General features: G+C 46.2%; 3 protein-coding genes across 3 annotated transcripts; all 3 read right to left on the bottom strand.

Moving 5' to 3' along the window:
• Positions 1-108,370: 108,370 nt before the first annotated feature.
• LOC131264282 (angiotensin-converting enzyme-like) lies at positions 108,371-254,994 on the bottom strand. The gene is made up of 10 exons (XM_058266564.1): positions 254,746-254,994; positions 254,322-254,685; positions 253,894-254,257; positions 252,944-253,824; positions 249,360-250,022; positions 248,916-249,287; positions 185,406-185,412; positions 185,267-185,339; positions 108,549-108,671; positions 108,371-108,433 (listed from the first exon to the last, which is right to left on the bottom strand). Exons 1-10 carry the CDS (start codon positions 254,992-254,994, stop codon positions 108,371-108,373), a joined length of 3,159 nt encoding a protein of 1,052 aa, XP_058122547.1.
• Positions 254,995-262,404: 7,410 nt separating this feature from the next.
• Positions 262,405-264,543, bottom strand: LOC131264281 (angiotensin-converting enzyme-like). Its single transcript, XM_058266563.1, has 5 exons — positions 264,295-264,543; positions 263,872-264,235; positions 263,444-263,807; positions 262,494-263,374; positions 262,405-262,421 (listed from the first exon to the last, which is right to left on the bottom strand). Exons 1-5 carry the CDS (start codon positions 264,541-264,543, stop codon positions 262,405-262,407), a joined length of 1,875 nt encoding a protein of 624 aa, XP_058122546.1.
• A 302-nt stretch (positions 264,544-264,845) lies between these two features.
• On the bottom strand, positions 264,846-266,697 carry LOC131262787 (angiotensin-converting enzyme-like). The gene is made up of 4 exons (XM_058264861.1): positions 266,463-266,697; positions 266,032-266,395; positions 265,079-265,959; positions 264,846-265,013 (listed from the first exon to the last, which is right to left on the bottom strand). Exons 1-4 carry the CDS (start codon positions 266,680-266,682, stop codon positions 265,003-265,005), a joined length of 1,476 nt encoding a protein of 491 aa, XP_058120844.1. The 5' UTR covers positions 266,683-266,697; the 3' UTR covers positions 264,846-265,002.
• Between the last annotated feature and the right edge of the window lie 21,661 nt (positions 266,698-288,358).

The following is a 288,358-nucleotide window of genomic DNA, read 5'->3' as shown; positions in this document are numbered from 1 at the left end:
GAAACATAATGTTTAAAATAACACCTTTCCGGTGGTACCAAACCCCGATCGACTTCCTGTGAAGAAAAATGGCTCTGGTGTTTGTTGGCAGCCTGTTCCTTATTTTCACCATTGGAAAGTGCATGATTGCATTCGACAAGGAAAAGGGTGAGCGGGAGAGGAACAAAAATACAAGAAATGCATTCAGGGTAAACTTAGAGCCCTGCATGGGACGAAGGAGGGGGTCGAGGTTTGGAAGAGAGGAGGGCAAGGTGAAAAAAGGAAACAGAAATGATGACAGAGTGGCACAATCTTTGGCCATATTGCACGACGGGCGTGCGCGACCGCCGAGTGTGATTCGTGGGCTCTCCGCAACGGCGGACGTCCCCGAGGTTTGCAGATCCGGCGGTACACTCGGTCCCATTACGGCTCGGTGTGCCTTCGGTCCCGTTACTTGTGCACTCATTTGCCGAATTATGCGCCCACCACCCAGAGGCGAGTCGTCCGCGAGTCGGTCGTTGCAAACTGCCTTCATTACCATTTTCGGGTCAGCGAGGATTAACCTCCCTTAAATCGTTCATTTAGAACGTCCGAGCCCGAGCCCGGGCGGGCGTGTGGTAATTGTAGGCAAGGAGGACGCCTGTTTTTTTTTGCTGTTGAACCTTTTCCACACAGCTCCAACACAACACACACACACACACGTGACCCAGTTGGGTGAGCCTTACGACGGGCAGGACGAACGAACGGCGGTTCGCGTACGTGACGCGTAACGTACCGCATCAAAAAGGGAATCCTTCTGCTTGGGGAATGGAGGGATACTGGTGCGGCGGCCTGACAAACCCATAAAACCGAGGGACGAACCGACGCGGAAGGAGAGAAAGTAAGCGTACAAGAGCATCGCGAGAAGGAGGAGAATAAAATGTATCCAAGCATTAAACCCACAAGGGTTTGAGGGTTTTTTTTCAATCCTTCCCGCATCCCGAAAGGTACTTGACGGATTTTTTGGGGCTCGCTTGAGGGCGGAGTTGCGTGGCCCGAGCGAAGGGATGCGAACCGCCGAAAAGCACTACACGACACCGAGGAAAGAACAATCGTTCACCATTTCGGCGGCGACGACACGCCAAACGCTCCGGATACGCGACTGGAAAGCTGGAGGGACGGAGGTGAACGACACCACCACGCCTTTTGTAAAGGTAAAGATCGCAAAATACCGGAAGACACGGGAAGAACGGTGGAACGGTGGTGGGGGTTTACGGGAAGAATGCAACCAAAACTGCAAGCACTCGACTACAAAGCACATAATAATGAAAATAATTCATAAAAATTTACATTTTAACTACAGACGACGACGACGCGAACGTCGACGTCGATGTTTGTAAAAAGGATCGCACAAATGTCTTCAACGACCGGCTAAGCGACGAACGTGATGCTGAATGCCCAAAAGGGCTGGAGCGGCCACGCACCCGTGGGGCGGATGTGGAAAGCTGTTCTGCGTACGAATTTTTCTCCTTTTTGTGACACTCCACAAAATGTAAAAAAAAAACTCAACATGTGCGAGTGCTTTTAAGAAAGGTATGGTTTTCGGTACTTATGGTAAAGCATGAACCATGAAATTAATAACTAAAAAAAGGAGAACTTACCACAAAAGAGGCGAAATCGAACGGCGTGGTGTTGGTCGGACCGGAAAGAAAGCACATCGTACGTGTTTGGGGGGCCGGAAAGGAAACATAGGTCCTGCGCATAAGGGCGATCCATATTGTTCGCTGCAGAAAAAGCTGCTTAGTAAAAAAAATGGAAGGAAATGGACCTGGTGTAAAAAAAATCCTGCTTAAGGAAATTTAACCACACTCAACGGAGAATGTGTGCACGTAATAACGCTTCCCAGTTCGAGAGGGAGGCCCGAACGTTAATGAATCATTCCAGTACGTCGCGGCTGGAAGGAACTTATTTACAAAGATGGCTGCTAAATATAGTGTTTAACATTTCATCAATTCTTCAAGCAGTTTTTTTTTCAAATTTTCAAGGTTGAAGAAAGTTTAACATAAATCTTTACGAATTATTTCCATGAAATATTTTGCATGATCTTGAGTCAAAGGTTTGGCAGAGATGTTAATTCTCGTACGAAGTCGATTTTTTATGATTTTAAGAGTTTGTATATTTACCGGACGCTGTTTTTAATTGTTCAGTATTTCATATTTTGACGAGTCTATTTTTGGGCAATAAATTGTAGTTTTTCTTGTTTTTAAAGGCATTTGAAGAACATATATTTCAGAAGACAAAACCATGTTCTAAACCATTAAAAACAAATATGATCGAGTCGAACATTATGAATGCTTCGTGATCATTATATTTCAAATATACTTTATGAAGATATCCCTAACTCCAACAATTTTGTTTTGACAAAGAACCAGATTTCCCGCATTTTTTCCTTGCTTTCCACAAACGACGAAAGCCCCATCGCACTACCGGAGCTTTTAGTCTTTGATACAACATGAAAATCGTGACCACCGAAAAATGTTTACAAAAATATATAAAAGTTTAATTTATATTTATTGCCACCCGGCCAGTGGAGGAAACTACCGGGCTTCGGCCCAGCTTCGAACTATCGAGTCCGCGACCGTCGGATGGCCACGATGGTCACGCCGGGTTTGGGATTCTGTTTTCTTTTTTTTCGGAAGCCTTGGCGGGACTAAGGCCACACGATTTCGCTCCGGTCAACCTGCTGCGGGTGGTGTCGTCGTCGGAGGTGCGATCGGCGTGGAAACACTTCGGCGGGAAAAATAAAATCGATAACACGACGCCCGACGACGACAAAGAAAGTGCCCCGGAGCACTTTTGGGGTGAAGAAAATCGTGGGCCAAAGGTTTGGAGGGAAAAAAAGCCCCGGTAAGTTCGATCTGTTTTCGGTCGGCCGGTTTTAGGTGGGTCAGAGCGTATGCCGTCCGCTTTTGGTTCGGGGTTGGTTTTAATAGCTACAGAAGCCAGAGGTTAGTGGCAATTATCATAAAATGGAAACTGCATAAGCGTTACACGTTACACAGACACAATGGGAAGTTCGCTTGGAATATACAAAGCTTGTGCTGTAGAACCATGGATATTTGTTCAAAATTTCAGCTAGTGTTCTTTTCCATTTATTTCGAAAATATTGTGTCGCATGATAAATCAGTAATCGGAAGGAAAAAGGACACGATTGTAAGGAATTCGGAGGCATGATGGAAACAAACACATATTCGATGAAACGATCGATTGTAACGTGTACCGCAAACCCAACGTAAGCGCGAAGGGAACAACCCTCCATCGTGATGGAGAGACAATGTAAACATTAAAAGCGATGAAAAAGTTATAAGAAAATAAATCATTTAACGCTTCGACTAATCGATTTCACTCACCGTCAGCACTTTCTCTCCCCCTTCAGGGGGGGTGGCGGATCTTTGTTCCTCCTACCACTCCAGACGCCACTTTGCCCTTCCCAGGGCAGGGGAAAACTTTTAAAGGAAACACCAACACCCAACACGGCGGTCGGAAGGGATCAGACAACTTCCGAAAGGTAGCCATGTTAGCCCCCCCCCTTTGCCGATTGCATTGCAGTTGGGGAGGGGTTGGCCGATGGCGCGTCGAGTATTTGCAACGCTGCGGTTCTGTTGGGGTGTTTTTCTTGCCTTCCCCTTGCCGCGCTCGTACCGAGCTTTATTGCTTTTTTCGGTAGGAAGTTGTCGAAGTTTATGTTCGAGATTGGCAAAGCCCGATAAGGAAGACCTTCGCGCGTCGGTTGAGCTTTTGGTTTTTTTTTTTTTTAATTCGGGTGGGTTCTCCGAAGAACCTACCCCCTTACCACCTCCAGCCCGAGGACAAACCTCGGTAGGTTAAAGTATTTAAATCTTTGTCGGTTTATTTTTTCCCTCGCTTATCGGAACCCCGGGTTGCCGGGTTCCCTCTCTAGACGAATGCATATCCTTCCCGGCATGTTGCACGCGGGAGATGCATAAGTGCATTGTTTCGGAGGGAACATATTTTCGTACGAAATTCGAACTCTGTTTTCGTTCCCTGCAACGGCGGCGAAGGTGTTTCGGTACGGTCGACCTTTGCAAAACTTGGCCCGCCGATAATCGGAAGAATTTGTCAGGCTGTAAATCATAACGCGCGCCCCCGGTTGGGGTGTGGGATGAGTGGCGGTGGAAGGGAGGTACAAAATCTTCCTGGTGCCACCAATTCGAGCGACTGGATCTCTCTTCATATGCGCGTTCCGTTCATTACTTTCATATGCACTTTCCCTTCGCGGTAGGATTATTGCCGACGCCGGGATGCCATCGACCGATCGGGTGGTGAAGCACATTTGATATGTTTTATAAGTTGAGTTTTCCACGTCGAGACCGCGCCGTCAACGCAACGTCGCGAGCCAGCGCTAATAAATCCTGACCGGCAACAGACGTCCCGACTAATACAAACAGCGCGCGTGTCAGCGAATCGACCCGTTTCCCGACCTAGGCCCAGGGATGGGACGCATTGGCCGTTCCTTAGGGCGCTCACTTTGCTGGGATTGGCCACCACCTAGACCCTTCTGGATCCATCCTGGCGCACCAGACGCACGAGACGATTATGACGGACGACAAGCAAATTTCCCCACACGCCCTCCACTCTCCACCAAAACATCCTCTAAGCTGGCATGCTTAGGAAAGGCATTCTCCTTCGAGCCCCCAAGGTGCGGAGAAGGTGCGCGGGCAAAAGCTGGAGCTTTGCACGTCACGGTGACGGATTTCGCATGCACGCGGCACCGACGACCGCAAGCCGTCCGGCCGTCCGTTAATTGAGTGTGGCATTATGAGCCGACCGCGGGTGGGGAAAAGTGTTGCACATTGCGTCGCTGAAATGTAGGTGCGTCCGGCCGCTTTCGCTGCAGGCCACACTGGCAGGATTAATGCCGCCTCAAAGCTGTCCAGCGAAAGGGGGAAAAGAAACATGTTTCTTCGCAGAAAACAAGCGACGAATAGCAGGAAGAATTTATTAGCAATTTTTCTTTCAAATCCAAATGAAAATCGATTGCTGTGAAATCAAATGAAGTATTTGTGAAAAGTAAAATTTGACCAAAATATGAGCTTTAAAAAGCGTTACGAAAAAGAACGAAAATGTTTCTTCAAGCAAACAATTGAATCTTTCGAGTAAGATCAAGAATGCAACTTCAGAATTAGCCTACTTGCACAGTCCTCTCTTTCTCAGTTTTTCCCAACCACCGACACGCGAACGATATGAGAAACATAGCCGCCAGTACCGACTTGACACTGCCCTTGATTGGATTGTGTTACATGTTGGAGTCTAGACCCCTAGGGGAACGGGGAAAAACTCCTGCAACTTGCTCGGAAAACTTGCCGCCCCGGGTGGAAGCTCCGACGTGCTTTAATTAATCCGATATCCGTGCGTGTTGCAAGTGGCCCACTCTTGTCTCGTCTACTGTGCGGCCGTTTCGATCCTCGGCTCCACGCAACCCAAAGCGGACAATGTATTTCTATGTCTTTGCGGTGGATGTGGCCTAAGATGATCGCTTGCGCTGCTAATGATAGGGAAGCGTACCAATTTTCGCTCTAATTTCCGCCGTCTTATTCCCGGTTTGAAGGTGGACTGGTGAAGGGTGTCCCCGGGAGCGATGGTTTCCAGTTTTCCCACGATGTGAAATACTTTTTTTTATGAACATTTCTCCCAACCGTGGACGAGATGTCGTGGCACCTGACGGTATAAAGGGCCGCACGAAATGAAGCCTTCAAAAAGTGCACGAACCGATTTAACAAATCTATTATCATTCGAACACGCGAGCGATGGGTCAATCGGATACCTTTCCACGGAGCATGGAGAAAGGGATTGAAATAGTTTTTTTTTTCCTAATTTGAGAAAGGGTGAAAAATCGTGAGGACGCATGGTTTATGGTTTCTATATTGAAGATCACAGATATAATAGATGTATGCCTAGGCTAGCGATTTACGTTGGATCGTTGGAATTAGAAAACAGATTGGATTACTTCTAATTGACCCGTCCATCGATACAAGTTTAGCAACTTAGCCAAATGGTTACTTAAGTCAGCAGTGTCGCTCATCACGATTGTCTTGGCTCGTTCCCGGTGGCCTTATGGTAAATAATGATGCGCCCATTTATCACCTCGTGTCGACTTTCATTGGGGAATTCATTTGTCAAACCCTTGAAAAAAATCTCTTAAACCACACAGGACATTCCAGGCACGGTTTTCTTTGGACAAAAATGCATTCTTTACCGTGAGTCTTGCCAGTCCGGTCGTCTGCAAAATATTTTGGGTCGGGCCGTTTCATTAAATTCTGTGTAAATATCCGCCACGGAGCGGGATGCGAGAGTTCACCGACAACACGAACGTTTCACCCTGGCCCCTCGGGGTTAAACTTTTGTCTTAAAGCCTCATAGAGGATATCACAGCGACAAAAAACCAAAAGCACAACATGCACACACAGTTTAGGGATTTTTGCAGCTTTGCGTTGGGGAAAAATGGTTTAACATGCCAAAAAAAAACTCCAAAAGAAAAGCCAGGATCTCCCGGGCGCTTTCTTTCGGACCCGCAATAATGAGAAGTTTTCAGAAATTGATTTATCTTTCAACGCTGCCGTAGGTTTTGGGCCATGGTTTTGGCTCCACTCGTACGCAATGTTTTGGTCGGGTCGGGACCCTTTTTCGGCGCAGCGTATGATGATGGAATGCCAGGTCGCCCGCCGTTCTTCGGGTGGTTCCGTTAATTTCGGGGAATCACTCACTTTTCCACCCGTTGCGGAGGGCCACGTTGCAGCGCATTTTTCATCCCTTCCCAAACCCCCCGGGGGCCCAAGAATGGGGTCACAGAAGGGTCTACCGACAACCGACATGCGACTGCACTAGGACAGTGCTGAGGCTTAACGTCTGCATTTTTTTTGTGCATGGGTCCGTTTTCGGTGAGTTAGTGTGAATCCTTTCGCCACTGGCATCTTTTCTTGCGGGCGTCGAAAAGGGTCGTCCTAAATATTCGGTTAAATCATTGGTAAAATATGTGAACCGTGGGTTGGATGGAGAAAAAAACAAATCACCAATTTAAGCTTCTAACGTTTGCCTTATTAACGTCAATTTCAAATAAAAAAAAATGTCGGGTGCAAGAGAAAAATGAAAAATAACTTAAAGCGGTTGGAAAACAGAAACCAAAACATAGGTAAACTAATAATATTTCTTTTTCTTCAGAAGGTGCATACATTTTGTTGCTTTCTATGTCGAGTTTTTTTATAACGAGTCCTTTTTGGGTTCCCTTTTTAAAACATTGCTTCCCATCATAAACTGGAGAAAGTGTCCAACGACCAACAAAAAATAAATTTCTCTTAAATGCAAGGATGAAACTTTGTTTGACCCGAACAGAACGGAGACCTTTTTATTCGCACACGCTATCCTCTTTTCTTACGAAAATCCAACTCCCGTTGATCATTAAAAAATATTAACCCCTTTATGGCTAGCCAGAGCTGGCGGCCGATTGACCGGCGATCGTAAGATATCTTGTTTGTATCGCGCCACCCGTTTCAAATCGTGTTTGACATTTGATAACAAAACGAGGGGGAAAACAAAAACAAAAAAACAGGAAGGTGCTATTTGTCGGTCTATCGTGCCACGCGAAACGAAAGTGTCCTCGCCGAACGGAAAGCGGGATGTACACAAAAAAGGGGGGGAGGGGCGGAAAAGCCCATTCGCAAGACCGGCCATAAGTTGCCACACGGTGTCACGGGGGGAGACTCTTTAGACTTTCAAATCCCGCACAATCCGTTAGGGCCGGCACCGTTCGTTGCGCCTCGTCGGGTTCTGGGTCCAAGTTTGGGCCGCAAAGCCGCAAAGCCGAACTGGAATCGATACCAATCGGCCAAAGCTATAGCGCAGGGCTTGCGCGAGCGGGCGCGCGCACGTACTCTCTCACAAACCTTATCACCGATTGGCCATCTTTCCAGCTCGTTTGCAAGCGGGGCCAGGCCCCGGTTTGAAGCTTCTGGCGAGTGGCGGTTGAAAAAAGTTTGTTTTTGTTTATTTTCATCCCGTTCGTCAAGCCTTCTCGTACCTCTAAGCGGCTCGGTCGATATGTCTTCAAAAACAAGTGTCTATGTCGCGATCGGTGCGGATATCGGAGATAGATACCGAAACCCCGGGAAAGGGGTGGAAGAGACCGCGCGTACCAAAACAAAAAACCCCACACCGCCGCGACGGACCGTCGTGACGTGATCAACACCCTCTTTCCCATCCCTTCCTCTTAACGTACGTGAAAATTCGTTCCCAGCCGACCGTTTCCTCGGCCACTGTTTGCAGTTAATCAACGGTACCGAAATGTCCTATTAAGGAAGTGGGCAGATTTTAGCATCCGATAGCGGGGCCATTCGATTCGCCAGGATCGCTTCCGTGCTCACACACACATACTTAGATACACTATAAACAAACTGACTGAGCGGGGCGACAGATTTTTGATATTCAATCAAAACTCCAATTATAAATTCGAGCCTTCGAATTCAACGCCAATCCATCGGCATCGGGCAAGCCCGAGCGCGCGCGCGCTCGATCGGTGGCAGTTTTATCAATCAAACCGACACACACCACCAAGACGAGGAAAGACACCGGCAGATTTGGCTGATATAACGCGCCGAACAACGCGTGTAACATAAGGCGAGGTGACGAGGAGCGCGAAAGATCAAAAGCCCCGTGAGAATTCGCTTCATTTTCTACCCGACCCAAAAGCACGTAGAGCTAGGGGAAAGGATGTGTGGGGGAGATGGGGGGAGGAAGAAAAACACCACGATACCTATAGCGTATGAGCCTGAAGTCCCGGCCTCCCAGGGCGGGCGATGTTTAAACAGTCATTAAGAGGGAGCCTCCGGTGGGAGTCGCTTTTCCTCTCGGTCCGAAGCGCAAGGGGGATGGAAAACTCACCACGAGCAACCGAAATGGGAGCCCTTTGGGCAAACATTTGTCACCTTTTCGACGGGGGTAGAGAGAGAGAGAGGGGGACGGACACGTTGGCGGTGACTTCTTGATCGATCGGTCGACGACGGCTTGGTGGATCAGGTTCAGAAAAGCGTTCGTAAAGGGAAAACTGCACGAACGAAAAGAAGGAGTGGTGGGGTGGGGGTGGTAGGGGTTGATCCTCGCGCGTTGAAACTGCTAATCCGATCCGTGCGCTCCGGGGCTGGAGAGCGCGTGTTGGAAAAACAGTAATTTGATTTTGAGTACATTTATCTCATTTCACCCCTTCCACCGTTGCCCCACCCCGCCCAAACGCGGGAGTCTTCCCGGCTACGGCGCTTTTCTCAGCGGCTTTTCTTTTTCGCCCTCTGTTTCGCGCATGCGAATGAGGGAAACGATGGCGAGGACGTGATTAGGGAAGTTTAAATGTCAGTCGATTGGAGTTTTGGACCCGCCGGGCGTCGCGCTGGGCTCATATTTGGTACAGTTCCCTTTTTCTGCAATGCAATGCCGTCCACCGGGGGACCCTTTCCTCCGCCCGGCTCCCCCCTCACACCCCAGTTCTATCGATTGACGGAAAGGGCCACCTTCGCGCGAAAAACGATAGCCAAGAGTGGGCCGCCGGCGCGAGCGGGCATTCGCTCTGGGTCGGTCACGGAAATCGCCGTTGACATTACATAAACGGTGCCCAAAATGGGAATTACTTAATGCCAGGCCTGGGGGGCCCTCGACGGGCCAGGCGGAAGGTGCAATGATATCGCGTTCGGCAAGCCAAGAACTGAGCGGACCGAGTGTGGGGGGAGTTCACTGATACTGCACCGGTACCGAAAGGGTTGCTTTCGCCGAGCATAGTGAGAGGTCATTTTGCTGCACCAGGCAAAGCGTCGGCACAACCGTTGGAATAATGAATCATCAACTGTCCCCCCGTATTCGTTGCTATTTTGTTTCGTTTCATTTGGTTTCAATAATGATAATTTAGATTGTTAACCTTTTTTCAAACTGTTTCAGCATCAACTGAATGTAATTTAGGATATTAATTTAAAATTATACATCATTATACATACATTTTGAGGATCTAAATAAAGATTCGTGAAAAAAGTGGTAGCAAACCGTGTAAAGAGCCAAAAAACTATGGGAATATTATGTTAATAGTTGGTTTGAAATTTGTTGCGGCTTCAAATGTTTGTGTAAAATGAAAAATTAAGCATATTTCACTAACTGAACAAGCAATTGAGGCGTTAGATGGAAAGTTGCATGCGAGAAAGGCCTCTCTATCTTTGTGATCAACAGGATTCCATGAGATCGCAACAATTTTATTTTACAATACTGTGTCATAACTGAAACACTATGACCCAGAATTTCCCGTAACCTATTTCATGTAAGAGAATCTTGCGCAGATCTCCTATATAAGAATAATATTTGTAAGTAGAGTTGTGTAATTCCAATTCAGAGTCATGAATCTGAAGGATTCTTTGCATGGTTGTAGAGATTCATGTATCCTTTGATGAGAGATTCATGAAGCCCAAAGATTGTCAAAAGAACATAAAAATCAAGACCATAAAATGGGTAGAGAGATCCCTTGTCTTTGAGCGCATGATCCAGGCCAATGTATGAATCATCAAAATTCGTGAAAGATCCGTGAAAGATTCATGAAGATTCATTAAGGTTTCGTGAGATTTATCAACGATTAAAGAATCGAAACCCAAAAGATTCATGAATCACTCCGAATCAATCGCAGGTGAAAGATTCATAAAGTACAACACTTTTTGTAAACACTCGGCCCTATTCCGGGGAACGGTCGTTCCCGGGAAGGGTCGTTCCCTACGATTTTGACAGTATAACAGACGGCGTTATAGTAGGCGGTATTTTTACAGCTGAAATCAATCGTCTCGTTTGTTTACTAAAGTTTGTTTACGTTTGTAATGTGATTTGTGTAGTTACAATTGCTCAAAACATGAATTTTATTCATTTTCCTATCATAAATGACGCTGAAACATGATAAAATTAAATATGTACCACCAAAAGCTTTGGTTAACCTTCACGTGTTACCTACGTAAACGTTCAACCGGTCTTCCCAGAGATTCCGTGTTCCTGTACCTCAGACAAAAGACCTTTTTATTGAGATGTCGGAGCGATTTGAAACTTTAAGTGAAGATACTTGGGGATTTTTTTCAAAATATAGTGCATTAGTCATAAATTTAAAAAATTATTACGTATATTTATTTTAGGTTCCAAAAACTTTCACCTTTCACATCTAAAACCAAGTTATGTGCCAAAGAATACGCTCATCACACCCCGTTCCGTCGTGATGTTTTTAACACGTTAAGCGCTACGTCGGTCCCGTGGGGCCAACAGTGTCCTTTCCCGGCGTCAGTATGCTCGGACAGACCCGTAAGTTAGGTCGGCGTTTCTACGACTTGCTGGCAGAACGGAAATGCAATTTGCGCATAGCGCTTAACGTGATAATTATGACGCGTCTGTTTACCAGTCTTACAACCACATCCGCTACGGGTTGCAAGCTCGTTTCACGACTAACCCCCGGACGTTCTAGAGCCACGTAAACTCCCGCTGAGATAACCCTCTAATCCCCCCTTCTTTATCCTCTGGGTCAGTAACTGCCTCTTCCCCTTCTAGCATGCACAGCTATGAGCTTTATTATATGGCTAGGCTGTATGGCTAGGCTGTAGCCTGCTACCACCTCTACCTGCTATCGCGGTTTCAATCCTTCCTCTCAGGTCGCTCCTTTAGGGTGAGAGTGCCGAATCATTTCTCTTTTCTCTTTATGTCCTTCAGAGAAGCGTCCTGAGTCCTCTCCTATTTTCCATCTTCTTCAACGACTGCGAGGGTGTTCTTCCTGGTGTTGGGCACTACCTATATGCCGATGATGTCACCACCTTGGCTGCCATTCTTTCCAAAGATCCCTCAATGACTTTTCAGCTTGGTGCTCCATAAACGGCCTAGTGCTCTGTCCACAAAAATGTATCGTTCGGACGCATTCATGATCCGATCTGTTTCGATTACTTTGTGGGAATCCTTTGTGGGAATCCACTTACAAGGGTATCTGTGGTGAAGGATCTTGGGGTGTGGCTGGATAACCGGCTCACTTTCTTTGACCAAATCAATTCAATAGTGGATAGAGCGATCAGGACACTTGGCCTTATAACGCGCATGTCAGCAGCCCTTTTTGTTTGAGGACGCTGAACTGCTGTTGGGTCCGCCCAATAATGAAATACTCCTGTGTTGTGTAGTCCCCTGCGCAAGTTTACTCGCCTCGCTACGAGACGTTTTGTCACCGACTCTGCATTTCCTATTCCCCACAACCCGTCGCGTCGCATTTGCTCGGACTTTCAGCAAAAACATGCGGCCACCCAATCCTTGTTCATCGCGAACCTCCTCCTCCATGACCTTGATGCCTCTCTCCTTCTATCTTCCTTACCCTGCTACATCCCTTCGCGTCATCTTCGTGATAGATGATGACCCTCCTTTCCTGCTTCCCACTTGCCGGACAAGTTCTGGCCAGAACGATCCGTTGCTTCGGTCGCTATCGACCTTCAATTCAGTGAGCGGTCTTTTTGACTTCAATATCACCATCTCCCAATTCCGTTCCTGTATCCTCGCCCAGAGTCCTTCACCCTATTTAAACTAGTATTAAGTTTTGTATTGTATAGTCCCTAAGGCAAACAATTGTACCAAATACATGTAAATTTAAATGGTGAGAGTAATGAAAAAACTCAATACAAAGAATGGATTACACCAAACAGACATTGCAGACAAAAAAAGAGTAAAGTATCGGACAAAGTGCTGTTCCCAGATAGAGTGCAACAAAAGACGACGATAGTATGAAATGACTGAAAGTTTATTCGTTTTAAAATATTTTATGTAGCTTTTCCGAAAATTGTAAACAAAAATTTGCATCTAGGACCGAACTAAACTGCACAAAAAGCAAACTTCCATTTATAATATACCATGGCATGGTCTAAACTGGTAGGTGGTTGTAGATGTGGAGGGTGAATTTTTAAGAAAACACAAATAAATATACGTAATGAATTTTTAAAATTAACACTCATACACTTATCATTTAGAAAATAGCCTCAAGTATCATCACTGAAAATTTCAAATCGCTCCGACATCTCGATAAAAAGATATGAGGTCTGAAGTACAGGAAAACGGAATCTCCCATACAAATTTATAGGCTACACGGGTTGACCGGTTGAACAAGTAAGGGGTGTCGACCGAAAAATGCAAATAACAATCATTTAAATTCCTTTAAAAAACAATTTGGTTTAGCAAAACGATAGAAAATTATTTTTTCTAGTCATTCTGAAAGTTTCCGACCTGAAAGCCGATACGACAATCCAATCAAAAGTTATTTGAAAATAAAACTCCAAAAACTACCCGGGTAGACGATTGAACGGATGCTCAAAGAGCAGCAAAAATTTTCCCCATACAATGCGGGAACGACCGTTCCCGCGTATAACAGTTTAATTCTGGCGTAGAACAGAAAACGAACATTTTTAAAAAAATTTGACAGTTAAACGTAAACAAACTACGGGAACGACCCTTCCCGGGAACGACCGTTCCCCGGAATAGGGCCGACTTTTCAAACTAACATTCACAACAATGGCGGTGCAGAATATAGCTTATGCTTACTACAAGAAACTACAGTGTTCTTGAAAGAAAAAAAATTGTTAAACACCACTATTTAAATTCCTCCTTGATCATTTCACATTCTCACGCCGTCTCGGTGCGTGTGAACTTGCCTCGGGGAAGAATGTCACCACGCGGGAGTCAGAAGAAGCGCACTGTAGAAAAACGAGCGGGAGTTGGGTTGAAAGTGGAAAGCCCCACCTCATTAGGTGCGGTTTAATTGAATGAGGTTTATTCCGCTGTTTAATCAGGTGCTTCACGACCAGGCGTCCGATTATCGTCGGAGGTCGGAGTTTTATTTCACCGTGTGTGATCACCGCGACCAAGGTCCGGGACTCAGGTGCCGAACCGAACCGGAACACTGGAACGAGCGGGTTTAGTTTGCTTCCCTGTTTAATGACTTGAGCAAAGGTTCCACCAGAAACGAGTGTTTCTCGTTGAAGGTATCGCCCGGGAGCAGGCATCACTAAAAGATGTCCAAGACCACCGTTTTCCACTGCATGAACCTATTCGAGCGTGCTGGACACACTATCGGGAGTCCGCTATAGTCGCGCAATCGGTGCCACTTGTCGTCTGATACTTGCTCGTGTGAAACTCGATTTAAATTAAATATTATCATTCTTTCTCCCATGGCACCACACACACACTCGGCAGATGTGGGAAGATTGCCAGAGAGCTGCGAGCGGACGTAATGGGTCTCGAAGAGAAGAAAGAAGCAATTGACAAGGTCGTAAAATTTTCGCCGAAGATGGCACATTAAGCGCAAACCCCGCGGGAGCAGGAGTCGATCGACGAGACATTGGCGTTCGGCGAACACACGTTGTGGACATTGTATCGTGTGACTACAGTTTTAGTGCCCTCGCGCAGACCCGACCTGTCCTCGTGATTGGCGTTCCGCAAGGGGGACAAGACACATGACGCCGCCGTTACGCTGCAGCGGAACGGTCTGGGATCTCATAAAACCGATCGCATCACCGATTGGATTGCGGAGAATTGCGAACACAGGATGCAAACGGCGACGAAGGGTGCACCCTTGCAGCTCTTTACGATCCTGGAATATCTCGATCGTTCCCCCCCTCCGGACTCACCCGAACCGGGTAGCGATTAAAGGAAGAGGAATGAAATTAATATCGGTTCGGTGGAAAACGGTGGAATGATAGTCGTGGTTCGCCGGGCTTTAGAGTCCCCAACTCCGGGCGCGAGCGTGAGCGACATAAACCTCCGTTAAATACCGCAACCACGTTTCGAGTTCCCGAGGGAGGCCTCTCAGATGCTTGCCAAAGTTGACTCGACTTCATTCTTTTTATTATTGCGATCGTGCGATCGTTAGAAAGTGTTACTGTCACATTTAAAAAAGGTTCGCTGCACTTGGCGAGGATTTATGCGTGAAAAAATCGGTCACCACGATCTAGCGACGATCGCTAAGGAGCGTTTTAGGATGATTAAGAAAGCACTGCTAGTAAGTTGGTATACACCATGCATACGATCTCTGGTTCGGTGAGGGATTAGAATAGGATCACGAGTTGTGTTTTTGAGTTATTGAACACATGAAATTCGTTTTGTTCTTGCCTGACACCACAGAGGCTTAAAGATTCGTTCCTTGGGATACATTTGCCCCAATTTTGAGCCTACCCCGGACGGGAACTAAATCCCTTTGGGATCGGATCAAACTTTCTCCAGACGGCAACCGTTTTTCGTCCTCCTATTTAGCCACGGCAACGTCTTTATCATCACTGCTCATACTCGTGACTCGTCGCTCGAGCTCCTCACCTTCCGCCGGTCGAGGTTAACAAGTCCATTCTGTGGGTAATTGACCGGTAATGCAGTTTCCCAAATATACTTCGGACCTCATAGGCTCACAGACCACAGCGGGGCACGATTTTCGTAGCGTTTGAAATGTTTATCATTAGGCTGTATCATTATTGGCGCTGGGACTATTCGGTGAGTGGTGAGTTTGGGACCGAAACCGCTTTGGCTCACGAGATGCGTGCACGGCGGGAAGCATCTGACCTGGCCGCAGAACTCTACCGTTAGATGTTGCGGAGATGAAAGTAGCGCCTTGGTTGGGATAGGGGGGAGTGATCTACCGCGTGGTAATGAAGACGAACCCGTGGCGTGATTCGATTGTGACGCTTTTGGTGAGTCGTGCTGCAGGGTCGCCGAAGGGAGATCGTTTCCCGATTCTTCCGTCCAAGAGACAATCGGCAAATCGGTGCACCACCGCCTGAGCTTCGAAACGAAAATATCCGAAAAGATGACAGCTCATCCATGCCAGTGAGGGGTGGGTGGGAAGGTAGGCATGACGTGCCAAGTTCAAGTTAAGGGCCACAGCGGGTGGCCAGCGGGTACGAGCACCACGAAACGAATCTACGGATCTCGCTCGAAACAAAGCGGCACGGGTCGGTGCCTCTCGCATGCAAAGTGCACGAACCCGGCCATATTTGTCCCGGCGCGGCGAGCAGGGATGAGTTTCAGATCGTCGGTTTCAAGATCAAGCCACCTTCCGAATGGGTTGGGGATTGGTTAACAAGAGCATCGCCGGTGAGCTGGAACTGGTAGAAATATCATCTTCAGTGGTTTTGAACTTGATTATTTGTGTGTGTATGTTTCTACCCAGCTCCTCCGTCCTCCAACGTCCTCGGGATCGGCTCCGAATGGGATTGGCACGCACAGCCGCCATTTCTCGCCTGGTCATCCGTCGACACAAAAGAACGCGGAGTTCGTCCGAAAAACTTGCTGCAGGCCGTTACCGTAACCGATGTCTATGAAACTGATATCGTTGACCATGGCGACTACCAACCTCTTGAGATTTTACCAGGGCCATCATCGTGAGTACAGGTTCATTTTTCCCGACACACACACCCCAAAGGGTTTGTGGGTCCGATTAAACGCAGCTCTGATTCGCGCCACGTCTGGAGCCCGAGTTCCCCCTGCTGCACCTCCCGCGGAACCCCATTTCATCCGGTGCCGGGGTGTGTTCTTCGATTCGAAATTTATCATTTTACCCGACGGGTGAATCCAATCCCGTACCGTAATCCTCGGAACCCTGCCTGGGACGCCTTGGGACAATCATGCAGCAACGGTATTAGAAAAGCGAAACGACCGATCAGGTCGGGCAACATGCGATGCGCCTCATTTCTGGTCCGGTGGAGAAGCGCCTAGTCTCCAGTGGGTCCACTAAGCCAGCACTATTTTCCCGCGCGTGTGATTTCCAGATACCGCCAAGGGCCCTCGCGGAAGGGTCGACATGTTTAGGGCTTTTTTTGTCGGTTTTTTTTCGGATTCGGGACGAATATCCACAACCGGCGTGCAAAACGATTTCCAACGAATTGGAATCCACAAATTTTTCGCATATAACCCAGCCCGACCCGGAATGCTGGCCCGGAATGGGAAAGTCCGATTTTCGGATTGATGATCAAACGAATTTTCGTGGTACTGGGCAAGCCGGAGCCGCAACCTGTGTTTGCGAACGATCTCCAAAATCGAGCCGCGCGCGAACCTGGGGTTTTGTCGGCGTCTGCCAACGAAAGGTAAAAGGTAAGACAATCGGCATCATCAGACCCCGGAAACATTTGGACCTTGGCGGACCTGCGATATCTTCACTTTTGAGGTCGCGCCTTGGTGCGATGGTGCGTCTTTGTTCTTGGTCCAGCTCCAGTTCGCCGACGCTCGTGCAAAATCCGATTGGCCCACAGCGCACACTTTCTGACGGCAGGTATTTCACCTGCAGAAATTATAACGATGCCCTGAGCGGTTTCACTTTGCGCCGCGGTTGCCTTTATTGTTTTCTTTGCCTAAGTCCGCTCCCCCGGTTTTTTTTTTTGTTCGGCACAGTTATCGTCGGCTCAAAGTCTTCCGCGAACAGGCGAATGGCGCAGTTCCTCATAACCTGTCACGGTTTTCGGAAGGGGCTTTGGAACAGGTCCTCGAGGCCCCGCAGGTAAATGGCAACGGTTGCGGTCAACTTTTGGGAGCAAAAACGAAAATAGAAGATCATCGCAACCTTTGCCTGCGAGTCTCAAGAAAACGCTCCATCCCCAAAATCCGAGGTCCCATAGTTTCGCGAAAGTGATGATCTTATCTGCTCGCGAAACGAAAACAAAAAGTTATGAAGAGAGCTTTTTGTTTTGCGTTTTCTACCCGCGTTTGATGCTCTGCTTTATGGTTTCGGGTTGTTCTTTTTCGGGGTGCTAGGTGTCACCTCCCCTCATCCATATATTTTTTTCATCGGAAGGCTCTAAGCAAATCCACAATTTGCCTTTGCAAGTTCAAACCCCTCGCATCTGCGTGCGTTCGCAAATCATAAATCGCGTGTTAGCACTGCATTCACGGTCCGGGCCGGGGGTCTAGATTCGTGATGAGTCGCCCGTGATTTTGTGGAAAGTTCCCCTCTCTCCCTCACCCGAAGAAATGTTGACCTTAGCTTGAACGAACCCGTCAAAAGCAGACCGTCCCCCGACTTATTCGGGATGGGTTGACGACGCGCCCAGGGAGGCAGGTGCCAAGCGAGAGCGAAGAAGTTGGCGATTGGCATCGCACCGATTGTTGGGCGATGCTTTGGCAGATAAGACCGAATGCCATTTATGAGGGCGCGATTTTCGGCGCGAGATTACACGAATAAGCGGGTGAAGCTTAGAGCGCTGATTTTCGTGAAAGTGGACAGATGAAGGAGGCTTTGACCGAGTGAGAAAGAAAGTGATTAACATCGGTTGGTGAATTTTAGTGCCAGAATTAGATGCGTTCGAAGGTGACATAAACCGTGACATCTGTGAAGGATTATAAGGTAATTTGAAATTGTCGCAAAAAAAAACTCTTGTCCATCTTTGAAAGTAAATTCTAATGTTTGATTATCAAGGTACGCTAGTATAAACTTTTCGATGGTCACGATAAACTATTCAAATTGAACGAACGGATTGAAACTTGATTATAAAATTGATACGTCGAGGCTTTAGGGAAAAATATTTCAAACCTTTCATATAGTTCCACGGACATACAGCAAATCAATTCTTAATGGTACACGTTTATACGAATCGATTTACACGACGGACTCTTTATGATAAAAAAGATCTAAAAACTCTTCTAATATAATAATAACTAATATTTCTGGAGATGCACTAAGAAATAATACTTTTATTTTTAATTTTACGGTACGTACCGCATTGTAGCTAAGAAACAAAAATAATTTATAAAAGTCGGTACATTAATAACCAAATATACGTAGTTTCGTGCTCTTAAAATATGCATTTATTATTTATTTTGGTTTGTTCAAACGATTATTCTGTCTTATTGAACTTGAAATTAGTATTTAAATCTAAGTTTTTAATCTTCTTAACAACAACAAAATCACAAACTGAACACTGAATTTTCTTTAATTAGTGCGAAGGGTCCATCTTACTCGTAAGGCATTTTTGAAAAATGTCGATGTTCAAATCCTGGTGCACGCTAAATACATTCAATATTTTGCACATTGAAATAATCGGTGCGTTACTCGCATATGTGGTACTTGTGCATGGAAATCTAATAGCTTCCCTGAATCGTAGGGCTCGTTCAGGCGCAGAAATATTTAGTTTTTCTAATAGAAATAGAGCGTCAATTTCTTTATTCAATACTTTGGCTACGATCGTTGCTTGGGCAACATTTTGTCTATGGGATAGAGGTTGAAGACCTAATAATGAACAACGATCACGGTAATATGTTTGATTAGTAGACCTATACCACGGTGCTACGCAGAATTTAATCTAGTCAAAGTATCCAAACAGAGGAATGTGGCGTCCAAGTAACAAAATTAAATTCTAATATTGGGCGAACTGTAAACAAATTTTTACAGTCTAGAATACAGTTTATAGTCTAGAATACTGTCAAGTTCTTAAATAATGCTTTAATAGTCAGTAAATGATTTATTATATTACTTACGCAAAAGTTACTTCCATGCAATAACCTGTAGAAAAATTGGTTTGAGTAATTGATTTTTAAGAACATGTCCTTACTCGCCATATCCTTTAGACTAAACCAAACCATAACAACCCTCACGTCTCAAATCAATTTATCAACGACCGATAGATGCATTTCCATTAAGACCCAAAGGAAGTTTGCGGACAAAAACTGAAAATAAAAATAAATAAAATGCTCACTTATTCTAAATGGACCGGCACTAATGGTTAAAACTTTCTTCGGATACACACTCTCGGTGCGAGTAGTTTTCTTCCGCCGTCACTTGCAAAAAGACTATTCGCCTCATTAAACGCAAGGGCTGAAGGTAAAAAGGTTCGGTACAGGTCCGCACCGACGTGTGAAACGCTCCAGGTTACTCAATTACCATTATCAACTTGACAAACGATCCTATTCAAAAGATTGGTACTAATGGAGGTACGAAAGCGCGCAGAAACACACTCCGGTGCATAGATATCCGGGCGTAGCGACTCGGGAAAAGGAGTTTCTTCCTCCTGGAATCGCGGTCCCTCCCAAGTGAAGCTGGTGATACTGGCGCTGTTCGGCAATGTCCTAAGGCAACCGCGATATGCGACCCGTTCGCTGTTCGTCCCGGGTTCGGGGTCGCATCCCGACCCGTGTCCGCTGAGGTGTAAATGCGCCTTGCGCGATCATTAAACTAGACGTTGGCGCTCTTCTTTCGCTCCGCGGTGGTGTGCGGTTTCCGGACATTGTGCCGACGTGAAAGAGGAACCCTCGCCTAATCATTCACGTGCCCTTCGGGGAAGGTTCGACAGGGAAGGAGATCCAGAAGAATGTGCCTTTGACCGCTCAAGTGGAGCATCTCGCTGCAAGTGCGCGAACGGACACGGTTCGCTATGCGTGAAACAAGACGGGATACCTCGGGAAAAACCCTCCCTCGCGGGTCCTCCGAGTGCCAATGGTCGCGTCGAAGTTCTTCGCTCGAGGTTCCTGATAATCAATACCCCCTAAGTAGCTGTCATTTCAACAACATTTTACTATAAGGTGCAGCATTTTCCCACTTGACACGTCCCGAAGTGGGTGGGGAGATGGGGGAGGTGTCTCGGGGTGTGCATCCCAAGGGTCGTCCAGCGAATGGCAATAATCACCTATAACTCACCTCATCGAATTCAATTTGCACGGCTCACACGTCAAGTACCGTGCCGCACGGCCGATCGGTGCTTCAGGTGGAAAGCAAGATAAATATTAGACTACAATCTGCAAACAGGCATCTCGTCGTACCGCTTGTTCGAAGGGCTGGCAGCTCGTCTTCACCGGAACTAGCCGCGACTTTGACGGTTCCTGCGTGCGCACTGGGAAGAGGAATATTAATAGCCATGGTAAACTGTATTATTATTTCGTTAAGAACGCCTCATCATCGTTGCTGTCGACGCTAGTACTAGTACTCTTTCACAAGTGGGGGAAACCAGTGTTCCGCAACCCTTTTTAAACATGTTGAGTGGTAAAACTTTATAAAAATATACTCATTCATATTGAGAGATTTAAATTTTCCCCAGTAAGACTTAGATTTTTCTGAAGTGTGAACGTTTTTGAGATACTTTTAACCAATACCTAGAGATGTAGAAGACGAACCCTGCCCGGTAGGGATTCTCGCTCACTGTACACGTTGCAACTTGGTCGTTCGGTTCCTATCTGCGCCACCCATCCCTTCGACCCCCTCTCAACCCGCTCGCGCCAGATACCTGTCAAACAACATCAACATGATTGAGTCGCCTTGTCTGGCGCGGGATCTTCTTCCAGACCGAAACGAGACTCGATCTCTTGGCGTATCGCTCGTTACGTCTGCGGCGGTATGGCATCTTCTCGTCTCAGCTCGTACCTGTTGCATCTCCCGTCGGGCCGATCGAACGAGGAATCGAAACGATCGAGCGATGCACCACCGCGAGCGTAATTGACAGTGTCGGAGCGACTGCAAATGTGTTCTTATTAGTCGGATGCGTTCCGACGGGGCCCTTGAAAAGGGAAGCAAACGCGGGGAATAATATTGTTTCAACTGGCAAACGACGCGCGCTCGAACCGTTCCGGTGACGAGTTTTGCTTTGTCATCAAGTGCATATCCTCCAGGCTAAGGTGCATTCGCTAACAGTTGATGGAATATTGCACCGGTGTCGGCTGGGGTTCGGTGAACTGTGAAGATGAATAGATACGTGCCCTTAGATCGCAACATCGAGGAGGATCCGGGGAGGTGGTAGAAAAACCGTAGGACAAACAAAGTATTTCCTATCGATCGGTTCAAGGTGCAGCCGATCTTGAGGGAAGAGGTTTCAAGATGTTTTCCTCGGCGAATGTTTCTTTTATTGCGGAAAATGAAAGCATAATACTTTGAAGGATATCCTCTAACCGAACGTATGCCAAGTCGTTGTGGAATACATTGTGTGAAAATTTTATACTTTTCACGCTCGGTTTTTGTTTTTCGATGAAGGACAATTAAAAAGGCTATCGGTGCCATCGGTTGGCCGAAAGGTCTCATCACCGTGGCAATGAATCGTTACCGGACGATCGCTCCTGTTGAAAGCACTTCTGGACGAAAAAGAAATATCCGTTTTTATTGAGCAATTACTGACTGGGCCCTTCATTCCCATCGATCTGATCTCGTCCTTCCAGCCGAAAAAGAAACCCCGACCATCTCGAACGACTGCACGTTAAATGAACGAACTCGATTGCGTCGGCACCCGTGGGGGAAACCGCGATCGCGATCATCGGAACATTGGAGAAAAAGCGATCCCCTTCTTCATTGGAGAAAAAGAGTTTTCTCCACCTTCCACGTTGGGGATCGTGGTGAAAGATGAATGTACTCCTTTTCGGAGAGAGAGGGTTGGCGGTGAAGGTTGAAAATGGGATCGAATCAACCACGAACTACCTGTTCTGCTTCCCAGGATGCGAGGTGCGCCAACCGAAGCCTCCATGTCTGGCAGACATCGGCCGACACACGCGAGAGAACGAAGCGAACGCACCGAGTGTAATTTAATACGTACTTGTTGTGAAAGATCATTTCATTAGAAATGAGCCACCGGTTGGGGATCGCTGCCACGATCGTTGCTTGTGGTTCGGAGAAAGAAATCCAGAGCAAACGTGTGCGATGCGACGGGGGTATTTTCCAGGCCACGACGACGACGACGACGACGACAGCCGATCGATGCGCGATAAGTCGATCGATTTTTATTGATATTTAATCTAAACGATTATCTGCACCTATAATTTAATCATGACCGTGGCGGGGAGAGGTGGAGCAAAAAAAACGGAGCACGATGGAGTTCGTCGGTGGAAAACATCTGTAATCGCCCGCTGATTGAGTTCGGCGATGATCAAAAGCGCGTGCTTCTGGCCGCCGCGCTTGTACGCGCCTGACATAACGATGACAAACGATGGGCCGGCTGGAGTTCCGGGCGGAACATGTATGTGTTGCTACTCCGGTCGGATGGTAGTTCGCAGTCACGAACGGCGGGGTTTCATATTTTTTTAAAATATCCATCAAAAAGCGGGACCTCGGTTGGGTCCAGTAGCTCGAGCTCGTGGAAAGAGTGAACGATGCCACCGGAAATTAGGTCAACTGAAAGTTCTTCGGCGAGTCTCTGCTGTTCGGGACACATTGTGCATGAAGGCCAAGGCGCTGGTCACAATTGATGGTGGTGTGACACAAAGTTGAGCCCTCGCACTTGACCTCACACCGCTACCGAGTGATGCAGTTTTATGCTGCGCCTGCGTCTGGACGCGTTAAATACCGGATGGCGAGCGATTCACAGGTCACCGGGGCTTCAAGAACCTGCTTGTCAACTTGTCGTTGTCGTCGTCGTCGTAGTCGTCTTTGTCGTCACCGTTGTCAATCGGAGGCCGGACGCCCGGCTTGAACTTGACACGGTGGCGCAAACGCCGAAAAATAAAACTCGCTGGAATATAAGCATGCTCATTACAAACGCGCCGATGTTGTGCCGGTCAAAGTCGTGCGCACGAGTCGTTGCAGCTCGCGCGATGTAAGTTGGATTTAAAAGGCAACCCCCTTTTCAGCACCTTCGAAACCCCCCGAAACCAACGAAGTACTCCACTCCATGCCCAAGCGTGGTGAAGGTGCAAAGTGCAAAACCGCGAAAAGCCCGACACCGGTGGAGAACACCTGCCGCATGTCATTAACTTGCGCATAGCATCGGAACTAATTTTAATTTATGTGCCCACCTTAGCACGCCTCCGGTTTCGGGGCACGGTGGAGTTTGTTACTGGTTTGTTGATGGTTTAGGACAGGGGTAGGAAGTGTTTGGTAACACACGCGAGTTGTCTCGCGCTTGAACTTTGTTGTACGGATTTTATGGGATCAACGTTCGTTGTGCTTGGGTTTGAAGCTGCGTTTGTTTCCTTTTGCCCGTGTGGTTTTATGAGTTTAGGCATGTTGCCTTAAAGGTACATTTAAGGTCGTTTAATTAATGTTGAGGAGGGAGAAAAAAGTAAAATAATAATTATAAATGCAAACATGTGTCGTATTTCATACAACCTTAGGTGAATATTCAAAACCATAAGGAAGCAGTAAAAATATGGAGATATGATTCAGTGTAGAAAAAATCATCAATACTCAACAAAATTGACTTGGAAAATCAAAAAGTAGCTTTAGGTAACGAAACGTAAGGAAGTCTTGTACTAAGCTATGCTGATCATTTGCAATGCGACATATTTGTCCAACATTCTTTTTTTTCTTCCAACTCTTCTGAATTTTTGAAAATTAAACAACAACTTTAAAAAAGAATTTAAAAAAAGGTTTTCAATTACATAACAACCCTTTCAAAACTCAATTGAATTAAATTTAACGCTAAAAAAAATCATAAATGTAACATTCAATGTAATAACCAACACAAAAAAAATCAGGGAATCATTTTTCTTTAAAAATTATGTAAAAGAAAAGAGCGAAAATGTTACAAAAACACGAAATTTGAAGAAAAAATTGCATTCAGCTTAAATGAAAGCAACAAGCCACTAGAACAATAAACAACGTCTATGTAAAGAAGTCGTGTTTTCAACTCTATTGATCTGTTCGATCGTCTTCTTGTCTTGGGTCGCATTCAATGCGCTTGCAAAGAATAAAAGAAGGGCAAACTTCGTTAGCACCTTGTCCTGTCTTGTGTCCTAAGCTAGAATGGGTCCAGGCAGAAAAAAAACAACCACCAACTCCCCAGAAAATAGAACTGTCCCCGCAATAGTTTAGCCCGCTGCCCATTTTATACAGCTGTGTCGCAAATGTGACATTTATTTATGTATTACCGCTTGGCACCTACTCTCGTGGATGGGGTTTTGCGCCTCCTCTTCTACTGTGCACTTCCTTGCGTGATCTTGGACAAAAACGAGTCGTCTGTTGTTGTACCGTGGTACCGACGTCCACCCGGCGGTTGGTTGGCCATTTTTTTGTTGCAAGCGCTCGCGCGCGCGCCCGTCCGGATTGAAGAACTTGAGCATTCAATCTCGCCCGTAGCGACAGCAGCGAACGAATGGGAAAATGGGAAACTGGCTTTTAACGGCGATACCGGATGCCGTGAGCGAACTGTCGAGCGATCGCCGCCGAATGGGTTAGGAAAATGGGGGGGAAAAGCGGACCAAGAACGGCACCAACGACAAGTGAAAATAGTCAACTACCAGGGTGGGCGGGACGGGGGGGAAATTTATGCAGTTAATCAATTTGTTATTAACCGCGTAAAAGGTAACGAATCCGTTCGGCGTGCCACGAGGGCGAGGAGAACAATCGGAAGTGGAGCTGACCGCGGAGGATGCTGTCGAAGCGATTTAGATGGCCAAAGCCGGCGTGACAATGCGGCAGTCACTTTGGCATTTTAATGTTGTCCCGGCATCATCCGTGGAATCGCAACCGTGCCTCCAGGGAGGATCGGGTAAAACATCGGGTTTTTCGTTCTAGATTGTACGCGCAAGGGAACTCTCGGTCCCATTTGTGCGCCGGGAGAGTTGAATCAACTGCTTACAATATCACCGCCGAACATGCAAATCAGGTTTGTGCGCCCAAGCGCCAATCAACCTGAACGCCGGCGAGCGGTTTCGGCATAGCATTAGCGGAACGGTTCCGAAAGCGAACCCAGAACGAATCCAGAACGTTGCTGCCACTGATCCGGTGGACATTATGCGACATCCATTAGTTCCACTCGGAAATGGCAACGTCAATACAGCTTCCTTCTCCTGCTTGCACGCGGAAAGATTGGCGAGGAGGCATCGTCGATGCGTGTGACAGGACGCGCTTCGGACGCTTTGTACCATGAATAAATCATGGGATTTGGGACCAGCTCGCTCCGGCACGCACACCGCGTCATCTGCCGGCCCCAAAAGCGTGGGTACTAGTTAAACGCCTGTCGCGCAGAAACTCCAAAGGAAAAACCCCACATTTTCATCCACGCTTGCCGCGAAGTGATTTATGTTGCATCATTAGCGGCGGGAGTGAGTTCGTCTAGGTTCGAAGAAGAAGAGTACTTGCGCACAAATCGGATCGGAACAATGCGGGACCCTGGGTATGGTTGTGAGAGGTACGTTCGTGTGGCTCATTTGCACCGAGTGCATCGATCGATCTTCCGATTCGGGCGTTTGAACTTGACGCAAAGCGGACAGACTGCGAGTGGGATCGATCGACTCCTTTCCCCTCGGAGACCGGTGCATCACGGTGCAGGGGATGTACCATGCAAATTTTCCAACCATCCATACCGACCGCGAGTTGGCACACCGTCACGTGTCACGCTTTCAATTTGAAGGACAAGAAAATCGGGCCCGCACTCAAAGTGAACACACAAAATTTACGGCACACGAAGAAGCAATTTGGACTGGATGCTGCACTGGATGGAAATGCATAATGCATCCCGGGAGAACCCCGAGTGTGGTGGTGCATGGGTTTGGAAAACAATAGCAAAACCTCCGGTCAGGGTCTGTTCGCACTCGAACGGCTCGTTGTACTCACAATGGTGCGGGCGCGTTTTTCTCGGTCGCGAGAAAATCAATCACTCAGAAATGGTTTATGGCCCATAAAAACACTGTTTAAAGTGCATTGCGCCCTTCGCAAAAAAAAAAGAACCAAGCACAAACGACACCGAACCAAAGTCTACTAGGGAAACGGAACTCACGGTGCACTCGTAGTCGGAATCGATGTTCTTCCAAGGTCCAAGGAATCTGCCTAGGAATGGTAATGCGCACGGTGTGTTCCCCCCCTTTTGCGGTTCCGACATGTTAGACGCCATGTTTGTGGAAAGTGATTTTACAAGTTCAGGGCCTGTTAAAGGCCACTTTGGCCCCCGAGGGTGTACAGGCGAATGCCTGCGTCAAACATTAGCGAGCGACCCGGGAGAACCTAGCGCGCTGAAGATGATCGATACCTGACGGGACCCCAAAGAGGTTGCTAAAATTGGCACGACGCCTCAGGTGTGGTACCCCTGGTACAGGTCTCGCACGTTGTCCGATTGTGACAAGTTTACGTACCATTCTGACCTGCCATTCTGGAACCATTGTGAAGGTTGGTGAGGAATTAATGCGTCTGTTAATATGCATAGCCTTATCGGTGGTTACGGCAGGTACTTGGTACGTGGACCTGTTGCTCCGTCTATTAACAAGTCCGGGGTGAAAAAACTGACGGCATCTATCCCGCGGTAGCTGATTGGTTGAAGTCATCGTTTGGAGCGGTCCTACACCAGAAGTCCCTGTCCATCACGTTTCAACTGTTCGTACCGCGGTTCTGGACGATGGGTTCCGAGGGATGTCAAAGAGTTTTGCGAACGGGTTTGGACCGGACCGTCTGTCCCGAAACCGCACAGATGTGGCCGGAGAGACGTGGGCTTTATGGGATCTGGAAAATTTATTTTATTACTCCCGTCGACATTTTAAAGCGGACTTAAATGTATTAATATAAATTCATGAAAACTATACCGCAGTGACCAGGCCACCGCCGGGCAGTCCAGTTCGTTGCCGGTGGCCATTAATTCTTTCTTGGCTGGCTCGTCTTTTTCGCCGCAACCGCAGCTGAACTCCGCGTGGCACTCGGGGACGCATCTTCTGTCCGCCCATTCGGCGAAGTGGAAGAGGCGCGTTTTCGTATTCATCATTTATCTGGAAGCTATGATCAGGTTTCATTATTACCGTGGAGACGTTTGGTGATTGTTGGTCTGTGTCCGTGTGTCGATCCCGTACCCGGCTGGAAGTTCCTCGTGCCGTACGGTGAGCTGAGCTACTATATTGCTCCTGACAGACGGTTTCGGACGTCGCCGCTCGGTCGGTCGAACTTTGTGCCGGCAAAACTTGCAAGCGAACTATTTTGAATGCCTCGTTTAGGCCGCGCGGAATCGGCCGTTTCGGCTTTCCGTTCCAGATCGGAAAAAAGCGATCAAGGTGCGCGGTGGCTTTGGGAAGCAGACACACCAAATAAGAATACATCTTCAGCAAGATGACCCCGCTTTGGTGCCGTCAGATATCAGGGCCAAAAGCACTTGGTCGTGGTCGGAAGAATGAAGGAAGGTGTATAATCGGGATACGAGGGTAAGAAAAACCGCCTTGAGTGAACGGGGCCGTTGTCGTCTTCGCGGTATTGACGATGTTTTATTATAATTGCATAATAAAATGATGATAATACCACACCGCAACAACAGGAAAAAATCCATGCGATTCGCCTCGAGAGATAGAGAGCCTCGGGAAGGATCGGTTTTGCGGTCTCGCGCGACTCGAATTTCCCGGGGGTCAAAGCGACGCGGTTTTGTTGAATGGCCCCCGCAAGACCCTCGCAGGAGACGGATGCATCTCGCCGTTACAGGTTGTAACAGAAACCTGATCGTTCGCCCGATTTCGAACAACAACGGCGACCCAAACGGGGGAGCAATGGATTTTTTATTTCCTTGCATTAGCAAATGGAGGGAGCAAAAAAAAAGGTGGAAAAATCACCAGCTATTCTCCCACTGCACCCACCCACCCACCAACCAAATCCGTCGCGTACCAGAGGGAGGTTTTCACGCGGCCAAAAGTGAATGGCAATAAATTTGAATTAATTTGCGATAATGTGTTTATTTGCACTTTCCCAAATCGGATTTTCGCGCGAGCAACCGCATTTTGCGGCATCACGCACGGGCAAACGACCGTGCGCAACCGTGTTGCGATTGTTGTTCGCTGCGTTACACTTATATTCCTCAACTCCCTACCCTATTCCTCCCTGCCTTTTTTTCAGTCTTTTTGCAAAGCTCGCAGCAAACCACGGCACAGATTCTGGCCGGGAGACAATTTTGTGTTTTGTTGCAGCACGATTTATTTACTATTTTTGTCGCTCGCAGCGAACCCTTTAAGGAAAGCCGGCAAAGGGAGTTGGTGGATGCTAGGTAAGGGGAAGGAAAAGGTGCATTATAATGGTACGGTACTGAAGAAGAAAAGTTGTTCCCCGGGGGGGAAGAACATGAAAGCGGTAAAAATCGCTGAGAAATTGTACTTCTTAGACGGCGCAGGTTGCGTTTGAGTTGTGTTATTTTATGTGCTCCAGGCTTTTAAAAGCATAGAAAAAATGTAGTCTCGCAAGAAAAATACCATAGAAAGTTTTTAAAATAACTTGTGACCCCTAAACAACATTAAAATATTTTGCGGAACTGTCAAGGATTTGAAACACTAAAATCAATTGTTTGCCAATTCGAATTTAAATAACTTCCTGCAAGTGTTTGAATGTATATTCGCACAGTATTTTTCCCAAAATAGTCTAAAACGAATGGGTTAGAAAGAACTAGCGATTTAACATCCTCGAGGCAAATGGGCACTGGATTTCTTGCAAATGATAATGGTCCAACACTTTAACCTCTCACTTCATACCATTCACATAGACCATATCTCGGGGTGTACCTTTACCGGTGAGACCCATTTTGCCAGCGCCGGACCCTAATGGACCGCCCGGGAAACCCGTCGATTGATCTTCCAGTGGTAGCAAGATGTCATTGCATTGACCGGGACCGGGCGGATTGGCGCCGGGAAGTGCGAGTTCACGTGCGCGTCCTACGCGATACTGGCCGGGTCACACTCGGCGCGACCCCGGCACGAGTCAGATACCCGCCCCACCTCGGTAGGACAAATGATTGCGCGCACCGAACGGAACGATTTTATCATCGGGGCGCGCGCAAAACGGTCGGAGAAAATTAATTCTTCAACCGGACCCGTTTCGGCGGCACAAGTTCCAAGTCCCCGGTCGGCCATACGCAGACACTCAGGTTGGGCCCCCGTTTCGATCTAATTAATTACCCCATTGCGAAGATAAGTGTGCGGCTTCGGGATAGGAGGGAGTTCTTTTGTGGGGGATTTCTCGAGAGTACCCAGCGTTGGCCATATGAAGCCTTTTACCGGCAGATCGTCGATAGTACAAAGAGACGGTGGAAGCAAGGAATGGAATCACGAAAGTGCTCTCGCAGGAACTAATTGCAGTGGAGATTGTTATGCAAATGGCTGCAGGATATGGGCATAAATCGCACCAGGTCCGATAGTGCGCACCCCTTGGTTGATTTTATTTTGTATTTGCTTTTCGAAAACATTTTTTCCTCCTGTCAATACACTTCATCGGTGAATGCTGATGAAGAGGACGATCAACACCGTTCGCGGCCATTGACGCAATATCACTTTCTCACCTCGCGCGATCCCGTTAAAAGAACGGTAAGGAAAATCAAAACGCAACCGACCTCATTGACTCCCAGAGTAGCAGACTTCTGGCTCGCCCCCAACTTTAGTATAAAAAATCGACGCACGAAAAATGAAAAGGGACACCAAGGAGCGGAGGTTACATAAAACAGCATCCAAGCTGCCAAGCGGATATGCCACCCTCCGGCGGCCGTGTGACAACTCCGCATATTGATAGTGAAATATGAGATACGTTCCCGTGCTGAATTGGATTAGCATCCGCCGACTCTGAAGGTGGCTCACGAGTCGTCGTCCCACCGGCCAGGAAAGTGCGCAAGCCCTCGGAGCAATGTCTCGAAGTCACGCGCCACACTCGGACGCCCTCGCACGTCCAGAAGATACCAGGACTGGAGGAGCGCATGAAATTCTAATGCCAACTCCTCCTACCGATTCCTAACAACTTTGGCAACTGATAAACGTCCGCCGTAACACTTGGCGAATCGACATAGGGCGCGCGCCACCTTATCCTTAAATCCGTTCCTCATCCATCCCACCCACACCTCAAGGGAGGAGCACGTTATGGAAATATGGCCGACGCCTTCGCAACCGGGATAGGAGGACACGCAAAGCGTGTGCGAAACGCGAGCCATTGCGGGATCCCTATCTGCAAGTCTGTGCCAATATGCAAAAGGATGCTTGGTTTTGTACCTCATGCCGATCATTTTGAATTGGATGTTTTCCCTTTTTCTTCCATCTCTTTGAATATTTTTAGGGCATCCTGTGTCTGACGGCTCCTTCCGGAGCGGATCTTCACCGAGGGGTTGACCCAATGTTCCGTTATCTGTACCGGTCCGTGGATTTCCAATTCGTATGACGGTGTCGTTAGATTTTCGTCCACGTGAGTACTTTGTTTTTAGTTTCATGAGAAATTTCCAGAACACCGTGAGGGATGAGCGAAGCTGCTGGAAATGGTTCGATCGATCGAGAGACTTATGCTAATTCCGACTCGTGCCACTATCGGCTGCGGACGGTAAGGCACGGCAAAGATACTGGTTGTCCTAATTTGCATCACATTCTAGTGTTGTCGATATGGAATCATTCCCGGCGCCACTTGCTCCAGCAGACCACCCCTTAACATGCCGATCCTCCACCGGGAGACAATCTGATTAGGGTTTTATGATCGCCCAGAGGAATTAAGTACTCGCGTTCTGTCTACATCCGTGAGTGACTGTGTGTATGTGTGTTTTATGGTATTATTTATCGCAGCCACGAGCCACAAGAAGAGCCTCCAAGTTCCTCCAAGGTCTTTGGTTTACGGGCCAATTTCCACCGGGTTCCAAAATCCCTTTCCATCCGATTCACACTTTTCATCTCCGTTATCTGACAAATTTATACAACGCTAAGCATAAGCCCCCGCCGAATGCCAGTTGGTATATTATTTTACATAACTTCTCCACCATCGCGAGGTCCACCTTCAATCGCGTGCTTCCACCCGGGTGCTGGAAATGTCTCATAAATCCTGCTCAGACGCACCAATTACCGCCGGGCTGGGAAAGATCGATATTTATTGGGGTTCTTATCGTGATTTGAATTTCATTATCGACCTGCAACCCGGTCCCGTTTGGTGCTGTGGAAGTGATGGAAGGGGGGGCAGAGGGAACTATCATTGGCTGCCTGCCTCTTTGCATACCCGATTTACGATCGAACGGATTCCAGCAATCTGTCATCGAGTGTCGGACGAATTTCGATGCCCGATGGTCGGATTGCGACCGCGCGGTGACATTATCCCGGGAAACCGGAGCGCAAGAGATCGTCTTCTGCTGGAGCCGATCACTCACCGATGAACCTGACCGTTCGGCACGGTGAAATGATTCCAATATCGAGTGTTTTACATATTTATGGTAATTTGGGCCCGGGCCGCCAAACGCAAAACAAAACTAATCGAAATCGCCCACCGGGATCAGATGATCGGGAAAATAAAACCGCCGCAAAACGCCGAACCGATGGAACCAGCTGATTATTCGGGGTGGTTTGATATTTCGAAAGAATTTTTCTGGCTGAGCTGGCTCCAAATCGGTGTCTTCTCCCTTGCATTGTTTCTTCCTGCTCGCGTCGCTGGGAAGCATAAATCAATAACTGCCGATTGGGTGCCGATAAGCGAAAATGTTAAAGGTATTATGCCTTATGACCCTGTTCAACGCCGAAGATCTCTACCAGCATAACTACGATGATGGTGATGATGATGAGGACGGTGCTGATGATGATATCATCCAGGTTGAAAATTCAATCAACCTGGTGAAAGACGCTCGAGGGCTGAATGTGGTGGAAAGAATAAAAAAAACGCCTCGCATTCGAAACATTCCAAACATTTTCCACCGATTCCATCATTCACCTGCACCGTTCACTCGGGAGCATGATCAGGTCAGGTTCCGATCGAAAGTAAAAACGATAAAAGAAAACCATCGTCTCCTCGACCGTTTCGAGCGCGATCATTAGCGCAGGCCGGGCGCAACCGTGTCACGCACGTCACACCGTCCCTCGGATCGGGTTTTGAGTGACGCGGTAGTGTTTTTTTCCTCTTCTTTTTCTGCCTCCCCTTCCACAAGAATTGAACACGAAAAACCCAAGGCCCTCGAGCGAACCGAGCGGACACGTATCGATCTCGATAATCATTTATCACCCGTACTCGGGGTTCTGTTGGCGCTGGTTTGGAGGTTTGGTTTACTTGTTTCCTCCTACCTTCGATAGCGGCCAGCAGCTAGCAGCTTTTACGCGCGTAAGGTGACAAGGGGGGAAGAATGGACGGTGCTTGGGGAGGGTGGTTATAAATTGACTGAATTAAATTATCATACGAGATTAAGATCTTAGGAAAATATTTTCCTTTCTTCACCTTTTCTCAGCCAAAGTTGAGATACGCTGGAGAGGCATTTCATTGAGAGTTTAAGGTGAAGTAGGTGAAGGAATGCCGAGAAAAGAAGCGTTCCAATGTTGTCCAGGATTCAGAAAAGTATATAAGATTTAAATGGAAGATAATTAAAGGAAAAATAAACAAGTAATAAGTAATAATGATAAATCCCGATAAATTACAAATTAAAATAAAAACAAACCAAAGATGCGCCCAATAAGAAAATCCTAGCCAAGAAACAGTTGCGTTCGTGTACGATCGCACTTCACTTTGCATATGGTATGCAAATTGGCTACAAATGCCATTTTCACGTTGCATTAAACGTGGAATGTACGCTTCGCACGGTGCTCGAGTTTTCTTCGGGCTAAATTTTATCGATGGGCAAATTTCCCTATTATCGATACCGTACGCGCATAATCGGAGTGTCCGGTGGGCATTCCGTGCTGCAGTTTTCCATTCCACGGTGCATTTCTCAGAGAGAAGGTTGCAACTGGTGAGTGGTGGTGAGAAGCAATCCCCGGCACCATAATTCATGGTGGAAAACCTAACGCACCACGCGCCCTCGGTCGGTAACCTGTTGTGTGGTGTTGCATCCAATTTTTTGTCTTCATTAAAACCTGCCAGTTTTCCCCGTCGGGCACCGGGGAGACTTTTGCTCCGGAACGTGGCCCGAATCGCGCACCATATCGATCGGATGATTAACCGTGCTCGCGAGCGAAATAGTTTTGCGATAAATTATCCGCCCCGCGTGGCGTTTCCTACGAATGGGAAAACAGGTACGGTCCGTTTTCCTCACCCGGAAGATAGGGTGGATTTGCGGGTAAAAAAACGGGATGCAACAAACCACATCCTTCCATCGAAACCGGGCGCTCCCGATCACTTGTCTCTAATAATTGGTTTTCGAAACCGATTACATCCCGGGCTCGATCGGTGTACGCGGGCGCCATTTTCCGGGCCCCAAACGGCGGGCGGTGGGACCCTGGCGCTACCTCGGGCTACCCGAGGGCAGCATCGTTTCGTGTTTGATTAATGCTCGCATGCTTTCGTTTTGGCATTTATGTTTTATTGGATGGCGTGCGGGTTCGGGTTCGGGCCCGGCCCTTTTGAGGCTTCCTAGCTTTTCCTCCAGAAGTTTCACTTTTCATTTCCCTTGGTGAAACGGTGCCAGGGGAAAAATGAGGCCGAAATGGGACGATTGACAGCGTGAGGTGATGGCTGATCAATTGCTAAACGATCGTAAATTGAGCCCGCGGTGGCCTATCGGTTTTTACCGCGGTTGCATTTAAATCGGCCATACTGCAGCAGTCGTTAACCTTTTCGTGAGTAATTTGAGCATGTTTTATTACGGCACGTAAACTTAAGGGCTCGCGGGGAATTGAATTTCAGCTGGTCGCTATTTTTTTTTATAAGCCTTTGATTTGACGATGGAGCGATAAGAAACCCATGCCAAATAAATTCGGTGGATTCCGGGTATTTTGCAAAGTTATTCAATATGCTATTTGAGAGAAGAACTTCATTCCAGCATTGTGCGCTATGGTTTTCCCAACGTTATTTATCATCCGTTTCATCCAAGCGTAGCAAAAACTCAACAAAAGCATTCACGTGCAACCCAGTGGACCTATCAACAGGGCGGTCAAATGTCGTTTAGCCACAAATCTCCCTCCCCCCACCCCGGGGGACCACCCGGCAAATACAGACAACACCCGGCAGACCGACTCCCATGACCACGCCGGTGAGTAATCGATTGCCGTTTTTCCGAAATCAAAATTAAGCAATTTCTCATTACTGTCCGGGCGAGTGAAGTTTTGCCGTCCTTGGACCTGGGACCCGAACGGCCACCCGCAGTTGCCGACGGTTGCCGTCACCCTGTTTATTCATAACGTAGATTTTCCACCCGCGATTTTCCATGCCGCCCCCATACCGGGTGCCGGGTTGGTTCGGGTTTTGGGTCTAAGAAAGATTGACTTTTAATTACGCAATTGCCTACTTTTCGATGGATCAAACTCCCAACCCCCGCGTGGAGATAGGCGAGGGGGTGGGGTGGCCGGGGGTCAAGTAATTGAAAAATCGTGCCACCCGCCAGTACGCCGGTGCACATAATGCACCGATCTGCATCGATCGCGACGTCCCTCCCCTGGCACGGCTCGATCGTCGCGTACCGTTTGCGTAGGGTTGCATATTTTCATTAATTTTTCCATGCTCTCCTTTGGCCGATCGCTTGGACCACCGGGTCGAGGAGTTCGATCGCGAAGGCAAAGTCTCCTAAGTGGAGAACGATCTTTTTTGGAGGGAGCTTACGTACGGCGCAGAGTGTGCGTGTCTAATCGCGAGGCGGTGAAAAATAAAACAAACGTCCAACATTAAGTGAACGACGTGAAATCCATCCAATCCATTTCCCGACTAGGGTTGGATGCAATGGAAAACTTTCACTAGCGGACGAGATTTTATTCCTTCCTTACGATCAACTTAAAGTCGGCGGGAATAAAATGTATTCCAAGACAGCGATTCTTATCGTAAACGCCGGGGTGAGCGAGGTGAAGCAAGAAAATTGGACATCCTTCAGGAAAAGTACAGGATAATTGCTTAATTAACGGGTACATGGGCAGTCGTCGAATAAATAAAAAGTTGTCTGTGTCGTTTCCGTTCCGGTGTTATTACAGCCGATCCTATGGAAGTTGCGGAGCACGGGAATTTTATTTCGGAAGCAAGTGGAAACAAGTGGACGCCGTCGATGCACCTTGCGCGACCGGATTAAATAATTGCACTCCAAAACACCCAAGTCTCCGAGCTCCGATGGAAAGTCGTGAAGAAACGTGATCGGCGCGAGGCGTGGTATCGATTTGGTATCGAGCGATTATCGTTGTCCAGTTTTCTGGCTCTCAACGATTCGATCGGTTCGACCGGTGGAACCGTGTTCGGCAGGGTGTTTTTCGCAAGCTTTTCGCCGCGCACCAAGCGATGTTCGGTGCTTTCGGTCTCAGGGACATGGGAACGGAATCGCAGCCGGAGGTCACCGGCAGTGTTTTCCTCAAGAACGCGGCGAATCGTGAGAAGTACGACCGAGCTGGTCGGTGCGAGACGGTTTTGGGTTGGTAATTTTCCTGACCGGTCTGAGGTCCACCTTCTGCGCCAAACCGAGGGATCAATGCTCACGTTTAAGGTTATGCAAATGAGGTAAGCGACCATTCCGGAGGGTTGATGGGGTGGTGTGGTTCTGCATCTCCTCGTTGGTATGAACTCATTTTCATTGCCATGTCTCATGTCCGGGGGAAGTTGGCCCGTCCGGTGGAATGTATCCACCGAAGGCCACTACAAGCGATTTCACATGACTGGACACACCCCGCCTCGGGTGAATCTTCTCTCCCTCGCGCGCGCCCGAGAGGGTGACCTGTTCGATGCTAATGTTGTGCCGTTGTTTGCTTACATTTGCTTACAAGTGCTCCCGCCCGGGAGGGAAGATGTTCCCCGGGACGCGAATAATTATTGCCACCCGAATGCCAACGCTTCCGCCATCTGCGACATATCGGTCGTCGGTAGGTTCGATTTTCGCTCTTCTACCCTATCCTTTCTTTTTCGTGATGCAGGAGATGGTCCCGGTCTACTGTTTAACCGCTTCATCAGAGCAAGCCGTTCCGGCGATCCGGGGCCACTAATTTAGATATTCATCGAAGCAAGCCGTGCCTGCGCGACAGCATTCCGGTGTATCGAGACGTAGATGCAGCAGCAACCGCTAAAAAACAGCAGCAAGTCGTAAGTAATCGCAATAGACAGATGGAAATGGGAAGGGAAATGGAAGAAAAGATACAAAAAAAAGGTTCCAACGATTCCCGAAGAGATGAGGTACGCCTGCCGCGGCGGAAAAGGCAAAGAAGAAGTGCAAGTTATTTATGCACGGGAGTAAACTTTCAAATTGTCGCGTATCGAAGTTGTCGTCGCGATGGACCCCGGGTTCCAGCCTGGAGTGGGCGCAACCAGAACCCAATCCGGACCGGATGTGTAGACGTTCGGGGCGTGCTACCTGCCTCCTGACCGAACGGGGATGGTTTGCTGCGGCCGGTTGCTGCAACAACGGCGCAACCGCACGGTGACAGTTTTCAATTTTTCGCACGATATAATTAAATTGTTTCGAATTGTTTATAGCCCGCTGTCGCTGGGCGTCTGCGTCTGTGGGCTTCGAGAGCCTTAATTTATAGCCATCGGTGTGGAAAGGGAAGGGAACTCGGAAGCAAATCCGGGCAGGATTACGAAAGCCAACGCAAAGAGATGGGAACGGAGTGCACTTGATTTACCACAAGCTCGCACACATGTACCACTGTCTGGCCGGTGCACACGGAGACTATGTTAGAGCGATGTTCTGCAATCGAAACAACAAGCTCACTGGATGTTGCCACCGTCTGAGAGGCACACACCGTGTCGTCGCTTCAGCTGGCGAGCAAGCGGCTCACGTTGGTCCAGGAGTACGGTCTGGAGCTGCAGAGGATCAGTGTTGTGGAGATTTTAACATTTCATTCCACCTGAACCTCCACAGCCAACGAACTACCCGGTGTCTCCTGAAGACCCCCTCGATCTGAAGATGGCAAACGGTAGCAATTAGCAAGCTTCCGTGGCGTCTGGAGCTCAAGCGAACTCACCGGAGATGGCGGGCACTCGTCCAGGAGGAAAGCGAAGATGACTGATGACTGGCGGAACAAGGCAGCGCGCGCGGCTACGAGGCTAATTACTGGCACTTGTAATAAAGATTGACTTGATGGTAGGTGATTTAAATCAATGTGATGAATCGCATTACGCTCAGATAAACACACACACACACATACCGACCACGACACGGCTAGTATCGGTTCTGTGGTAAGGTCTCCCATCCTAGAGACCCGCACGGTTGTCATTTGCCTTTTCGCTCGTTCTCGATTGATTGCACGCTGTTCCATATTTATGTGTTCCACCGGAGTGCTCTGAAGCTCTTGTTTGTTTTCTGACACGACCTTACCCATGTCGTCCCCACGGTTTGATCCTTCGTCCCTGCACCGACGAGGACTACTCGACCACTCGGCTGTCGGTGGCGGCCGACGGTACACTTGCCTAACGGTTGCCAACTTGCCGTATCCTCACAGACCGGTTGTGCGGTTTTGCGGATCGCGGTTCTAGAAGAAACGCCTGTCGTCGCCCATCGATACCGATCGGTGATCACGATGAAAGTTTAATAGTCATTGCGTTCGTTCAGCGCTCTCTGAATTGCAAACGAAAGCCCTCCGTGCAACGTGCCAAAAGCCGGACTGCGCACAGCTCAAGGACTCACAACCGTGTTCGTCTTCTCAAAGGGGTTTCACCCGCAGCAACAACTTGATTCAGGCTGAGACACAAGAGACATTTTCTTCGCCCGCGGTGTGTGTTGGTGTGGAGTTGATCTTTCACTTAGCCTCCGTCTCCGGTGACGGTCTACCGTTGTTTTCCATATGAAGTAGCTCCCGGTTGGCGGGCGTTTCGCCCCGGACGCTTTACGTAATCTGTTTTGATTTTAATCAATCAATTCTGGTAAAAGTTCAAGTGTACTTAAAAGTCCACCTGCACTGGGGCTGATCTGAATTGATGGCTTCATCGACGAGGCGTGCTCGACGAGTGCGCGCGGAAGGTCTGGAGTCTCCGGTAGCATTAGCATAAGTAAAGTAGGCAAAATGTAAAACAGCTCCCAATGAGACCGTGCCATGTCCACTGGCTCGGCTTTAAGTTATACAAAAATCACATCTCCAACGAGCGTCGTAAACATACACACTATCTGTGTGCGCCGGAGAGCACAGGTCGTGTTCGATTCTTCTCGGATCGGATGGTCTACGTGCGATGTACCACGACGGTCGATGGGCCGGGGAACTCTATAGTGCGCCAATTTGCATCCATCCACCGCGGGGCAGGATGTTTACGAAATGTTACGGATGTCGCTCGACCGTGCGGCAGTAAACAAGCGGCGTAACATCGGTGACCGATCTACAATACAAATTATTACACACGGAACGCGCCAAACAGAAGCTCCCGAAGACGGTAGGTTTTGGTCCAAATGGGTTGCTTCCAATTTTATGCAAATCGCTACCACAAAAGGCTCCGTTTCCGTTCGGTTATCATCCGAAACCGATCGAAATCCATGGGATTCGGACGATAGTGATCAAGCAAATTAATCTTTCACCTAGTATGATCGAGGATCGGTACACTGGGAGAGTGTCATCGTGGAGCTCCTGGGTGTTTGAAAGGGGAGCAGATTATAATTCTCAAGTCAAAATACATTTTTCAACTTTCGAAAGCCTTTGTATCACACTGCAAATCATATCATTTGTTGTTGGATTTGGAAAACACAATTTTTTGCGACCTGAATTAGAATCGTTAGAAATTTAAATCTGCTTAGTTCCGGACGTTAGGTAAGCAGCTGTAGACCATCAAGTCAAGTAGACAAATCTAGTCGATCCTAGCATCTGTCCAGGATTCATATCATAGTCAGTTTTCTACCGTTTCCAATTGGCATCAATCTAAATACTCACATCCGGTAGAGAAACTTTCCTCAGGAGAACTGGCACCAGACAGGGATCAACATGATTGAGCTTAACCCTGCAATACACCTGCTGATGGAATTTTTGAGAGTCCTCAGAAGTCATTGTACTTTGCTATCCCAAGACTTCCCGAAGAAGGGGTACCTCAAATAAGATAAACATCCGCTATCCGCCACAGTCCACTAGAGCTGGAAGTGGAACACCACCGGTACTGGCATTGGAGGAACCTTCCCCGCGCGGGAGAAATTCTCTTCACGGTTATCTCCTCACGAATTACGGTCGTTTACTGTCTCCATCAATCAATCAAACCCCGAAAACCGACCGAAAAACTAGAGCGAGCTGCCTACGTAGCATCCGTCGCCGTGTGCCAAGTGTGGTCCAGGTCGCGCTCGGTTCCATCAAGATAGCCGCCGACGCCAACGGCGCAAGGTGCGCAAAAGCCAATCAAATCTGCGCCAGCGTTTAGCGCACAGAGCAGCGGACCCGTTTCTCGAACGCAGGTAGGTGATTATAATTTCACAGTTATCGCAATTTATCGAAATATTTGTCAAGACATCAGCGGGGGACGTTTGCTAATGCTGCGTGTTTCTAATTCGTTCGCTATCTTTACGCCCCACTGCTTTGATCTTGTTCCTGCGAGCCTTTTTGGTGCTGGAAAGGGAACGGAGAAGGATCGGGAAGAAGTGTGCAGAGTTTGATGTCAGCAAACATTACAACCCAACGGGGCGAACGGAACAGTGACGGGCGTTTCTCTCCCGATTCGGGGTGACTTGTCCTGCCAGAAGTCGGTATTTAATGTTTACATATTCTTAAGCAGGCCATCTAAACTCCTCTCGGTGTGGCAGAAGTAACGTTTGGCCACCTGCTGTGCCCGCTGCTGGATCGCTCGGGACAAGTCAGGTTGCCCGGACCGGCGTCGAGCGAGCGTGGTCAACTTTCGGCTCTCAAGTCGTCTAGCCATCAGCGGGCCAGAGGACAGGCTACCCATTTCGCAGCGGGATGGTTGTGGCTGTGGCCTCTTTTTCTTTTTTGGGAAATTAAGATAGCAGCAGCCCGGACATCCTCCAGTGGTCGCCCAGGGCTTGGTGCTTCCCGGAATGCAATCAGTGTCAGCTCGTCACTCTCAACCGACCACGACAGCAGCGAAAGCCCACCCAGGCAACGCTGGTTTGCGAATAAAAGAGCGAGCGAAAAAAAAAGAGGAATAGATGCCCATCAACCTTTTCCTCAACATTGTTTCAGCAAACAAGCGATCCGAGTGCGCAAAGTCACAACTCATCGTTTTGCATAATTAATCAAACATTATTGACCTTCGACCCCCTTGGTACTGTCGACAGTCGAGGGTTTGAAAACCAGTGCAGTACTCACCACAAATAGACTAACTGGAGATCTCCAGGGATCTCTAGATGGCACAACCAACCGACCGGGCATATCCAGCGGGTGCTTTCTTTCCCGGTTCGTGGTTTGTAACAAAGTAATAATCAGCTATTAGTTCGACACGATCTCGATCATCCACCACGTCGAAGTTGGAGGAGAAGGAAAATATCTGCGTCATCGTTGCTCCAGCCTGAAGGAGGTGGAAGAATCGGCACGCTTTGCTAGTCCAATTCGCTCTACTACCGCTTAGTGCATCTAATGGTGATTTATGAAGTTCCTTAAGTTTATTGCGTCGCTTTATGTTGGCTGCAGAGCGCTTAGTGTGAATAAGTCGATTTATTTAAATCGCAGTTTTGTCTACGGGAATTTATCGCCCATGCATTGAGCAACTTGAAAGTGTATTGATTTTTGCAATAAGAACAGTGATTTGAAACTCTTCAAATGGAGAAAGTGTTTGATCTTTCTACTATCTATCATCTTCCAGAAGCTTCACAGTTTTGGTAAATATCCTTGTTCTTCATATCTCGATAAATAGTATACACCAGATTCGGTCCATCGGTAATGTCCTATTTATCGTGCAGTGTCCCATCAATGACAAACCGTTTGGTGAACCGTACCCCGATCACGACCGCATCACCATTCATCAAACCGATTCCGATTCAGGAACCAGTTTCCAACCAGTGGTGTGCATTAATTTGAATTCTCACTAAATATTAATGTGCGTCCCGATCTGTGTGACGCATTGGAACCATCACGGCGCTAGTTGAGAGTACTTTCGACGCGTTCGACGCTTTAGGTGATAATCGTATTAAGAGATCCCTAATGCTTCCCGGGGGAGGGAAAAAGTGCTGTACCGTGAGCGGGTAACGGGGAACAGCGTGCCAGATGCTCATCTTTAATTCCAACAGCAAAGGCGAAGGCGCGACCATCGTGACAAATGTGTCTCACTCGGAGTCCTTCCGCGGTCCGGAGTTAGATTCGAGGCGTCGTTGCGTAATCTTATCGTTCAATCTCAATCGAGCCTTTTACCACCACTCGCTCCCGTAGTTTGGTGACCAAAAGGCAAGGGATGGAAGGGCAATGTAATGGTGATCGTTTGAGGAGTAGGTGTAAACAAAATATTATTCTATTATTCATGTGCATCTATTAGACTTTTGTGGACGAAGTTGCGTTCCGAAGTGTCCGAGAGCGTCGGAGCGATTAACTAATATGCTAATAAAGTCCGCATCTCCCACCCCCCGGTTTTTCTCGGGGCTTTTTCCTAGCCATATTTAAATGCTTACTCCACGCTTCCCCGTTGCATCCGGCGGGCTCCATTTATGAGCTTTATAAGACACCAATTGCACACTCCCCGGGGGTGTTGCGGAAGTTTTCTCCATTTCGCGCGTGAACCGAAGTCGTGTGCCAGCCTGCTTTTGGGTCATTTTTTTGAGAGCGTGTGTTTGCTGTCCTGGCCATGCAAATAACGATCGCGCCACACTTGGTGCGTTGCTGTTATGGCCGGTTTTTAAATATTTTGCATATAAACCAACCTTCCCCATGGTTTTGCTAGAGCACTTTTGAAACGAATGGAAAGAGAGAAGTGCCGGGCAATATCCGGGGGTTGTCAGTTGCAGCTCCTCAACTGCACAAACATGTATGAAAATATATTCAAAATAGTAAATCATCTCTTTTTTCTCTTTCCTGTATAATAGAATCTAAACCGGGCGCGCAGCTAGCCAGAAAGAAACCATCATCCGTCCGATGGATATGTATATCGAACGTCTTCGTCGTCCGATCACCGGTTCTGAATCATGAAGAAGAGGTTTCCGTTTGCCTTCTAGTGCCAGAGGAGAACAATCTAGCATCCTTTTCCCTCAATGGTTCCTCCCATAGGCGCCCAGGAACGAGATCGGATTGATTAATGTCGATTGGTATCAGATGAAGGGTAAAACGATCGCGTAAGGCGACGATCTGTCAATCTTACGCCCCGAGATCAGTCTGATCGATTGAAAATATTCCGAGGCATTTCGAGCAATTAATCAGTGTTTGAATAATTGGACCACCGAACCACCGTTGGTGATGAGTCCGAATTAGGCATCGACGAAGCCAACCTCCACAGGGAAACTATCCTGCCGACGACAGAAAACGTTGGAGAGGAAATTATTTTCCCATTCTCAGCCCGGTCATGCGTTCGAGTCCGTTCCGGAATGCAGAAATGCTGAGTAGATCAAGCGTTTAAGCATTCAGTTCTAGGAACCTCTACAAATCGGTCCTGTTCTTGGGATGAATTTAAATCTCATCAGTTCGGGGAAGTATGCCTACGCGTGGTTTAAGTCGGAAGCGTTTCCGTCCACGTGTGGTTCAATTTAAATTCAATCCGATATATATCCTTTCCACCACTCCTTCCCCGTAGCTCTCGAACACGGACACACCGGTCTGATTGAGTGTGACAATTTGCAACGCGATGCGCATCGCTTAACCAGTGCTTCTTCTGCCATTCTGCCACCGGAAATGTGTTGGCGAAAAGTGGGAAAAATTCAATCAAGATCCAGCCGCACGCGCGCTCGGTCATGTGGTGGGCCGCGTGTCTCAGAAGAAAGTGCGGGCAACACTTTCTCGTGTTGCGGGCCCTTCGTTGCCCGGGAATGGGCGGAACCGAACAGGGCTCCACGTCTTCATGAGTGCCTGTTGTTAGGAGGCGATCATACCATCCCGGGGACTGACTCGTCTTCAAACTTTGCGTGGCCGAAAATGAGATGCGCACATTGAGGGTCGTGTGGATTTCGCCTTCGTAGACGCATAAGGATCACTGCTTGCATATTGCACCGACATCGGAAAGGTGTTGATAATAAGCATCTCGATAACGCTCAACGATTCTCGTTGCCCTGGTTGTAAAAGCCTCACCCAAAGGAAAGCTGCAGTGTTGTTTCGCTTTATTTCTTAGTGGCGATGAGCTTCGTTTCCATATGCATGAGCATGCAAATCCACACCCCGAAAGGGCTGGCAGAAAGCAGGCCACTAGCTACTGCGCATCGTTGAAAGCCGCGTCACAAAGGGAGGCGGGCTCGAAAATGAAGCTTTTTGTTGCCTCTATTTCGGACGCACATTGTTTGCTTCGCAACGACAGCATCCGGTCCGCAGGGTACGACTCGGTGCCTCAGTTAACGATACATTCATTCTTGTCGAGCAACATCGGTTTATTCATCAAATTTCAAGATGCACTTACCGCTCGGCCGCCCTGTTCTGTTGTGGCGCGGAGAGTTATTTTTAATTTACGCTCGAAAAAGCGGAGCGGATGTGTCCTTTTTTTGTGTTGCATCTCTCGTACTGATTTGTATACACTGCACTGTGTTTATGGACAGGTATTTTAACTTCCTTGGAACACAGGAATAAATATTCAAACAGAGGTTCAATTCAGTTTTCTTATTTGCAATGATTTGTTCGTGACCGCTCTCATAAGTGTTTGAAGTGTGTCTTATACAAATCCACTATTAAGGTCTTATTTGATCTTCCTTGAAATATGATTTTTAAGGATTTCACATTTGTAAAAATTCATTTACTTATTTAATTTATAGATCAGCGGGGATAGCCAGACTGTTTCGTACAATTGTAAAAATAAGTTAGTACAAAAACGATATATTGTTGTCAGTTTTTATTATCAATAAAATGAACTGTCTCAGGTCGATGGAAAAATTATAAATAACAAGTAAAATCTCAATTTTTTGATTTATTTAAAATCATTCAGTAATACCCAAATTGTTCAAGAATAGTGTTTGTCTTTGTAGTATAAAAGAAAAAGACAGATCTGGTGATGATACGTAGTTTGTAAGAAAGAAATCGAAAGCCGGATGGATGTGAGATGCAAGTGATGCAATCTTCATGGTTGCGATTGTTCTCACAAAGATACTGACGGGAGGGTGAGAGATTACCCTTGACCCTCTCGATTTGGTGGTATTTTTTCTTCCTTATTCCTCGGATGTCTCTTAATTGGCCGTATGCGCGTTACGTTCGTGTTTAAGTCCAGCTTAGCCCTTGCGGATGGACGTGGCGATGAGTTGCGACCGTTGCTTACGATCTTGATCGTGAAGTGTTCCGCAAAGGAAGAGTACCTACTGTCGCACTGCCTTTCTCATCAATCGCACCCTTGCGTTCCCGTCCCTTGAGTGTGGCTTTTTTCTCCCCCAGTTTTTCGTCATAACTTTTTCCTACCGATTATTATTCCACAGGATGATCTTCGCATAAAGATGTAAGGCAAGTGTGACCATGACCGTAAAAGGATTCACCTGAGGACCGCAAGAAAGTGTGGCGTCCGTCCGTGCGTCTATTGTCCCTGTTGCGTAGGGGATGTCTCGATTGGGAAGAAAGATGATGAGCTTGTTAGTGAGGTTTGTGGCAAACTCCACACGACTGGTAAAATTACTCGTGGATAGGACTTTCTTATATACACATCGTTGGAACAGTTTGATTTAAATCGATTGGGAATTTGAGGAACTAGAAATTCAAATGTGTTTGTTTGTTTATGTTACTTCATTCATTTTTGAAAACTAAATTTTTTGATATCTTTAAAAATTCTGCTTCTGTACATGTAAGTTGGAGAAACAACCTTGTTAACCAGTTATTGCAAAGGTATTGGCATTAAAAAAAAACTATATAAAAAGAACATTAAACGGATGAAAGCTTAAAGCCAGATGGAATCCCTCGTTATTAAGTCTTTCCGAAGCCAAAGTACCATTCATTCAGCTATCAAATAAATACACTTTAGCAACGCTTAAAACGACTAATCCCATTTCAGGGAACACGCTCTCGGTGTAATGAGCACATGTAATAACTTTTCCCGCGGCCTCCAGCACCGTTCCCATCGCGGGGGAGATTATGACACGGCGCACGCCACGTGGAAAACAGCTACCCAGCAACCGGGTCCAATAAACTTTAGTGACAATTCCATTTTCGGTGGCGCACTGGTCCGCCGTTGTCGAATCGACCCTCGTTTGGCGCATTGCTTCTAACGATACGTGTATCCACCCTGGCGGCCTAACGTTGTGCCGTTTGCTACTTCTGGCCCATTCTTGCTCCGGGAGACATTGTCGCTTCGGAGTGGAGTGGAGTTCTTCCAGCGGGCTCCGGTCTCCTAGTCCTTGCGATTGTGACGATCGTGCTGCAGATCCTATTTTGGGCTCGGTTCCATTTTAGCGCACACGATCCATTACTTTAAATTGAATTTTTACAATCCCCGTCCCGCTTCGAGCACCCTCCATCCTAGGGGTTCTCGCGGCTTATCTCTTCCCGGTGGCGAAAAGGTTTCTCGTCGGATCGGAAATGAAGTAAGCGGTGTTGCGTTTGCGGTGCGGGTGACCTGCTTGGTTGGAAAACGTAATGCACATCGCCCGATCGAGAAGTCCCGATCACTGACCTGGGCAAACCCTGGCCCGTTTCGAGGGGCGGCTGGGCGAATGCTCAAAAGACGGTTTCATTCAAAGTCGCCGCCACTTCGAAGCCGCCACTAAACACAGCATTCGGACGCACTTTTCGACACACAAACCACCCCTCCGACAAGGGAGTTCGGTGGATCGGTGACTTTTACCTTCCCGGTCTCATAATTTTAACGGCCTCCCTCGCCCTTGCCCCCTTCAAAAGGGTCTCCAGTATTACCCTAATTGCGTTCCATCGGGTGGTGGTGTGTGTGTGTGTGTTTGCTTTTCGGCTCCGGTTGTAAAAGGGCAATGAAGGAGGTCGCCCGATCAGCACTCGCGGTCCATTTGGACTCCCCCAATAAAGCATCCATCCCCGCCCCACCAACCCTCCCCCATGCCTCTTGTTTTCGTTGCGATCAAATTGATTTGTAACCTTATGGTGCGGCCTGGCAACCCCGCTACGTGGCTTTTACCTGATGCCCGTCCACACTCAAGTACATGCACTGGACGCACCATACGAGATGGCCGAGACACACGCACTAGGGATGGTGCTTCAAGAACTGGAGCAGCGATCGGGAGGGGGCGCTAAATGCGCCATGTTTCTTTTATGCTGCCATAAGGGAGCAAATGTTTTGTCACTTGGACAGATGTCACCGGGCGCCGCCTGGGAGCATGGTAATGGCACTTGGGGGATGGCGGGGTGAGGCCTTAGTACTTAGCGGATCCTATGAAGGTTCGGTATGGGTTTGCTTTAGGCCACGCACGCGCTCCCGATCACCGCTCGTTCGAAGAGCGAGAAAGAGATCGTTCCAAAATCGGACGCAAGGCAATTACTTAATTTAAACTATCAATCAAGCCGCGCCGGGCCAGTCAAAGGAGCAGCCGAAGGAAAAGATCCTTCCATCACCTAGGTGGTCCCTCCCCCTCCCCACCCCCTCCCTCCGGGTGAGATTTTCGGACCGGCTTCGTTTGATCGTCCCCATTTCCCACCGGGCGTTATGACACCGGCGTGCGCAGGTCGTGGGATGCCGCTTGTGTTTATGGGTTCTTGTTCTTGTTTGTTTTGTTTGGTTAAGTTTCCGCGGATGTTTTATTTGATGCACTTTTGATTTAACGAGGGTATATGTCATTCACTTTGCGCAGGCGAACAACTTTGTCCGGTGCGACCGGCGTAGGGTTGGGGATGGTGTTTTATGATCGCCATTTCATCTTTCGGCGACATGAAGATGAACGGATGAAGCGCACATTAAGAGCGTGCCACTAAATGTCAACCTGTGAGTGCAATTGGTTTCATTGCTTGTTTGTGATGTTTCGTTTTTTTTCCGAAGCGTATAACTTGTTTATATACCTGTTCACCAATTGATGTGCTTTTGGCGACCTCTTTTTTATTTACTTCATCCTCTGATTAATTTAAAAAATAAACCAAATCAACTGAAAAAGCCAGTTTTGACCGACTTGGTTCAAAAGAAATTCATTCAATGTATCGATCATATAACCAAAACCTTTGAGTAACTTTCTAAGTATGTAATAAACTTGACATTTAAAGATTTTTTTAGTTGTTTGCACTGAAAAATTATCAACATTCTTTTTGCCACTATTTTGGAGCACCTTAGTTTGGGAGCTGCTTAGTTTCACTGTAAAAAATGCTTATTTTATGCATTTTATGGTTTAAATAATCTTGACAATAATGTTGAAACTGCTATTTACCATTACCATTGTTTAATTAGTGAGAATAAAAGCTAAATTTGATATTTTAATATCCACTTTGTGCATTCTTGCACAGATATTTCATTTCACTTCAAACCAGATTTCTTTGCCTTTATTTTGGTGTACGATAATTGAATCTAATCGGTGCAATAATTGATGCCCTTTCTAAGTGAAATAAAAATGTCATGCATGTACCAAATCACTCTCTCTAGCTCTATATCGTAGAAGGAAATACTTTTAGCACGATCACAGAAAAATGTTCTTAAAAATCACTTTTCAATCATTTCAAATCCTTTTCTTTATTCTGCTGTAACTACTCCAGCATGCCGACTGATTGGTTCGAAATCTTGACGAGCGGCTGTCGGGATGGAATTGGACATGATTTATCGACCAACCGGCACTAGGATGAATCACCATTTGAGTATTACTCCTTATGCTAAAACCAGAAAGAAAATAACGACCAACCTTCCAACAGAAGCAACCGATTAACCGTTTCGGTGCCAAACAGTTAAAGGAATAAACAAACAAACGATCCGCGATCCGAATCGGGCCGAGAATCGGGTCAGTCGCTCAAGGCTTCCATTTCCAAGACGGTAAGAAAAGTTCCCTTCCAGCCTTTTTCCGATACTGGCTCCCCTCGAGTGGTGATGCCGCGTAAGATAAGCTTGAAATGGGTAAATCGGTTGCGTTTCGGACCGTGCCGCTGGATGCCGTTTTCGAGGATGCTTTGGGGGCCGGCCAGTGGCGGTCCGGTTTAATATGATTGGCATGAAATAAGAAACGGTTCCGCCCGGACTCGCCGCTGTCACGTGTAATTCGGTATTTTGTACCGTTTAACGAACGACGCGTCAGAAGCTGCCGCTGCGTTCGGAACAGGTCGAAACGAATCGATCGGGCGTATTCGAAATTTTCGACCAGCTACGGGGAAGCGATCCCCGCTGTGGGGGCTCGGGAGCGCACATGGTCAAGCATCTAAATCGGAAGAAATTTGATTCCGATTCCAAACACTCGGTTCCGCTTGGTTGCAAATGTGGCGCAAAATATTTTGATACATCTCTCTCGAGCGCGCCGGTCCAGTTCAAAAGCTCCCCTTGGTTCGAAAGCCACTTGCCAGCTGGACCGTGATCGAATGTGCAGGATACCGTCGCGTGTCACAACGGCCCGTGGATCGGGAACCTGCTTTGACCATTGAACACATTATCATGTGGATATCGACACGCTCCGAGACACCTTCACTTCAGTCGAAAAGACACATGTCTGGCGTGTTGTGGCATTGCATAACTCGCGATCCGTTCAACCCGTGTACGCGCGGCCTTTTTTTCCAGACCTCGAGAATGGGTAAATAATATTCCATCCCAAATGTGGTCAATAATAACTCCTGCCCCCTGGGAAAAAAGGAAACGGAAGACACCAAACCGGAGTCGATCGCAGGGAAGGGAGGGAAAAAAGCAACGATCCACCCTACGCAACAAATCGTCACCCCCTTTTGCGGAAGGCGCATAAGGCGATCACTCAAGCCGGGGCCTTCCTTGCCGAATGATAAATAACACTTGAGACTTACATTCCACTGTGCAAACGAAAGAAGAAGAGGTAAAAAAGCTCAACAATCCGACAATCCTCAAGGATGGCGTGGTAGCAGTTGTTTGTAGGTTGTTTCTTTTTTTCTATATATTACATACGAACATTTTTTCCTCCACCAGGATTTATTGATGAAAATGATCACAATTATCATTACACTTGAGCAATGAGCCGAAGGGCATGCGTTAAAGGTTCAAGTTGCAGCACTGATTGAGGCCCAATAGTGACATTAAGAAAATTTTATGAGTGTGTCATTATTTCAACGGACACTCGTTCAGGGGGAGAGGGGGGGCTGAGTTGAGGAGAAGTGCGGGGTCGGTACCACCCTAAAACGGATAAAATCAATTTTGCACACCAAAAGTGCAATCGCTAGCCGTGCGTCGATCGTCCGTCGTCTGTCCGGGCTAATTGATGTCAATGCCAGAAGTCGTTGTACAAACACTGCGGGAGCCGCGTCCGCAAGGTCTTTACCCGAGTCCTGAGATGCTGCTCGACGACGGGACGAAGGCACCCGCACCAGCGTTTGCAGACACCCGGTTTCGTTTGTCGTCTGGGGAATGTAATCAGTTGCGGTATTGAATTTGGTCTGCAAAAAAAAGATCAACGTGCAATATTTGCATGCTGGTAGTGTTGAAACAAGTGGAAGTTAACTTGTGTCTTGATGAGCTGTTGAGTCATTAAGTATTCCATGGAATCATCAACTGAGAGCTCTGGATGGACTCTGGATTTCCGCTTGAAAACGGTGCCGGGAGATGTTCAAAAAACAATTTTCAACACACGTTTTAATGGTAAGAGTCGGCGAAGTGACGCTTGCTATCATCAAAATGTGCAACCTGCTGTGGGAAGAGATATTCGTTTCTCAACTCCAGTCGACCACCCGCCGATCAAACGGACGGAACCTGGGACGACTACGTCCCCGGGGGACTGCTGCTTTCTTTTTTGGTCGTACCGTCGCTCCAAGCCTCATCTTATGAACTTCGCAAACTTCGTTAATGTCATCATCGGGAGTTGCAGTTGCACGCTCATCTCATCCTGGCAAGTGCATCCCGTCGCTTCACTTTGGTAAGTGATTTCGTAACCTTTTTTACTTTGTCCGGCTTATCTTCCTGTTGCGAGTTTCTTGAGTACTTCTCTTTTTTCGTGAGTTGAAATGGAATCATTTCGACATGTTTTTGTGAGGTGAATTTAAAGTCCAGAGAACCAGTCTTAATTTCGAGCTTCGAAAATGTTGCTTTTACTGTAAGTACACCTCGCGGACACGTTGTAAAAACCTCCGTGTTCCAACAAAGTATCCCGTACGGGATCGTCCCGAGAGTTCGAGAAAGTGCCGCCTTGGAGATCAATCGAGCGGTTATCGGAAAAAAAGCGCTGCATTTCCCGCGCAGGATGATGGAAGATAGGAGCTTCCGCGATCGGTCGCGATCGGTCAAGTAGTGGCCCGACGCGACAAGGGTGCCGCGCACTTGAGCGCACGGAGCTTTCGCCGGGGACAAGTGGATCCCGTGACTTCGCTGGTGAAACAAAGCAGAAGTCCTCTTTAGCGGCGCTTTACCCGGTCCGATCCCCGACCGCGACGGTGGTGACCGCGAGATCATCATCATCATCGTCAAACAGGCTGTCAGACTTCAAACAGTCGCAGACAGTGTCTGGTGTGACGACCGTGGAAGAACGGGTACGCTAAGGGCAAAGAGATGCCGGACGCAGCTTAAGGTACAATCAGTGCACTTTAGTCGGCGGCCCGTCGAAGAAAGGTGCGATCCCCGCGGTCCACGGCAAAGCACGGCAGGTGATTAATAGTTGTTCAATGAATGAACGATTAAATTTTTATTTATTGCAACCGATGCACCACGTGGAACGGGCGGTGGAAAGTGCACAAAGTAGCCGTATCGGGCGCCTTTCGGTAGGCGCCTCGTGCAGCGATCCCTCTAATGAACCGGAGAAGCGCGTCCGACCACCGGTTCAAGTGCAAACACTGCTGGGCGGACTGCGCGATAAGTCCGCTAAGTCTCTCCAGCAACCTGAAGCGCGTTGATAATCGGCTATCTTAATGGTCGGCGAGGCGGTGCGTGCACGCGTTGCCTAGGAACTAGTGCCCGGCGACGACGTTCGCGAGGATAATGGAAGAATTTCTGCACATCGGTGCGCAATTGCTCACCTCGCGATTGCCATTCCGGACGTCCCGGAGTGCTGAATCTGGATTATCGTCTGGCTGGGTAGCTGAGGCACTGAGGGATTTCCTTCCAAGGTCAGCGTACGGATAATGGGTTGCGACGGTGAGCATATGGAAGTCCGGTATCTGTACTATTTTTAAAGTCCCACAGTGGAGAAGAACTGTGGTCTGTGACACCCTGTCATACATATTGAATTTTTTTTTTTAAGTCTAGGATTGAAATGTAGATCGAACAAAAAAACTGTAGCCCAAATATTTGAAAATCTGGATCACGAAAATTAAACTTACCTTTCAATATGTAATTTTTCTATTTAGTAGAAAATCATACTTATTAATATTATTATTTAACTCCAATATTGAGATCCCAACTTTTATTTCCTCTACGCGTTTTTTTATAGCCAGCTGTCATTAGTTCTAATAAGTTTTTGTCCCATAAATAAATAAAAATGGAACAAAAAGCTTCTTCTTCTTCTTGGCGTAACGATCTCTTGGTCATGCCTGCCCGTTAAGGGCTTACGAGACTTGTTTCCCTGTTGTACGTGGATAGTCAGTCCTCTCGTACAGGAGAGGGTCCGGTCGCGGTTGGGATTCGAACCCACGCCGTCGAGGTGGTGAGCCTCGGCGCTCATGGGCCGATTTTCTAACCGGCGCTACCGCTCGGCTGTCGCGGACCCCCAAAAAGCTATAATAACGATAAAAACAAACTCTTTAGGAAGCGTTGTCTTTACCCGGTTTACAAAAACCTTCCGTTAAATGTATTTGATAAACAATTTTATCAAAAAATTGTTCTACTAAAAAGTGTGCTATAAACGCTTGACAGTTATTGTGTTAACACGTTGACTGCCACCCTGGTTTAGTATAATCATTGTTGTTGAAATTTGGTTATAAAATTTATTACACCAATGAAATAAATTATAAATATAAAGGATTCCCAAAGGATATGCTTTGGAATAACTATAGTCTAATCTGATATGTAATTAGTAGTCAACTACTAAATTGTTGAAAAGGGCTGCTGTCACCCACAATATGAGTTATTGTTTCAAAAGCATTATTTATAAATTGAAATAATTTAAAACAACAAGGGCCACTAACCATTCTTTACTCTCCCACTGTGCAGTTAAGTCAATCCTGGACTAATCCGGTTTCGATGGTGTGTTGCGGACTCGAATCCACAAAACGCACTCCTTCTGTTTGGAATTAATATCCGGAAGCCCCCAGTTCGCGATAACACCACGAAAGAAATAACCTAAGCGCCCTATCGCCCGATGCACACACACACACATTGGCGCTGCAGACACACATACACATCCACTCGAAGGGATGCACTTTCTATCACGCATCATCCATCACGAGATCAACACTATCGAGAGCGGTGTACAGTACCAGCGATTTCTCACCCATGCCAATCGGTCGAGGTTGGGTTGGAAAATTGCTTCCCCACCGCATTCCCCCACACCAAGTTTCCCCAATCCCACCCGGCAGGGTGGTCCGTTCACCGGGGGGCCACTCGCGCTCCCTTAGCGGTGGCCCCTAAAGTGATTAATAATAGTACATTTGCGAACTTAAAATATCAAATCAATTGCTTGTAGATATCAAACTGTTTATTATTTATTCCCAGACCCCGACGATGATTGCCCGACGTGTATCGACGTGTGCGCATACTGTCGGTGGGCCCCACCCACTTCCACCTCGTCCACATCCATCTTCGCCCGGTGCATTCAGCGTACTCTGTTGCATCGCGAACCGGCGGGCACCGGGTGGTAAATGGGGCATTAGCGATTGTGCACCTAAGAGGCCGATAGATAAAACGTCTCCAGCGTCCCAACCCCGCGGGTTGGGGGTCGGAGGCTGGGTGGGTAGGTGTGCGCGCGGTGAGATAATCGAAACATATCATTTATTAGTGGAGCGGCTTCGGAAGGCGAAGCGGCATTGGCAATGCCGATCTTGGCGCGGCTTGCGGAATTGGGAAATTTCTATTGAAAGTGATTTACCCGAGCTGCGCGAGCTGACGGTGGAAAGCGTATGTTTCGTATGCGCCCTAAAGGACTGTTTGACTTGAGGGGCGTGTAGATGATGCAGATAGTTTCCAATGCGTTTGCTTCAATTGAGTAAAACGTTTCTCCAGAGGGTGGAAGGTATCGCCACTCGTTGAAAAGAGAATTAACATCCACTTCGGTTCGGGTGAGTCCTTACTTCGCGTGGTGTTGTGTTTGGAGTGGCAACGAAACGAGACGCAAAAAAAAAAACGAAACGCTCGCCTTGATTTTCGCTCGCAAAGTGAAGCATTCAGCAACGAACAACGAACTCACCCCAAAAGCGCTTGCGGGCAAAATGGTTCGCGGGTTTTATCTGGCCACTCGGATCGGTCGGGGAAAAATTACACCTTATTAATTTACATTCAAATTAATTACAACAACCCTCGAGCGTTAACAAAAGGGCGAAACGAAATCAAACGGAAACGAACCTGCGGTGAGACACCTGTTGGGAACTGCTAAAAGGATTGCTCGAGCTCGAGCTGCCTTTGTCCGGCCTCCCGATCGTTGTGGGATGATTTCGGCCCGAATGGCCATTGCGCAGAAGGCAAACAAAACAGCGCGCATTCAAATTCAAATCCACAACCTCGTCCCCCGGGGTTGGCGTCGGAGATCCTCCATTGCAGAACCTGCTCGCGGGGTGAAAACAGCGCAACCCTTCGCGATGGGAAATAATATGATCCCATTGTTGCCGGAAGACGCGACTCTGCGCGCGATAAAGAACCCTGTGAGGCTGTGGCCAAGTGCTGTTGCCGTATTCATCTCGGCGGCTCCACGGGTCGACGATTCTTTGGGGCGCTTCGGCGTGCAAGATCTGTCCTTCCTGATAGCAAGGGGCGCGAGTCGAAAGGGATGAATATTTTTGTTCAACAATATTTGATAACTTCCCGCAGCCCGCGCACGGCCGGACGATTCTCGTCGGACGTGATCCACGAATTTTCTTCGATTAGGATCGTCGACTCGGAACGTCGGGGTAGCTCGAGTGCCGTGAGGTGTGTACCGTTTTTTCTTCTTCTTTTGCCTCTCTCCCAGCGCTTCTCGCTGATACAGATCTCCTACTTGACGGTTACGGATCGCACGCACGATGTTCCCCGTAAACCCTCGCCGTTCACATATATTGACCGCGAACCGGCGACGGACGGAACCCCGAAGCCTTGGGAGGACTCTATCATTTGGTAATTTATTGTGGTGTCTCGTGTTGGCCCGGGGAACCTCCGTCTTGACAGGTCCACGGCGTGGTGGGGACGCGGTTCAATGTACCTGTCCGATCGTGCCGGTCGAGGTCCGAATGCTGATCCACATAAAACCCCGCATCGCATTGAGGCTGTGGCACCTGAGCATCCCTCTCGGGTCGGGCATCACCCTTCCCGCCCGGACCACACTCCGGACTGCGGAAAGTTGATGCGGGTTTGATGTACGGAGAGGGTAGGGCGAAGAAAAAGAAAAACATTTCTGTTGATCATCGCGCCCAACGCGCGGACGGACGAGGGATATTCGGGAGATGAACGCGTCCAGATCGGGCGCATAATGGACGTGCGTGGACTCGTTGAACCTCGTACCGCACGTTTGGGAGACTCGGAACCTGCTGAAGAGCGATGATTTTGATTTCCATGTTTTTCAGCTCGGTTTTGTTTTTCTTCCTCGCTCCAGTTCAAAGCACCATTCGGCTACGTGCCATGATTCTAGAATTCTTTTGTAGCAATTGAAGCGATTTATCTCCGGCACCGAATCGAATGGTTGTAGCGGCACTCGGTGATGGCATAACGAGGCCTCTCGGGGGCCCGATACACTTGCCGCACGAAAAACTATGTGTTCTACCCCCGTTATGCTGAGTTATGCCGGACTGATAGCGTTCTGAAAACGGAGAAATTATTTCAAGAGGACCTGAGAGGGAATTCCACTGAACTTTTCAACGATCGAGCAGCTATTTAACATGATTCGTTTGGGACAGGTACTTTTTGGAATAGATCACGCCATATACTAGATGTCAAACGGAATGAATTAACCAATACATAGAGCAAATCGTTTATATTTAGGCTTCAATCAAAGTAAGAGCGATTTCCGTACCTGATAAAGTTTCTTTTATACGCACAAATGATTCGCAAATGAACTTCAAAATTATTTGTTAACGAAGTCACATCGGGCTAGTGTCAGTGACAACTTTTAATTCTACTCATTTCCCTCATCTCTCAGGCAAATTTTAATGTTTCTTTCCAATTCTGATATCAGTTCTGTCAAAATAATATGCCTGGTTATTTTTCGAAACTTTAATATTTAATAATATTCTGCGACTATTGAAACAAAATGCTACTAATCTGTCTGACTGTCACGATTTTCAAATGATAATGTTAATTCCATTCTTTATGTCTTTGGCGATCGACGCTGCTATCTTGAATAAATGCAATATTTCCGATATTGAAAATATCTAGCTCCGATGAAAATGCTTGCCAATGAGTTTTAACTTTATTTTTAAAACCATTTCAAGATATTTTCTACATGTAGTGATAATTGGCCTGTGTTTGTCAGGTGCTTTTCTACAATAATAAGTGTCGGAGTGAGTCTGGATTCGCACCAGTCAAGGTGGAAACTTTGTTTTCATGAAGTTACGCCAAGTATGACTAGAGGTGAAATAGGTAAAACAACGTTCAGTTTGGTACAAACGCTTCTGAGCAGAGGAATAGCACAGTTTTTTTTTGATTTTGTAAACAATCTGTAATTAATAAAAATTATTTCGACTCGATTGCGTTGTTACAATAAGGAATGTAGAATGTTTAAAGAATATGTGTCCTACAAGCTAAAAAATTATGAAATATTGGGTCTGTTATAGGCAAATGTAAGATTGCTGATAAATTTTGGTCAGATAATAAATATTTATTACTTTCTGAACATTAGAAATAGAACATGGAGTGAACATTAGAAATAGACATGGAGACAAAGCAACCGAAATTGGCCTTTTTCATCATCCCAAAACAAGTTCCAATGCACCACCAACTTCCCGGTGGGGAGTCAAAAATATATCTACACCTTTTCCTGCACCTCGCATCAGTGCTGTACGTTGAGTAATCTACACGTGGTTGTAGAGAAATCAGCGAGCCGAAAAAACCGACGCCACGCGACCCCTCAGCAATGGTGACCACCAAAGCGTGCCAAACGCCAGGATATTCCGGTGGGGCAATTTCCTTTCTTTTCCTTAAAACCAGTATGATAAGTATCACGCTCGGGCGACGAACCGAAGAAGAGGGTTGAATGAACATTACGCCACATGCAGGACATTCGCGCCGAGTTGGTCGAGTTAAAATATTCCACTGCGCGCGATGCGAAGGAGTGGAGCGATTCCGTCCCGCATGCGCAACCATCTAGAACGGCGTGTGCTCGGGTGTGCATATGTGTGCGTGTTCGCGTGTGTGTTAGGGAAGGGTCGTCAGTCAGGCGTCACGAAGGACGAGGCACCACCAGCTAGCATACAACCCTCACAAGCAGCAGCAGGAGCAGCAGTGAAAACATTTCGGTAATGCACATGTTTTTCCTAATGCGGACCTATGCCTGCTCCATATGACACCCGTCCAGGAATCCTCAAGTTCCGGTATGTGCACTTCGTCGCCTGTCTTCCCTCCCCCGGGAGCGAAGGGCGAGAAGGTCCTTGGCACCAGCGAGCCAGTAAAATCCGTCACCTGTTTCCTTTCGTGTGCATTCGTGCGCTGGTGAGTGATATGAAGCGTATCTGTTCAAGTTTTTACTGAGCCCTCAGCGCAGGGTGGAGGTGTTTCCGAGATGAATTTATTCCATTGCATGTGTTGTTATTCTAGTTTTCTTCCATTCTTTCATTTCGTTTTCCCTCAACTTCCTCCCATTCGCTCCATATATGAGCAGGCTCTCCGAGGCGCGTGACTTGAGATGTTCTACAAAACGCAATGTGTTCCTCCCCGGGCGCATTAGGGGGTGTGCGCGTGACAAAGCGCTAAGGGTAGTTCACTGACACTACCGGCCCGTCCCGTATGGCACTCCATCATATCGCCGCACAAAAACCGGCTCGGGCACGTGGAAGATAACGCAACATCGCGTCGGTTCTAACCGCTGCTGCGTTAGATTACGCCGGCTGTAACCGAGAAATATCCGCCTCAAGACGGCACACGTGTGACACCTTGCGTTCTCCAGAAGGAGTCCCATAGGTTCGTTGTGCGTAACTGTGTTATGATGCTTTTCTTTGCGCTTCTCAACGGTAAATTTATCATCACCACACACCACCACCAGCAGCAGATCACCATAAACACCATTACGGGCACCGAATGGTGCTATGATTTTTCTTTGTTACCCTCCCCAAACCCCTCCACGAAAAGGCTCCGTTTCAATTCGTGTGCAAGAATCACTTTGTCCCGTTTTGGTCGGCTGTTGTAACATTGAATGTACGCCTCACCCGAACGGCGTGAACTTTCTCGCCCAGGGCGGTTAAGTGATTCGTGATTGGAATTGATCGATACCAATCATGGAAAATATTTAGCGAGGAAACGTTCATTAAGTCAAAGATCGATTGGCGAAAGTCAAACCGTTGGAATAAATTTTATTTGAAGTATAGTGCCGTTTTCAATTTACCTCAAAAATCACATTTTTACCTCAGAAAGAATAATAAAAATGAGGCTTACGGTGTCGAAATCACCTGACGAAAGTGCATTAGCAAAACGTATTTATGAGCGCGCGGACATTACGTGCGACCACTCCTGTCGACGGACTAATACTTTGTTGACCACACACTATCAGTCTTTAATGAACTAACATTTTCATCACGCCCTCGGTCTAATCACGGGATTGCCCCAGCGCCCGAGGGAGCTTGTTTTAACACGTTCAATTTTACGCCATTCGCGCTCCTAACTGGAGCAAACACACGGAGGTCGTTAAACATCAGCCACCAGCTCGAGGTGGCGTTGCTGACGGCCGTAAAGAAAGACGATTTCGTTTTATGTCCCTTCGGTTGCAGGTGAAAAAGTTGAAACGATTTTTAACCTGCCACCAGCGCGATCGCGATCCCATTTCGTTGCCTTAAATCGTCCGCCGTTCGCCCCGTTTTACACCCCCTCGGTTTCGACACCCTCGAGGACGCGATCGAGATCTCGGAGTCTGGGGGGAAGGGGGGAAATGGTCCCCGCCGAAACGCAGGTACAGAAAGGACCACCATCGCCGGGTGGCGAACGGGTTGAACGGCGCGCTGATTATCGGGTGTCCGTTTCGCGAACGGTCAATCGAACGTCCTCAGGCAAACGATTTAATTTTCACCACGGTTTGTTTGCATAAACCCAACCCATGGGGCCCTCGAGGGGACTTGGACCCTCTCAGTCGTATTCCGTTTGCTACGAAATGCTGCTGTGGGAGGCGAGTCTTAAGGCGAGGAAAGAAACAACAATCCTATAGCGCTGATTGTCCGCTTTGATTAGGCATGATTTATTGCGAACTATTTAGACTACATTTATTGATTCCGGGGCGTTCGCGCAATCCTTGCGAAGGACGCACCTGTGCTTTCCGTCGCAATTCGGCAGTTTTGTCTTCGTCCACCGTTTGTTAATGCTGGCCTCAATTGTGTTGATTATGGGCACGCACTAGACAAATGGCTCAATCTAAGATCTGGTGATCCAGTTAAGGCTTTGGCGGGGCCGGCGTAAGCGCCTTCCGTACCGTAAACCGGCCTTCAAAAAGTGAAAACAGAGATTTTGATACAGAACTCGGTTCCATTAATGCGTGTGTGCCTGCTGGTTTCCTTTCGGTTCCAACTCCCTGCCACCATCCAATTCTCACCGTTGTATTATTTTTTCCTCCCATGAGAGAAAAACTTAATGTTTAAAATAAACAAACCCAACCGATCGGATCTCGCACACCGCCCAATCCCTCGATGCCCGCCACCAAAGGCCCTTTCGTGGCGTGCTAACCATACGTTATTTCACCCATTTGAAAGATCATCGATTCCGATCGAAACATTGTTGCGGTGCGTGTGGTCTGCCAACAGCCTGGCCGCGTACAGCGCCCCGAGATCGATCGACGCCGATGGACATGGACGAAGGTTCATTTGCAACAATGAGCCAAATCACGTGGGCGGCCAAGGGTCATTAGTTTAAATCAAGTGCAAATGAAGTAAATCGGTACCGCTAGTGGAAAGCATGCGTTTGTGTTGGGCAAAAGGTGAAATTTGTTTTGCTGTAAAGAAGGGATGAGGTGGCTATTGAATAACGCAGCTATTTATGGGAAGAGGTAACGGTTGAAGCGCTTCGAGGTTACTTCAAAGTGTTAACATGTGTGAAGATGATGAACACGATGCTTAAACATGATGAATTAACGAGCAAAATAAATAAGACGGATAAATAAAAAGATGTATTTTGATACGTACCAATTGCGGATGTAATTTTCTTAAAATAAGAAAAACTATTGGAAATATTCCTTAAGCTTATAATTATTGAGAGAGATCTTTCAAAGCAATTAAAAATAAGTGTGTATTTGTGATAAGTGCTTACTCTCGTACAATGTTTCTTAATCAATTGTTTCTCGTTCGCCACTTTTGAAAAATTTTGAGACTTTTACCAAACTTGTCTGTTAGAACCACTGCTATCAAATAGAAAACATCAGCATGGGGTGACGTGTTTAGGAAAATAAAAGAACCGAAAAATGAACCGCTTCGATAGTTTGCGGACGGATTTCGATTTAGCTTCTATTCTAAAACAACTGTTCACACTAGCTGTTCATTACTGGTTCCAAGTCCCATATCGAGTCCGCATAATAGTTTTCTATTGGAAACTTTTTTTTCAATACTTTTCTTCCATAATTACACTATTTTGATCTTCTTTTAATGCATTCAAATCAGTTCTTTTGTTAATTGATAATATTTTATTTAAATGCAAATGTCTTTTTGATTATTTTATGGTTGCACAATACATTATAAATCGCTTTCCAATTATTACCTCCTTAAATCAATTTGAACTGCGATGGGGAAAAAATAAATTGCATGGCTAACAATACACAATTTTGCAACATAATCGTGAGCACTTCAAACGGAAAGATTTGACTTTAATAATGCAAAAGAAAACATATTCTACCAAGGCTTCTAAGCTGAAAATTAACAATACTTAAGCAATATCAAAGTATACCAAAAGTCTTACTAGATGCAAATACAAGAAGTACAAAAGACACAGGTAAAAGATGTCAACTTTTGCCTCAGTACTGGAAGTCCTGGTGAAAAAGATTGCAAAACCAGAGGGATGAATTTTAGATCCGTCACAATTCAGATACTTATGCCTTCTAAAATCTCTAGGTATGGAACATGTCATTTAATATCCTCACGAATTTCAAAGGAAAATGATCCATTTCATAATGCTTTCCAATATTGGTAATACTTTCACCAGATACATAAACACTAAACTGTTCGTTATTTGCTGAAACAGAAGTTCGAACGCAATTATTGTGTACTAGCTTGACGCCCCGGCGTTGCTCGGTAACAAAGGGATTGAGAAAAGAATTATGGTTTTACTCTTTACTTGAAAGTTTGAATTAATTTATTAGTTACAATAACGGCAAATTTAAATGTATGAAATTTCATGAATTTCCCCGTGATGTATAAACCTTAGGGTAACTATGTTGGATACACCTTGACATTTGTTTACATGCTTGTTTTGTTAGTGTAAGTAAACTGAGTTTAAATTGTAAAATTTAGATAATTTTATCAAAAAATAGTGATCAAGCAAACCTTCAACAACATCTGCAGTACTTAAACTTAATGTGTGAAAAGTTTCAGAAGCGACGGTTCAGTATTGGTCGAGTTTTTAGTGTACACAGAACTCCATACATAAAAAAAAAGCTAAAATATGTAGTAGATAATGATAGCCACTTAAAATCAAACAAAGGACCTGCTTCGAGTGTAATTTGAGTCGTAACGGTCAAAATATGGCATCCGGAAGCGACACTTAACGGATGGCTCTCTTGAGAGTCCTCTTGAGTCTCGCCGACTTTACGGACCAGACGCTTCCTTTCTTTGTTTTCGTCCGTTACATCTTACAACCCTAAGGCCCGTCCGTCGTCTATCCTTCCACGCATGAGCAATCTCACTTGTTATCACCAACTGCCGCCTCCTCAAGTGCTGGCCGGTGCTGTACTTGCTGTTGTGCACCGAACAGCGGGTGCCCACCGTCGCCAAACATAAAAACCACGCCAAACCATTAACGGTCACGTGCCAGAAGTCAAACGGGCACGCGGGCACCGGACGATCCTTACGACGTACCGCGCCTAATGACGGTGCACTATTTCATCCCACCCCGTCGGTCACGCCCGCTGCGTGCACTATGCGACCGAGCGAAACAAACAAATGGAAAAGACCTGAGTCCCAACGCTGGACTCGGACATCCGCCCCGATGTGGCATGTGTGGCGATGGCCCCCCCGTTTGTTCTGTTCCGGTTCGACAACAGTCAACCGGCCGGTTCCATATGGTCCTGCTGGTGGCGTCCCGAGTATCGCACCCCGAAAATCGCCGATGACAAAGTGTGATAGTCCACCCGGCGCATCCATCGAACCATCCCTGCATTTCATTATCCTTTTTGCCCTACCGACCACCCCAGGGCCAGGGAGGAGGAGGTGCATTATACTATTCCTGCCATAAATTGAGACGGCGTAACTCCCGGCGGTAATAAAAAACCAACTCCAACACACTTCCGGGAGAAAGGGGAGAAAGGTTTTCAGATACAAACTGAAGCAGGACCTGTGGCGTATCCTTTTTTGAGGCTGGTTGATGAGCCCGGCATCGAGTTGCTTCTGCTAAATTATCATCGTTAGTTTGAAGGCACCAGTTGCGTGGCGTCGACAGCAAGCCAAGGGGGTCAATAGTTTTCTCGGACGAAGGAATAAGGGTGCACGCGCTGTTTGTATGGTAATGGTTCCCCCGCTCCCGCCCTTCCAGGGTCTATTAATTGTGTAATTAGAGGATGCAAGGGTGAAAGGTGCCCATCGAACCGGCAACAAGGATTGGAACGTGCCGGTAGAAAGGAAACCGAAAATGCAACAAACTGAAGACGAGCAGACGAGGAAATGCTACGGGAGTCTCTGGATAGTTCCACCCCGGTGGGGTTCTAATAGGTTGCACGTGCGTGTGTGTGTGTTTTTATGCTTGCGTATGTCCAACGCTATCACGCAAGTCAAATGAATGCGCATAAATTTGCATTGAATTCCGTGCGGTCGTATCCTATGTTCGCTGTTCAAGCATCAGGGAGGGAGAGACAGAGGGCTAGACACGTCAATTTTCCGAACCTGAGTCTGTTGCCGAACCCGGAAAAAAGACCGGCCGGTCGAACACGTGTCCGCCTACAGGACGCAGCCCCTGACAACAGGTATCAACGTACTGGACCGCTCCAAGGTTTTGCTGATTGATAGCCAATAAGGTCCCCGGTTCGGACGCGGATACTCGGAGGGCGTTTCATCAATCAAACGGAATTCGGGACTCGTTAAAATCCGGCAGCGTCGATCCGATTCGATTCGACGAAACGTCAATTAGTGGAATGCGATCGGGGAACCTTTTGCCGGGCACCTCAGAGATTGACGCAGGTTTCGGGTTGTGGATCCGGGGGTCGAAATGAAAAGCGCGCGTCAGATGGTACTCGACTCGAGGGACACATTCGTCACGATCCTTCGATGCGATCCTCGATGCGGCCACCATGCTCCAATTAGGTGCGGTACCGTGCGTCGCCGGTTGGGCCGCATTTGACAATATGGCGTCAAGTTGATGTTGCCGTACGGTGCGTGACGGGTTGTTGCCAGCAATCTAAAAATACCATCACAACTCATTAAAGGAACCTTCCGATCGCGATCGCGCTGTATGTTTGTGGATTATGCGCGTGCCACCACCTCCACAACTGCCACCCGGAAACCATAAGGTCCTGGACGCACTTATGCACCCTCTTAGTCACCCAGCGGAACTGTTTCCATCCCGCACCGTCTTCATCTATCACGATCGTTCAACGTACCACCATCACCACCACCACCACCATCCCTACGTAATTAATCTTCACCTTCCTGCACCGATCCTTGCTGGAACGGATGGCGGAGGATCCTTTTTCCTTCTGCCCGTGGCTCGAGCCATATGTTTGTCTTCGCCTCGCTGCACATGCGCCCTGCCGCTCTTGCTGCCACTCTCCTTCCACTCGACCTTTTTTCTTCGGTCGGTGCGTCGCTTCCACAAAGTGCATCTTCATCTTCGACATATGGGCGACTCTGGTCCCCTCCTCGGCCAACCGCCTGCCTCCTCGCCAGCCACGCCAGGCAAGTGGTTGTGCATCTTGCGTCGCGATTGCAGCTATTTTCGTACTGGCGACCTCCTGCCGGCGCTCGTTGCACGCATTCTGTCATATTTATTCCTCCCGAAGGATATACTCTACACACTCACACACCCGGTACCACTTCTGAGATTTCTGTCCGTTTTCACTTTTGGTTCCGGGTTGTGTGTGCGTGTGTATTTCTTGAGGGCACGGGCGGAGATTTTCAAGGTCCCGTGCCGTTTCGCGAGTGATTGGATGCAACTGTTCCTCCGGCGGGCACCGAGCTGCGGTCCCGGTGGTGCCGTAATTAAGCAATCCTCTACTCGAAACGAGCGCGGGACCCTTTTAAGTGTGCAGGGTCCTTTTGCGGCACGTTGACAGAAATATAACTACATTTTCTTATCCCGCCACTCGAGTGTGCCCCATGTGGAAGCAAAGAATAACGCAGCCCGGCAGGAACGACGACGACGACGACGATGAACGGGCAGCAATCAAACGCGGGCGACGATCATCCGAAAGCCGACATAATCGCATTTTCCGATCGTAAAGGAGTGGGTCGAGCCGGTCGGCAAACGGGCGCCACCGATGAAGGTGCATTCGAGGGGAGCTTTTGTGCCCTGCCACGTGCTCACAATCCACTGCGGGATCGCGCGGCGCGCCGTGTTAAGGAAAAGCTGGTCTTAATTGAAAGTAATCCTGTTCCGAAGTGTGACCGAGCACTTTCCACTTGCAAGGCAGCAGCACTGCCGCACACTACAACCCACCGGTGGATTTTTGATTAGGTGAGAACGTTGGAGGGCAATTTTTATTACATTTATTAGTGCTCGGGGTTCGATTGGAAAGGTGCGGCCACCGAGCGTTGCAACGGAAGGCACATTCATTCCGATCGCTCGCTAATAGAATAATACCTGTCAGCTATTAGCCTAATTTAAAAGCAACAAATTTTAATTCCTAGGAATGACGTTTTCAGGGTAATTTCTAGTGTAAAAATGGAAGGAAGCAGGTCAGGTTCGATTTTTATTGGGCGTTGATAGTAATTTATTGCTAGTGGAAGGCAGGCAATCTACATGCTCTGCTAGAATAAAAAATTGATAAGAAATCTGCTAGTTTCTGTTGGAGCTTCGGTTGTTGATTTTATCTGATGAAGGTAATCTATATATCAGGTTTTAATGAAGAGATTTTAAAATATGAAATTTGATGATACATGTCTTTCAGTGGTTGCATAATTTAGAAAAAAATCAGTGTTTTTTAAAACTCTAGTTCGAAGCTGGTGATGTGAAATTGAAATAGCAACTCATCAATTTCAATCTCTAGCCGAAAACACGAAAATAAACAGTTTAATTGCTTTTTTCCTAGATAATAATTCTGTAACAACAATAAACATCATATCGTTTATACTTTAAAACTAACTGGTACCTTTTAACATGATTTAAAAAATAAAGGATTCCGAGTCCATTTTTGGGCACATTTCAACATTCTTTCTGAAGCGGTAAATTTGGGGATATAAACATATTTCCATAGCACCTAAACGTAAATTATTTTGTCATTTTTGCAATCCCTGCCGCAGCTTCACAAAAAAATGTTTAGTTAGAACAGTAATCTTAATATTTACAATCGTTTTAATTAACCAAAGTTTTCGATAGAGACTTTTGAAGTGAAATCAAGAGACAAAACCATGCGTTATAGGCAGCATGAGCTATTTCAATGATGGGTGGGTTAGAGGCTATGGTTGTAAGGACTACATTTGCATTTAGATTTACATTTAATTGATAAAAGTTTTTGCCTCAGGAGCTAACGGTACAAAACATATTTAATACTAGCTTGAAAAGGATTAAGGAGTAAAGGAGCTGACACGGGATTGGAAATTAATATGTCAGACCCAAACGATTCATGTTTCTAGAAACATTTATTTTCAACAAATCATTGCCTGAGGTCAATTATACTTTATCAATTTCAATTAGAAGTTTTGGTTGGGTTTGAGATTGTTAGGGTTTAATTTTTAAAAAATTGTTTAGTTTGTTTTTGATATGTTAATTTTACTAACTCTAGAATGCCTATGTTATTAGAAATTATTCTTAAAACTTATGTTTTGATATATTTTAACTTTCTCTCAATATATAATATTTTCTGCCCGCTGCACACATTCGTATTACGATCAATGACTACACACCAGCTTGTCTAATACGATCGACAGGGGGCTCGCGTGTCCTGGAGCTATCAGAACCTTTTCCCTGGAGAGCCAGCCCTGGCAGCCGAGGGAAGGGAAAACAAACCACCCAACCCTGGAGTCGAATAGCACACTCTGCTTGCCGCGATTTTCCAACCTTCTCTTGGCCCTCCTCGCTCTTCAGCAACGTTGTACCGGTGAACTCCCCAGACACAGATCTGTCGGAAATGATTTACTCCGTCTGAAGAAATATAATTGAAGAAATGTGAATTTATTACCGCCACATTGCACCGGCCGTTTGGAGTAGGCCTGACGAGGGCGTCCCTCCACGTGCTGTCTTGCGCTAACTTGCGTGTGTTTGTTTGAGCGCCATTTGCCATGGCACTTCGAGAAAAGTAAACTGTGCTCCCTAGAACCATCCCCGCTATCCCCCCCGATAGACTCAACAAACGCCATTGAACGTAAGCACCACCTTCGCAAACAGTCGAGAGTCGTCGACTTTGACAGTGAAGCCTCAGGTTGTGTCACCCTCACACCAAAGCGAGCCCTCGGCGCAGGTCCATTTCACCGCGAACCCCGATGGCAGAAAAGCTCGGAAAAGGGCTCCAAACACTGACAGTTGTGGGAGTTCGACGCACCGTTTGCTCTCGTTATAGCGGACTCAGTTTAGGGTCCGCGAGGCTTTCGTTAGGAGAAAAGATATCTGTCGCATTGCTGTCCCCGGCAAGCTGTCCCCAAACCCCTCTCCCACAGATGGGATCAAATTAAATTTGTTGAAAATAGCTTCATTATAGTCCGTTTAATTTCTAAATTGGTCCTCTGGAGACTTGATTAGAGAGGCACAAGGGGACAGGCTGAGGGGACAGCAGGATTTTGCGTGTCCCGTTTCAATTTCACCTCAAAACGTGGGGTGGGATTTATTCTTATACTTCTGTACATATTTATTCCTCGACTCGCTCGTTCGTTTGTTCATTCGTTTAGACCTCGCATTGCATTCAATCCGTTAAGGAACTTATTGTTCGATCAATCGCAAAGGACCCAAAGGAGAAAATAATGCCAACCGTCCCGTCGCCGGTCGACGTCATCGGTCCGCGGAAAAGCGAACCGACCGGGAGGCCTGGAGGCACCTGAATGTGCGCCCATGGTATCGAATTTCACCGCATTCAGCAAAGAGCGAAGGGGAAATCAATCCAACGGATCGAAGCGCGCACTTACATATGTTCATAATTGTGTATGCACATGCAACGAGTCGAGCTTGGGCCCGATTTCTCTTACCGTGGTGATGGGCTCTCGTCATACCCAACGTATGGCCACATTTTTAACGCTCGATAGGCTCGTAACTCTCGCTGTGCGCGAGTGAAATCCTTCCAATCGAGTCGAATATAAAAGAAAACCAAGCGCCAGCGCAAAAGGCGCTTCGACAAGTTGGTTTGACGACAGCCCGCCGTGGTGTGGCCCTGTCCTTCCTCCTACAAACTGTCGCGCGGTTTGGTCCTGATTTCACCTCGGATTCGGCGGCCAGACGCCGCCGGTGAGTTATGATTCAGCTCTATAAAATTCAATCATTTGCCAACGGATTCGATACGCTTTTTGCACTCCACATTCGCGATCGTCAGCCGACAGTGCTGAACCTGATTGAAGTTGGCGGCTGCGGGCGGCCAAGCGTACGCGAGACGCTCTAAGCGCATTGACGGACCACACACGTGCCCTGGTCGCTAATGTTGTAGGCTAATTGAGTGGAATGGGTGACATCGATGGGGGTTTGCTGCATTTGACGTACTGAAAGTAGGACACCCTCTCTTTGCTTCAATGAGTCGTGGGGTTGAACTTGAAGAATTTAGCAAGGATCAACCACCTTGAAAAAATAAGAATTAATCATTTTTTTTTTTGTATATTTTTAATGATTTTGCGTTATAATGTTCGGACTAACGATTAAATATGGAATGATGATTTAAGAAGTCGATAACGTACATACGGAAGTTAAGACCAGAACTTTAAGTATGTTCTTGCACGCAAAAGGGTTCGGCCCGCAGCCATATGATATTAAATATACAATGACGATCCATATCATCCGTCTGTACTCAGAACTGGTTTGCGGAGACGATTGACATTTTTGGGAGAAGGACCTGTGGTCAGCATATTCTTCGTCTTCTTGGCGTAACGACCTTGTTAGTCATGCTTGCCCGTTAAGGGCTTACAATACTTTTTAACCTATGTGTTCGTGGATAGTCTGTCCTCTACTACAAGGGAGGGTCCGGGGTCTCGGTTGGGATTCGAACCCACGCCGTCGAGGTGGTGAGCCACGACGCTCATGATCCGATTTTCTAACCGGCGCTACCGCTCGGCTGTTGCGGATCCTCAAAGTAAACCCTATCGTCGGCATATACCGCGCGATATGAAGGTTAATTCTATTATAAACTTCACCCAACTACTCCTATGAAATTGAGTAGAAAATGTTTTTATCACCAAGAACGCTTCGACTTCCTCTGCACTACCCATCTTAGAAGCGCCTCACAATCGGTGAAATCCGATACTATCACACTGCGCGATCGTAATCAACATTCGCTGCATAATTTAATCTTTTCATCTCGGTTTCAGGACGCGGTCTATTTCTACTAGGAATGCCACTGCTACCACACTCCGATGCATCAATCATGTCTGGCCGATATCATCACCCTGTTCGGGAGCAGATTAATTAAGCTTCATCTAGCTCAGGAATACATGCCCCATCATTCGACCACCTTGATTCCATGAAGATCACCAATTTCTTGGCCGCTGCATTTGCAATCCACAATTTATCACTCGTATTTTCGTACTCAAGTATCGTCTTGAAGGGAATGAATTCAGCTCGCATTCTTACTTCTAGAATAATTTGTTAAAGAAGCTGAAACACATTTTCGTGTAGTTTGTGCAGGAGTTAGACGAAATAGGGATCAGATTTCTAGTAGCTGATCTTCTAAGGACTAGCGTCCTAACTGGAGAGAGCGTGAGTTTAATTGCAACTACTTTTCCTTCAACCAACAATAAAAGGAAACTAGTTGTCCCCAACAAAATTACACCCGGGCGAATGGAACATGTTGCTTTCTTTTTTTTCTGACCGACCATTCCAAAGTCCTTTTCTCTTCCATCCTCCGATACGCATGTGCCTTTGGGTTTTCAACCCGGCAGCGTTTGTGATAATAAAATTGTCACCATAAATCATGCATTAATTTTAATGCGCCATAAATAAAAGTTCCGGAAGGCTCCACCAGGGAGAGAGAGAGTCTTCCGAAAGGAAAACGGACCCCGTGGCCGTTCGGTTTTGGCGTGATCTACACGTGAGCGCCGGTTGTAAGTACGCAAGCGTAACATGGCTTAGCCGACTGATAGCATAAATGCTCATGACTCGCGATTGTGTCCGGCGCTGTCGGTTAAGGGCTGTCCTTTTCCTAATGGCCCCGGGTCCAGGTCGGTGCAGTTGCGTGCAGCAGTCGGCGGCGTAGCGGGAGAAAATCATCAGCTTCAAATAATTAATTTCACCGCCATTGGGACCGCCGGATGGCCGCCGAGAGGCTCCGATTTATTACACACGATAATGCCGGCGCAGGTTGCTATCGTGTCCCGCCGGTCGAGGGCCAGACCACGCAGGGCGCGCTGGAGAGCCGGTGATGATGATATTTGCTCGCCTTATTTATGCTGCCTGCCCTTCGACGGAGCACGTGACACTAATAGGTCGGGATTTTGCGTCGGGCGCACGCCAGCTCGGTCGTACTTCGGCGGTTCGCTCCATCGCTCCATAAGAGCCATCGATTAACGCTGCCAAATGTCGAGGGGACACAAGGCAACTAAACATCCCACCTCACTTTCCAACCGGTCGCTGGATGGAGCGCGCATCTTAAAAGTGTGGCGTATCTTAAGCAGGAAGATGATACGGAAACGGAACTACTTTTGTCCCAGCGCCTTGCTATGCGTCGAATGTGTGTGTGTATGTGTGGATAATTTTTTAAAACTCATTTTCCCGTGTGCTCGTTCTCTCCCATGTCCAAGCGCGATCCCATTCATCATTTTCTTTGGACCCGCGGTGGACGTTTCGAAGATTTCGATGCACGACAAGGCGGGTGAGCGCGAGCGCGCGCTCATGCTTGGAGTTCCAGCGGCAGGTTCGTTCCCGGTGGGTGGGTGGTCGTCCTCGCCAAAGCCGGGCGAAGAAAACGAAACCGGTGACCAGCGCACTCGCCCGCTCTGGCCCGCACCCGGGAAGGTGCAATTGCGGGGATTGATATTCATAATTTTTAATTTACGACCTCGAACACAAAAACGCCATTTGGCGACGTGATGGTGGTAGGCTGGTGGTGGTGTTCGAAACGCAGCAAAATCAGCCGACTATAAGGGGGAAAGCCCCACTTACTCTCTTACCTCCACCGTTTCCCTTCGGCGGCCTTTTTGGCTCCCCGGACACGGGGTGAATAAATGAAATAATTAATATCAAATTAAACAATTTATGCGGACCCCACATGCTGTTAGAAGCGCTGCGTGCAGAAATGAGGTTCCCGGTCAGTTCGTTGGGGAGGGTAGGACTAGAACCGAGTGTAGACGCAGGCGTAAAGGATTTACGAGTGCCCGAGGCCGGCAAGGATCACTATCAAAATCGAGCGCCGCTTTCATGGAGGAGAAAATTAATAAAGTCATGGGAAAGGAAGGAAGGTGTGGTGGGTGATGTGGGAGGGGGTGCCGGGCCGGTCAGTGGCGGTATTTGTTTTATGCTCTATCGTGCATTGGTGCAGTCGCCCGGGACGTCGTCACCGCCGCTTGTCGACAGCATCGGCCGGGGCTTTCAACTTTGCCGACCGGAGTTTGCCACAAGCCCAAAACTGGGCTGCAGGTGGGGTTTTGTTGGAGTATCGAAAAATAAGGCCTACAAAATAGTGTCACGCCGTGCATGAACACCAAAACTGAATGTAAAAGTGGAAAAATAAATCAAAACAAAAATCAATATTGAAATCATGTTGAGGAAAATTTAACAAAAGCTTGGAATCACAAGGATGTTGAAAAATGAGTGACGAAATATTTATTAATTCGATGGACTTCTTAAAATAAATTAAAAAGATCATAAAGAGAGCTACAAACCTAAAAAACATATGAATAAACTTATTTAAATATTCATAAAATGTGTCCATCGAATGACTAGAGTATAAAACATAACTATGATCAATCTTGGATTGATTTTTGGAACAAATTTTTATGAAAACTCTCTTTAAACGTGTTTTGGTATAACTTTTCTGGCTTTGTATTTTTGGTAATAAAATTCTATTGCTTTGATCAAAACCCACAAATTGGGTTTCTAGATAAGGCCACACAACCTGTAACGATTTCCTTTCCATAAAAGCCACCGCCTGTGCTTTGAACTTTTGCCTACTTTTAATTGCTCGTATGCCGGCAGGGATTGCATTGAATGGATGATTATATTCGTGTTTGCCGCCTCGGGAGGACGAAAATAAATATCGCTTTGCCGACGTCATCGTAAAATGGTCTTTTTTCCAAAAACGGACACCGAATCGGGGCTCTTGGTGGGGAGCTTTTCGCGAAACCCCTTTTTTCCCACAAGCATTACCCGCTCCACTCCAGGGCATCCCACGAGTATGGGAGAGGGGCAAGGGCCATGTATGGTGGCCGCCGGTTGGGTAAAATTGGATCAAACCTAGACCTGACCCGACGACGAGGTGGACTTTGGAGGGGGAGGAGAGGGAGTGTTGCAGGCGGCTGGTTGCATTGTATTTGTATCGTTTTTGTCGTCGTCGTCGTCGTCGTCGAAGGAGCCGTTGCACCGGACACCGACGGAAGCGCAGGTGCACCCACAACCATTCATGCCATGGCGACGCGTTGTTTATGGTTCTCTGTGTTGATTTCCTTCCCGGCACCTACCCTTCCTTCTCCCTACTTCCACTTACGAGCATTTCAGTAGCGAAAGGAAGTGCAGTTGCAGTTGCACTTTCTCATTCTCGAGCAAGGAAATAATGGCGTAAACAACGACGACAACACTAGCCCAGACAGAAAAACAGTCTCGTTGTCCTCATCGACGCCAAACACCCAGCACAGGTGGGGGGAGGGGATGCTGACCCCAGCAGGGTTGGGCGCAGTGCCGGGTGGTTGCAGAAGAATATGATAGATTTGTTTATTGTTTACAAATGTACGAATGGTGCACTTTTGCACCCCGTCTGGTGTACGACACGCGGACGCCAGGAGCAGACGCCAGGGGAGATCACCGGCAACAGACACTTACACACACCAACATACATGTTCTGCATTTGAATAAACATTAGGAAGCCCGGTAGTTTAATGTCTCCGGTTTGAGAATTAGTCACCCGGCGGGTCTCCATTTGCGTGAATTCACCTTCCATTGTGGTGGAATCGTGGCGCGGTTTGCATGCAGATCCTCGACACCGGATCTTACACACAGCCAGCTATTCCACCATTCGATGTGGAGTTTAGCGCGCCCACACGCTCTTCGTGCTGCAAGTGCAGGCCTGCATTGCTTGGGGCCACGATTGAGACTAACGAGTTTGTCATGCGATTCGTGCAGAGATTGATTGGCTCCGAATAATATGGATATTTTTCACTACACCAACCTGTTTTGTCGCAATTGTTAAAAATGATTATTTGTTTAGATTTCATTACATCAACCGAAAACCGAAATTGTCAAAAATTATTGTAAGTTTAGTTTTCATTACATTTACTCGTTTTAATAGAATTGTTAATGATAGCTGTATGTTCAGTTTTCAAGAACGATTCAAAAAGAAGAACAGGAAAGTATTGGACAAAAAGCTAAAGATACAACAACTCCAAACAATTTTGAAATAGAATTTCTACTGCTTTATTTAAAGCCAAAAAATTAAATTTATTAGGCCAAAGACCCGTAATTTTTCCGTGATGTTTAGAACGTATGATCTGTCATTCTGCAAACTTATCTCTCATCATCTCGTTAATATGCTGAGATGCCGTTTAATTTGCCAACAACATGGGAGCATGCACTTATAAAGAAAAAATAAAAATACACCCCTCCCCCCTGCCCTTGCCAAGATCATTACACCTTGTTGTGGCACCAAGATGGAGCAACGCTTGACGCCCACCAGCTTCGATTATCTTCATTTATCACTCACCGCTTGATGCATGATCATTGCTTCGTTGGTTTGGTTATTTTTATGCTTGCTGCGAGGAAAAAATAAAAAAGGAAAACTATAAAAATTGGCATAGGTGCGGCTTTGGAGAGGCGGAAATAGAAAGCGAGAGATGAACCAAAGATGAATCTTTCGGAGGAAATAGTTGAACTTCTTCCCAAACGATGTCTATTGTTGTAACTCTTGAATACTGGCTTGGTTCTAATTAAGATTGCACAAGAAAGATACGTATTCTGAAACTGCTCTCACTTCATGCAATATATCTTTTCCCGGTAAACCACATAGCAAATCATAGTTTGATTCTCGTTTTGATTGATTGACATTGTAGGTCGTTGCTCACGAACTGAAAAATGTGCCTGTGAAATGCTTTCACTCGGCCAAACCCATCTCCGGCGCCGAGATCGATGCCTGACAACATTCACCACCATTTGGGTCACTTGATACCGTCACATGGAGAAATGGAAAAGGTTTCGTTTTACTTGCAGATGCAAGTTCTTATAATTTATTTTGCCAATTTTAGGCGTACATGCCGTAAAGAGGCATCAATTAAAATACGAGAAATTAACTTTTCCCTTTGCGATTATTGGCCCCTCGTAGGATAATCCATCCGCTAACTGCGCCCACTCGGAGCTCATCTTCATTTCGCATCGATCCATTGTTAAAAGCGTTTCGCCGCGTTAAGGAGACCCTATCGATTATGTTCCTTTCCACGACAAACGCGTCAACCCGCCGGCAATCATCATTACGCTCCGCTTTTTGACGAAGGGACGATGTTGGTTGCGTTAGGGGTGCATGAAAAAAAAGACCCAAAGACGAGGAAAGAAACTGCACAGTACCTGTACGCTGTTTTCCTTTAATAACAATCTGTACGGGCTGCGAGCGTGTAGGTGTTAAATCAGTTTTATCTCGTTTTGATGCACCGTGATGCGGATACCGCATTCGACCTGGGAGTGCGCGACAAGTGGGAGTGGGGTGGTTGAGGGCCCTGAAATTGATTAAAGTACGCCTCGTTTGCATCTGGGTGTGGAGGAAATGCATGTTGTACGCCCGCCTGTCCCTTGCTTCCCCGCACACCAACGACCGTTAACAGCAGAGCCGCAACGGAAGAAAAGAGACGTTCCGGAAAGCGACTGAAAAGGACATCAAGAGATAGGTAAGGGTGCCCTTCAGTGCCACGTCAGCTGCATCTGTGTTTACTCTCGGTCTGACTCTCCTCCGCAGGACAGGTGTGGACCCGTAACGCGTTTGTGTTTTCGTTCGTTGGCTGAGGGGAAAAAAAGATCCCTTCGATGTTTTGGAACGAAATGCATCCAAACGGAATGGGATACACAACCCACACTAATGTCACGGTGAGCGGCATCATTCCTGCACTGCGAGGGGTGGTTTAAAAAAGGCCTACCAGTTCCACGTGTCATGCGCTATCTTCTCTTATCTGCCTAGGTTTGATCAATTGTCACCGTTTTACGAACGGCAACCAATCGACATGATTTGGAAATCAAACCGTCACACCAAATCTTATCGAGGTGTTTCCTTTTTCGCCACAGCAGAAGCTTCGAAGCAACGAACCTGACACCTCATTATGACCCCTCCCCATCGCAGGGAAATTCGTCAACGTGGTGCATCCGGGCAAGCAGCCCACGCCACTGTTAGTTTTGCAATTTTCCGGCCATCACGGGAACCACGCTCATTAGGGCGGTAGTGGGCCGCGCATCCACCAAAGAGCCTCTGGCTCCGGGCGAACTGGCGATGGTGATGGTCCCGACTCTTCACGGGTACCCACTTCCGCCTTTTCTCTCCTTTTATCACTTTGATGTGGTTTTGCGTTTTGCGATCCGTCGCCGGGAGCGGTCATGGGCAGGTTCCGGCGTGCCACGAAATGCACCAACGCGAAAGCAGGTGGGATGTTTGAGCGTGAGTTTGGGTTGGGTGCCCCAGAGGTTGGGAGTGACACCAGATTTTCCATGCCGCTGGAAGCTGCACGCTGGTTAATTAACTTACCACAAGCAAACACAACAAGCGCACCGCCGTGCAGGTTTGTGTTCCTTTCGGCAGACAATTGGCGCAAAGCAGTGGCCAACCTACACGAAATTTCTCGTGTGAGGTTAAGCAGGGAGAAGTAAGAAAGCCGAGGGTCGGAGGAGGCGTAAGGAAACGAAGGCAATCGGGGAAAGTTACCCGCAAGCATGATTTATGATATTTTGATTAACACGACGACGACGACGTCGGTTAGGTCTTTCGCCGTAAGAGAGAGGGAGAGGTGAAAATACTCTAAATCCCAAACAGTCAAATCGGGAAATGTGTTTTCCACCGTACACAGCCTAGGCGTCTATCCGTTTCGATTTTTTTCTTTTCTTGTTTTTGACCGCGTTAGTCTGCGGTAAGCTGAATATACCACCTGAGAATGGGCTCCGGTGTCGGTTGGCGGGACTGTGGTTTATTTTCGCTGCCACCACGAATCAAGGTTAGGAGTTCCGTCCCACCCCTTTGCAACAACCCCATCCGCGGACGGAAGCAGCTCGGAACAACGCAGGTGCGTGGGCGTTACATGCTCTTTCCCGACTCCTGCTGGAAGCAGAACCGTTTGAAAAAAAGAAAATCGCGCACCCTGGTGACACGCCGGGTAGAAAGTTATCCGCGGCTGAAAAGGCACGTTTCTTTGTATGGACCCTGGCGCCCAAGACGGTACGCGATCTTTCCTTCCCACTCTCCCTCTCTCTCCCTCGCACGAACCATTAGGTGGCTAGGTTTATGGGTCGATCGAGTTTCAATTTGAGCGCGTGGAAGCCGGTCGTAAAGATCACTTCCAAAAGGAGAAAATTTGCATCGCCCGTTTAGGGATTGTTTGGCGCTGGGGAATAAACAAATCGCCTCCTTACTCCAGCCGCGGCCTGCTTAGTCGGGAAGGTATGTTTCAAACTTCTTTATGGCAGTTACAAACGGTTTTTAGGTCTGCATTTTCAGGTGGCATCATTTAAAAGGCTCAGTATTATCTTTCAGTGGTGTTCTGTGATATCAAAAATTAACCTGTTGTATTATGTTTCAATGTACTCCTTGGTTGAAAAATTTGGTGATCCTCAGCGAAAAGGCAGCATTTCGAAATTTATTACGATCACTGTCGATGCGCAATCTAGCGGGGCAATATGGTGGACGAGTTTATCGGTGTCTTTTCGAGTCGAAATAATTCCTTTCAACACTTTTCATACCTTATACAAGGGTCACTTTTCTGGTATGTATGTCACCAGACCCTCGATGTATCTTTACCGGAGTCAAAAACAAACACGTCAGGATCAGTTTTCACTGCACCGAAATGTTCTCTCCATCCAAGTGCCTGCGGCCCAGGGTGAGGTCTTACGTAATCTTGACCACCATCTTCAACCTGCTCGATTTCGCACATGACGTCCGCTTCCTCTTACCGCCTCGCACAGGTGCCACAGTTAATGGATGTAACTTGTGCGCGAAGGCGAAGATGAAAAGAAAAACGATCTTATTCGAAAACAACAGTTTGGAGTGAATCGCTTTAATTTTTCATTTTTTCAATGGGGCCCACAAGCACCCGGGCAATTACTCTCCTCTAGGTAAGAAAAGTTCGTGCACATTTCGCACACAACCTTGCACGACCCTGAGACGGGGTGGCTTTCGGTTGTTTAATTTTTTTTTCGGGGTATAATTTACGAAAGTGCAAAAACCTGCTCTTCGGGCCAGCTTCCGGAAGCGCCAGCGCAGTTTGACCCCGCCGGGGGGTGTTGGCGGTGGAAGGGTTTTAAATATTGGTGGATTTTCCCAGACTCGAAATGCGCCCTGAAAATTGCACCTCCGCGTGTGCGCTGTTTCTTCACCGGTGGTGAACGTTGCTGAGCGAGAGTCGAATTTGTGCGCGATTTAGCACTTTTAACGCATCCTCGCACTGTGAACGAGCTGTTATTTTAACACCCCGTCGAACGTTTAGGTGGTGTTTAGGCGTTGATGGGGGTGGTGATGGTGGTGGTGGAAGCTGCACACAGCACTAAACCCCATTTGTGAACGGTTTGCAAATGCGTCCACCAAAAAGGCGGAAACCATGGCGAAAGGGAAGGTCCAGCTCGTCTGCGCATAAATAAAATGAAATCGAAACTGGCCGAAATGTGAGGTTTTAATAATTCAATTTTCGGCGCACAACAGCGATCGCTTCCACCCTTCGGCCAAGGACGGGTTGGCTCTCCAGGAGCCTTGAGATGGAGTTGTGGGACGGGATCGTTCGACCCAACACGGGGTGCAATTATTACGGGTTACGTTGCGGGCCACGATGCGAAAGTTCACGAAAATGAGCGATCGACATTACGTTTGACGGCGGCCTTGGCGCAGAAAAAAAGGGAACCTGCCAGCATTTCCTGCTGGCGTGTTTTAATGTGTTGTTGTTTTTGTGAAAGCCGCCGCGTAAAGGTATCATAAAAGGGTTAAGTAATGCGAGGTGCTACTGAAATCGAAAGTTAAACAGCCACGTGGAACTTGCTCTGGTTCGATGGTTGAAAGTGCACTGGCTGAAGCGGATCAAACTATTCCAGGGTCCCAATCGGTGAATACGACGGTTTGTGTATACCTAAGACAAAGTTAGACTTATTTGATTTATAAGAGCTTGTAATCTCTTGTACATATTTGAAGTACTGTAATATAATTTTTATATTCATCAATAGTTATAATCATTTTAAAAAGTATTCTGTTATTTTTTCTAATTCAAATTCATGTCATACAACGAAAGCTGATTGATCTACTTGCAAAATACCAGGAGAATATTTTCAAATAATGTTATAGCTTAAAGCCGGTTTGATTTGTTTTATAATTTCCGATCGGATTTAGATTCATATTTGTTTTAAAACTATTTTGATAAATTCATGAACATTATGATGTGATGGATAATTCATATTTCTTAAGCCTCTATTTGCTTGTTGTTGTTCCCTAATCCTCCTAACCGATGATGATAACATGATAATTTTCTATTCGAAACTACTTTTTCTCCGTTGATATCGTTCTCTCTTTTTTTTTAAACACTTTCAAATCTATTGTTTTGATAATAAAATGTATTTTATGTGGACTGCAAATAACTTCTATTAATCTTCTGATCTTTCATTGTCACACGATACATCTATATCTATAAAATTCTTGTGTCACGGTGTTAGTGTTCAAACTCCTCCTAAACGACTGAACCATTTAAACTCAAACTTTGCACACACGTTCCTTAGGTATGAGAATAGGTTTTTAACTATGTCTCATATCTGAAAATTTTATACTTTTTTAATTAATTACAATTTTCTATCGTCATACATTGGTTTGTTTGTTTTGTTTACATTCAGCAATGACACATAAAGTGAACTACAACAAGTATAAACGGACACAGCAACATGCCTTTTGACATACTGTCGTGGTGAGTTTAATACAAAAGTGGTGAATTTAATTCAAACAAGTCGTTTCATATTAGTGACGATAGTAAAATCTTTGTTAATTTTTGGTAATAATAACTAATGTTGTTAATTGGTGGTAGTAGAATATGTGTTCAAATTATTGTTGCTTAGAGCAGTGAGAAAACCTTCTCATTTACCAGTGTTGTGAAAACGAATTTCAGTATAGTTACTACAGCGAGGCTATGAACTCGCGAATAGGGACGAGCATGCTTATTCGTCACGTTTATATGCAATCCAACGTGGCGTAAGTTTTACTGTTACCAGGACAAAATGCGGCGCATAGTCATGATACAACAAAACGTGTGTTCAAACATTAATGTCGCTGAATTTAGTCCGACAAGCTATGATTAGTATCGAGGATCTTTGCATGGTAATTAAAAATTTACCGCTAAGTTATTATTATGTTTTAGGTTCGCCGAATCGAAGTGCATCTAATTTGATGGACACTGAAATAAGTCGTGAACTGCAGCATAATATTGCAGTCATGTTGGATATCGTTTCTCACAACGTATCAATGTTGACTGATGAACAAGCATATGTTTACGAACGCATTATCATGGCAGTATCAACGGGACAAAGTGGTATCTTTTTTTGGATGCCCCAGTCCGAACTGGCAAAACATTTCTCATATCGCTCTTGCTTTCCAAAATACGAGCAAACAATGACTTTGCAATACCAGTTGCTTCATCTGGAATTGTAGTTGAAAATGGAGGTAGAACGACGCATTCATCATTTAGGCTACTTCTAAACATCAATAGGAACCCAAAAGGCGTATGAAACATCAAAAATCAATCACTCATGGCCTAGGTCATGGAACAGTGACAAATAATTTTCTGGGAAGAATGCACCATGGCAAAGAAGCATTCTCTTGAGGCGCTGTACAGAACACTCAAAGACGTGAAGTGTAATAAAGATTGTTCCAGTAATACAGTAGGTCCCTGCAGTACGCTATACTCGATATACGCGATTTTTTACAACTGACAGCTCATAGGGTTGCTCGACTTCTGATTAGTCAATTTTACTTTGTTTTGGTAGAATGAAGTTTTTAATATGCACTGGAATAGAAAAAATGGAACATTTATTAGTGATTTGGAAGATAAGTTAAATAAGCGGTTCCCTCTCAGTGTCAACTCTTCAATATGAAGTATAAACGATATGGCAGAGGAATCCGCAATACGCGAAAATTCGATATACGCTATTGCGTTTGGTCCCAAACATTCGCGTACTGCGGGGACCAACTGTACTGTGTTTCTCCTCTCAGGTGATTTCAGGCAAACTTTTCCCGTAGTGCCACGATTCACCTATGCTGATAAGATCACCTGAACTTGCCTTACTCATCGGTGTTATGGAGCAATTTTGAAAAACTTTAGCTAAGCATAAACAGGCACGTCCAAATGCTACAGGATCCATCAGCTTCTACTTTTTCCAAACAGTTATTAGACATCGGCAATACACCTTAGCAGATTCTTAAAAAGCTCTAATAGAAACCCAATTTAGAAAACTAATATGTACGTCATACATGGCTTACCAGGCGTGCACAAAACATCGTTCATTCAATTGGTCTGCTTGATTAATAACAAAATAAGGATGATAATCATTAGCAGCCTCACTATAAGCTTATTACGACGTAAAAAGGGTAAATACAATGAAATTGTAAAATGTACTTAAGAAATATAATGTGACCGTTAAACCAATTTTTAACAACATCAAACGGGTCAGCTAGTTTCAAATAGTAATTTAAACATCAAATCTTTTGATCAATTTAAATTGCGATAAGATACATAGTTTGCATCGATACCAATTCAAACTTTTGCAAGGGAATCGTATTCACTTCAAACAGAAAGATAAGACCAAAACAAGGTAGACGAAAACATACGCTACTTAGACTTTAAAATTGAAAAATAGCAATGATAAGGCAAACCCAAATTATACTAAAAATGTAACTAGAAAAATCTGTTTTCGCTCGCTGCTCATATCCAACATTGAAAACTAAAATGGACAAATAATAACGGTAGATTCTTAGATTTTCACCGCTGGCCCTTCGGAGCCCTCCCCCTCCACTCAGTCCTCTCATAGGTAGATTCGCCTCTGTGCATTTGCAAGGGTTAAAAGGTTATTTCAGAGTGTGTGATAATATAAAAAACATTATTTTACTTGATAAGTTATCAATGATAACTAACTAAATGTTGAATTACTGTTACAGAGTCCTATAACACTTTTTATAACAAGATATTTTTTAAAGTAGACAACCCTTTGGAAAATCGGAACGAGGATGTGATGTTCTTTTTAAACAGTAATTGTCTCAGTACACTTCAAAATATTCAGAAATGTTAGTTTTTGTAAATTATTAAAAAAAGCGAAATTCGGGAAGTAAAAATACAAAATAAATTTGATTAATGGTTCCTTGCTTAATTAACGAAAACTCATACGACAGCGAAGTATTAAGATATGTGAAAACGTTCCGCTTATCGAACGTTAACAATTCAATGAAAATAACGAATCTGCGCTATCAAGATCTCTGAGGAAAATTTGTTCACTTTAAAAAATATGAACACATCAGCATTAAATTATACCAAAAACGACGAGAAAAACAAGACCCGAAATGACACGCCATAAAACAGGTGACCCACGGTGTACGAAATTTAACGTAATGTAATCGTTTCGCGAGCCACGAAGTTGAAAAAACTCAAAATAACCCCACAGTTGCGACTGCGAAATGACGAATGGGGTGGAGCCTTTTTCCGGGAAAGCTAAATTGGGCTCCCATTCGGCGGTTAATCGGTGCAAATTTATCTCAATTTACGACACGATAACGGGAACAACGGGGTTGCCAGATTGGCATCTAGCGAACCTGTCACCAGGCGCGACTGGAACACCACCCCTACCGCGCTCTTCCTTACCCCTTCCACCTCCGGGGAAAGAATTGCGGGAGACTATCGTGGCTGGTTTATTTTTTCGGTGAATAATCAGTTTCACTTAAATCTCTCACCGATCGCGCCGACGGTTTCCCGGTCCGTTCTCGCCGTTTGACCCCACCGTCAATCCCGTTGTGCCCTCGTCGTATCTCATTTTCGTCGCACCACTCCTCTAGCGCTCCCGAGCCATCGCAAAAGATCGCTATCAGTGTCTGCAATCGGCTGGGCAAGGACCTTCCCCGTGTATGGGTTGAACATAAATTAAGGTGTCCCTCCCCGGCAGCATCCGCCGCTTTCCTCCCACGAACGACAAGGACGACGGATATACCTTTGCCACCAAGTACCAGGATCGATCTGATATGCTCGCCCGCTGGAATCGACCGGTGTGTGTGTGTGCGCGCACCCGGTGTGGTAATAAAGCGATCAGCGATCGTTGCGCTGGGCGACAAAAATCTGCAATTTTATGGCGTCGAAAGGCCACGGTACAAAATGTCATGATGAATCTTCAATTTCGCACCTCACCGACAGCCTTTGTGCTGCCTTTCCCCCTCATGGGCTCCCTCTAGCGACAAGGATTCAGATTCCTCCAATGAACGCTGGACGATTCCGGCAAGAAGTCCGCCCGATGGCTGAAGAATTGTATTCCCTCGAAGCGTCACGTGGCAGGGTGGAGGAAGGGAGCCTAATTTATGCACCCGCACACGCGAAAGGCCCGCAGCGAAGTCCTCGAGAACTGCCCGGAGCTGGCAAATCCTGCCGGTCCCCGTGCGGCACGGTGCGAATGTTGATTGCGCACGAACGCACTCTTGAATCACCTCGTCGTTCGCGACGTAGTAAATAAATGATTATACGTTATTTTCCTATATTTTATTAAGTTTTATCTTATATTTATGCGAGTGTGATAATTATATTATTGAGGAATAAATTGTACCCCCATCGGTTGCGTCCCGTTGGCTCTTCCTCCCTAACCACCGTTCGCTCGATCGTTCGATGCGGAACTTCGAGATCGATTCTTTCGTTCGCCCCTCGCACACGGATCGTTCTGACCGCTCGATTGCTCCAGTATTGAATGTTTGCACTGATTTCTTTCCTCGCAGCTCCGGCTGGCAAACAAGTCCAAGGCACAGGTTTGATACCCGCCCGCTTTCCTGGCCGCTCCGGAAGGGAAGTTTTGTTACAGCATGTTTTATGGCTCGTTAAAGTCAAATGTGTTCTGTTATTGGTTCTTGATGGCGAGATGGAGTGAAATATCAACACGGTGGGGACCTCGACACATCCCTGTTTTTTACTCCTGCTGCTGCCAGAGTTTCGCTAGGGGGAGGGAACCGTTTTATTAGCATCGGCTCGACGATAAACGGCCAATGCTGCCTTATTACTACTCAGTCGAAGGGGTTGTAATCGCTTTGGCAATAATTGGCTTTAGTCAACCGGAGCAACAGTGTAAGATGGTTTGAACGATCGTAAATGGGTCTTTAAACATCAAATGTCTAAAAATTGAATTATTTCTTACCTCATTAATAAAGCTTGGAAATTGCTTTCTTCAATATAATAAATTCATTCTCGTAGTGTAAATAAAAATGAAATTTTTGTCGAGAAATTTGCAACACGTCAGATGCAACTGCACCCGGACATAATTCCATGGCTCTGCAGAAAGAAAGTGCAACAAGCGCCATATGCACAGCGACAAAAAAACAAGACTGAAAAAAACACCAGCTTCCAAACATTTGCTCAATACTTTCAATTTCGAAAGCACTCGACTTCGCGCCAATGTCAAACGTGTTCGGTCGAAGAGCAATTTTCTCCTTCCTCTCCTACAATCGGGGACACGCGGCTCGAGTGGATTTCGTTTGCGGTCACAAAGTATCACAAAAAGAAGAAACAGGAATCCCCCTGTCGAATACCGGAACGGCCCTTCGCTGCGTGGAAGTAATGCAAATCTGAGGTAATCCGGTGTCCAACATTAATCATAATTTAAATCACTCTTTGAAGCGCAACGCGCAACTGCAGCCCGTAAAAGGTGATAAAAGTATCGAAAATCATTCACCGGTTGCCGAGGAAGAAGAGTGAAGAAGCTGAACAGAGGAAACCAAGACGCCACCGTCTCGGGACACCGGACAACCCATCCCCGTTGTCGCAAAGTGGGAAATGAATTGTAAACGCGTTTTAATGAAACCAATTTTGATGTTGCCGAATGTTTGTTTACTCTTTACGGTTGCCTTCTTGTGCCTTTGCGCTTCTTCCTCGGGACGGCCATGCGAGGATGCGATACGATCGCCGTTTTGCGCCGAATTTTTGTGCCTTCCGGGCAGGCGCTTCGGCGTCGATTGTGTGGAAGTGCGAAAAGCACCGTTTTACACCGATCTCTACACGATTTCAATCTGGTCCGTTGCGAGACACAACCCCACCTCGCACACAATAAGTTGAAGCTCGATTCGCAATCCAGAGAGCTGGAATTACAACGGTCCATTCAATCTCATCCCCAGGAATTGGGTAGTGGAGGAAACGGAGGGAAAGCTTATTAGCAACGGCCAGCGCAGTTTGGCAGGTTTGTATATTAATATGAATACCGGCGACGGAACAATGGCAAACAATGTCCCGGCTGTGCGGGATTGGGGGGGAAAGGATGTGGTAACAAGCCATTTATCTTACTCGTCCACGAAACCTTACGCCACTTTGGGCCTCACGATGCGGCTTAAGCAGATTTCATTTTTCGAGACATGCGGGAAACCGCCTTTCTTCGTACATTCCTGTTGACCTTCACCTCTTCCGAACTTCCGAATCCTCCGTACCACCCATCAGAGTCGGACAGGTCGAAATTTTGGGCACCAGATTTTGACAGAGCGCAAACTGCACTCGATGAAGTCATGCCGGTGCAACAGTGGTGCATTACCGGTTCATTTCCCACCGTTGATTTCTCCCACCTTTGGTTTGCAAACTTTAAACGGTCGACAGACTCAAGTGCCGCACTTAAGGAAGGAGTGGTTCGTGAGTCCTTCCCTTGCGAATGACCCCTCGTGAAGGGTCCCTTAGCCCCTCCCAGGGACTTGTCATCGAGAGAGCATGGCGTTAAAGGGTGCCCCGCAAAATGTTAACCTTACGTGAACTATGGCATGCTGATATGGCAGGCGCAATCCGAACAGTCCATCCCGAAGGGTTCAGGATTCAACGGAGATTAAGCCAGTCAGCCAGTGAGACAACGCGGGCACTCTTGTCTGTCTAACCCGTCCGTCCGTCTGTTCTCCATCGGCCTTGGGGCGACAGTTTGAGAAAAAGGCCCTCGCACCGGGGCAGAGTTAATTTGCACCAGGTCAATCCGTCTCCCGCGTGCTGCGGCACGCGAAGGTCTTCCATGGGAGACGGACGGGAAGTCAAGTTGTTGCCTCTAGGGCCTCCAAGATCTGACGGGTGAAATCTTCTCTGTCAAGAGTTGGATGTAAGCGCGGCTTTTGGACAGAATATCATTCAGGAGAATGATTATATGATAGTATATACTAATCTTAAATAATGTTTGATGCTAAATTCGTTAAATAAAAGTTCAGATGATTCTCAAATGTTAAACCTTACCAACAGCAATTGATCCCATGAACAATATTAGAGGTTGGCAGTTCCCTATATGATTCTTTGGCGATTGCCAACTTCTCCCGTAAAGTCTCACGAGATCGGCAGGTTTAACACCTGTTCCTACAGAGGCCTATTATAGGCAGAAAGTCTGGAATCCGGTTTCGCCACTCCAGTGCACCACCCACACACCACTCGAGCCAGGAGGACAGAACCAGTCCCACGCGTAACCTTGGATGAGTTGTGCGAAAAAAAGAGGCTGCATGAAAGTACGCGCGTATATTCCGCTGTGAAGAAGTGAACACTTGTACCACACAGCGTAGAACGCACATTGATCATGTTTATGATTGACACCACGACTTCGTCTTTCTCGTACTTGTGCTAGTTTTTTTGTTTATCCTACCACAAGAAGGTTTGCTCCTCAGCAGATCGTCTCCAACTTGTGGCAGCATGATTGCAGGTAAAAGCGTGACCCAGATAGGAACCGAAAATTAACCACCCTTCTCTCTCATCTTCCCTCCTGCAATCGGATCGAGCACGTTTACAAAGCGAAATGTCACCTTGCGGCGGTCAGTAAACAAATTAAGACTACTCTTGCATCGCTGGCTGCGGGTAGGGAAGCGCCCAGCGGTCGACGGAAAAGCGGTCGGCGGAAGGAGAACTGTGTGTTCAGGAGCCGGGCCACGAACGAAACGGAAAAGGTTCAAATGTCAAACTGACAGGCTGCTGACAAACATCTCCAAAAATAACTAAATCGTGTTACTCCGCAGCCTAACAACCGAACCAATGTCGACGGAAGAGCTCGGATAGATCGGAGCAGATGAAGCCGAGCGCGTCCCCTCGGCGTGCCATGTGCTTTTCTTCTGCCCTGTCTTCTCGTCTGCCCGGTCCCTTCGACTACCTCTCGCCACGAACAACGGGAGCTGTCAATCAGTTGTTCCACGAGGCGGCTGTCCTCTGGTTAATCACATAATTTCTGGGCCGGCACCGATTTCGCCCGAAGCGGTTCGGTGGTGCATTTGATTAGATTTAAAGTGCACCGAGATCGCTCAAGAAATAGCTCCAAAAGCGAGACGGCGAGATAGAGAGTGGATGCCAAAGACCGCGGGACCGAATATGGGACGACATTTTGGGTACACCGGAACAAGTCCCTGAGGGTGAATTGGGAATGGAACGGATCGCTACAAATCGGTACGACACTGTGGAGTTTAATAAGATTTATAAGAGTAAATAATAAATCAAGTCAAAATAATATATCAAGGAACTTTTGAGATCACTCATAACTAGGAGTTATTGGAAATCATTGGTATTGTATAGGTATTAAAAGACATACCAGGGACACGACGTATCCTGTAACAGTCAGGATGTTTTGGTTGATTTTCGAAAGTGGTAGGATAACACCCAAGACCTCCATCGGCGCGAGCGTCATCATCGGCGACACTTAAGTCAATATGTATTCCGGATCGATTCGGCTGACTGAGGATCACTTAAAACGCTACAACTACGTAAAACAGCAGGTGAAAGAGAGAGAAAACAACGGAACAAACAACCTACACAGTCTTTCGTAAGGTGTCCCACCCGAAGAAACAACCTGTTTCGCCCGGGACCGGTCGCACATTTTCTCACGAAAGACATTAAGACACCCATCGAGTTGATTGCTTCATAATTTCAACCGCTACTCCTTTTCCCCCCTAGCTTCTCGGGCGATACTTGATGCTGTGTCGTCTCGTCTCCTCCAGAGCAGACATCAGCGATCCTGATCGGTGCCGTGTTGCGTAGCTCAGCAGTGTGCCGGCTGACTTTTTTCCGGACATTTTTTGGGACAACTATTTTCTCCCGGCTTTTTCGTCTGGCGCCGCGGAGACATCGAAGATCTCCCACCCCGACCCCCAGCTTCTTTCCCAGTGTTCAACCTTCTCTCTCGCCTGAAAGGATGTTTGTGCCCGGCCGAAAACCGCTCTATAAATTGTCTGTGAAAAATAAACACACCATTCGATCGGAGGCTCCCCGAAGCCCCTGAGTTCAGGCGTCCGTTGGAAGGAGGTGTTTTTAGTTTCATATCGTTATTTTTCATCCCCGCCCCTGCCACCAAAAATGGTGGGATTTTTGCATTGCCCGCGCCAAACGGCCAAATCTACCTGGTGCGCCACAGTAAGTCCGCCATGTCATCAATTCGCGGTAAAGTAGCGTGGCCCGAAACATGGGGGCGATATCGTGTTATGGCAAACGATGTACCTGAAATACTATAATTTGGGGTTCATAAATTTGATGAAGTGGTGTCGTTACTTTTCCTGATCACGCATACCGGGTTTATTATGGAACCTAGGGAATAAACATTGGATCTTAAATATCTTAAGCCTGTGTCAAGGTACCAACAGGTGAGATACGTTTTTGAATTTCGGGTATAACCGGGGTATTATTTTAAATGTCTAAAGAACTTTACAAATCAAGGCTCCAGGAAAATGAATATTTTTTGATGATGTCTTTTGTTATACTTCGTGACACCAAAATAACTTTTCACTTGTTTATCTCCAGCAACATCCGTAATTGCAATATTTATAGCGTTCTTTTAAAGACTTTTTCTATTTCTCCACTTCCATGAAGCAGGAAACTGAACCCCACGTGTAACCATACCGTACGGAATCTGGACGGTGAAGTCGCACGGATTCCACTCATATTTGGTCATCACGATATCAATTAACGAAGTAATTTATCCTCTAAACGCGATGTTCACGGTGGCATGTATTATGAAGCAACCGTTTGCGGTCGTATTTGGGAAAAGCTGGTTCGTTTCCAAAATTCACCCTCCACTACAGGATGGAGATTCTATGGTTCGGTGCCCTCCAGAGACGCCTCTCGCGCAATGCCGATTAAGATCCGGTAGATCATCGAGGCTGGCGGGTGGCGAGCCGTGATTCGCCGCTGAAAAGCGTAAAGGTCCCACGGGAGGAAGGAATGTTAATTTGGACTCCGTGGTTCGGTTCGGCTGGTGGCTGTATAAGGCAAGTTGGGGTTGCTTCTTGCGCGAGCCAAGTTCAGGGCCAAGGGAATATGCTGTTCGGTGTATCGATTGTTCGTCATCACTCCCGTTGGAACCAGCGCTCCCAAGCGAATCCGAGGATATCCCAGGGTTCCGATGCCGGTGCATTCGTTTCGGACCATTAAGCGAATAACTCATTACCGTTTGGCGCACACACCGTTGTTGTTGTTGTTGTTGTTGTTGTTGTTGCGTTCGGTGCACTTGATGGCAACCCTTTTACCAATATACACACACGCTCCACTCGCGCTATTTATGGTATTTTTCTCCACTTAATTTTTGCGCGGCATCTCTGGCGGCGCGCGATGCCGCAATTGTGATCGCGCAGATAGTCTTCGGCTGGCGCAGATCTTCGATCGCTGATCCATAAAGATCGATCACCCATGCGCACACACACACACACACACACGCGAGGTCGATGGTTGCTACATGGCGCTGGCTGTGCTGGATCGTGCGGGAAAGATCCGGTCTCGCGGATAAAGGATTTGTGCGACCGGTGCATTCTTGGAGTGCTGAACCTGAACTTGAACCTTGGGTAGCCCAAGACAAGAGCCATGAAAAGGACGATGCAGCACACACACACACTTGGTCTGGGAGTGATCGAAACCATAATCATAGGGATCGCTATTCGCTAGGGACGTGAGGTTCACCACACAGGTTATACCGAAGGGATCGGTTATTTGCATAGCCGCGTTGCTAATTGGCATCGGGTCCAGGACCGTGAATCGTCCAGGGACTGTGGTTGGACGCGCTTGGCAAAGTGCATTGTTTGTTGATTATTTACATGTGCGGGACTCGTGTAAGGATGTATTCTTTTGTACGGAGAAGTATAATGCATGTAGAACTTGTTTGTTTTTCGAACCAGCTTTGGATATTTGCGTCGTGCACGTGAGTGGGAAGTCCAGATCACGGCACTAACTTTCAGATTGAGCACATCGTTCTGCGAGTAAAAATCTTTATCTACTGCACATGATCTAGGCGTTGTACAATGTTGTGTTGGCTATGTTGTAAAATGAAAGATCGAAAGATTTATGTACACACATCGCTCATACGATCATATTAAATCATTCTCACAGGAATATGATCTTTGCTAGTTCGTCTCAAAATACGCTTGTTGCAAGTGTGATACTGCTCTACCCCCAAAACTAAAATAAATTTCCCCTTGGTGCTAGTTCAATGTTTCAGAAAAAAAAATCCTCGGTTCGTTAATTACACGTATCCAGTTTTTTCACCAAAGGACCTTCTACAAATGGCCAGCTGCGTCCTGATATCGTCCCCGTCGGAATGGATCATTATGACACCGACAACGTGACAGGAAGAGAAAACAGGCACTCATTCAACAAGCGAACAGCTCGCCCCTATCCTTGTTCCGATTCACTTGTCCTTCCGGCCGGAAACATTCCGAGTCGAGCTAACATGCAACCTTCGTGCTGCACCACAACTCGCGTTGGAATATCGATGCAGTTGCAGGGAAAACTGGGATTTTCCCACACATTTATTACCGTACGGTGCGCTTCAGAATCAATCTAGCGCATAGCGCTACGTTTTACCGAAGGCGAAGTGTGGGTTCACGCTCACCCCTATCTTCGGAACGGTGTACTTCGGTTCTCCGTTTGTTTATGCTCCGTTCGACAAATTATGATTACCTTTTTGGACCGGGATCTTTCCCATCGACCAAAATTCCCGCGCTTAAAAGGACTTGGGGGGGAAAGGCGACACGTTTCGAACAAGATCGAATTCATCCGTTTGTTTATACTTTCTCTATGGCAACATACAACTGCGCGCTGGCGTATTTCGGGCCGGGCGAGATGTAGGATTTTCGGGGGAAAACAACAAGATCAGTCAGTTGGGTTCGATTTCGACGGCCGAAAGCCAATAAATTAGACGAAAATGAAAACAAATCCATCGATGGTTTAGCGTCAACCGATACTCGAACTAATTGAGTCCGTGCAAAGACACACATCTGAAGCAAAGTGAAAAGCTGGAAGCAGTTAGTTTCTTCCTTTGATAAACAATACTAACGCCTCAATGTTGCACTCGAGCCGAAATAGCTCCATTTCCAAGCCATCGCATGGGAAACAAATTACCCAAACCTACGCAAACAACCCAACTAATTTAACCCTCGCCGTGCGGAGTCACTTGCGTGAGACCTTATTAATTGATCGAACGAAAACGGATAAACAGTTGGTTGCGTTATGCGTTTAACTAACCCCTAATCACGATAACGAAACACGAACGACGTTTGCGGTCGCACTAAACACGAAGAGCCGACGTTAGAAAGGCAAAAAAGCAGGTGGAAAGCAGGCACCGATAGCGTGGCACTGATAAGCAGACCCTTCTGGTGGAACGGGAAAATCTAACTCCATTTCTCTGCGAAACGGTTGTGCACGTTTCAGGTACAGGTGGGCTTGTGATACCCTCTGGACACGATCGGTATTTGAACAGGTGCGATAAAAAGAGAGCGTGGGAATTCGTTAACTATCATCAAAAAAGAAATCAATAGTACTAATATTTTAATAAATTATTCCGAATGGTACTAACCTAAATAGCAGTATTGAGCAAATTTCAACTTACAACAACTAAAATATTTTACTATCAATTCAACACGAAGACTGCCATGTCACCCAGAAGTGGGTGATAGCAGCAATTAGTGCTAAATTTTTTTTGATCCATAAATAAATGCAAATGCTACATAAAAATATAGCAATATTGAAAACAAGTGCTTTAACAAGTATCGAAAACTATCGGTTTAAGAAATGCTATAAAAAAATTTTATCAAAAAAGATTGTCTTAAAAACGCTTGGCTGACAACGTGTTAAATATTTTTGAGTTGTACTAAATAAAGGACTGTAAACATCCTAATGACATTTTTAAGCAAATTTAGATGGAATATAAGCGCAAAGCAGAATAAATTTAGTTGGTTAACGACCCTAGCTTTTGCAACTGAAAGCTTTAAAATATAAACTAGTAAAGAGCTCCAAAAATTACATGGGAAATCCTTTTAAAAAGAGGAATTCTCATGACAGCAACATTGTAACATTCTGTTGACGTTACAGGTCCCATGCGTTTGATGAACTTCAACATACCTGATACCCTGAAGGAAGCACAACAGTCTTAGGACAAGTGCCACAGAGAAAGTAAGACCATTGGAGATGATCGGAAACCCGATTTCTACGAAGACACCAGCTCAAAGTGTCTTCAAGCTATAATGAAATGAAGTTTGTTGAAGATCCAAAAACCATCCATCCGATGGGAGGTTCCGACCAAATGGCAATTTCGTATCCTTCACACCGCAGTGCGGTTGGTCCGAAATTAAGATCGAAGAATTATTGGAATTTAATTTGACCGCAATGTGGCCGCGTGCAGTGTCTGCGGCGCAAATTGGTAGCTGTAATGTTAAATTATTTTAAATCAATTACAGAGAACAGCCCCACTTTCGTTTTCGGAAGGAGTCGCTCGAGACGTTGTTCGGACCGGGTTTTCTGCGCACCGTGGGGAGCCCAAATGGAAACGCTTTGGTGTCGCTGGGCAGCATGACGCAGGTCTTTTGGATGCCCTTTACGAGTCGTTTTGAGATAGGTAGTGTTTTTTCAAAGAAGGAACTTCCAATAAATTCGGAAGAAGAAGCAGGCTGTTGGAGATTTGATTGTTTTCCAATATATCGATACAATTTTCTTTGATTTTCAAGTACAATTTCAACCTGAACCTTACCAAAATTAAGGCAACGTTGACTTCTTTTTTTTTGTATTAGGGTTAATATATTTCATTTAAAATCTAAAATGACATTAATACCGCCATGAAAAATGTCATACCCGGCGTACCGTTTCGCCCGGATGCAGCGCACAATAGCTTCGAAAAAGGGTTTCCAAATTGAAAACGGCTTTCGCTAATTCGCCGGAAGAAAGTAATCGATTCCGACGAAAGCCCCGGCCAGAGCGATCACGTGCCGAAAAGACGGTATACCGCAAACATGGCATTACAAGCTATCAGTTTCGCCATCTCCAGCCGCCGTCCATGCCGGGAAAGTGTCGGCCACCGTCTCCCGTCGGAAGCAAGGGCTCACCCAGTATCTGCGAACTCCAACGTGAGCTCCTTCCTTCGTCCTTCTCGCCCGTTGACTCGCCGAGGATCGCTGCGGTTCCCGCACACGGTTTCGCCAAAAATCCAATTAATCATTCGCGTTAAAAAGGCACAAATATTTGCATGACATGTTTACATTACATTTTTCAACAAACGGCTGAAGCTCGCTCGTCCGGTTTCGGGGTGCCTTCCTCTCTTCCCATCTGCCTACCGACTCCGGGCAAGGACTTGGCAACATGGGTCCTCGAAGGCGAAACGTTCCTGCATCCGTTTTTCAGTTCGCTTCTTTAGCATGGGACCTTCTGACCTCTCGGAATGGCGCAAGGAGGGGCACAAGATTTTGCAGGGGTAGAAAAAACCGTTGGCTGACAGGGTGAACTTGGCGGAACCCTTCGCGGAGCTGGGAAGGAAAAGCGCGATCTGCAGGGTAGTTTTAAAGAATGAACTTAAAAACCGATTAAACAACGGTTGAGGGCAAATTCATTCTGTCAAAATACCGCACCCGAACTGAGCTTCAAGCTGAGTGCAAAGCGAAGGTAAAACGGGCCGGTGTTGGCGGTACCGAAAGGGTTTCCATTGGACGTGTAATGAAATTTCGGCTTAAGAGAAACACGATTCAAGGCTTCCTTGAAAATTACCGTCAGTCAAATCGGACCTGGTTTGCAACATCCTTCCCTTCGCTGGCACCATCCCTCCACTCAGCCTTAGGTTTCCGAATGACCTCCAGCAACTTTTCCCCAAAAGTACACCTCCCTTCACCTTGTGTCGTACTTGCACACCGCGACTCTGATCCTCCGAACCCGGTCCTACACTTGTCAGGCTGAGGGGAATTTAAATTTAAATTTGAGGTTATACGCATATTAACATGCTTCGGTTTTTCGCGAGCTTTCGCCGACTCAGTGCGGGGGTGAAAGCAGTGCGGGGGGTAGGTGTGTCCGTGCAAAATCTGCATCTCGACGGTGCACCATCTGCTGCAGCTGGCCTTAAAATTTAAATGCAACGTGTTTGCGCACGAACAAGCGAACGCGCTCAAAAGCGCGTGTTCCGCTTTTGTGCCACGGCACGGATTTTTCGGCACGATCGCGATCCGCGAAAGGACGAACCGCCCGGGCGAACGCGCTGGAATGTCGGCGCGAAAGGTGGCAGCAGAGAAGATTCAATCTTTCTTTCCCTCGGGAGGGTTAAAGATGACGAGGGGGGAGAGTGAACGAGAGAGTGGGTTCTTGGAGGTAAGGATGCTTCAACTTGTTCGCAGGCATCTGAAGCAGCATCGGAACACTTGAATGGAGGACACAGACCGCGACCGATGGTGGCCGGTGACCCACTGGACCAGTTCGGAGGTTCGGGAAAAGTTTTGCTCCACGCATAACGAATCACGAATCCACGTCCCGGAGCGTCACCTCCCGCGTTTCTCCCGAAAGGGTGCTCGAAAGGATCCAGCGGACGCGCTGGATGCAGGATTTTGTGTGATTAAAAGACTCGGCGACCCCTCGGCGGTGGCGTTATCAATCTCGCCGAAACCTGCGCGACCTGACGAAGCACAAGAAGAAGAAGAGCGGGAAGTGATTTTCGGGATGCAACCTTTTGCGCGCGCGCGCACAGACGAACGGGGTTTTATTTTGCCATTATTATTATTATGTTTTCCGTTTGTTTCACGTCCATATGGCTTCCCCAATGCTCGGTGAGACATTAATAACTTTTACACTTCAACGCAACGGAGAACGGTCGGGTCGGCCCCGCGGGGCTCGGGTGACTGATGGAATGATGATGGGAAATCCTTTATCTCCGCTCCGTATCGGAGCGCAGACATCGGTCTGGGATGGGTTTGGCGCATTCCCCTCCCCCTCCCCATCTTCTGGTTCAGGTCGAGGTGATTTTAATGAGTTTTTAGTCTTTCGTCATCACTGCGCGCCGGACATTTCGGAGCAGTGATTGTTAATTGGTTTCGTTTTTTTTCTCCGGGGTGCGTTAAGACAGTGAAATTGCACAGAAATAAAGGAACAAGAGAAAAACAAGGGCAAGGGACTTCGATGCAAAATTTTGCCAAAAATCGAAAACTGGAGGGCGAAGTCTTGGATTTAAAATCTGTCGTGAATTTAATCAAAAGTTGGGACCTTCCGTCAAACGGAGGGTTTTCAGAGGATGGACCAGAGTGAAAGCTTGCCCGCCAGTCTGGTATCTGTGTCCTCCCCGAAAAGCCGAGGAAACTTGCCGGCGTTCCTTAACTTGGAGAAATTTTTAAATCTTTTGTTATCACCAAAATAGCAATATATCTCGATGTTGAAATGAAACTCCCCGATAAGCTGGTAATTAGCTCCATTTATTACCGACCGCAATTACCATATTTTCTCACGCGTTTTGAAAACCCCCCGATAATGGGCCGCACACCCTCGAACAATGCCTAATGATGCCGACACTGTCGCTTATCGGAATTAATTTCCGTATGAACCTGATTGAAAAATGATTTGCGGTCCGGATTAAAGGGCCGTGTTTGTCGAAACAATTTGTCGGCGGGGCTCATTAGGGTCGGCCGGGTTGGTCCAAAACAAAACCGCGCGTAGCTTCAAACTTCAATCCGTTTTGTGGTTTGCGCTGTGGGCCGGTGTCGCCACGCGGGGGAATTTGTTTGTGCGACAAGAAAATTGATCGATAACGAAACTTGATGGTGAAGAGGAGGGAAGCCAACCCCGAAAGCTCCAGCCACTCCGAACGGCAGAAAAGATTTATTTGTCTCCCCGCGCGAAACAAAGCGCCCAATCAGATGAACAAATTCATCAATTAGTTGCGCGCCACGCTGCCAACTCTTGGCTCTTCGGGGTTGGTGCGTCTTATCTAATCCGGGTCCTTTTTTCGGGCCGATACCGGACCAGGCGCTAGATAAAACCCCAGGCACCTCTGGCCTCTCTCCCGTGCCGAGAAGGCAGGCGAATGCAAATGTGCCACCAGCGTACCGATGATTAACGATCGCGGGATGGAAAACTCAGCCAAACGCGCGCGCTCGCTCGCGTTTCCCCGGACATTTTGCGCCATTGTTCCAGCAAAAAGGTTACACTATTTATGCACTCATTCATGATTGTTTCCCGATTGTCCCATGTGCTCTGATCGGCGGTTTGAGGCGGGTTTTTTTTGGAGCCCAAACTTAATAGAAGCGGAGCGTGGCGCACACACAAGTGGCCAGCGGACAAATTTATGAACCCGCGCAACTCCTGATTGAGCCATCAATTTTCAAAAGTTTTTTCGATTTACACGAACAAAAAAACTCCCAAGCCTGCGATCAACGCCTCTAGAGAGAGTGGTCAATGGTTGGATTTTGGAATCCTTCTTCCGTTTGCTTTTGACTTGGCTCAAGACGTCGCCCGCGCTGGAAGAATCTCACGGACGTGTCGGTGGCGGATGGTAGTTTATTTGAAAAATATTAAAATAACCCTCCCTCCGCTTGTTGCGCTTTTTTTCTGTCCGGTATTTCCGGCCCGCAAACAACCATAGCGCACTCTCGGCACCAACAACACGCTGGGTGGCGTGAAACTGTCTGCGCCTTTAATGTTGCGGAATCGATACTTCCTTCCCGGCGGCGCGAAGCGACGAGAACACTCGAAACCGTGCGGCACGAAAGGCACCTGTAGCAGGGCGGAAACGGTACGAATACGTTATACTACGGTTGATTCATTCATCCATTCGCCGAACACTTGAAGAAACCACCGGTGGGTGGAAGTGACGGGGAGAAGGTTATACTTGAGATCGGTTTTATGCAAACGATCTAAACGGTGAGAAAAGGCCTCCTTCAAATTCTTCTCCCGCGGTGGTCCATTGTGTTGCCCAAGAGGAGTCTTTTCTTTGCCGTTGAATAGATGCTTTTATCGTCAGGTAGAAGAATGAAATCGTGAATATGAGAGGAGCAAAAACAACCCGTTGCAGTTTTTTTTACAAATCGAATGTCTATGTCTGGAATCATCCCAAATGATAATAGATATTTTGGAGTAATAAATGTCAGTGTTCATACGATTTTCAATCAATGTCTTTTGATTTGTGAATATACATTTTTGAAGCGTTTTTCTTAGCAGTAAAAATTCATTTGACTCCAATGTTGCATCCTTCTCGCAAAAACGCAACGAAAACCAAACCAACAACACGCGCGTAGCGGCTCTAAAAAGGGAACCAAAAACCCGTCAGTCCCATAATGGAAACATGGTCCGAAAAAACCTGTAACACAAAGCTCGTGCACTGACCGCACGTTTGTTACCAATTTCTCATCTTGCCCTCGACTGGAGTAGGGAAGGAAAAAAGGAAAAAAACCTCCAAAATTCGGCCAAAAAGCCACCACGCAAATGGCGAGCGAACGAGCGAACGACCTCTGGATGAACCGCATCATGTTGGTCCGCGGCATCCACAACCTGACACAGCACGCCGTGCTGAACCTGCTAACCTTCGTGGCGGTTACGTGCCGCGCGATCTTCGTCCAATCCGGTCGGTGGCCTCTAAGAAAAAGGTCTTCGGGATTGTTTTCGCCGGTGGAAACTCTTCCGCCGCAACGTTCTGGCAGTTCTGGCCGCTCCGGCACGGTGCTTGTTTTTCTCTACACCTCTCGTAGGGACTAACTCTTGTGTTTCAGCCCACGAAATCCATCTCCCCATAAGCAGGCACCGTCTCGCGGATGTTTCGCGCGAGGTAAAAAAGAATATTTCACGTTATGATCGCCTTCATGTGTGATGTTTTATTTAATCTTGGGCAACATTTCCCAATTCCGTCGGTGTGAGGCTTTTTTTTTCGGTCCTGTCTGGGAGTTTGTTTTATGCCTATTCCAATATCGCGCACCACAATTATGTGCTCATCTTGGCTTTTTTTAGTACCTTAACCTACCACTACCATCTTTTATTTTTTCTTGGAGGTCGAGAACGGTACACCGATTTTAAATTTCGCTTGCAAAACTGCCCCAACGTTTTCTGGGGTCCCGAGGAAACCTTTATCCGCAAAGTCGGCGAACCATAGGTTTCACACATATGTCCTGGAAGGGCTGGGAGGAACGGGATCGCACGGCACAGACCCCCGAGAGGGCGGGAAGGGTCAGCGAGTCAAATCTTCGTTTGTTTTTGCTGCCGAACGGTGAGGTTGTCGGTCCGACATTGGCTCCAACTGCGGTTTTTTTTTGCCTTTGCCGGACTTTTCCTCGCTGCCTACTTGCTTCCTGCATCTTCTACAAGCATCTTCCAGTGCCCTACTCTCTCCTTCCCACCCCCAGGAGGACCCATTGTGTTGAATGTTTTTGCAATTTTTACTCCCCGCCCGAAAAAAAAAACCGAAACGATATGCTAATAATTCATTTCCTCGAAAAATGAAGCTGAAACAACATAAACGCCGCGCAAAAACCGGGCGGCCGAATGCTGCCGTTTACTGTTACCTGTCGGTCGGTTGATTGATGCAGAGGGTGCGGCGCAGGGGTGGGAGGCACTGGAGGAACTTGTCGCAGAGCGAACCCCAAACCAAAAAAAAACAAAACTAAACACTGAAGATTTCCCCATCCAGAACCTGACTACCTGACCAAGCGGGATGGGGCTTTCGGGACCGGGGCCTATCCGGGAGGTCTAGGACAAGCCGGTTGGTCCGAACATTTGATGTGGGATGAAGAGATTAGAAATCTGCGCAACCGAAAATAAAACCAAAACAAAGAACCACAAAAGCCGGACGTCCAAACATCAAATTCGCAAAACCACACGCAAAACGGCGAACGGTTTAGGCAGCGTGAGTTGAGAAGTGAGTTATGCCGTTATGATGTGACCATCGTGCGGTCAACGACCTCCGCAGGGAAGGAAAAAGGGCCCGTTGTGGGATGTTCCCGAGTCAGGTAGGGGACCTAAATTTGTTTTCTAGTTCGCTCGAATCGCGAATCAGTGTGAAGTTACCAGAATACCCGCCGTTTGCAGATTCTGGCTGGAACGTTGCGGATATATGTAGGACGTGCCCGGTGGATGGCTTGCAGAAGCACTTTATTAAATCACCTTCATTCGCGGTGCAACGCTGACGCATCCTCGGTCTTGCTGGCACGGAGCGAGTAAAAGAAAAACAAGGAAACCACAGGGAAATGCGCACACTGCCGAATCCGGGAGCTTCCTTCGCTTAGCGCAAGGAAAAAGACGATCAGGACGTGAAGAAAAATGGTATCGTTAAGGAACAATTCTCGCTCGTAAATCATGCGCGATACGATGCAACACACAGCATCAGTCCGACATTGCAGGGCGGCCAACGACCACCACTTGCCCGTCGAGCGCTGAGGAAAGTCCGCGAACTCTGGTGGTATTATTTTTCCCATCTTCACCATATTTTGTGCCATTTTTCTACCCCTCTGCCTCGTCTCGTCTTCCCTTCCCTTAGTGCGTTGCTTCGTTTAATAAAAATAATAAAGTTTATCATAATGAAGCGTTCACGGTGAGCTACCGGGCTTAGCAGTTGATGGCAACGTTCTTCCCGGCAGCGCATGTTCGTCGAATGTGTTCGTCGTCGTGTCAGCTGCAGGCTTCCCGCCTTCGCCTTCTGGACCAACCGGATCCGGTTGCCCCCAGCTCGGCAGGTTCTGCTTCATACAGGCCTTCCCTGCCTGGACTAGCTGCTCCACCCGGGTTGATGGGCAGGTTTTGATTCTGTGCGGCAGATTTTATGCGAACGAAACTGCGCACGATCTCTACACATGATCTTATCCGCTCGATTTGTCTGCAATAATTGCCCGGGCGTATGGGCGCGCATAACCAGAAGGTTGGTTGGTTTATTAAATTTTGCGATTCCTTCACCACATCTGACAGTTCAGACACATTGTTTTAATGGAAAAGTTAACGATTAACCCTGTTCGTCATCTTTAAGCAGAAGTCAACGCTCATGTGTTCTTACTCATCATTTTGAACTATTAAAAAAAATATATTTATAAAATCTATTGAACCTGACTGCGCGCGTTCAATGACCGATCAACAACCGAAAAAGAATGGTTCTCGGTCGAAAGCGTGTGAAAATGGTTCCTTTAGGCTCTCTTGCTTTCGACGAGAACACACACACACACACACACACATACACACACAACTCGGTACACTTTTGTGATGTAAATCCACCGATGATCATGAGACGAGAGCCGTTGTAACTTATGCTTAGCTACGATCGCTTTGGAAAACATACACAAACGAGACATAAAATGTAAAAAAATCTACTGACGGATAAGAACCACCGGTAGGAGTAGAAACTCCCGGGCTTGGTGGTCGATGGGAAAACGGCCGCCCGACACAATGATCGCGATCAATGGGAACGGATTTTTGTGAATGAAACTTTTCGGAGTTTGAAATTATTTTCTTTTGGTGTGGAGTTTTTTTTCCTTCTCTTGCTCAGGGTTGTCCATCCCGTTCGAAGGCGGTCATGTTTGAATTTTGTTAATAAATACACAATTTATGTGTTTGCCTATGCCACCGCGGGTTTCTCTTTCACTCTCGCCGTCCGAGAGGCTTACCAGGCGGGCCTCCATCTGGGTGTACTTTGAAGTGACATGATGTGAGCATGAGTAGTGTTTCCGTTCGGGCGAACGAAGGAAAAATCGAAAAAAGCATGCCACCGAATTGATGTGAAGGACAGAGAGCTACGGGACGAACCATGGACCGATCAGAAAGAACACTTTGAACTCCAAATCAGTTCGTATTTCGTCAACGTTGACATGCCGCTGTTTGAATGGGTTCTTCCCGCGGGAAAGCCGTTCGCCGGTGCATCCGTGAAACATCCTTCGTCACCTTAGTCGAGCGCGGGAGTTTAACCCGTTTCCACGACTTAACGTACGACCGATCGCCTCGGAATAAAAAGGGCAACGATCAACCTTCATCTAAATATGAATAAACTGTCGCATTTCGTAATTTTTTGTCCCGCGCCGAAACCCCGAACCGAATAAAATTATGTAAATGTTTGCCGAAGGCCAAGGCGTTGCCTGCCGGAGCCATTTCCTGTTGACAAAACTGCCCCGGGCGAGAAGTAAAAGTGGTTGGGCTTTTTGGAGCATCAGTTTGGTTCAGTTGGACAGGCTCGGGAACAGTTGTCGCCTCCGTTTGGGATCAGCAGTTGATTCAGTAAAGCATTCGTTTATCCCACGGTTTTGGTTAAAATGTTTAAAATTGTCCTTTGTCACTCCTCTTTAAGCTAAATTTCATTTTAGAAAACATTGCATACTGTTTCTATGGTTAAAAGAAATATAATTGCTTCCCTTTGACCATCTTTCTTGTGTTAGTCCCTTAATATGTCCTACCGATCTCATCCCATCCAGAAAATGCCGTGCCGTAAATCTATTTGGCGTCACTCTTTTTTTTTTTTTTTTCCTTCAAGCGCAACCAACCGAAGGCCCAATCGGCCATAACTGCAATCGTAAATTCCCCATTTATTGGTCCGCTGAAAATGTGATTTGCATAATTTCCATGATTCATAATGCTGCACGTGGCTCGCAGACCTTCACCGTCGCCGGCTTCTTCGGCCCATCGGTTCAACCTGCCGCGGCGTGTGTTTTGGAAAAGCCCGTAGCCACGCGAACGTCCGATCGCTAAACACACTCTCCAAAAGGAACCGAGACGAGGCGCTCCAGAAAGGACGCCACGAGAAGTACCTGCCCGAAACTTAAAATGTGTTCGAACGGAGGGGGAAGAAGAAAAAAAGAACACCGTTCATTATTCGATCGAAAATTTACGATAAAGACTGCGATGCGATTCGTTTCATTTCTGGTTGGTTTGGGCTGTGTTTTTCCCTCCTTTCTGTTTTCTTTTCCAACCCTAGCCTTTCTTCACCCACCTGAAGTCGTGGAAGGCGTTATGCTATCAGCATACGTCAGCGGCGCGGACACATTTGACTAAAATGGGCATAACCGATGCCCATAAAACACACTCGCTTCTGGCTCTGGAGGGGATCTCTTCGGGGGCGCCGAAATCCTGGCGTTCCGGCGGGGAAGCGAAAGGGGAGCGAACCGAAAATGAGCAGCACGCTCCGGGTAGAAAGATCGGTCGTCCCGCGGTGGTGGGAAGGGGCGGGGGGGGGGGGGGGGGGGGGTGAGTTGAAACGCCGCGCGGTTTCAACAATAAATATAATTTTCTAAATAACATAATTTGCATCTAAATTTCTTCTCCCGAAGCGACGTGTGCTTTCTCGGTCCCATTTTTCCACCGATCGCTTCGTCGGAACGTTTTTTCAACGCTTTCCAACGCTTCGTTGGCAAGTATTTTCCACTATCTCTTCACGCAGGCATTCCAACGTCCAGACGGACGTCGAATGACTGCTGTAAGCAATAAAATAAAACATTTAAATCAAGTGTTTTTCGTTTGTACCCAACCGGCTCAACGAGGAGGCCCCAGCTGAGCAGCTGAACAGAGCATTTCTTTTTCGTTTTTTTCGGTTTTTTTCCCCTTCAACCCGCCCGAGTCTTCGCGCAACAAATACCTCAATCGTTTGAAGAATTCTTTCACGGGGCCGTTGTATCGCTCGTTCACCGATAACGATGACAACAAGAAATACATCCCGAAACAACACGAAACCATTCCGGGCCGGACCCCGGGGGTGGTAGGGTGGTCCCAGGACGCCATTCTATGCAGCTTCCTTCGCTCGCGAGCTGCCACACGCTAGGGAGATTAAATTAAAACATAAAAAATATGTTAAACATCACTTTCTAATTAATTTGATTAGAATAAATTAATGGGATCCGGTCGGCTTTCGGGTGGAAAACGATGGAACAAACGAGCGGGACGAATGAATGAATGGTGGATTCGGCATTCTTCTCTGATTCTTTGGCTTTTTTTGTCTAATTCGAAGCCCGCGTAGTTGCGACAAGCAAAACTGCCATCGAATTTATGAGTACTTTGGCGCGGAACAATGATCATCGAGCGGTATCATAGGAAAACAGGGACCGGCGTGCGTCCTACGATATGTTCGGCCTTCGTGGGGGTATGAGGGGACGGGGACGGAGGGGATGCTAACGCGAGCAGCTACGGCAAAAGACAAATAAATAAAGTTGCTCCCATTTCCGACCCTCGGTGTGCTCGATCGCGACATTATGCTAATGGATAATCGATTAAGAGGAAAATTATTGGATTAGAGATGAGTGTGTTTTTAGTCCTCCCCGCTCTCTCAGGGTTGCTTCCCCCTTTGGCCATCCACGGAACCCCGGTAGATGGGACGTGTTTGTTTTTTTATTCTTGCTTTTGACTTCGTTATAAGGCGGTAAGCGACGAAACCGGGGAGAGCGGAACAAAATCTATCTCCCAAGTGGCAGGTTTGTTTTTAACGTGCTCCACCTTACGAGGTGCGCACGCCGTTGAAAAACACTAGGCGCACACTTGCGAGGATCGATCACGGAGCCGGCCCGAACCCTGCCTTGAAACTATGAATATAACCAGCTGCATTATCGCGCCCGCACGATAAGACTTTTTCACCTCCACCGTATCGCTTTGCGGAGCCGTTAAAAACGGGGGGGGAGGGGGGGGGGGGTGAGGGGCGTTGTTTGACCAAAGGAAAAGGTTTTGGTGGAGCGATTTTAGCATAACACAGGAATGTTGTAACGGAGAGTTTAGATTGAGCACCCATAATTTCCTATCGGGGGACGTGAAATTCGAACCAGAGTGGAGTACCATTAGTTTTAACTGTTATTGCACCTTAATGGCATTAAGATGTCAGGCCCAAGAACTTAAATCGATGGGAAATAGATGTCTTCCGTCAACCCACAACCTGTTTACCGTGGCGCATTGTTGTGGTTGTTGCTATCGTTAACATGTTCGAGCATTTTTTGATTTCCCAATATTGATCAAGACATGTTGAAGGCAATAATTTGAAAAATTCAAAAATTTAAACAATCCTCAGAACAAACTCAGGATTTCAAGGAGACATAAAAAGCTGTCAAACAACATGAAAAGATGGTATAAAATAACTTCAAAATTCACGTAATGCAAAAGAACGAAAAACCAAAAATTTCACAATAATCATCATTAAACTTCCGAATTTTATTTCCAGTCCCCTTTTCAGATCCATAATCGCGACGCAACCTGCGCTGACCGTAAATTTATAATTGCACGCATCGCATCGGATCGTTCTCAGATTTGCTGTGAACCCTTGCCCGGTTGCATTCCCATCGAAAGTCCTGGGTTGCGGGGAAATTCCTTCGCATGAGGTCCCCATAATGTTCACTGGCTTCATTTTATGTGCTCCTCGCTTTATCCTCACCCCAAAAACCCCATCCTCCCAAAGGCAAGGAAACTTTCTTGAGCGTGAAGAACGGCCTCTCATCCGCATCCACGCACCGCCGACGAATGGAGTTCGCGCAACGTGGTGATCGCGTTTTTTCTTCATTCTGTACATTTTTTTGTCGTTTTGTTTTTGTGTTTTGGGTGTGGTCGGAAATCTCAGGCCCAACCCTTGGCGGCATTTCATCATCGCGGCCGCGCACCGATCGTCATCATAATCGCGGGGCGATGGAAGGCACGCATCAAATGCATCATGCGATGATAAACGATACCTCCCCACCGTCTCGCCCCTCGCCGAAAGTCAAAGAAAATCTCCATCGGAGGGGAGAGGTTCCTCGCCTTGGCCGTGATCACTTGCGCCCAACCGCTGGCGGAACAAGTGAATTGTTTATGCGCCCCGAACCGTGACCATCGTGGAATCGGAATTGTATTCTTTCTCGCCTTTAAACTCCAGCTTCTCTTCCCCGTCGGAGGAATTCCAGCTTTCTGTGGAAACCCCCCCCCCCCCCTCCTCCATTCGGTTCTTCGGTTCTTCGCTTGATTGCTCTCAATTGCTGCCCTTGGCACGGGGTTTTGTGGCCCACGTGCAGTTCGTCTTCACGGCGGAAAGTCGCCGCCGCAGCAGCAGCATGTGGAGCAATCGATCGATCCCCGCGGAACGCACGTCCTTATAAATTACGAGTTAACTCTCAATCCCCGGACCTCGAACGGCTCGAACCGATTCGCGTGCACTTATGGGTGCGGGAATGCACTTATCTTTCCCCGGCACAAATTCGTTCTCGGGACTACGCAGAGGAATTCTTCCGCCCGGGCACATTCAACCTGCAGCGGCCGGGCAAACGCCCTGCCCGGACGCCAATCCGTAACTAATAATTACCGCTGCAAAATCGGGTGGATGCAGCAAAGAGGGGGTTGAGTTTTGCGTTCGTAAAAGTGGGCACCGAGCCCTGAGTGTGGACATTATTCTGGTTCTTGAGGCATTTCTTTTCCCTTTTCCCACCCCATCAGCGGGAGGGACAGGGGGGGCAGGAAGAATTTCAAACCATTTCGCATTTGCGGTCACGCACGATCGTCTCCCCGAAACAACGCATGCCCGGACAAGTGTAGGTGTTTGGCGTTCCAACCGTGTGCTTTCTACAATTTAAATGAAGAAGATCTTCAGCGATTTTTATCCGCGCGGTCGTCGCGCATGGTACGCAGTTGAGATCGGGGAATGGCACCACAGCTAAGACTAATAATGTTATAAGAAAACACTATCTCACTCTCACACACACGCAAAGACACACCAGCCAACGCATGGGCGTCGTCGGCAAGAAGCATCCACCGAATGCTACGATTCTTTCCGGCTGGCTTCTTTTCTCGCGAGCGGGTTGAAATTTATAACGTGTATTAAATTGTTTATATTGTTGTTTATTTTCAAATCGTATTTTGATTATCCGCAATTTATTTCCCCATGCGCAACGCGTAGCTTGCGAGCCCCTGAAGACGATCCGGCGATGTTAAATTTTTTTAAACTTTTCCCTCTTCGCTTCTTTTCCGCTTTGTTTCCGCGAACGCAAACCCGCTTCAGAATTCATTGCTATCATTTGCCCGATTAGGAAATGCAGCTGCGGCAGTGCCGGGCTGCTGTGATTCGAGCGAGAGCTAATTAATTCAAGTGCAGGGACCGACTGCTCCGTGTAGATGAACGAGAAGGAGTTCATCTATTTACCCAACAGCTGTTCGGGATGCATAACTTTGGTTCTTTCTTAATGGTTTGTTTTTAACAAATTTGCCATAAGGGAAAAATATTTTTTTAAACACATAAATGTCAGTTTTTCTGGACTTCTAAGAAGTAAGAAAACATGGCTACAAGTTTTACACAACTTCGAGCCATTAATTATCGTTGCGTTTGAAACAACTTCGTCAGAAACAGCTTATACAGCGCAGCCCGTAACGCATCTTCTGCCTATAAAAGGAAGCAAATGCTAGCGCGTGCTAGCATCGGGTGTTGCATCGGCCCATCCTTGGACTGCACCCCGCTGCAATGCTTCATAAATTCATGCTCATTCATTAATTTACCACCCCCAACACGAGCAAAGCAGCGCGCGTGTAGCAGAAATTCGACGAGGCGGAGTTCCTCTCCTATCGCGCGTTGAAGTCTTTCGTTCGCGTACACCTCTGATGTGTCAAGCTGAGGGGAGGGGATGTAGGAGAAAAAAAAGGAAGGCAAAAAAGCCTCCTCCTTTAAGCCATTGTAAGAATGGGTAGGTTTGGCCACGACATTTACTTTTCATTCACAAACTCTTCGGGTCCCGCGCGATTGTTCTCGAGGATGTTTGAGTGGAAGAATTAAACAGCGCCCCGAGGCTTTCTCAGGTCGTGGAGAAAGGCGTCCGCCACTTGACGTTACAGACTCTCCCATTTCGGATTCTGCATTCGAGGTAGGAGTTCTTCATTCGTGTCTAATGTGAGGATGGGCCTGCCGAGGCGGGATGAATCTATCGTTCTTCGATGGCTCGATTAGAGGCCTTCGACCTTAATTCAATCTTATCGATCGTCGACGATCGGAGTGGCGACGATCAGTGCCGCGCGTGTGTGTCTTTCCGTTTATCAGCCCGGGCTACAATTAGATGGGAGGAGTTCGAATCCAGTCCCAGGTTCCAGGGCAGGATCGAAACGACACCTCATGCAAAGTTCAGAAAGGAAAGTCTTATTTTTCGAGTTCGAGGCCCTCAGCACCGAACTCATTCATTCTATTGTTTCGAAGGAACCTCCTCACCTGCACCGATCGGTATAAGCCCAAGTTCATTCACATCTGAACCGGGACTTTCAGGACCGGGACGATTAACCCACATCGGTGGAAGCCCCGAAACGTGCTCGGGACGCGGCAGGAACCTGACTCGACGACCTCCGCCGTGTAATCAAAACCGAACATTTAGAATCAATCGCGCAACGGTAGCTGCCAACGCATTAATTGTAGAGGCGGAAAAGGCCTCCCCTAATTACACAGACACAAATACGCGCAGAACCCTTTTAACGTGGATTGGGTGAAGCGATCTTTTCCTGTCCATCATCGTGCGCATCAAGTGGGTAAGCCTTTCTTCGCGTTCTTCGGGTTCTTCGGCAAAGGAAGTCGAGACCAACGGTAACCCGACGGCGATGGGTTCGCACAAAAGGTTAGAACGATTCTACTTTTCCTTCGCCCGGGACGCGCACTTGTCCGGGTCGTTGGAGGCGATTCGATCATTTTCCGATGCCCTCGCGTAATTTATGGTCTTCTTTTCGATTCGCATGCAAAAGGGAGAATAGAACGTTCTGGCATCGCTTCGCTAGAAGTTCATCCAATTTTTCTAACTGTAACATGATGTGATTCGTGTTCTGAATTCCCTGGACCGGGTGAGCGGGTTATATGTTTTCCTTTTTTCTTTTCACTCCCCATTTACCCTTCCGACCCGCCGAAGAAACGACCTCCGGGCACACTTGGCGCACTAATCTTCGATCGAACCGTTCATTTATCGATTGCAACCCCGGTTCGCGCGGAGCTACTTGCCCATTTTGGGGGGCCATTCCCTCAAGCCTTCGATCCATTAAACAAATGAAGACATCACGCCCGGACCCCCTTTGCCCTTTCTCCCCATCCTCACAACGGCACATTTTCCGTCCCGGCGCTTCCGTCTCGGGCGTTTCAGACTCCTACCTACTATTTACAAATGTTTTCGTTTGCACAAAACTTCTGTTCTGCGTTCGGTCCCCCCAAGTCTTGGCTCCCTTTGAGACACACACACACGCAGAAGGGACTCTTGCCCTCGCCAAATAATGGCATCCCGGCCGATTTAAAGGCTGAAATGAGTGGGGAAAGGTTTGAAATTTCCTGTACCTTCCCGGGTTTGGCCGGTTCCATTTTCTTCCCTCTTTGATTTTGGGCTTCCTACCGTTTGGTTTGCTCTCGCAACAACCACCCTCCGCCTCGCCTTCGGCAACCTTCCCGCAGTATGGCAACGATAAGTGATGGTTTGTGTTTTATAACTGCCTTATTTCATAATTTTCGGAATGACTAAACGAAAATCGCAGCAGCCTAAGCAACGATAGATGGGTTGGAGGTGGGAGACATCGCCGAGGTGGAGGAATGGAAGGCTCGAGGCACAGGTACGACTTTCAAAGAGCACGTGGATGGTGGATAGTGTGCCAATGAAGCATATGAAAATAATTTTCAATGCATATTTTGTGCCTGTTTTTGTCGCCCCTTAAATCTACAGAACGAAGTGTTGAATGATATTAGATAACATTTAAAGCCTTTGAAAACCATTGTTATTCTTCATGCAAAACTATAAAAAATTGTCCAAAGTGGAACCCACTGAAGGTGAAGCGTGAAAAAAATGTCCCAAATCCTCCAACACACGAACGCACTGTGTCTCGAAAAGGAATGGTATTTCGTCGAGAGACAATCATCATTGAGTTCATTACCTTTTACCTGACCGAAGTGGACTACTGTTTTGAGCATTCCCTCGCCTAAACAACAGTTTTCCGAATCCGAACATACAATCATACAACCACCCTCCCGCCGGACAACCCCGAGGAGGAGAAGAATTTTCGGAAAGAGCCCAAAATCCTCCACATAAAGGGTGGAATAGGGAATTATATTGACTCATTGATTTTAATTATGCTTCATTTACGTTCGATAATGATATGTTTAGGGGATGATCGGCTGCGGCGAAATCGAACGATCGGTTTGGAACGGGTTCGCGTCGTTGGTCTGAGGAGGGGAAAGGTCTTACACGGATTTGGTGGATCGGATTATGTAGGTGGGCTGAAGCTGGAGCCTTCTCGACCTCCTTCTTCCTATGCGTGTTTTGTCCGAGCGTTAGTACATATGAATGGTTCGCTTCGGCAACATCTAATCTTTGTACTTGCGGTATGGAGGTGGTTTCTTTCGGTAGCTTCTGCTCCTTCTCTACGTCGATCTCAACGGTCGATGGCATCATGTCGGAAAGCTGCAACATAAAAAAAACTGAACCGCAGAAAGAAACCGTTAGCGGTCAGAAGCCGGGAAGATATTGGACAGGTGCGTTTCTCCGCGCACGGTGTTCGATCGGTTTCAGGAAAGAGAACCCTTCACCTCGAGAATCCCTTCACCTAATCCGATATGGTCGCGCGTCATGTCCAGGTGTATAACATGGCGTGAAACTTCCTTCGGATAGCAATTCTGGCCGAGTCGTCGTAGCCTATCATAAATCTTCCACCGTATGACAGCGTACAAAATGCGCGAAAAGAAGCACTTTATCGGATGGTTCTTGTCGGGTAGGGCTGTTATTGACCAAGGTCCAGTGAGGACGTCGTCTTCTGAGCGCGTACAACGAGCTCTTCCACCGAGCCGTCTCTTCGTTGACCATCGACGCAAAATGATCGTGAGTTATCGTTAGCTCTTGTGTCCAGTAGCTTTTCAGGGTTCTGTGTAGAACAATAAACAATATCGTACAGGTTATGCGCGTTGTTACATCAGACACCGTGTGGCCTGACACTCTTCACCCACTCAGAGCATTGGGAACTCCTTACGAACGTCATTAGAGGCCAGCTTCCGAGCACAAATTTAGTGTCGATCGAAAGGAAACCGAAAAAGAAAGGTGCTACCGAAGGTACCCACCTCATCGAACGAACTCTCCCAACGAATCTCCCATATCCCGATCGAGTATTGAGCAGTAGAACTGAAATGGTGTATGAAAAGGGTTTCGTGAATCGACCATGACCACGATTCGGTCGGGAGGAGGCACAACAATGTCTTTTTTCCCTCGGTTTGCGCGCTCGGAAAATGGACCACGACAGCGATGAAATACTGGAACGCTTTTTCCCTCCGTGAGGATGCCATTTGCTGCGCCGGTAGCGTTGCGCTGTCCGCACGGAGGACAACATAAATTTACCGAAAAACTCTACCAAGTGATAACCCTCTCAATGGGAGGAGATCATCGGAGCGCACCGCTACTGTTTCCTGCGAGAAAATCGCATGGCAGGGATACCTGACGGCAGGTCCGCGACTATTTTCCCCGGGCACTGTTTGTTTTTTTCGCGAAGACCGGTGCGCTCGTGAAACCCAATAAAAACAATAACAAATAAGACAACATGAATTCATAAATTATAATTATTGTTCGATAACGACAGCTCTCCCTCGCTTATGCTTCAAGGTGCCTCGAGTTTCCCGTGTGTCTCATGATCCTCCAGGGTGAAAACGGGCGATAAAAAGGAGAGGCGAATTGGAAAGGCACGAGCTAGCCGGGGCAGAACCTATGGGGCGATGACGATATGAGCCACAGCATAACTGCGCCAGATAAGCAGCAACTGTAGGACGTCTCTGAGGAGGAAAATACCTCCGGGAGGACCAGGAACTTCCCTTCGAAACGGGGCCTCGTCCGAGGATCGTAACCCATTTCGACAAACGGACCATTTGGGTGCGCGTTCGGTGTGGTGACGGTTGGAAATCGGTTCACGGAAAAGTAATCGATGGAAAACGTTAAAGTATGAACGGCTCCAATCGGTGGTCGAGGTTGGAAAAGGGGAAGGCACCAGTAACACCATTTTGCTCGACGACTTCTGTTTGTTTACGATATGAGATGCGAAAAATGGGCAATTCTTGCAACTTGTCGTAGTCGTGCTCTAAAGGAATTCTACATTATGGCGACTGAGGTTGAAGCATCCGAAGTAGGTGTACTTGTGTTAATTTGAAAATACTTCACAAAACTTTACTTCAAAAAGTCCAACGCTAACCTGCGCATCGATCATAAAACGGTCGCGCATAACCAACCACTTTGATCATACGCTCAGATAAGTCCAGATCGATACGCTTTGGAGGATCATGATAAATTCCAAAAGGCACGAAAACTCGCAGGTTTGTACCAGGAAACCAAACCCCGCCAGCTACCATCTTCGCCAGCTAATCGGGACCGTTCTCGTTGGCTCGATTCGTTCCAAGGACTGCACGGACGGGTGATCGCGTGAACTGCGGTTGCTGATCGCGATTTGTTCCCGTACAGGTTCTTTTCACCAGACTACCAGTTATCTGAAGTCGCGGGAGTTGGAGGGTATGTTCATAGGTATACACACAGGAGGTGGTACTTCTTCGGAGGATGAACTAGAAGTTGGAAGGAGTTCGGAAAGTAGCGGCCGAAGTGCTGAATGCCCCTTCCCACTCCACCTTTTTGGACGCGAGCCGATCGATAAAACACGAAAAATCAATAAACGCAGCACCGTGTACATTATTTTATCTGCTGCTGAATGAAGGCTCGTTGGCTTCCCCTATGCACGGTTACTCGTTTTGGCCTCCCGCTAGTAATCTTTAAGGCTCCAGCCGAGTTGCACAGTCCGTTTTAGTGTATTAAAAATGTTTTGACGAAAACTCGAATTTAAATCAAAAAGTGATTTCTAAATCAAAAAGTGTTTCACATCGTTGGCTACGTTGTAACTCTTTTCTAAATTATTTTTTAAATAATTTAAAATTTGTTCAATCAAGCATACCATTTTTAATATTTTTATTTAACATTCTAAATATTTTCGTGTGATGTTATCCTTTTTTTCTTCATTAATATGATACTAATCCTTTTCGGCCCTTAACTTTAATTTCAAACAAAATTATCACAACTCGATAAACATTTTCTTTTAAAAATACGCCCTCGCAATATGGACTGCACTAACCCCACAGTGCACTGGAGCTCCACCAAAGGCCAGGTATCGCTCGTGTCCGTAATCTTCCGAAGGTCTTCTGGATCCATTTTGCTGCACTGACTCCAGTCGTCCAAAGAGCGGGAGAGCGAGATGCGATAGAGATGCTGCTGATGGTACCGATGCTGCTGACAATCTCAATACGCTGCGCCTGGAGAAGGGTTCCATGGGGAGAGATCCCGTGCCAGCACGATAAGGAAGTTCACCTGAGAAACCACCCGGGGATCGGACGCAAGACCAAAGCCGTCGGCGATGCAAGCGAACTAATCGACAAACAATATTGGCCCTGGCATTGAACGGGGGGGATGATGCGGGTTGCATAAAAACGTGAACCTGCGAACATCGATAAGTAGCTAAACTCGGCAACTCGCACAGTAAACTACCGAGCGTCCGCCGTCGTCGTCGTCGCGTCCGATGGAGATACAGGTCGACACGGTTGTACCGACATCATTCGGTTCGTTCCTTTAGGTTTTCCCCAGCAAGTGGGACGTGGGAGGGGTTGCGGGTTTTAACGAGCTCCTTTTCGACGGACGGAAGCCTGCCGGACGGTATCGACCAGCGATCGCAACACGCCGATGCGGCGACATGGGGATATAATAAAAGTACTACCAAAACCACTACCGTGCCGGGAGGAACCGGCCGAACACCGCGGAACAGATGCAATCCATAAATACCTACATGCATTACCGATTACACCGTCCGACACTTACTGCGACCTGCTCGACGCCGAGACGAAACTTATGCGTTTCGGGATCGCCTTCGATCTCCGAACTCTAGGATGTCTCCGCGGGTTAGAGTACCTGTTGCAAGGCTGTTCGCCGATCAGCTGAGGTGTCCTCTTCGGACGGACGCCCCGAAAAGGTGCGCAACAAAATGGCCAAACACTTTACATTCCGCGCCGCCAGATGGTGCACGCCGGTGCGGGTGGACCGGGGATCACAAAAGTATTTATCAGAAATCCAGACCTCGAAGACGTTCAATGTTTTCTTTGGAGCGCGCGCAAAACAGCTTCCACGTGTTGGCATTTACGCGTGAAAGGACGTTGAGTCGGGGGGGAGGAACTCCACCGTCTTGCGTCCGCTAATAGATTCAGGTGTTTGCGGTGGAAAATACGACACAGCAATTTCCACCTCCTTGTGGACGTTCCCCAGTTTCCGACGGGGGAGGTAAACATGTTCCTGTGGCATCATCGCGCCCGATGCAATGCGCTGTTACAGGGAGCTATTTATTGCTGTTTAGTCAGCTACAAATAGCTTCGATGCGAGGCCGCAGATATGCGACGAACGATGTAAATTGGAGAGTGGCCATCCGGGAGACATCGAAAGTTGGATGCTTTGGCGCAAGATTATGTTGCACGATTGCATGGAACGCTCTTTTTTGTCCTTAGTTTCTTCTAAATTTATTTCGCTATATCCGTATCACTTTATAAATAATTATGATAATTCACTGAAAAACTACAACAGTCTCAAACTAAAGAAAGCAACCCATTGCAAGGATCTTTTAGATAATACATCCCAATGATTTGTTCACATTCAAACCATTTATTTTGTAAAGTAACATAACGATCCTCCATTTCTTCGTATTTGTGAGCGTCATCTTCTTGCTGTGAATCTTCGCCGGTTTCCAATTTGATTAAGAATTCCGATTAACACAAAATGGACCACCACCGTAGGCCGGTTTTATCTGATTTGCAAATTATCCGATTGCCCGGCTGAGTTATGGTCGAAAATTAGGGAGAATTCTCAAATTCATCTCATGGCAGGCAAAATAAAATCCCCCAAGAATGCCACCGACGACTATCGGTGCCCATTAGAGGCGACATAAATCAAAACCCCGCGAAGCAACTGCCCGGCAAGGACTTTTGCCGGCTGTGCACTTCGCCTCCAATAAATTAGCTGTCCAAACAAAGGCCCCCGTCCCACCATCGGTTTATGGCCGCCCCGTCCGAGTTTCCGGCCACGGGAAGGCTAACGCCATCGGATGGGATGATGAATGTTGCGCGAGAACATGCTTTATTTGTTGTTAGGCGAGTAATGATATCAATTAAACGGTAGGAGCCCCCGGGAGCTGGCCCGGTTTTCGGGTGAGGTGTTGCGAAAAAACAAGCGTCACTTATGGCTCCGTCGGCGGCTACTTATCGTGCGTGGGGAGGCGCGAGTCGGTGGAATGCTCGCGCGCATAGGGAAAAACGGACACTCGAGTGTTGCGGATGTCGAGAACGCGGCAAACATTCCCCGGGACCGGGTCGATCTTCTGCCGGGCGGTTTTGTTCCGATGCCCACTTGCGCTTGATTTATTATCATTATTAATGGACGCGATCGCGTCGCGTTGGACAATCGCCGCACGCCAGCGATAACCCCCCCCGGTGGGTTCTAATGGTGTCCGATACCTGACCGTTTCATTTCTCGCTTCACTTCACTCCTCCGAAAGAATTTCACCAAACCTTTCGCCTCGCCCAGGGACACGCTGCTAATCCTGCCACGGTAACTACGCTCCCCTTGCCCTAGATTGACCACATTATGGCCAATAAAAAAGGCATCAAAACATTCGATCTCACCCACGAGAGCGTTGTGTGCACGTTGATCTCGTTAAGGATCGCTACCTAAAAGAAGCACGGCAGCTTCCCGGAAAGTGATGCATAAAGGTTTTAATAGGATACTTTCTTTTTCCTCCCGTCTCCCGTCAGCTAAGTAGGTGAAAAGTGATCCGCTCTGTGACTGGACGATGGCCTCAAACCCGCCGGGAGCACGCAGACAATTTACTTTCATTCATAAAAGCTGCTCATTCCGAGGGTGTGCTTTGTTCGGCCAGGGCAGGACATACGAGATTACATCCTCGGGAGCTGTCGAAAGCGCAAAGAATGAACCACTAACGTTCTTGAACGAAGAGCGAAATCAATCATCTACCTACAACAGAACACAACACTCTACACACTCTTCATAGCGCGCTCTTAATCCTTCTCGAAGTGATCCTTGTCGATTTTCCGATGAATGGAACTGCCTAAAGGTCGTTTCCTTTCCCCCCGTTCGGTTGACCATGCAGTACGAGAGCTTTAATTTCATTGAGAAAAATTGAAGAACAATGAACGGAGAGCGACATCGATGGGAAACGAGGGCAAAGGAAGGAATACAAAACTCCTCACCTTGGAACGAGGATCTTCCACCCGCGCAATGGTTGACCCCGCGTGTTGGATAAAAAACGAAGCAGGGAAGGTGCGTTGTGAGGCGATGTAAGATCGAAAATTTCACCTGAACCATTCCCCTGGTAACCTGATCGGGGCATGAATGCTTTCGAGGAAACTTATTCAAGGACTCAAAGCGGCGAAAGAGCGGAACGAAGGGGAACGGTAAGAAAAAAAAAACGTGGAAGCTGATACAAAAGTATAACACGAAACCGAAAAATTCACAGGTTGTTTTTTGTTCTTCCCGTTCCCTTTTGCCGGGCCCGGAGTCCTTTCGGGGCTCCGATTAGGGCCCTTCTTGGAGCGCGGAGCCCGTCTTAAGCGTTAAGCCCTCCGGCGAGTTCGAGTTCGATCGTTTGTGGTCGAGGCCAGCAGGTATTGGCACTGTAAAAAAGGATTCCCTTTTTTTCGGGGAATTGTGAGAAAATAGTTCATAAATCTTGACATCCGCGTGTGGACCTGCGATGGAAGCGGCCAGGAGCCTTTGGAAAGCTAGCCGAACCTTTCATCGGGAGCGATTCCTTTTGAGAATGTGTGTTTCGTAAAACGTTTCTCACGCATGAATGAGCCTCGAAGTGTACGCTGGAAGGATTCCTTTCGGAAAGGCTAACGTTAGGGCATCACCACACGGGAAAAGCGTTGCTATTCGGTATGAAAAGGTATTCCCATAAAGAAATAAAGAGCATTTTCAACCGGACAAATACTTTTGGGTGGATTGAGGCGATACTTCGAGTGTTTTTTTGTTTGTGCCGCTCAACTGACCCAAGATTGTGCGATCTATGGTTTGTTTATTTTCATCACGTCCTATTTAGAAAGAATGGAGGTGCATTTTCGAGTGCTTGTTGTTTAGCGTTGTTGTTTGTGTGCATTTCTGATCGGATTAGGACCCCGGAATATCGATCAACTCGAACGATTGCTCGATCGGTCAAATATTCGGAAAAATAACTATCTTTGATCGGTTTGGAAAATTGAAAGACAAATATTTTTTTATTTGTTCAAATTAAGAATAGGACAAAACTCGCTTCACAAGTCTTCGCTCAACCAGACACTGTTGAGAAAGAGAAATAACGATTAACAAAGTGTAGCTTTCTTCGAAGAGAAGCATTTTCACGTTGCATAATCATATGTAACCGAATGCATCTCAAGGGAAATAAAAATACCTCACCATCTCTTCATAACAATAGAAAAACTCTCGCAAAACTAACAGCCTTTTCTTCCTCCTTCTATGATCGATGGCACGATTTGGAAAGTCGTATGATTTACAATCGAAACGAGTACATTAAATTCGTACGGATAGCTGGTGTTTGTGGTTGTGTGAGTGTGGATAACTGCTTCTTTGTAGCACAGGTCCTACAGCTCATCTCCATTTCGATATGATTTTCTTATAATTTCTTCCACCCCGTCCTGGGGCGAAACAGAAGAAGCGAACAAAAAAATGCAATAAAACGGTATCATAATGCGGAGCAACTCCCCCCGCACAGGGCCGATCTGGTGTGATTATGTAAAGAGACCAACCCGGTGGCTGTGGCCCGTGGACGTGAACAATCGCCAAAGACTTATGCTTCCCGCGGGCGCAGCCATATGCAACCCCCGGGGGGAAGGCCATGTCATTGTTCTGGTGTATTAGGTGTTTGTATTTTATTTCCCTACTTTTCGGACCGACTTCACTTATCGTGGATCGCGGAGAACGCGCTCCCCCCCCCCTCGGTGCTGCATTCGGGCGGAATGGCGTGTCGCACGAATGTCCCAACCGCCATCCCACCCCTTCCAGAGGACACGATCTCCCATCGGTCCGCCGTTTATGATACATGCATGCATTTCTCCATCGGAAAAAGCCTCACCCGACGGCCCCTCGTCAAATGCATTCGCGCCCCGGCATGTGTAATCGATAGCAAAATTTATAACCTCATTTGAAAGCTACTACTGTTTTTTATTGTTTTATTGAAGTCGTAAATATCGGAATGGTTTATAATGCTGCTACCGTTGCGCGCATGATTTGGTGTGTTGCTTCTCTTCAGTCTATCGTGGAACTCATAATCTATCAGTTGGGGATTGGAATGCACCATCCTTAGCATACGGTTCAATCGCTTTGTTCCTGAACGCGGATGGGTAGATCAGCTTTCCACACAATTCGGGCGATGGACTGGCAACATCAACATAATTTCCATCTGAATTTCTTCCGTTTAAAATATGATTACACCCTAATAGGGCATGAGTAAATGTTTTCAACTTACTTTCTTTCGCATCATCCTACGGAGGAACCTCTCCCAAAGAGGACAAACAACGCGGTCTGTTAGGTCGTCAAAAGGTAAGCGGCTCGTGGAAGGGAAAAACCCTACAACTCCTGTGGGAAAAGTGCACTTGTGCGTCGCAACCGTTCCTGTTCGAGAGCGTTTTAGAGCAACAAATTGTGGCCAGCTCCGTGAACCGAGCATCTACTGCCGGGCTGCCCTCTTTCATGCTCACAATTTAACAATATCATTAAAGCGGTACAACACCGGACCGGTTGGCATCGGCTATTTTAATGCACTAATTATGTTTACCGATCCGCGCCACGGTGGTGCATTTGTTTCCTGTCCCGGTCCGTGTGTGTATTTGTGTGTGTGTGGCTGTTCGTCTCCTTCCCTTTCCAATTTTCCTCGTCGCCCGGCGAAGGGCGAACCACGCGTGTGCAGCGATTAAAGATCAGCTGCGAGATTGCGGCCGTGTTAGATGTTTCCCCTGTTTAATCAGATCTGTTACTTTCCATCTGCGATTTATAATCTACGGCCGCAACCACTCCGTCACCTTACCCTGCTTTATACCGCCTTTCCACACCGGTACCACACTTGTTACATTAGGAGGATTTTTTTTCTTATTTGGGCTTTGGTTCGCCGTTCCTTCCTCGAACCAACACGGATGTTTAATCAAGTGGCCGGTTGAACGGTATGGTTTTAGGTGAAAGGTGGCCACCAGCAACTCCCAGGGGCAAGTTTCCTTTTATGACGCTCGGCGGCCCCGTTGTCGGGCTTGAACGAACAGGTAGTTCTTTTTGAAAAATCGTCAATTAGACACCGCTCTGGTTATACGATAAAATTAATGTTGAACCCGGGAAAGGGGAGCAATTTTCTGGGAGGGGAGCAATTACTTCTCGTACAAATAATTGTCCATGAAGGAGGGCCAAGAGTATAGGAGGAAACATTAGAAGACTTTTTACGCGTAACTAAAACATCGTTATACAAAAAGTTTAAGTTAAACGAAACAAACAACTTAAATTCTTTAAAATAAATAACTGAACAGCATAGACGTGAACGAACCTCCACAGTAATCGTATGAAGTAGTCCCAACACCCATCCTATTGCGCTTCCATAGCAACGCCCACATCAGGCACAGCCTTCTCCTCTATCGGTTAATGTATTCGGACCCGATTCAACCGGGCAACATCTTCTTCGGGGCGCACAGTTTGGCAACCGGTGTCCCGCTGCTGAGTCAATATCTCATTAACTCTAAGCGTTTCCGATTTGTGTGTGTGGTGTTGTTTTTTTCTTTCTTGTTATTTCGCAGATACCACTCATCGACCACCGACATCGAAGCTGGGGTGGAAAGATCCCCCGCCGAGGGAACCGTGTCCACGTCCACGACCGCGAGCCCCCAGCAGGATACTGCCGACGGGGTCCGGCGTGCGATCGCCCTGATTGTGGCCGAAGTCACATAAATATCGCAACACTTTTGACAAATTAATTTTCGCATCCAACGCGAAACGGCCCGGGGTAGGGGTGATCGGTGGGGGTGCAAAACAGATGAGGGGATCTGCTGTAGATCAAGTTGTTTTGTCGCTGCAGTAGTCCCCAAGCCCGCCATGCACCCTAGACACTGAACTCTGGACTCTGGGCGAACTGTCAGTCCACCACGTGACGCCAGGGTTGAGATTCCTTGCGCGAAACCTCGCGTTGTCGCATCAAACTTGTACCGTTCTCTTCAGCACCCGGCACTGGGGTCGGATTTTGTGTGGTGATATTCTCTCTCCATCTCTCTCTCATTTTTTTCTATCTCCCCCTGAGGAGCAGGCCGGAAACTATGTTGCAAACCAGCAGACGAACGGACTGTGGGCTAGGCTCGTAAGGGATCGCGGACGAACGAACGGCGACCGGCGGGCGGCAACAATTTACGATTACAAAATTATTATGAAAGTATGCCGGCGATGGTCGGCGAGGGCGCACAGCTCGCGGGCTCCGGAGGAACTCCCCGTGGATGATAAATCCCCTAGGCCGTCCGAAAAAGGAATACAGCCTACCGATGCTGCCCGAACGCTGGACCGGCTTTTCAACTCTCGGATAGAGCTCAGGAGTGTCAGACATCGACGAAGAGGTACCGGGTGCTTGGTTTGCCGTGAACGAAACGATCGTCTCGTGTCTCCGAGCGCGAAGGGACATAAATTTCCGCACCCACCCGAGTCCCGCAGCGGGGGAGAGAGATTCCTGGGCGCGAATGTCTCTGTTTGCTCGGTCCCCGGAATCCCCGGTGCCTTCCCGGGACCGCAGGACCTCGGGGGAGAGGAAAGGGACAGACCCGGAGTCCCGAAAGCAGGGCAGGGCTCGGACGATTCCAAGCTGGCGGTGGTGTGAACTATCGTCGACCTCCTAGGTCGATGATTGTCCAATAAAGAAGGATAAAGAGCCTGTTAAAGCAAGTGGATATTAATCACCCCTCCGCAGGGAAGGCCTCACGGTGGAAGTTAAGTCGTTGCCTCAGCGTTGCCCGAAGTCCGCTCGTCCTGTAAAAGGCTCGCAGCTCGTTTGATTGCAGCTCAACCGCATCGGTGACCTTCCGAACACCGAAGCCAAATTATGTGGGTGATGTCTACCAGCAGCGATCGAAACCCATCCGAAGCATATGGCCCGGTCCATGTCCTAGCAGACGCAGCCGCCCTTGTGTGTGGTCGCCGTGGTTCCAAATATTTCCTGGTCCAAATTCTTCAAGCTTGAGGTCAGAGGCAGAGCCTTTTCTCCAAATGCTCTCGGGCTCCAGGTGGTCGGTACCTGATTCGGTATGGTAATAGCGCCCCCTTCCATAGATGCAAGCACTGGGGGAATACAAAACGAATGGAAAAGGTAGGAGTCACCCCGTGGGGGAGGTGCGTTACATAGCTGGTACCGTAACTTTCCCTAAGAAGACGAAAAATAAAACACAACCCAAACGTGAAGTGAAGGAATAACTGGAAGAAAAACCCACCATCCGAGGTGGGTTTTCAACCTGCTAACCTGCTGTGATATATGACGTGAAGGTCAAAATAGAACAAGCGCAACAATAAATAGCGCCCGATGTCAATAGGCAACTCCCAGTCAGTTCTCCTATTCGTCGTCGTTCCAATCCATTTCCAATTCATTCCGTGTCGCCCTACTGGAGTGCGTAGATAGATATGGATAGATCGACCGGAGTGATAGGGTTAGTCGTGGATAGTTTCTCCGTCAGGTTGCCAACCCTGGTGTTTTGGTTGTGGTTTGTGGTTGGGGTTGGTCTCCACCACCTGTCCACCATCGCACGCACCTTGTTGCCGTCGATGGATTGGTTTCGATAGTTTGATAATTAAATTGGAAACACACCAGGGTAAGGTGGTGGCCACCCTTGCTGCCCGTTGCTGCGCTGTACAGCTGCTCGGGTTCTGAAGTCCCGAACGCGCGGGTTCCATGGTACTACCCTCAGCTATCAGAGGTTCCCCCCGAGGGGAACTTCCAAAATAAAAATACACCCCGCGCTGGTGTTAACGCCTACAGCGATTTTGACTGATCGTTGGCCGGGTGTTTTGGGGCTACACCGTGTGCTCTGGGGTTACGTAAAGGCTCTGGCGTGTTCAGACCGAGCGCCACCCAGAATCCCCACGGTGCGCGTAGTGACGCCACAAACGGGTTACGTATGCTTGGGCGCGCGCGCGTGTGTCTCAAGCTTCGGAATAGATTTGGGGTGGCCAACGTCAAGTGACATCGCTGTCAGAACTCCATCGAGCGCTTGGTAGCTCCCGAAAACAGACACCCGGCTATACTGCGTTGCCTTTTGGGGGTGGGGGCAGCAGATTGTCACAACAATCTGGGTTGGCGTCAGACTGCTTTGGACTTCCTGCGATGTTATCTATCCGTCCGTTGGTCGTGAACTTTCGCTCCCTCGACGAAGTCGGTTGTTCAGCTCCCAAAAACCTTTCCAAACTTTCCAATCGGAAGGTGAAGCTGGCCAGATCGCGTGTGACACGGTGTAATACTGTGCTCACGATTGCCATTTGCCAGCGCAAGTGAAATGCTCGGCGCCACCGTTCCGAATCTTCCAGCTTCGCGCGACTCATAACGCACGCGAGCGACACTGGTTCCGTTTTTGAATACCCACCGAGTTTTATTGCTTTACTACCCGCTTTACTAGTTCCTCCCGACTTTCATTTTTTCGACCCGACATTAGGCTGAGGGAGAAATTAATGAGAACGATCATCGGGCGGGCGACAGTCACGCATTGTTTTGCGAAGCTATAAGCGGATTATCGAGCGGAAACATCTCGAGGCGGAGCGCAATCTGTTGTGATGCTGATACGGGAAGAGAAAGCGGTAAAAGTAGAGCTTCTTCACTTGTAAGCCAGCCAAATTGGTTGTGCGTATTCTGTAAAGTGCATTGAGTTTTGTCGAGCTCAAGTCTTCCACCGAGGAGAGTCCTTCGTACATCTTCGACATATTATACAAGACATAAATACCACCGATTGGCATTTAAAATGAATTTATCAACGATCGAAACTCGAGATGCCTCCTTCACAGCCGACAGTTTCTTTGTGCAAAATCACCTTCCATTTTTTCGTTTCTGACACTTGAACGAGCAATCGATATCCGATTGAACCGCCGGTGACCATCACCGAGTATCGATAAGCACACCTTGGCGTCTGCTGAGTGAAATATTTAACCTGGACAGGACTAGCACAAACTTGCATCCCATGGGGAGAGGAAAAAAAACGGGAACAACAATCTGCCACGGCCACCTGAAGGAAGGTGAGAGTGTGAAAAAGTGCACCTTATTAAGCGGTAACGACCGCGACCGCCATCGGTTCTGCGATATGGCTTGAAGGATGGCGCTGTGCTTTTTGTTTTTTTTTCGTGCTGCCACTTCTTGTCCACGGCCGTAACGGAGTTGCCAACGCAGTCACAACCTCACCCGTCCACACCGTCATCACTCATCTGCCCGACGGTTTACCCGCATAATTCACACCACATCAGGAAAGGTGGTGTCCATCGGACATCTGAAGAGCGGGGCGAAAGCGACGCGAATCGAGTTGATTTGCTCGAGAGGGTGAAATAAAAAATAAGCAAATAAACATGTGACTGAAGTTCACCACCGGGGAGACACCTTGCCTTCGTGGCGGTTCGTCCTTCACGCTGGTGGCGCTTAAGCCGGCCTTCCAGCGCGTGTCTAGGGATGTCCACAGACCCCTGCGTTCCTTAGGCCCCCATCTCTGTCTGGGTTTTTGGCCTCCTTTTTTCTTCCACTCGAAGGAATTTTAATCACCTGGGTGCACCAAGTCTGAACACGATGTGAGGCTCAAAATGCCCAAGCATCTGGTGATAAGTTGCAACAAACTGTGCAACTTGTTCGTATTTGCTCAGCAGCTTGTAAACGAACCAAAGAGATGTTGGGCCGACCTTTGGGAGAAAGAACAACCGAAGCACACGATCGATCAGCGGAGGAGTCCTTCACAGCCCGGCAAGCACAATCTTCCTTGAGGTGGTGTAATCCTCGGTCAAGAAAAACGTCAAGGATTTCTTCCGTCTCACTTGGGTGCCCTCCGCCCTATACCTGATCCCACTCGGCACTCATCGCCGGTGTTTCAAAATGTGGTTGTTTGTTTTATTTTTACCAACTCACGCGCGCTTTACATCGGGGGTGTCCTAAAGGAAGGGATTGGAATAACAACATCCGTCCAAAATGGCAAAAATAAACCATCCACACGCGAACACGCAAGGGCACGCACGCGCGCCAAATCGGAATGCCATTCCGTGCGGGCTTCTCTTTCACCTTGCCTCTCAGCCCGGAACGTTGTCATCAATTTAACAGCTGGAAAAGGAAATATTATCAACTTATAAGTAGCCATTTCTGCGGGGTCCGGGGTCTCGTCAATTAAATAATTCACCTTGCCCAAACAATTTTTTTTTTTGCGGGAATCTATCAGTCCTTTCTTCTGGGTGTTTTCATCCGAACAAGCAAAACTGTGCACCCTACAAGGTGCTACCAGCAAAAAGAGGTGAAGTAATACGATTGAGAAACAACACCGCCACTAAAGTCAATACATCATGCTTGAGGGATAGTCAGATTTCACCTTACGTATCGAAGTAAAAAACGACTTCCAATAAGTTGCCGTGGTTTATTGGGTAGGATAAATGCACAAGGATGGGGTAGGCCCGACAAAAATCTGGGTAATGACCCTGGTGAAAAAAACACGCAAATCTGAGACTGACCCTTTTTGCATGCGAACAGTGATAGCCCTTCACCCAAATTTCCAACGGATTACTTCAACTCCTGACCAATGACAAAGTAAACGAGCGAGCAAATACCGCAAGGCAGCAAACTGTTTGACGGCGCACAATTGAATATCTCCGGGGCGCTCTCCTTGATCTTCGCCAGAAAAGGGCGAAAGGCGAAATTTGCCTACATCCCCAGGAAGGCCTTCCGTCAAGTTCTTCCCCTTCTCGAGGGATCCGAAGCGGGGAGCTGACCGTGAGCATTTGCGGCGGCAGATTTATGATCCGGAATATCCCAACCTTTCGGTCGTTTCCGTCGAGTTCGCCAAAACCCAAAAAGTGCTGCAGGTACACAGGGTTATGGATGGTGGTTACTGTTTATGGGTAAAGAATTGATAATTTCATCGATAGCCAGCACTCGGCATCATTGTCGAGACCGTTGTCCGTTGTCAATTATGCAACGGCCGTGTCTGCCGTCTCCCATCCGTCTCCGGTAAGTACGCATTCCCATATGGCGTGCAATTCCGTAGAGCCTCCAATTCAATGTCATTGTTCATGTGGATCACTTTAATTGCCCGCTCCGCGGCAGTGGCTTATCCAAATATGCTGTGACAGGAGAATAAGGAAATCCGTTGTTGGGCGCCTTCCCCTTCCAGCTGCTACGGGGTTGATAAAATCGACCCGCGTCCGCCCAAGATGGTGCCCAGGTGAATGGCAAGGTCCCAGCGATCAAGTTCAGCGATGTGTTGCGCCCGTGCATGTTATAAATCCGACCCGTGGTGCGCGACTCCGCGAGCTGAAAATTCAATCTTTCTCTTTTTAAGCAAAAGAAGGGAAAGAAATGGTAGTGGAAAAAACCGTTGGCAATGTGACTTTTAACATGTCACCCCTAGTTATAGTTTCACGTGCACTCGCGCCTATTCCCAGGAAGCCCTTATCAGGTGGTAAATATTTGATGCCAAACCGTATCATTTTTGCATGCAAGAACACAGCACCTTCAGCCGCCTTCTGCGCACTAACACGGGAAGTTAAAAACACCCCTCTCCAGGTGGATTATCTGATAACGCCCGTTTCCTTCAAGACGCAAACAACTTGTCGCACAGAGGCAGTTGCGTTTTAACCGTTTTTCAACTGCAAACTATCTGTCGAACGCCGCATGGTTAAAGGGTATTTAAATTCTGCATGTGAAAGAGAGTGAAAAAGAAACTGCCTTGCCCTTCCAGTAAAGAACCAAAACTGCGCATTCTCTGTACAGTTGCGCAACCTAGGCCGGCTTCGAAAGGAAGCACTTTCTCGTGCAGTTTGGGCGGTTGACGAAATGTTTGTGTACACTGGGTTGGTTTTTAAACTGCGTCATCATTTTGTTGCGAAACATGTAGTTGACGCCTGGTGTAGATCTTTGGAAGCGAAATGGTTCGTTACCGAATGTGTGCACATGTTGCAAGGAAGGTTGAAGATAATCTTATTTATTCTGAATCATGTTCGGTTTGAGTTTATGGTGCTCTAAGAACGACACGGTTAAAAAAGTTCATAACAGGTCTGAGTGGTGGAAATTTTGCAAAAATATATGGTCAAATATACAGAGGTGGTTCATAGGATAAGCAAACTAAGCAGCTGCTCAGGGTCCCAAGCTATCGAGGGCCTCATACATTTTGCCCATATTTTGCAAATTTAAATGTTGAAATATTTTACCAGAAACTGGCTTATCTTATCAAATGCGTGAAGAGTTTGTGGATTTACTTTCGAATTAAGGTATATAAGATTCTGAAAATGTGAGGATGATGCAACTGAACTATCTGAATTGAGCTCTTGTAAAGAAAAGGTCACCAACCTTCTCGTGATTTCTTAATTTTGAAGTGATTAGTGATTGAGGAAGAGGAAAATTCTAGAACTGTTTGAAGATAATGGAAGAATATAAATTAACAAAAGTGTCTTCACATTTGAATAAAATATAACGTTAAATGAAATATAGAAATAATACTAATAATTGTTTTTTTTATTTATCGAAAAAGAGTTAAAGAAATAATACTAATAATTGTTTTTTTATTTATCGAATCGAGTTTTAAAACGACTGAAAAGTTATTTGCTCAAAAAGTGAACCATTTGTTTTATTTTTATGCTTCTCTTGGAAAGTTATTGATAAAAAATAAAATAGAATAAAATAATCCCGATAGAAAAACATACGCATAAAATATCAAAGAGGTAAATTGAAGGAAAACCTAAATATCATTGCTTTTTATAGTTTGATCTTGATTAAAATTTTGTAAATTTTAAAAAGAAAAATTGTATGGTGAATGTAATGTATGTTTTAAGGTCTTCAGTTTAAAGCTACTTGGGGCCTCTAGAACGTTTAATCCACTTTTGCATATGGTGTAAGCATATCTAATTTAAGGCCATAAGATGTAAAGGCCAAAGGTAAGAGTTTGTGGTTGGACAATAAATAAATATCGGATTGAAATGGCCCAAAAATTCAACTCATTTCAATAGAAATAATATAAACTTGTAGGCGATAGTGTTCTCGTTGCATTATGTGTCAAAAAGCAACTGATAAAAGTGAATAAAACTAAAGAAAATTATGATCGTTGACAAATGAACGCCAATTCAATGCAGCCATGAGCCTTACAGCTAGAGAACCAGCCGCAAAACATCAATGAAACACCAGTTGAGGCGCAAACACACAAGCGGTCTAGGCCACCAACCTCGTCTCGGCAAAAACACCGGATTCCAAAGCACATGCCGACCGGCATATCCGTCGAATGAGTCATCGATCGTGCCCGAACGAACCGGTAACCCCAAAGCCCAAAGGAAACCCACGGTCGGTGGGGTTCGGGGAAGGGGTTTTCCAGATTTCCAGAGCCCGGTGCAACTATTTACTAAATTAGTCACCAACTTGTTGTGCGGCACCTGTGTGACCAGCGCGCGGAGTGGCGGGCGTTCAACCGAAGTAGAACAAAATTCGCAACCTCCTACAGGTCTCTCGGGTTTGGCACAAATATAAAGCTATGGAGGAAAAAATAGGATAAATCTTTCGATCACCACGGCGCCGTCGACGTTCGATCCAAGGTCAGCCGCTGCAATTGCAGCCGCGAATGCGTTCCAAATGCGCGACCACGTGCTGGCATGCAACGGGCGCCTGCTCGCGTCTAATGCCGGGCGAGGTATGATCCTATGCTGATTGAACCGCGTCCGCAGCATAGTTCGTTGCACGTTGGTATGGCGGTATCGAATTCCCACCGGTTCAAAGTCCTACCACCCGCTCGCGACGCCCCCCCGTTTTGCGCGGGGAAGTTAGGTATGAAAATTTGAAAAATTAAACTACACACATCGCGAACACGTTTCCCCGCTCGCCGCATCCGACTCGGCGGGCGGATCTAGAAGTTGGAAAAAAAAGTCGTTAGAAATCCTACCCCGAAAACTAGTCGCGAGAAGTGCGCGGCTCAGCATAAGACGGGCCCGGTGTTGATCGCCGCCGGAAGATAGCTTTGACTGCGCCGTCGCACGATGGAGCGAAGCCGGGATAAAAATCAAAAATTCATTTTTGGATTTCAGAAAAATGAGATATGTTTTCTTAAACTACAAGATGAAACTAAGAAATGACCCAAAAACTAGAGCCTCTGTTCTTCCAGGTTCTGAGAAACAGCCCGTCAAAGTCAAGATTTGTGAAAATATTGCGTGAAAAATTGAAAAAAATCCATCAACTTTGAAGGTCTGTAACTCCTATAATAATGGCCGGAATCGAATTTCAAGCACAGTTTTGGAAAGGTTTATTATCATGCTTTAAAATTGTTGACAGTTTAAGCAAATTGAAATTGAATGTCACAAAATATTAAGCATTGTTTCGCAAAACTCCTGGAAAATTTTTCAATTTTCTGTTTTTAACCTTACGCCATCGCTAAGGATTGTGAAAGATTGTAATATGATGCATACCCACTTATAGCCTAGAATGTTTTGTAACAATAAATGATAGTTTTTTTTGCGCATACGCGCGCATCTTTATGTTATGCTGTACTTTATATGTAAAGCTTATAGTTTATCACCTACTAGGCGTCTCCATCATGCCATATGCAGCAGCATGTGTGGTAAGAAATATATGAAATTCTAATTCAATCAAATATAGGTCGATGATCGTATCGTAAAAATGTGAAGCAGGGTAGTGGTTGAACATCACGTAAAAGGGGAAAGACAAGCCAAGTCACTGGCAAAGAATGAAATTTGGTTTGGTTTGCTTTGAATGCATTAGGTCGCTTTTTCTTGTTCTACAGCTCACAAACCCATCTTTTTATACCCAATATTCCTATTAATAATGTACTCTACACTAAAATTTTGTTCTGTTTGTACCCTTACCTGTAAAAGTTGAAGTTAATCTTCAAGAGTTGGTGAATCACACTGCGTGTAGAATAATTGAAATGCAAAAAGCAGAAATCTTGCGGCACCTTTCATCTTCTTTGTGTGATTCACTAAGCGTCGTATTATTGCGCTCGTGAGGCATTGATGGATCTAGTGAATACAGCATTTACAATCAACTGTTTCATGGTTCCAGAGAAAGTACTGCACGAGACAGTTATTAGCTAGTATCAGCATTAACTCCTATCCGTCTTTCGTTCATTAGTGACAATTCAGATATCATCTGGATAAACTTGATACAGTGAAGAGTGAACAGTGTAGAGCAATTATAAAATGGATTCCAAATCCTGAGAATTTATTATATGTTGGATGAGATTTTTCGAATGCTTGCTTCACATTTCGTACAGAATTGAATTTAAGAAACGGAAGGTTACAAAAAATTATAAATACATGTAAAATGGTCAAAAAACATTGTATTGGAAAAGATGTACAAGGAATTTGGTTTTAAAGTAGATGAACCAAGGTGAATGGGTGGAAATAGTACGACGGGAAATGTCTGTCGTCGGTCTTTATCAAACATAGCAAAATTGAGCGATATTTTGCAAATAGAAACAGAACTTATAGAAAGGATTCGAAATATTTTAATAGCCATCAACTGTAAATGACCAAGGTCCATTGGGATCCTTAAGAGAGGAAGCAGCAGAAGGTGGAAATAAAATATACAGAAAGGATAGAAGAGAACACGTCCGTAAAATGTAACGAGAATTCAATATTAAAGACATTTTTATGAGAGCATTCTTTTATTTGAATTTAAAAAAAATTAAATTTAAATAAAACTTTCATATTTAAAACATTCTTCGTAAATTACGGCTCCTCAAAGAGTAACAGACCCTTGCCAATTCAAATCCAAGAATATGATGGTACAAGCTCAGAATAGTTCAGAAGTTATGTCCACGTTAGATGCTTTAAATATCAATTATTTTCCAGATAACAATATTTGGAATGAATTTTTTTTGTAAATTTAGTTTGTTTTATATCAAACTAAATAAAATCTTTAAGTTAATATAAAAAAAAAGATTGAAAAATTAATGCACCCATAGAAAAATCCAAAAATATTAGGTTTTTGCAGCGCCACCTGGCGGGATTGTCCAGAAACATCATAATTCCTTGTAATATAATAGTATTACACGATATTACAATGTAAAAATTGCAAAACATTTGATTCTGAATTTTATCCCGGCAATTTGCTCTTTTCGCTCCATAGTGCGTCGGTCGGTCGGTCGGTTTTCTGCGGTGCGTGTTGACGTCGACGCTGCCGCGCAAATGGGGGTCGGGGGGGATTATCTCACTGGACTATCGGGTTCAGGTCTTGGGCACGTTTTTACGCCTTCGTGCCGCAGCAACCGACAGGCATCCGTTTGCCACCCCGGATCGTGGATAGACGCGATAAGCAGCGCGGCGAAACTAATTTGCGCCTTCTGCGACAAACCGGCGGCCGGCCGCCTGGGAGGTCCCGGTCGTCTTCGTGCAGAAAAGCTTTCTGCCGGCGAATCGGCGAATTCAAATCGGATCGGGCGCGGAAATTCTTCATCCCGCTGGCAGCGCCGTTTTACACTTATCTAACGCCATGCCAGATTTATTTCTTATCTGTTTTTACCCGACTTTAACGCAGGGTTAAGACCCGCTTCGAAGACACTTGTCCCGTGTAAGACATCCGAGACTTGTTATTCGACCACTTTCCGGCCCGACTGTTTCCCTCCCTCTCTCCTTAGCCTTTTTCTAGCCGATATTTTATTTCTCCTCGCGTGAGAAAAAAGGGTTCACACGACGAAAAGTGTTGAATATGTTGTGCCACCTCCGTTGACACGATGTTTGCAGCAATTCGTTCGTTTTCGGGGTCGAACCGCTCCATGAAACAAGTTACTAGCCTAGCTTCGCTGGTGGGATTTCGGCTGACGGCAGCGTTAAGTCAAGTGTTTCCCGTCATTCGTTGTTCACAGATATAGTTCGGCATCTGTTTTCTTCCGAAGCAAATTGTGTTTACATGTTGAACAAGACAACATAGTGCGAAGCCACTCGTCATAGTTTATTTTCAAGGTCGGCCGTTTTGAAGGCGGGAACATTTGGAACTGTAGCAGTACACTTGTGCTGGAAGTACTGGATAGTGTTGCTTACCAACGTGTGAAACTGATGAGGGGACACATGTTTTTCCCTTTACTTTGTGGATCAGTCAATTGTCGGATAAGTTATACCCTTCGGGGGTTGTCTGGTAAACACTTTATTTTTAAAAATGTTTTAGATTTTAACACGCTCGTAAAGAATATCTTTATGTTTCCCATTTGGGGTTAGAGTATGGCATTTCAAAGAAATTTTATATGAAATTATTTAAAACACCTACAATTGATCCATCAGAATCATCCGATTCGATATGAAAATAAAACAACTGGTTTGAAGTCAAATTTCAACACCTTTCCTATTTTTCTATTGCAAAACGATTCCAGCTATGATTGTTTGGTTTATTTTCAATAAAATAGCATCTTTACAATAGCTTTTCTCTTAATTTTTATTTGTAATTCAGTGATATTCGTTCTCTTCTCCAAAGAAGTACCTTTTCTGAACACTATAGGACAAAAAGGAAGTAAATTTGTCATCAACCACTGTTGAACTAATTGAAACGATCACTGTCAACGTCACTAAATATTAATAAACCAAATAACCTACTAAACCCCAAAAAACCAATGAAGAGCTAACATAATGAAACATTGTGCTGTGTACTCACTTTTTGGTGCGTGTTTAGTGCAAGAAGACATAATTTTGTATCGAATTCAAAATTGCATCAATATAAATAGTGCAAAGAACAATCTCTCATTTCAACTTTCATAAAATAAATGTTCCTCATAAAGTAAATGATTTATATTTTAGTACCATGCCATGTACAAACTTTATTGGAGTAGTGCCGGTTTTTTTATTTTCACATGGTATTAAAGATACCTAAAATTTATTTCAAATGACTTCAAGTGAACCTTGGATAAGTTTGGTATTGACCAGTTTTGTTTTGCTGGTAAAGGATCTATTTTTTACAATACCTCTAGACTATAATTAGCACCTTTTTTTAAGTGTAATTTTTACGTGAGAAAATGTCCTTTCCCGTAAGTAAAATTACACCACGGATAATTTTTATTACCGCCAAGCAACTGGGAGCCTGGGAAATGGTGCGCCTGGTGAACCCATCACTCCCACCGATCCAGCCTTCACTTTCTCACGTCGGACGCCCGAGATGCTCGCTCGGAGAAAGGCTCCCGTGAGGGTAAAAATAAATCTTCAAGCTTCGCAAACGCAGCATAACTCATGCTGCACCCTTGGCGTGCTACCGGGCGTACCGAACAATGTGTACCGCGCCGCATCCTGGAGAACTGGCGAGGCCGAGGGAGACTAAAGGAAAAAAACACACACACGTACATAACAGGCCCCGAAATCCCGCCAAATGCATTATTGTTGGAGCACGTCACGAGCGCCCTAACGAGCCACGATTATTTATGACGAATGTAGTCCCATTCTCAGCACTCCAGAATCTTTATCCTGCGCTCTAGGCGATACGATAAGGGACAGAGACGCGAGGCGGACGGAGCGAGTGTGCATAAGTGTTCACTCCACGGCAAACATGAGCCTTTAGGAAGGCTGCCCTTGCTTCTCGGGGCCAATCGCTTCGCTACCGGAGATGCAAAGGCAGCGACAGCAGTGTGGGTGCTTAATCTTTGCGTCAAGTACCAGCGGCTCGACAAGTGAACCGGGCGCGCGCGTATCTCCGGTTGCACGCAATCGCACCGAGGATGTACCGAACCAGTGCAGCTGCCAGTCCGTTCGCCGAAAGGCTCAAGGCCCGGCCGCCGTCGTCTATGTCCGCCAACGCTGCCACCGAGGCTCTATAGAGCGGAGATCTCCCGAGATCGTCAAGATTAGACAATGATGATGGAGTGTGGTGCTTCTGGTCTTGGTAAATGAGAAAAAACGGTCTGGTGGCACATCGGGGCAGGGGAAAGGTGGAAAAAAGTAAAGGCACCTCGCAATGTAATGTGTTCCGGGGACGACGCACCACGACAAACGAGATTCATTGCTCCCGCGGCCTCCGGGACTAATTCCGCCAGGCGGAAAAAAGGGGCTTGTAAAACGAGGCGTTAAGATGTTCCCGTATCTCATCTCCGGTCGGTCGCTGTCTGCAGATCTTCTTCTGGAAGATCATTCGCTCGGGTGGTGTTCCAGGTCGGTAGCCGAAGCTCAGAATGCCCAGACGAGTGAGGCAGGGGTGGCTCACGGCTGTTCGCAAGATGAAGATCTTCAGCGAACCGATCTGCACCGGTTGCGATCTACGACGGGGTGGCTGGTGCGTCAAGGTACTGCTCGCGCACAGAACCGACCGGGCCAGCTCGGCCAGGCAATTAGCCGCCCGGACGACGAGGGATCGGGTTACTCGGGAGCAACCACCACCGGTTCGTACAGCCCTACCAACGAGGAACAAGAAGAGACATCGCCGGCTGCCGGCCCGGCCTGAAACCTGCTACCAGGATTAATAATAATGCAGGCCACAACCGCTCAAGGACACCCCACCGGGAGGAGCAGGTTGCAGCGCAGGTCTTCGGCGACCACAGCAAACGACCGGTGAACTTCGGTGGGCTACAACACCGACGACGGACGAGTTGCGGCTGAACTTGGGCTATAAATTAAGAGGGCAAGTAAATCACCTGTACCCGCATTGGTTTTTTCGGCCCCGACGGAATAATTTATGCATCACGCGCTATTCCGCTTCTACCTGCGTCGGTGTCCGGTGTTCGTGTTAAGGGGCCGCGTGTTGGAATAGTTTTATGCAGCCCGGTTTTCTAGGAATGAGGTTCCACTTGCTGGTGCATGTGGATTTTTTTTTCTCTCCATCCGGCAGGTTGCTGCTTTATCTTACGCTCTTATCGTGTGCAGCTACCTGCAGGGCGGTGTTATTCTGAGAAGCAGATGATTACTTGCAACGGATGTTTGCTTCAACATGAGCAATCCTTGAACAATTGCAATGAAAATAGTTGTGGTAAAGGGATGCACCCGTTAAGATTAAAATATTAATTTCACGCAATCCGTTTAGAAAAAGTACCCCAAATTTTTATCTATCGGTTCTATAACATCTTTTCAATTATGAACACAACTGCAAAACGTTTTTAAAAGTCCTTATTTGTATTTAAAATGTTTATTTGAAGAAATGGTTTGTAATAAGTGTCAAATTTATTGGAGAAATTACCCAAACTGTCGAGTAATACGTATCCTGGTTATGACTATTTCACTGGCTATTTTCAAAGTATCTCCAAACGATATGGATATTATAGTCCGAATAACAAAAATGCATGGATTATGAGTTCAATTGTTTTTGTATTGTTCGTTAACTAACATGTTTATGCAATTGAATAAACCTGACTAAATTGCAAAATTTATTGTCAGAAACTGTATTGAAACACGTGAGAACAGCATGTTTCTTGATTTCATACTTTGAAAGCAATTTTCGATTAATATTTACGTCGAAAAGAGAAATCCGGATAAAATCCAGATATCACTTTAACATACTGAATTAAATTCTTCATATATTTAAAAAAATGTTAAAAGTTCAGTTAAAATGTCTCACTTTCTCCTTCTATTTTATTTTTTTGCATGGTTTGTAAATTGTAAAAAGGATTTTACTATACGTGTTAAACTATTTTCAAGAAGTTCTGTTGATTTAGTCCTAGTTTATACAGCTGGGAATTCAATTTTTAAAAACCTGCACCATGACCTTCATCTTCGGCTTCATCGAGTTATGCGGGCGTGTGGCACGTGTTAGCATAATAGCCCTCTGAGCGGTCAAGCGGCACCTCGTAGGGGGGGAAGGATCGAACAAAACAAAACCCTTTTCCATCTCCTAGTGCTATAATCCTAAGCTATTTCGGTCACAAATTTATCGGACGTTTGCCTTGCGGACCTTTTTATACCTTCGAAATGATGGCAAAGGGTGTCGGAGGGTATCGAATGGCTGATCATGTTCATCTGTCATATTTCAGCATCATCCCGGTCACATCGTCTTTATTTCCCCCACTCTCGGGTTCGTATCCAAAGAAACACGGAACACGAGCAAATCCAATGTTCCAATCAACGATCGGTGGACGACATATGAGTGCACATGTTAATTAGCATAATCTATCAAAACAGCGGTCACAGGCCAACCAATCTTCCACCCTAAAGAGATGGACTGGAGCATCTCGAGGGAGAGGAAAATTTGATTAGTTGGGCTCTCGAGCGTGCGTGGTTGGGGGAGTTAAATCAATCCCTTGTTGACCCTCTTCGCTGGGAGTCCGGGTCAAAACGATCGCGTGGTTTATGGCTTTCGGTAACGGGCCAAGGGGTGTATTAAAACGAGACGACCTCGGAGGCACCGAAATCCACTGAAGGCGATAATTCCCTCCCGAGGTGTGTTTTATCAGCGCGCGGGAATAAACTATACACGCATTAAGATAATTCCTGAGAGCGGTGGTGCATCGTTGTGACTGGGCCACCCGGGAAATCCGAGATCGAGCAGCTCCAATCAACTGATGAGCAACCTTCGGGTACGTAGGACAATCCAGGTAACGCATCGTGGTAGAGTGAGAAACTAGAACCTACTAACAGCGACAACGAAATCGGCGATTCGTCTGATTCCCGGGACAAGGTGTTGGAATCAACGGCCGATTCACGTCACTTCGTGGAACCGGCAAGGAGGACGAGAAGGAGGGCTCCGATAAATAACACATAAAAGAACTACAAATTTATCTGCTTATTTCCAAACCACACCGACGCCGATCGTGGGCATCTTTCAACGGGCGAGAAACGATACCTCACACATTGTTCGGCCGCCGGTCGCTCTAGCACCATATTAAGTATCATAAAAGAGGCTTTTATTAATATATTCTCGATGCTGTAAAAATATTTTTATTCCCTCCCTCCTTCCCTCCGGTAAAGCCGTTTGATTCGATCTACTCCGGAATGGAGCTCACCGACACAGGCTCACCTGTTCCCGTCGCAGCGACGATCGCTTTCCATAAGTTCAGCGTCACATCTCCGGAATCTCCGGTGTCCATTTTGGTTTTGGCCGCACCGCCGAGACTTGCATCGGTGCGGGTGCATTTGTGGCCACCGAGGGGAAGACCAAACCGTTCAAGAAAGGTGAAGCCGGACCAGTGTGAAACGAGAGCAGCAGCGTCGGCAGCATAAATGTAAACGCACGGTGTCAGATATTTTTACGATGATTATTAATAATCATAACTCATGCCGAGGCTGGGCTTCGGGTTGGGCCCGGGACGGGGTGACTGGTAGCTGCGTCGTGCGATAAAAAAGCAAGAAAAGAAAGGGGAAAAAAGCTGTACGGAAAAGCTAACCCGTGCACGCGTGCTGGGTGATCTCGCGGAGGGCTTAGGATCCACATGGACAGAAACGGGACAACCACCCCAGCCGCCAACTGGTGTCGATTGTCGATCCTCCTCCCCCCTGGTCCCCGGGACCGAGGTTGGAGTATGATTTCCGTTAGATATGGGTCTTCGGTTTCCGTCCCCAAACCGGGCGGTTTGCTCCCAGCAGCAGTTGACAGTTATCGGTGCCGCATCATTTTTCAAACCTCCTAACGGGGTGTCCCGATGGGCTTGCTGCTGCCGCTGACGACGCCGACAACGACGACGACGACGACGACGATAATGGTGATGGCGGAATGTGCTTCTATGTTGCACCCGGTCCGGGGATCGGGGTGCATGCAGTTCGGCCGCCGCAGCGTGCAGGTGGAGAACTGGAGCAGAGTCCACCGTGGTCAAGTCGGAAGTCAACGGGTTTGACCGGCCGCCGGAGAGGTGACCGATTTCGTTAAATTGTGTCCACTTGCGGGCCGTGTGGCTGGCTGTGCGTGGCGCACCTGGGTGGTAACGGCATCGAACGGAAAACGAAACGTTTTCCACGCTAATGGATATTGCTCGCTGAGTGCTCGCCATGATGGATAAATGAAGTGTCGCCATTTCCAGCGAATGAGATGCATTGGGTTGATTTTACATGCTTTTTTGTCAAGCAGGCTACAGAGAAAATCACTTATGAAAGTAATTTGTGTTTTGTGTTGATATTGACATACCAATGAATCGTAACTAGAGTTTTATTGTGTTAATTTTTCGATGAGATTCAATCATGTGTTTCAGTATTTTAAATCGATTTATAAATATTTCGAGATTTACGAATCTTCAAAAACATTGCAAATTCATTTTACCAATCTTTTTGATGCGGAAAAACTAATGAGTTCAACAATATTTTAGTGATCATCCCAAACATCGAACTGCAGTGTAGTTTTAAAATGTCTAAAGATAATTTGATTTTTTTTGTGTTGATAATGAATCACAGTTGAATTATAGCTAGAGTTTATTAATTTCAAAATTCAATCAAATGAGTTCAATTTTTCAGATCCGTTAAAATAGATTGATTAATATGTTGAGGATTAAGAGCCTTCAAAAACATTGAAAATTCGTTTTATCAATCATTTTTATTAAGAAAAAGTTGATGAATTGATCGATATTCTGATGATCATCGCAAACATCGATCTGCAGTGTTATTTTATAATATTTTAAGATATGTTTGCCCCTTATGTGTAGATTTCTTGTGGCAAATTATAATTAATTCTATGCATAAAATAATTCATATTAATTATTCCGAATTCTAATAACTCACTCCTCGTCTTAGTAAAAACAATTCCACAAACACATTGCTCCAAATCACCATGCCAGTGAACAATGTATTCAACGTTGCTAAACTTAAAAGTTCGATGCATTACATTTTATTCGCCAATTCGTGCAAATCTCATTTGTCAACGTTCTTCCACTTCCAGCGTCCGGTTCCATATGCCTTTTCTAGGTGAATTTTGCATCCTTTTGCGTTTCCCGATTTGGTAAAAACCGATTTTTAACCATTGACCCGACTCAGCCTCATAAATGGGCACGTGTCGAGCGCGGCGTTTAGCGATCTATCTTTTCCTCCCTCTTTCTCCTGCTTTTCGAGTTGTTGTTTTCTTTTCCCCGACTCCATCCCAATCACATCATTAGCCAAATCATGCCTTCATCGGTTCATTTAAAGCCGACCCTAAAACTCGACTTTGTGCTGTTTCCGCCTCGCTCGAACTCGCGCTCGGCAAACAGTTGGATTTAATCGACGATCTGCAAAACCCGCAACACCCAAGCCAAACAAACATCCCCACAAACACACACCCATACACCCATCATCATCATCATCATCATCATCGTCGGTTCCCTTTCTATTGGTTTTCCGTGGATCGCCCGTGAAAAGTGCAATATGGACGCGTGTCTGCTTTTAATAAACATAATTTAGTATCATTCCATAATTTGATCGAAATTTATAGATACCCCCATTCGGTTATGGTCACTCGTGACAGCGAGGGATACCGATTGCACCTCACCTGGCCAAGGGGAAAACGGGAAAAAAGGACCGCCGCAAGGATGGATGCGAAAGAAGGAAACAAACGCGCTCACGATGACGATGGTGATGATGATGATGAGGTGAGGTAAAACATTATTTATAACATATGTTTGCCCAATGTGCCCACCTTACCTTACCCGTGCCCCCGGTCTCATCGGTGTTCAGCACGAAAATGGGGGATGACCACTCCTGCTCGAGGACGAGGGGACGTGAGGTTAAGTTGGGTTTTATTTCTTTAATTTTTCCACGTTTTCCTTTGGCCCTCCTAAAACGCGGGCAGTCAGTTGGCCGGGATGGCATGCCCTTAACAAGGGCGCACACGTTGGTGAACCGTTTGCCCACATTTTGGGATCGGTGGGTCCTGTCTCTCTCTCTCTCTCTCTCACTCTCCCTCACTCGCCGCGTCTCATTAATGAATGGATAATATTCATTCAATTATATGTAAATTCGTTTAGGCATGCATGACCTATGAATATTTATGCTCCGGTGCCATCGACGAAAATTGAAGGTAAATATTAGTCCAGTTTCAGCCTCTCCCCCTCCCCCAACGCCGCACTTGCGCTGGTACTTACCGATCCGTGATCGAACAGGGTTTTTTTATGTTTTTTTTTCTGCAAAGGATTTGGACGCTTCGCAAAACGTTAGCCTCATGACGTTAGTTCCCCTTTTTGGCGTTAGAAATCGGTCCATGGGTAATGGTTTGGGTCGATCTGGTTTTCAGATCTACGAGGGCTCGAGAATTACGACTTTCGGCGTTCAAATTCGGGTGACTAATTCATTCACTTGTTGCCAGGCCCGGAGCTCACCTGGAGTTTGGGGATATTTTTAGCGAATCATCCGGAGGGTTAAATCAATTGCGCTCGATGCTTCAATTCGGTCCCACTGTTTATTTATACCATCTCATGCATGTTTATCCCGGGTAGCGTTTGGTAGATGAGTACTTGGGAAGGAAAGAACGAGCGGAGACGGCTTTCGGAGCAAGTTCGAGCGATCTACTTGTTGCTGCGCCATCGCACCGTTTCGGTTTTTCGCGCTGGTATACTGGATTCGGTTTGTTACTGGTGCTTTTTCTGGTGACAAACCCGATCCTGATAACATCTCCACGCGAAGGGTACGCGGGAGGCGGCGAACGGGTCCAGATCTGAAAGGGAACGACCATGCGACGGAGCTCACATTACCCAAATATGTAAACGAACGCGGCAGATTGGCAAACTGCCAATAAGAAATTTATTTGCATTCAATTTCAGCTTCACCCCGTCTTGCTCGGGTTTTCCCTTCGATGTGTTTTCGCTCTCCCCCCCCATCGGGTCGGCTCCAACTTTCGCATCTCCTTGACGGCAGGCCCTTCGGGGTTCGATGGATGCACTTTGCACCGGGCACGATGCACCGACCGTTGGTGACGTATTGCATTCTTGCCAGGGTTTTTTTTCTTTCTTCGGGCTGACCAACAGTACAAACAGTAGAAAGAGAACCGTGCTCATACCCGAAGCAAGCAAACGAAGAAGACACACCCAAATCGTTACTGATATCCGTTCGTGTCGAGTTTTGGTGCGGATTTTTCCCCCGTACTCCTGCAGTACTTTATGTTCCTCCTGGGTTTTACTTTTTTTTGATCCTGCCATCCTCCGTGGAAACATGCGCCAAATAAATGCGGCTCTCAACGGAATCGTTCGTTCATCGCCCCGGCTCCTTATTTATTTATATTTTCGTTCGATTTAATTTATTAAATCGATGCGATTGGACAGCGCAGGGGTGCGTTTATTTGCTGCCTCTTTTTGTGCCCGCAAAAAGCACACAAAAAATATTCAAAAGGACCCGAAGAAAAAACCTAAAGGGTGGCTTATCGATAAGCAAACGAAAGAAGCTGCACTTTTAAGGTTGTGTAAAAATAAATTCCAGCAGGTTGACCGATAAGAAAACAATGTTGCGCCGAATTTTAGGTACATTATTGCTACCTCAATTCAAGCAGGTGAACTCGAGGAAAATATGTGGCATAATTGAAATTTAACTAAAAAATTATCATACAATCGGCTAAAAAAAGTATTTCTCAGATAGATGCCATTGAATTGGTACAGATTTTATAATATACAAATCGAAAAGAAATGGTATGCATAACTTGTGAGAAATATTTTGGAATATTGAAATTGAACATAAAAAAGCATTAATCGATCGGATACTAAATTTTCTCAAAGAAAGCTTGTAAAATTGGTGGGCAAATTAAAATAAACACTTTCAAAATAAAATGGATAACTATTCATAAAAATTGTGCTACAAAATGTAACCTGGGGTTCTTTCTTATGCATCCCTGCAAACATGCGACGATGATCATCGCTTAACGATTTAAACGAAGGTATTTTGAATCCGCGAAAACCTGCCGTAAAGGATAACACTGGCGTGCCTCGTTCGCTTGTGCAGAAAATACGAACTTCCTTCCATCCGAAGTCCCAGCACAATCGAACAGAATGGATCCGACGGAATGTCGCCCGAGGAGCCTCACTCCCGCTCGTGGCTGGCTGAGCCAAATTTATGTGGAATTTCACCAATGTCCGGGATCAGGTGAGTATCGGAAATGTAAATAAATATAAATATAAGCCGAAAAGTGATACATTTGTACCGCAAAGGGGACCGGTGCGGTCGCACGGCAACCATTACCGTTTGATTTGGTCTGCGGTGCATTTTCTCCATCGGCTACATAAGCCGAACCGCTTGGTCGGGGGGGTCGATCGTTGAACTTGCCAAATTTAACGCTACTATAAATCGGGGCCGGCGTTTTATTTCTCGGTTCTCAGCCACCTTCGAGTGCACGGCACGAACTCACCCGAAGGGACCGGAAGATTTATCGTTATCGCATGTTTGCGCGGTGGTTTTAGCTTTATTCTTCCCTTCTCCACCCCGTGGAAAGGAAGGGCCAGGAACGAACCGATCGATATCGCACCGATCGATGCTAAATCAGCACGTTGCGAGAAATCGCTATCGCTGGTAGAAACGGCCAATTTCCGTCAGGTTCCCATGAAAGCGGTGGCGCACAGTTTTTGCAAAACCCGCCGATGGCGCAAGAAGGATGGAATGGAGTTTCCAGCGTGGACCGTTTTAATTCGATTTACAAATTTATATGAGTCCCATAATTACCGTCTCATTGGCCACGCACGATTATGCACTTTTAATTGCCACCAAAAACCACCCGAAAACCGCGTCGATAAACGATCCGTTGCCGCTTAATGGCGCTCCCAGTGTTTCGGTTTTTGGGATAAGATACCTTTACCTCTCATGCTTCCACCCTCCATCCCACCCAGGGATCGTGCAGAAATCGGCAGCTTTATCGATCAGCGGTGATCATCGATAGCGACATCCGTTCTTTTGCCGATGTTTGCGCTCACGGTTGGCCGGTGGTTTGGCGTATTGGGTTGCAAATTTATGTCGATGAACCGACCTCAAGGGTGCATTGCGTCGAGTGGAAGGTTAAGCACTTGAAATAATTTAGCAAACCAATTGGAACGGTGGGGGAAAAATTTTAACATTGTTGACAATGTATCCGACATCCTCGTTGTAGAATAAAATTTCCAACAGGCAAACAGCGTTGGACGCGTTCTTCCATCCGACCGGAAGTGCTGGAAATCATTGAGATCACTCCAAAAAACCAACCCTTTCTTCAGACGTGCCGGTGTGTTTGTGTCTTGAGCACGGACGGATCCCGGGAAAGGTGAACACGTGCACGTGCATATGAATTCCGCATTCGAAACATTCCAACTTGCCTCACATGTTCTGTTCGCCGGGGCAACGTTCTAGCGCACCATAGTTCCCGTGCCCCGTCCTCTTCAGGCACTGGAACCGATTTGAATTTACATTATTTTCCTTTCAAAAACGAGGTCACAAAGGTCCCGAGGAGTGGAAGATTTTTTCCTTTCTTTCCCCATCCGTCCCATGCCGTATTCTTTCCCATTTCGACAACGACCGAACGAGTGGTGGGCTCCGGTTCCGGTCGATCCGGTGCGTGGAATAAAGGTCACAAGGCTGCGCACGGTTTTCGGGTGCAGCCGAAGAAATTAAAATGCAATTTCCTGCTCTCGTTCTCGGCGGACAAAAGGTGGCGACGCATCTCGCAGCCCGTCTGCGACCGAGAGTTCATAAACCCGGTGAAGTTCGACATCCGGTCGGCCGACGGCGTCGTTCGGGTGGACTGGCTTCCGGTGTTCCCGTGTTTTTAAAAGCACCGAGCACCGGGAAACATGTGTTCCTCGTCACAGGAGGAGACAATTTCCATCAGAAAGGCTGGTTGTCTGCCACTCGACCTTCGACGGGTGTGTCGTCGGTGTGCTCGGGGTGCACGGGGTCAAATCCGTTCCGGTTTCGCGGGGACACAAGAGGCACGAAAACAGAGTAGCAATGTCTTTGGTCTCCGAAGGAGGGAGTTGGGACGGAGAAAATATGCCCACCAGTCAGACACGGTCCAATTTTAATCAAACACCCGCCAGAAGCGGTCGTCAACGTGCACGAAAACACACAATAAACAACGTGCCGAACGAACGAGAAGGCTAGGCGAGCGATAATTTGCATACGAAAAACCCACCAAACCACTGACCGCGTGGTTTGTTCCATCTTGCCTTTTCCCGTGTGGGGGTTTCAGTCTCGCACGATCTTCGCCGGGAGGGAAAACCACTCGACTCCAGTGCCACCACGATCACCAAAAATACCCTTTTCGAATGCACGATTTTGCAAACCGAAGTTGGTAAAATAGAAATTCGATAATAGAAAATTAGTTCCAATCGAACCCGCCGATTTGGGGAGGCCAAACAACGGTGTCCACCGGCGCGCGTTGCTTATTTGCACAATCCGACCAAAAGCAAACAAACAACTCCAAACACCCCCAACTCCAAGCCTCCAAAGCCCGTGAAGAATCGTGGGAGGCTTGTAACGAGGCAAACAATTGGCATCAAATTATGTACGCCGTCCGATAACGCCGCTCGTGCTTTATGGAAGCATACGAAAGAGAAGTGTGTTTTATTATAGAGCTACATTTTTCTTATATTGTGAATTTAAAATTTACCTTTTTGTAAACAAATAAAAAATGTCACAGTTTGATTTAATCTCTTCCTAATTTAAATTATCCATCTGCTACTTTTGAACCAATTTCATTTGGAACCATCGCCTCGGAGTAAAATAAAATGCTTTCCAAATTCACCAACCCACACACTTCCCGTTCAGTGACCTTAACATTTACGGCGAGGGCCACCGTGAAGAATCTCGCACCACCAAGGCAACCTGTTGCACCGTCCGTGCCAGGTCGTGCCGACGTGAAGCGAAACGAAAGCCCGGCCCAGGAGCACACGGGTTTGGTCCTTTCCCGCGGTGTCGGCGGGCGGTTGTTGAATCTGATTTCGATTCCTTCCTAAAGCAGGGAACACGGTGGAGCAACCGGTGGTCCAAAGTGGTGCAAAACAGTAAACAAGCTCACGGGGAGGGGTAAAAGGGAAAGGGCAACCTCAAGCACACCTCGTACAGGTAGCCGACCCTCCGGCCCGCAACGGTGCTCCGGTGCTATCGCACTCGGCTTATTTATTCTTTCGTCATGTTACAGGTTAATTGGACACAGTGTACGTGTTTATGATAATTCAGTGTCACGAATTGAGTGGTTTTAATAAGCGGCGCAAAAATCGGCCCCAGCAGAGGAAGCTTCCCTCCGGGGAAGAAACGGTAAGGTAAGGTCGGCCAGCACCAGCTTTGGTGGGTTCCCCTTGCCCGCGCAAGGGAAGGAACATAAAATTTAAGCAAACGGGGAGATAAACCTACCGCAAACAAGTAGTCAAATCTGCTGGCTCGGAAGCACGGGACACTGTAACGCTGGCCCCGTCGAAGGTCTGCCTTGGCATTGCTCGCTTCGCACACCGTTTGGCATTGATCCGCGCGAAGAAGCGTGAAAAATTCGCGCGGCACGAACCAGATAAATCGACGCCGGTCCGAGACCGACATCACCAACCAATGCGGTGCCTCTCTGGATTCCCTCACGGTCACGGTCAGGTCCCCGGTGGGGGCCCTTTGGAGATGCGCCCAACCGGCCACGTGATCGATGGTGAATGGGGCGAGGGTGCGAACGCGAATGTCGCTCGCGTTTTGGCGCGGGCAGGGAAGAAGCATCAAATCAAAGGTCCGTAACGAATGAATGTGGGCCTTCTGCGAACACGGGCAGGAAAAAGCGCTTCAGAAAGAGTGGTAGCTCCTACCGGAGGCGTGTTTTTCTTCGGGCTCCGGGAGGTGCACATCAGAGGGTAATGATGCACCTACCTGAACGGAACGGTGGGTTGTGCGAATCAATGCAGGAAGCAGCGAGAAACAAATCGCACCGAATGTGAAGCACCGCGCGAAGGGGGTTGAGGATTTAAATATAGCAATCCGGGTTGTATCGCGGGATGGAAAATAAATAAAATCAAAACAAGCGTCCAACTGTCACTGGCGCAAAATTAACAAGAACCCATCCTCGAACGAGCTCGATCGCGCGCTCGGCGAAAAGACGGGAAGGAAAAACAGGGCTGTAGAACAACAGAAATAAAGCACACCGAATCCCGATCCCCAGAGCCCAGCTGTGATGGCTTCCGGCGATCCGGTCCCGCAGGTTTTCGGGAAAGTTACATCGCTCTGTGTGTGTGTGCACTAGTGATGTACGTAATGAGTTGGGGAGTAGAATCTTACTATTGAAATTATTGATTTAAATCCTCACGGACAGTTTATGTAACTCCTCTTTGAGTCATCAACAAGGTTTCGAATGAGTGACTGAGTGAGCAAAGGAATTTTGGGATTCGAATCCCAAGTTGAGATCTGAATCCCAAGCAAGGATTAATATCGCAAGAGTGAATTAAAGAGTTACTAGTCGCCACAGAGATATGAATACCAAAGAGGGATTAACTTCCGCCCTAACTTATTTAGCCTTATACTGATTCTTGAGGAATTCAAATCCATGTTGAGTATTCAAATCGCTTTGGCGACTATCAATTCTTTTATTTACTCATATTCTATCGAGATTCAAATCCTTGTTGGGAACTCGAATCCTTGTTAAGCATTTCCCAGTTTGAGATTCAAATCCGTGTTCAACATTTGAATCCGTCCTTTGTTTACTCTTCCACCTTTTTGGAATTCCCTGCTAAGGAGTAAAATCTCTGAGACGACCAATAACTGATTTGAATCACAAAGAGTGACTTAAAGTTTCGAATCATCACTATGATTATTCGGTATGACTCAAATCTCAAAAAAGAGTTGTTTTTCTCATCACTAGCGGGCTCATGGTGGAGTCCGTCTTTGCCAATCGATACCGTCCGATGTTGCTTCAACGCCATCGCCTTCGTCGTCGACGTCCCACGGCCAGGATGTCGAAGCATTTTCTTGCGCGAAAACCGGCAACCTTCACCTTCCTACGGGCGATTGCTTGGCGACGAGACGATGTCGAGCGACCCAGCGGTACATCGCTCGCCGCCTTTTGCGCACGGTAACGAACTTCTACCGCTCCTCCAAAACCCCCACCGAGCGTTCGGAACGCCCGCGCCCGATCAAGAAGCGCGAGTCAGCAACGCTTCTTCTTTATGCACTTTTGTCGAACATATTTTACTGATAAGACACGATTTATTGCGCTGCTGTGTCGAGTAAATTTAGCGTGCAAACAAAAGCCATCGGAACGGATGGAGGATGGGGCTGGATTGAAGACGAATCGCAAGACGATACCGACGCCCTTTTGCCTGCACCGATGCACTGCTGGGCACGGTGCAAATGCAACAAAATACCACAAACAAATCAGAGCACCAGCAGCAGCAGCAGGAACGTCTTACGGCAGATTGTCCGGTCGCTCACGACTTCTGGGCCACAATTGCAAGTTTTTTCTCCTGCGCCCAAAAAAGGCGTCTTGCAACAGGTACCCTCGGTATGGGCCTTCTTAGAGAGCGTGCCCGATCGCGCGAGCGCGTGTGTGTGTGTGTGTCTGTAAGGTATCGGAGGTGAGGAGATATCGAAATTCAATAATAATAAAGTTAAATCGAGACCAAACGGTCTCGCTGTTTTCGGGATTTAACCTGTCCGATTGAACTTGAGAACGGTACCATGGGATCTCGTGATCCCCAAAATCCCAAATCCCCCAGTAAGGAAGGTGATCGCGTTCCTTCGCGTGATCTTCGTTTGTCAACCGTCGCGATTGTGCGCAACGTGGGCACCTTTAGTTTATTTTGGGAACCCGAAACGGTCCTCCTCCGCCGCCGAGGTTTCGCCAATTTGGGTGACAGTTTCGACGAGGAGGAAGAGGCCTTATCCTGCACCGGCTCGACCGTCCGTCGTTTGTTCAGAAGATCCCCGCAAAAAGACTGATGAGAGCGTGGAGCACAGAAAAGAAAACACCGGCGAAGGGAAGATTGGGAAGGATTTGTGCTTCATCCGGACCGAAATCCGACCGATGAAAGTACGCCGATAAGCGGAAACCTCCTCAGCGTGAGGTCGGCGTAGGTCTACCACACTGGCACCGAGCCTTCAAAAAGGTGTGCAGAGCCATGTTCGTAAATCACTTTCCCGAGGTGGAGCGAGCGGGTGTGTGTGTGTGTGTGTGTGTGTGTGGCGAATAAAAAAGCGAGCAGCCAGCGAGTCCTTTGGGACCATCGGAAGGCATTTCGGGGAGCTTGTGCACCAGTTTTGGTGGATTTTTTAATGCCGTTCCAACTTCCAATCCTAACCGTCTCTTCTGGTACTTCGTGGAGGTGGACAAGTGCAATCGGGCTTCCAATTTAATTAAGGAATCGACAGGGCCAACAACAACACTCCATTCACCAAGTTCCTCCCATCCCTGCATGTCCTTTCGCCGTGAAAACGAAGGGTGAGAGGACATCGGATTGTCGAATTTCGGATTCGATAGCGAGATTAGCCGCCGATTGTCCACCGGGATCGACAGTTTCTGACTTATAACAAGCTCGACTCGACGCTGCTCGTTAAGGAATGTACCCGTTTCCCGGCTTTCGTTGCATTCCGTCGGTTTCTTCCTCCGGTTCACATCACCTGATTTTCACGATTTACCTTTCAATTGGAATATTGTTCAATGGGGAAAAAACGGAAAAAAGTAAAGGAACAAGAAAATGTAGCAGAAAAGCATACTTAATTTTAAATTGGATTAAAATAATAAAATATATACAAAAAATGTTCAAATATTAGATGTATTCTCTGTACAAAGTAAAAACCACACAATATTCAACGACAAGAAAAATAACGAATGTTTCGTTAAAAAAACAACACAGAAGAGCTCCATCTGCTCGCTGTTCGTGACATTTATGATTTTCAAAATGCGTTATGATTCTTCTGCACCTTACACTTTTTTACAGCCCACTTCCTAGAATGTCCATAAGAAAAAAGAACCTCTTCCGCCTTGCCAAGCAAGAAAAACTAAGACCCAGCTGTTCTTGTTCCTTTGGGAGAATGATATGTTTTTGCTGCTGGTGCCAGACTAACCGGAACGGTATAAATTATTCCATTCGAAAGCGGTTCCCCAAAACACGTCCCATTTCAATCAAAACTTTATTAAGGAAAGAGGAAGCTGCGTGCTAGGCAAAAAAAACAAACTGGATCACCCTAGTGTACCGGAAGTTCCTGTTACCCAGAGGTTAGGAGATTTTTTTGTTAATAACTAAAAACTCCGGTAGCCTCGTACAGTTTTTTGGAGATCCTCAAATGCCCCCTAACGATATGGTAATGAATCGGTGCTTTGCAGAGGTTCATAACTCATCTTACACGGCCGATATTACTATCGAATGGGCTACGGGAGCATGAGGAGTTCTTTAAAAACCAATCACTTCCGTCATGTTTAGAATCTACGATAACGTCGGAAGGAGTTCGCGCCAGGGGAGGATGGAAATATCGCGCTGGGAATATTATTTTCGATAGCGTCCACGAAACAAGCGGCTGGGAAAAAAACCCATAAACCTCGGCCCAGTTTTTCTCCCATGCACCAGACACCAAAAGGAACTGGAACAATCGTCCAACGCTCGGGGCGAAGGATCAACTGATTTTTTCTCACCATTTCCGATGCGTTGCCGATCCCACAACCACCGCCTTCCGTGCGTACGGAAATGAGATGGAAATGGTTTGCCGCGTAGAACTGTACCGTTTTTTTTTTGTTGTTTTCCTCTTGTGGAAAGGAGCAGAAAACCAAGGACCGTGTGAGGCTGACAGCGCTGTGGGTAAGGCACGGCACTGGAAGGATGCGATGAAGGGGCACCCAAAAACTAATCATATATTGTGTTTCACTCCATGCTTGAATAGTTGCCTCTCAGTGGCAGGGTGACTCGAAAGAAGGCCGCGTCGCTTCGTGAATGGAACGACACGGCGCGATGGGACACCCTGTGCTTGATTATCTTCCCAGGGTACGGGATCGTGAGGATGTTCTAACGGGAACCGGAGAACAGGTTGAAATATGAGGCGACAAAAGGAAACGGCATGATCATGCAAAGGATCTCAGGCCTATCGTTTTTTTTTTTAATTTGGTTTCTTTCCTTTCCAGGAACATCTTCACGAAGAAAAAAGGACTTGTGCAGCACTTGTTCGCATATCACGTGAACGATGAGCGTTCGGAAGGATGGGCGAAAGATAGGGAAAAAACCAAACATCCTCCGGCTCGGCTCGGGGGTTCCGCCCGGGTGACAGTACGAGCCACAAATCGATGATTGTTCACGGAATGTTTCACAATGGAAAGGAAGGAAGTAGCGATGAGCGGTGGGAAAAAAACACGCATCCGAGCACATGTGGGAACGATAATGGTGCTGTGCATAAATAAAAAAGAAAGAACATACAAATTAGTCCCGGTAACAAACGGTTTGGAGGAGGATGTGCTCGCAGTGAAGATCATTTCAAGTAGAGCACCCAAGGACCCAGAAAAATCAGAGTAAGGGAAACAATGAATTTACAAGCAGAAAAACAGGGTATCTAAAATCACTATGTAGAAAAAACTTGTACGCAAAAACCATTACTTCCGAGCCTGATCTTTATTTAAATATGTTAGGAAAAAGTCGTGAATGTTCCATTCACTTGTAAAAAAATCAGCAGAACCTATTTTAAAAGCTACAAACAAAAAAGAACTACACAATCTACAAACAAAAAAGAATCTGTTTTCAAGGTAGAATGTTGTTTAAGAAAACAACATACAAAAATATACAACTACATGATCGTTCTGATGTGTACAATCGGCGCACAATCGACGGAGAGTTCGATATATCTGTGTAAAATAATGCCCAAAAACTCTTTAACAGAATATAAGACAAAAAAGAAAGGCAAATTCAAATACAAATGCACCACAGATTTCCAAATGTGGATGTTTTATCCATTTTTCATCACCTACAAGTGGATTAATTGACAGCGAAACGAATCCTCACAAGAGTTCGTTTCGAGAAAAAATGTATCAAGATGGGTCCACTCTTTTGGACAGAGAAAAAGAGAATCAAAAGCAGTTGCGCAAATCGTGTCAAGTGTTCGTGTCGAATCTGCGTTACCAAGGGAATAAATTTGACCACAATTGGGTGCACTAAATAACGTTTGACTCCCCCAATCGATTAAATGTTCTCCTTCAGAATATTGGCGTAAGCCTGCTCCATACAGTGGTTTTTTAAAAGAATCGAATATTTATTTTTAAACCTCTTCTTTCAATGTTTTGCGCAGACATTTAACCCTTACTCCTTCTGCATATGAAAAGGTGTGTGGATAAATAAGTAACCATAAATAGATAAAATATTATAACATTTTTATTTTGTTACAAAAACTTCTACCGTGGAAAGAATTCATTTACTTATTCCTACACAGAAAAGAACAAAAGGACGACGCGATGCATTCGTCAGCTAAAAATTCCTGTCAGTTTCAATTGCCTCAACTCGTCAGCCCAACGAATCCGATTAGTGGCCAATTATAGGAATAATCAGCCTCGCAAAAACAAGAAGCCCAACGACAATGCAATGAAAGAAAGACAGAATGGAGTAACAACAAAAACTGTATTCTCAAGAAAACCTGCACCACGGCAAGTTGATTCGAACAAAGAAGTGAAAACCTGCTGAAGTCTCGCTCCTGCGGTTACGAAACAACTGTTTTCACGCGCAATCATTGCGTACGTGGTGCGATCGGGCGCGCTTTAGCCAAAGGATCGGTCGCAAAGCGAATGGCGTGGCATCAACATCCTTCGAATTCCATCCACCCGTTGCTTGCGCCGGTGTTCGATCGCGCAAGTCATCGACACGGAAGGTATTGCACTCTTCAATCAAGCCTGAGACGGAAGAGCCAAACCGGACCGACCGATCGAAGACCGCAAAAAGCGGACGCACTTGCACTTGCACCCGATATCGACTTGCGTTGCGTCGATTGTTTTCTTCTCCCAGGAACACCGTTGTGTAAAGGAAGCTAAGGGAGCAAAGTAAGGCAAGGCGAAAGATAAAGCACGAAAAGGGAAAAGAATGGATCGCTGAGAATCGCCGTGAGGAAACCTGCTGAAAGAACTTCAAAAGGAATGCAACGCGTTGATGGAAGGCTGATGAAGCGATCGGTCGACTCGGCGAGGCGTCATCGAAGTGTCGAAGGAAGCCCTTTACCACGTTGTACACCGAAGACGACGACGGCGGTGCTGTCAGAAGGATGCAGGAATTTCAACCATCAGATAATTGAGCGCGGGACTTAATAAATTAAGCGTAATTATGCGATGATTGAGTTATTTCGATCATTTTCGCTACGCCTGTTGCATGGCGTATTTTCTTAGTCATCCAGGTACCGAAAGGGAAGGTGCGAGTGAAGATTGTTTATGGGGAATTAGTTTCGCAACTAAGGCGATGAAACAGCCGTGATTTACTGAAAATACCACAGAGAATCCGCGACGGGGGGTCCGCGACAGCCGAGCGGTAGCGCCGGTTAGAAAATCGGCCCATGAGCGCCGGGGCTCACCACCTCGACGGCGTGGGTTCGAATCCCAACCGAGACCGGACCCTCCCCTGTACGAGAGGACTGACTATCCACGTACACATAGGGTAAAAAGTCTCGTAAGCCCTTTACAGGGCAGGCATGACCAACAAGGTCGTTACGCCAAGAAGAAGAAGAAGACCACAGAGAATCTCTGGTTATACATGCTTTTCAATAAGTTTGAATACAAATCTCAACACCTTATAATTTTATGATATAGTTATAATGTCTTATTTGATATAGATTTTTTTACCACCTTCGAACGTTTTTTCAATACTTTTGTGTCTTATTTCGTCGGAATGCAAAAGATTTAGGCATTGAACTGGGCCAGAGTCGTTTATGCCAAAAATGTTCAATACCAGTTATCCCTTAAATAAATAGGTGGTATATGTTGCCTAAACATATTAGTACCTTTCTCGGACAACTTTCGAGTTTTGTTTCTAGAAACTCTGCAAAACACACGTGTACACTGTTGAGCTTAACACTTCTCTAGACAAAAACGGTACTTAGACAGGCTTGATTAAACCGAATAAAACCATGAAACGAGCAAATTTTTGAAAATACTGGCTGGAATTTCCTTGTTCTTTCAGGGTTCACTTTGAAAAATGTGAGAATGCTTCAGAAGGAACAAATTTCCTCTGAAGAGTAACAAGCTCTTCCATTGTAAGTAACAGAAATGCACTTCTCTTAAATTTTTCTCTCTCTTATATGCATTTCTTTTCCCAGCAGAATTCTTATTGCTATGTGTAAAAACCATTTTTTTTTAATTTATTGAAAGTGCATGAGTTGAAGCGTCTTGAAAGTTGTCTTGTAGTTCACTGAACAGTTGAATGAAAGTATATTCGTATTTATTGTACAGTCTTTGTGTTTTAAAAAAATAAGATAAAGGGTTTCGCTCCTCTACTTTTCTTTCGCATAATTTTTCAATTTATCACTCACCGAACACCCTACCTTTCATGTGCGACAAAACTGCGTAGGATCGATAGATCGATCGATCATGCCTGTACTTTTAATCGATTTAACCTCCGACACCCACTCCGCTCGATGCGTTTGATAAAGCTACGACTTAATTAATACCCAACCAATGCAGCCATACAACGGACACAGGCCAGCCCCGAACGTGTGTAATGAGTTGTCTCCCGGAGCAAAATGCAGAGAAAAAATCCCTCTAATCGTAACAAATTGTTTCACACCTCCATAATAATTCGAGCGGGGCCGCAACGACATGACAAACCCAACATCGAGGCGACCACATTCGAGCATTGCTAATCTCGGGTCGGCTCAGGTTTGTACATGACGGCGACTCAGGCGCCCATGGCGTGGCTTTTCTGTCCGCCCACGCGACCCGCTAGAAGGCTCCGCCGTGGTTAATTTTGAGGAACTTTTCATAAATTTTCCCGACCTAGGGTCGGGTAGTCCTACGGAGGAGGGAGGGGTTGGAACAAACCGTACCGGTGACCTGTGGCTCGTTCGTACACCAACTCCCCCGGCGACACCCTTTGGACGTTGCTTTGGATTCCTTGCCGAGACGATTAGCTGAAGGTGTTGGCAAATGTGTGTGCTTCCTCGGGTGGGTGGACAGCATGTCGTCTAAATAAATAGAGATCCTCTTCCTTCCTCCCAGCGGGTAGGCCGTTCGGTTGCATTACCACACCGCGGATTTGGAGGCGTTTCATTTAAGGGTATCGCACATCGCCCGGTATCCTCCCGCGGGTTGAGCTTACTCTGAAAGTGCATGCGCATGGTACTTAGCCGTCGCAATGCACCCACTGTAAGCCAACTGGTTCACCCCAACCGGTGAGGTTCTTTAAGTGCAATTAAATTGAAATCGTTGATTTATTGCTTGCCTCAACCGATTACATTTTGATAAGGTGGCTTTGTGTCGCTGAGCAGCATCGAATGGTGCAATCGTTGTTCATACACGCAAGCTGTTAGGCAACACCCCTATTTAGGCACGAAGTCAGATTATAAATTACAACATTATCATAAACGCAACGCGCAGTTCATAAATCCTTCCGTTGTCGCTTAGGCACGTGCCACCAGCTTGAGTGAATGGATATATTCTTACGTTGCCAAAAGCTGATTCTAAGGCAAGACGAAAGCACTATAGAGAACATGTAAAACGACACTAGAGCGTATCTTCAAACAGCTGAGACTAACAGAAGGTGTACGCAAAGGCGACTGTTCTGCAAGAATTCTGACGCAAAACAAACATATCAACTTCGATCAGCAAAAACACACGAGTTCCAGAATCGCATCCTCATTTGCCAATACTCCACGCATGGGCAGGTAATCTGAAACATCTTCAGCAGCACATTATTTAGCATCGGTTTATCGCCCATTATCAATTCGAAGCTCCCGTGAAGCACCTCCCGGGTGGAAATAAAACACGCCGCAAGGGGCCAAAACCGATAAGCCACCGGGCGGACGGGCCTTTGATCTTCGCCATGCCGAACCCCGATCAACGGAACGCGTGCCACCTATAAGCCCAATGGTGGCCGGTGGCTCGCCGAGCTCCGAAATGCGACTCCCGGGCCCAATGAGCGGCGGGGGTATCGGTGCAGTCAACGCAACGCGTCCTCAGCGTCCGTCTTCGCCAACCGCATCATCGCAGTTGGAACGAAAACTAGTCGCGCTAATCGAAACGATTTAGTTTCGGCTCAATCCTCCCGTTGTTGCCGCCGATGGGCAGCTCATAAATAACTCTCCGGTTTGCCTTCTTTCTCCGTTGAGCCGTCCTCCGCGCCTCGCCAACTCGGCCACCTTCTGCACCGTCAGTGGAGCGCGTGTTGCAATCATGTCGCCTGCCGCCGGTTGTTGTTTGTCCGGTCGGCCCTCACCCAACCACTTGATGCCTGCTGCGTCGCCGGAAACATACTCCGGTACCTTAATCCATCCTTTCCGTTTTGCGTAGTGCATGCGCAAATAGTTCCGCGCAACCCAGGAGTCCGGACTCCGGTGCGGCCGGCTGCCCGGCGGTCTGCGTGCATCAAAAGCGAGCACCCTCAGCGAGCGAAATGCTGTAATTAATGTGATACTAATATTTAATTTATTTGCACGATATGTTAATAACTTACACGGCGCACTTACTCGGCGGTCCGTCAACGATGATGGCGACGATGATGGCGGAACCACGACGACGGCGATGATGATGATGATGATGAGGAACATGGTGATGGGCCCAGATTTATCAGCGACGGCCGGCCAGAAGAATCAGCGCCCCCGGGCGCCTCTTGTTCCGCATGGTGCATGGTTTATGGTTGTAAGTTTGATAAATGAACCACTTTGTCCGGGCCGGGCAACGGCGTTCCGGCGGTTCCTGGCTGCTGATCCCTCCGGGAATGGCGGCCCTTTTTCAAGCCAATCTGCAAAACCTCTGCTGGGACTGGGAGGAAGTGAGATGTTGGCGCTAGGGGAAGACTCCACCGACCCGGTTCGATCTGTGTAGCCCCGTAGGAATAAACAAGAATTAAATGTGTCCAGGTTGTCGGCATCAAAAAAGAGTCGGAGAGATTGGATACACCGGGAGACTCGAGGGTTTCCCACTCCTGTCGCCTTCTAAGACCCCCCGATTTCTCGGTACTTTCGACTTACATTGTACCCTTGTACCGGGTAATTGCCTGCTAATTTGTTGTTTGGTTCTGCACACCACATCCGACTCCCTTCTGAGCTTCGGCCCTCCTCAAGACTCCAAGACGTTCGCATTGGAGCGTTGATACATCAACCGACTTTGCACTGGGTCCGTTACAACGTCACGCCAATCCTTTTGATCACGGAGTTCCTCAACCTGGTCAACCGTTTTTTCCCTCCAAAGTATCGCCCAAATTGAACGGTGATTATCGGACGAAGTGTAAAACTGTTACCCCATCATTATCACATGCCACAGTGTCGTTAGCCAGCCAGCCCCCTGCGCGCCTAACGCCGCCGATGGCCTCCGGTGACGAGTGCAGCAGGACGTTTTACGTGATTTCCTTCGGACACTTATGCACCTCACGAAAGTTAAAAGTCTGCGCCTTCGTTCCTCTTCCGAAACCGACGGCTTTAAACCTATTGGTGCGGCTAAAAACACGCTTCACGCGGTTTGACCTCTTGACACGGAAATTGCACTATCGTGTTATCGTCCCCTAGCGCGCTCCAGTGCCAGGTTCGAGCCTCATAATTCACCGGCGGACAAAGTTGGCCAGTTTGTTTGGCACGATTACCTAACCGGCCGAGGATCGATGGACGATTCAGGATGGATGAAGACCGGGGAGGGGATCGAAAAATTCTTCACTCCATCACGACGCTCCAGTGCGCCTCCGGGACATAAACGGTAACGGCGGCGATCAATCGATCGATGGATCGCGGACGAACGGGCGTAGGATTTCCCAGCTCCGGCAGAACCAAACCGGTGAGAGCGTATGATCGATGACGAGGCGCATATTTTCCGTCCGGTGATATAATGATATGTGGCGCGATTGGGATCCACGGCGAAGAAATCGCGGACACTTGCTGCGTGGAGCTGGAAATTGGTATGAGAGGTCGTTACCGACGGGGGTGGACGTTTAAAGATGTTCCGATCGATCCACTCGAAGGACGCGACTTCTCGAGTTTATAGTTGGATCGTGGTTTTTAAGAAGTTTTTGAAATCTACATATGAAGGCCTGGCCGTTAAAAGTAAAACTTAATAATGAAGCTTATCTTAACATGATATTCTGAACATAATTTGGTTAAGATATTGTGAAAGTACTTCCAAAATTGTAACACTTTTCTTCTGTGCCCGAAAGATCATCTTCAGTGAAGCAAAATTTTCCCAGAGCGTAGCAACTACCGGCCATAACCTCATCCAGATCGACCAGACATCCCGCCAAGTGCAACTTCGACACCCTTGCGACCTTCTCCCGCGCCGGGTTGGGGTCATCCAATCGAGCAAAGACCCATCATCCAAAGTACACACTAATGAATAGCCCATAATAGGCCACGGCCATGGTCAGCAACCGCTTGATCTTTTGGCCCGGGATATACTTCACTTTTTTTTTGCGAATCAGAGTCATCCCTTCGACGTTAGTTGTGATTTGCTTCTTCTTTCTGCTTCTTCATCATCACAGTCGGGGGTGGGAAGAAGAAAAGTAACCCACGATCGTCGTGTTCCAGGCGGCGTTCGATTCTTCGATTGCGGATTGTGCCCGATCGATGGTGATAATGATACGGGGGTTAAAGAAGCGCTCACTTACAACAAAAAAATGAACACCTCGATGGTGATCCCCACGGTTCCACAGCATCGGCACTTGGCGCAGTGATGGTCATCATCCACTTCCCTCCCGAGGAGCCGGTATGGATCGGTCGGATGAAATCATTAACATTGAACATGCACATCGGCAGGCGGCTCAAACGCGGCACTGGCGTGACTTAGAGCGAAGCGGTCATCATGATTGGGCATGAAAACAACAAAACGACCGAGAACCCTGCATCTTCCTCTGTTCCTCAGCGAAGGGGAGAAGAAAGTTCCACGCAGAGAGCGCCGGAACTGTAAATGATCGACCGGTGATGATTATATGCTCGGGAATGTTGCGAATAAAAACCGAGGCAAAAACCTGCGCACCATCGAACCCGCGCAATTGATTGAACCGGTCGAAACGTGTACAAATATTATTACCCGGGCTCTAATCATTCCCACTAAATGGTCCCCAGGGCCACAACCTGGCTGGACCTTGGCTTTCCACGGTTCGTTTTCGGTTCGAACTATTGGAAAATTGGGGCCTCCTCCCACGGTGAGGTGGGTTTCTTCCGTTCTGATTTGGCCCGGCCATTCGGAATCGGCAGGTTTTCGCATCGTCGGCTGTACTTGTTCACCCGGCGAGCGATGATTCGATCACTTCCCGGATCGTTAAACGATTGGAGCCGTTAACGTTGGGAAACCCGGCACCGGCCGGTCGTCAGTAACCGTATTATCTGGGGTACTTTATCGAATCGAACAACTGAAGAAGCAGGTCGTTCCCCGCACGCCTCTCGTACCACAAACGCGCACAAGGGCTTGAGCTCTAATCAATACACAGCAAATGCCAGAAAATGGCAGAAAAAAAAAACACTCGGAACCGCACATTTTGAGGGCCCGAGTGGAAAAACGGCCCTCAATCCCGAACCTCGTTAAAGTATTTCCCACGGTGGGAAATTTTCACTTGCCTATTTTTCCTACATTCCTTCGTTCCTTCCACAGCCACATCCGACACGGTTTCGCGGACACCGCGTTCGCGGTGTCAAAGCCGCTGATCATGTGATTATGATCGCTGTGAGAAGCGAAGCCCATCCATCCAAATTAGCCACTCCTGGCGGGCGGAAGGCTCCCACCGGCAAACAATTAAAGCACGAAGCACAGAAAAGGCCAGCAGCATCAAATGGCCCGTCGTGCAGTGGCGTTTAAGGCGCTGAATTGGAAAGCAACCTTCCCAGTGCACTGTTGTGGCCTTAGTCATGCTATAAAAAAAAAGTCTTCGGTATCGGTTCGCCTGAGAACTAATTCGGCAAATTCTATTCATCGACCAGCAGCTCGAGAAGATGAGTAGAGAAAACATAGGATAGAGAAATGAAACATCCCAGCCGATCGCAGGTCATCGATCGTGGTGAAACCGAGGAATGTACCTGTCGAATGGAGCGTTCCTCTCCCTTCACTTGATATTCTCGGCGTTGTTTTGCTCCTTTGAAAATTTAGCGTGAAAGAATGTTTCAATTTGGACCGCCGTCGAACTCGGGGACCGCAGCGTTTCTCATGTTCCCCGGAGCTGGGAACGGTTCGGTGAAAGAAGGAACTCCCAAAGCTTCCCGATCTCCGAACTATTCCACCAATGCCACTTGTGGCATGTGAACGACCCAAAGAGCTATGCGAATTCGGCGAACGAACGCCGGCGATTGATTGACCCACAGAAATCCACGACCGAAAAGGACACGCCGCACTGATGGCTCTCTTTACTGATTTTCCCGAAAAACTTGCACACAATGGAAAAGGTAACCTAGAGCGAACGATACAAAGGCGAAACCTGCTGATCCGTAGAAAGCTTCAAATCCTTGAGATCCTTGATTTTTTCGTCCTCCATTCCTGCTTCTCCTGCAATTGCTCTCCCAGATCGGTTTGCTAACCGCTGTGTGGGCCGATAGTGGTGTTTTGCAAAGTGCTGTGGTTCATGAACGGGTTCGTTTTTTTTGCCCTACACCTTGCTACGCTTCCAACAACTTCGGTGCAAAAAGCAAAAAGGAGAAAAACGATCGATAGGTAAAGGTAAAAGGTATACATTCCCACCAGCATCAGGACGATGCACAAGATATTGTGCATATCGAAGCTGCTGGGAAGTGTAGCATTTTTTTTTTGGTTTCGTCTTTTATGGGTAGTTTGTTTTGTTTTGTCATGTGTTTATTTGCTCATTTTGGATTCGTTCTGAGTACGGCTCACAAACGTTTTGTTGTGAGAAATAGATCTTTCCCCATATTGGAAACCTTTCCCATGTAATCATTTGTTTGCGGACAGAATAATTTGATATACGAGAAAATTTTTCGATAATTGAAAAAATAATAACGCAAATAATAATTTGTTATTTTTTTGGTATCTTCAGAATTCTGAAACTTCATAAATACAGTTAAAAACGAAACGAAAAATAAACATGTTAAAAAAATGTTTTTCTCTTCTCTATGCCATACGAAATTAGTAAGCGTATCCCACAGATTAACTATCGTGGATATCCCACCGTCCGGATACGTGTTATACTATGTGGACCACGAAGGTAGAGCACGGGGAAATGGAGAAAATTTATGGTCACCAAGATCGCCCGAAATGGCGATGTCGAACAAATTATTCTTATCAAAAATGCTGCACGAGCATGGGTAGGGAACCTTTCAGCGGGTGGAAGGGACCTATTAGACCACACTCGGTAAAAATGTAATAAGAAAAAAAATGGGAAAAACAACAGGCCCAGCTAAAACGAACGACCAACTACAAAATCCTTAACAAAATAGAAACAACACTTCACGACGTCAACGACACGAGTAATTTATACCACCTCACGGATCGTGCAAATAGCTCCGATCGTACACGGAGTGAAGGTGCCTGATTTGCATTTCTAAAAGCTCCTCCGCTCGCTCGCCACTCTGTCTACGAAAGAATCCAACCAAGAATGTTTTTTCTTCTACCTTGGCGTTTGGCGTTTTTTATTTGCCCAGCTAGTTTTCCCTCCCAGCTGCAAAGGCCGGCCAGAATGCCTCCTTCTTAGGACGCGACCTAGTCCAAACACTAAAAACCCTGCCGATCGTGAGTGTCATTAGAACCGTTAAGCCACGCTTTGCCCTTTCTCGCCTGCGCCAACGCGGCTCGTTCTGCTCCAAATTGCTGTGCCATGTTTTATTTGCAGTCGGACACTTTGGAGTTCGGCTTTCTCCCTTGCTCGTGGCCCAGGGTGATCCAACAGCTGGGTACGAGGCGCTCGAGCCATGCTCACGAATTGGCGGCGTCTTCGAAGGCCCTATTTGAAAGTGGTTAAGATTCTTGGACAAACTATCCGGCGGCTGATCGAAGAAGGCAGGACAAACAAGGCAGCGCCGGATCAGCGAGCCTCCCATGCACCAAGTGATAAACTGCGGCCGGTGCTTTGGACTTCCTGTCACGAAAACTCCGGCTGCGATCCAATCGGCCGAGGTGGGGTGTACTGCCGCGATGTGGCATGGAATTGTCATAAATTATCGTTTTAATTAATAACCATAAAATGCTGACGTTCTCGCAGCATCTCGCTTCGTGTAAGGGAAACGGCGGTGAGGGATGCCTGGTAACTTCTCGAGCTCTAGCCTGGTGGCTTCTCGAGCTCATTCAATTCAGGCGACCGTCACGTCTCACCCGGATCGTGTAGCAATGTTTTGACACTAGGAAAATGTCCTCTCGCGATCGTATCGAATAACGAACACCTTGTATCGTACCGATCCACGTCCAAACATGGATAAGTAATGCCTTACCAACAGTTCATCCATCTGTTCGATCCAGTGAGAGTTTTCTCTGCCGAAGCATCTTCCAAACAAATCTGAAACTGCTTCCTCCATGTAACCAAAGATACCAACACACAAAACCAAACAAAAAGAAAAACATCCAAACTCGTCGAGATGGATGCTCCAGGGAATAAAGATTTGAAACGCACCGGGCGCGCTTCCGCTGGGAGGAAATGCAAGTTGCGCTGCGTGCAACCTGATACGGAACTAATTCTCAGCTTCCTGCAGTGCTCAGCCGGTGCGTATTTCGATAAATCATGAATGGTATCAAATATTTACAAACAAACGGGCGGGCAGTTCTAAGATGCGATCGTTTGTTGTTTCCGGTTTGAAGATCAACTGTTAACAAAGCATTTTTTGTCGATCTACTATTCAATTCAGTGAGCGAGCACTAATTTAGGTTAGAAATATTGAAGTTCTTATAAATCTAAAACAAAAATCAACGCAAAATAAAAACTTTTTAAATTTCGAACTAACTGTTTGCTTTTTGTGGAAGATTTTAGAGTTCAATATTTGTTTTAATTGTGTGTTTTACATAGGTTACTTTTTTAGATAATATAAAGAACTCATTCAGAATTTAATTTTAAGATATTTTTTATGTTCCGAACTGTTTCATTCAGTTTTAAAGATCATAACATAACAACTTGAGTATGAGGCACTTGCTTTAGAGCTGAACATTTAAAAACCTTTTAATTCCGTCATACAACTCCTCTGCGAGTCCGCTGTCGAGATGACCACCCTAATCTCTTCATCATTTGGCCCCTCTCGAAACCATTTCCACTTACCCACTTTCACCGGCGACGATGCGCTTACGATTATGAAATGTAAAACGTGTTGTTTTACATGCGGCCTCATATGCGTGGCTACATGTTTATTACCGTCGGATTTATCTGATGTAAAGTTGAAACCGAATCTTGGGACGATTCGAGAGGAAAAGCACGAGGTCCAGGGTCACCCAAGTCACCTCAAACTCGAGACGCTCCTTCAGGCTCCTACCGGTCCAAGTTTATGTCACCGGTTTTCTTCCTAGAACATCGACGGCCCGTTCCCGAAAGCCCGAAACGAAACGTCAACATTCCGCGCGCCGTGACATCTTGATTCACAAAAAATGGTATGCTCGAAACCAGGGTTCACAGGTGCGGGAAATGGGAAAAACAACACCATCAACACGCCCGAGGTTAGGGGCCACCTGTTACCCCGCGCCGGCCACATCATCAAAACGGGTGGCTGCGGACGGATTCCCGATAAGACGCCTCCGTAAAGTCATGTGCCACCGTAAAAATACAAAATGTGAGCCACGATCCACCAGTGCCGCCGATAAGAACGGGCGGGTTTTGGAAAGCGGATCAAAAACCGGGCTGGCAAGGGACGCCGGACGAGAGGAAAACAAAAAAGGTCAAGTCTGGGTTGGTCAAGAAGGGAGAAAAAAACGAAAGAAACAAAGTCATATACCAAGTGGCGTTCCATAAAACGTGTAAGCAACCATGGCGCAGACGCAGGATAAAAAGGAAAACAAAGGTGGTACGAAACAAAACATATTTCTCGCGTTTGACAATAAATTCCACTAAATTATGACTTGATAATGCCACCCGATAGCGCAGAGGTGCTTCTCCCGAGGACCAAACCGTCTTGCAGTGTTTTAAAGTGAGCAGAACGAAACGTCAAAGTGCTCGATAAAATTAAAAAAAGGAGAGAATGAAGAAAGCCCAACGAGGTGTTTATTATTGCGATGCATCTCGGACCGTCTCGGGAGACCCCACGAGCGAGCAAAGCGGTGAAGTCACATACGGGACAAAGTAGGATGAAAAATCCCGTCACGAGCGTGAACCTTTCGGGCCGCGACTTGATCCCTTCAAAAACCCACCCAGGGACCTCTAAACGCGGACCAGTTTCGTTAATTTTTCGAGCTCCGATAAGACACGGTTGAGCCATCATCGTTGTCGACCATGGTCATAACATAACACTTCTTGTACCGGTACCAGTCTGTTGCAGCAGCCTCCATCACCATTTGCTTGAAGTCGTTGACCGGCGGAGGCGGAAGAGGCACACACAGGTTGCGGTGCCAGCTGGTGCGGGAACGAGAGTCATGTGTTTTAATTACGGTATCCATAAAGTTCGCCCTCGGCCAACCGACATGCAGGTATAGACGCCGATTGCGTGTTGCATCATGCCCCGTTCGTGGACGAGCATCGGTTCCTCGGCCCGCATTAGAGGTTGAAAATCGTCCTGGGATCGTACGTCGGTGCCGGTTTTCTGAACATTACTTAATTAAACACAACAATCCACCCTCGCCGGGAGGACGATTTTCCTTCCCCAGCTAACCCCGGACGAGTGAAGCTGACAGTAGATAATCGCTTCACTCCCTTGGTCCTGGTAAAAAGTAGAACTTTCGTAGGGGAAATTTTAATGACTGGTTTTTTTCACCCGTTTCTACAAACCGGCACGGGCCAAAAGGTGCTCCGTTCGATATCATACAGCGGAATCGATCTCAATTTTATTGCTGCACCATTAGATGCACCGACCTGATGGTATTCTGAATGGATTACCGAAATTAAAAAGATGAAATAAAGGATCCTCCCCCGTAGGAGGAAATTTACCATCCAACATGTGCGGATGACCAGAAAGGTTCCATAGTGGACACCTAAGCGTACCACCGGAACCTAGACAACATGGAAAGTAAATAGATTTAATTTATTTTCCCCTCAACCAAACTACCTTGGAGCTTATCGGGTTGATTTTTTTAAAAACGACCCTCTAACCAACGAACCGCATAGGTGTCATTAATAATATTTGGATAGAATCGATTCGACACACGGGAAATGGGAGCGGTGGAAGATTCACTGCGGGCTGCAGGTTCGAAATACCCACCAGCCTTCGATTAAAAACCCGCCAAGGGTTCGTCGTGCGCTTATGGGTTTCGATGGCGTTTGGGATGCACCCGAATCGGACGCCATCTGACAGGCGACTCGCGATGGATCGAAGTATGATTCGGAAAATAACCGGGATGATCGCTGGCGATGATAAATGAACGCCCGTGGGGTGTGGAACCATTCGGACGTGAGCGGGTGAGGGATTTTCGATTAAGGTCTCGTGAAATACGCATTAAAACTGAGGCGCGACTAATGTGGCCATAGTGTGCCCGATGGCGATGCATTCTTCACGAACAATAACAGGCACGTCCGAAACACATGTTCTTTCCCTGAAGGTACCGGAACTGGAACAAGTGTTTCACGTGGTGCAACTAAGCCTTGATGATGAGTAGAGGTGGATCATAGGATAAGCAAACTAAGCAGCTCCTTGTGGCCCCGAGCTTTCGAGAGCCCCGTCCTTTTGGACCAAATTTTTTACATTTTGATTTAAGAATTATTTTTATTAGTTTGCAACAAAGTTGCTTGATTTATAAAATGTGTGATTAGTTTGTGAAGTTATTTTTGCATTAAATTAAATGAAGCATATGAAAATGAGAAAATGATTTAATTCATCGGAATTGTGTTGTGATGCAAAAAAGGACCCGTGTTTTTTTTTTTGGTTAAAATACGAAGTTCATGCACTAACATACAACAAAGCTATCAGTGTAATGACTTTATTAGGGGGGAAAATTCTCAAAATAGTTTGAGGATAATGGACAAGGATTAGCAAAAGTCTTGCTTATTTCCAAATATAGTCATGTTGCTTGACATTATTCTAATTATTTTCATTTTCAAACATTTCAAACTCTCTTGGGAGAGAGGCCTTGTCCCACCAGGACAGGGGTCGGCAAAGTGCGGCCCGCGGGCCAAATCCGGCCCGCCAAATGATTTTATCCGGCCCGTAAGAATATTTTAGTGCTTCATACAAAAAACCCATCTTAATTTTTATCGGATTTGCCAGGTTTGTTTTCTTCCCAAAAATGAAGATGAAAATTGTTTAACGAAGTGTTCCTGTTATATGTTTATCGCTAACATTTTAAATACTTTATCTTTTCCCAATTTTTTACAAATGGTTTGAAAACATTAAAGCAAAGTATTCGGCCCGCGCCTTCGGTTTCTCTTAAATCATCTGGCCCTTTTTGGAAAACGTGTGCCGATCCCTGCACTAGGAGATGTCGTGCCACATAAAAAAAAAAAAAAATTAAAATCGACTTAAATCATGTTCATTAAAAAGGTGAACAAATAAAATACTTGTCAATTTGGTTCATAGACAATAATATAAGTGCTAAATGATTCTCTTCTAATTCTAATCTAATTAATGATGGTTTTGCATGAAATAAGGCTTTGAAAATCAGGCTGTTCGATATGAAAATGGTTCCTTATTTAAAAATGTGGTTTAGTCTATAATTGATATTATTAATTTTGAAATGACAAATTGTGTGGTGAATGTATTGCATGTTTTTGGGGCCTTCAACTTATAGCTGCTTGGGACCTCTAGGACATTTAATCGGGCTCTGATGATGAATGAACATGCTGGTTCTCATATCTGCGAGTAGAAAACTTTTGTTTTGTCTGCTGTTCTGCTCTTTTGCTTTCGCTCTGAGGCAGGGTCACACCATAATCCAACATAATAAAATTAAACCCAAGTCCTAGGAGGTTGCTAAATTGGTTTCGTTATCGTATACGATAATGCGCTCGCGGTACTACACACCATCCAATTGAATATTATTCTCGCTCGTCCTTCGTGATCGGAAAGTGCCGCCGGTGCATAGCTGCATAATAAACTGGCACCCGATCCACCCGATGTGGTCGGTGCATCCGGATGCGGCGGGTTTGAGAGTCATCCTTGTGAGCGCCTGTCCTGCTGTTGGTTTTATTTTTCATTCTCATTCACTCCCATCGGCACGAACTGGCCCGGCACGGACGATGCTTATCAGGATCACGAAAACCGCATTCCAACCTCCCAGCCGAAGAAGAAGGAAACCCAAAACTGGACTACATTCAACTCGGTATCGGCGTTGTCGGCGTTCTGTTTTCGGCGAAGCTAGTAGATCGCGGCAGTCGGCCGGGAAGTCTTTCAACGCAAGTAGATTTCCCTATTTTCATTTGCATAGAACAGATCCGTGCCCGCAGCAAACTCCGGTCTAACGGTCGATCGCCTCTTTTCCCCGTGCAACCTGCGGCAAAATGTGGATCCACAACAACACGCTGCAAGATGTCCGACAGCGCCAACATCTGCTCACCGGGGCACGAGAGCACGGGTGATCTTAGAAGGAAGCGAAATCTGCCGCCCCGGATCAATTAGAGGCAAATTAGAATATACAACCCGTCCTCCCGATGCAGGTCGGTGTCGTTTGCATTTGAAAAAAAAAGAGCGGGAAGAGAAGCGTTGAACAACCGGATGGAATGCAACTCGGTCGGTTGTCCGCTCCTTTGACCTTAAACACCATGCCACCAACAACAAAAAATAAATAAACGCACATGATGGATATCGAATTTTACGCGCTCATTAACAGGGACGGATTTCGGGTTCCGCTTTAGTGGGATAATAAAAACCAATCCTGACCAGAATGTAGCGCAAAAGGGTTGCCCGAAGATCGAGGGATGTTGGAGGATCTGCCCGACACTCGATACTGCATCGTGCGCTGGTTCCTTCTCTTCATTTTTTTTTCTCTCGGTTGACACTTGTCGTACAAAAGGGCTATCCTCCCGCGGGAGGTCACACCAAAGAAACGCATTTCGGACACTAAATTGAGTTCGGGTTTGTTTTCACCACTTTTTCCATAAAATTAAGCTACATAATCTTCACGCCCTGCAAATTCGTAGCGAAGGCGTGAAACGGAATACTTACGGGCGCTCGGGCGCGCGCGGGGGGCCACAACGTTCGAACGCCGAGGTGGCGAATGGTACTGACAGGTCTCCAGAATCGTAAATCACTTCAACACCTGACACGCCACGAGGAGGACCGCACTGCTTGGGATTTATTTCGGGAATCGAAGAATTCTTTACGATTTTTTGAGAGGGAAGGGGAGGGAGAAAGAAAGAGAGTGGAAGCAGCGAATTGGTAGGGATTGTTTTCTGGTATCCAATCCACCATGATGCTTCGTATTCAATAGTACCCAATATCATCATACAATGAATAGAGAATATCTGATTTTATCAAGTTTTCAAATCTTCAATTATATAAAATTGTGCTTTTCGGTAGAAAGCTTTTCATTTCATGAAAAAAAAATTTAATTCTTTAAAATCGTTCCACAAAACCTTAATTGTTTCACTCCTGGCAAGTGTTTTCATATTTTTTTCAGGAATTTTAATTTTCCCACAATCAGGAATCCTCTCCCTAGGGGAAATCGTTAAATATCAAAAGGGAAAACTGCACACTACTGCACTCTCCAAACGACGAACGCAAACGCCGAACCGGCGAACGATCGTCCGAAAAGTCCCAAGAAGGCAAACAGCCCAAAGTGCCACAAGTGCCAGATCACCGTCGTGCGGGTATCGGATTACTCCCGTTTTGCCAATAAAAAGTAAAACAACTACCACGATCCGCGCCACGGCGTGTCCTTTAAATGCCTTAAACGGTCGGGTGTGAAGATAAATTCAGCGAGGCGTGGAGTCGTCGTCGTCGTCGTCGTTGTCGTCGAACACTTGATACGCGAATTCCACACGGCACAAATTGAAACCATCGTAAACCACCACCGGTCCGCTTCGTCCCTTTCCTTTCCTGGTGCCGGAATGGTGCTGAAGCCTTGTCTTAACACCGATAAGGACACCACACACCGGTACGGCACACCAGGCGATGGGCGGTACCGAAATGGGGAGAGTAACGGAGACCCGGGAAGGGGGTGATTGGGTGATCGGTGCGCAGCAACCTCGGAAACAAGAAAATACCTTCCGGGAGAAGCAATTAATTCCCGACAACGTCCCCCGAACTCGGCAGCAACGGCAGCTCCTTCGGGAGTTGTTGTGTCGGACGTTGGCCGTTGACCAGGGCGTGTGTGCACGAGTGACGTGGAGAAGGAGGATGGGAAGGAGTAGGTAGTTGCTTCCTTTTATTGCCGGTGTTTCTTGCTGTCTGATTTTTCCCTCCCCCTATCGGACGCCCGATTTTGTACGGCTTTTGTTTTCGCCATTTTTATTTCAGTTTCGCCGGAGAAACCCAAGCGAATGCAGCCCGTGTCAGCGAAAAGTCAATTTCGACACTCGCTACAAGGGCTTTCGGTGCGCAGGTTCGCTGTCCACTCTAGGCGTGGACACTATACGGACGAGCTTACATCGATTCAATTGGTTAACTTTGAGTCGGACTAGCGTGTGTGGTGGAACAAGTGACAGTATTTTTTTTCGTAAGGTGGAAACGTAACGAAGGACTCTCCCTAAGAATGTCCCCAGCCAGGTCTGGGAAGTTCGGTGAAAACAAATAACACACATCGAGCATCGAATGGATATCGTGGAAGCCCCCGGCAACGGCAGCAAAGATAGTTGCCGTCGATAAATTCTGCACCGAACGAGACGGTTCGGTGTGAGTCGGAAGTACCAGAAATGCCGGAGACCTACGGAACGGAGACCTTTTGCCAGCGCCGGGCAAACAAGCAGCGTACGGCGCTAGCGAGAGCCTCCCGGGATGCCATGTAAGATCAACGGTACGAGGGAGTCGGGGGTTTTCCCTAGGAGCTACCTCGTGGCGTACAAGCCGTTTCGAACGTTTGTTGTAGCTCCAGCGCATCTGGAGCCTTGCGCCCGCCAGGAAGATCGCTGTCTGCCTCTGCCCCAAGGCAGCGTCCCGGGTAACAACGGTCTCCGGTGCGCCGAGTACCGGTGCAGAGGTCATCACTGCACCCGCAGCATGGTTCCAGCTGTGCCAGGCCAAGTTTATTGCATAGTTTCGCGTCCTCCAAGCGGCTCGTCTCCCTTCCGAGCGAGATCTTCGAGTACCGTACCCTGTCTATGTGTGTGTGTGTTTGTTTTCTTTTCCTCATTTGCCTCCCCGTCTGCGCTGATGACGTGCTTACAAAAGCCACCCCGAAAAGGATCGTTTCATTCCACCGTGATAGGCTTGCGCTATATGGTGCGCGCCCGATGTGAGTAATTTGTCCGGGGCGTAGGTATCCATCGGGCACCTGGACCTCCTCCACCTCGATGAGGTGGCCACGGGAGGGAAGGATGGGGAGAAATTGATCGCGGTCCGAGATTGCACAACGAGCGCGGCGAAAATCTATCGGCACGGAACAAACACACGAGCCTCACCTAACACACCGCCTCACGTCGGGGCAATCGATGAGAAGTAGCGGTCAATTTCAATAAATAATGGCTAAATTTAGTCGAATGCTGATAATCAATTTGTTGGCTTAAGCCGCGGCCTCCCCCGCCCTCCGTCCCTCTCCGCCCATCGGATGGGGCTCTCTGCACAATTATTCACCAGGCCTTGATCCGGGAGTCGACAACCAGACGACCCCCCGGACCGATTGGATCGGATAGCGTCGGCGACGACGCTCCATGTCCTCCTCCTTCTCCGGAAGGGCGGGAAACAGGGGTCGCACGTTACTGCTGCCATACCGCAACCCACCCGACTGGGGACTATCGGTCCACTTTCATCGATTTGTTCGGCGGTCGACGCCGATTCGCTCACTTCCGAGCGGGTGCCGGTGACCCAAGAATCAACAATGTTGATAAAGCAATAGTTCATTTGCGAGCTCCCGGTTGGCGGACGGGGTTCGGTCCCGAGGACTGGGTCGGAAAAATAGGCCCAAGTACACACTCTAGCCGATTGCATCTTACTTTGTCGATTTATGTCGGGTCATCGGAGGGGCTGCCGTGTTGTTTCGGTTATGAAATGGAGTTGCAAATCTTAGATTTAAGAAAACAATCGATTTGTTGGGATGTACCTTACAACTATCCCTTTGCTGCTTCTTGAGCCTGAAGAGAAAAGCTGAAATGGTGTCTTAAAGGTATAATAAAAGAATTTGTTATTTTGTTAAACTACTTTTCTAACTGTGCTCTGTTTTATACTACAAGTTGAAATCATAAATATATCGTAAATATCATATCATAAAATAGTTAAAATCATAAATATTTATTGCTGTCACATGGACTACGCATATTTGTTGAGCATAGTACTAGAATTTAACTAGGGTAAGTGTTTCCATAATGGTGCTAATACCAATAGTGGATGTAGTGGAATAAAATCCTATTTATTATTTGTTCTAGTATGAAATGTTCTTTGATCATCTACGGAATGTTAAAAAAATAAAAATAACCCACTTCGTTATACATTAAGGTTCCTAAATTAATATTTTCTGAACAGGCTGTACTTATATCCTGGATTCCATTAAAATTCATCAGGTGTGGCATCATTTCCTTAAGACTATAAATAATTTGGTCTATAACCAAGACAATACATTGGTCGATGACCAATTTTGTAGCTCTGTTTGATATATGCCTCAATAATGAATAACAGCTTAAGTAGATTTAGTATCTTCTAAATTTTTTATATGATCACTGCTATAGATTAAGGATACCACAACTATAGGAACCATACCATTATAGGAACTACCGACTAGGAACAAATAATCGCTGAATTTGTTTTGTGTACGGTGAAAATAGTAGCTAGCCTAAAAAATAATTGTGTTTCGAGCATAATTTGTATTAACATGCAAATATAAGTTTGTTCACATGCGTCTACACTAGTTTTAGTTTTAGTTTTAGATACTCATTGGGACACTGTTCGGTCCGTTGAGTTTTTCATTACAATAAACAATAAACAATAAAATATGGTGTTCTTAACACTGATAAATTACATCATATTGTTAGTTACATGACTAAATGAATTACTATTGGTACCATTACCTTATTGCTTTTTTTAAGCAGATGCTTTTCCTGTGTTCCTTGTGATTGATTTCTTACTTATCTCAAATTTCCAGTAAAGCAAACAGATATCTTACTCCGAACATGTCCTGTCTACTACTCTAATGGCGTCCCACACGACTTCAAAGAGCATTTTTCACCTATCCGCTTAAAATTGTAATCGTTTCCTACCAGGGAAACTAATTTTCCACACCAAGGCATAAACAGCTCAGCGACGCCAAGAAACAGATCTGCTTTTCCATCGCCTCGCAACGATGACAGTCGGTTTGTTGTACGACCTAAGCCCTTGCACGCTGCATTTGCAACTGATGATCACGACGACGGCGATGATGATGATGATGATGCTGATGAGAATACTATCATCACCATCGCCATCCTCCATCAGCGGGCAACAAACGGCTGCAAATTGGCTCTTCACTGTCAGTCGCTGGCGTGAAAATATCAAGTTCAACCTGTCCACTCTAACTGCGGTCGACATTAATCTTTGGCGAACGTTTTGCACCGGTACGGCACCGGTGCCCATTGCTTCTCCGGGTCGCTCCGGCGAGACAAAACAAGGTTGGCTGTAGCGCTAACCACCGCGATCCAGGCTCGTGTCGACTGCAAAAGGAATGCACTTACTTTCTTCCGTTATCCTGCTCTCCGTTGCACCTAGAGATTGTTGGAACCGGACGGATATATGTTCCCCAAGGTGCCATGTGGACCTTTTATCAACCGATACACATCGGGTCCCTCCTCCCAAACCTCCGCTTGAGGAGCGAGATTTTCTTTTCTTTCTTCCGTCCTATAGACACATCAACTTCAAGTGGAATTCGTCGCGTTAGATGGACTCCCCGCTCGGAAGGGAAGGCAGATCGGTAGATTGAAGCGTTAGAGACCCTGGTGAGACCCCTCTGAAAGTCCAGATTTGACGCCGCATCTGCGGTGCGGATATGGATTAATAGCACTCGCTGTTGCGTCCCGTCCCGTTGTCAGATGTGTCCAACCGTATCAAACAGCATGTTCTTGAGTTCGGAAAAAAGGGAGAACGAAGACACTCTGCCACCATCAGCTGTCAAGAGCTACGGAGAGTGTCGTCTAGGTGCTCCACCCGAACCACACCGACCGACACCCGTTTGGTGTCCGAAGACCCTGTAATAGGAAATGAAATTCGCGATCCACGCTAAAAACGAACCGATTGATAGGGATGTCTTTGATCGCATTGAACTTAATCCATACTAGAGTTCGGGGATGGGAGGGTTCTTTCTACGTGCGATATTGGCACTCAAGGCACGCAGGCTCCACTCGATTGAATCGTTCCCCCAGCTCGTCACAATGCTCTCGACGAAAGGCGAACACTGATGACATCGCGGCGCGATGCACTTACTCGCCGCAAACGTTTGCAAAAGAAATGCAATGAACTAATGGCTCACCTGCCTCAGTCCGAACTCCACGAATTGCCAGTCACAGGTCTGATATGGTAAGATCTGTTTCTTGCCGGAGATAGGGTCTGCGAATAGGAAGGCACCAGCAGCAGAAAGAAAAAGTTGGTTCCGACAAGGTTCACTAACAAAATACAAACACATAGGGCAACAGTTTATCTTGCGCCCGCGACGGTCATCCCCTGCTACACTCCATGCCTTGGTTTGCGCACCACGATTTGGTGGCTTTTAGTGGGGGAACCCTTTTTTTTTGTTGGTATGGTCTGTGTGACCGGGCGGACCGCGAATCACAAATCAGCTCCGATGCCGTGCTCTCTGTGTACTGTGCCGATCTGCAATCTATTGCCCGGGAAGTTGAAACTGTCCCAATCGCTTGGACCCGACGGGGGGAAAGCCATCGGGCGCGGATCCTCGATTCCCAAGGATCCCACCGCCCGTAGTCGTCTTCGTCTTCGTCGGTACCCCGGCAGAGAAATGGTAATAAATCTCCAGGGCCAACCCTGGCATCTCTCGCTTCGGCTTCGGATGGCAAAATTATACAATTAGATGAAGATTATGTTATTTTATTCGAAAATCATGACACGATTTTGCTCCAATAAAAGCGGGGAGAAAATGTGGTTCCCTTTTCGCACCAAGTCCCAGCAACCCAGCTGCTGGCCGGGGACGGTCTCCTTTTTGTTATGCGTGAGATATGAACGTTATATGCGCGAGTCTGGAGGGGTTTGGAATTGGCAAGATGTCGGGTGTCGCGCATCCATAGTCCAGGAAGCGAATGGTGACCGTTATGATGGTCCATTTTCTGCTGACTCAGGCATGATCTATGGTTATATTGTTATGGTCGAATAAACATTTGCGGGCGCTACAGAACAATGGCCATATTTAGTTCGGCGTTAAAAAGAAATAATAAGTGACTTCATTGGCACTTTGAGGGTTATTTCTGGAATGTTCGGTAAATACTAATACAAGTTCACTGTTTGTTGTTTTAAAATACTGCAAACTTTCTATCACACTTCATCCACCGTCAACCGGTCAATGTCCCGTGGACACTTACCCTCGATACCATATGCAAACAACTGGACCGGAAATGTACTACACACCGGTCGATCCGATCGGTATCAACACCTCTCGGGGAACATCACTCCCGGCTCTGCTCGTCCGATACTATCGCGTCCGGTATGTCCTTTTCCGGACGATCGCGACGATGTTCCGCACCACGATAGATGCCCAGCGTTGATCGTATCAGCGCAACCCTAGCCTTGTATGCGGTTGCGCCAAAACAACCACCAGACACCAGACACTTGCGTTCAAAAAGCCCCAGCCCCGGCATCGAACCAGCCCGATCGATCGTAATCATTGGCGAGATGGAAATTAAAATATTACACGGATCGATCGAGTGAGAGTTTGGTTTCGCTTCACCTTTTACATTGTCCAGGGCAGGACAGTTTCAGCCCGTGACCGTGGCCGTGAGCAGGCGTCGTGATGGGACCGGGGAAGCAAGATTTATGGGCTTTTCCTACGAAACACTCATCTATCAGCCGTCGTACACGACGGCCGCGCCCGGGCATAGATCACCACATGTGTGCCCTTTTTTCCGAAGACAATTTTCTCCCTCCACGAATGGTGCGCGCAGGAAATAAAAGCAGTGTCGCAGTTTGCGCACTTTAAGTAGGTGTCGAAAGTAACACACGCCGGGCCGGCGGGAGATTTGACACCGCACAACACTTTCCAACGGCACCCAGGAGAATCAGCGTCGTCCAGACAGGACGTGCGGCTAGAAACATTAAAACATTTGTTCGACGATGTGATGGCTGAAGAAGGCTGCATTTCCTTCCATGCCTTAGAATGGATAATTTGTTTGTTGTCACTAACGATCGGGCAAACGGTTTTTCAACGAACATATCGTTCAACGTGCGTTTTCGATCGTTTTGTACAAAATTCGGTATCCGGACCTTCCTGGAGACGAGAGGGAAAAGAAATCTGAACACCAGCGAACAAGAGCCAAGAGTAAAAACAGCAAACATCGAGTCTCGTACGGAATCGTTTAGAACGTATGGGTCGAGCTAGAGGCTAAGCTGCAATCCCCGCAGGAGGGCCAACCCACGGAACCGGCTCGTGGTCGAATGTCAAGTGCAATGTATGGTGCGTGTTCAAGACACCATCCTTCCCGTGAACCATTGGATGTATTTGGATTCTTAGAGCAAGACAATAAAATTAACATATTTTCCTATTTCAATGTTTTGGTGGTGAAACCAAGCAGAAGTCCAAAATTGCCATCGTTAGAGATCGAATTTATGGCGAAATAAGAACCACCACGTCTAGCGCCACTTGTTCTGGCATGCGGCCAACGGTGGACACCGGAGACCATGGCTTCTGCGAAACATCGCCTTTTGCTAAACGGTGTCAAGATTCTACCGACTCGTTATGTTCCTCGTGCCCAATGTCCAAACAGGTCGAACTCCTGGACCTTCCTAGTAGCGGGAACCGAGAACTCCTGGACCAGGAACCGGCTGAAACTACCTAAAACGAACCTCGACGCACGCCTACGCCCCGCATTCTCTCCACCCCTGCCAGATCGCAGATGTCGTACGTCATGTGTTTCTAATTATTTCTATGTCCAACCGATAGCCGCACTGCGCAGCTACGGGCGATGCAGTCCTTCTAAGGCTACGCCGCCATTCCGATTCGCTCCCTCGCATATGTTCGGCCAGATGAATCGGGGTTTTGGATTGCCGCTGCCTGTTAGACCTTATTTCTCCCGGTTTTAATTGGATCTTTATGACACGGCGATATTTTTTTATCGATCTTTTCGATTCGCTTCCGGGCAGAACGTGCCACCGCACTATCGTTGAATGTCATCTTTGGCTGGTTACGTTACGATGACGTTTCCGAGCGAGTAACGAGGGGCATTAATACACCGATGATTATGGTAGGCACAACATTACTTCATTGCACTGGTTATGCATGTGAAATGTGACACTTGAAAAGTGTTATGCAAACAAAATATAACGATGGTCACAAAACACACAAAACGTATTTGATTTATCCCGATTTAAATGACAAAAAGAGAATGGTATCAGAAGTAAAAATCTTAGACGTGACAATCGACCTTCCTCGAAGTGATAATTTTATGGAAATAATTTAAATTCTAGCTCCTCTCTTTACTCCTAACCATTCTCGGTAGAAAGACCGGCCATCGAAGCAGCACACTGGACAATTAAAAGAGGAATCCTTCTATTGACGAGGAATGTGAAATCGTTTTCCATCCACCTCCGGATCGGTATGCAGTCTGATGTAATTAAGAGCGATAACTCTTCGCCTTAAATAAACATCGACGGGTTGACCAGCGGTCCCGTGTGCTGGGACGTCGCTCTCTGCCTGCATCCCGGTGCAACAGCGTCCTGTCGACAATGTTGGTAGCGAGCGTAAGAACCGGCGAAAGAGCCGAAGAAAGATGGAACTACGAAGCTCCCGCTGTCGCATGCGATCTGTTTCAGCTCGATGCCGTTCGATTGGCGTCCGCAGCGGACTTGCCTGCATTCCACCAGCATTCTTGCCCATGCCCGGCGTTCGACGGCCGGCGCATATGGTGCATAAGGAGAATGTTTTTATTTTATCAACATCATAACGAGCACCATCATCATCATCATCATCATCATCATCGGCACCACCGTCGTAGCACGCACCATTTCTTCCCTTTGCGCAGTCGTACCGTAACGATCGGACGGGTTCGGGTTGAACCGTAAGAACGGATCGGTGCAACTGCAGTTTAAGCCTTGACCACGTTCGGCCGAAGAAAACGTTCGCATCCCGGCCAAGGCTATTTAGCGATAATTGTACCGAAAATGGATCCAATTTTTTTGCACCCCCAAGCGCCACGAACTTTGGCGATGTCGTTAAACGTCGCCCCCGTCTCCGCCGGGCAGCGCATTTTGCAACGTTTTTATTTGGCGATATTTTACTACCCTCTTTACAGCTCATTATCGAGTGCTAATTTTTCGTCAGCAACGCCGCTGCCGTGAGTAACCTGGGGCTTGCGAGTGGGTTTTGGGGAGGAACAGTGTGATCTTTTTCTTCTCGCGTTGGAAGGTGCAATACAGGTAGAACTTTCAAGTAAACGGTTGTTTTGAATTATCAATAATTTATTGCACATTATTGAGCTTTATTTTGACAAATTTTTTCAAATGATGTCATTAGCAGAGTGAAGAACTTTCTAGCGAAATGTTGTTGGATCAATCCGGTTTCGATATCCTTTGGATATAAACTTAAACAGTTAACAAAGCATAATTAAGTCATTAGGTTCCATTAACCTATAATTGCAAAATAACCACCTTTTAAACGAAAGCCCTATCGTTGAACCCGAACTCTTACTGCTCGAAATCTCCCCTACACTAATTGCACACCCGGCATTATTATGTAAATGTTGCTCAAAACGTGTCCATTACATTATGCTACGGTTTCGATGCACCTAATCCGATCGACGGCTGGCGACCCTATCCAAAGACTACGGGCCATGCTAATTCGTACCTCTTGTGCTTTCTCCGCACAGCCAGAGCATTCTACAGCATCAAACCGATAATTTAATCATAATCCGGTTCAATCGCTTCATGTTAACCTCATCAGCATCCAACCGCCCGACCAGGCGATGGTCCCCACACTTTTCCACTCTCTCCTCCAACTGCGTACCAAATTCCTTCTCAAGAGAAACATAAACACACACACAGAGATCCGTTGCATGCTGATTTTACAAATTTCCTCGCATTAAATAAAGGTTTTTTCTTCATTACCGATAATCACACGGGCAAAACAAACACGCAGCGTGCGTTGCGTACGGGCGACCGAAATGTGGAAAAAAGTGCGGGTGAATTTATATTGCAAAGGATCCAATAAAAATAAACTTATTCGATGTTCGACCTCACCAAACAGTTTCCACCGGCTCTCGGCACGCAAATCGGTATTGCACAAACTCGCCGGTGGAATGGAGAAAATATCCAACGTTTATGACCATTGCCCTCTCTCGCTGCCGAGAAATATATCTACCGTAATGATTTCTTATTTTGTATTCTCCGCTCCAGGGAAATCATTACGTAAAATGTTTTCAGCAAAATGGATAAACGCGAGATACACTAACAGAACGAACCAAAAAAAATTGCTCCTACAGGAAATGGCCGTTTTGGCAGACATTATCGATGCTTATTTTCACGTATCCCATCCGCCCGGACAAGTGCTTGGGAATATGATGACGTGAAAATGGTACCAATAAAAATGTGGCATGATAATGTACAGTTTGTGAGGGGTTTTCTTTTTCTTTATCGAGGTTTTTTAAGCTAATTTTTCCCGGATCAATTTGTTTCCTTTTTTATCTACGTAATTTCTTCCCTTGGTATAACGCAAAGAAAGCCAGCATCGAGAACGAATGTTTTCTGTCTTGATTACTGCGGTTTGCGCGTTTTCTTGCTGCGACGGGATGAAGGGACCGGCGGGGAGGCAAACAACAGTTTCCCATAAGCCATTTTTTCCTCCCAATTATCGACGCAAATTGACCGAGATATCGCTTACGAAAAATAATATTCAACTGCAGCAAAACAAAACAAGAGTAAAGCCAATAGCAACATTGTTTGCTGCTGCTCAGATCTTCCTGTGAGAGATCGTCAGAGATTACTCAATAATGTCCGGTTATTATCCACCGTTTATGAGCAAATCTCGTTTGTGCATCTTAGAAATTTCCTCATTTCTATTAAAATTATCTCATCGCTGTCCCGATCGTTCTGGTTGGAATCGAATCCCTCTACCATTCGGTCGATTGAAACACAAACATTATTTGAGACATTGGTTGACTTTCGAGCGAATTGGATTGTTTGGCGTCAATCGAACCAAAAGGAATCAATCATGATCACGTTCGATTGCTGATGGATGGCATCGATCATTGCAACCGTGCATCCCTTGGGAAGAAGACCCTCAAGGTTGCGCTCGGTGGAATCCAATACACATACTGGAAAAAAAGTACTCCCAGAGGAAGCGAGAAAGGGCGAAAGAGTGAGTCAAAAAGTTGCACAGCAGCACCTCACGGGCATGATTAGAAAGTGGACAGCGAATGCCCCAGACCAACGGCGACGACTATCCGTGCCCCTTTTTCACCCCAAATCCTCGATTGCAATAAAATAAACCCAATTACATTCACTTCGAGTTCTCGCATACCGTCGAAAGTTCGGGCGACTCGGTTGGAAGGTTTCGTTATTTTGTTTACATCATTTTACGATTCGATCGTCTTCCATCATCGTCTGCCCAGCGCTTCCTTGCTTTCGCGATCGACGCGGACCTTTCTCCGCATTAATCGGGTGCCTCCGCCGATACCGACGGTTTTGATTAGTCTGTCACGTTTCATTAGTGTAATGCACGCGGCCAACGATACACGCCGCTCCGGTCTGTCCCTGCCGGTGTCGTTTTCGCTCCCATCCCTTCCCTTCCCGACGGGTTCGCCTTCTTGGCCGCTTCTTGGCAAGGAAGCCATCCAAATCAAAGAAGGCATTAATAATAATCATAATGGCGAAAGAAAAAAAAACAACATCTCTACGATCAAATCAATCCGAAAAGTGCAATCGGCGGGCTGCCGAAGGAGCCATCGGGCCGACCGAATGCAGCAACCTCCACCTGATGGAAGTCCACCCTTGGGGGCGAGAGCAAACAAAAAAAACTGTAACAAGTTTACTGAGAAAATCGCTCTTCGTGATTACAAAATTATCGTCATAAATCTTGCGCGCTACCACCTTCCTTCCTTCGTGCGGCTCTTCCCCAAAAAACCTAGACGAAAAAAAGACAACTCTCGCTCGTGGAGTGTTTCAGGTCAGTCGTGGACAAAAACGCGTAGATCTTGCGCCGATCGTCATCACACGCGCGCGCGCGAGTTCATTCGTCCTCGGTTCGACTGAAAATATCCCTCCACCCTTTTCTCGATCTCCTAGAGTCGCGAAGAAGCGACGGTTTGGATTCCCAGGAGAAATTAAATCATTTAGCCCACCGCCGGCACCCGCGGGGAATCGATTTGGTCGGTTTTTGCATGATGGGAGTTCATCTTCGCGGGCGTGCGGGAAAAACGAAAAACTGTGTTGTGTTGCAACAAGTATTCCCCAAAGACCCTCATTTTTTTTCCCTCATGCTCCGTGCTTCGTGCGGTGGCCCTTTCTCACCTGTCCTCGGGCTCGAGCTGTAGCCTTAAAAGCGGAGCACGCAATGAAAGCACGTGTACGATGTGCAGCAGTTCGTGCTCGGGATTCGCTTCCGCGTGGGCAAAGAGTCCATGAGAAAAGTCCCCACCGGAGCCCAATCAAGCGCATCCCAACCACGCGCGCGCGTGAATCCCGAAACATGAAGGTGAAGAAAAGGCTCCGGTCACGGCCCCCCAAAAACACGAGACGAGAGAGAGAAAAAAGAAAACCTACAAAACCTTCGAAGGGAAAGTCGCACGACTGCACCACGGCCCGGCTCCAGTGTGACCCCGTGTCGGAGGAGTCATGTTTGATTAATTTCCCTACGTTAGCTTAATTTAGTTCTACATGATCGTCTTATCTCCGAAATATTAATACTGGATTTTCGTTTGCCGCTGTCGGTCCTTTTTTTACCGCTCCATAGTGCAGCTTTTTATTTCGTCCCCAAGACCATCGCCACCTAAGTCACCATATTTTTCACATTTTTTTGGGGGGATGAGATGGAACAGGTTTTGTTTTTGTCGTGCCGACTCCAACAAGTCGTAAAACATGCACATTACAAAGGTGAACGAAACGAATGACACAGATGAGAACGCAGATGATGATGGTGGTGTTTCTTGTGGTTTTAGGGGGATGAATTCGTATGTTTTCATTACGATTTCTTCGAGATCCGAAACGTGGTGAGTGAGTCATATCATATCAAGGTTTTGCTTAAAAGGAGAATCGTCTTAACTGTCATCCGACGGTTGTTCTGATGTTTCGTAATTATATTGTCAACAAGAGTGAGACAACAAAGGTCAGGTCAAAATATGTCAACTGTTTCTTGCTGAGAAAAAAATGAGCATTAAAAAAAGCAAAACACATATTCCGTGAAGTTTAACCAACATTTTACGGCATATTTCGGATGTGCATACGTTGGTGAATTATGTTTTTAAGAGTAAACGAAATATTCCGTAATACAAAACGTATCATATTTTTGGTTTTCTTCCATTTCCTACGATTTTCTTGCCATACATAAGACAGGGAAAAGTTGGAACATCCCACAATCTATCATCGAAAACACCGCGAGGGCGAGAAAATTTCTCCAATCTTCAACGCGCTTGCGCACACCCATCGCGTAAAACACCCGAAGAAATTAATTACATCCCTCTGACGAGTCTGGCCTCCCCCTAACGAGCCCAACCCCTTTCGCGAACCACACTCTCACACCCGTTGTGACAGAAAACATGGCACTTAAAAATCAATTTAACCACAAAATTTCTCCCACAATCCATCAGGCCACCATCGGACCGGTCTCAGCCCGGTCGGGCAGGTGGTTGCACGGCGTTTACGTGCGCCAGCCCCTAAGACCGCCTCGCCCACCACTAAGACAACGCCCACCGAATAGCTCAAAAGCGCACCAGCCACGGTTGCGTTCCGAGCGAAGGTGATCGGTCACGGTTGATACTCGTGGAAAAAGAAAAATCCTGGGCTATTCGAAGACCACGGAATGGATGGTGAAATTAAGATTTGAGGAGTATCAACCTGTGTGTCGCTTTGTGTGGTCGACGAACTTCGTCTCGGAGCAAAAGGATCGCTTTCCTTATAAAAGGGGAGCACTTGGCGTCAGAAGATTACACACCGAATTAGTATCCTAATGAATTGTTTCCTAGCGTCATGCTGCTGCCCCCTTTTCGGTTACTAGGTCGCAGGTGGGTGGGAAAAGAGAACCTTAGAAGCAGAGCTAGCTCGAACCGAAACAATTAGAATCACCAGCTAACGGTGGTCGCGGGTTTCGCGGAGGATTGGATGTGGATCTGCGGGAACATCGGGATGACGTTCTTCCACCAGCCACCAGACGACGGTGACTTGTGGCTTTTTTGTTTTGTTAATTTCTTTCCACCTCCCCCCCCAGGCGCCGTGTCTGTCGAAGGGTTCGTTGTCTCGTCTGGCGTTGATGTCTTTTGAATTTACGCTTCGGTGCGAACTAGTTTACATCATCCCGGGCGCTCGGTCGGTACGTTGATCCACCGGACTGATTAGTTTGAGCGATGTTCCGTGTGCGAGTGAACTATCGGTCAGTGGAAATGGGCGCCGTTTTGTGCAGGAATCAACCGCGGTTCATTGTTTTCGGTTCGCTGCCAGACGCACACTCTGGCCGTTGGATGGGGCACGGAGTCTCGTACGTGGTCCGGAAGAAAGAAGAAGGGCCTCTGCCTCACGATCGACGCTTTCTGGAGCGGCTTCTTCTCCCTTGCCGCACAGCAAAACAATGGCTCACCACCGAACCGATCAATGAGAATATGTTTTGGGGATCTATTAATCTTCAAACTGATCGGAGGGGGCATCCGCGCGCTCGAACATCGATCGAAGATCGCCAGGGTGAGAAGCGAAGGCTCACTCTGGCACATATGATCGACGCAGCAACATATAAAGAAAAAAGTGAGAGTATCGTTCAACGTGAAACGGACCGATGGATGATGAATTTTCGGGCCGTCGTCTTTCCGAATCAGTTGTAGAGCACGGGTTTCGGGCAACAGGTACCACCCGGCCGGTGAGCCTGCTGGCTGCAGACGACCTCGACGGCGTATGCCTGCAAGCATAAATCCCGTTTCTTCTCACCCTTCCACCCTGAGTCCCAACCATACCTACCCCAGGCGAGGCCTTCTTCCATCACCCTTTAAATAAAATCGCCCGTGGTCTTCCGAAACCCCGAGGTCGTGCTGTGTTTTGTAATGAATTTCATGCGCGTAATTATATAAAGATTATTAACTTGTTAGCGTGTTTCTTTTTTTTCTTCCCCTTTTCTTTCCTTCGCCTAAGTCACTCTTCTCCAGTGCCTTTCACCGTGCCGTGCACGTTCCACCCTTGGAGCACTGGAGGCTTCGCGGTCTAACATCAATTGTAATCAGTGCAGATTAGATCTGGGAAAGTGCTGGAGTGGAATGGAAAAACAAAATCTCGAACAAGCTGAGTGAAGATGTCGATGGATGGCTCGGGCCAATTGGGAAGAGCGCTTATGGGGTAACAGGTGAATGATTTCGTTTGCAGCGATTTATTGTTTTGCCCGATCGATTGGAGGCCAATTTGTTCTTCGCCTTTTTTTTGTTGGTACGATGTGTAATGAATGGCCGTTTTCTCCAATATCTCCCTTTATCCACCTTTCCTATCCACCTTTATCGTGTACCTCATTGGGCCTCGTTATCGGTTGGCGAAAATATCAAAATTTTCTCACGCACCTTTCCAGCGCGAAGCATCTTCTCTTCTTCAGCCGGCGGTGCGGAGAGCTGGTCCGGTGGTCTGATAAGCGGAACTAATTAGCGGGTCAATCGAAAGTGATGGCATTGGGCCGGCGAGGCCCGTTTTGGATCGATTTTTGAAGATGGATTGATTTTGAGATTAATAAGCAGCCTGTCTTTCACTCGCACACACTCTCTCCCTCCGGTTTGTATCTCCTTAATGGAACGGTTTTTCGGGCGATTTCTGGTGGTTTGGTGAGGATGGAGTGAAATATAAAACTCCACGAGACACGGTGTGGCCATGATACGCTTCAGTCTGCGATTGATCTTTCAGATGATTGATGGAACGCCTTTCGAAGACTGATGTTCGCATAATTGCTTCAATAAGCTCATCATCGCATAAAAAAGTACAGTTCACTGCGACATGTAAAAGGCTCAAATTGGCTGCATGGTGAAGTTGTATGTACAGTATGAGACAATAGCGCAAAAAAACTCAATTAGACAGGTAAGTTTTGGGTAATTGTTTCGTTTTAAAATCCATCCATCATCTTCAAATTGTATTGCGGCTCAATGTGGTGCGATATTTTTAATTACATCATCGCATTCCGAGTACTTCTAATTTTTTTCGCAAACATCTCTCACCGTAGTCATTTATTTTTATAACATTGATGCACCAGACCAGTTCAAACGTTATAGTGTGGCAATTTAGTTGCGAGCTCTCCGACGGCCAAGGTTAGCTTCCACAAATAACTTTAATCGTATTTACCTTATCAAGCTCCGAGTGAAAAGAACCCATCCATCCCGAGAAGAAAGAACGAAGATGCAACCATCCTTCAATGGGATGATTGAGAGATTGAACGGGCCGGACACAACAAAATGAACTTGCCTTTGTGTTTCCCTTTCTTATGCCCTCGACACCGTGAGAGTTTCATTTATCTGCAATAAGTTTTCACGGCGAGCAATTTCTGTCCGCTTCCCCGGCCCACACAGTAACCTTCGGCCTGGAGTGGATCAAAGCAAGCAAATAATTAAGCCATTATGGGCAGCTTATTTTATGCTCTTTAATTGCATTAAGCAATAACAAACAGGAAAGAGAGGAAGAAGGAAAGCTCTACCACTGGCGCCAGGGCGCACAGGTTGCTTTCGGGCAATGGTGAACCATCCAAATAACGACAACGTGAATGGGGCGGCAAATGCGATTATAATTTGCCAACAACCGGAAAATTAAACCATCGTTGCAACTTGCCTTCGGTGCAAAGATCAATTTCTTCATCAGTAACAGGATTTTTTATAGCAAAAACATGCTCGCCGTTTGTTTCTTCAAGAAACTGATTGTTAAAAAATTCTTTGACTTTTGAAATTCCCACGAATGATGTCAATATGTTGATATGCAAACTGGCAAAATCGCACACAAATTCAAGCGGTAGCGATGAAATCACCACCCATAAAGTGCAGCCTCACGAGAACACCTCCAATACAGAGCTTCCAGGTAGAAAAGACTTCATCAAAGGCGATGAACCTCGATCGGCAGCACACATGACTCAACCGATGACAAAACGGATCATTACTTCGTGATTGCTCAGGTAAAATGGCTAACTTCTGCAACAGGGATAAAAAAAACCTTCGACACAAAACAACCACAAACCAACAAACTAGCCATCTTGTCCTTCTTTTTCTCCCCTGCCACGAAATGCAAGTAATTTAATAGTGCTCAATGCACCGCTAATATAGCATCCATTCAGCATCAGCACAAGTCATTCCCATCGTTTGTGCAATAGGTGCAATTGACGGGAGCGAATCATTCAAGTGTATCCTGTGCCGCTGCCAGAGTTGCTTTCTCCTCCTTGCCTCCGTTTCTTCGCCTCACATCAAACCCTTTTCCCCAACGCGTAAAACGGTGATTCTCCCATAATGGGATTCTTCTCGGTGGCACGGTGAGTTACTGTCGTCAAGTCGTCATTTCTTTGCTGCGCTTCCCTGCGTTCGTCGTCGGTCCTTTGGCGATGGTGGCTTCCAGTCATGAACCGATGCAATTGCCAGCGGACATGCAGTTTTCCATCGTGTATCCCGTGCGACGCTGGTAAAACCGGGTGCCGACAGTGTGAGAAAAGCAGTTCGTCCCTGTTCGTCGTACGAGATTAACTAACTACTAATCACAAAACATACACCCCGTGTGTCCCCCTCCGCTCTTCCCCGGTGACCAGTGGCGGTGCAATCTGTGTCACAAGTCGTGTGAAACATTGCACTTGAACTTCATCATTCTGATCCGCCAGTGGTCCATTCTTGAGACTCCTGTGAACCTGTGCTCGGGCCGAACGAGGCCCGCGGCATGTCTGAGACGATGACTCGCGGCCTAATGCACACTGGCACCGCGAGCGCCCGCCAAACACATGTACCTTTCAGGCCAAATGTGCTCTTCAATACATTTTATTACAATGCAACCAGGGGATCCTCTGCATCAGGGAGGAAGAGGAAGAACGAAGCGCGTTAAAAGAGAGTTCCGCTAGCTATTTTCTCTATTCCCTTTTTGCCGGACGGTGGGTTTGGGTCCAAAGGGCGGAGGGTCGCAGAGAAAACATGGTGCACAATAATCATTCAATTGCATTTATCAATCGTATCCGAAGCAGAAGAGAAAAAAAACGCACACACGCAGACCCAAAGGGTACGCGTTTTGCGGTTGCAGCGTCTTTGAACTCTCTCCGCTAGCTCCAAAGAAGCCAAGCATCGTGCCCATGGAGGGAAAGATAAGATAAAGCAAGAAAATCTCTCCCATACCGCGCTCGGCCTGGACATACTGGAAGGAAAATATTTATTTCTATAATTCGCAATAATTTAACGCTTTTGTCGTGGCGGTTGTCCGTCCGGCGTTTCGACACCTCCACTCCGGGTTTTCCAATTGTGGCCAATCTAATGAAATATACACACATTTTTAAAGCCCATCATCCACCGGCATGGGACGGTGAGCAATGCTCAAATAGGATTTTTCACAGCCACTGAAAGGTTTGTTTTATTGACAGTGATCAGCGTTGTTGCCACTGTGATGAATGCAATCAGAAGATCGGCATTTCTTGTGTGTATTTGTGGAAATGGAAAACCTGATTGGAGAAAAGAGGAAGGTATTCATATTAAGAATCATAATCGAAATTCTTTTCGACATTGTTTAGTTTACGCTTGCAGTTTGCTTAGGTCAATACGAAGAAGAAAATATTCAGCCTTATTGATACTTAATGTTAAGCAGTATTTGCAAGCTTATCGTTGAAGGATTTTTATCGTGTTTAAACTAATGTTATTAAAAATATTCCACTCACCTAGCAACAAACGGTAGTTTTTAATCTTAATAAATTCCCTTTTTAGTCAATAAACCAAGGAATGTAATGCCGCTTTTTCCGCTTCTCATTGCTCAGTGAATCAAACGCTTTAAAAACACCTTAAACCGACACCGTCGAACCACGTCTTGAACCACGTCCGAGTCGCTTTTCACGACATTAACCGACCGCCAAGAACTAAGGATCACTTGCTTCGGCACACAAAAAAAGAGCGCAACCGCAATGCCCGTTGGCTTCAAATTAAATTATTTGCACTTTGTTTGGTGTGTTTTCACAGTCACTGAGGGCAGATGGTTGCCAGCGTGTTCCTACGGTGTATTTTTTCCACCTGTACAATGTTCGCCGATGTTGCGGCCGGTCGGTACAGGTTTGTTTCTTAACCGGCCGCATCGAATCCGTGCCGAATCCGTTCGCTCGCTAACGATGGGAGTCATAGAGGTGGAAGAAAATTTGCCAGAGTTTACCAGAAGGGTGGCGAGGGGTTTTGGAATAGTGCAAGGGGTAAGGTTAAAGTGCTGTGAAATGGGCCTTTTTTCTGCCTCCTTTGCCGGGGCATTATCTTCTTAAATCAGTCAGTGTTTTGTGTTTTTTTTTCCTCCGGTACTTAAGAGGTTGAGCTGAAAGGTGGAAAAGGCACTCCAGCGCTCCAAGCAAAGTCGCATCCCTCTCAACCTCAACGCTTCACGATCGGCAAAGTGTAACAAGTGCAGCACAGAGGTGAACACAGTGCAATTCTAGTGCTGTTTTGTTGCGCCCTTCGGTCTGCACGGACCTTCCTTGTCGTTTTGTCTTGTTGCACTGCTTTTCTCTAGCGGTGTTGCGATTTTCCACCCCGTTCAACAAATGAAGGAAACCGGAGGGCCGCAGTGCATCAGACGAATGGGCAGCGCGGTTTGAGGACACTCACTTGCATTTGTCGGTTGATTTTTTACTTTGTCTTCCACCCACAGCCACCCTCTTTTCCCATGCGTCCCACTCCAGGCGCAGAGTTCGCTTCGTTGATCAGCTGATTGCTGTGGGAAAATGTTTTGCACTAATTGAGGCGAAATTACCGCCCTTGGATTAATGCCCGGTGCATCACTATTCCTTGTTTGGTGGCTGACTGAGAAGGTGCTACGATTTCAATGACCCACATTTGTGCCCTCGGAGTGTTATCGAACACCGTGAAGGTCGAGTTTTTAATACGGTTGTTATGTTTTGTTGTTACATTCCATCGAGCTGATTTGTGTGGAATGCAACTTCAAACGTGTAAAAAGCTATTTCTGTTAAAAAAAAGACACCAACAATTTAAAATACCATACTTATTTCATGAAGCATTTATCCTTTGCAAACAAGGTCATATTACTCTTTCTTGTGGATTGCACTAATATAATACACTTGTTATATCAGCAGCTAATTTAATATTTTGCCGAAAATTGATCTTCAAATGGTATGAAAAAATCAAGTTTGCAATGTGTGATTCCTAAAAATATTTGATGAATATTGTATCAAAATAACATGACGTAACACTTACCGAATTGTGTCCCAGGGTCTCCAGGATCCAAACTGCACCTACTACTTCAAGCACTACTGCCATGAACACATTTCTACAAGAAACAAAAAAGAACCATGTAATAAAGTTCTCCATTAAATAATATGATATTGATACTTACCCTTTCCCTACCTTCACAAAAGAACACATTAGAACACTGATTAGCACACTCAAACACATACGCATAACGATTATACGCATCACGCAGAGATTAACAATAGATATTCGACATAGAACCTTGAAGCAATATATTTACGAGAAAATTACACTTTAACCCTCTTTGAACACTTTTCCTTTCAATCACTGCCTACTGTTACCACTTTAATCAATGGGTTTCCGCAAATATCATTCCAAAGGCTACTTTAAACACTTCATTTATCGCAATTAGAAAGCATTGGATCGGTGCACATCGTTCGCCTGACAAGTAAAAACTGGAGAGCTAAGCAGAATACGCTCTTGAATCTAAGCAACAAGAGAGAAATGGAGCGTCAAATCCAGTTCATCATTCGACTAAAAGGGTAAAATAATTAGGTCAAACCCGGATTTGGATGTTGGAGAGAAAATTTTGTGTGAGAGAAATTCTACATGAAACACCTGCAAGAGTTGATCGATCGTCGCAGGATTGAGTAATGTCCGAACAGAGAGATAACAGAAAGCACGTGCAAATGCGATGGCTTGAGCTGACCAGGCAAACGACCTTGAAGCTAGATTACGTGAACAGTGCGCCACAATGGAAGCAAATTTGGTAAAAGGTAGTGAATGTTCGAGTAGCTCCTGAATATTGCGAAAAAGTTTACGAAAGTTTTAGTTTAAGTTCAGTTATTTTGGCATTTAGTGTCCAGTGCTGCGAATTGTATTGAGTGTGAAAAAGGTAACAGGTGAAGAATATTGTAACTTCCACAGTTCTTCGACGTGAATGTGTAGTGCAGTGTGTGTGACAATGGTAGCATTAAAATATTCAGAAACAACAATTCTATTGGCATCCTAAACACCAAGCCTCGAGCACAGTGCAGTGAACTGAGTGTGACAATAGTAAAAAGGGTGAAACAGTCTTTTTCGGTATCAACTGGTGAGTTCAAACAAGTTTTATATCTTTCCCATTATAAACAACAACAATAGTGGAAACAAAACTGCATCAGTCCGACATTGCTTTCAGTTGCATTGCAAAAATCAATTTGAATATTTTAAAAGCAAACTCCCTTTTCCCTTACGACTAGTACTGGATACCATCAAAAGGAAACTAGGAGAGTAGGATGAGTCTTTCCCGGGAGCATAAAAAGCCCTCACGTGCATACTTTCCACGGTGTACAATTACTTTCCCACCGTTATTTACCGAGCGTGTCTGCGAAATGATTTCAATAAACTTCACCATGCCAAACGCGCCAGACTGGTCCGACCTGATAGTTTCGATCGGTTTCGAAACGATCGATCGAACCGTTTCTATGGTGATCGCAAATGGACGGTGAATCTACCGCCTCCCGCAAAGCTCCGAGCAAGTTGCACGTTGGTCAGCGCGGGTAATCAACGAGAACAACCGCCAGCAACCAGCAACCAACATTCCCCACGCCTAGCCTTCTTCGTCGACATTTCGTGTGCACCAAAGCGCTGAATAATCAATTAGGATTTTCGAGTCCAGCGGAATCGGTGGAGCTCCTGGAGGGGTTCGGGAGGGGGGTAGAAATAAACCTGTACCCCGGGTGAGATCCCGCGAGTAAGATGTTAGCTTTAATTACCGAACTAATCACTTCGTGATGGTTACGATCGGTTATTCGGAGGGTGCCCTTTACCTTGGCGCCCACCAGTGTTTCGGTCGGTGGTTCGCTAACGTTTCCGTGTTATTTCAGACTGTTAAACCTGGACTCCATTTCATCCACCACGCTTTGGTCAGAGTCGGTTTGAGGTGCTCCAGTGTCCACGAAGGGATAAGGTTACACTTGATGCCGTAGCAAAACATGGCCACAAAGCTCAAACGGTGTGCAAACATTCCCGTCCGGATCGGCTCCCGCGGCTCAAAGCGTTCGATTACGGGCCACAAACAAATCCCAACGATCGCCACTTTGGGCCCGATCGTGCACTTGGCTTTAGCTGCGGGATTAAAGACTCCTTCGGCGTCCAAAGCTCGATAACAATGAGCAGATGCTGCCTACCCCTCGCGCGGCTGCACGAGCAAGCCGAGCGTTCCGAAGAAAGCCAGCAGCAACGCACGATCTGGTGGAGAATTTTCCGAAACCGCCCAAGAATCCCTCGGTCAGATCGAAGAAAGCTCTTTTGCAAGCGCGATAGTGGATCGTGTTCGAAAGGAAAAACATCGAACGGCGTCCGTCTATCACTCACTGTCGCGGGAATCCATCCAATCGTGCAGCAGGGATGCCGGGCGTCCGGATTAGTGCTTGTTTGTATTCAATTTCTTCTGGCTGATCCCCGGCTAAGCATATACTTTATAATATTTATCTTCACCCAGGCCGCACTCCCGAAGGGCAGCCGAGAATATCGCTTTACCCGTTTCGGACTCATTTCAGCGTATTCCCAGAGCGTTTACCTTTCCTCCCGTTCTTCCTTCATCTAGTCACCGTTTTTCACTGAAGTAATGGACCATGCTGTTAAAATTCAATTCTTACCTTGCGCGCCCTTCCATCTACCGAGTGCGGGAATGGGGAAAATATAGATTGCCATAAATGTGGCGTTTTCATATTGATTTTACCGGCGTAAAGGTTGTACCTTCGCTCGTCTCTCCACTCGCACTACACCTTGCCAGCTCCAGCTTATTTCGTGAATGTAGAACGTTATTTTCTCAAGACGCTAGTGATTAGGCCGCGGTGTGTTTCAATGGGCAGCACAAACAAATTTCTTTTTCTGCCGGTACATTAGCATGATGCGAGCGGGTTTAACTCCGCGCAATGTTATAGCCCAGTGGCCTATCGGGTTCTACGGCTACGACTCGGTCGCTTCACTTCTATTATTATGGGCATTTTTCTTGCTCAATAAAAACCGGGCTTTCGCTTCGGGCCAGGAGGGTCGACGATCCGATGCGGTCCGGTCCGTTTCGGTGAGAATTTACCAGAGCTTCCAAGAACGCTTACGTCTCCCACCCGCGTCCAACGAACATGAACAACGATCGCGTGAATCTAGCCAACTTTCTTCGACCAACCTGCACCGAAGTAGATGGATGAAAAACTCGCAGCTCGTGGGTGAAAGATACGATTTTCTTCTCTTTTTTCTTAATATATCACCTCCGAAGTTCAATTGAATCAAACGCCAATGAGCAATGAGTTGGAGGGCGTTAGCACTCGGAGGTGCCCCGGTCGGTCGTTAGTTGTGAAACCGTGGGTGAGTTATGGGACGTGCATAATTTGGTGGTATTTTATTGGACGTAATTCCATTTGAATGCAAACGATTTGTGAATCTCCCCGAGGGGAGTGGATAGCGTGCGAGGTGCAAAACCTGCCTGTTTCGCTGCCTTTCGGTGGAGGAAAACGAGCGCCAACGGAGCGGATGGTGTGCCCTCCCGGCCGGTCGGTGTAATTTTCCAATAAACCGCAAAACCGCTCCCCCTTTCCCGGGCTGCATCTCGGCCATTCCCGGAGGCCCGCACTTGGCAACCGTTACAACGAAATCCCGGGATGGAAAACCCATCTCTCACCCCGGTCGCCGGTGGTTGCACTGAATCTGAACAAGGTCGAACCGACTCAAGCTTCACGCCAGCCAAGGTGTCAGTGATATTCCGGGCGTAGGACCCCAGCGACAACCACACCTTTCCAGTCCTCTGCGTTTGGCTGTCGCAGGGAAGGCCGCAGGCGGTACGATTTGAATCTTAGCCTATCCAGATCGATTCAAACCTGTCTCACCGGTCTCTTGCCGGTTCCTTCTCTCCCTGGATCATTGGCCGGTCCAAAAGGTGGGCCTTGCGGTACTGTCTGCCATTTATCTCGTTTCCGGAATCCTCTCAAGTGCTCAAGACGGACGAGCGCATACACAAACACCAACGGACGGGACGCAACTGGAGCAAACCTACGGAAAAGAAAGCATCATAGGGTTTCGAGAAAGTGGAAATCGAGTCCCATACACCACCGGCGCCCACCCGGCATCTGGCCTGAATGTGACCACAATGTATGAAAGGTGAAGTTTAATCGAGCTCAGGCCGTGCGAATGGCTCGTGTGGTATCTTGCTTCATTAACATTGGTACCTGTTTGCAAACCGAGCAGCGTGAAGATAAGCTTAAGTTTGGTAAAATCTCATCAACAAGTGCTGATTTTTTAAATTATATATCTCTTCATATCCCTATTTCTAGCTCTCTCACGAAGTGCAGCTAATACCAAGATCACGCAAGGTGTCACTGATCATAATTGAAATTAATTACCCTTCACACTTCACCCTTGACCCGGGCTTGCACCGTTTACAGGAAATTTAATTACAAGCCTACGTCCGCCCAATTGCCGCGCGTCGAACCGGCCAAATTAACGCCTCAAAAATCCAACCCAAAATTCCCAGGCGTTTCGAGCTTCCCGCAAGCCAAACGGTTTAGGGCGAAATTTGGCTCACACTTTTTTGTGGTGCTCAGTGGGAACGGTGGGACAGCCTTCGCCGCCGCTGCCGCCGCCGCCACGGAATGGAATCACTTTCGGTGAAAACAAATCACTCGTGTCAAATGGGTCCGCGTGGAGAGAGAAATTAACTGCCCGGACAGGCGTAACCATGTTAAAAGATAAATATTTTCGTAATATCGATCCGTTCCATGAGGGTTTTCTTTTTCGTCTATGCTTCGCCAGCTTGCGGATGTCTTGCGGGTGGGAACGCGAGCGGGGGGGACACACTGGCCAACGATGTGTCTCTGCCTTTCTTTCACTCGGTCTCAAATCTCAATCGGCTTGAAAAGCAAAACGGCAAACGTCTTCGCCCTCCGAGCAGCCCTCCAATTGGGCCGTGATTGACGAGATTCGATGTGGTTCATTTTTCTCCGTAACACATTTTGACATACCGGCGGCGGCTTGAACAGAGTCACCCTTTGTCCCGCCCGATGAGCCCCACGTGGAGGGTGGGGAAAACATGTGAAGTCGGGCCGATTCACCATTACCTCCCGACACCGGCCGAGAAATCAAGGTGCGCGGACTAAGCAGAGCGGACAGCTTGCCCGGTTGACTTCTAGCCTAGTTTCTTTCAGCTCACGTGCTCCGGAACCCGCGAGCGCGCGCGCGCAAGGATGACCTTCTCCTGCTGTTGTTGGTGATGATGATGATGATGATGATACACACATTACCTTTCGGTGCAGAGATGATCTCATTTGACCGTTATTTCAATTCAATCAACCTCCCAGGCGGCTTTGAGTAATGTTACCGAAGGATCAATCAGTCAAGTAGAGCCGAGTGTGAAGGGTTAAGTGACGAGTACAAAACTCTCCCTTTCGCGCGGCGTGAAACGTGGATAAGCCTACAGCTTCCAGTGCATCGAGTACCTACTTCGCTCATTAGAAGCCTGATCGTCGGCTTGTGCCAGCCAAGTGAGGCCTGATCAGGTGTTGGAAAAGGCGTTCGGGTGTGTCCTGATGTGAACAGCACATCTCGAGCGGGCATCGCAGCAAACGAGTTCAAACGTTAGGAATGCCGTTCCCTTCGAGAAATGCCGTTATAGGTCATTAGACGGGGAACGTACATCATCGCTTCATACCGAACCCGCAACGTCTATGCCGGAGGTCGGGGTTCCAGCAGGTTCTTGTGTACATAGTTTCCCGGCTCTAGGAAAACACTCTTGCTGGTTGATTGATCTCGTTATGCCACCAACGAAGCCTCGAGAACGATACTCGTGATGGACGTTCTGAGATGTCTAATTTCACCGGACCTTCCCTCACCGGAGTTCTTGGCGTCCTTCCTTCCTCCATCCCAAGGAACCGAATAAACCGAACGATGATCGATGCTTGATCGGGCGTAAGTGTTTGAAGGAATTCGGAAATTAAATAACTGTTGCCCTACCTATAAGAGCGCACGTTGCCATAGGCACTTGCACGTACGAGCTGCGGAACACCTTGGGAGGTTGGCAGGCCGTCTGGCACGAGCCACCACTTAGCCTTAGGTTCACCTGCCCGATGTCTAGAGACCGCGAACCCACTCGAAAGGCCACGAAAACTCCGATTCGATTCTGTCAGCTATTTCACCAAATCCTTTGGTTCTTCGAGGGTTCTGCTGTTTATGTTTCCCCCCTTCTACCGCATCGCTGGGCACTCCTATTGCTCATCCGGCGATAAGTGATCTTTTCATTAGCCCCATTCATCGATCAAATCGGTTCAACGAACGTCTTAGTGTGGCTCGTGCTCACTGCCCAAACAATCTTTGGAGGTGAATGTGGTAAAATTTTTCTCTACTCTGGGGGGTCTGATTTTTATTTTTATTTTCTTTTTTTTTTTGTTGTAGTGATCGTGAAGTGGCCAGACGCGAAGTGATCGTAATCAGATTTGGTTTCGAAGAGAAACTGTGCCTTTTTTCAAATTCATTTCAAACAAGATATTTTCGACAAATGAACATAATTATCTGATCATCTACCGATAAAACACACCTTCCAAGATAGAGAGCAGAACTGATGGAGAAAGGGGGTGGGAGCGATATAAATATAAAAGGATCAAAGAGATTGAGACATTCGTCACCATCGATCAGCGGAGTTTTGGCAGAAGGCGATCAATCGGGCGATCGCGAAAAAAAACCCTAACCCAAACCCGAACCAGTTTAGACAGTGTCAAAGGGGAACTTGTTGAACAAAACAGCAACAGCGCGATTTCCCCAGCCCATCCCCTTCCTTTGCACCCCCTTCGCACCACAAAGGCACCCCATCTTTGTAGGACGAAAACGCATCGATCGCAGATAGACGTCATGTTTTGGTGCCCCTAATGATGGGTCATTAATTTTGCTTCGGTTGCGTATGCGCTTTTAAACGAGATTGTGAACCGTTTTCTTCTTCAATTTCTGCCCGCTCCAGTACCCAGCTGGTCCCCAACACCGTTCTGATGCAACCTGACACGATTGTTTGGCGCAAGAGCCCGGGGACAAAGCGCAACGCGTCTTCCAAAGAAGGAATCTCGCTCGGAATGATTTTGCCCCATCAGCCTGAGTGTGTGGCACGTGCGGCGGACTGGCCCTGGCCGGAGCTGCTTATTTTTGTGCGCTTCTGTGTGCGGCTAAATTATGATAAATATTTTCCTATTAGCGCTCCAGCTCCGACCAGGCCCCGACACTCCGATGACGACTCTTTAAATGACTCAATTAGCTCACGTGGGCCCCTGGGGTAACGCGCGTACGCGTCCGGGCGTCATTCACGTATGGGCGACGAATCGTGGTGGCCGCCCAGGGACTCCCGGGGGGAGATTACGGTGATCGCGCGAAGAAATCGATGGCGATTTCTGATAGTATCGAGATAAAATTGCCATCAAATAGGCGCTGATTGTTGGTTCCACGCGGCCAAAGCCGCCGGAATGTGGACACGCGGGATTTTATTGTGATGATAATGGGCTGGATTTAGATATGGGGGGATTTTCGGTGGTGAACGCTAAAAACACATTCCGTGTCGTTCGAATGCTGCGTGGAGCGGGCCATTCATTGACAATTTATAAAATATTTTCCTTAATCGACTCGAAGCCGTTCGGGAACAATCGCCGGTGTTGATGCTTAGCGCCGAAATTGATTTAAATCGAAGAGAATGGCCGCATGTTGTACTGATTTTAGGTCAAGAGATTGTTACTTTCATTTATGAAAACTATGTATGCTTGGCGATAAAATGAAACAAAAAAATTGGCAAATTAATAGTAACGATGAATGAACAATGGAATTTTTTTTGCATCAAATGAGCTTCGTTAATTTGGAATCATGTGCTCGGCTTCTTTTTATGCCTTTATGCTTTGTATTTTAGCTACTTTTTATGCTCCGTTTAGATGATCTACTATATGAAAGGCACCTCAAGAAGTAACTTTTTGCGCAAATTGACTGATCTTATTAACGCTAATTGAATGGTATGTAAATAATTGTATCACCCCCGATTAATGGATCCACTCCGGTGCCTACGGCGGGTTCAAATAACTTTTTCAATTGAATTCCGAAGGAAGAAAAAAATTTAAATATCGGTCAACCCGGCGGTTTTTACCACCCTCTACCCAGCCCAGGAAAGACGACTTAGAAACCTTTTCGCTTTATCGTGGAGGATAGTTTTTTTTTCTTCATTTCTGGTGGACGGAATTCGGGAGGGCAGCCCTGACAGCCTGTGACCTACTTTTCTACCGGCCCCCTCGAAACTCTGATTCGCAGGTTGATCAAATCAAGCGAAGGGAATGGACTCCCGGATGAATTCGGCCTCCCGCCAAAGGGAAGCTTTAGAAAATTATCGCCACAATCGCACACAATGACGCGTTTTTCCGATGCCAGAAGCAACGAACTGTCTTCACCAGGAAGGATTTTTTCTCGACGCCTCCCGAAATAAGAAGGGGTGAAAACCATTGTACCCGGTTGAATAGCGCTGAACCTGACCTGTCCGCCAGGCTAGTCCGTCCGAAAACTACCGGACTTTCAGGGCCGGTCGAATGTGCCTCCGCTGACAACCGCGCGAGCGCAGGAACCTGTCAATTATTACACGTTATTAAAACCATCATTATTTATGTTCTCTCTATTTTTGGGCTGCTTCTAATGCCGATGCCCCGGGAGAAATGGTTAGGCAGCGCAACGGAAGCGTGATCAGCCACCGTGCGTTAGCTGCTCGGAGCCTTAGCTTTCCGGCGGCAAGTGATGGGTTGAAATGTGTCGATGGAAGGCAACATTCTTCGGACAGGAAAGCAAAAAATAAGAAAGAAATGGTACCCACCAGGAATCTTTTGCAGGAGAAAGAACGGACGCACCGGCGCGTCCGATGAAAGATTTATGTCCACGTCCTCCCGGGCCGCGGCTGACGAACCATTCAAGTTTGATCGATCCACGCCGAGAGGGGAAGGAAAAATGCGTACGTGGTGATCATAAATCGAACCACGCGGAAAGGCTCAGGTTAAACCAGTCGATAAACGTGTCTGTGACACCTGAAGAAGCCCCCTAGAAAAGTCGGGGACCAAATAATCATAAGTCTTTGAGATGGGTTTCCGATGCCCATCCGATGCACCTGACGTACGGATTACCGAGGAGGTTCTCCGAAGGCTTCATATTGAAACCGACAACAGGCACGACTGATAGGCTCCATTGAAAGCTCCTTCTTTCATCCATGCTGACCATGTCATCGATCACCGGATCCGACGACGGATCATTTGTAGGATTAAATGGCTCCAGCCAAACGGCGGCATCGTCAGCAAGAGCGATAGCGAACTAAACATGACATACATACACACGGTCAGCGATGGCAGCTGGCCGGAAAGGGAGTGTTCGAGGGTGCGAAAAGTGGCAGCTACTACTAGCAGCAACAACAACAAAAACCAGGATCACTCAAAATGTTTCCTTCACAGCAAGAAGTGACTCGACCTACGCAAAGATGGAAGACAAACAAACCTCAGAACAAGCTACCGCTGTCGATACGCAATGGAAAGCCGATTAGAGTCCTTTGAGGGAAGCCCTTAGCCGGCTCACCACGTCTTGGGCTCCAGTGCAAGAAGTCATCGAGTCGTCAATAGTGTGCCCACACGCGCCACTCCGAGCAGCTTTGAACGATCGTTGACTGACGGAAATGCATGCATTTATTGATCTCGCCAGACGTCGCCAGGGTGGCGCCTTCTAATCCACGCCAAAGCTAGCTGGGAAGGTGTTCATGGAATCGGCCTACCTTCCATACCCTGAGGGCCTCCCCTGCACGATGGCGGATACGATCGAACGGACGCCGTTCGGGGGTCTCATGCTCCTGCATTTAGCTCCTGAAACACGGAAATACAATCGCGCGGTGCTGTTGCCGTTGAGTATTGACCAAGCTGCACCGTATAGCACCTTTTTCTAAACAACAAAAACATGCGTAGGCGGATTTGCATTCAGGCGCCGTTTGGCAGCGATTTTTTGTTGTTGTGTTCATTCCTTCAAACGGAATAAATTGGATTGTAAGCTTCGGAACAATCGTTTAAATTTTGCAAAAGGTTTGTGCTAACCAACCAATGAGTTTACGGTGGAGAAGTAAGAGGTCGTTGCAGTGAGGCAAGGCGGTGCAGGCAGCGAAACCGATGTGAGCGCATATGTCGTCTTATCTCCTACAATATCTCAACACTTAAGGCTAGGCAAAGCATTAAAGTTCCAATTTGTCGACAAAGACTTGTTGGTAAACATAGGAGGAAAATCCTTGATGCTGCTTGTTTTGTTTTTTGTCAATTTTTGTATTTCTTCTGTAGTTGGTGTACACTTTTTTTTTACCGAATTAAGAAGAAGGGCTACCCAACACATTTCATACTAAACTAGTAAGCAAATTAAACATTAGCAATCGTTCAGTTATTCATTTAGTTCAACTCATAGTAAGTTATAACAGCTATGCTTTTGTATAAATATTCCATAAGCATACCTAGACGATAGAGAGGAAAAACAAATTCACAAACATGGCGTCAGGCGGAATTTGAACCACTTTTTCCACCGCTCAGGTCCGTTATGCTTTCGTTATGCAAAACCGTGTCGATTCGTTGTAAAAATAAATATGAAAATCAAATTGTTACGCGACTTGGGCATTGTGCGTCCGCCATGAAGTTGACCCAGCCGGTTAACCCCGCTAGTGCTCCAAATTTCATTATGCAACCGATACCGGCACTTGAGGGCCGGTGGAGAAATGGCTGCTCCACCCAGAGCGTACGAGAAAAATGAAATTAAAGCGAGCACCAGCACCGTGCTGCATAAAGTATGCCCATCAAAAGCTGATCCTTTCACCCGCCTGAAATGCCACGGAATCAGTTTGGAATATGAGGGGAGGAGCGGCCGACAACGAGAATGTTTTCGCCCGCCGGAAATGATCCAAATTTTATGCTCCTCAACAACCTGACACTCGTCTAAATACGCCACTTGAACAGGCTCGTTCAAAGACGGTCCAAGCCAAATAAACAAACCTCAAGGTGTGTGTGCCTCTAACGGACCTCGATAACCCCGAATCGGCGGGCCTTCGCTGAAGCATTCCGACCACGATGGACGTACCCAGGCGGACAAGCGCACCTTCGCGCATTCGGCATCTTCACGCGATGCGAACGTTTAAGGCGCATTACTTTATCAACGGCTCGAGTGCTATTTATCGGATTAGTGTATAACATCAACCTCGACGCTCGCCGGGTTCGCCGTTGAGGTGCCGGTGATGTCTGTCGCAGGGGCTTTAGGAACGGCCATCGCATCTTCAGCTTTCCTACTCGACGATCAAGCGACGCCCATTTCGAGCTGCCGTCGGGGTTTTCACCTCTTCAGCACGGGACGCCGGACCTCACTCGCGCACGTGTTGCAGGCGTTCCGATCTTCCAAAAAAAAAAGGCCCCCGGGTGATCCGGTAGAAACACTTGCTCCATGACCCGCTGAACTTTTACCCGTTCCTTTTTTTATTTTCTGCCTGATCATCCTCCGCGATTCGATGTGACGCCCCTGGATCGTGGACACGCAGATAAACGGAGCTCAACGTCTTGCGGCTGAGCGGACGGTCAGTCCGGTACGCTACGGACGCGCTACCTAGAGACCCCGGAGAAGCCACGGCAATAGGCGTGAAACGCTTCGGGTGTAAATATATCCACGACAAGGGAATAGATAGATTTCATTCAGCACCTACGCAAAACGGGCCACGCGATCCAACCCTCGCTGGCTGGAGCTGCCGGTAAGGCTTTGCACAAAACACATGCGTTCGGTCCGTGACCCTCTCCTTTCAGAAGGTTCCCTGCCTTCTTCTGCTGGCGGAGAAGTATTCACATTCGTATTTAAATCCGCCATAACGGAGGTTTATCGAAAATGTCGGATGATGAGGAGCCCGAGGCCGCACCGGCAACCGAGACTGTCAGCAAACTGACGAGCCGAGACACACCACACGGAATCTTCCACAAGGTCCCACAAGCTGGTGTCGGCAGGCTGGACAATCAAACGAGCCCGCTGGTAACCTCGAAACAAGTGACTATTTCTGGATACTCCTCGCTGCAGAGCTCCACGTCCCTTTGGCCGTCGGCAACGATAATGGATCAACACGCGGAGGTACGCCGGACCCGCACGTTCCTCGTCATAACCCAGCGATGACATTGGAATGTTGGAAACGATCGAACAATCAACTTCATGATTTTTTTTTATTCACCTTCACCATCTCCTCCAGGAATCACCGGAAGACACACGTGCCTAACGCTGGCCTTTGCCAACGTGCGGTCCGTGTTGTCCCGTCGACGCCTACCGACATCTATGACTAATCAATTGAATCGGACGGACATAGGCCACGGACACCAGCTCCAGACCCGGGTCAGGGGTCACTGCCGATGAAAGCGCTTCCCGTGTTGGCTACACCCATCTCGGACGTCGGCCACGCCGTATCAACGTTGCGTCGGTGGACTTTGCTGTCGAGGCTCTTTTGTGTGCTATATGTCTACCACTCCGGACGGGCTTCCGTAACACTGCCACACCGTGACTTGGCGTGAAGCGGATCGCGCTAACGGTGGCTTTCACCCTGACCGCGGTTCAATCCATCGATCAACGTAGTCCTCGTTCGAACCCTCGGAGGGGTCACCTATTGGCAACCGGAGTCTTTAATCCACCCGCCGGAACGGCACTCGGTACATTGTGATTAACAGTATTATTATTGTTTGTTCTCCTTCGTCCTGAGGTTTTTATAAGGAACTCCACCCGATTCCCGGGAGCTGCTCGGTATTCAGTAGCACTCGGGAAAAAGAATTCGGGGGTTACAGTTACATTTTTGACGCGCACCGTACGATCAACACAGGTACCTCCCGCACACCTACACGTCAACTGGCGATAGAAGGTCAGGTCGTTCTAAATCCACTGCTTAGGATGAGTCCACGGTAATTCGCGGCTACTCCCACTTCTTCTGACTCTACTCTTTACGTTCAGTAGAAAGTAGGGAGATTGAACAGGCGATGATCATGAAGCATCAAACATCGAAAAACCAACATTTGGACTCTCGTTACTGTCAAGCGGGTGGGTTAAATTACCGGCCTCTACTCGTGGTAGTGGATTTATTTGCTCTGGCAAAGCGACTCAGAGACACATCGTGAACCTCGTGGCAATTTTCTCCCAAAAGGCTGGTCACTTCACTTGCGTTGCTTTCCTTTCTCGTCCCTTCTTTTCTGAAAAGCTTCGGTAGAAGTAAAAAAGCTGATTCCAAAACACGTCCGCAGAACTTCTTCTCCACGGACGCACGCCGTAATCTTTGATCATAGCACCCGAGCACAAACGCCGTCATCTTGCCGCGGTCGAACGGATTGATCCGCTTTGTGGTAGATATACACCGTGTACACCTTAATTATGTCTTTTGATATAATTTAAATGAAATGATAATGTGCTCCTTTCGGTACACCTTGCACCGATACCAACATCGGAGCTAACGGTATTCCAAATCGGAGGTCGTGCGAATAAGACAGTAAGGACGAAAAGGAGAAGAAGTCTGACCCAAAGGGGGGGAAAGCGCGCTTCGCGTTCGTGGCACGCCGAGCACCCACGGCCAGCGATCATTAACGATCCGTTTCGATCGGTTTCGCGTCTAATAGTTTAAATTGAACGGTTTCAACGCGCACCGCGTGCACCGGAGGTTTTGGCCCCCGAAGCAGCGCTCAGACGATGATCGGCAACGAGCATAATTATTTGTGATTTGATGCTTACGATACAGTACCTTTTTTATTGAGGCTTTTTTTTCTTTCTGGGCAAGTGAGGGTGCAATTGACCCGCTGCTGTTTGCGCTGTTGTACGCTGAAGATGCGAATAATCACCTAAACCACCTAGGCTAAAGTGATCCCCGTGAGGCGTACTTCACGTCGGGCATTGTAACGTCTTATTTGATTTGTTATAGGCGAAATATATATCATTTTGGAGTTCATTGACAGCTGAGAAGCGGCAAATTCGGGGGCCCTCAACAACGGGGCCAGAAAGCTTTCGAAAGTTTGAACCTTAAACGCGATCGTTCAAGGCTGTAGCCATGGACTAGTTTGCGACAACCATGCCACAAACATCACAGTCATAAGTTATACTACAAAATCTTTGAAATAGCCCTGAATTGATTTAATGAAGATTTAGATTATCCTTTTTTAATACTAAACTTTGCTAGAACTGGTGACATTCTCCAAGTTTCTTAACATTCTCCAAATCTATGTCCGAAACATTCCTCCCGTCCATCAAAGAACGACTCAGATCGAAATTAAGACAAAAGGTATGCACCAAACCACACCCATTCTGGAGCCAGACGGCCGCCGCCTTCTTTGGAGAGCCAATCCCTCACAAAAATATTTAAAAAAATAATCCAACCTGAAAGCTCACTGCAACTTTACAGTTTCTGCGCGAGGCCCGATCATTACGCCCAATAAAATCACAACTTCTGTATTTATGACACCCGAAAACCTGCCCGACCGGCCGTGGTGGCCAATCAGTCTCATCCTGTCCGGGCCCGGGGGCCACTCGGATATTTAAAAGGCTAAGCGGGTTTTAATTCTGATTTCTATTTTTTCTCAGTCAGTCTCGGTACGAAGACGATATCATTTGAATATGTATGGCGTATGGAGTGTAAAATTTGCAATAAATTTTATCACTTCTTCACCATCGCGCTCGGTTCCATGGCGACGACCGAGCCCCAGCGCGCCCAGAGCGTTTTGGTTTGGGCAAATTTATGCTAATTCTCCCGTTTCGAACAGGAAGAACCTAAATAGCAACTATTTGCCCCGCGTGCAGCGGAGAGTTAGCAGAGACTCCGCACTGCGGGCTGTGCGAGGTGTGATGATCGATGCGGATCATCTCCGGACCACACTCCGATCCGAAAGGGTGGATGATGTGCGACGCGGCACGGCTTATAAGGCGCGCTGGGAAATGGAACTTCTCTCCTCGGGGGGAAGAAGATTAATGGCAAACGATCCCAAAACGAGTCCATCCAAAATGATCAAAAACGATCGAATGACGGATGATCCCCGGGCAGGGGTCCCCACGGGTAAGGTGATCACCTTTACTGACTGGCGAGATGGATAGAGAGCCTGCCAGCGAAAGAAACAAAACCGGTCCGCCAACGTAACCTTGGAGGTGAAAACATCGCACTTCATTATCACGACAAAGCGAACTAATTTACGTGCACTAATCGTATTGATGATCGTTTATGGCGAGAGTTTTTAATTAGATCATAAATGCCCGTTCCCCACGACTGCCTCCCTCCCTAATGCCAACTGAGCGTCAACTCCCTCCAAAAAAGGGATCTTCTGCCTAAAGCATGAATAAAAAAGCGCAAAATGAGCCCACGGTAGCCTCCGGGCCAACAGGATGAAGTTTATGTTTTTATCGTAGTGCCTGGACGGTGCGTGCATTGGAGACGTCGACCCGGGCAGCCTTCACCTCACGATGGCGCTCGCCGGTGAACGGCGTTTAATGATGGCCCAAAGTCAGTCTGATCGCATCCCGCCCATCACTTTTTAATCCTTGATGGAATTTTTACAGTGCCTTTATTAGTCTGACACATTTCCCGGGTGGGTCTTAGGACCACATTGGGACGGTGCCGTAACCGAGGCTAAAGGCGAAGGAGTATTCTTCCACACCTGTTCGACGAGCCGGAGGTATCCGGTAGGTTCTTCGGTGTGATGTAACATTATTGCCCAATTCTTGCTCGACTCCCGGTTGGGTAATCCCGTCGGATGTCTTTATCAGCTCGGCGTTCGGGAGTCCGTGGCCCGCATGAGGTCAGATTTTAAAGATAGATCTTATACTAACGGTAGGCGGCTGAAAAGGACACACCAAAAGGGAAATGGGCTGCTCGAACGATCGCTATCGCGGACTTTGCATTGGAGATCTTTATTTTACTGAAATCGCTGAGCGGCCCATTAAAACATAGAGCGCCGCCGACTGGCACAAGGACTGTGGGCCATGGCGCACCATCACCACCGACTACCGACTCGCACTAATAATAATCATAAATTGATGATTACATGGTAGCGTTCTCGCGCGGCGCGGGTGAAAAAGCTCGCAGTCTGCAGCCTCGAACACCGGAGCATAACCGAAGCTGGCGCTGCCCTTAGTACCGGAGGTCAGGAATCGTCCGAAAAGAAGTGTTTGTTTCTTCACCTTCCCGCGTCTGGTGGGTGCCACCGTTTCCGCTTCTTCCAACCGAACGATCGTTTCGAACGGTAAATCCGCGAAAGGTGAAGCACGGTCGACCGATCGGTGTTCGATCGGTCCAGTTGGTCGCCGGATTGGAATTGGTAGGTTGATAAAGGCACGAAATCAAACACCGACTACCATCATCATCATCACCATCATCAGCGTCATCGTGGAGGCAGCTCGCGAACCGAATTTCGGAGTCCGCAAAAGGCGGGACCGGCTTGCGACCCCTGACGGTCATCGCAGCTCCGCTCCTTCGTCTCCTTCGAGGACACATGCTACGTAACAACCGTGCCTTCCCCCTTCCCCCTGCCGATTCAGGTTTCAGGTGATCCTAAAGGTCTCTCCTCCCACACGCCGTCCCCCTCACCCCCCTCGCACACCCAGCTCGGCCGTGCTCCCGAGGAAAGGAATTTTTTAATTTGATTTTTTCGGTACAAAATCGCGCCTTCCGTCCTGCCCGTATCTGATCCTCCGGGCCAGGTTGCGCGTTTCGCTGCCGTTCCGTTTCGTCGTGCCGTACCTGATCCATAATCAGGCACATAATCGCACACTCATGCCGCGGCTTGCGCACGGTAACGGGTGCCGTGGCCTTGTTTTGCATATTTTCATTTCGTCATTATTTTTGGTTCGAGTTGCACCCCGCCATCCTTGCGAGAGCAGGGCGTTGCGAAATTTCGTTTGTGAGTTATGAAAATGTGGTGCATTGACCAAAGCGTTTGACCGTTGCGTCCGGGCTGGCGGAGAAAATAAAGGCGTGTGTCCCGGAGAACTCATTCGTTGAGTAGAGTTGTGCCTTATGAGTCTTTTGGCGGAAAGCAGCCATATGCATTTTCACCCAAGATTCGTTCATATTGATTCACGAATGTTTTACAATTCGAATCTTCAAACATTTATAAATCTTCCGATACATTTGTGAATCTTAATTATGTTTTCATGAATCCTATTGATTTTTTAATGAGCATGGAGTGGGCGACAAAAAAAACAAAAAATTTGGGTGTGGGGGGTTTTCCCTAGCATTTTAGTGATTCTTTGCGTTTCATGAATCTGTTATTCTAAATCGAAGCAAAATCAATCTGAATCTGATTTATCAACCTCTTTATTAAATTCTGTTCTGTTATCTGTTTTTTAAATTGAACAAAAAGGCATTTAGATTTATTAATCAGAATTTTAAATGATCAAACTTTATTAAACGTTTTATATTTCTTGATGACAACGATTACTTTCGTGCAGAAATTTTCCATGGAATTTATGTGAAATAATATACATATTTTTTTGTGTCGTTAAAAGAAGCAAAATACATGGAAAATGGATGCTGATGGGCACTTTATCGATGTTCAAGCACACATCCATAGCTGTAAAAATCTTTCCCTTTCGATCTCTTCCCACTGCACGAACACACATGACTCAAAGTTCATTACCTAACACTTGACCCCTCCGGTGTGGTGTCGTTAGCGTCGAGTCGCAAGCGGAAATCAACCTGTTCGCGCAATGACGCAGAGCAGGTAAACAGTAGGAAAACATTTTCGAACAACAACAACAAAAAAAAGGCAGGAAATACCACACCGACTCCCCAAACGAAGATACAAACAGACAATTTCCTCGCGAGCGACTCATCCCGGGCCCTCTCCCAAGGTGGTGCAATTCCATCGGCACAAATTACCGTCCATAACTCAAATAATGAGATAATTTTCAAACGATCAAGAAATTATCTTTCTCTCTTTTCGTTCCGCTGATGATTTCGCTGGTTTTTGACGGACGGCGCAAGGCCGGCAGGCAAAACGGGAAGCTCTTGATGAAACACGGAACATCGGGACTGTGGCAGATATTTTCCGAATTTCCTCCGTGTGTAATTTCGTTTCCCCCGGTGGACGGTGTGGACCCCTTTTCGTCGAGGAGCGGGCAACCATTTAAAGACACTTCCTCCGAGCGTGCGCGTTGAGGTTCACGGATTGTTCGCGCCCGCATGACCTCACGCAACCGACCCGGTCCGGTGAGGTCCGGTTTGGATATTACCGTTCCGCATTATCGGTTGCGATTGTTCTGTTATTTCAATTTTTTGAAAGGAGACGATCACCCGGAATGTCATGCTCCGGGGATCGTTCCCAACCGTGAAGTTCCCCGGTTCGGTGTTGTGTGGTCGCATCATTTCGCTGGACACATTTTTCCGTCTGATTGTCATGTCAAACTCGCCTGTTGCATCCCGTGGGATCGGGCTTGCGGTTTCGATTGTCGGTTAAAAGCTTCCATACCGCCAGCGCGGAAGATATCAAAAATTAAGAACCACGTTTCGCCATTCATCCCCCCCGGTCACCTGAGTGCGGGAATAAGAGGCGATAAACGCAATAATTTATCATAATTTCCCTACGAAACTTATTCAATTTTTACGCGCCCCGAACCGAAACATTGGCCGGAACGGTTCTGATATGCACACGCAACCTGTCGCCATCGCTTTCACAGTGCGCGCCCGAAGCGCAAATGTCACCGGATGGAAGATTTATGATACTGCCAGAATGCGGACCGTCCTGATCCAGAAAAGAAAAGGAACGGAAAATTAAAACAACACCGCCACGGCCGCCCCAAACCGTTCGAACAAATGGACGCATCCAAAAATCCGTCCCCTGCACGAAACGACAATCATCATTATTTAGTCTTTAGTTTAGCCAGTCTCAGCAGTTTTGTGGTTTATTTATGAGGGATCTCTTTTTCCCCTGTTCCCCTTTTCTGTCTGCTTTTTCTCTCCATCCCGTACCTTTTCCGTGCCCGAAAATCAAAAGCCCACCCAAGCGAGACCACATTTTGTCTACTAATCGGGCGCTAAAATGCGGGTGGTATGCTGAATTATGGGCCGAACGGGTTAAAGCGACAAAATATCATCTTTGTGGTTTGCGTGCGTGTACGCGACCGGGTGGAGGAACGTTAATCAGATTATTAGCACCAGACAAATTAAAAACACCGGCGCAATTTGTCACGCCAAAGAATGCTCGCACATTATTCGGTACATTAACGGATATTTAAAATTATCAGATCAAAATGTAATGTAAAACTGTTTTCATTCACTGACGAATCTTGATTGCTAATTTAAACCCGATTGGGAAACTTTGCGGCTATACATTGAAAGTATTTAATGATCCGTTTCTATGAAATTTTGAATGAAACGTTTTGTAACACTTAAGAATCAAAAAGAATAAAATAAAAGAAAGTGGCAAATAAATAACAATAATATGTAAATTATCGAGACAAAGAATGGAAACACAATATAGAGGACATAAAAGAAAGTTTAGAATTGGACATTGGGATCAAAATATTACGAACAACTGTTTTACCTAGTTGATGATCCAATACTGTCAAGTAAGACAAAAAAAGAAAAGTTTTAAACTGTAAGTTAGAAATTTTCGTAAAACCATTTAAATTAAAGAATAAATTGTTTGTTATACCTCAAAGGTCTTAAAATAGCGATAAATAAAGAACAATAATATGTAAATTATCGAGACAAAGTATGGAAACACAATATAGAGGACATAAAAGGAAGTTTAGAATTGGATCAAAATATTACGAACAACTGTTTTACCTAGTTGATGGTCCAATACTGTCGAGTAAGACAAAAAAGAAAAGTCTGAAACTATACATTAGAAATTTTTATGAATCCATTCGTATTAAAGATTAAACTGTTTGTTATAGCTCAAAGGTCCCAAAAAAGGTCTATAAATAACCTCCAATCAGCACACCTTTAATATATTAATCTAGTCCGTAAAAGGACACTCCGGGTCGTTTCGAAAGAGTGAATTATGTTTCCGTGAATTTTAAACATGTGTCCTTCAGAATCGCTAATCAGACAGTTCGAATTTGATGTTTCCTTTTTTATGTTCGGTTCCTCTGGCACACGTCTCTCATCGCGTTTCCTTCCATGCGCGCAAAACGGCAGTGCAAACACTTCGCGGCTGCCTTCGAAATCGGCCCGAAATGGTTTAAATCATTTCTATAACGAATTCGACACGACGATCATTGTTGCATAATCGGGCCGATTAAATTTATTGAACCCGAAAACCGCCTTTTTGCCCTGCCCTCTACGCCGGCGGTGTTGACCGGGACCGTATGTTCATGCCGGGCGCCCTCGTTCGGATCGATCCGGCTGCGAAAATCAAAACGGGCGAAAGGTTATCGAGTGTATTGCCGCGCAGCACCGGCAGCAGCAGTAACAGCAGCAACGGCGGACAATTTCTTTCCTTTGGCCCGGACACGAAACCCTCCGGGCGGTCCGTCTCTTTCATGTTCCTTCTGCATCAAACCAAACCACACAGGCACACACACACACACACTGACAAGGGAGGTCCTGTAATCTGGATGCCAATTGGATTGGACATTCGATTGATCCATCTCACCGTGGACACGGGGGGGTCAAACGTGGCGAGCCAGAAAACAAATTCAGATAGACATCCAAATGGAGCCGGAATCGAGAGCCGGAATGTTAATTGGGAACAGGGCGGTGAAATATTGGAAATCGGAAATCGAGCCTTGCAGCGTCCGCGTTTTTCCCGAGCGTCACGTTCGGCGAGATGCCGCAAGACATCCGTCGTGGAAAACTCCGGCGCGCATTTCCGTCCATCCACGGCTTGATTTGCGAACGACTGTCCGATCGCCCTGATCGATCGAACAAGCTTTCCAGCGGGATCGAACCGTACCAAAATGATCAGGTTGTCTACCGGCGGCCACGATGACCACTGACCGAGCTCGATGCCTAGGGGTTCCGCCAGCTGGCTGACGCAAAGCCAGGGCCGTTTTCGGTAGGCCTCTCTAGTTACTAATTAAATTGTTTCTCTTCCTCCCCGGGGGGCGGCCACCGCGCAAGCAGCAGTAGGGCGCAGCCTCGTTTCGGTGCGATCCCTCGGCAGTAGGCCGACCTGGATTTGATCGGTTCGAGCCGGGGCCTGCGACGACCCCGTGCGACGTCCGAGAACTCTCACTGTGAAAATGATTGCTTTGGTTAATCATATTTCAGCTCGAATTAGTCGGTGCCGGGCAGGAGTTATCCATTCCAAACGTCCAGGGGATGGGACGAGGGGGCAGAGGCAGACCAAAAGTATGGATCGAGATCGAGACCTGTCGTCAAATCGTTGGCCCGCGATTGGCGATCATGCACAAACGCCACCGGGGAAGGTTGATTTTGTCGTGCCATGTTTTCCATTTTCCTCCGTGTTTGGTTGTTGTTTTGCCTGCCCCATCTGCCGTTGGAGGCCGCCTCTGCATGGCGCTTGATTTATATTTACGCCACGGATGCTTGGCTCAATGATGGACCAGCCTGCTTGTTTGCACGAACGTGTGTCTGTGTGTGTGTATCTGTTTAAGTCTAGGATTGGGCAGATTTGTGGTGTGCCGATTTCGCCGCCCGTTCGCTGAAGTCGCTGATCAAGCTAATCCCAACGCCACCGCATTCGGTAATAACTTGTTCCGCTAATGATGGGACCAGACGCTGGTCTGGTGAATCAACAGACAACATGCATAAACACACATACATGCCGCAGAGGGGGTGACCCATTCTGCTATTTTTGCACAGTGGATCCTGTACTGGGAATTGCATGTGGATTTTGTATTTCATGTGGATTTTTCAATTTTGTCGTTTCAAAAATTGTTTACGACATTTTCTCTAAAAAAGCTTAAAAGAACCACAATGTTTATAACAATAGAAAAAAAAACAGAGCAGTGACTTGGACGATTGTTTTAGCTGCATAAAATAGACCAAAGGTTACGCTATCGGGGCTTTTTTAGCTGGGGAAAAAAAACCATCAGTCTATGTTTTTTAGTTTTCTCGAAGAACTACGAACAAAGACATGCAAAACAGAAAAAAATCTTTTCAGGCACCTGTAACATATAGAGGCAATCTGAGTCTAAAGTGATCACTAAACACAGGGCAAAAATTGCACCTGGCGCAGCACGACGTGACACTCCGTATGAAAAAAACAAATTTCGCTGTGAAACGTAGGAGAAAACAATAATTGTTTATTTTATATCGAGTAATGCTTCACAATTTCACTTTTAATTGCTTTCGTTTTCGTTACTTTTCCACTACGTAAACAAACTGTTCGTATACCACATTGACAAGTGCGTTCTTGCTGAATAATTTGTCAAAATTGAGCTACTTTTATTCGTTCAGGCCGGGATTTTTTTTTTGCGCTGTGTTTGGGAACGGTTAAGTAGTTTTTGTTCATTTGTAAAGAACTATGCAGGGCTTGGTGAATGTTTACTACGCTTATGAGCTATAGAATGTTTGTTCATTTTTGTTCTTCCAAAGTTACAAGCTGTATTTTTTAGAGCCAAAAGTTTTGAGGGAAGCGATAACATAATCCAACTAGATAACCAATGGTGATTTTCAAAATCTCTAAAAATTCAAAATAAAAAATTCAAAATAATATTTTAATTGTCACATTTACTTGCAAGTTGAAATATTCTTCTCCCATATTTCGAAGAGCATCGTACCACTGTGCATTACTGATCAGATTCAACCCTTGTCTCAGAGCACGAGATCTTATTCGCAGACGTTACCACGCAAGGCAGCAAACGGTCGCGGCTCGAGATGGAACTCCCCCGAAAATCGGCCACGGAGGTAACAGGTACCGGCAGCCGATCGACCCAAACGAAGCCACCCCGAGCGGGCTCCAGCCCTGACGTGTGGGGTGTCCGAAAATGTCCGGGAGCGCCCTAGCAGCGGGTGGTGATCAGCTAGTCGCGCCGCACGGAACGACCCCGCCGCGATGCCACGGTGCGATTGGGCGCGTAGGGAGAGCAATTTGAATTTTCACCTGACCAAATTTATTGCCTCATCCGCGTGTCGAGCTTCCCCGGGTCCGCCGACCGTAGCATTAGAGAGGCTGACGCACTCTCATTCGGCCCGGGGAGGTCGTCCGAAGCGATGCGATGTCGATTCACTCGGCGCGAAAGGTGCCTGTTCGCCCTAATGAGCCGTGCGAGCTGGAGCTGGGTTTCGTAAGAGAAGGTGAAATGCGCGCCGAACGCTGGGTGCGGTATCGGCCGTGGTCGAGCCTTTCGATTGACCCTCCCGACCGTCCGAACCGAACCATTGCCAGAAGCGCTCATTATGGGGCCGGGTAATGGCGTGCAAAATATGTTTTCGGTACACATGCCGGTTAACGTCAAGTGCCCGTGTGTGTGCCCGGCCCTATTAACGGGCGAGTCACATTTTGGAGCATGTGTTTGCGGAGAAGGAATTCGGCAAGTGATGGCAATGGAGATAATTACCTTTTCCACGGGTGGGTACTATCACCAACCCGTACCGTAAGCCTTGACAAACGGTCAATCGAATTTCAAATTAAAAGCTGTCAAGCTTTCGAAAAATGGTCAAAACTTCTCCCATAGCGTTCCAATCTTTTATGCCTCGGCTTAAACCAACTACGTGATTCGTAGGTCAAAATACAACTTTATGCTTGCAGCAGTCGTTCAATCATCAAGATGAATGCGTTCATGCGGAAGATCTTCGTCCGCTTCAAACGGCACAGCTGCAACCGCTTCAATCCGTCCTAACAGAAGTCACGATTCGCTTGTTCGCTGATTTTTCCCTACTGTTCTGTTCCTCCACGATGACGCCCTCGGTTCGGGTGCTTTGAAAGGGGGATTTGTTTGATTATCGATCCACCCGAGCGCTTTTCCCGCCCATGGCGCAATGCAAGAAACACCCCGCACGGACGTGGGCCGGTCGTCGGGTTGTTTGAGGAAACAGTGAAAAGTGAACTGTCGGTGATTTATTTTAAACCCCCCTTCCCTTCCACACCGATCTTCTCCGTATCGGGCAAGTGGGTTGATTTTTGTGATGTCTTTTCTCGAGGCGCTAAGATTTCCGCACTGGCGAAAAATTAAATCCCCAATGCAACCGTGGGATGCGCTCACCGTGTTCAGGCTTTGTTGGATCGTTGGAGGACACATCTTACAAGACTGACCACCAGGAAGAAAGGTTAGATGCAGTTAATCTATGACAGTACCGGAGAATGTCGGCTCTTTTGTAGCGATTTGTCAGTTTTTCATTAGAATGAAGGAAATTCTAGCGTTTCCAACACTTTGATTACTTTGTTACAAAATCACGTGATATTACGTATATTGTTAGACGGATCTTCTCAAACAGCACTTGTTGAAAAAAGGGGATTAGAGCTAAGAAAAAAGGAAAGCAGGAAAACTTCTCTGTTTCCTTTGTAACAAGCACAAGGAGTAAAGATTTGTTTATATCTTTATCTGTGATTCCAACGATTTCTTCTACGCCACCAGAGGGTGATTATTACATAAGTGATAGTTCACAAATCGTTTAAAAAACCCTCACATCTCATAAATTGCGCAATCGACTCTAACCTGTTGTAGCAAATTAAGCGCTCGAAGAACCGAATGTCACCGCTCGTTTCGTTTGCGGGCAAACATCTCCCAACGTCTCCAATTGGCACACGAACGAATAATGGTAGCGTTGGCACCGGTCAACTCCTTCTATTTGAAAATACTAAGCCCCGAAAACATTCCACCATAACAAGCGTAACGAATTAAAACATCCCAACATTGACCAAATGCCGGCCGACAAGTGATCAAAATCTCCAGGCGTGAAAAAAGGAATGAAAATCCGATCGAAAGCCGATGCTGTGACGGGTACCACAAAGTAAATAAAGGTCCGCGCCGTGCCTTGATGCATCAAATCACGCCACATGACAGTCACAAAAATGATTCTCTACTCAGTGTCCAAGCGAACCACGTGACAGACGACAATTGTCTGTTGATGATAGGATTAATTTGGAACTTGTTGACCGAAAAATGGGAACCGATGGATGGAAATATAAATACCGAAGCTTTCAAACGTCCTCGAGCGACGCCGAATGAATTGTCTTACATTTTTCAAAGACGTTTCATGTTTGAAACAGTCCACAAAATTTAATCTCTGTAAAAATTGAGTCGTTTCTGAACTATCGTACATACTTTACCGAATCGTTTTACTAATCGTATTTAACGCTCGTCAAAGGTTGATCAAATTTTCGAAGTGCCGCCTGCCAAGGGATTGATCCATTGACAGATTCGACCAGAATGGCCGACAATTCGAGAGCACGTGCCGTGAAGCCGGGGACTAAATCCTAACACCACCGTCCGGTTTACGTTCGACGTTCCCAGCTGCTGAAAGTGATAGCCCCTTTTACCGTCCGAAAAGCTAAGCCTAAAAGTGGACAAATATTTACCCTCACTGAAATCAAACAAACGTCCATTGATCGGTTGAGCTCTCGCAAAAATCCTCGTCATCCAGCTCGAGGGTGGAATCGGAAGGGTACCAGACCAGTTGTTGATCGGTTCGAAGGCACCTTTCGGTCCACGAATGTCCAAGTCTGGTTTGGTTGGAAAACGGTGAACGTTGATATAATCCTATTTGCGCGTGTAATTAAAAAAAAATTGTAACCCCAATATTCGGACATTTTTGTGATAGTTTAAATGGCCCGATCAAATGCGCGTGCAGACGGAATGCCTGAGAGGAGATTTCCAAGTCAGGCGCTTAAGCGCTCCTCATCTCCGGCGCTTAAGCGTTCCGCAACCTGACATCAACCTGTGCTGTGGAACATGTTTCATTTATATTGCGTAGAGTCATGGTTGGTCTCGACGAGAAGGGACTCCACGGGACGTCCCGGTACTCACTTGTTGCCGCAAGTAGGTGCCTAACGCGTTCACGCCTCACTCGTCCCGGCAGGTCACGATCGCGTACCCGTCTCGCACGGAAAATGGATCGTCGAAAGTTGAAAGGTGATTGGGCGCTATTTGCATAACGCTTCAATTATGCGATGCTTTACATAAATTAAGTTCGTTTGTTTCAACCAGCGCTCGGAGCGGCACCCCAATCCTCCTGACGCGAGCACCTGAGGTACCTTCTACTTAACCCGAACCGCCACTCGATCGAAGGATGTTTGGACTGAGGCCAGACTGGTGATCTTCTAACGATCACTTTCAGGCCCGACACCCTGGATCAACCAACCAATGGATGGAGCGAGAGACAGAGCGTCCGAAAAGCGGTATTCGTGGTAATTACATTAAATTTCTAACTACATTCGGACCGATACCTCATGTGAACTTTGTGGCCCTTGCCAAAGAGCGATTGGGAGTTTGGATTTGATAGTTTGACCGACCGACAGTGGTTGATCGGTGGTCGAAGTGTATACATTGTAACGACCGAAGGCACCCAAACACACCAGCTAGTCTTATGCAAGCGAATCAGTAACGATGGAGAGAATGATCGCAGGCCGCACATCCTGATACCGATGTGACTCATTGCAAATACCAGAAAGTGTGGTACATCTAGAGTATTTTAACTTACGTTGTTGTGAACTGAACTGCTCGATTTTGACTACTATCGAAGTCAGGGTTTACGAAAAGGAGGTTTGCCCAAATGTCTGTTAAAATCATGAACAATAATCTACATTTCTTAGATCTTCTTCCCTTGCCCAAATTTCAGACAATCTCGTCTTAAACAAGCAAATATCGGAATGTGATCAATATCTTGACGTTGAACATCCGCAAGCTTCGGAAGTTCGTCATGAAGTCCTCATCACTTCTATTCAACCTACCTTAAGCTGCCCGGAGAGTTGCATATCTAAATCTGAAGGCAAATATTTGCTGCAAGGCATCGAACGGTACTCCAAACAGTGACCTCTATATTTGCAGCTGATTTGGATCATTACGAATCTATTAGTGACGCCTAGAATTCCTTGGGGCTAGATCATCAAGCGTGAGTGTCACCACTGCGTGCTCGAACCACTTAAATCACAATCGCCTCCCTGCGCCGAAGGAATGTTACACCACACGATCGTCTCACCCACCCGCACGGGTACAGTGCGTTACCACAACACCCAACGAATGGCCACGTTCCTCCGAAGTCACCGTGTCCGCGAGGTTCCGCGATCGCAGCGTTGCGATAAGTTTGATTGATTTAGAGCGGCCATAATTAGTCCTCCATTCAGTGCCGTCCACACCAGCCATCGTCGTCGTCCACGTTGGCGATTTCGGGGTTGGTTCCGTTTTCGGGGCCCCCCGGTCGTACGAGACTTTCTTCCACGGGAATCGGCGAGACTGGGCTTACCTTCCACCGTCCGATCGTCGATCGTGAATTATTGTTTCGAAACTAGATCCAGGGAGCCCGATAGCGTCCGAGGAGTCGTCCAGGGCTGCCGAATGGAAAATAAAAACCACACACCGATGGATAAAATGGAACGTCGATGCCTTGGCGGTCCTTTGCCAGGCGTTTGGTTCCCCTTTCACTTCGGGCGCTCATTCCACCGTGCGCGCGCCCGCACCGAAAGTGTAAGATTGTGATCTAATATTAGCACTAGCATTAGCCGTTTGTCGCCGCAATCACGGGCGGCGGGCCACCGTCCGATTTTCGTCCCGGATCGCTTTCTAGCAGGTGACTTCGAACCCGAACGCTAATGAGTGAGCTTTCTGGGGCACCTGGTTGCGCATGATCAATTGGGAGAAGGGATCGCCTAACGAAGCAAAAGGGTTTCGCGGGAATATTCGAGCGGCCTGGCTTATGGCACCCGAAAGGTGGAGAAAGTGGCATAAACTCTGCTAATCTATGCTTTATTGTTGCTGCGGGGTATCGATTTCTGATCCACGGTGTGAAGTTTACAGCTAAATGTCAAGTGAAGCCTGAACTTGGCGAAGGGGTGAGCTAGATCGCTGGGACGGAATCACAAAGGATAAAAAAGAAAATGAGCGTTTTAATGATGAGTTTGTTGAAATTGGAGAACATTTTCGATTTAATTCTCGATCTCCAAAACTACCCAGTAAGGAAAGGCACAAGTTAACTACATTCAAAGCTCCACCCATAATGTATTCGTACAAATGAACACAAACTAGTGCCAATCAAAGTGACTAGGTCAGTTTCACCGCGGCAGAAGACCCGGGCGAACCGATCAACGCCTGTCAGCCCACTTCCCGGGCGAGAAAATGTATGCACAAAACAAAGTAAGTGCTTTGGAAGCAACAACGATCCCCGCTTCAAGCAACTGACAAGCTACCACCGGCGTTGTTGGGATGGGAAACGACATCAAAACAAATCATCACAGGGTTGAAAGAAAGAGAGTTCCACCCTCTAGCCCCCCCCCCTGTTGCATCTTTTCACTTCGAAATCATTTCCATCCCGAACCGGCGTTCCGGTCGCTTCTGGCGCGTTCGTGTCGAAAGTGTCATCGCTTTAAGAATACATTTTTCACCTCCGTAGCGTGCACGACGAAGAAGATGGTCCTGCTTTTCTTTTTTTTTTTGCGGTCCGCAAATCTGGCGAAATTTACGCGGCGGTAAAAGAAAGGCGTAATGGTCGGTGTTGCGCGTGGGGGTCAAGAAAGCGCTGAACTTTTTAGACACCTTCTCCCCTTACCCTCACCTGATGGTGCAGCGGGCTCAACGAAGGGGTGAGGAGATGAATTGAGAACCAAGAAATGGCAAAAGGGTGAAACACCATTTCGCCGGCGAATTATCCGCCGAAAAACAAGCCGTAGCGCATGCTGCTCCTGAAGCTCTCTTGATTGATTGCAATTTATTCGTAGCTCACGACGTGAGGCTGCATGCAAACAAACTGCAGCCGGCCGGCAAGATCTTGCTGGTACGGGACAGGGAGCGGGTGGTCCAGGACCGGGAAGCCAGGAACCCGGCCACCCGGCGACCCATAGCACACCTTCGCAGTGGCGCGAAAGCGGGCGTTCTTCATTTGCATGAATATTGGCTTTCGGGTGGAAGTATCGTTTTTCGCTCGCCTGTTGTGGGACGGGAGGAAGATGAGCATGCAAAAGGGGATGTGGTGGACCCGCCACCCACTCAAATCCGTTGCAGCCCGCCAAAGGCCTGCACGCTGGCAGTCCCACCTTTGGAGGCGCAGGTTGCCCACGGAGCTGACGCGTCTGACGTCCCGGTATTGTTGAGCGCCTTTATCGAACAATCATCATCAGTCAGCCGGGGGTGTTCGCCGGATGAGGAAGAGGGGATGGCTAACAACTCGCGACGGTGGCTGAAGTAACAATAATAAATACAAAAATTCACAAACACTCCAAAAGCGTGCGGAGGCGCGAGAGTATAGAGATCGCTACCGAATGGCGGGAAATAGAAAGCTCTTCACTGTTCCTTACCAGGGCAGGGAGAATTTTGCCATTTTCTGATGCTGCAGCAGCATCCGACAAAAATAAACACTCTGCACTCTGGAACGAATTGATAAGTGCTTAGAACCTTTGAAGCCTCATATTATTAAAAATGGTAAGAACTTTGGAAAACGTTTGTATCACTTTCATAAGAAACAATTCAATATTAACCCTCCGTTCCACATCCGTGATAGGTTTCAAAATATAAAATTTCCTTTGGTAAGCATTATACTACAACCGTTTCGATCACGTTTCACTCCTGTTCGCTCCCATTTCACCCATCCATCAACAAGTAGTGCGACGTATTTCTTATTTTTCTCGTTCAAATTTAAGCCGCGGAGTAAAACGGTAGCAGTTTTACCATGACAATAAGCCACCAAACAAGTCCCACACCGATGCGCGGGTTTTGGAAAGTGTTGATGTGCTGCTGCTGCGCTGGAGGTGTCTTACACTCTCACCTCTCGGTATCGTTTCGTGACTGAAAGCGCTTTGATCCCTCGTTCTTCCGGTTACGATGGAGCGCGGAAACTGTAGTCTGGTAGCCGGGAAGCGTTTTTTAATAACGAAACAAAACAGAGTTGGAAAACAACCCAACCAAAGCATGTGGAATATAAATGACGGGGTAATTTTTGGTCCTCAAACATTGGTTCGCAATGGCGCACGTTGCACGAACCATTTCTCCACTTCCGAAGCAATCGTGGGCGGTATCGAACTGTCTCCGCGAGTTAGTCTCGTTCCTCGTCGTTTCTTATTAACAGTTCAATCCAGTGCCATTTTGTCTCCGCAGGTTCGCGGTTGGCCGCTTCATTCATTTTAATGATGATTTTATTCCAGCCCGGTTCGCGAAGGGGTCTCCACTATCGGAACCCATCGATCGGGCTCCCTGCTCTGCCGTTGGTTTCTCCGGAGTTAATTTAGCGCACTAAATCGCCGTAAACGGTATTGTCGCTACTTTCGCAACCCTACCTCGCAACGTGGTTGACGAAATTTTGTCACCAGGCTCCGCCGCGCCGTTGGTGAAAATCGAAACAGAAAATAATTGGAACCCGATAGCAAGTTGCACCTACTTGGCGAGAGAGTATACTTGTTTGTCCCATCAAATCATATTAGCAATGGAAAGAAGCAACTACCAGATGAAAATTTGCTTTCGTGCCCTATTTAGGGCCTTTGGTTCGTGGTTTTATATTTCCTTGGAGAGTGTAGCTTCACGGAGCCGTAAGCCACGAATATTGTCGCGATAATCGCACAGCGGCCCGGAATGGTTGGGAACGCGCTGAACGCTTAAGTTTAATTATTTCTCCTCACGAACGCCACTCCAAATATGCTCATTTGCTTTTATTTGCCAGCCGATTATTGTTATTATGATCTTATTACAATTACATTATCGTCCGGACGGGGTTTCTCCTTCTTCACGACATGACGGAATAAAAATGAGCGAATGGAGAAAAAAGCCAGCGCTCGACGCTCCTGGTGGCCTTATTTACTTTTGCCTTGCGTGTTTTGTACGACACGTTGTAGGGTTTACGGTGATGTTAATCAAAATTACATTTTTGGTTGAATACTGAGGAATGCATCTAAAAGGAATTATATCTAACTTTTCTCTTCAAACAAACTCAACACTCAACAAACTTTATCGAAATGAATCTTCCGCTAAATACAAACGGAAGTACATCTTATCAATTCAATTACGTTACAAACTAAAGTATTTTAAATTGAACAATGTTCAACCTCGTTCGTTAAGCCAATGAAGTCTTTTATGGCACGATCGTGAACTGCGGGTTTGTACATGGGTTTCAATTGATCAAATTCGTTGAGTTCATCTATACACAAATATGATCCTACTAATTTATGTTCTGCAACCATTTGATATTTCATGCCTAAAGCAGTTTGTTAACTTGTATTTTTTTTAAATGATCACGGTTGAAGTTCGTTTTTCTAACAGCCAAAATTAACATTTCCAATTTCGATAACCGGAATTCGATTAATCAACCCATTGAACCCATCAAGTATCGGCCGAAACATGGCACTAAACACATTTTTCTTCATTATGCCAGCAATTTGCATATTGCCCATTTGAAACCATCCTAATCAAGCTTTTACACAGGTGCCTTGCCTATCCGTCACCGTTGCAAGGTGAATTATGGGTTGGTAATTTCTTGCAAAAAGGAAAATCCTTTCTCAACAGATCATTTCAATATTTAACGATCGCGCCATGTTTGATGTATTTTCGACCGGTGAAAGAAGAAGATGAAGAAGCTTTTCGGCAGGCAACGTTCATCAATTTTGACAATAGCGGGAACATTTTGTGATAAAATGGTCCGTCCCAACCGAATCGCTTCAGGATCCGACGTGCGAGGTTTGTCGCTTTGCATTACAATGCGGCATCGAAGTCTTTCGTATACCGCCCGCCCGAATCAAAGCATCCGAACGGGTGCGCTTGGTTTACATCGGATCTGATGGCTGTCGATTATTGGATTTGGTTGTCGGATGCGCTCGGGTTTTGTGACCGTACGGTGACGCGTGTGGCCCTCCGTGTTCAAAAAGGTAGCGTTCGGACCGCGTTGGATTATTACTCCGGGATCCGGTTTACCAACGCCGCAGGGCAGCGTGATTTTAACGGCCGATAAATCATAATTCAATTAATATTTTTATGGATTATTAACCAACAGACTGCGGCGCGCGGATAAATTAGGAAAGGGATGGGGCGGCTGGGAGGAAAAGGTGAAATAACAAACTGGACCAGAGTTTTGTGCCACCGGAGCGCCCAAGTCCGATAGTGGCGATCGAAATGATTATTTCTGTCAACGTCTTCTTCGCATTTCTCCCGCACCTTCACCGTGTCGAGGTCTCTCCCCCCCGGGGGAGGTCAAGAACGCTGAATCGATTGGAAATTTGTTGTTCCCTTTTCCGCTTTCCCGCTCAGTTCTAGCGCGTTCAATAAATCCGATCATGTTAATCGGTGAATTTATAAACTATTCCTACCTTTGTGGCCTTGCTCTAGCGCTCTAGTGGGAGAAGATTTCCAGCGATCCGGGCGCAACCGGAGTCACCGACAGTCATTAATTTTACCATCGCCTTCGGGCGCACCGTGCCGTCAATTCCTCAATTTGGACACCATTTCGATCGCTTTTTTTCGGGTCCCCATTTCCCTGCGCGCGATTGGGATGTAACCGGTAGAAATGGGGAGGCCAAATAGGTGGACGGCCTCACGACACCAAGTAGACGGGGAGAGGGACGGGGAATAACGAAACGGGTCGCAGAGCGTGCCACAAATCTCGAAGCCTAACCACGGACAGGCCCCGTCGGTCGTAAAAGTAAACCGTTCCAATCGGTTCCACGGTGCGAGAAACAAAAAATGAAATCTCCAACTTTTTCGAGCCACCCGTTTAATTTTCCCTTTTTGGTCGCCGGGAGGGAGGGATGCCTCCCGTGAGGGGAAGGGGATTGGGTGGACGCTCGACAAAATATGACAGACAGTCGACGACATCGAAGAATCCAAACGATGCACTTTATCCGCCGATCTCACTTTCCATAAATTTCGACGTGAAATACCTGCTAGGAAATGAAGGCATGGAGTTATGAGCGCTCACGTGAGAAAGGGGAAAGAGTGAGAGTAGAAGGCTCCCGGGTGGGGCGAGGAAAGGAGCAAACAATCCTCACACTATCTCAACGCGGACCTTTAGGTTTTGGAAAACGATCCAAAATCTAACCCAACCGATCACAAACCGCCCAAGGTTGTGATAAAAACATGACATGCGAGACTAAAGGCTACGCTGTCACAGCAAGGTGACGGAAGGAGAGAGGGAGAGAGTGCGAAGAGAAAAAAAATTATCAAGAAATATCATTTCGGGGTTGAGATTATAATTACTTCTACCATCCATTTCTGTGTGTCTGCCTCCCGCGATCCGGGCACGTCAACAGGCCTATTTCGTTTCGAAGACGTTTGAGTTATGTTATCGGATGGTGTTCATTTTTATTGTTATTTCGCTAGACCTTGCGATATCGTCGTGTGATTTTTGTGGGCCTTTTTTTTCCTTTATCTGTTTGCTTTCCACTAAACGCAAAATCAAACCCCTCCCCGCCCATCCAAACCACCCCAGCCACCGGCCCATGCAAAAAGGTTGATCGAAAATTCAAAACATTCAACCCATGAGGCATTATCGTAAACAAGCACAGGCAGCCAAGAGTTCGCCAAAAATGCCACACTTCGCTTCGGGCGACGTTGATTAGGCGAGAGTGAATGTATGTGTGTATGTATGTGTGTTTGTGTGTTTGTCAGTTATCCTTACCGTCCCGGTCCGGATCCGGGAGCCGGATGATTAAGATCATTCCACCGCAACGCGGTGCAACCTGCCGGAGTCTAATCGGTGGCGAGCATCAAGACGCAAGCGTCCACGCCAGTCAAATATACGACGTATCGGCGTAAGAGATAAGACACTCCATCGTAGAAGGGGGAGAGAGACGCTGATCGTGGAACAATATTCTACACCCACCCAGCGAATTTTCTATGCTAAAATATTCGCCTGCTCGCCAGGCAGGAGTTGCTCGATCCGGTAAAAGGGCAGCGAACGTAGACGTCCAAAACACACACACACATAGACAATCCGCGGCGAGGTGCGGCGGGCATAAATCGTGAGCATCGTAAATTAAAATAAATTATCAGAAACGCAGCACGGGAGCTGTTTGCTTTTTTTATGAATTTATTGAAATAATATGTAAAACAAGTTGAGTTTTTCGATAATAGATAGCGCACGCTTACGCCTGGCGGCCGTTACTTTCGAAACGAAAGGGGTGCCCCTACGATGGGGGGAGGGTACGGGAGAAAAATTGACTCCGGCTAGGGCCCCGGGAGAAAGGATCGTTCCAAGTCGTGCGGGTACCTGGCGTGCCGGCTGCCGATCGCCGATTCGAGCGGAGCTGGCGCAAGCGGGAGACTTAATTAATTTAAATTTGACCATGGTCAAGATGAGATGTCACCGTGGAAACCCCCTGGTCGCGTTAGCCAATAACACGTCAGGTTTGTTTACGCTTTTGAAACAAGATTGGGCGTTCTCTACCCGGCGCAAACGCAAGGGGGACGCACAAGTGTCAAAACCGAAATCTATTATCGCGCCGATATCCGATACGCGAGCCACCCATTGGGGTCTGGTGGACAGGTTCGTTCCCTCGGCCACGGGTGTCCGCCGGTGTTTGGTGTTTGTTTTCCACCCTCCACCAAGTGGTATCGGCTTTCCTGCAAAAGCGCGGAGAAATTATGCTACCAGTAACCAGCGGTCAGTGATAAAAACTACATGATAATAACCTGCTACCCGCTCCGGACGGATCGACCACCCTCCCGGGGATCGGAGCGTGAGCGAGGTTAAACCAAATCTCCTTGCTGACTGATCGGTGGCTGGTTTCCAGTTGGCTTCTGGATTCCTAGTCCCCCTGAAGGCCCCCGGGAGCCACCGAAAAAGAAGCAAGCTGCCACTTCTTCTGGGGTTAGGTTTTGGTTTCTCTTCGATCCTTATCAGTGGTCCGCATCAGCGCAGCAGCGAGGGGATTGATTTGCTTTTCCCTTCCAGAGCGCGAACGGTCCGCTCAGACGACTTCCAGGAACACGGGAACCCGGAGCCGTGGCGATGTAGATCGACGTGCGAAGATCTCGTCCCGCGACCGAGCGAAGAGAGAACGAAATGGAGGTGAAAAGTGACCAGCCATCTCGGCCTCGTGAAGGACGAGGTAAGATTGCCTCGGAACGACCAACGCAACACCCGATTAGGTCGTATTCATTTGGATTTAATGACTTGAAAATTGGTGAAAATTATTGTTTCTATGGAACTTGATGGCTTATTAATATTCATTCGGCAGCGGACCCCCAAGCCGATGCTTATCGAGCGTTGGACGATGTTGTTCAATCACACATGCGGCCATCAACAACCTGCTTGGGGGTGGGAAAGGGGAAGGAAAAATAAACACCACACCGAAACCGCTGGGCCTAGATCATCTCCATGCGGCTTTCTTCCGTCTGCGGCCTCGAGGTTTTTGGTGGCTGCGCTCTTAAACCATGAAGATTATTGTGTTATGAATGTTTCATTCGATGCGGGGACCGGACGATTCTACGATGACAAATTTCGACAAGGATTCCCAGCATTCCAGGATGTAGGACGCTTTAAAGGCGTTTCTTTTTCGGTTCCTTTTGGGAACACATGCCACATTGTAAGTGCAATCGCTCGATAATGTTCCGCTCCCGGTACGCAGCCGAACCAGACACGCTCTGCGATCATTCCTTATCGATAAGAAAATAAAGGTAAAACTATCTTTACACGCACTTTTTATCGTTCGATCCAACCTTTTTCTCTGACATCCTGCGCTCGTTCCGGAACCACGAGGGCAAGGATGGAAAAAGTGTAGAAAACAGAAAATACACACTAGGACCCGCGAAGACAACATTCCTTCCAGCAGCAGCGGTGCAGCGTACATTACGGGTTGTAATTAATTTTTCATCAGGTTGTTTTTCGGAATACCAAATTAGCACACGATTTTCCTTCATTCGCGTCGTGCGCGAAGCCTTTCTGTTTCACGCTAATGAAGAACCTGCCACTGGGTATCGGGGTACCGGTTCCCTTCCATCCTCCATGCTACCGGATTTATTTTCATCGCAAGTGTTTTCCGCTGCATTTGCACACTGTAGTTATTTTTAGAAATATCACTGAAGGAAAGTAGATGCACGAAATGTAATAATTGGACAAAATTATTAAAAGAAATGGGTATTTTTTGATCAAAAACTTTTCTGCCTAAAGCTTGCTGTAACAAAAGTGTAATGATTTTTTTTGAATAACCTTTTCTATTCTGAATATAAATTTTTTATTTAATTCTGAATCATGGCCATCAGAAATCTCGGCATCTTCACACCCTTGGCTGATTAACAGGTCTCGCTTACATGTGCACAACAGATGCCCTTACCCAACATACCACTTTCTTCTCCCATGCCGGTCGATTGCAATTTCGTGCGCTATTAGAAACCGCGACAAGTTCCTAAGAGACAAAAAAAACTCAGCCAACCTCTACAGGCCCATTTCCAACCTGTTGTTAAGCCTGCGAGAAGGTAATGTGCCGAACAAAGTCAGGTTCATTAGTGGATATTCCAGGGCTAATTTCAGGTGCATTTTGTGCCCAGGTTCCACCAGCCTCTAACCAGCATCGATGTCTCCCAGCTTCCTCAAACAACCTTAAGCAAAAGGCAACATGTGCCTGTAGGTGGAAGAAGCCTTTTCATTGGTAAGATTTTGCGGGGGAGAGTTTTGGACGAGGAACGAGAAGGGGTTTTGTGAGAAATCAGTGCAACCTGTACTGACCAAACCAATCACGAAGGTGAAACTGAACAAGTAACGGAGGCAGCTGAACAAAAACCTTGAACTACCAGAGCGAGCAGCTCGGAGGGAACCAGGTAATGTCTTATTTATTTAATTAAAACGCGATCGCAACCACCGGGGATCGTCTGGACTCCCGTCGTTGTGCTCCGTTTTCGGTGGCATGCAATCGATGAACCTGTATCTTTTCGCTTGCCAAGCCGTTGTTTTTGGGCCACCAACGCTAACCCATTCGACTGAACTCAAGTACCTCTTCGGGGACGGAATGAAATCAATTTATTTCCATCAAAAACATGTCGCACCCAAAGTCGTTTCTGGAAGCGGCAGAGATTACATACGGATCGAATGCAACAAGGCCACCGGTTGGTTGGTGACCATTGCTGGAGCCAAGGTCCGTCTCGCGAATGGGATGGGTTGGATGATTTCGGATCGCGATCACTGTTAGCCGTTCGAAGTCCGGGAAGCGGTACTTCGAGAATGCGACTTCATGGCTCTCCGAATGGGACAGAAATGTTAACATTATTAATTCATCCACTTCGTCATTTTAATTAGGCGAACAACTTGTTCACTGATAAGCGAACGGTTCTGATCACCCCACCGCATGGCAAGGCTTTTTTTCCAAATCTGTATCTGCATCCGGCTGGTGATGTCGTCCTGCGTTCCACGGCCAATCCCACCCGTAAGCTCGAGTGGTGCCACTCGAGGATCATTACCGACGTTGGATCCTCGAAACGGTTGGCGAATCAGAAGCAGAATAAAAAACAAACTTTTCCCCTCAAACTCGATCCAGTTCTCGCGACCGGGAGATCAAGTGTAACGAAACGGATCTCGGTCAGGAACAACCTGAACCGAGCACGACAGCTTTGCTCCTAACCGTCGTGTGTGTGGTCCTCAACCGTGGTGAGGTTGCAAAACCGAAAAGGAAACGTCCTGAGATGACGGATGGAAGCGCAGGATAAACACACGCGAAAAAAAAGTCAAACACCACATCCTTCTAGAGAACAAGATTTTCAATCATTGATTCGAGCCACCGCCGAGGAGCGATGGACGCTCGGAGTGGATAGCAGGTGTAAGTGGCTCTTGGCTTTGGCTACTCGGTGAAGGTGACGGTTAGGACGGTTTTTGGATGGCAGTTTTATCTGATCTGAAAACCTGCATGGGGGTAGGAAATTTACATACCGCCTTGGGACTGAGTGACGCCCGGAATGAGCATCGGCTACTGTTGGTTCGCGGAACGCTGAGGAAGGTTCGGTTAAGCTGAGCAGATTTCAACAAAGCTAATCTTAAAATTGCTTCGTGCATTTTTAAGGTACACAAGAGTTTTATCTATGTTACATTACTTTGAAAGAAATTTGATAGCGAGGAATATGACCTTAATCTGTGGCAGAAGTGAAATATAATTTTCTTCCACGTGTCGTCACAATCTAAAGCTGTATGTCATCAGTGATCGTACAAATACAAATATTCAGAAGAAACCAATCTGCATCGACGTTGTCGGTTGCTGGCCTCATTTGCTGCTACATGTAAAACCTTTTAAATTGTGATAAATGCCCCCAAAGCACTCCAGCACCGCCTTAAGCGCATTCGTGGTAACTTTTATGTGATTTGCTGATTTCTGGCATTTATCAGCGGGCCGGATCTTTACGAGCCGCTCCCGTAGCTTCCAGGAAAGGGCGAAAGCAAAGAAAAGGCGTATAAAACCTATTACTTTTACAAGATATAAAACGAATTGTTCCCCCCGGATCGCATCCCGGATGGGACGGGATGGAATCGGAAACATAAATGCGCAATTCGTCACGAGCTCGCCAAACCCACGGATCTGCCGAATTTATTTGCCAAAAGTGCTTCCGATTTCTGATGCTATCAAGGGGTGCTATCCTCGGACGTGGTGAAAAAATTGTGGAAATGTTGTCCTTGTGTGTGTGTGTCGCTATTTTTATTTTGTTTTAAACAGAAAAAGCCATCAATCGGTTTTACGTGAGCTTCCCTTTTATTATTAGCCTTTTTTATTTTTGGCTCATTCCCCACTTGTAACCCATAAATAAAAATCTTTAATCGGTTTTAGCACCTTCTGCCGCCACCGTTCATAAAGTCTTCACACTTGTGCCCGGGTAAAACTTTAACCCCACTCGCGGCGCAAAGGCAAATCAAACAACGGCAACGGCCCGAGGGTCGGCGAAAATGGAGCCATTCAATGCCGCATCGTTCCATTCCCCGCACTTTTCCTGCCATGGGATGGAAGCGAAGAAAATTTCACGCCTCCGAAATTAATTTCTTAATTTAATTTATCTTTCACCTCCAGCTCGACCCACCGAACGCTTAGTGTTGTCTGCGAGCGAAACGGTTTTAAGAAACGGGGGGAAAAAATTCACCACCTCAGCGTATCAATTCACGCTAAGCAGCAAAAGAGGAAAAAAAGGAAACAGCAAACGGCCAGCAACAGATTCCAATCAATTTAGCGTACCAGCAGTGATGCTGATCCGGAGAATATTGCCACCGAATTGCCCCCAAAACGAATCCAGTTTTCGTGCGATGGCTTAGGTGGGCCAAACGGAAAAATAAGCCGCTTAAGTCGCAAGTGCCTAAAAGCATGCCCCGAAAGCCATATAGCTATAGCTCCCGGTCGTTGTGCGTGTGTGTGTACGTGTGTCGCTAACAGCTTCCGAAATCACCGTTTTGGCACTTGACCGTTCGGCATAGGTCTTGGGCGATTTGGATTTTGCCCTTTTTTCCATTCCGGATGGTATCATCCACGCATGGCCTCGAATGCGGCCGCATCGGTTTATTGTACGAACGACCTCGCGGCGGGCAGCAGGCGACGAACCTGCTAGAAAGGCGGCCAGAATCTACAAAAAAATTACAAAACACTTCCCCCTTGCCGAGGTTGTGAGATTCGTGAGTGAAAAATTGGACAGGTTGTACGAGCGAACGGCATTAGCATTCGTTCACTGCAAATCGCTCCATTTCCTTCCTCCAAACATTTGAATGGCCGGGCGTGTGCCGCGAACGTCCTGGTTGCCATCACCAAATGCCTTGAAAAATGCCTAACCAAACTATTCGCTGGCCTACCGGTGCTACTGGATGGTTTTTTAAATTTCTGAATAAACATCGTCGTGCCAATAAAGAAGGGGATTTGTATGTGCGGTTCACGCGCCGTTTTGCGTGCAGCATCCGGTGCTACCCGATCGATGACTCGCCATTCTCCGCCCCTCCGAGTTGGAGCTAACAAATGATTTCATTTCGTTCCCGCTCACGCGCCCATTCTCTCTAACGACAACGAATCGGGACGGATTCGCGGCGGGAAGTGTCATTTTTTTTTGTTTGGTTCTTTCTTTTGACGCGGGGTAAGACGGTAGAAAAACATTATGCAAGCGTAGTGCTGCGGAGAGCAGCAAATAACACATTTTATGGCACCGACGTCGGATAGCAACAGGTGCCGGAACTGTTCGGCCCCCGCGTAGAAGCCTGGCGAAAAAAAGGCTACCGAGTCACCCTAACACACCCAACGTGACGTGTCGCTGCCAGAAATAGCCATATCCTAGACGTAGTAGGAATTTCGAGGCTGCATGAGACGTTGAAAGTCTTTCATTGAAAAAAAAACAGCTCGATTAAATTTTGGCCATTTGGTCAAAAAATGGTCGTGTTTCCTAATTTGTAACGGTTTGTCCGAAAGGTCGATACAAATTTCAAAATTCGTTTCGTCGATTATCAGGCTGGCCATAAATATGATCTTGGTTTCGAGACCGGCAGTATTATTTACCCGAATTGTGACCTCTGCTATTCTATGAAACAGTTTTTATTATAGAAACCTTGACAACATCTTGTATTTATAAGTGGTCTACTTTAAATAACAGATCTAATTACTTAGATATATAACATCAAAACCACCTTGACATCTCTATATGATATTGTGTATTTAACATGAACATTTGCTGCATAAATCTTGTACTCAAACACAGCAATGAAGTCATTCGTGATATTTTCTGACCGTAAAGTTTTTGTTTTATAAGTGGAAACTTTGTAAAAATATTTATTTTATGAAACATATTTAATTTTAACAACATTCTATGTATGTTTATGTTTAAAGGTATGTTTAAAAATAAAACATTGCAGAAGTCTTGTGTTGCAAACTGTTTTATTTTTAAGCCATAGATCAAATAACTTAAATAGCATCGAAACCGTTCCAACATCTCTATTAGTAATTGCATTAATTTAACATCTTCATGATACATTGCCGTTGTAATCAAACACAGCAAAGAAGACATTCCTGTGCCAAACTGTAAACCGTTAAGCCGTTTAAAAACTATAACCAAAACCACGTGAAACCTGTACCAAAACTCCATCCCATTTGGCATTTCGACTAAGCCCCCTGATTGCCATTTCATTGTCGTCATCAACCGAGCCGCTACCGACGGATTTGTACCGTTTTCTCCGAGCACGGTTCACCATGTTTTAGCAATTTAATATCTAAAAACCATTCACCTGGCAGCTCGAAAGATGACAACGGACCGTTTTGGACCGGGAACAGTGTCGCCGAAAGCACTGCCCAGCATTCCGACATACTGACATTTTACGATTTCGATTACGATTCGTCCGCCAACGATGGGCGGATTGTGTGCTGCATCCTCGAGATCCTATTTTGACGGCGTGACACTGTCGCGCATCTCACTCTAAATTTGCTGCCACTGGAAATCTCTCGATCAACAGTGTGGAAGAAGGGAGGGAAGAGGTAAAATAGCTTACAAAAATGTTCACCAAATATTGTACGGTAGCAATAATGGAACGAACGGTGGTGGAGTGAAAATGGTCCCCGAACTGCGCCGCAAGACGAAACCCAAGCCAAATCGTACAAATCAACAAAGTTACGGTTATGGAATCGTGGCCCGCTGCGGTGCTAACTACGTGGGCGAGATGCTGGCCACGAGCCGCTTCCAGCAAAGGCGCGCGCTGGTACACATATGCGCCGAACACACAGGTTGACACAGTCGCGTTTTTTGGGCACGACCACTCCGACTCCGGCGTTGATGGAGACAGGTGAGTTGATCGGTGGAAGACAACGAAAATAAAAAATAAAGTGTGTGTCCTGACCGGACGATCCGGGTTGGAAGGAGGTGGGTTCCTACAATCATCATAATTTGTCCCCTCGAAAGGGGGCGGGTGAGGAGGGTGCTTTTGGCTTCCCCGGGTGCTTCCGCTGCTACTGTTCGTCACTGCCTCGTCAAAGCCCGTTGGTTTGTTTTTTGTGTGTGATGCCCGTGGGGTCCGTGATTGCCGATCAAATTGAGATTATCGCACTTTTCCATCGGCTTCGATGGTGTTTATGCTTTTTGTATTTTCGTTTTTCGTCGTTCGCTCGACAGGGGTGGAGGGACATTCCAAGACCTTCGAAACCTCCGTTGGGCGGTCGAGTGATGTTTGTATGTGTTTTTTTAAAGATAAAATGAAATATCTTTCGAAAGCAACGAATGTTAGCTTTCTTAAGTTGTGTGCCTAAGGGATGAACTTCGCTCCGGTCACAACGAATCGTTCTCGCAAGGTCAGATACCCGTGGAAAGGAATTTGCCCCGAACCTCAGAAAATGTGGAGCAGAGCTCTAAAACTCATCAGTGGCACAGTAACACCTTTTTACGGAGTGCAGCGGGTTTGAAACCTTGCTGCAGAATTCAGGCTCTTTTGTGGATGCAGTTCTCACGCGCAATCGTGGCTTGTCTTTAGCTCATTTCTTCGAGCTTGTCTGAGTTACAAATTTCTCCAACCTCTAACCCTTGGTCTGGTGGAAAAGAGGATATCCGTTTTGGGTGGCATAAATCATCCTCCGTCATCCTCGGAAGCGTGAACTTTCAAACGAAAGCACAATAAGAGAAATTGGCGCCCGTGTGGACTTACGGAAGGAAGAACTCTTCGCTGTCCTCCCGGTGGGAACTTCCTCTCCATCCCCTAGCCCCCATTGTCAGTGGGGAGGAAAGTGTGGCGTTTGAAGTAACACGAAAAGCAAAAACCAAATTTGCATGTAAATCAATATCGCAAACGTTTGCTTCTTCCGCTTTGTGGCTTTCTCGTCGACGCCTGTGGTCCACTGAGAGCAGTCAGAGGTCGGGCTCAGTTACATCAGGCAGAGGGCTAGTGGATGATTGTACGCCAGAGCAACCCCCGGGTGGCAGCTGGTGAGAAAGTTGGCGCCCGAGCACCTCGCAACTGCAGTTGCACCATCATCGTTGCCCAGTGCCGTTATGGATTGTGCACCAAAAGGCAAAGTGATTCGAGTCTCGTTGATCCAGGTTTTATTTTTCCAACGCCTCCAGCTCCAGTGCACCGTTACATTTCGCTTTTTCCACAAATTTACCCAAAGCCACTCAAATCAATGAATTGATGCCGAGGCCCCCTTCCCAACAACCTGCCACCGCACCGTCGAACCCTTCGCCTGACGATGTGGGAACTTTCGTGGGTGTTGTTGAGATGTTAAGACGCAGAAGCAGACCTCCTGATCCCGATCGATCCTTTGCTGTCCGGTAGCCGGTGTGTCTGTCAGTGATTTGTTTAATGCCTCGTTTCACCACCTGGGATTTGCTCATTTTGCCCCGTGTTGTTTTTTTGTTTTTGCCCGGCCTAGTTAACCACGTTTGCCCCAGAATAAATTTCACTCCCTTGATGGGTTTCGCTGCTAACCGGCTTCGCATGGGTATGGCGTTATTAGATTTCAATTTGCTAACCACTGCCAGCCTTACGGCACTGCCAGCCCACGATAACTATTATCCATTACCCGATGATATGCGCTTGTTTTAAATTGAATTTTCCAGCCCCGGAGATCGATTAGGATCAATTGGAGCGTGACGTGTGCACGTAGGCATCGTAGCGCTGAAGGCGCTTTAATGTTTTGCATTAAAGGAAATGGGGTGTCCGAAGGGAAGAAATTAAACAAATCATATTAATATGTCTGGGAATGTTTCAGTACTTGGCGTTCCTGTTTCGCTGGACTGGAATTGAAAACTAAAAACAGCGGATATAGGTATTTGATAATTTTTCAGAAACATCTAGAGCGTACAGACAAAATAAGACAAAATAAAGATTCAGACGAAAAACTCCAAAGAGCAGAGGTAGCAATTCTTGTAGTAATTCTAGCTTAGCAGCTCCGGTCTAACATTACTCTGTATTGATCTCCTTACACCACTTGCCGGCAGTTCCCTTCCAGCTTAATGTGTTCAATTTAACTTCCTGCGTGGCTGCTCGGAACCATCGCCATGTCTAGAATGTAGTTCCAATACGCTCGGTTACGGGAGGACAGTTTTTGTTTAACGATGTCCATTTCTTGCTACATGTTCACCATTTAATTGAGCATAGATAAGCGATACTCAAAGCAAAACAATCCACTCTGAGCGAACCAGCGAGCAATGGAACAGAACGGATTGACTATTTCTTGGAAGCGGCACGTCCTTCCAAGACGGCAGCAAAACCGCGATCGCGAAAGGTGGAGGGATAGGAAACCCACCATACCGGAAAATGTATTCACGGGTAATAGACCACACAACACCCACCTACATGGGCGGTGGGTTAGCGTCATCGGTTGTGACACAAACCTCGTCGTTGGTGGCTCACGTTCCTCCCGCAGGCAATCCTTCAGGAGACTCTGAGCAAGTCAACCGATTTACCATACAGAGCCATGAAGTCATCAGGTAACGATCAACTCCACCCGGGTGGCGTTGGGCTCTCCTTCTTGGAGAGATGGTCTAGGCCTGCGGTACTCCGAGGACCAGGTGATTGACTTGACCTTGAACTATTTCAGATGTCTCCGGAGCTAGCAGCGCACCACCCAGGCCTGCAGACGGGAGGCCACACTCGGGTGACCATCGTTGACTGCCACCCAGCTTGCGATCCTTGCGCGACCTGTCTCACTCCGGTTTGGTGCTGCCGTGCTACAGTGGTTGCTACCTTCGCAACCGATCGCAGCCATCGATAAACTGGAAATAAGGTTGATGATCGCTCTTGCTTTGCTTTCGGTGCAACTGCAGCCCTCTGACTAACAGCTATTCAGTTCGTTAGAATTGTTTCACAACGACAACACCACCATCGTTGGCAACCCACGACTTGATGGTCTTACAATTTACACCTCATTCTCCTAAGCTTAAGTCCTTAAAGCCCTCCCACCGACCTGGGAGAGCAACCGGCCATCCGGGAGGGTGGCCCGAAAATGGGACCCATGGTTAAGCGTTTGCACCTTCCCCTCGCGAACTCTATCACCTATCGTCGCGGGCGGGCTTCTGGTAGCCGCGATGCGATCAGGCGCAGATTGCAGACGACTCCGCGAGTGAGTTCCGATGCTCCGTGGGTGTCTCCGAGCACCATATGTGTGTGTGTGTGTGTCACTATGTGCTTGTTTTCGTCCCGGAACGGAGGTGAAAAACGCAATGCGACGATCAATCGATCGATCGATCGAACGAGCAAACGATCGATCAGTCAGATAACCGGATCAGAGACCGAGCCCGTGCGCCTCTAACCTCTAACGGTTTCCCACTGAAGTCGACGAAGTGTCAGCTCGCGGGACAATCATGCCCTTCGGTCCGCAAAGACCTGAGACCGCGATCGCAATCTACGACAATACTTTGATTTAATGGATTGCTCGGAACAACAGCTACAAGTATAACTTTAGATAGGGAGAAGGAGACATGGTGGCAAAGTTGTTTGCAGACCACAAACAAACTGAACCAGGTGACATCCGTTGTGGACCCTAGTGTTAGTGGATAAGTGGTTCTCCCAACCAGATTATCGCAATAACGGCGAACACATTGGGACAAATAGGGACAAAACGTTGATTTGTTAGAATACGGAAGGGAATGAACTGGTTCCCTGTGTCAATGAGTAATTTGAGGACTTTTCGGTAAAATAAAATTAAGACTTATGATAGTTTAAGGTGTATTGCTTTTACTTCCTATAGAAAGTATCTTGCAAAACATTGTAGCTAAAATTATCCAGTTTTCTCCACTTGACCTTCCTCAAACTAAAACGAAAGCTTTTTAAATGGATCTCTAGCTACATTAGTGTGAAACGCAAGTGGCGTGGGTTGACTACCGTGTTCAAAATTTGACAAAAAAATTCCCCATCTATTGTTCATTTTTATTGACTCCTCAAATTCGTAAAAGTCATCATAAGACTTCAGCTTGAAGAAGCGATGACTAACCCACCTATGGAAGACTATAATTGATCGTTATCGAAAATGTAGAAGTGAACCATGCGTGTAGGTGCTCAGCTGTCAACAATCCGAGTGGGCCACAACCTAAAGCCGTTAATAGATCATCCTCGTGGGACAGCTCGCTCCTAGAAGGAAGCTGCTAATTTCCATACTGTTCCATTTCTTTGCACTCCATTCAAACGATCATGCAACGATCACTTTCATCTAGATCTAGAGTTTATTGAGAAAGACGACCCTGAGACGGGTGATGAGGCCTCCCCCGATCGGTGCCAGAAGACCACGGCTTTTGAAACCGGGAAACCTTTCATCGTGTCGGTCAACGCGCCGCGGCCACTCCTTCGGTGGATAAGTGTCGATCGCAATCATCGCACCGGAGCCCGGGCCATGACATCCGTTCGCTTGCGAAGGGTCACTCGAGCGCATAACGATTGTCATCATCGTCGACCAATAAGCCACCGGCAGCCATAAGCTGGGTTCGTGGGCCCGTGGAGATCTTCAACCTGCCCGGTTGTGTGTTATTGTTTGTAAAATCTGCATCCTTCCCGGAGCGCAAACCTGCCGACCTCATCGTCATGTGCGTTCCGGGGGCCGTTCCGTCAGTCAAGCACCGTCACTCTTGCGACCGATCCGGATCCTCAATCTCCGAGCGTTCTCCGAGCCCACTCGAGTACACCGGTCATCTCGCCCGGTTCGGAATACCGGAGGAAAGTCGTTGCCGTTGCCAATTATTTTAAATTATTGCAGCATTCAAAACGAAAGCATCCCGGCATTTCCATCCCCCATAGCCCCACGCGCACAGGTTGGCTAGGGGTCGGACCTCCGGATCAGAGACACATCAGAAGTCCTACGCTATGCCTTTCGCTACCGAGCGATTGGCAAGATTGCCCGACGATATGGGCTGGGCCCAGCTCTTCACTCCGAAGCCTATTCGAGCCATCGTTCCGCGGGAAGAGATGATCAGTTTTATTGTCATTATTATGGCGTATTATGTGGATGATGACATGAGGCTACTGCCACGGCTGACAAGACCGTACGGGACGGCTCGCACTTCCCGGGTTCAACCGGGTTGTCGTTCGCGCATCCGCGGTTCATCGCATCGTGACGGCCGGTTTCGGACGGGTAGGGAACGGTGAATTTGCGTACGATCTGGCCACGTCGACGGGATCGTAGGTAATCTCGACATTCCGCTCCCTACAATCTTTGGCCGTTACGTTCGAACTGCCACCATAACTCTCCACCATTTCGGGGGCTACGCTATGGAAGTTTATTATCATTTCGATACAACAACCCTCGCGGGATGAGAAAATCTGATGGGTAGGCGGATATCATCGGCCGGAGGATGCGTGGTTGATAAAAGCTTCATTGTTTCCTCCGTTTTCCGGCCCATTTTCCTTGGAGGTTTTTGACGTAAATTGTCCGCCGCTAGGAGGACGATCGCTTGCGTAAGACGACGACAATACGAGGGGACAAACAAAACCAAACGGTGAAAAAGGGAAAACGAATCCTTTCGGGTCCAATTCGTAGCGCTATCCATCTCCCATCAGTTTGATGCCGATTGACGAATGAAAGCATGATGTTTGAGGTTTGCGAGCATGTCAAAAAGGGGGGCCCAAACCCCAAAGTCTACGCGCTACCGGGTAAAGAAAGTGTGCCCTACCGGCGAAAACGGACACCGCCCAGTTTGGAGCACCAGCGTTGTTTTTTTGTTTTCGTTGCTTGGGGATCACGTGCACGTTCACCACTCGTTAATCGCTGTAGAGGGCGTGTATGCAAATTTTACGTGCTGCCCAAATAAGTCGAGCTAAAAGGATGGCGAGATGGATTTTACTGCAAGGAGTCTGTTCTTCTGGGTGGGTTGCATTACGGCGGAACGATGAAAGACACTTGTCAGCTGGTCTGGGACTCATAAAAGCGTGTACCGAAATGGTTCATTCTTTGAGTTGGTTGACTTGATAGATTTGAACAACCATTCAATACTATTTCCGTTATCGTAGACTAACATGGAGTCTGTTCTCAATAACCGTTTTCAAGATTCTTTACGTTTAGCCCATTTTCTATAAACAAAAGTAATATTGAATTTTATTCTATTTATTTTGAAATATTATTTTCATCATTAACGAGTTGCATTAAAACCATGTTTATTACTCTTTATCATGATGTTGGCAATGTAACTTGGGCAGTTGCCTTCATGCGTTTATGAATGCAAGAAAAAAAACGGATTAGCGAAAAAGTAATCAGGAACTAAGTAAAATGAATTGTAATATAAGCCAAATGAACTATTTTGACAGATCACTAAACACAGTAGCAAACTTAACCTCGAGCTTTAAGGTGTAAGGTTTTTTTTTCGTTCGCACGAATATCTTCTGAAAATTGCTACAAATGTTATATTTTAGTTCAATCTTCGATCTTGCGGTGATTGATTTAGATAATCGAGGTATGATGTTATGACCAACAAATGTTATTGGATACTTACGGGAAGACAAGGCATGCTCCATAAAGTCAACCGAAGGTACATTTATATTCCTCCTAGAGTCACAAACTACTAACCTCCAGAACAATCAAACCATCCGATCTCCGTAGGTTTGTTCCCTGGGAAAATGCGGCGAGCGCTCCTATTTTACCTTTGTGGAACGCAAACAAAAAACTAGAACTCAGCAGGTTCGTTACGAGAAAGGTTGCTCTTCTTTCTTTATGCGCTCGAAAGGAGACTAGTAGACTTTCCCCAGTCCCATCAACCACAAATCGGCACTGCTACCCTGCGCCGTGGCATTTTTATTGGCAAAACACGCACGTTCTTCCAACGCAGTGGAAAAACAATGTCGCGAGGGACGAACAACCGCAAACGGAAGAGATGACGATCACGATCGAGCAAACACACACAAAGGCGCAGTAACAAATCTTATGATCGCAAACCCGCCCGGATCACTCCCCTGTGGGTGGATGGGCGCGCACGGTTCTTCTCGGCTTCGAGAAGGAAAAAGGGAAAATTTCACTTAACGTCCAATGACTGACGTGATATATTCATTCGCAGCCAAACCCATTTCCTTGGTTGATGTTTGATATCTGTTCTCTTTTTTCCCATAAGACGTCCCTCCCAAACATTTAGTCTTCCCATAGTGCGCTCTGAGAGAACTTCCTTCTATTGTTTCCGTTTTGTTTTTTTTTCAAGTCGGGCCCCTTTAGCCTTTAACCGCTTTGGAGAACACTTGCTGTTTGCGTCACTGTGCTTTCTTCCGTGGTTCATCGTTTTCCTTCGATGATGACTAATTACAACCGGGCCCATCCTTTCCCATCCAAACATCGAACGATATTTCTCGCTTGCGTGAGCAATCGCGTGCGAACCTTGTTTCTTAATTTCCTTCCTTTCCTTCTAATTACAAGCCATTTTTCCGATCGCTAAGCACAAGCACCGAAAAGCATCAATTTTGACAAATGGTTTCTTTTTTCTTTCTCGCTTCTCGGTGCCCGTGGGGCGGGTTTCATTTTTTATTTTCATATAGTGCGTACGCCGAGACGATTAAATTGCGCAAGTGGGAGACACCGTCGTGGAGCTTTCGGTGCATGGCAATCACAATAAAATTGAATTAAAATCAAACAAGCCCTCGACGATCCCATTTCCCTTAGGAAAACACCCCACGGCATGCAGGCAGGTTCTTCCCCAGCGCACTATGAATCATGAAAATTCATCCCCCCGACAAGTCAGTGTTCATCTTACGCCCTTTTTTTCTTACGAGTCCTCGTGTATGGTTTTCTGCTTTTTCTTTCTACCCATCGGGACGAACCCTCCGCCAGACGCATGTAAAAATTGATTTGAATAACGTACACCGATGTGTCGTGGCCGTGCCCAGATTTCGCCGGGCTCATCGCACCGAAACCTACCCTTCCTTTCCGCCACAGACGAAGGGCAGCAACGAACAGGTTCACCGACCAAAGCGTCGGAAACCGTGCGCGCGTGGGGGGCTGGCGCGTTCGCACGAGAAACTCATGCTCATACATTCCGTCCACTTTTGGGTGGTAGCTGCGCACGGTTGATCAGATCATAATCATCATCAGCTCAACCCCGGCGCTCGGTGTTTCTCAGCGTGCGTACGAGAGCAGGTCAGACCAGACCCCTCCCGAAACACGTACCGTGACCGTCGGGCGGGAGAGAAGAACTGGTGCTACGAATGATGCCATTTATGACGAGCTGTCCCCAACTCCTTGGAGGAAAACAAGCATTTGACTGCAGCATGTAAGAAAAGGGGCACAACATTACGCCCCGCCAGCCGACCGCCTGGGTTACCTGGAGAACAATGGGTTCTCATTTTTATGCATCAACGAACAGGTTGATGATCATACCCATTATATCGTGCGCGGTTTTTGCTGTTTTGTTTCTTAACCTTAAGGATGGGCTCTGTCTCCCTCCCTGGGGGGAGGGCGGTGGTGGAAAGACATTTTGGGTCGGTCGGTCTTTGCGTGAATTATGATTTGAAGATGCGGTGCAGAAAACACTCGCTGGCGCTCCTTCCCTTTTACGACATAAGGAAGCACACACCGTTGGCGATGGAAATTGTATCGCTGCTCGGATAATTCCGAGTACCACGTCTTACCACTCGGGGTTGGGTCAATGATGTCCGGTTTCTTTTATAATTAAACCAGATTGTCTCAGAATCCCAGGAGAAACCGGAATGTGAAATCATAAAAGAGTTTAATGAACGTATTAATAAAATTTATAGATGTTACTACAGTGATTATTTTCCTTTAAAAGATAATTTCAAGTTAGATCAAACAAATGTGCTCCACGTATTAATTCCTCATTATGCAATTATATTTATAACACTGAACTGGGTGCCTTTTTGCACATGAGTTGAACAAAACAGTCTCTTTTGAAATATTATATCATTACAAAATAAAAGTTTCTAACATTTTATCTGTATGGTTTTTATTTCTTTTACTCAACTTCATTTATTTTTATGACATAAAATGGTAAGGACTTAACACCAAGTAAATTTACGTACACCAAGGAAATACGTTAATTCTAACAATTTATTATGTGCAATTCGAATTCCAAAGATCTATTTTTAAACAATAAAATGGCCAATTTCTGTGTTCACATTGAACTTGAATTTAAACATCCATCATCACCGTATTCGGGGGGTAAATAAATCAATTCCTGTGGCAATTTCTTCTGTCTTTCTTCATATCTTCTTCCGATCCTCGAATATTCCCACCAGCACACCTTCTAGCGATTTCACTTGTCCGAAACCAGTTTCTACAAATAAAAAAAAATGTATGTCAATCAACGAACACTTGCCGGTGGTTATCGATTTGAAGTCGTGTCGTTCATTTCGCGAACGCTTTATCTGGCCGGAACGCATCGCACGTTGGGTGGGATCGCCCGATCACAGACAACTGATTATTATGACTTAATTAATTGCAATTGTGTACGCGCAACACACGGAAAGTAAACCGGAACCCGCGCCAACTTGCAGGTGGCCCAGGTTCAAGTTCTTGTGGATGGGAGCACTGACATGAAAACAGAAAAAAAAAACACATTTTTGCCAACCAAAGTCATAATTAAAACACATTCAAATTAGATTCAAATTAAGATATCCCGGTGCCCGGTGCGCCCGGAGATGATCTCAGCCTTCCCGTGTTCCGCCAAAAACGGCAATCATCGCATACCAGACACGCTCGATGGCGGGGATTGATTCGTTCGAGAAGAGGCCAAAATCGAGGCAAGAAAAAGTGGTATTCTCATTACTACTGTTCAAGACATCCCGGATCGGTTCATATTTTTGTGTTCGCTTGTGTTTTTCTCCCCTTTTGATGGCGGCACCCCCTTCCGGTGGTTGGTGGAAAACCGAGCGGGGTTTGATAGCGAAACCCCCCGTCCCGCGCCACCAAAAACTGAACGAAGGGGGCAAAATATCGATTACACTAAAGATTCATTAATCAAGTCTTATTTCTTCGCTCGCCCTATCTGTCTTTCGTGGCGTTTCGGTTCCCGCCAGCGCCCGTCCGGGGAGAGTGTGAAGAGCGGGGGGCGGCGTTCGAGGCCCCAATGGCTTGCCGCGGATGGGCAGGGTGGATTATCTCATTCGGCTAATGATGAGACCCCCGAACGCCATTTTTCCCGCATCCCTTGGAGCCAGCAGCAGCAGGTCCCCGCGGGAGTTGAAATCAGAAACCCGACAACCGAAAAACAACCGAATCGAAAGACGAGGGCGCAGAAAAGAAAAACACATCATAAAAAGCAACACTTGGCGTCAAGTGGAAAAGCGAGCCGATGGCTTGAGGAAACAATAGGACGGAGGAAGAAAAGAGGGGAACGGGAACGGAACGGAAACAGAACACGGAAAACATCCAGCAAAACAGCTAAAAAATTAACGTTTTCATCAGATAAACATAAACTGGAAACACACACGCGCACGGTTATGATTGTTTTGACGTGTGTTCGGATGGTGCGTTTGGTGGAGGTGGCTCATTTTGGGTATAAGTTGGGCTTTCCATTTCGGCCCATGGTTTGCCATTTTGCCACAATCAACAAAGTGAACTCATCAAACTTTACATCTATTAAAATTGAGCTGGTTTATCTTTCTTAATGGGTTCCGAAGCATAAGTTAAGAAAAACTGGAGTTTGTATTCATAATAGTTTTTCTTTAATTGTGTCTTGAATATTCTCTGTTTACTTAGCTACTTTTGAAACTTGAATTTAATTATGTGGAAAAACATAAAAAAAATACATTCTAACGGAATTTTTCATCGAAGCGCTAGGTGTTGGTCGGCTTGATCGTCACTTGCTCGCGTACGCAAAGTCCCACTGTATCTCTTCGCTCATCCACCTGACTCACCGACGAAATGGCCATGGGGTCGATAATCGTAATCCAGCCCAAGAGGACGTTGGCGTTCTGTCGTGGGTAAGTGAGAGAGTCCCGGTCGGTTCGTGAAGCGATTAAACTTGTTAATAATTATCACTCGTTTAGCGATCGCCCACGGTGATATTAATTTCATAATGAATTTTTAATGAGACGCGCAGGGCTCCCCCGGCCAACCTGAGGGGGGTGAGGAGGACCCTTTGGGAGGCAGTCCTGGAACCACGCCGGCCTAACGATGGGTAAACGCCGCGCGAGAAAACACGCTGCACAAGAAATAGATCGATCGATTTGCCGCGAGGTCGAACGTGTGTCGCCGGCCTAAGGCCGCATTGCAAGGGGTAGGCCCCATCGATTCGGGTTTCAACGACGAGCCTCTAATCCGCTCTCGTTCAGTTCCTTCCAAATGTCGCCAGTGTGTTGTAGAGGGCATGGCTTTTGCTCACCCCTTTCGTATGCTTCGGTTTCTTTTCCTAATGCGCCCGGGGGAGGACTTCACGGGGACGACACCTTCGCGCCCGACGAAGGAAGCGACATAAACCTTGTTAATAGCTGTCAATTTGTAAAGTCACACACAAAATCGTCCGCCCTGCCCGACTCGGTGTCGTAGTACGGCGGTCACGCGTTTCGGTGGCGATCTGGTGTGTGTGTGTTTGTTTCCTTTTAAATTATTCCTTCCAATTCGTCGGTTGTTTCTCACTCCGCGCCGTTTATCGACTTATTCCCCCAGGCTCCAGGTCTTTCTCTTTGAGCGCCGAAGGAGGCCGAGTTCTTAATTCCAAATCACTTCCACCCACAGCGAACCCGCCGAACTCGTAATCGTAATTATGAAACCTTTCGATTCGCCGGGAATGGGATGCACGACCTGTCTTCCGCCCACTTGGAACGATTGTTCACTTGTTTCTCGGGTCGCTATCTTTCTTTTTTACTTCCTCCGGATGTAATGGTGTTGTTTGGCAATTAAAAATGAGGGCAATCGGAGCTATGGACAGTCGGGGCCATTTTTGCGATCAACCAAATTGGCAGGAATTTTCGATACCCACCTGTCGAATGTCAGGTTTCAAATTATTTTAGCTTTCGAGAAGTTGTAAGCATTTTGAAGGAAAGAGGTTTCATCTATTCTTCGGAGATCTCGCCATCAAGAAAGAGCGACGAGTAGCAGTATGTTATCCCTCAGTGATGCCACTCCCTGTTTCTGAAAGAAGAAGTAGTTTTGTTTACCTTCCCCAAAAATCGTCGAAGCGTGGCACAAAGCAACGAAAATGTACGTTCAACCCCTTCTGCGGTAGATCGGTTGCCAGAGCATTTTGCTTTTAAGTAACGAAACATTATAGATGATATGAATCCAGCAAGCAAGCATTTAACTTACTCTTGAATATTAGGACAAATTGAATAGTAATGTTTCGAATGATTGCTTTCTTTTCCTTATTGTGGTTCCTTAATCTTCTTACTTTGAAAGCAAAATTTATGTTATGTTTAAATTAAATTAAATTAAACAGTTTCTGCAAAATCGCGATGGTTGCTCACTAGAGGGCGTCAGTATAGACCACCAGAGAGCGCTAGTATATATCACCAGATGACGCTAGCAGCGTTCACATTTATAACCAAAGACAATTAACAGACAGGTCGCAGCATACCATGTAACGAACCGAAAACCGTGGGAAAATTTTTGACAGTTGGTTAAAATTTTGTTTACTTCTCACGAACAGCGAAGAAAGTGGGGTAAAACTGCAAATTTGGTATGTTTCATCTAAAGAAAAATGAGTTGAGGCTTTCGAAATATGTTCTGGAGGAAGACTGGGTATAGGCAGACCAACACACTTAATTTCGGCAATGACAGCGAGAGCAAAAGGATCCATATCCCATGATTTCACTCAGAAGAACAGTTTCTATCCGCAAGACCATGGATTCTGTGATCTTAAATTACCCATTACCTATTTCGCGAAGATTTTGGCGGAGATCCCCCACAAGTAAGCTAGAATTTTTTGAAAACACTTTTTTAACCAACTGTCACAAGAATGGCGGAGCAAACAACAGCTTTGACCCGACCTGTGTGTTAATTGTCTTTGTTTATAACTGACTCGAAGTACCGTCTGCACTCAGCAGATGACGCTAGTGAAGCCACCAGATGGCGCCAAGAGTTTTTGCGTCGTAACCGGTTCGATGACCTTTGTCTGACCCGCGTGATTTATGACCTTGATGAACCGGTTTTGACCGGTTCGGACCGACCAATCAGTAAGATCCGTTCAAGGTCAAGGCCAATGACCAAGATTGCTGTTAAAGATGTGCTAAGATGACCAAGATAGTTATAACAAATCAAAACGTCACGCCCTCCCAAGGTGCTTAGAGTACACTGGTTCTTTTTAAAATTTATACTAAAACGAAGATATTACCAGTTTTTTACCTAGACTTTTATAAAAATACAAGTCGATAGAAACACTTCTCTGAATGTTGTTCTAGCTAATGTAATAAAAACATTACTTTATTGGATCCGCAATTAACAAATCGGACCTGTCAAACGTACCGACACTTATACCTCTTCAACCGTTCTTTTAGGTTACAATCTAATTTCAATAAATTTTAACACACTAAACTAATTTTAAACTATCTGACTATATTCTAAAATACTGAACAACAAGTTCGGTATCTTCGCACCTTGCAACAACTTCCTCGCGGCACTTCCCAAGGAGAACCGTGCTGCACTTTTCTACCAAAGGTGTACATTGTCGTGACTGTTGACCATCTTCCCATCTTTTCTTACCAAAAACGACTTCTGCACCTTGTACAATTTTTAACGGGTTTTTCCTCTTTATTTCAAGGAATCCTCCATCGTTTAACTTCGCTTTACGACACATACCACAAGACTAACGAGTCCAAGTGGGACTCGCGTGTTCCTAATCCCTCTCTTTCATTCTCACTTCTCTCGTTAATTTAGCTTATTCGAAATTTCGGACATCCTGCTTTTCGCCTGATTTTGAATTTGAACTCATTTGCGATCTTGCCAGATATGCATGCCGTTGGGGCATACTAACACTCTATTATGCTCTTCCTTCTTTGTACTTTTACTATTCCTTATCTTTCTTTTACCCTATACTCGATCCCTGCATACATGTCTACCAAAAAAACACCTTGCCAAGTGTATTTTTGGTAGGCTTTTTTGACATGTACACCTCAAAACCTGCCTAAGGTGTATTTTTGGAAGGCTTTAGTTACATGTACATCTCGTAACCTACTAAAGGTGTTTTTTTGGTGAGCACTGGTGTTTCGAGAAGAACTTGCAGTCAAACCTTTAAAAGTTGTTTGTTTACTGTGAAGGTGCAAGTTTGACCAACAAGCAGGCTGTGTTTTTCCATCCCATTTGTTGTTTGTTTTTTGTTTTAACCGTGTAGTGTACGAAATGGACCGATTTGTTAGAATGAAACTCAGTGGCACAGTTATTAACGGGAGTCACATAGCGTGGCGGGATAGCGGCACATGGATCGACCGACTCAAGGTAGTTAACCCGGGTCGGGTTTTCTCGCGGCAGACAGTAAGTAAGTGTGTATGAATCCATAGCAGAGAGTTCTTACTGATGATAATTTCTCCACGCTTTTCACACATTTCAATACCACGACATAAAAGAAGAAGCGGATTAAAAAGAACATCTACACGTTCTGCGTGTTTTCGCTGGTCGCTGTTATCCAGCACGAACCAGAGGAGGTCTCCTCGGATGATTTCTGGATGTTTCGCCTGATATACCGAACCAGACGATATGTATATAATTATGTTATACTCAGCTATCTTGCATGAACCGCCGCATTGAATTACGTTGTATAAACGGTGAGTCGCAAGATACAGTTACTCCCAAATATGAAGATACAGTGTCGATTTGCTCGTTTAACCCTAATTCCCTTGGTCAATTCTCACCGTAGCTGTAAAATTCTGAAAGCATATGATAGAGGAACTTGTGATGCTTCAAATAAGTCTCGAACAAGATTTTTATTGGCCAAATTGGCTTAGTTTTAAGCCATTATCTGAAAAAACACCATATTCAGAACTCGCAAAAGTCATGGTACACCGTTTAGTTCCTCTGGGAGTTTCTTGAAAATGGTCAAGTAGGCATAGATATTTATGTCATTTAGAGTTCGGGACAGCTTGCAAATTTCATTCACACGTAACTTCCTTGGAGTTTTCAATTTTGTTGTGAAATGGAGTAGTCAAAAAAGGAAACTGGAGTTGAATTGAGGAAACGAATTCTTTCACTATATTGCAAAGGATATTCGATGCGAAAAGTTGGTGATATATCACTATATATAGTTGGACGGACACATTCTACAGTCCAGCATGTCATCGACAGATGGCGATACGAAGGAAGAGTGAAGAATGTTCCACGAACTGGGCGAAAAAGAATATTAACAGCATACGATGAAAGATTACTTATTGCTGCAACAACGATGTGTTCGAGGAAAAAATACAATAAAACGGTCAATTTGAACTCAAACGGCTCAGAACCATAAAAACTTAAGAAACGCTGCACCAAAAGGAAGACAAAAAGGTCGATAGGCAAAATCCCACCATAAATCGTAACATTTCAGTATCCAGTACGATCGTTTGTCCAAATAAAGACCTTTCCGAAAAGGACACGACGTACCGGAAACGAGATGCCCAAACCAACATACATTGAGCGCATGGGTCGTTCCCGCAATTGTTTTGGACGAACCGAACACGTGGCATAGGGAACAGCGATTACGCAATGTGCCAACGGAATAAATATGTAGATCGGCGCCTTAAACAAACCCAAAATGTAAACTCTCGTTACCGATCGCGATCCTGATCCCAAATAAACATAGTAAAACGGACAAGGGACACGACGCAACGATAACGGGATGTTCAGGCAATGCGTTGCATCATAGAGTGGGTAGGATATTCACGAAAGAACCGAACGGTAAAAACTCCAAAATAAGGAACACAAATCCTTCTCGCCACCTACCACACACATGCATTTAAGCTATTGAAGTATTGTACAAGCACAAATACCATGAAGAAATTCTGGTATATAAACGGAAACAATTTATAGAGTAAATCAGTGTTAAGTTGAAACGCAAACGATTTACTTCGTATATTATTTTGATTGTTACACTCGCTGGTATTCTGCCACCAATCTAAAAGATCGTTTCGATCAACTCTCCCCATCTCTTGCATAGGCCTCCGATACACGCATTGAGGCAACTAGCTAGATGGTAGCAGAGAGTCAGAGACTTCGACAATTTTGTCCCGGCAAATATCGGTAATCCTGTTCCTAAACATCGTTACCACGCGAGATAGCAAGCTAGGAGGTCTACCTTCGCGGGGCCTGTTTGCTAGAACGCGCCGTAACATTAATTGTTCGAAAGGTACGGCAAGAACTAACCCCCAGTGCTCCAAAATTTGCCGAAGAGATATCGTACACTATTTCTAGGACAATTTCTGCTGAAACTATCCAAAGAGTATTAAGAAAACATAGTTTAAATAGAAGGATAGCACGAAAGAAACCTTTCATATCTGCTACTAATAGATAAAAAAAAGGAATTTGCTAAAAAAAATATGTTAATCAGCCCACAAAATTTTGGTCGGATGTATTGTTTACTGACGAAACCAAAATAAATCTTGTTGGTAGCGATGGGCGAAAACTTGTGTGGAGAACGAAAAATACGGAACTAGATGTGAAGCATGTAATACCAAACATCAAGCATAATTTTTTTTTTTTTTTGGACGAGGGTTCACATTGGCGTGGCCCCGTAAGACCACAACCAATATTACTCCCTCCTCTTGCCCTTCGCCTTCCATCACGCTATGCACCTACACGGTAGAAGCAATGACAAAAGAGGCATCCGTCCTTAGGTTAAAATCTCAGTTTACGGACGCTGTGGCACGCGACTAACTCCTGAAGGGTGAAAGTGCGTGTCGCTAAAGGTCTGACAGGTACTACCCTGACCACCAGGGGCTTTTTCCCAAGCCTAAAGCAACGGACTCGGTGCAGTGCAACTTAAGCAGCTCAGAAGATCGATCCGACAGCTGACTTATCTGACACCAATACCTCCTAAAAACCTTCTTGTGGACTTGCACATTGGTTCTGATACCATCCGGATTCGTCAGCCCGCAAAACTAACCTCCTGCCTAGTCTACGTGCCGGGTTTCCAGTATCTGACCCCTCAGATGTTGATTGCTGGCTCGCAAAACCAAGCTCCTGCTCGGTCTACGTGTCGTCCACCTTGGCCTGTTTGATATAGTACAAGGCCCTGAACACGACCGGTGTCCAAGAGGTCAGCGATGGCTTGGTACCGCGATTGGCGGGTGTGTGACTAAACCCGGTGCATCCCTCCCCAAAGCATCTCAAACCTCGAGTAACCAGTCTGTTCCTCCACTCTTGCTGAACGCAACCGCTGTCCAAGATGATGATCCGCGATGGCTTGATGAGGCGACGGCATTACACCTCCGACGCCTCCCTCTCCAAAGCTTTACAAACATCGAGTACTTGGTCTTGTTCCTCCTCACGTTGAAACCAGCCGCAAAATCACGCTACTGCGCAATCTACGTCTGGTCCTAATCCTGGGGTCGTCCAACGTCTGATTTGACTCAGTCATGGACGACTTAGACACCTTGGTGCCGTAAACCTCGGCGCCCTACGCCGATCAATCCTTTATTGCCTCAAAGTCGGACTTGCCCTCGTCCGCTTGGCCGGGCTGATGTTGTACCAGGCCCTTGACAGTTCAGGTTTCTGGATTGACATGACCATTGTCGCATAGTTATCACCCTGTGGCAACGGTAGGTGGATCCCTCACCGACAAAAGTCAAGTCGCCCCATAGCCCGCCCTGCCCTCCTTAAACACTGTGCGCTTGCGCGCCTGCACTAAGCGTGTCCGCTTTGCCACGAGCGACCCTTCCGTTCTGCTGCTGGTAAGACTTTCGATGGTTAGACGCTATCCCATCATACTCGCCCACCAGCAACCCCAGGAGAGAGGAACCAGAACGGTAACCAACTCCTTCGTAGCCGGACGTCCACTCATAGCTCGCGCATCGGTCTAGGTCCTGTGCCCCGGAAGGCAACAGAGCACAACTAGACTTCGACCTCTGCGACTTCTCGTGAATCTTCCAGGAGAGTGAATCCCTTCCGAAACACTCCCTACGTCTTCGCGGTCGTGTCCGCTGACATAGGGTCCATCCTAACCTCCGGAGAGGCTAAACAGACCAGAGGGCTAGATATCAAAAAGCAGGATAAATGATACCTTACAAGGCCCATTCCTTCTGCGGCACACTACCATATCCTTAGCCCAACAGGGCACTACTCTTGGTAGTGTGCGGGAGGTCGGATAAACCTCCCACCCAGAACTCTGTTCGTCACCCCTGTTGTCAGGGGGTCCAGTGGCACCACGAGGAGGCCAGTATTCCAAGCGTTCACGCCGTCACACCGTTTGACCGGAATGACCCCACATTGACTGCGAGCCCAACCATCAAGCATAATGGTGTAAACGTTATGTTATGGAGCTCTATGTTCTCAAACGGAGTAGGAAAAATGGATTTCATCGAAACCACGATGTACAAAGTGGTGTATTTAAACATCTTGAAAAACAACGTCAAAGAAAGTGCGACAAAACTGCGTCTTCCAGCAGTTTACTTTTACCAGCAGGATAACGAACCAAAACATACTGCGGGTTTGGTGCGGGAATGCCTGCTGTATAATGTCCCCAAACAGCTGAAAACGCCCCCACAGTCACCGGGTCTAAATCCTATCGAACATTTGAAGCGTGAAGTAAAAATCTGGGTCCAAAAAAGTCACCCGACGAGTAAGAGTGATCTAAAATGAAAAATAGCTAGAATTTTGGAAAATATCGAACCTGAATCCTGAAAATATCCCCACCAAGTTAGTTGCTTTGAAAAGGCCTTCTAAGGAGGCCAAAAGAATTACGTATAGTCAGAAACATGTGTAATAAACGCACAGTCACCAGGAGGCCTTTATCTGGATTTTTACCGTTAAAACTAGTTAAAACTAGTTCCGGCAATTCGCTAAGTCATCGTTGTTGTGTGCTTTTATTGGTAAACAAAACTAAGAACGATCATCAAAAATCTATTTCAATATGGCTACTACGACAAAGCTTTTGACTTCACATCTCTTACGACTCACCTTGGTGAAAACGAAGTAACGAATAGGGATAAATAATTTAAAATAAAACCGATGTTTCACCACCAATGTTATTATTTTTAATGTTTGATGATTCCAGCCATCAGAAAGTGTTTCAGTGCAATTTGATAATCGATTTGCAGATCTTCCCCGACGCGACGCTTGGATTTAGCAGGCAGAGCGTGTTCAACGGGCAACCGCCGTTCTTGATGGTACACGGACTATAGAACCTGGGGCACACGTTGGTTACAGCTGTGATGAATCCAATGTCACTCGTTGCGTCAAACAGTGTTAAAGGTTTTTGACGCACTCCATGATGGCTAATACTTTCGATGACACTATGAAATGATAACAAAAGAAACGTAAAGTAGATAAATTGTTGCAAGATTAGTTTTAAAAACTACTCACTTTTCTTGCGCCCAATAAAACATTTCATCCGACACAGCTAAGCGACGATTGTTGGTCAGGTTGTCGACGATTGTGCGGATCCGCTTCCTACGAGGTTCTATACAATCAATTCGATTAAAGGTGGTAGCGTAGCAGACTTCTCCAGTGGCCATCAAAACCTTGATATCTGTGTACCGACCGTTTGAATTGGCTAACTTTGGCAAAGGTTCTGGTTCAGACCCATCGAGATTGTATGACACGATCCCGACTCCATGCAATGCGTACAGTTTTCCTTGCAATGAGTCAATGGCGATGCCATAAATTTGACCAACTTCAACACGTACCGTTGTACGCAAGTCCGGGTCATCCAAGCACGCCACCTCAATGGTTTCTTTTACTTTGTCAAGCCAATAAAGACGACGCGAGATCCAGTCTACTGAAACAAACGTTGGATATTCGTGTTCCTTCGAAATGAACATTTTCTTATCCGTCCCATCGTACTTGGCGCTGAAAATCGATTTATTCAAATAATCAGCCCAGTAGAGGCGGCCCTCAGCACAATCATAATCCAGGTTATTCATCCAGTTTCCCTCACTTATGCTGAAGGATGGTCCACCATTCATTGGCACACGAAAGATGCTGTCCTTTTGAGTAGCAAGCAGGAACCCAGAGTCAGAACGATTCGCTGCATTGCATTCAGTGTCTTTTCCAATTGCGCCATCCTTGCAAGGTTTTAGTGATTTCAACCACTGTGTCGTGTTTGTGTTCCGCATAATCCATTTTCGATATTTGGTAACATCTGTAAACACCGCAGGTTTGGACCTGTCACATAGAATGTTATTCGTCGTTTCTGTAGGGCTGAATGCCACAATCCCTCGCAAGTACCAAGTATTACTAATTTTGAAATACATTCCTCCAAAACCTCCGCAAATAGTGACAAAGGGTTTTCCACCAGCACAAAACATTTGAGGTGTTAAGTATTTTCCGTACACTCCTTTATCATAGGCAAGACACATTTTAGTGTCCAATACAGGTATCGTTACCTCTTGAAGTTTTACAGCTTCTACACCATTTTCGTCCAAACCGAATCCAATCACGGTTCCTTGCGATCCAAATATTTGATTTTCATCAATATCCGCATTCCAAATATTCACTGGTTTTACGAACTTCGTCATTTTGATATCAGACGTCAACTTTAGAATTGCAATATCGTTTGCAAAATTTAAGTGGTTATACTCAGGATGGACAATAATGTTTGCCACCGTTAATTCTTGTAGGTCTGGAGTTGTTGCATCTCTATATTTACGGCCACCGTACACTTCCATATCATATTTACTTCTTATACTACCACGGTGAACAACACAATGAGCGGCTGGAAAATTGAAACAGTTATGAATTATGAGATCGGCGAATGGCTGAATGTCAATCAAAGACAGACAATCAAAGTTGGATATACCTAAATCGGACAATCTTTTCACTTTGAATAAAGTTGTAATGTAGCCAGTGTCGTTTCGAATTGTTATCAGTTTTAGAAAAGAAGAAAATAAAGTTTAAAAATTGTCCGCTATTGAGGTGTCTGGCTTTGACTACCTGCCTATGTATATATTATATGATTTACCAGTGAGGACTGTGCTGCTGTCAACGAAAGTACCTCCGCAAAGAACACCTTCGATTAACAATGTGGCATGCCATGGCCATTTTGCCGGTTTAGCATCTCGATAAAGAATAGGTGTAATAGGTTTAGATTGTATATTTGTTGATGGGTCCGGTACGACATCGGGTTGCGAATTAGTGTTTCTGCAGATTGTACCTAATTGGGTACGTGGATTGGGAAGGCAGATTGTGTTCTCTGGACAGCCACCATTTTGCACGGCACATGGACTGAAGAACATCGGGCAGACATCAGCCACTGGGGTTACCCAGAAGCTTTTATATTTCGTTGTATGGTTCAGTTTTAATACAGATCTTTGACGTACTCCCTCCAGGCTAACACTTTCGATCGTGTCACTATGAAATGGAAAGAGCAATGTACAGAAGTTCACCATCAATGTGCACCAATCAGAGTAATACTAACCTGGCGTAGTTCGACCAAAAAACTTTCTCATCCGTTGCGGCTAAATGATCAGTGTTGGTAACATTGGTGACAATCGTGCGGATCCGCCTGCTACGACTATCCATACAGTCGATCTTGGATGTGTCATTGTTTATGTAACAGAGTTCTCCAGTGGCGATGGAAACTGTTATATCTCTAATCCCTGAAGTATTCAACAACAGTTCTTGTTCTGATCCATCGAGATTGGACCATTCAATCCCGCTATTTACATCTGTTCTGTATAGTTTACTTTGCAGCGGATCGACAGCGATTCTATCATTACTATCAACATTGATCAACACCGTTGTCCGCAAGTCCGGATTGTCCAAGCTGGCAACCTCGATAGTTCTATTTACATGATCAACCCAGTACAGACGACGTGAGATCCAGTCCACTGCCATATTAAATGGATTGACCTCCTTCGTGATAAAGACTTTCTTATCCGTCCCATCGTACTTCGCACTGAAAATAGATTGTGTTTCACGTTCCGTCCAGTAGAGACGGCCCTCTACACAATCTTTATCGAGCCGGGAAATATATTTTTGGGCCAGGACTTCACGACCGTTGAACGCTGTATCATCTTTTAATGAAAAGCGCCAGATGCTCACATTTTCATTTGATTCTAGTATCCACAACAAGAAACCATGTTCAAAACGAGTCGCAGCGTTGCATTCAGTGTCTTTTTCAATCGTACCGTCTTTGCACGGCTTTAGATCATTCAGCCACGATGTCGTGTTTGTATACCGCATAATCCATTTGCGATATTTGATAACGTCTGTAAACACCGTAGGTTTGGAACTGTCACATAGAGATTTGGTCACGTTCGGTCGTATTGGGCTGAATGACACTAATCCTCGCAAGCCCCACTTGCCACTGATGTTAAAAAACAGCCCACCCCCGCTATCTCCGTTGCAAGCACTGACCATGTCTTTTCCACCAGCACAAAACATTTGAGTAGTTAGGTATTTTCCATATGTTTCTTTATCATAGGCAAGGCACGTTTGAGTGTCCAATACAGGTATCGTTGCCTGTTGAAGGGTATCAGATTCTTCATCACCTTCGTCCAAACCGAATCCAATCACGGTTCCTTGCGATCCAAATATTTGATTTTCATCAATATCCGAATTCCAAATAGACACTGGTTGTACGAAGTACGTTATGTTGATATCAGCCGTTAACTTTATAATTGCAATATCGTTTGCATAATTTGAATGGTTATACTCAGGATGGGCAATGATGTTTGCCACCTCCAATTCTTGTAGGTCTTCAGTTGTTGCATCTATATATTTACGGCCACCGGACACTTGTACATCATTTTTGCTTCTTACACTATCACCGTTAAAAACACAATGAGCGGCTGGAAAATTGAAACAGTTAAGAAATATGACAACGGTGTGTTCTTGAATGGGGAGTGGCATGCAATCAATGTGAGGCGCTCAAAAATCGGACAATCGTTTTACTTTGAGTTACATTTTTGGTTGAGATTTAGCCAAATTGTCATCATTATCGAAGGTGCAAACGACACGAAACGTCACTAGGGGTTTTTACCTCTTTAAAAATGTAAAAAATAGCTCAAAAACATGATATCGTATGAAGCGTTTCCACTAATCATTCCCGCATATTGGTATAGGGCATATGTAAGAAAATTAGCCCGTGAAGTTTCATAACAATATCAGTTTTAGAGAAGAAGAAATCAAAATTTTACGATGATTCGATTTTTAGAGTTCCCAGTTTTAGAAAAGAAGAAATCAAAATTTAATGGCGTGACTACATTAAGCGTACCATACCAAAAACTTGGACCGGTCTAGTGACAGCGTACCAGTGACGATGGTGCGCTAGAAAGAGAGAAAAAACGGTTTTTACCACCTGGACCGCACCAGGTTTTTGGTATGATACGCTTAATGTAGTCACGCCCTAAAGATTTTCCGGTTATGGGATGCCCGACTTTTTTTAAGCTCTATGTATTTATGATTTACCAGTGAGGATTGTGTTGTTGTCAACGAAAGTTCCTCCACAAAGTCCTCCATCTCCAATGAACAGCGTGGCATGCCATGGCCATTTCCCATGTTGAGCTTCCACGCCGTTATGAATGAGCCCAACAATTTCACTATCGCCTTGAATTTCAAACACACAGGCACACAGTGTTAGGAAGCCAAGTAAAATATGCCTCAAAGAAGCAGGAGTGTTTAGCAATTTGGAATTGCTGCACGTTGATATTTTAAAACGCGACATTTGTCCAAATGATCACACTCTTCACTGTCACTAAACACTGAACTGCACAAGTCGAAGTCAGATGTACGACTGATGCAGCTTTGATCTGCTTTGGCTCATATTAAGTTCACCACACTTGCCATCGTACAATATTGCCATCTTGGGTGAAAAGAAAAAACATCTTGGCCATTGCCGGATGCTTAACTGGCGAAACTGGTTTCACAGGTCGGCTTATTGCTGAATAAATTCCTTTTGGCCACTCGGGGTACATAAACCGCTTTCAACATATTGTATGTTCACAATATATTATGGATGGGCTGAAAGACAGCGGTTGAAGAGGATGGTGGGGGGTGGTAGGGGAGGGGGGTTTGGGGGGGGGGGGGGGGTGGGATGTTTAGAATTTTATGTAAAAAGATACCACCTTAGAATAGAAATGATGGCGTAAATTTAAATCCTACCCCTCGTTGGTGCTTATTGGAACTGGTAAACCACACGAATTTTAGTTTCTTGATTTTAAGAAGTTGCAACAAAATATGTTATGAGATATTTTATGCATGTTGGATATCGTAGGTGTATTTCAGATCATTCTGTAAATGTTATTCCACATTTCGTTCAAAATATAGGCTAGAAACTAAATCAAAAAGGTGTTGAGTTGCGTGATAAATTCATTGCTGCATTTTTCAACGCTCAAAATAATGTCAGCTATCATGTTAAGTGTGTCCTTGAACTTTATTGAGAAAAGAGTAAGTAAAAATATGGATGTATTATAACAATTTATTCGGCATCCTTTGACTTTTCTAGGCTTCTGTTTTTTTTTGTTGTTGTAGGGTTGTATCGAGAATTTCACATTCTTGCTATTTTGCTTTCTGTGGCAGGAGCTTGGTAAATGGAATTGATGAAGTTGCGGGCGAACTGGTCAAACCAGTTTCATCAGTATTGACTCCAATGTTTCTGGCGTTGTCCATGTTTCCAAGAATCAAAGATTCCTTTGGAATACATTTTTACAGGGTTTTCCATTTGATAGCACAAATTAATCAGATGATACCACAAACGCAGTAGATGATTCCACAAACGTGATAGATGACAAGCCAAGTGAGGCATGTATACAACAATCGTGGCAGATGATATCACAATTGTAGGAGATGATAGCACAAGCCGGTATCAGCTCTAACCCCACCGATGATTGAAATACACCTGTTTTCACTTAGGCCGATTATAGACGGAGTGCGTCCGACGCGTCCGTGTCCCGAATGTTATCTACAATCTGTCAAACTGACATCTTCTAATTCACTTTCGGCACGCGCTAGCCGTCGCGCCTTTCAATATAAATGTTCAGTTATAATTAGTTCGTTGAGTGGATGTTGTATAAAAACACACATCACACCTTCCACGCTAAGAAAGAATGAGTTTTTCTTCTTAAATACTTAAAAAAAAATGTTTTTAAGCTGGCGACGCGCGTAAAAAATGGCGGGTAGTTAGCTAGACGATGCGCGTCCCTCGCGGGTAGATGACAATTCGTTAAACGTCAATTAGACCCCATTTTGACTGATGTTCGATAACATTCGGGACGCGGACGCGCGCCGTCTATTAGCGGCCTTAGAGTTGAATCGCGTCCCACTTCTGTGGAATCGCGAGCTTCTTCTTCTTCTTGGCGTAACGACCTCTTGGTCATGCGTTAAGGGCTTACGAGCCAAAACGTTGCCCATAAATAAACTTTCTGTTGAATCTCAAAACAGCAATTTCATCCATCTGGGTTATCTAAACACAAACCGACTAAAATGTGTAAAAATGTTATGCATCAGCCGCCATTCAAACCTGCCTATATCATCTACAAAAACCCTTAATAGTGAAGAAGAAATCATAAATCTAAAGAAACAATAAAGTCTTGTTGTGTTGTGTTAAACACACTCATTGTGCTAGTATATTCTTTATACGCTTTTTATTTCCAATCATTGTTGGTCCCATCGATTGTTATTTATTAAGAGACACATTCTGAAAAAAAATTAAACAAAATTAAAGCTTAAGTAATTCATTTACAACCCATATATTAAGGCAACAGAAACTTACTATCTGTTTGTTCCCATCCAACGTAAGCTCCTAGTCGTTCATTTTCAACCACCAACCAATCATATAGAGGTTGGAAGTATTCGATCAGTGCATCGGCGCTCATGCGACGCTCTCCGGTCAAGACCTCCATTGCATCTGGCCAAGGCTTCGACGAACCTAGCTCCAGCATCGCCTTAATAGCGTTACCCGCTTCAGCACTCTGATAGATGTCGCAATCGTTCAATGTCTTCACCGGATCTCCCTTCACGTACTCTCCGGCCTTCTCGCAAGCCGCCCGATGGAACTGGAACTGAATGATGTACGAGACAAAATAGCGAAGATACTCCACATCGGCCGACACGTGGTACTTGGCCGGTGCGTCTAAATCGGCTTCCGAGCGAACTACTGGAGGTTCCACGCCGGAGTACTTCGAGCGCATCTCCCAGAACTTGCAGTTGTATTCCTCGGGCTTGATTTCACCTCGGAAGATTCCCCAACGGTACTTATCGATGGTGTAGGCAAATGGCAAGAAGGCCAACTTTGTCAATGCTGAACGATAGAACTGGTTTAGCTTGGACTCTTCATCCAGCACGAAGTCTTTTAGCAGACCAATCTTCTCCAAGTGTTTGGGCGTTGAGACTGAGAGCGAGAGCACATCACCGACGGCCTCATGGAATCCAGGGTTGGCTCCCGAACGGTATACACTCGGGAGGTGTTGATACTGCAGGTAGTACTGCACGTGGCCCAGCTCATGATGAACGGTGAAGAACTGTTCCATGGTCACACGGGTGCACTGCTTGATGCGTACGTCGTCTGGTTTGGAAAAGTCCCATGCACTGGCATGACAAATTAGATCACGACCATCGTCCGGCTTCTCGAGAATGCTCTTGTCCCAGAAGGTCCTGAACACAGTAAACAATGTCACTTTTCCTAAAATTGAACGTTAAAGTCAGAAAATTTGCGGCACTTACTGTGGAACCTTGGACATGTTCAGCGACTGGAAGAACTCATCCCCCATTTCGAACATTTGTATCGGGTTGTATCCTTGGCGGAGCATTTCTTCGGTCACATCCAACAACTGCCGGTCACCGAATGGGCTGGTGATGTCTGCAATGTTTCCCCATCCCTGCGCCCACATGTTTCCGAGAAGCTGCATGGGAATGGGTCCCTTTTCGGATACAACATCCTCACCATAGAACTCGCGCAACTTGTAGCGAACAAAACCATGAATCTGCTCATAGAAAGGACGCAGTTCTTCGATAACGGCATCAACCTGCTCTTCGAAGGTGTCGTCTTCGTAAGCCGCCAACCAAGATTCGGCTCCGGTCGCATAATCTATGGGAAGAAAGGGAACCTTGCCTTATCTCTCCAAACACTTTTGATAGCAGCATCACTCAACTGTTCAATTTAGCAGCCTCTCCGTTCAGATCCACATATTTCTGGAAATCCTCTCTGGTTGGAGCCCCAGCCGCATCATACCACTGTTGCCAGTAGTATTTGAGCTCTTCAGCATCCCTACTGTTGGCAAGAATCTCCGTCAACTCCGGTTCCAGGGCCAAGTCGCACTTGTTGCGGTCGTGGTAGTCACACACCTTGATTTTTGCGTAGTTTTCTTTCATGTTATTGACCGCATTCAATATTTCCGCGAACTTATCCACTGGCAACGCCGAATAACCCAATCCGACGAGCTTTTTCACCCTTCGCTTCAGATCTTCATCCTGGAAGCTTTCGTAATCATATTGGGAAAGCGTTTCCGAGATTTGCTGAAATAGAAGAACTTAAATGCCGCAAACCGTTCTAAATTTTCGTATCCTTCAAAATACCTTAAAGAAACCAGCATTCTCGGTTGCTACATCATTTTTGACGTCCAAGTTTTCGTCCGTTATGTTCGAGTCGTAGGCCCAGTTTGCCTCGCTGGCGGCGTTTCGACGAGACAAAATTTCCGACTCAATATCCTCCAAATATTGGAACACCTCTTGCTCTTGAGCTTCTACATCCGCAGTGGGAATCGCTCCACCGCTCACGTGGTACACCAAGCCAATGGCCAACGAAATCACTACAATTAACTTCATCTTCGAACACCTATCACTCGTAAAGTGATACTAAAGTGTATCAACCCATTTGCATGGCCTTTTATTCAACCAACCGTATCTTCTGCGTGCGATAAGGCTTATGTAACACAATGCATCAATCGATAAGTATTATCTGTTATTCAATTAGTTTCTTGATACGGTATCAATCTTTGTATCGGAGACAGGTCGAGCGGGAGGTTTCGGATGTGAATAATGATTGGGAGTCATACGATAAATGAACCCATTTCAACTCTACCATAATACAATGAAATTCAATGTCAACGAAATGAAATTTCTTATCTTAGTTTATTAATAACGTACCAGCTGCTCGCTACTCAGCTCCAGAAAAACATTATCTATGATGTTTATTATGTTTCGTATTGGATTTGATAATGTTGCCTCTTTGAAGCATTACCCACTGCAGTAGATCTTTTAGATGTCATAGTTATTCACCGTCTTCTTCAGGCCTTTCTCGAACTTCCTACAGATTTCAACAATTTATGCTTGGGAAATTTACTTACGAACGGCTACGATGTTAGCTCACATCAGACCCATGTTGCTGCTAGAAAGTGGATGGTTATTGGACACTCTTCCGAGCTTCTTCGTTTAAATGATTTTATCTTGTTTACATGCTAAACTTTAAGTCGAAATATACATAGATTTAACGAAGATACAATTATGTCTAATCTATAACGTTAGATAAATATATAGATTGCAAACTTAAACACTGGTTTGTATAGAGACCTAGACATTAAACTTTTATTTTTTATTAATTATTATGTAATAGAATAATATACAACCTGTTCATATTTCTTTTAATTTTGAATAAACAAATTCTCTCCAGTTCGAGATACTTGCTCCTGACTTAAACTGGAATAAAATTATCAACGTTGAGTTCAAACATGTCAAATTTCGGATGGAGAAGAGAAAGAAGGACGAAACATATCTTAGCTACATTTACGATAGGGAAAATAGTAGCAACTAAACCTGTTTGATGGTTCGACTCATGGTCCAACACCCAGGGCGAATAAGTTTGGCAATGTTAATCCTTTTCTGAACCAGGTGAAAACGTGTGTGGTATACAACGTAATCCTGACATTGACCCGTTGTGCCAAAAAATGAATAAAGGATTTTCTTCTGACCACTATCAAAGGCAAACAGCAATGATAAAATTCTTAGCAAAACCGCAGACGATTATTTTGTAATTTCAGCAAAGTGCTTACATTATCATTCATTGCACTTCTATAACACCGCAATCGTTTATTTTCACTACTATAATACTTACAATTTTCGTTTTCAGAGATATTCATAAAGGAATAATTTAATGAGATATAGTAATAGTATTTTTGTATAAAGATCAAATTCAAACACTGTTTCAGATGTTGTTACTTCACGACTAACCAAGCAGGTCCCGCGAAGGAAGACCTCCTAGCTTGGTTAGGGTGAGCAACTGAGAAAAAGTGAAATTAATTGCTGCCGGCTAATGGCTGAAGTCCCTGGATCCCTATTACCTCTCAAGCTAGTTGCCTCTGCGTATAGAGGAGGCCTATGCTTCGAAAGGGGGGACTGGGCGCTTCAAGCTTTTCGGATATGGCAGTGAGTGTAGCGGTCAAAAATAAACTACGAAGTGAATCGTCTGAGTTTCAACTTAACACTGGTTTATTCTAAAATTTCTTACCATTATATACCCAAAAGTCGCATTTGTTTATGATTTTAAAAGTAGAGCAACGAGCCGGCCGGCCGCTGACGGAGGGCTGCTGACGAAGCAACGTGCGTCGGCCGGACACTTGGCGCACCGTAGGGTGTATCGATTATTGATAAGTAGGGCAGTAAGCCGGCCTGCCAACGATCGAGGGCTGCCGACGCAGCAACGCGCGCTGGCCGAACACTTGGTGCGCCGTGGGTTGTATTGACGCAGCAATACGCGCCAACGGGTCGCCCGGAACGGCACTTAACTCGCTGATGCAGCACGGTGCAGCACGGCGGCAGCCATCGAAATTAACTTCTATTTGCGAAATCGAAATGTTTGGGCATTTGGTTTCCGGTACGTCGCGTCCCTCTCGGAAAGGTTCTTTATTTGGATCAACGATCGTACCGGTTACCGAAATGTTACAGTTATCCAAAGGTGGGCTTATTTCTTAACTAAGCCTTAACTAACTTAAACACCTCGTTGGTGCAGCAACATTCTCCCCCTCGTAATTCAACTCGGTGAATTACCTCTATATTTTGGCCCGAATCGAGGTTTGTTAAAGAACTCGGTCATTTCTGTTTTTTCTTCTTGTTTTGCTTCCGTGGCTTCTAGCTTTTTAATGATACATTTTCCCTGTGCGCACATTATGATCGTCATGATAGCTACAACTAATATTATTATGATTGTACCAATGACGATTTGTACCAATGTGACGTGGAGTACGAAGATGCTTGGGACTTTTGTTTCCGTGTTTTCGATGACCTCTGGTTCTTGAGTTTCTTCATGCTTCTTAAAGTAGGATTTTGTTATTTTCTTAAATGAAATATCGGCCTTTATAGTCTCATTGGCTGATTCAATAACGCAGTTATCTTCCAATTCCACAATTGCCGCGTAGCTGCTAAGTGCTATATCTGTACTATTGCAATGTAATCTGATACTTTTAATGTTGTCTGTGTAGTAAAGCACGGAGTTTGCTTCTTTCATGTGAATCAATTTTGTATATGGTGTTTCCAATTTTCTTGTAGTACAGTTCGTTGATTCATTTACTGAGAGTATTTTTCCTGACAAGCAATCTATTCGTTTTTCAATTATTGGATGGTTTACAATGAAATGGGTTTGATTTAGTTCGATTAGGTAAGATGGATAGAAGTGAGCCCAATGATCATTTATGGCTATTTTCGTTTTTTCAATCGTTATGATCGAGTCCCTTACTCTGTCTGGAACGGGATAGGCTTGGAATACCTCGAAGGGAATAGTTTCTACTAATATTGTTGTTACTAAAATAGTCAGAGATTTCTCTCCTTCTTCAATGGAAAATGAGGGATGTGTTCGAACTATGCGGACGGTTTCTGGTAGTTCTTTCTCTATTCGGTCATACAGTATTTCTAGCTCTTCTTTTTGTATAGGACTGGTTCTAAGCAACCTATATTTTTCAGCAATATTATTGATTACTTGATGGGCTAGCAAGGTCAGCTCTACAATGTGTAATTTTATCGAAATATCTTGTTGTTCTGAATTGGCTTGCTTTATGTGTGATAACAAATTATCGCTTTTATCTTTAAACTTTTGTGCTAATTCTTTAGACCTTTCGTTAACCATTGTGACAGTACTTAGTATTCTCTTGTATTTAATTTCTTCTGTGGTTTGCATTTCATCGAGTTCTTTTTCTACGTCACTTCCACCTACCAGTAAATCTTTTAGAAACCCTAGAATACCTCCGACTCTCCTTACACGAGAGGTAAAACGTATCTCCCTTTCCGCGGCTCTACTTTGTATATTTACCATTGTGACGGCCTCCTTCAGCGTGTCGTCCGGTAATTGACTTTTACTGGCGAAATTTGTGTACAACGATCGCAGCTCGAAACGGAGTTGATGCATGTGACCTATATCGTCCCTGGGGACGATGTCCAGCGGTATGCGTCTTTGTAGAATTCCTCGTTGAACTAAGCAGCTGCCTAGATGATTGAAGAAGATTCCGCCTTCGTTCGCCGGTTGAATGTTGACGGCTTCCGTGGTTCCGACGCCGAGTACTAGGAGTGTCAGTAGCAATTTTTGAGCCCAGTTGCATGGCGCAATGCGTTTTACCTTTTTCTTGGCCGGTGGTTCTTCTGGTAGGGGTTGTGGTGTTTTATTGGGTCTCTTAGGCGGTGGCGCAGTGGATACAGAGTGCAGAAGTAGGTGCTCCTTTTGCTCTAAATCCACGACTGCAACCTTGACGACTGGGCGTTTGGGGGTGGTGCTGGCTGTTTTAACTTCCACCGATCGTAGTTGTCCATCCGGGGCGACTTGTGTTTTGACAACTGGCACGTTGCTGGATGGTGCATCAAGACATTTGACGGTCGTCTTAGATTTGTCATGGCTGCTTGGTTGTCTTGTAGCTTTGGCGGGTTCATCCTGCAGTTGATCTGCGCAGTGTAGATTGTTGAGTTGCTCAGCCGAAGAATTTTTTCGCTGAATATTGTGCTTAGTTGTACATACTGAAGCTCTGCTAGATGTTATACTTGATGGGATAGTCTGCGGCGGATGCTGTATACTCTTTATCTGGTTGTCTACTACCAATGATGATTCATGTGGTTGATTCGGCGTAGTTCGATAAGTGAGCAAGAACTTATCCATTGCATCTATCATTTCGGCACTATCCATTTTGAATCTTGAGACTGACGTTTTGACGAAGTTCTCAAATCGTATTACATGATTTTCATAGTCTTTTTGTTTCTTTTTCTTTTCATTAATACGTGGTTCGCTTTTAGCTCGATTTTCTTTGGGACGTTCTGCTGTTGCGTTGCATGCGTTGTCTACCAAAACGTTTCGCTGCTGTTTTCCTTCATGAGGAATTTTAACCTTTTCGGTTCGACTATTGAAGCATGTGTTCGATTCAGTTTTCTTCTCTTTCACTGGTTCAGAAGATGAATTATGTTTTTGATAGTTGCTTTGAAGTTTCTGAACCGAACCTTCCTTTGTATGATTTTCATTCAGCTTGTCTTCTTTTTGATTACTCAACGGCTTTTCCTTAGATGAGCTACAATGCATTAGCGGATGATGTCGTCTGTTACAGAATTCTCTGGAACATTTTTTAGATACTTTACAGTGCCGCATACGATGATCGTCGGTCAGGAGACATGAAAGGCACAGGCGATGTCTAATCGCAACATCGTGTCGTTGCTCTGCGGGAAGTTTGCAGAATTCTTCGCACTGTGTAAGCACGTGAAGTCCACTGCAATGTTGGCATGCTTCCTTTTTTCTGAAGTTTTCACATTTTGGTGATGAAAACGTGCTCATAATGTTTTCTTGCGGCATAGCTGTCTTCTCTGACTTTTCACGTTCTAGCTTTTTAAACGTAGGAGGTTTCCTATACTCCGGTTTTGCTTCAATATGAACTCCAACGTATACGTTTGTTGGACTCTGGCCGATGTCGTGGTAGTTTATTGGTACATTTTGCACGGTCGTGAGGTGTATCATACGGTGATGTTTTTCTTGGCACCCGTTGATACCGCATTCTCTGGCAAACCAACATGTGTTTACATCGTGCCCGTTGGATCGAAGGCAGCTCGAGCAGAGTTTCTCCCTTTTTATTACTTCGTACCTTTCTTCTGGCGTCTTGTTTTTGAATTGATCGCAATTCAGAAGATTGTGATTGCCGTTACAGTTTGGACAACCTCGATGCCAGTCGTTTGGACTGGTGTTGCGTTCTTGTTTTGGACTTGCATTCTTTGCTGGCTTCGTAGTGTCGTGTAGATGCAATGGTTTTCGGTCGATCGCTTTGGGTAGGCGACGAAGTTCACTCGCGATGTTCGCTAGCCAGGTGCTGAAGTGTTCTAATGTCGGCATCTCTCTTTGTTCTTCCAATTCATCCGTTATTCTAAGCCACTTCAGCTGCTTGTCTCGTGGCAATTTGCTGGCAAGTTCGTTGATGAGTCGGTGGTCGCTAAGGTAGGAAGGTTTGTTCAGCGTTTTTATGTTCGCCACTAAATTCTCCAGTGCGATGCTTAAATCTGGTATCCGGTTTGGATCCGCCTTCCTTTGAACCTCTCTTAAGAGTTCTTGGTAGACTTGCTCTGATCTACCAAAAAGAGTTCTTAAGCGTTCGATTATAATGTCAACATTCTCGGGATCGAAGAAAAGTGCCTTGACGTTCCTCAGGGCGTCGCCTTTCAGGCATCTCTGCAGTCGATTCATATTTTCTAAGTCGTTGAAATTAGCTGCCTCTGTGGTTTCCCTGAAGGCTTTGTCGAATGCAGGCCAATCTCTCGGATTGCCATCGAAGTAGGGTAGGTCGTTAAGCGACATTCGAAGTAAGTGATTTGTGCTGACCTTGTTACCAACGGTCAATGCTGCTACCAGCTCGGCTATGGTGGTAACTTCCGGTTCGGCGGTTTTAGCTTTCTTCTCCTTTCTTTCGCCTTTTTCTCCTCCCGATGGTCCTGCTTCATCTTGCGCTTTGGCTCGGTCGGCGCTGCACTTGATGCACATAAATTCTTCTTCTGCTGTTGGCAACTTTGTTAGCTTCGCGCAAGTCAAATGGAACCATCGATCGCACTCGTCACACTGGACCATGTGCGAATCGCTCGGATCGGGTTTGTCGCACAACCGACAATTCCCATTCTTATTGTCCACAAAATACTTGCTCGGTCGTCGTGACATCTTGGTCGCGGTCGACATCTTTACTGAGTGGCTTTGAAAAGGCGTAGTCAAGCTACTGGGTTTTTTCCCGATGCCTAAGCTTCACTCTTTTTATCTCTCTGACGATTCTGATCGACAGAGAGCTTGCTGATATGATTCTTCTTGGTCCTGGTTACCCAAGCAAGAATTCAAACGTTTGAGGAGACTTTTCGTGAATTTCCTCTCTGGAGCCACCAATGTTACTTCACGACTAACCAAGCAGGTCCCGCGAAGGAAGACCTCCTAGCTTGGTTAGGGTGAGCAACTGAGAAAAAGTGAAATTAATTGCTGCCGGCTAATGGCTGAAGTCCCTGGATCCCTATTACCTCTCAAGCTAGTTGCCTCTGCGTATAGAGGAGGCCTATGCTTCGAAAGGGGGGACTGGGCGCTTCAAGCTTTTCGGATATGGCAGTGAGTGTAGCGGTCAAAAATAAACTACGAAGTGAATCGTCTGAGTTTCAACTTAACACTGGTTTATTCTAAAATTTCTTACCATTATATACCCAAAAGTCGCATTTGTTTATGATTTTAAAAGTAGAGCAACGAGCCGGCCGGCCGCTGACGGAGGGCTGCTGACGAAGCAACGCGCGTCGGCCGGACACTTGGCGCACCGTAGGGTGTATCGATTATTGATAAGTAGGGCAGTAAGCCGGCCTGCCAACGATCGAGGGCTGCCGACGCAGCAACGCGCGCTGGCCGAACACTTGGTGCGCCGTGGGTTGTATTGACGCAGCAATACGCGCCAACGGGTCGCCCGGAACGGCACTTAACTCGCTGATGCAGCACGGTGCAGCACGGCGGCAGCCATCGAAATTAACTTCTATTTGCGAAATCGAAATGTTTGGGCATTTGGTTTCCGGTACGTCGCGTCCCTCTCGGAAAGGTTCTTTATTTGGATCAACGATCGTACCGGTTACCGAAATGTTACAGTTATCCAAAGGTGGGCTTATTTCTTAACTAAGCCTTAACTAACTTAAACACCTCGTTGGTGCAGCAACAGATGTAGTATATTCATTATATTTTTATGTTTCCGATCGCTTGAAAGTTCCATCGATTTTTAGTTAGTCTGAGATGCATTCTGAAAAAAAAATTGTATAAAAAATAACTGTGTTAAGCTTGTTATCAACATTTCCCATTATCAGCAACTTACTATCTGTTTGTTCCCATCCAACGTATGCTCCTAGTCGTTCATTTTCAACCACCAACCAATCATACAGAGGTTGGAAGTATTCGATCAGTGCATCGGCACTCATGCGACGCTCTCCGGTCAAGACCTCCATTGCATCTGGCCAAGGCTTCGACGAACCTAGCTCCAGCATCGCCTTAATAGCATTACCCGCTTCAGCACTCTGATAGATGTCGCAGTCGTTCAATGTCTTCACCGGATCTCCCTTCACGTACTCTCCGGCCTTCTCGCAAGCAGCTCGATGGAACTGGAACTGAATGATGTACGAGACAAAATAGCGAAGATACTCCACATCGGCCGACACGTGGTACTTGGCCGGTGCGTCTAAATCGGCTTCCGAGCGAACTACTGGTGGTTCTACGCCGGAGTACTTCGAGCGCATCTCCCAGAACTTGCAGTTGTATTCCTCGGGCTTGATTTCACCACGGAAGATTCCCCAACGGTACTTATCGATGGTGTAGGCAAATGGCAAGAACGTCAACTTGTCCAACGCTGAACGATAGAACTGGTTCAGCTTGGACTCTTCATCCAGCACGAAGTCCTTCAGCAGACCAATCTTCTCCAAGTGTTTAGGCGTTGAGACCGATAGCGAGAGCACATCACCGACGGCCTCATGGAATCCAGGGTTAGCTCCCGAACGGTACACACTCGGGAGGTGTTGATACTGAAGATAGTACTGAATGTGACCCAGCTCATGGTGCACCGTGAAGAAGTCCTCCATGTTGATGCGAGTGCACTGCTTGATGCGTACGTCGTCTGGTTTCGAAAAGTCCCATGCACTGGCATGACAAATAAGATCACGACCATCGTCCGGCTTCTCGAGGATGCTCTTGTCCCAGAAGGTTCTTATCACAATAAATAAAGTTAATTTTACTATACATGAATATGAAAACTATAGAAGTTGCAGAACTTACTGTGAAACCTTGGACATGTTCAACGACTGGAAGAATTCGTCTCCCATTTCGAACATTTGTATCGGGTTGTATCCTTGGCGGAGCATTTCTTCCGTTACATCCAACAACTGCCGGTCACCGAATGGGCTGGTGATGTCTGCAATGTTTCCCCATCCCTGCGCCCACATGTTACCGAGAAGCTGCATGGGAATGGGTCCCTTTTCGGATACAACATCCTCACCATAGAACTCGCGCAACTTGTAGCGAACAAAGCCATGGATCTGCTCATAGAATGGACGGAGTTCTTCGATAACAGCATCAACCTGCTCTTCGAAGGTGTCGTCTTCGTAAGCCGCCAACCAAGATTCGGCTCCGGTCGCATAATCTATGGGAAGAAAGAGAACTTTGCCTTATCTCTCCAAACACTTTTGATAGCAGTATCACTCAACTGTTCAATTTAGCAGCCTCTCCGTTCAGATCCACATATTTCTGGAAATCCTCTCTGGTTGGAGCTCCAGCCGCATCGTACCATTGTTGCCAGTAGTATTTGAGCTCTTCAGCATCCCTACTGTTGGCAAGAATCTCCGTCAACTCCGGTTCCAGGGCCAAATCGCACTTGTTGCGGTCGTGGTAGTCACACACCTTTATTTTTGCGTAGTTTTCTTTCATGTTATTGACCGCATTCAATATTTCCGCAAACTTGTCTACTGGCAATGCCGAATAAACCAACCCGACGAGCCTTTTCACCCTTCGCTTCAGATCTTCATCCTGGAAGCTTTCGTAATCATACTGGGAAAGCGTTTCCGAGATTTGCTGAAATAGAAGAACTTAAATGAAGTAACTTTTCCTTAGTGTTTTATACTTTGAAGTACCTTAAAGAAAGCAGCATTCTCGGTTGCTACTTCATTCTTTACAACTAAGTTTTCGTCCGTTATGTTCGAGTCGTAGGCCCAGTTTGCCTCGCTGGCGGCGTTTCGACGAGACAGGATTTCCGTCTCAATATCCTCCAAATATTGGAACACCTCTTGTTCTTGAGCTTCTACATCCGAAATGGGAATCGCGCCACCGCTCACGTGGTACACCAGGCCAATGGCTAACGAAATCACTACAATTAACTTCATCTTCGAACACCTATCACTCGTAAAGTGATACTAAAGTGTATCATCCCATTTGCATGCCCTTTTATTCAACCAACCGTATCTTTTGAGTGCGATAAGGCTTATGTAACACAATGCATCAATTGATAAGTATTATCTATTATTCAATTAGTTTCTTCAAACAGGATCAATCGTTGTATCATAGGCAGGTCGAGCGAGAGGTTTCGGATGCGAAAAATGATTGGGAGTCATCCGATGAATGAAGTTTATTGTTTGTTGGTGTCGTGACAAAATGAAACCCATGTCAACAAAATGAAATTTCTTATCTTAGTTTATTGATAACTTTACGCCCGCTAGGCAGCTCCAGCAAAACAGTACCAATGATAATTTGTTCAGTATCTTTTCCATTGGACTCGACGATACTGCTTCTGGAGATCATTTTGTGCTGTGCGATTTGCATTAGTATTTCGTTGCCGCACTTGATTATTTACATTCTGTAATGAGAAAGAATTAAAGCGCATTATATGGATTTCAAAATAGAGCGCATAATAAAACTCACTAAGATTTTCCTCCCATCCAATGTACGCGCCGAGGGCTTTGTTCTCTTTCACCAACCAATCGTAGAGCGGTTTGAAGTACTCGATCAGCGCATCGGCACTCATCTTTCGCTGCCCGGTCAGAACCTCCATCGCATCTGGCCACGGTTTAGAGGAGCCCATGGCAAGCATAGCTTTCAAGGCGTTACCCGCCGCGGTGCTCTGGTAGATGTCACAGTTATTCAGCGTCTTCTCCGGATCTCCCTTCACGTACTCGCCCGCCTTCTCGCAGGCAGCCCGATGGAACTGGAACTGCACGATGTACGACACAAAGTATCGGAGGTATTCCACATCGGCCGACACGTGGTACTTCGCAGCGGCATCGAAATCACTTTCACTTCGGACTACCGGTGGTTCAACGCCGGAGTACTTCGATCGCATCTCCCAGAACTTGCAGTTATAGTTTTCCGGCTTCACATCGCCCCGGAATATCTCCCAGCGGTACTTATCCAGCGTGTAGGCAAACGGTAGGAACACCAACTTCGAAAGTCCAGCTTGATAGAACTGATTCAGTTTGGACTCTTCGTCCAACACGAAGTCCTTCAGCAGACCAATCTTTTCCAAGTGCTTCGGCGTGGATACGGACAAAGAAAGCACATCACCGACGGCCTCATGGAATCCAGGGTTGGCTCCTTCGCGGTAAACACTCGGCTGATGCTGGTACTGCAAGTAGTACTGAATGTGTCCCAGCTCGTGATGAACGGTGAAAAAGTCCTCCATGTTGATGCGAGTACATTGTTTGATGCGAACGTCATCCTTCTTGTAGAAATCCCACGCACTGGCATGACAGACTAGCTCACGGCCATCGTTCGGCTTCTCGAGGACACTCTTCTCCCAGAAGGTTCTATACGAATGAGTAACAGGTTTAAATCATTAGTAGAATGTCGCACAAAGTATATGTTAATCATTTTCTTACGGAGGAAGTTTGGTCATGTTCATCGACTGGAAAAACTCGTCACCCATCTCAAACATTTTCACCGCCGTATAGCCCTGGCGAACCATCTCGTCCGTCACATCGAGCAGCACCTTGTTGGGGAACGGCGTGGTAATGTCGGCAATGTTGTCCCACGTCTGTCCCCACATGTTTCCGAGCAGATGGATAGGAATGGATCCCTTTTCCGACACAATCTCACTGCCGTAATGCTTGCGCAGCTTGTACCGAACGTATGCGTGGATCTGTTCGTACAGAGGTCTGATTTGTTCGATCGCAGCATCAACCTGGGCCTCGAACGAATCGTCCTCGTAGGCATCGAGCCAATATTCAGCCCCCGAGGTGAAATCTGTGGAAAAAACATAACGCTTGTGAGATAACGGAATACGCAATCACACGTTCGAAGTCATACTTACTGTTCAACTTCGCCGCCTCTCGGTTCAAGGTGACGTACTCATCGAAATCCTTTCGCACCGGTTTACCGGCGGCATCGTGCCACTGCACCCAATAATGCTTGAGCTCCTCCGGGTCACGGCTTTTCGCCAGCGTTTCTGTAAGCTCCGGCTCAAGGCTGAAGTTGCAGTTCGTTTCGTTCCGATACTGGCATACCTTGGCCGTGGCGTAGTTCTCCTGCATACGCGAGATCGCATCGACGAGCTGGGTAAACTTCGCCTCATCCAAGGCCGCGTAACCCAAGTCGGTTAGCTTCTTGATGCGTCGCTTCAGATCGGCATCCTTGAAGCTGTTGTAGTCGTACTGGCGAAGCTCGCGGGCCACTTCCTGCAAAACGTTGAGATAGCAAAGAGGAATCAGGGAGAGCAAAGAGGGATCAAACTGTCACTTAGCGCCTCGTTAGCACCTTCCAAAAGCGCGCATTATCCAGGGCCACTTTCATCGACAACTCGGCCGTGTATTCGGTTATGTTCGATTCGTACTCCCACGACGCAACCATCTCATCGTTTGTCCGTTGCAAAACTTGCGGTTCGATCGTGGCTAGATAGGACAGAATACGATCGTTGGGGGACACTGTACGGGTGCCGGCCCATTCTGCGAGCAACACTACGCTTAACCAAAACCTGAACCACATAATTCAGAACCGTGAGATCCGACCGCAATTGTAGAAAATCCGTACCACTCACATTCGTCGACGATCGACGAATGAATTGTACTCGGTTGTTCGACCATGGCCGGCTGATATAGAGATCGTTCGGGCTCGAATCTGAACCATCACGTGCCACATGAAATGAGAAGAAGATGATGCTTACTCTTAAAAAAAAAAAAATTGATGCAACCCGTACCAACAAAATCCGTCCATCCAGCAAACAATGGACGGCGGGCCAAACATGTGCACACTGTTTTGTGGAAGCGGTGGGAAAAACAACCTCCCCCTAACAATACCCCACTCCCCAGACCTTGCGCTACACATGCTTTTGAATACCGTAATCGGCCTCTTACACGGGTTTGATGAGGATTAGTCAGAGCACCAAATTTATCACCGACTGTTTTCAGCAGCAGCGTTCATTAATGGTGAAAGGAAGTGGACAAGTCCGGTAGCACTTAATCGTCGGGTTTCAGCATCGCGCAGGGCATCTTCCCTCTATGTGGAGTGGGAACGAGTGGGGCCAATTATCATCTCGTATCGATGCGATCAACCGACCGGCAACAAGATCTTCCGCGGACGGGGTTGAACACTGTTTACCCACGCTTGTTGATCGTTATCGTCGTAATACGGAACCAATAAATATCGCACACCGGAACCGGTTTGATGTGGTTATCACCGGTGTGTCGGATATTGACTATTGATGGTATAAAACATTGAAAATACTGGTTGGATCCCGATGGAAAATGCAGTTTCATACTGTTCAATGTTGAATCCGACACTATTCAATTTGTTTTACAGAAACTTGCTGGTTCAGCGACGAAGTACAAATCGCGTCAATTCAATTAAAATCCACAAAGTAATGGGTCGTAAATGGTACGCATCGTTCCGCATGCCTACTCACGATAGAATCGGCCTTCATCAGCCAGAAAACCTTGCGGACACTAACGGACGCGCACACCGTTGACCGGGATTCACGCGACACACTCTCAGGGCTAGACCGTGCGCGCCAGAACGAAACTCGCTAATGACATGCATACAAACTATCTACACCATTACGCGGCACAATTTACAACGGGGCGTTCCGCCTACCCACTTTGTGGTTTACTCTTGTTGCTTGGTTATGCTTATCGCCTATTCGCACCTTGAAAAAGTTCGCGTTTCGCGTGGCACCCTCGTTGCGGCGTTTGAGGGCCTCCTCGCTGATGTTCGACTCGTAGGCCCACGAAAGCTCGGTCGCATTGTTATTGCGGGTCAGTATCTCCTGCTCCAGGTCGGCCACGTATCGCCCTGCGGCCAGCTCGTTCTGTTCCAGCTCGGGATCGCTGGCGGTGGCCGCGGCTATCAGCACCACCACTAGCCAAACCACCACGCGATTAGTTCTAACTACTTCTCGACCCATTGCGTTGACGATCGGTGTGGAGTCGTTTGCAGCGACCCGCGTAACGGCCAGATGGCGACTGAACTAAGCGCAGCCGGCGAAAGCTCTCTTATAGCGCGCAGGCTGGAGATGGCAGGGCCTATAGGTCGGCTCATATTCTGACCACTCGTTTGTTTAAGACGGCGGAAAACAATAGAAGAAGCAAGACCCACAAAGAAGGAAAACCGGACCCGGCGCTTTGGCACCCCATGGGTTGCTGCCATGGAGCAGAATGGAGCCTGGCTGGAAACTGGCTTGATTTGCGCATGCAATTATGGTGAATTGAGAAGGGCGTTGATCCCGAACAACCGGACACTGGATGACAGACGCTAAGCTCCGATGTGTTGAGTAGAAAGTACTTTTTAATTTAAAATTTATCCCACTCGAGGATACCTCATGGTATTTAAGTTATTTCCTTTTTCTCGTAATCTTCAGTTTTGGGATATCGACCCTATATGGTGATATTTAAGCATAAGCCAAATTTCAATACCTTCATGGCTATGGTTACCCTTATTCGGTGCCATACTGACCTTTTACTTCCCGTTCAAAGGAAATTAAATCGTTTCTGACTTAATTTAGGTAGAAAGGTAACTTTCTTCACGTTGAAATTGACCATCTACGGACACTGGTTAAGATCCCGGCAAAATTTGAGATGGACCGATCAAACGAGGGAAACCAAAACAAAAATAAAAACACAAACAAATGCTCGCCCAAACCAGTTTCCGAGTTCAGCTGATGGAGATCTGCCGAAGTCGAAAGGGGCAAAGAAAAAATAACGTTTTGTGTCCAGCCTCCGGTAAGCGGATCGGAGAAGATCAAGATCAGGAGACCGTCCCACGGACCCTAGACACCACACCGTAAAAAAACGGGAAAAACGGGTTTAACGAAAGTGATGCGAACGATATTCGTAGGGCGCCGGAATTGTGCAGCCGATCAATCGTGAGCATGTGATTAAAATTCAAATGATTCCATTAGCACGACCTCAGTGGTAATGATTTAGTTTAGAAGGAACGCGTAACACTGTGACCGTCACTATTGTCTATTCTGGGCCGCGTACCTTCAAAAACTGCGACTGTTCGTCCACTGCATCGTTACGCGTATCGAGCGTTTCGTCGGTGATGTTCGTTTCGTAATTCCAGGACTGAAGGGTGGTGTTGTAGTTGATGTCCCGAATCTCTTCTTCCAATCCGTCGAGGAAGGCACAAGCTGCAGATTCAGTTGCTCCAAGATCTTGGTCCGTCGCGGGAAACGAAAGGGCTACACCAACCGCACCAATTAACACCAGAAACAACATCACACTCTGGGCCATGTTGTTTGTCATGGCGTTGTTGATCGGACACCCAGTTTCACACGGGCACGTCTTCTATACTTGATCCAAAGATACTGAGATGCTTTGATCCACCGGGATCGTTTTTATAGCCAACCGTGTGTACATAACAATCTATGACGACGAACTGTAAGGCGAGTAGAGATGATGCGTTTTCGCATCACGAGATGTTTATTTTTTCCACCAATTTCAGTTAGCTCGTTCGCAGCATGCCTATGGGCGTCAATGTTTATGATTTGTAACGAACTTTGACCTAGTTCCTCATAAGAGAATCTCCAAAAATTTCGTTTCTTATTTGTAAATCAAATATTGGAACATCCTTTTTTATGCAATAAATTAAATACAGCTAAAATATAAATACAGTGATCCCACATAAATTAGAGGTTCGGTCAAACGTTCCGTCCGTCGTTGTAAACAAAACGGAATGACGCAAATTTAATGGTCAAAATACATAAGAAGGAACAACAATTTATGTTTGAACATTCTTTAAGGTTTCAAAACGGGTTTCAATATCAGTTGTGCGTTGTCTTATACTCAAGCGATTTTATCTTTTTGACCTTCAAATCGAAACCGAAAATTTCAGATCAGACTTACTATTATCAACCAAAAATACAAACCAGCGAACCATTTTGATTTTCAGTTTTACATATATAAAGTCGTTTATGGTGTCAGGAAGAATTGAAAGTAAGTTACTTTTCATGATCAAGTCCTGGTTTAAAAACAAAATGTCTCACGTTGATTTGTATACGCCTACAGGTATGCAATACCCACAACTTTACCGTAGTGACTGATTGTTTCGTTAAATTATCGTTTAGTTTCTACTAGAAAAGGGATTTTGTTTTAATTTTGTAAAACATGTTGATGTTGATGTTGACACATGTCCTCACACCTCTTCTTTAGAATAAAAGCGTCGCTGATATCAAGTCTACCGTCAATACCATTTATAAGCTTCACTCCGCAGAAACGTAACCATTGTGTAGCGGCAACGGAAGCCAAAACTTCCATTGGAATTTTGTCTTTCCCTAATTACTTCTCCACTGGCTGTTTACTTCATGTTAAAATGTTTCGATTAATTAGACGAGCAAAGAAGGAATTTAACCCTAACTCAACGTACTTTTTTTTCTCGTAGTCCTAAAATTGCAAACAAAGCTTTCGTTCGGTCGAGAATAAAAGGTGAGATGAAGGCATAGAACCAACAGCTGACTCGAGAACCTTTCAAGCAGTCCAGGAGGGTTTGGTTTAAATGATTCCTCTCATTACCGACACATAGTCCCACCACGCTTGCCTTTCCGTTCGCACAAAAGAAAATATTTTGCTCCCGTTACAGAACTCAAAAGTCGTTTACAAGTCGCGAGTGCAAAGGTGAAAGCAAAACGAAAAGAAAAACCTGCCATCGGGGTACCATTTACTGTGCAATGGAAAACTTTCGTTCCTGCATCAAACTAACGGCGTTGTTGCCTTGGCCGTCGTCCGCGTTCTGATCCTAGAGGTCAGCTAAATCATTCTGAGCTCTTCAAACCCGATGTCATGATCGCTAGAGTTCCCCAATCTCAGTTTATGATTTCCACTTGAAAACAGTCTGCCAAAACACCCATTTCGGTGAAAAAAAAAAAAAAAAAAAAACAGAACAACACAGAACAATAGCAAGGATTTTGGTTTAAGACCGAAAAGAAGTAAAACGAGTGAAAATGGGAAAAAAATTCAAAAAAACGTATGGATAAACAAATACCGAAAGCAATTCGTGATGGTTACATGACAATAGTCAAAAGAAAACGATACTGATCACGGTTCGAAACCAAAAATAACTTTTTTTATATTTCCCAACAGATACCTTTTCACTGTACAGCTGGATGACATGTTCTGTGTTTTGAGGAGAGAGAAAAGAAAATAACAAATTTTCATTCGATGCACTTTGTGTTTACCGTAAAAGTCGTTTTCCCCCAAACCCTTCGGCAATGTTCTAAAAAATCTTTTATTCTTCTTACACACTATCTCTTTTTCGTCTGAAACAGCGTTCCCTAGCATAGATTATGCTTTCAAGCATTGCAGACAAACTTCAATCCACTGGCTTCAATTCTCAAAATACCTTCATTAATCCTTTCATTTATTAGTTTGCAGCTCACCCTTTTCTATCTATGAGCGGTTGCTCACTATTTTCTTCCTTTTCCCGAGAATAACATAACCCGACGGAATAGTCCGAAGCCAAGAATTCAGTGTTTTGCAGGTTGAAAGAATGCTCGGGGAAAATACCATCGCACCTTTGGACGGTGGAAGGCGCGAAGCGACGAGGTTTGAAAATTATTTTGACAACCAATCCACAAATCCTGCAAGCAGAATTGAAGTGTCCATTAATTAGGAGAATCTCTCAAGATGACTGTTTTGACGACTTTTATGTATAGACCAATTTGAGGAATTAGTTAGCGACAGCTACATTTCAGATCTAAAGTTCTGTGAGTGGTCATTCGTAATATTAATGTACTCGAAAGTGTACCGATTGCTTTATAATTCAAAGACGGACGACCCACGCAGAGCTCTCATGTTTGTTCTATGTTCCTTCATTTGTCGAACGTACCCACCGAATGCACAACTAACACCATCATAGACAAATATGGTCCACCCAAAATCCCAGCTTGAAGAGAGAGTTCCGTATTTCCCGAATATTTTCTTGCCACAAACCCACTCTGTCAGTCACCACAGTTGTCACTGGCCTTTCATGTACAGAACATACTTGCATGCATGGAAATGGATGTAACCACCGAGAAAACCCACTCACACTGGCTAGACATCAGACAGATTGAGCATGAAGTCACCGTGTATTTACCCATCGCCTTGCTGGTAACCAGAACCGAATTGGCCAATTATTTGGTCGTAGGCTTAATGATGCACGTGTGGTCCGATGGAACCCTCTACCGTTCATTTCCGAATGCTTCGCAATTCGCGAGGGTGGATTCTGAAGGTGGTTTGTCGGGTTTAATGGCTGCGGTTTTGTAGCAATAGGAAGGAGGGTTAATTACAGACATAACCGGGACCGTCCGTCGGTGGACAGTTTGAATCTGTAAATAGACTGTGAATGTTGTTTGTTCTGCTAGAACAATTGTAATTGGTGTTCGAAAATCTGCTCAGATTAGGAAAACCGTTCGTTTACCAGTGATTTGTAGGCTGTTTGCTTAATGTTGCATTAATGAATTAAATAAACGAGACAACCCAACAAGAGCCTAATTACTGTTAATACAAAACTCGGCACGACAGGAACCGAAGGCAAATGATCAATCATGAAAATTGTTTAACAAATACACTATAGTTCCACTGTTTCAGGTTCTTCTCCTACCAACTGGTTACACGCACCGACGCATTCCAATGACCCTTGATCGGGTTTTTAAGTCATTACGTTACATTGGCTTGACAAATAACAACATCTGATTCGATTTTCCATGATGCCTATATTTCATGCAACTCGATCTGCTCCCCTCTACCCACAAAACCCACACACCACAAATCTGGAGAAATTATGATCTTACCGCACAGCCTACGAGTTTGAGAAACGATCCCCTGTTGTAGGATCCTTTTGCCCATTGGGAGAAGGTACTACTGGTCGATACGATTTCCTTCCGGGTGCCAATCCCAGAACCACTAGTACGGCAATCTATTGATTCACGGTGGGATCCTTCTCGTTATGAACCTTCGTCCTGCCAACGAGAGAATCGTCAATATGGTTTCAATGCATCCAACAAGAATGCGGTTGTAGAAGAGAGGAGCAAAGGAGCTCTTTTCTGACGACAGTTGTTCCTGCTACAAAGGAAGGAGCATGGGTGATATTCGTTGGTAGTAGACAGCATCCACTCCTGGGTATGAGTTGCACAGCTTCTTCATGAGAATATGAGCACTGCCTTAGAATGGAACATGTCGAATTATTAGATCGAAAGGAAATGCCCCTGGCTTTAAGAAGTAGCAAAAAATAAAATAGAACATCTTTTAGATGAATATATTTTATGATTGTCAAGAGCATGCCAAAGCGCACACGCGTTGTTACCAGATTGTGATAGTCTCAACGAATCCTTCCTGTTTGCTATACACGTTGTAAGCCATGCCTTTTTTTACTCTTCTTCGCTTCATTATTATATCCGATGGTTTTATGTTGCTTCCTTCAAGCGTCTTCTTTTGTACATTTTATGCACATTCCTATCTGATGTTTTTCGTCCTGCACCATGTAACCGTTCCGATGTTCATATACCGAACGAGCAGATACGAGCAAAGAAGTCAACCATCGACGACGATGAAACTAATGATGACGACAGAGGAAAAGTGCATAGTTACGATTGTAGAGGGAATTCTGTATGTATGCACCAGAACTCTCGGCAGGATATCGGATATAGTTGGAAAACATAAAGCAGCCACTGGAAGAACGCAACGGAAGCGGAAGCACGCAGGCTAATAATGCAGCCAATAAAAGTAGGATGCAGCAAAACGATACTCTTTAGGAGAAAAAAGCTAGGAGAAAAGACCTGAAAAATGATATGAGCTTTCTTGTTCCTTTTTCAACCGCAAAGCATAAGATGTAGCTTAACTCCGTATCAGAAACCGATCAATTTTGCAAATCATACAGGAATTCTTTCTGGGGCATAATCAATCCAGATAAAAGTGTTTGAGGAAATGGAATTTGAAATGTTTTCCGAGTGACGTTGGGAATGTTTTCCCGCATATGATAGCATATGAACGACACTGTCGGTACCGTTTTCTTGAAGGCGCATTCCACAAATTCAGGCGGATCTTGGGTTAAAAAAGTAGCGGAGTCCGTATGCCCAACAAATTTGACGAAAGAGTTCTGGGGTCGATCAAAGAGCCCTGGGAAAAATGGACCATAACAGCGAAACTGTGCAGGTGGTTGTCCATTGCGAGGGTTCCATTTTCAAAACAGTCGAATTTTACTTACTAATCCATACACAATAGCACGAAAGAGAATATTGTTTTGAGTTTCTTTTGTAATCGTATTGCTTGCCATATCAAAAGAAGAAAGGATGAGCAGAAAATGTCACCAATAACCCATTTTACACTGTTTTCAGGGCCAATTCGTCGGCATCAAGCTGCTCTTTGTTGGTAGTATGCAGTCAATTGCACGCACACGGTTTTTGTTTGGTTTCGTTAGGAAGCACTTTGGGTTTGTTAAGTTTCACTTTGCCATTATCGGTAGCAACATTGGCGCGACAACAACGCGACATTTTCTCGTCGCGTCAATGTTGCTACCGATAATGGCAAAGTTAAACTTAATAAGCCCAAACTGGTTCCTAACGATGCCAAACAAAAACCTTGCGCGTGCCATTCACTGCCTACTACCAACAAAGAGCAGCTTGATGCCGACGAATTGGCCCTGAAAACAGTGTATTGAAAATTCCGAAACCGCCGGGTTATGGTCGACGACTCTTCCAGCTGTACCAGCTACTCCATGCCTAGACATTCAAGCCTGTCTAACATCGATATCCACCCACAGAGAGAGAAAGAAAGAGATCCCCTAAGAAACACACGGTGGTCATGGAAAACTGGTTGGTTTTATGGAGATTATATTTTTCCACCCGAAGGCTTTTCGTCCTTTACTTGTAAGTGACCAAACGGTGCTACTGGCTGGAGCAAAAGAAAAGATCTTTGCCAAAGGATTGCACGATATGGCTCTGACCGAAGCGGAAATGCCGGAACTAACGCTCGTTTGCGCTCAGGCTTTGAGTTCGGAAAATCGAAAGTCGGGATACCGATTCCGAGGAAGGAATTCAATACTCCCCCATGGAGACAGCTTGCTTCGTGACCATAGCCCATAGTCCTAGAGAGAAGAAATCCAGCCAGATACGACAGAAAATTACTGGTTATCATATGGCCTGCTATGTACATGGTATTCCATAGCGAAAGAGGGAAACCCGATCACCCTGTGTGGCGTTTCCACAAAGACACAATGGAGCACTGCATGACACAATTGTCGTGTGGTTGTCACCTCCACTGGCTCCCGTTGTGGAATGTACTTCGGTACAGTAATAGATGCTATAACACACTCCTGACGCAGTAGCCAGGAATCTTGGAACAAAACGACGGGGGCAGAAGAAATTCTCGGTTGTTGTCTACCGTTTGGACCAATTGTGATCATCTCGGGCAGTGTCGCCGCATTGCTGAAGACGCTGGTGTAGTTCGCATCAAATCATTTTACCACAATGAAACATTTATAAGGCAGCTGTAGCTGTAGAGCTTAACGAGTGACGTTCGCTTTATAACGATGTTTTGAGGACAACTAGAAGGAAGCCATCCTTAGCACAATTTTACGTTGGCACTGGCATTTTTATTATTTTTTTTTTATAAAGATGCTAAACATTTTCACACAACGGAAGAGGGTTCCATACGATCCACTAAATTACTTCATCATCTTCTCTCGTAGCGTTCGACATAAGTAAACCCCCCGCAATCATGAGCATTTTGCTCCACCTCCCATCAAACGGACATGGTTCCATGCTTTTCCAATCCTCCTTCCTCCAGTTAAAACGGTGTTAATTTTCCAACGAGAAATTGAAAAATGTCACCGAGATAGAAAAAAGAGTCAGTGACAAACGGTTGAACGAGGGTTGAACAAGTGGGACATAATAATGGATGCCAGCAGTGAGAAGGTTTGATTGCAACCACCCCCCTGCGGAGGGCTGAAATAATGAGAAAATGGAAAAGTATGTCACCATCGCCATGGGAAGCACCACTATGGAAGAGATTATAGCACAGTGTCGAGTAAATGACAATCGGATGCTCATTATCATACACGTGTACATTCATTTGGACACTTTTGCACAGTTCTTAATCAACGAAGGATCACTCTTAGTACACATATACAATCGACGCACTAGTTCTTTCCTTAGGCACCGGTATGGTATATTGCACGGCATAAAGAAGAGTTAATCAAATTAACAACTCGTTTAATTATTCGCCAGGTCTACAGCCTTTGACCTGTTTTCACCGATGCGAATGAATGTGCTGCTTCCCACCGAAAGCTTTTCCCTCTTAAAGCGACATTTTAGTAAACGAGCGAACACTTGAAGCATTGGATACACGTGGGTGGAAAGGTGGTGATAAGTGAATGCGCTATCATTTTCCCTACCCTGCCCCGTAATGTGGCGTATTTTATGGCTTCCATCTCTAGCGAGTTTATCCCTAGCGTCCCGGTATTTCCCAGGCTCTATTTCTGCCTCCTCTTTCTCGTCCCAGAAAAACAGGACGTAATTACACCGCTGCTAGGGATTATCTCTGCCGGACCAAACACCGTCCAACCGTGAAACCGGGATTCACATTACCAGCGAAAAGGGCTCTGGAAACTCAAGGGAAACTCTTTGTAATGATTGAGTACTAATAAAATACGATATTGGATGCCGAGCAAGATGAGATTTTACGGCACGTTTCAAGCCGCAGGAGATTGTTATCACATGCTGTAAACAGTCCTATTAGTTCTACGCTGTCCTCCGGTGCGGTGATTTCAGTGAACAGGATTGAAAAATGCGATGAGAATATCTCCCTGGCGAGCGTTGTGTTTCCAAGCGCAAAAACCAGCGATACCTGTATAAATAGCATTGAAAAAATAGTTTAATTTTTCAAAGTAGTAGAACAGATAACCAAAGCTGCAGCTTTCAAGTAGTAGCTAGAAAAAGATTACATAAAATTGAAAGCATTACATCCTACTGGTTCGTTCGATTTTCGTCCATCCAGTTACCATCAATCGGCTTCGTGAACATCAAAGATCATCAACATAAATGCGATAGAGTACTTTCAATTGCTTAAAGTAATAAAAAATCTCATCTTCCTTGGAAATCAAGATCCAATCCGAAACGAAAAGCGTTCTTGTGGAAACATCTTCTAAATTTTGTCTACGAGATCCAATTCCGGATATTGATAGCTGCTCTTGTAGGAAGATGAAAGTCAATTTCAATAAGTGATTAAAACTACACCCGAAGCCAATTGTAAGTAACCTGCCGGGATCGTACTCAAGCAGTTGGCTCAATTTCATTTCGTGTTGTTTGTGCGTACGACAGGAAGTTTTCGGAATCTGGTCGGGTTCTCATCAGAAACGGTACTGGGAAAATCTCATTCAATTAATTTCAAGCGTGTGCTTGCTTGCCGGTATGGAGTTGCTCTCTTTTTCGTTATCCCTGCCGACGCCAGGCATTCGTCAAGTGCATCGGTGTCTTTACGTTTGATTAGTTTTGGATCCACAACGGAAGCTGAGAATGCAGCTAAACGCAATGCTAGGAAGCTGACAGTTGTGATAACTAACTATAAAACTGTTTCGCGTCACTAAGGATTTGGCTTCGATGTTTGCTGCTGATCTGCGAATTAGCAGATTGAATATTGAAATATGGCAGAGCTTTTGTCAAAATTGCATACCTTGGTTAATGGCAATTTGCTCTGTCATAAGTAGTTGCTTAATGTTCGCTATCAACTCTGTGCTGATGTGTTTCTTGAGTCTAATATTTTCACAAAATGTTTCAGCACTTTTCTAATGTTTATGAGTAAGTAAGTTCCCGAAGTCAAAAGACGTAAATTTTATAAATCAAATACACCAAAACTCCAACAAAACACATTATTCTTTTCAGATCCCTTTCTCGAGAGTTACAAAATTGGTTTAAATTGGTTCTAAAAAATTTTCGAACAGAAATTACCACAAGGAGTTCTATCAGAATTAATGCTGCTCTATGCAAAAGAAAAAAGCATTAAACATTTCAATGATATTTATATTTCAACAGCAAAGCAACTTAATATCCAAAACTTCTTCTTTTACTGAAATGAACACTCGCGTAAAGAATCGTACGATGGCCGTTTGTGGTGTGCTGAACAAAACGAAAGATTTGTAACATGCTCGATGCTTTTCGAAAGTAAAGGAGGGGAATTGAAAAACCTACATTTTCCATCCCACATTGAACGATGAAAAGACCACAAGAAAGGCAGCACATGGCCTCTAGCAACTTCATCACTTTGACACCAAATAACGGTTCTTTTTGATTTCCTTTTTACTTTTCATCCACCCTCAGGCCGGGTTTTCCATCTCCAATGGCAGAAGACCCAGGCGCACTGCACTAACAAAAAAAGATTATGATGATGGTGTCAACACCATACATTCATGAAAACTACTTCGCTTGCTGAAAAATAATGCTTGCTATTCACCAGCTCAGAAATGTAGCCTCCAAGAGAGAAAAAAATTTCATTTCCTACCACAGTAAGTATTCCTCCGCGGACAATCACCCAGAAAAAGTGGTGTAACCGAAAGAAACAAAAGTTTCCATTACTATCCCACCAGCTGCAATTCTAACCGTGGAATACTTCGATTCGTCGTTTTCAAGTTGCAACACAGTTTTTCAAACCGGTTTCCCGGGCGCCGCGGTACCAATTGGTTGCGCAAGCTAGAGTAACATGCTTTTGGAAGCGGCATCCTGGATTTCTTTCGATGCGGTAAACAACCTGACATACTTAGAGATGAGTTTTCGGCAGGATAAGTTTCGTTTTTCCGCACTGTTACACTTTGTTACGAAATGTTTTTAAGACTTGAGAACATTCACTTGCATCGGAAGTGGGTCAGTTTCGCCTCCTTTAAAACTTCTTGTCAAACTACTTATAAACATTTAAGCGATGTTAGGGTTACCCGTTCCCGTCTGCGTTACGGGTTTGGGTTAAAGTTTATCGTGCCCATAAGTTTTACCAGACTGTCGATTTTCCTTCTTCCGTAGGGCAGAAACCGTAAATTTTCCTTGCATTTAGAAATTTTGTCGAAGAAAATACTTTTTTCTTCAGCTGCATTTTTCGTAGTCACCAATTTTACAATTACCTCATTGTTTATGGTTATTATTATTATAAATTCAATTTTTTAAAACTTTTTTATTATTAATTATTTATTTATATAAAGATACTTATCAGCCCTCATAGACTCCACAAGACAGATTTACAGCAATGGTAATATGGTTAATTATAGTTGCGGTTAAGGTTAAGAAATAGTACGAATAAATAAAACTATTCATGAAGTGCACGCGCCCAAATGTATTCTGTAAGTGAAGTTTAAATATGGTATCTCTTCCCACTGAAGTGTAGAAAGGAGAAAGCATTCGGATCACATAAACTGATTCAATCCATTCGACAAAATGAATGGGATGGAAAAAAGAAATGTTTAAATTCCCAAATAAAGCAACCTGCACAGTAATTCATCGGCCGTCGATTTAATTTTGCATACATTCCGTTGCAGAATACCCCAAGGGACTGAAGGCACCTAGTCTCAGTATTACGGTGATGGTTGGACACAAAAAGAAGAATTGAACAGACAGTGCTGTTTCCGGTTTCATCCATACAATCTTTTATTTAAATACATGTTGGAATGCCGGTTACAGGAAACACGGATTTGTAACGAAACTTCGCGAAATAATATGGAACTAAAAGTCATTCGAAACGTGGTCAAAGCCAACGCATCCTTTTTGCACAGTTTCTAATGGCAACGCAAGCGTAAAATAGACTTACTGTGAAATGTTATGGTCACACAAACATCAAACCTTTAAATTGATATCACAATCTCTTTTTGCTTATTACGATAGTTGGTTTGGTTTTTCATATTCGAATGTTCGATTTAAACTCATCCTTCCGTATTTCGAAACCCTTCTGTTGTATGTTGTAATCTGACTTAACGTGCGGGGTGAGAAGATTGGGTGGAAAAGTTATCGACCATGTTCACGAGCAATTGAGTTCGCTTTTCGGGTGAATAGGTTGCGATGGTTGATATGTTTCAATTGGTAACGCGATGTACCTCGTAAAATATGGCAATTGATTTGGTTTTCCTGTTCATCTGTCGAGTTTCGTTTTACTGTATTGTTTGACCATTTGTTGGTTTTTGCATTGCCTGTTCTGTTTTGGTACCTGCTATTTCGCAGGATAGAAAATCGGAGATGAAAATCATTTTGACTAGGCTCGACAGTTCGTTGCATTAATAGACATGAGCCTTTTCTTTCCTCTCCCCTTGCTGCACATTCATGAGACGAATAGCGTTGTGAACGGGAGAGCAGATATTTTAGACTATATCAATATACTAATCCTTGCAATAAGAACTTGATCGCAAGTAAAACTATTTTCTTTCCAAAACTTTTTTAATTCGCCATTGACTTCATAGATTCATGAAGCTTTGGAAAAAAGACTCGAGCAGAACGTCGGATCAACGATAAGATCAATGCTTCTTCAGGTCGTTGATATATTCGGATACTAAATCTTATAAATCTTGAGGGAGGCTTTTCCTTTTTCTCAGGAAAATCCTGTACTTTTGAAGCATCAAATTGAACACCTCCATTAACATATTTATGGTTTGTCACAGACGGATAATTTCGTTGCCATTTTGTCTTCAGATGCATAACTTATCGTTGTCGTAGTTACTGTTTTCGTGAATCTGTCCGCTATGGCCATAAATATAGATTTTATTCGCGTTAAGCATTATTTATTCTGATTTCCTTCCTTGATTGCGCTCCCTCGTAATATGAGATAACGAGAGAAACCTTTAGTGAGATTTTAAGGAGAGAGAAAAAGTATGTAGGAAAATAGATGAAAGCTACTGTTTTAGCAAATCTGAAACAACTAAGAATGCCGCTAAATTTATGTCCGAATCCTTTTATAAAAATTTCTTTAGCAAACATTACACAATGAAACAGTAGTTGGGTTCAATTCATTTCGAAAACTTCAACAATTCAAAACTTTCTGCTGGGAAAGCAATACCAGAAACGTTTGAAGTTAATGTAAATTTGCGTGAGCATTTTCTTGCAAACGTGAACCATCTGTCTTTCAGAAAGAAAGACTCAGTCAATAGAAAATATGCAAACGAAGGCTCGACAGTCCCCTAGAATACCAACCGTTTCATCAGTAAATGCTAATTTGTGTTTTTATGTATTCATAGCCGAAGATGGTTTAGCTTTCGCATAATTGATTTCCAATTAACGTCATTATGCGCAATTGGTTAAGGCCATCATAAGTTTGACTTTTGATAACGTAAAAAAACGTTGTGTCTTTTTTTTTAAATAATTTTCTGTTTATCTTTTCTTGTAATGAAAAAGCCAAATATTTTGTAGGATAACATTGTCAAAGGGATTTTTCTTCATGCATTTGGGTCAAAATAACAGCAACAGAATTCTGAAAAATCTTGTAAAATTCTGTATTTATAATTTTGTAATCAGATATGGGAAATCGCCTTGCGAATTTACAGTAAATTTTGTCTAGAAATATTTTTAAAACAAGAATTTTTCACTAATTTCCGATTCGTTGAACCCAACCCAACAATCCATGAAGACACGGTTTTAACCCCCTCAAATGAGACATTGCTAAGCGTCGTGGTAATGGTCTCAAACAAATGGACCCAGATGAGGCAATTGGAACTGAGCTCTTCACGAAACTTAGGCTACTCTGTCACAGCTTTGACTGTCCTGATAAAAGCAACGCCACAATATCAGTTAGCATAATGGGAACCAACGAAGAAGAACGCTTCCGAGACCTAAGGGATTTTGGGTTGTAGGGGCAGAAGCACATTCCGATCGGAGATATCGTTAGAATGTACGAAACGGAAAAGCATCACACAGGACTTCCTTTTATCTCACGCGTTGGGCAGTTTCCGCTAAAACTGTCGGAATCGAATTGCAAACTGGCAATCGGTACAATTGCGTTCGTCCATCGGTCTCTGTGTATGTCTTTGTATCGGATGAAGCACAGGAAATTGAATTGGAGGACATCATTTCCGGGATCGTCACGTTCTAGCGCGGGAAAACTAATGGAGACTACAATGGTTCGTCGTGGGCAACATTTGTATGTTGGTAGAATGTGGACGATATTTTAATACTTTGTGAAAATACGTTAAATTCATTTTGATGAGATTGTCAAATAATTTAGTGAGTTTTGAATGTAGGAAAATTGCATTTGAAAAATATTAAATTGAAAGTTCACCAGCGCAAAAAATTGAATAAAATCCCACAATTGGGGTATACATTTCTTGTGAATGAAAATTCCACACACTTTGTCGAGGATGTATGTATGTTTCCGGAACCGAGAGAATAGAGAAGAGGGATAAATTAGCAGAAAACTCCAACCGAATTTCCTCCTAACACGAGACACACCGAGGTGCGTTGCCATGAGCACTGACATGTTTTCTCTTTCGTTGCGCAGCCGTAACGCTACGAAGTCGCGTGGATGCCGGGTTACCGGTTTTCCGATTGTTTTTCATCGCCGCCGTGTACACCAAGTTTTCCGGCATCACGGTGACCAAGCGATCATATGGTTTTACAACAACAAAGCTCCGCACCCTCCCCTCAATCCGTAGTATAAGATTTTCCACCTTCTGAAATGCCTTCCAGCTGACTTCGTACGATGTTTGGAAAATGGTTCGGCTAGTCTTCGGGAAAACCATGCTGGGAGAGGAAACGAGATCATCATTTGTGTGCAAGAGAGAAGGGTACACACTACGTTGGAAAGTATGAGAGTACCTTAGAATGTGGTAAATCTGTTTCGGAGAATCAGTGATCACGCCATCACCGGGTCGGAAAAACTTTCGTTAGTCCTTCGTACGCTCACAATTTTCCCTCTCCAAGTTGCTGGAGAAACCCACGAGAGTAATGTTATGTCTGTTTGAAATTGCTTTTGCTAGTTGTGCGGTGGCGACCGTACTGAGTGGATTGATTATTTCTATACGTTTCAACACCAGGCTGAAGTGCGTTTTCTGCGTCGAATAATTTCCGCGAAGTATTTGACAAGGAGTTTCTCTATTCTAGTGGATCGTAAGCAACACACCTACCCAGTGCACAAGGTTTGTCCGTACGAGAACTAAATACTAAAAGAATATCAAATAAACATTTATAAGGAGTATTGGAAAAGTACGAGCTTTGCTGAAACTTATGTGCAAAAGTAAAGTTCATGAATGACAATGTGATTAAATGGTGTTTTGGTGAAAACTACTACAATCTTCCACTAATCAGATGAAGCCGGAAACCTTTGAAACAACGGTCAACTTGCGTTTTCTTCAGTACTGAACACCTCGAGGTTAACGTAATGAATCAGATGGTAAGGATTTTCAGATAATTACATTAAGCTCCCAGACCGGGTGGACTTCCTACCAAAATTACAAAGTCCGGAATGCACTCAAACAATGTGCAGCAATAGCCTTCCGTGAGTTAGCGTGCGTTCGGTTCGAATGAGATGGGATTCAAAATATTTACCTTGAACGCGTTCTCAGGCGTCCCAGCATCCGCGTGGAGCAGTCGTGTATGTATGGCGATGCTGCCAGTATTCAAACAACCAGGTTTAAAGGCCTGTATGGAAGTGAACTACGGTGAACGTTCCGAAATTCGGTGGAAAACGCACACCCGGTTGCTGTAAAGTGGCTGCCTTTGATTGGATTACTCTTACCGTCGGTTGCCTTGGTCGCGAACTGTGGAGTGTGTCCAATTACTTGATAGCAAAACACGAAGGACTTGAATCTGACGGATTACCTTTTGTGATGGTATGGCGAATATTACTTCGAAACGGAACGACACAAATTAGAGGCACCAAAAATGAATGCGGGGTTGGTTTGAAGGGTCCTCTGGCAAGACGAGAAGATCGGTCGGTTGGTCTATTTATTAGATATTGGTAACTTTGACTTCGTGACGGTGGAAAATGCAAGTTAAATTAAATGAAAATGAAGCGATAATGAAAAAGTTATGAATAATCAATACCGTTGCCATATTCTGAAGCTCGCTTTACGACTTCATGCTATAACAAATGCAATGTTTTACGAGATTTATAAGTGTAAATTTGTTGCCGACGCTAAATTTGACAAACAAACTTTTGCATAAAACATGAAGTTGACATGAACAAATTTAGTTTACAGCAGGTTCAATGAAAAGATTGCTGAGCAACCTACGGTATTTGATATGGGGTCTCCAAATGGAAATCTCTGATGATTGTTTTGAATTGACTGTTTGCGATGGTGAAGATGAATTATGGGCCCCGGAATGTACATAATCGAGCAGCACCGATGGTTGTCGAAAGATTCAGTTTCCCGTGCGTACAAAGTATAGCATACGTGGGTTCTAGCCTTTCAAAACTGATAAAATGCATATATGCTGATCAATTTAATTTTCTTCCCCAAACATTGGTCCCGAAAAGAGATCGATCATCCAGCGAGTGATGGCTGTAAATCAAAATCGAATGGTGACTCTCAGGGCAAATGTTTTGTGTGAGCTGCCAAAACCCTCATGCAGTTTTCGAATTGAGGAATCTTTTGCTCATCCTACGTCTCACTAGTTCACACGTCATATGCACAGCATGGGCTATGGGCGTGAACATATGAAGAATAGCACATACCCTTTCCCATATCTGTCTGTGTTTTGTTTACCCAAACCTATCTTCTAGCGCGGACCCTAGAGTGACATCACTAGTATAGACGCGAAAAGCGGGCTAATTTTGGTCTGGGATCGCTCTTCATGGAAGGTGAACATTGATGGTCAGACAAACATACATACATTTGCAGGGATACTTTAAGCCCCTTATCGTTGCTGACGTACATGATGTCATTGTTGGTGCAGCGTATCATCGGAGTTGAGCGTGGTGATACACTATAACGAACGATTTTTGTTCTGTTTTTCCTATGCCCATGGTTGAGTCGTGAGCCTTGATGCTAGGGCAAAGTCTCTGCTCTCATATGATGGCTCCACACCAGAGGTGTCCTATATGATCCTGCTTTGTTACATTCGACTGTTGCTGCTGATGCTGTTAGTAAGAGAAGTTCCAAAATCTCGGCATCTACCAGAGACGGACGCGTGATTCGACTGTGCTGTCCACGTCGGCCATCCGTCATAAATCTTTACCTCGTCCGTAATGGGATAAAAGATAGCCATTTCCGCGCCTCGAAAAACGGTTATTGGACGTCATTTTCAAACGGGTGTCCGGTTCTATAACGCCAGTTTTCGTGACGAATGAGATTTGGGATTCGTTGACTTTGGAACCTCGTTCACATCTCAGTGTATTGGTGGTTGAATATTGCACGAGTTCACAATGGGCGGGCGTTTGCAAAATTTTCACGGACCAAATTTAGGGAAGACTAAATCGATTTGGTTATTTTCACTTCAATTGTTTTACTGCTTAGTTTGTCTAGGGGCCCTTCTCGAGTGTGGGTGTGTGTATGTGTGACCACGGGAAGCGAATTAAGACGGGTCTTCTTTGTCTTGCTTCCATCCCTAGAGACTCGAATTGTTGGTAGTACATCATGTTGTAAATGTCGCTGAGGACCAATTAAGGGGAAAACGTTTAAGTGTTTACGTTAAGCATTTCTTTAAAAATTTTCTTGCATCAAATTGCTTGCATCAAAATTGCTTGGACGGAACGACGGTAGAAAAAAAAACGCGTCTGACATCGTCGTTGAATGGGATTATATTGAAAAATGTCCATTCTTGAGTAACCATCGAACCGTCAATATTTCCCTGTAAATATTGAATGTAAACCAATGAAAAAAACACAAAAAATAACCAAGAGAAAATGAGCAAGGATATGTTAATTGTTTGCCAATATATCGTCTGAAAAAAAGTGCAATAAAGGGAGTTTCTGCACTTTGACGGCCGGCACAGAACAAACGGTTGGATTGTGTTGGAAACAATGGATTTGTTCGAGAATTTGTATTGAGAGTCATACAAAAGTATAATAAAGCTTATCGATACTTGTAACTAAAGAATGCAAACAACAGTAAATGTCGATTTGTTCGCGCATATGATTTTGATAAAAATTTTCATCAGTAAAATTCTAGCGAATGGAAAGATTGCCAACTTTCTCATGGTTTACATACAGAAATTCATATGTAGAAGATGCTAGTTTTTGTTAGGACTATTCCTCCTACACCAAGAGCTACCACACTCTCCGTTGAAGCTTGTCCTTCCGAGGCAATCTAATCCAGGAACCATTTCATAACTGCTTCGGGTTAACGTGTAACAGTACATGATTGTAGTATCGGAACAATCCTCTCCAGGCTTCATAGGCTATTATTGTAGCTGTCCATTGACGACCAAACCAACAAAGTCTTTGGGGTGTCCCAGCAGCGCCACAATAACCTTGCATGCAGAGGAGGCGTACGCATGGTTGGAGCACGTTGTAACATTCCCAACGATGCTCGGTGCCCAGTTTAATCCCTTCAAGCTATAAATAATCTCAGATGTCACGTTGTAGCCTTCAGTAGAAGCTCGAAACGATCGGATTATGATACCTCCTGGTTTGGTGTTCGGGTTGTGTCTGCCGGATTACATCTTCTAACATGTTTTCGATAACTATCGATAAACTGAAGTACACCAGCCGGAAAGGGTTTTCGGGTCGAAAGGGACTTTGAATACTTGCTAAAGTCGTTGAGAAGATACAGAAACAAATCCGATACAGTTTTCCGTCCAAGCAAACGTTTGTGGTAGTTGTGATTGGCTTGATTGCATGTGCAGAGCATCGATTAACAGTGTACTTATAAGAAATAACAGCTGTTGCTTCCCGAAGAACTATGCACATCCGGGAGACCGCTCTGACAGACATTTCTGTATACGTGCATGACATAGACATATGGAGCCTTCCGGAGCTCAATTCATTCATTAGATTTATGCTCATGAAATGCCACTGTTTAGCTCCACTTCGAAAAACTATGGATAATAACCATTTGTTTACGGCTTTATGATGCAGCTTGGGAATGGTATTTTCGGATGGAAGGATGAATGCATCGGAAACGGAGGAAGTTGCATCCAGGAAGAGGGTAAGATTTTTGCTGCATTTTAAAATCCAAAAGGAAACCTGAAAGCCGTTATCGATGCCGGGTGGGATTGAACACTATTTTGGATATTACTCAAAACGCTACATCCTGCCAAGCCGTAGCTATCCCTCCCAAACTCAGGCAGACAGAAATGGATGCAAATGACAGTGGTTACAGATAAAAAGCACGACCAAGAGATGACTCTGGCAGTACAAACATTTGGGCAATGGCACATTCCCTGGGTTCTTGTGTCTTGGATTCCAAAATTTCCTATGAATGCCTCTTATACCGATACGTCCCATTCTTCAATTCATTTATTCATGCCTTCATCGCTCATTCATTCATTTGCTCGGCGTAGCCAACCATTTTCGAGAGAAATTGGGACTTGCTGTCCCACACCACTTCCATTATCATATCCTCAAATTTTCCTAATGACTATACATATGTGCACAGGATAAAACTCCACACAACAGTCCTAGAGGTGCTCGAAAACCGGAATGTGTTTGACGCTCGTTCACCAATTTTAGAGTGGAAATGCTTTGACTCGAGTTCGGAAAACGGGTTGTAGACAAGCTTTCGTAGTTAGAGTGATACGATGATTGCAAGGGTTTCCCAATGTTTTAGATTGCAATATTTCTGGGTGCACGATGCTGGGATATGCAAAAGTTTGTGCGGTTGGAATTTAACCATGCCCTGGGTTTT

The sequence above is a fragment of the Anopheles coustani genome, chromosome 2, assembly GCF_943734705.1.
Source record: "Anopheles coustani chromosome 2, idAnoCousDA_361_x.2, whole genome shotgun sequence".
In the NCBI taxonomy this organism is placed as follows: Eukaryota; Metazoa; Arthropoda; class Insecta; order Diptera; family Culicidae; genus Anopheles; species Anopheles coustani.
This window is presented reverse-complemented; position numbering and strand designations above follow the sequence as displayed.

What these genes read in the sequence shown, in the direction of transcription:
- LOC131264282 (XM_058266564.1), bottom strand. Translation starts at nt 254,994, where the DNA reads ATGAAGTTAATTGTAGTGATTTCGTTGGCCATTGGCTTGGTGTACCAC. An exon ending in AACATGTCCAAGGTTCCACA is followed by an intron (nt 253,825 to 253,893) that starts GTAAGTGCCGCA and finishes TACTGTGTTCAG; the next exon opens with GACCTTCTGGGACAAGAGCA. An exon ending in TCTAAAGCCGTGCAAAGACG is followed by an intron (nt 249,288 to 249,359) that starts GTACGATTGAAA and finishes TGTGGATACTAG; the next exon opens with AATCAAATGAAAATGTGAGC.
- LOC131262787 (XM_058264861.1), bottom strand. Translation starts at nt 266,682, where the DNA reads ATGCAGGAGAACTACGCCACGGCCAAGGTATGCCAGTATCGGAACGAA. An exon ending in AGAGGCGGCGAAGTTGAACA is followed by an intron (nt 266,396 to 266,462) that starts GTAAGTATGACT and finishes TTTTTTCCACAG; the next exon opens with ATTTCACCTCGGGGGCTGAA. An exon ending in AACATGACCAAACTTCCTCC is followed by an intron (nt 265,960 to 266,031) that starts GTAAGAAAATGA and finishes TCATTCGTATAG; the next exon opens with AACCTTCTGGGAGAAGAGTG.
- LOC131264281 (XM_058266563.1), bottom strand. Translation starts at nt 264,543, where the DNA reads ATGAAGTTAATTGTAGTGATTTCGTTAGCCATTGGCCTGGTGTACCAC. An exon ending in AGAGGCTGCTAAATTGAACA is followed by an intron (nt 263,808 to 263,871) that starts GTTGAGTGATAC and finishes TTCTTCCCATAG; the next exon opens with ATTATGCGACCGGAGCCGAA. An exon ending in AACATGTCCAAGGTTTCACA is followed by an intron (nt 263,375 to 263,443) that starts GTAAGTTCTGCA and finishes TATTGTGATAAG; the next exon opens with AACCTTCTGGGACAAGAGCA.